This window comes from Zalophus californianus, chromosome 7 (assembly GCF_009762305.2).
Source record: "Zalophus californianus isolate mZalCal1 chromosome 7, mZalCal1.pri.v2, whole genome shotgun sequence".
Classification (NCBI taxonomy): domain Eukaryota; kingdom Metazoa; phylum Chordata; class Mammalia; order Carnivora; family Otariidae; genus Zalophus; species Zalophus californianus.
Genome location: NC_045601.1, coordinates 128,435,914 through 128,724,271, shown reverse-complemented (window position 1 = coordinate 128,724,271; position 288,358 = coordinate 128,435,914). Strand labels below are relative to the sequence as shown.

Below are 288,358 nucleotides of genomic sequence, written 5' to 3'. Positions count from 1 at the left end.
TTCTTTCAGGTCCTTTATCCAATCAGTCATCTCCAGCCTCACCTCCTTGACCCAAGCATAAGTTCCAGAAACACACACACACACACACACACACACACACACACACACACACATTTTGCTTTGTTTTGACTTTGTGCCTTTGTTCTGACCCCATCCCTGGAATAAATAATCAATCATCATCCATCCTATCTACCATGAATTATAATTATCAGTTTATGTCTTTCTCCCTTATTAGAAGGTAAGCACTTTCATGGGCCAAAACTCTGTATTTATCTTCCTTAGCCGCAGCATGTGGCTGACACATAGTGAGCCCTCAAGAACTGTTGGTTAAATATTTGAATTTATAGGAGGCAGGATTTTTCTCACTTGGATAAGTGCATGTGATAATAGCCATATTATTTTCATTATGTCAGTTTAAAGACAGATCTGCAAATTCTTTGAAAGTTCTTGCAGAGAGATGTGGTCTATGCTTCTTCTCCTTGAAACCTGGAAGTGTTTTGTCACTGTTTCAACCAAAAGGGTATAGCAGAAGTTATGCTCTTGACTTGAAATGCTAAAGGAACTAAAGACACAGATTCTCCTTGCTTACTGGCATACTTGTTCTTAAAGTCTTCATTGGCCAAGTAAGCAGTTTGACAGCACTGAGGTTACCGTGCTATTGGGAAGCTGAATCTAGCCCATGTGAAGACCACATGGATGGGCTCTAAGATGACATCAAGAGAGAGGAAGAGATAACCAGACAGCCCCCAACTGTCCCAACCCTACCCCAGTCACCTCTGTTCCAGCTACAGCTGTTCTGTCTCCAGCTGCATTACAGACCTTGAGTCACAGCTGCCTGGCTGATCCCTCCAAAAATCCCTTCCAAAATTTCTGACCTATGGGGATCATGAGAGCCAAAATGATCCCTGATGTTTTAGGCTACTAGGTTTTTATTATATTTATTTATTTAATTATATATTGGGAGAGGGAGAAAGAGAGTGGGGCATGGGGAACAGAGGGAGAGGCAGAGAGAGAGAATCTTTAACAGACTCCGCACTGAGTGCAGATCCTGATGTGGGGCTCCATCTCATGACCCTGAGATCACACCCCTGTGATCAAGACCTCAGTTGAAATCAAGAGTCAGAGGCTTAACCCACTGAGCCACCCAGGCTGCCCTCAGGCCCCTAAGTTTTTAGATGATGTGTTAAACAGCAATAGAAAATTGGAGCATTCATTTTAAAGAGTAATTAAAGTTAATGGATTATAAACTTTAAAGTTAATTACTCTTTTAAGACTAAATAATATTTAATATTTTCATTTTTAAGCACTATACCTCCACATATATACACACACAAATGTGATTTCAGGAGAAATGGAAATACCATACACCAATGATATAATGTTCGACATTTCTGGAAATACTTTTTTTGGAAAAGAGAGATATATTTTATAATTCATTTTTACATTTTTTTTATTTCCATAAAAGGATATGGTGCATCATCCTTTGGGTTCCTTCTGTTGCTATTAGTCTGTGGCAATCAGAAATGAAGAAAAAACTGCAGTCTTACTCTCCTAACAACATGTTCCTGGGCTGTGACCCAAAGAAAAATCTGGTATATAACATAATGGTCTGAGGAGAAATATTTTTTTTAAGATTTTATTTATTTATTTATTTTTGACAGAGAAAGACCCAGTGAGAGAGGGAACACAAGCAGGGGGAGTGGGAGAGAGAGAAGAAGGCTTCCCGCAGAGCAGGGAGCCCGATGCGGGGCTCGATCCCGGGACCCCAGGATCATGACCTGAGCCGAAGGCAGACGCTTAATGACTGAGCCACTCAGGCGCCCCTAGGAGAAATATTCTTGATTCCAAGCAGATCTCTGTCTGGAGAGATAGAGGGAGGCAGGGTGAGAAGTCAGGGACCCAAGACAAACTTTGTGACATGTATTCATCAGACACACCAGGAAGTTACTCCCCAAGTTTAGTGATGAACAGTCAGTTCCTCAGAATCCTGGAAGATTAGTGCTAGTATAGAAAGCAGACATAGTAGAAGAGTTACCTAATAATCACCAGACCATAAAGAAAATACATATGGTATGAATTCAAGAATCACTCAGACCTGAAAGACTACCTGAAACAAATTCAGTAATAGGGCTTTCCTCATCCTCCTTGATACCATAATTCTCCAGGATCTGAAGGTCAGAATTCTGACTTATCTCCCTGACTGCAATATCAACTCACAAATAGTCATCTATGAAGCCGAAATCTGTTACTACCTTAGTAATTCTGATTTTTGGTCTCCAAGTCCACCATCTGTTACAAGTAACAAGTGATAACGTACAGCAGAAAATTCTAGAGGAAAACACACTAATAGCAGGAGATACAAAAGAGATAGGCTAGGATGCAAACAATAAGAAAGAAATGAACAGAGTGAAAAGTAAACACTGAACTTTGACAATATAGTTGACAATACAATGGGTAGAAGCAGACTTTAATGTTTCTGCTCATGTATGGCACTGCCCATAATCCTGAGAACAAAAGCAGAACTGAATTTGAAGGAGAAATAGAAACCGGAGGCTAACTCAGGGCCAAAGCTAAATCTGTCCCTCAGCATGAGAGATGGGGATTACAATCTTTTTCAGATGAGTTCAAGGAAGTGAAGTCACTCTCAGGTTTTATTCCAGGAAATTATCCAGTTTTGAAAGTCCTCCTCCTCAGTGTTGTCCAGCTCAGACCAGGTGATGGACCAACAGCATCAGGACAATGGCAGACAATGGAAATCAGACATGATGAAGTGCCGGCAGAAACCCAGTTGAGTGGCAGAAGGTCCATTCCACAGTCTGAGGTCTGGGGTTAGGCACTCCCAGAGAGTCAGGAGGGAGGGAATAATGGAGAAAGAGCTGTTTCCAAAAGAGCTGGGCCTCTGCATCAGTGTTCTGCAACAATTTTGTTAAGTGTTTTCCCACATTAAATGCAAGATATATAGAAATGTAAGTCTATTTCTAAGTTTCTTGGCTTAGTAAAGGAAGAGTTACTCACATTCCATCTGGTTAACTTCTTTGCTTCCAAAAGATGTAAGGCAAGTTTTGGATGGTGTGTTGCCCAGCATGCTTTCTTGACCTCCTTCTTCTTGTTCCTTTCAGAAAGTCTTCTCCAGTACCACATGGTTCTGGTGGAGGTGCCCAGACTAGTTTCCACCTTCCTGCCATAGGGCAGGCCCCTGCTACCTTGACTGCTTCTCTGTAGATAGACAAGTAATCCAGACAGGGACAGTTCTCCGGGATTGATTAGTAGATACAGAGAGTCAGATCTTCATTTTCTGGGGAGTTGCCAAGCTGGTAGGAAGTGAGTTGGGTTTGTTGATGGTTGTTCTGCCTGCCATGCAAAGTGAGTGTGAACAGGGAATGGAGCCAAGTAAAGTCAAAGAATGAAGATAGTGGCCAGATGGCTTTGCTTGAGCCCCTTGAACCAGCCCTTTTGAAGAACTAGCTTCAGGCTTCCCAGATATCGATCCAACAAAATGTGTTTTTCCTTTTTGTTTGGGCTGGTTCAAGTTTCCTAAATCACTTGCAACAACAACAACAACAAAACCAAAAAACTACAACTTCAAATGCTTATTGCAGAAATGCTTATTGAGGGCTGAGAGAGGCCCAACATTTTTCGAAAGTAGTGCTCACTGGGGGGGGACAATCATATTGCTGCTGAGTTCAACTGGCATTCTTAAAGACGGATCTGGACCTCAAAATAACAGTAAAAATAGCCTTCTGAGACAATAGAAACACACCATGCCTGTGTTCCTAAAAGGAAATTGCCATGTTAGTCATCATTGTATAGCACACGTCCCACGCGGCATCTGTCCTGTAAGAATCCTCATGATTGAATTTAAATGTATATATAATCTATTTTAGAATATTGTGATCAAAGATAGTTAAAATAAATCATATTTTTGCTATTTGATGGGCTACAGTTCAGCTATGCAGTTGACTTCATTAGTTGAAGAAGATGTGTTAATACTTCATGATGAGCATCTTACTTCAGTTCTTTGAAATAATTAATCCAGCTCTACTTCTTAAAAAGATATGATTAACAAGGCAATAGGTATTGACATATAGTGGCAGTTCTTCTTTCTTCATCTGACTTATTTAATGTAAAATGGGTTTTATGTAACATAAATATACACTTTTCTTTCAAACATAATGGTAATACAATTGGAAAGGACCCACGTAACAAAATACTTGCTCGAGATTATGTATTTTTTTAAGATTTTATTTATTTGAGAGAGAGAGTGAGAGCATGAGCGGGGGGTAGGGGCAGAGGGAGAGGGCAAAGCAGACTCTCCACTGAGCAGGGAGCCCGATGTGGCGCTCAATCCCAGGACCCGGAGATCATGACCTGAGCCGAAGGCAGATGCTTAACAAACTGAGCCACCCAGGCATCCCGAGATTCTGTATTTTTATTATGCAAGATAGCATCATAAATTTTAAAGCTACTATAAAATGTTTCTTATTAAATAATTCCTTAAAACATTTTCTATTTTTGATGTTAGAAGAGGCAGTGAGAACTCAGAAGTTCTAGGAGAGCCTTTTGTCATATTGTGCTAAAATAATTCTATAGACCTGAGAAAGAACATTGGAAAAACTAGATAGAAAGGATGTTGAACCCAACAAAGATGAGGCCTTGAAATGGTTGCTCAACTTGTGTTTAACTAGATCAAATGGTAGCATTTATAATCATCTGGGGAAGGCTAACATTTAATTAAAAATAAAAGATTATTAACAAAAAAGCATTTATCAGTGTTGATTTTAAGGGAATAAATAAATTGTATTTTTTCCATGTTTTTCTAATTATAGTTCACTGACATATTCTACTCTTTAAATAATTGGCCACACAGTCTTTCGATTCAATTTATTATTCTGTCACGTAAAAATGATTCTTAAAACATATTGTGGAAATCATTTGAAGTTTTAAAATATATAAAAATGAAAGCATTAAGAACTAAGGATAAAGTGAATTTCCCTTTGTAGTTCCTTTTCTATGTGATAATACCACTAGAAAAGCCAAACAATTAAATAATAATTATTTACATCTGTGGTCCTTTTACATCTATTTGCTTTGCCTTTCTCATGTAGCTTTCCAAAAGGGGGAATTGTTTCTATATTGCCAATAAGATAACTAAAATGAAACGAATACTTATGCTTCTGCTTCTTCCCCTACTTCATAGGGAAATTTATGTGCTTTTAATCTGCAAATAATATTATTTATTTTGTATAAAATAGTGAATTGACTACAGCAGGATATGTAGAATTTCAAAGCTTCCAGTTTTGAAGGGGAGGCATGGTAAATAAGTTGACAGAAAGCTATATTAACAAGGTAAACTCTTAAGGTTTTGGAGTGGAGCAAAATGTGGTATTTGAAAGGCTCATAAAATATATATTTGAATTCGATCTTTAAAAATAAGGCATATTGTTTTCTTTAATAATACTTAAAAAGTACAAAAGATGATGTCTTTTTGTCCAAGTACCCAATTTGGTCTCATGAAAAAACTCAGGGAAGTGGACCAGGGTATTTAGTTAAGTTATAGACCAGAAATAAAGAACTAACTGCATGGAAATTCTCAAGTCTGATTCTTGGTTTTTACTCCTGGGTGGGTACATTGGGCATGCGGAGAATGGGGACAGCACCCCACCGCAGACTGAAATCCTCCTGCTGTCCAGTCTGTCTTCTGGTTATTAGCGCCCTCAAGTCACTCAATTTTGTATATGCTTTGAGAAGGAATGTGACTATTCTTCATATCCAAGTCATTTTGCTCCAAATCCAGCTCCAGCAACAAACTGAGAGAACTCTGGTAACGTTCAGAAATATTTGGTCCTTTACCAGCCCCATGATGACTTATCTTTGGCATTAGAAATAGCCTGTATCCCTAAAGAAAATGTATCACACACACACACACATACACCCATAAAAAGATACCACTAAGGTTTATACTGACACCTATTTTTTTTTTCCTGACTGGAGACAATATAAGTTGCTTTGTTCTTTGTAATATTCTGTGCTTTTCAGCTTCAGAAGGCACAGGAATTCGAGGCAATGGCCTGCCTGCTGTTTTTCACCTCTTCAAGATTGACTGAAATACAGAATCCAGGTCAGTTTCTTCCTTTGACTGGATCACATCCTTTCCATATATTGTGACAACTATCTGTGGTCTCCAGGTTCAGCTAGTTAGATGTGGGGCTCTTGAAGACAAAGTCATAGGTTCACTTCCATCAAGGGCCAGATGGCCCCATTCTGCTTCATTGCTGACGTCTGAACCCATAATTTGGTTAGTTCTTTCACAAAACTTGAAGGGGAATTCTCTATTACAGATGTGAATGTGGACATTCATCACACCTATAGGCAGATGACACTAAGCTAGAAGTCATGTACTTGGCAGTAGTGCACCAAACACAAATTTAAGGGTAAGAAAAGCGGAAGTTGAATCCCACAATTAGCTGATTATGTAACCTTGGGTTACATAAAATACTTGGAATTAGTTAAACTCCCTGAATCTTAAGAAGTAACAAATGTCAACTGGCTCCTGATCACCTGCACAGATGCCTCAAACTCAAGTTTGCAAAGACACAATTACGTCCTCCCAGCCCATCAGGTCTAACCCCATGCTTATATTTCCCATATGGGTGGCTAGGACCACTCTTGATCCTGTTACCCACGTTAGGAACCTAAGAGTTTCCCCTAGTTTTAGCCCTTTTGCTTTTTTGTTTAATTAATAATAACATTAAAAAATAGCTTCCTAAAAATATTTCATATATCCCCCAGTTTCGTCTTGATTCCCTCTTCCTTAGTTCCACCCTTTCTGTTTCTTGCTTGAATTTCTAGAGCTAACACCTCGCTGTGCCCCTGTCTCTACACTCATGCCCCCTCTTCAATCCTACCCACCCAACTTCCTCTATATGGCAAGCAGAGGGGTGTCTCTAAGAAACATATTTGATCATGCAAACTTGAGGCTCACTACCTTCCAATATTCAGGCAGGTCTTATAGGACAAAATTCCAACATCTCCTCTGCCTTCTACAGCTTCGTATTCCACATCAAATTCTCTCCCTCACCATAACTTTCTCCTGTCTTTGCAATTATGCTTGCCATTGTCTCCATTCTTCCCTGTATCTGGAAAGCCCTTTCCCTCTGGCCACCTGGGAAACTGTTGTTCATTCTGAGTCTCAGTTTAGATATTTCCTCATATGCAAGGTCTTCTGCCATTCCTTGGGTGAACGAAGGGGGGGGGTGTCTCCTCGAGATCTCTCCACACCTTGTAATAGTCATCTATTGTATTGCAATTATTTCTTCTATTTCTTCCTAGCACATTCCCAGATCATTACCTCTTGATTGTTGTATTTCCCTAGTGTTTAGAATGGTGACTGGCACATAGTGGCCACTAGGTCAATATGTATAATGAAGTATGAATCCTAAATGGAATGATCTTTAGTCTAATGAGCACTTAATGGTGTAGCTGTGCATTTGGGCCATAAGAGCAATATATGGTCAATGTATTGGACAGTCCAGAGCCAAAGGGACAGGGTGCGGATGAGCTAGAAAATTATGGGGGCACTGGGTGCTGCGTGGCAGAAAGACTAAGATAGGAGCCCTCAGAATCAGGACGGTGAAGGAGGTGGTTCAGAGGAGACACTTTGTAGTTGTTTTCTGTGGAGCTCTGTTCTGTGTGACCACTTGCTAATGCTCCCCAGCTCTTCCATCATGATTATCGTAAATCACAGGTGTGTGTGTGTGTGTGTGTGTGTGTGTGTGTGTGTGACAGAAAGAAATGAGACAGAGAAATACAGAGATAGAGATAGAGATCGAGAGGTAGAGATAGAAACAGAGACAGACACAGAGATAGAGAAAAATGGAAGAATCTTCGGTGTGCCTTTAAAAATAAGCAGCACTGTGTTTTATGCTGGGCAGATGTGCAGCGGCACCTTGACCACGGTTTCACACTCAGGTATCCAAGCAGTAGAGGAAACCATGTGAATTCCTGGAGAAACCTTGGACATTGGCTTTGGAAATGAGGGTTTGACTCAGTCTTACCCTCTGAAGAGTGAGGAAGCTCCTCATCTAGTCTCTGAGTGACTGTGCAAATGGAAGACTCATGCTGAATGTCAATTTTGTGTCCTACTGTGCTCTGAATATCTGAATCTTTCTACCTGAACCAATGAAGCAATCCTAAAAACATATTCCTTGATGGATTAAGTTACTTTCTTGTACATTTCTGCAGTGCAAGTAATTCAGTAGTCCTGTCACTTACAGAATGTCAGTCCTGTATTCCTAACTTCGTTGAGAATCACTGCTTTGGAGAACACACATCATATCGTGCATTCCCTCCCCATTTACATTAGACACTGGCTTTTGAAGACTACTTTTATGGCGCCTCCCAGGTTTTCATTAGTTCCCAGGACTTGTTGAACTGTACTTGTGTCGGGACCCTTGGGGAGTTTATTACCCATTATATTATGGCACTGCATGGGCAGGTAGCTCCAACATTATGCTGAAAGAAACAATAAGAGCTACACTCCTGGGCACAGCTTGGGCAGTGCCATCACATCAGAGGGCCCCTGCAAGCTTAGAGATGGCACTTAATGGTCCACAACATGCAGTGGCTCCGTCAACTTCAAATGAGCCTCAGCTTTCCTTCCTTCTCTTAGAGTAGAAGAAGAAAATGATGTGTGACTGTGCATCATGGAGGTATTCATTGCAGGATGGGTTTACTGAAATGACTTATTCCCAGGACTCTGTACTCATATTTCCTCTTCTAAAAAAAGAAGCATGGCATTTTAGCTGTTTTAACTAATTAATCTATTTTTAAAAGAAATTTTGTAACCATTCTTGCAAAATCATTTTGTTCCGTTCCCATTTCGTGTCCAAAAATTTCACAAATTCAATTAACTGTCTTCTGCTGACACTATTTCTTTGGACTGCCCTGACTTCCTCTCTCCCTTCAAGACTAGTAAAAGGGCCAGCAGGTATATCATGTAGTTAATTCATGGTTTTAATTAGGGTTTTCTTTCACCAGGGTACCAATTGATAAGAGCTATACTCCCTGTAATCGAGCATCCAGGAACTAAAAGTACATCACTCCCTGGCAATTCTCCCCAACCTGAGACACTGACGTGCCCACAAATTTTGACGTGAGAAGCCATGCAACCATTTTTTTTTCTCCTTGTTCCAATATTTCTACTTGAACTAGATGTATTTTCTTTATTTAATTTATTGTAATAAATGTTTATAATGTTGCAGAGAGACACTGTTAATATCAGTGACCACAAGGCTCTAGAGAATCAAGCATTTCTTTAAACAATTCAGTTCTGAAGCTTAATCAACATTTCATAATTACTTACTCAGGGACCTTTATCTTTACCCAATTTTTCTTATCTCTCTGCGCCTTGGTTATCCATCCCAAATCAGAAAGTCAAAGTCTCAAACCTGCTTATTTTTAATTACTGCTTCATATTTTGGCTCTCACTGGGCCTAGTCCATCTGTATAACCATATTATAAATAGACACAGAAAAAAGATTTGAGTAAGTTGAGAGACAAATCATGTTCCTGAATGTGGAGAGCAAATGCTGTCAAGATGTCATTGTCTCACAAATTTATTGATAAATTTGATATCATCCCAATTAATTTTTTAAAAGATTTTATTTATTTATTTTTGAGAGAAAGAGAGAGAGAGAGAGAGATCATAAGTAGGCAGAGCAGCAGGCAGAGGGAGAGGGAGAAGCAGGCTCCCCACTGAGCAGGGAGCCCGATGTGGGGCTGGATCCCAGGACCCTGGGATCATGACCTGAGCTGAAGGCAGACACTTAACTGACTGAGCCACCCAGGCACCCCTCTAATTAAATTTTTAAAAATAATTTTTAAAGGACTTGAGAATCTAAGGTGACCTGAAAATATCAGATTGGGTCTTGGTAAGAAGACTCAAGCCCTTTTTAAAAGAAAAGTGATGAAAGGAGACTTGTTTTTATACATATTAATATATTACAAAAAGTTAGAAAATCAGAACAGAGGAGAGTAGTTATCAAACCCTTAAATGCATAAAATAGCATTCCATAAACTACAGCCACACAAATAAAAGAAGTGCTAAGTGGCGCTGGGACAATTGATAATATCTTTGGAAAAATAAAATTAGGTCCTCAACTCTTATCTTACACTAACACAAAATATATGAAATAAAAAGTGTAAAAGTGTAAAACATAAAAACATTACAGGAGAACGTAGGCAAATGATAAGGAGATTCTCTCTAAGCAAAAGAGAAGTGAGAAAAATTCACAGTGAGGGAGAGAGAGATCAGACCACAAAATAATTAAGTCAGAACTTCCAGATGGCTAAATATTTGACAAATGAAATTAAATTTCTGATTGAGGAATTTACTTCAGACAAACCTGATAAAGTGTTCATGGTCTCAATACACCATAAGTTAAAATAAATAAGACACTAATAATCTAATAGAGTAAAAGTGGCAAAAAAACTCAAAAGAGATAATTTATAATAAAAATATAATGAAATTCTATTTTTCTTGCAATCTAGTAATCAAATGAATGCAAATAATTAAGATATGTTTGCCTTCAAAATGTGGAAGTATTTATAATGTATAAATTGGCTATAGCGATAAAAGCTCTGTGTTAGACTCCCATTGCCTCTGTAACAAATTACCACAAACTTAGTGTCTTAAAACAATAGAAATTTATTCTATTAAAATTCTGGAGAACAGATGTTGAAGTCAGTTTCATAAGGCTGAAATCAAAGTGTCAGCTGGGCCACACTCCCTCCAGAGCTTCTAGAGGAGAATCCATTCTTCTCTTCCAGCTTCTATTGGCAGCTGAGTTTGCTCCGTTTGAGGCTGTGTCACGTCAGTCTCTGCCTCCTTGGGCACCGGGCCTTCTCTTCCTTTGAAGTCAAATCTCCTTCCTTCTGTCTGCTTGTGATTACTTTTAGGGCTCACATGAATAATGCAGGATAATCTTCCCATCTTAAGATCACAACTTAAACACATCTGTAAAGACAACTTTCCACATAAGGGAATATTGACACATTCCGGGGAATAGAAAGGTGGATCTCTTTAAGGTAGGGCACTTTTTTATTCTCTTTTAAGAGAGAGAGAGAGAGCGAGTGGGGTGGGGCAGAGGGAGAGGGAGAGAGAGAATCTTAAGCAGGGAGTGGAGCCTGATGCGGGGCTCGATCTCACAACCCTGAGATCATGAACTGAGCTAAATTAAGAGTCCGATGCTTAACCAACTGAACCATCCAGGCACCCCAGGGTAAGGCATTTTTGGTCCTGCCACAGGTTCATTCATTCTGCCAGTAGAAACATAGATTGGGACGAACTCAGAAAAACAAGTTGGTAATGAGCATAACAAATCTGAAATAACAGGACCCTACCGTTCCACTACTAAGTAAATAAAAAGTCACTGATGGGAAATTAATATTTATTACAAATTTATTAAAACTGTTTTTAAATGGAGAATCTAAATATTTAAAAATGAATAAAAGCATAAAAATATAAATAAATAAGTCAATGTTAAGATTATGTTGTGAAAATATATATAATCATGTAGAATTCATGAGAAAATATTAAAGATATTTCTATCCCAAGAAATTCATTTTTATATAGTTATTACAGCTATATTTATATTTATTTTTATATTATTAATGCATTTAGGTATACATAAATACAGATTATCCCAAAGGTCTTAATGGAATTTTAACTTTAATAACCTTAGAAGTGTAGTGCTGCAATTAAACTATTTTTGAATAACTGATTATTTAAATTTCCTTTATATTTTTTTAGTTTTGTGAATTTTGAATAATACACTTGTTGTTTTTGTTATGCAGTCTTTTTTTCCCAAAATTTATCCATTTCATTTAAATCACAATTTTTTTAACATTTTCATAATGTCCTATTATTTTTTAAGAAATGTTTAATTTTAGAATAGTTGTAGATTTACAGAAAAGTTGCAAAGATATCACAGAGACTTCCCATTTATCCTAAACCACATTCAATAAAAACATGTAGTTCATTCTGTGGGAAGTGGTTACAGCAGAACCTAAGAATTAAGATGATGACTTCTTGACTTCTAAGTTCTAAAGATACTATCCACGTGTGAGATAGAAAATATTTTAAAGGCAACTTGAACATCTTGAACCAATATTTCTTTTCATTCCTTCAGATTAGGAAAAAGGTCCTTGTGGAGGTGGGTAGGGGATCAAGCTTTTTTGAAAAGAGAAGAAGAGAGTTGAAAGTCAAACTGGGTCTTTGTATGCTGTTCCTATCTTGCAAACCAAGTCCTAGAAGATTAGCGAGCAGTTATTTCAGAACCTCTGCTCTGTGCTAGGCTCTGGAGATATCAAGTGAGTAAAAGTAAGCCCATTCTTTATCCATAGTGAGAAAGTTTCCATTAGAAAGGGAACCACTGTGGCAATATAGAAAAGTAGAGGAAGCAAAAAGATCTTTCAAAAGATGAGGGGTGAGAATGAAAGCAGCCCAAAGGAATCTTCTTTTTTTTATTTTTTTTAAATTTTATTTATTTGAGAGAGAGACAGAGATGGCGAGAGAGAGCATGAGAGGGGAGGAGAGGGAGAATCAGGTTCTCCACTGAGCAGGGAGCCCAATGCAGGGCCCGATCCCAGGACTCCAGGATCATGACCCCAGCGGCAGGTGGATGCTGAACCGATCAAGCCACCCAAGTTCCCCAGGAATCTTCTTCTTCAGAGACAGAAAGGGTCTGGAAAAACATATTTAGTATTTTATTGAGGAGGAATATAATAGTGGTTTCTGTTTTTGGCTTTTATCTTCTCATTGAAGTAGGAGGCAATGGAGTCTGGAAAGAATAAAGTGGGAGCTTTAGTGAACCAGAATATCTTTAAAAGAGATCTGGTAGGAAATATCCAAGACAGTTAAATAAGTGTGAATTAACAGGATGGAAAAAAAAAAGGAATAAAAAGAAAAAGAAAAAAGCCTGGTGGTGTACCTAAATCTAGGGAGTTTGGAATAATGGGGAAACCAATAAGCCAAGTAATGAGTTTTCTTCTTCATAGTCATTGGATGTCGGACCAAGCCTAATACCTTCAACCACTGAACCTCCACCACTCCAAAGGCAGGCAACCAAAGGAATAAGGTTCTGGCACCTTCTGTCTGGCCCCCAGCCTCAATCTTGAACCCATTCATCTGGTTCCTCTTCACACCCAGTTTCTACACCTGTTCTCATTATTTAAAACTCCTTCCAAAATTCTCATCATGTGACCAATAGCTTGCACCTCTCCTCTCTAGGCAAATTTAAAGTAAGGAGATACAACACTGAGATAATTGGTGGTGTATATCAATTATCCAGACTAAGTAGGGGAGAAATTAGAGTTATTTTGAAAGGGGACCAAAAAATGAGGGTAGGAAGCTGCAGTAAATGTGAAGAGGTGGAAAAGTTAGAAACATAACAGTTTATGGTTGACAATCAACCATATGGATGATAATCTCAACTTTGCCATAATAAAGTGGAAATACTTTCACATGATGACAAAAGTCCGAGGTGTGGGGATGCCTGGCTGGCTCAGTTGGTTAAGCATCTGCCTTTGGCTCAGGTCATGATCCCAGGGTCCTGGGATCGAATCCCTCATTGGGCTCCTTGCTCAGTGGGGAGCCTGCTTCTCCAACTCCCTGCCACTCTCTCTGCTTGTGCTCTCTCTATGACAAATAAATAAATAAAATCTTTAAGAAAAAAAAAATCCAAAGTGTGGTCTTTAGTATGGGGTGTTGGAGTTGAGGAAAGGTTAAGGTCATTAAAACTGTGTTTTCAAGGGACTCCAAAACTAGAGTATTGGATAATTAATGATTCAGATAATTTTTATAAGCTCCCCACCCCTACTGAAGAATATTCACAGAAATATTGCACTAATCATTTAAGAAAAAGCAACTGGTCCACGTACATACTACAGACAGGGGAGGGGGTTTGGGGGATAAAAGGGAATGAATTACTATAGTACAAAGAGCATTAGTGTCACACTTTCTGTACATTTAATAATCCCTTCTTTTTCTTCCTATTGTAATAGTATTTGCCATATGCTTGACTCCATGTAAAAAATTCCCAGCCATCTTTGGAAGCCTGATAGTTTTTGTGATTTACTGGTCTAGTGACAAACATGACTATAAAAGAAGAAACTGGCAAACCCAGAGAAAGCCAATAAGAGTGTTTGCTTCTTTGTTCAAAACAGGTGAAATTTTTGTAAACTTAATAGGTTTTTAAAGGCAGTCCTGACAGTTGATAGATGACAAATGTTTAGCTCCTCTTCTCAGATGAAGAAATAAAAGGCATAGAAAGGTACATGGATTTCCCCAAGTTAGAATGCAAACCCAAGAATCTGTCCTCTAATCATTAACTAGGAGAATAGATATTCCTCCTTTAAATTCCAGAATTAGTTTTTGTTGCAGTTTCATAGGGAGAGCCTATCCGTCCCTCTCCCTGACCTGCCATTGATTCCTAGGACCAGCAAGCCTGAGGCTGAATATGGAGAGACATCTATTGTTGTAGGAGGATGGTGGTGATGGTAGCTGTGTTTCTTTTCACTTTGTTTCTTCCTTTTTCTCTTCTTTGAATGGGATTGTCCATCCCCCCCCACCAACCTGTGAGTATCCCTAAAGTTTCTGCCCATGAAAACCGGATTTTAGTACCTATGATGAAGCATAAACATAGGACTAGGTTTACAGGGGGGATCATTTGCCTGGTTTTTTTTTTTTTTTTCCTATCTCTATAACTGAAAGAACTCCACAAAACCTTGTGGGTGTACACAGAAATGCCATTCCATGATTTGTCAACGCCTGAAACATAACTAGATGAGCTACAGTGGGGAACTGGAACCTGTGAGGATCTTCCAAGTACCATAGCAACACTCACAATGGTTTCTGAACAGAACATCATGTGAATGAAGAGATTACTGCAAGACTCCTTTACATGTTGATGGTTGAGAAAATCAACTTCAGCTACTCTGACCATTACAGTACTGTGGAGTCTCATCTCTACACAGCTGCCTTATACTTTAATGCTTTTATGACTCTGTTGTGGTAAATAGGCAGTTACTTTGACAGTTATGATTTGCAGTGGTTAGAAACATGTGAATTAAGCAAGCCTGAAATTGAATCCAACCTTTGAAACACTAAACCTTTGTCTCAATACCTTCTTCTTCATAGATCTCCCTCTTGAAATAGCACTGATTATTTTTTAAAAGATTTTATTTATTTGAGAGAGAGAGAGAGAGAACGTGAGTGAGGGAAGAGGCAGGGATACAGGCAGACTGCATTGAGTGTGGAGCCCAACGAAGGGCTCGATCCCAGGATCCTGACATCATGACCTGAGCCAAAACCAAGAGTTAGCTACTTAACTGAATGAGCCACCCACGTGCCCAATAGCAATGATTGTTAATAGCTGATTATTCAAATAATAAATATTTATTTAGAGAAGTAGAAAAATGTCAAATAGTGCAAAGAGAAAATTAAAACTCACCCTCTGTTGAACCATGAAAATATAATTATAAAAATAACCAATTTTAAAGTTTGTAAAAAAGATCTATTATTTAACATTTTATCAGGAGCATTTCCCTACCACCCTATTAAATAAATAATATTAATTTAATTATGCTCTATTGTTGGGCATTTAGGTTGTTTCTAATTTCTGTATCTTATAAATAAGGTTATACTGCAATGTTTGCCTATGTTTTAACACATATTTGACAGCTAGTAAAGAATTGAAACTACTGAATCAAATGATGTACATTCTTCTAAACTTTTAATGTAAATTCCTTCCAGAAAGGTAAGGATAAATGAACTTGTATTTCCTTTCACTCACATCTCTCGGTGCTACTGCATTTTACAAACCTCTATAGTTTGATAAGTGAAAAATATTCTAATTACATTAATTTACAAACATGTTATTTCTAGTACTGAATTTTTCAGGTGTCTTGTCAATTTGTTTTATTTCATGAATTGTGTCTGTTCTTTGCCCAATGTGATCAGATTTAGTCTATTCCTTATTTTGCACAAATCCTTTGATTTTTATAACTTGAAAATACTTTCCCCACTTTTTGGCTTTCGTCACAATTTTACTTATGCATTTATTGCATTTGGAAACCTGTTACTTATATATAAACAAATATATGGAAAATTTTGTTTGGAGTTCTCCACTTATTTTATGATCTCTATGTGAGATTAGATAAACATTTCCAAAATTTTTTTCTAGGTGTTTTATATCTAAAATTTTTCATTTAGTTTTATTATCTATCTGGAACATACCCTCATGCTTTCTATTACTATATATTATGTGGCCTCAGCCAAAATTGATTTGTACCTTGAACAAAATAAAATTAAGCATCGTTTAATTTCTTAATAACAACAAAACTAACTTTCCAAAAATTTTAACTCTAATATTGACAAAATGCTTTAAAAGTACTAAAGATTCAGCTGAAGAAATGTAGTATATAAATTAATTGAAAGTAGATAAAGGAAAAAAGAGGTGATAATAAAAAACATTTACATGGGAGAAATATCTACAGATTTTTTTTCTTTAAAACTATAATAATATTTAGACATTTTCTACTGTCTTTATAGTTTCTCACTTGTCTAAATGTTTATTGCTATTTCAAGGTACAAGTCCATTCATGTGGCTTAGTCAGTTAAGCATCCAACTTTTGATTTCAGCTCAGGTCATGATCTCAAGGTTGTGGAACTGAGCCCTGCATCAGCCTCCGTGCTCAGTGGGGAATCTGCTTGAGATTCTCTCCCTCTGCCCTACCCACTTTCTCTCTTTCTCTCTCTCTCTCTCAACTAAATAAATCTTAAAAAAAAAAAAAAATACTGCCCACATAGGAAAAAAAGGAGCAACTTGCCCCTTATCGGTTTACCAGTATACTGTGAGAAAGAAACATTTTCCAGGCCTATTGACTTTGAAACCACGTTCAAAAGGAACAGTGACTGAACTCTCTAGGTTTGGGGCTGCATTTTACAAGTTTTTTCAAAAGTCCTGTGTCAAAAGAGCTGAAAGCAATTACAAAATATTGTTCATGTCTAGGAGAATAGAGAAGAGGCCTGAGTTTTATTTTGGGTCTGATTTACAGAGAATGATTCAGGGAACCAGCTTATATACTCTAAAATCCACCCTTGCATTACACTTAGCAATGAAAGGGACATACTCAGTGGAGAGGATCACTTTCTGGCCCAAAGCAGGGAGTTATCTTTTATTAAAACACCACCTAATAAACCTCCATAAAATATTCACAATGTCATTGTCAAAACAAGAAAACAAGAAACACAAGTGAAGAAAATGATTAATTTCTTTATCCTCCACAGAGCTTAGCATGGTGTGTTTTGCAACTGGAAAATGTTCTATGTGATTTCTGGTAGGACAAATAATCACTGAATTTTCATTATACGACTATATTGCATTATAAAAATATAAGCAACCAATTTTAAACATTTGGCTTTGGCTCTATAAGACTGTTTTTGTGTATTGTTTTCTTACTCAACATTTTATTATGAGTATTTTCCCTACTATCCCATTTAATAAATGCTTTCTCTTGATCATATTCTTTTATGAGGCATTTAGGTTGTTTCTAAATTCTATATATTATAAATAAGGGTAAACTGACTTTTTCCTTATCCAAAAGTGAATTCTAAGCTTTGTAGAACAAGATATAAAAATCTTAATTCTTATTTGCCACTTTTAAATATCTCTGGCATCTATAAAGAAATGTTTCTTAAATTAAATATGTGATCATTTATATTCACTATGCAGGGGACAGGATGAAAATTTTTTCTTTAATAGAAAAGAATCTTTAACAAATTTTCTTTAGTAGAAAAGAATCTTTACATTTCCTTGATTAATTCAGATATTCATGCATTAGATTTGCGCAAATCATTGTACTTATTCACTTAAAATTATTTAGCATATTATATCACAAATTGTACCATTTTCAAATCCTTTTTGAAGAATGTGTCATATTTAATAATTTTCTCTATTATGCCAACTTTTCCAACATTATTTTTAGAGGCTTTAATTGATTTCAAACCTGCCCATCCATAGCAATATTTTGGCTTTGTCTAATTTGAATTTGTCAAATGAATTTTATCCAAGGTTAACTCTCATCTAGACATAGAAATAAAAGAAAAAGGCCACCACTATTCAAAATTTCTAAGCACCATAACTGACTTGCTTTTGTTGTGAACTGGGTTCGATTATTATCAAGCCTCAGATTAATCAATATTAATTATTTCCTTAAGAGCGGATATAAATCAATATTAGTAGTTTTCAGGAAGTTTTACAGGTCTCAATCAAGAATGTATGGATGAATTGTAGCAAGAATTGGCTGGGAAGTGCATCATTTGCTTGAAGAGGTAAGACAACAGAAATTTTTGTATCATTGAAGAAAGCAAAAGCCTGAGAAGTCACTTGTCAAAATATTGCCATTAGAAAAGTAAAACCATATATAACCAATTTTCCATGCAGGAAGGAACGATCAACTTTGCAGAATAATCGAGAAATAGCTTCATTCCTGTTTAGCATTCCTATCTTCTGTTCATTCTTTTTGCATATAAGCCCTATAGCTCCTGAAAACCCCCAAAGAGTAAGAAGAGGGCTGAGGGTTGGGAGAGAAAGTGAGAGCTCATGGTAGCCCAGACTGGATGTTTCTCCTATGTGATCTTCCTGATCTTCCACAGCTGGTTCACTTGACTGGCTCCTTCATTTTGCAGGGCTTTGTTTAACTTGTTCCTTTCTCTGTTGCATTTGCGTGGTACAACATCTGGTCACATAATGGTCCACTGTGGTGTTCCCTGTCAGTGGAATAAATAAAAGGAAGGAAGGACAGACAGAATTAAAAACAGAAAGAAGGAAGAGAAAAGGAAGGAAGGAAGGAAGGAAGGAAAGAATGAAGCAAAGACAGACCAGACCAGTCTGAGAGAAATCTCAATTTCTTGCACCTACCTCATTAAAAATAGCTTTCATTTCCATCACACAAAGAGCAAGAGACAGAATGAAGAAACTAGCCTCTTCGCCGGCTCTCAAATTCAGTCTTCACACTACCGGGTTCTCGTTTTGTTTAGAATTTGAGAATTCCTGGGCATCAGACATAATGATGTTCAAATGAAAGATTTAAAACTGCCTTCTAGAGCATTTCCATCAGTAGTATTTCATCCACAATACTGTAAAAGCAGAGAATGACACCATTTTATAATATAGCTTGTACTAGCTTATCAATTATAGAGTAGGTTCCATGTTAGTTATTAATACATACAACCGAGAACTTTAAATGGGTTTTCAAACTGCAGCTTTGAAATTAGACATTGTAAAATGTCTTTGTAAAATGCCAAGGGCTGATCTTTACCAATAAGGCATTTGATATCTGCTAGTGAGGTCATCTGTGACCTGAGAAGGATTCCCTTTTTTGCCTTCGTTGTCCCGTATGAGGAAACTTACCTGGAGGAACTTGAGCCCTCAAAAGTCCTAGACAGAGACAGGCTGGAAACACACTTCATCCAGCAAGTACACAGGCCATACGAGGTCCACATTTTATTTTATTTTCATTTTAAGTGATCTCTACACCCAACGTGGGGCTTGAACTCACAACCCTGAGATGAAGAGTTGCATGCTCCACTCACGGAGCCAGCCAGGCACCACAGGAGGTCCACATTTTAAAGGAAACATCTCCAGCTTTTTCTCCTTTCCCCCTCCTTCTCCTTGTTCAACAACAACACTGCAGAAGAGGATAAATTCTCTGTGCTCCTGTCCAATTAGATCAGAACGTTTTTTGTTTTTTGTTTTTTGTTTTTAAGTAAAATCGTGATGTGTTCCATGACAGCATTTGAAAGCATATTTCTGAAATGATGAATATATTACAGTTAAAGTTGACAAACTCAACCACCAGAGGTCTGAAGTGTACAATGGAAATGGATTAATTTTAACATGAGCACTTTAGCTGTGTTAGTACTTGACAGTTCTTGTCTCAAAGTTGCTGTTTGAATATTTATTTAAAGTTCTTGAGGTACCTGAGTGGCTCAGTCGGTTAAGCATCTGACTCTTGATTTTGGCTCAGGTCATGATCTTGGGATCTTGAGATGGAGTCTCAAACTGGGGTCCATGCTCATTAGGGAGTCTGCTTGAGATTCTCTCTCTCTCTCTTGCTCTGCCCCTCCCCTCTCCCCCCGCTCACTCTCTCTCTCAAAAAGTAAGTCAAGTTCTTGGTCGTGTATATTAATAAACTAACATAGAACCTACTCTGTAACTGATAAGCTAGTATAAACTATGTTGTAAAATGACTCTTTTCCATATGAGATTAGAAAAAGGAAAACTGAAAAAGTAAATCATTATTTTCTTAATGCAAATGGCACTCTTTCCTTCACTTGTCATTTGGATCCAGGTTATTCCTGAGGAAATATTTTGGTGACTATGTGCCATTCTTCACTTTCCTTAATCTCCTAGGAAACGTGGGTCAGGTATCCTCCAGCAGAATCTCTTATTCTGTTCTCTGGCACCATTTAATTCCCATCAACTAGCCATTTTAGAAACTTTTTAGCAGACGAAAAAACTGGTTGTTTGAAGGCCATAATTAAAATTAAATATGTCACTTATATTTTTCCTCCTTGCTGTAATAATACCACTTAAATGTATTCCACTTTGAGAACGGTATATTTTTGTGTTGCTCTGTTTTACCTTTTCAAAATCTCTTTTCGTGAACTGTAATGAAGTGAATTATCAACTCTGGGTTGTCAGTACTTTTTTTTGGGTGAGTTTAATCAAAATATTGACCTCAGTGGCAGGGTGCAGATGTGAGTAATCAATAAAAATGCCTTAGATTTTAAGTCAAGAAAATATAGTATCTGGAGGTACTTGTATTACACATAGCCATCATAATTCCTGATATTAAAAATAAATCCCTAAAACAGGTAAAAATGGAATGATAACTTCTACTGCCAAGAAAAGCAGTGGGAATTTTTCACTTTACAAAATAGTTATCCCTCCCATTCTTTTCTATACCCATTCCCCCTAATGTATACGAAGCGCGATTTGATTTGTAAAACTCCACGTATGTGCAATATCACAGTGGCCCACAGACCCCCCAGGCATGGCAGACCTGAAGTTTGGTTCAGCTGCTTGTCCAGGAAAACTGTGTCACAGGAACTCCTTAGGGCAACTTTAAAATATCTTTATACTCTATACTGTTAGTGATATTTAAAGAAGCAGTAACCGAATCCAGTTTCATAGCACTTTTCCACTGACCAGACATTTTAGCCTCTAATGTATACTACCTCATCGATACAGCAGCCCTCTGTAAAGAATTTTTCTCCCCATTTTGGGGATAAGGATCTCAGGCTCTCCACTCTAAGTGACTCCACGGAAGGGTGGAGACTTGAACCCAGTCGTTTAACTGCTAGCCTGGCGCACTGTCCATTCCACTACAGTTCCTTTGTGTCATTAACACTTGGGACTTAAAAAAAAAAAAAAAAAAAAGACCTAGAAATTACATCAGAGGTAGGTCAAGAAATGGCTATAACTATGTCTTCAGAATCGTTCAATGTGCTTATTTGTCATCACCCCCATACTGATGTGCCAAGTTTATTCCACTTCTGAATTCAAGTCAGTAACCATTAGCATTGATGGAGAGAATTGTCTCCCCCCACACAATATGTTTTGAATATGCATTCTTCCTGAGTCACCTTCTGTGAGCTCCTGATAACCTGTCCTGGTTGGGAAAATCATATTTTTCAAATGTTTTAACCCAAAACAATGATATTTATAAGGCAACATACATATAAATAAGTAGTTAGATGATAGATGATAGATCGTTAGATAGATAAAAACAGAATTTTACTTCCAAAAACACGTAAGTGCATCCATCAAAGCACTGAGACAAAAAGTTTTGAAATGTGACACCAAGTGCCAGTTCAGAGCAATTAACTAATGTTTAATAAAGAGGCAGCTTGAATTTTCATCCCACTTGGCAACCACTGGAACAATATTTCTAGGGAATCACATTTATTTTTTAATGTGAAATTTTTCACACTACACAATAAGCACGAACTAGACCAGTCATTCTCACCTGGGGCAATTTTTCTCCCCTGGGGACATCAGGTAGCATTATCTGGAGACAATTCTGATTGTCCCTACTGGTTGAGGGGATGCTACTGGTCTCTCACAGGTAGAGGCCAAGGATACTACTAAGCATCCTACAATTCACAGGCAACTCTCCCATGACAAAGAATTTTCTGGCCCAACATATCAATAGGGCTGAGGCTGAGAGATCCTGCACCAGAGAAAGCATCTGGAATGTCAAAAGTGCATAAAGGAAAAAAATAGTAGTAAACAGAAAACATGCAGCAACCGTGCGCTACCAAAATATGGGTGAGAGTGCAAACAGTTGGTGGCAAAAATGGAAAGACCAAGGATGCCATTAAACATTCGTGTCATTGCAATCTGATGCCGAGAAATACTTTGCTGGACATGGTCACCCAATGGCCTTCCTTACTCCACTCGGTCAGCAAGATGAGCACTACCTACTCTTTCCCCTTTCACACACTTGTCACTCTTCTGACAATCAGAAGCTAATAGAGAATAGGTAGCAGCCCAGAAGGCTGTCATGACAGCCCTAACCTTTGGAATGTTCTTCTACACTCAGAGGTGTCTTGAAGTAGCAATCTTCAGGCCTTTTTTACCTGCTCCTTTAGGTCTCCTTCCCGTAGAACATTCCTGGTTTTCTCTCCCTCATTCCCCCCTGGGAATTAGTTTTGTCTTTCTCTGAACTCACCTAAGCACGGAAGAAATGCATTGACACTCTATATTCTTTGTGATTTCCTCTTCCCAAACCAGCTATTCCTTTTGCTGATGTCCATATATTTAAGAGAAAGCAGAACAATTATTGTGTGTGTCCCCATTACTCGATTTCTAAGACACTGTTCTTTTACTCTTTGGCAACCTATCTGCTCTTACTCACAGAAGGTTTTCCTAACACCCTTTTCCCCTTCGGAGTAATCTGGCTTAGTTTAATGTAGTCGCTTCACACTGTTACACAAGCAAGCCCGTGTGGTTCTGTTTCCTTTGAACCATATACCTTGGCCCAATAAACACTTGCCAAGCCCCGTTTTAACACCCTTCGAAGCCATAAAATGGGTTCTGAAGATCCAGAGGTTACCTAGCGTAGCTCAAGTGTGCAATTCTTGACGAAGTGTACAATTTCTTCGGTTTCAAGTTTAGAAAAGCAGCGATTTGTCATGTTTCATATTTCCAAATCGATAGGCTGAACTCATGTGGTTTGAGTCTGAGCTACACTGTAAAAAGGAAGTAAAATGTCAAGTTGTTTATTTCTGCAAGACTTTCTTATCTCAAAATAACACTGACTTTGCTTAATCAGATCTGCATTCAATAAGATCAGTGGAATTCTTTTGCCAGTCACTGTTCTCTTTCCAAAAATGACAAGTTCTGGGAAAGGAAGAGTTAAACGTTTTGACAATTGTGTCAAAACAGAATAAAAGGCAAGAGTTAACTAGCATGGCAGCTCTCTATTCCTGAGAAAGAAAGAATCTATTCTCCTGGTCTCATCTCACATGCCACCTTCTTTTCAATGCTGTTTCATTATAGATGAAAGGCGAAGATAGGAAGCTCTAAAAAAGACACCTAGAAAAAAGAAAAAATATCCTCCTTCCTGATCATAAGCTTTCACTTAGTGACAAGCAGAAACCCTGCTGATGTCAGCAGAGCACCATTGGACTCAGCGCTCTCCATTGTGAGATAAGTGATCAAAGTCCTCTATGGAAAAATCAGGAAAGCCACCAAAGCTTTTGTTTTACCTTAGAGACCTTCAGTTTGATTTCAAAGTCTGAGAGTCATACTTCTTAGGGCTTCGGAAATTGTAGTGTCAGTGTGTTTTTCAAAATTAGCTAAATTAATAAAGCAGCGCAAAGCATTGATATTTTATTAGGTGGCAAAAAGAAAAACATCTTACTGACACCGTACTCAGGGCAGGCCCCCTCCTTTGCACGCAAGTGACATAAAACAGCCGGCGCTCATTCAGCACCCCCACTGAATTCAGAGTGAAGTTAGTTTGGGGGAAAACTTCTCATAAACATGTTTATTATTTATATAGTTTATATAAAGTTATTTCTCTGCCTTAGAACTTCTTGGACACATGTTCATAACATTCCCTTGGCAATTAATCATCTGTTCCCTTAGGATATCTTTGTAATTGTTACCTTGGACCTTTATTTAAATTTTCTGTTCATTGCTTTTTTTTTTTTTTTTTTAGTTTCAAGTTTTTGTAACTTGACTCTTGAAGGAAATTGGAACACTTTTTGTGCATTTCTTGCACATATTTTTGCAACCAGTGGGATAAAAGGTCCATGACAGAAGGAGTTGTGTTTTGTTCACTCTGCCAGGATGCCTGAAGAATGCCTGACAGGTCAGAGACACATACTATTCAGTCCATTCAATAAAATTGATAATCTTCCACAAAATTTGCTCTCACTGTGCCTAAATCTGAGCCAAACCCACAGCAAAGTCCATGTGATCTATAAGTCATTGTTGCCTCAGCATGTTGACTTGACTCTATCTTATGCATCATTATTTATTGAGCATTAAATGTACAGGTACACTCCCATTTCATCCTGAAAACGAACCTACAGGATGGAGTTTATTTTCCAACTGTATAGGTGAGAAAATGCATGCAGAATTTAGTAGGCACGTTACCCCAGCTCAAGTGCACAGCCTAGATTCAAACACAGGTCAGTCTGATGTGAAAGTTGTGAACAGCCTCCACTAGGAGACCCTAACTAAGTCTCATGTTTTAAGTAATGCTACATTGGTGACTTTTATTAAAATATTTAACACTCAGTTATAGCACTCTGTATTATCAAAACATTTTAAAGATAAAAATTCATTAGATTCCTGCATTATCTCTATGATGTAAGCCCTTTGGTTTTTATTTGGTGGATACTGAAACTAAAACCAAAAGAGAACAAACCGTATCCTCAAAGACAACAGACTTAAAAATAATTTTGAAATTACTACTCCCTAACCCTATTCTCTGAATGGTTGAGGCATGTCTCAAAAAACATGAGAAATATTAAAACTCACATTGTCACTAGGTTGTAGTAAAACCAATGATCCCAGGGGGGAGTTCAATGAAATACCACCACCAACAAAAGTAGTAACAATCGTCATGTTTGAAGGCTTACAAGGTGGCAAGTAATTTTCCACATTTTTACGTACTTGATTTTTTTAAAAGATTTTATTTATTTATTTGACAGAGAGAGAGAGAGAAAGCACAAGCAGGGGGAGCGGCAGGCAGAGGGAGAGGGAGAAGCAGGCTCTTCACTGCAGAGGGGAGCCCGAAGTGGGGCTTGATCCCAGGACCCCGGGATCATGACCTGAGCCAAAGGTAGACACTTAACTGACTGAGCCACCCAGGTGCCCCCGTACTTGATTTTATTTAATCTTTGTGCTAAATATGTGAGACAGACCACCCCCACCCCTGTATCATAAATGAAGATCTGACTTAGAAAAGTTAAAGTCAGAGAACTAGATTTTGATAGAGACAATTTAAACTCACATTGCTCTGAATTTAATACGGGCGTGCTTACTTATCGTGCCACACCTCCTCCCTGGGGAACTCACTTTGCAGGACAAGTCCTAAGTCATGTGACAGTGGCCCAAATGTAGAAGGAAGCAAGCATGGACCAACAAGTTACTATTACTCGCAGTATTTATTAAGCAATTTATGAGTGAACAATCCTACAAGAAAGAATACTGGTTGACCAGTCTACCAATAAAAATAAGCCAATAAATAGAAGGGTAGTTCCAGGCCATATGTATGATAAGATTTCAGGGAAAGTAGGGGCTTCTGTGACCTGGACTAGTCAAAGACCACATCACAGGCGAAGTGGTCTTGGGTTCTCTCAGTCTCCGAGGTTACTGAGTCTCTACCACGTTCCAGGCTATGTCCCCGCCCCTCCCCAGAGATACAACAGTGGATAAATCAGGGGAGGCACTTAGAGGAGGGTCAAGGTGTGGATACAGTCAGCAGAGAGGGTAGAGAATTTGCAGTAAAGAGGTGGGGAAAGGAAGACTAGTCACCGAGTTAAGAATGACATAATCTGGGATCGCGAGGAGTCAGGCTGACCTGCAGGGCTCCTGTGGGGAAGGAGGGGAAAATCTGACGAGACATGGTTATCTTACCATCTTGAAAATCAGGCAGAGGAGTTTGATGGGATGGGCGACTGATGGTTCCTAAGGTGAGATTTTTAGGAAGAATTTTCTGGTCACCTTAAAAGGTAGCAAGACCAGAAACAGAGACGGTTTGTTATGAGGTGTATCCTAACGTGAGATGATGAGTGGGAACCAGAGGAAGGGATAGATGCCACCAATGTTAAATAAGAAATATATGATACCCTGCTGTATTTATTACCAAAGCGAAAATCTACCTATGTACCTGAAGTAATGAAGCCACCTAAGTGTCTAATTTATTCTAGAAAGGAGGACAAGACCAGCAATGTTTCTAAGGAGCAGGCTGGCCTGGAAGCCTGCTGGAGAGCATGTGGAGAAAAATGCCTTCCCCGGGCCCGATGCTCAGAGAGTCTAACCCGAGACAGGAATTGAGGAGTACAGACAATTGTCTATGGTGACCTTATTTCCAGAACTGCAGGGGGATTTTGTCTTTTTATTCTTTAATACAGTTACACAAAGACCCATGCAAAGGTGAAAAACTAAATCACATTCAGTCAAATGTTTGTTAATGGTCTGTGTTATTATTATTATTATATCATATTTTAACTCGGTTTGTTCTAGAAATTACATGATATATGGAAAGTGTATCTTTGGTATCTTATTAAACTTTTGACAAATGTTTTTATTTATTTCCTGCTTTTGTAAAAATTTGCTACTCCTTCAAAAATATTGGCCCGTATCTTGTATTTATATGTAATCACATGATTTCAAAGAAGCAATTAATTCAAAGCATGGATGAAATGGCTTTAAAAACAATCAGGATGATTTAGAGCTATTGAAACAAATTTTCAATTATATTTCAAAATCAAGAGAGATAACTTTAAAAGGAGGGTATATGAGGGTACATATTTGTTGCACATATAAGAATGATTACTACATAAAGTTTAAAACAAAATGGCGACTTTTAAGTTTTTTTACAAAATGGTGACTTTAGAAAATGCATTGTACACACAAAATCAATTCCAAATGGATTCAAGACTTTAACATAAGACCCAAGACTATAAAACTCTTAGAAGAAAACATAAAGAAAAAGCTTTATGACATTGGCCTTGGCAATAATTTTTTTTTGCAATGACCCCAAAAACACAGGCAAAAAAAGCAAATATAGACAAGTGGGACTATATCAAACTAAAATGTTTCTGCACAGCAAAGAAAACAATCAACAGAATGAATAGGAGAAAATGTTTGCCAACCATGTATCTGAAAAGGGGTTACAATATTCTACATATATCTATATTCCATATTATATTTATGTTTATGCATATATTTATTTATATTTATATATTTTCATGTATTATATTATATGTACTTATATATTTCTATAGTATTTATATTATATTTAGGTACCTATATATATATAATACCCAAAATGTATTAAAAAAACTCTTACATTTGATAGCAAAAAAATCCCAAATACTTGATTAAAAATCATCAAAGGACTTCAATAGACGTGTCTTCCCAAGAAGATATACAAGTGGCCAACAGGGATATGAAAAAATGTTCTAAATCACTCATCATCAGGGAAATGCAAATCAAAACCTCAATAAGATACCACTTTCTACCTGTGAGGATGGCCGTTTATAAACAACAACAACAAGTGTTGGTAAGGTTGCAGAGAAACTGGAATCCTTGAACACTGTGGGTGGGAATGTAAAATGGTGCAGCCACTCTGGAAAACAGCATAGATGTTCCTCAAGAAGTTAAAAATAGAACCAGCCTATAATCCAGCAATCTCACTTCTGGGCTATTATCCAAAATAATTGAAGACAGGATTTCAAACAGGTACTTGCACTCCCATATTCACTGTAGCATTATTCACAATAGCCAAGACATGGAAACAACCTAAAGGTCCACTGATGGATGAATGGATAAGGCAAATGTGGTCTGTGGGGAGGTGGTGGGGGAAGGGAAATGAGGAGTTGCTGTTCAATGCGTATAAAGTTTCAGTTAAGGCAAGATGAAAAAGTGCTAGAGATCTGCTGTACAACATGGTGACTATATTTAACAGAACTGTTCTGTGCACTTAAAAATGTGTGAAGCAGATAGATAGATCTAATGATATGTGTTCTTACCACAATAAAAAAATGCATGGCAGGGTGTTTAATTTTAAACTGGCATTGGAAGATTTTCTATAATTTCCTTGAGCAGAATTTAAAGCATCAAAAGTATTTATCAGAAGCTTAAAAAAAAAAGAGCAATTACTGGTCAGGTTTTCATCACCTTCTTATCACTTTTATTGCATATTATTGAATCATGTTACCAATGCTATGTAAGTGTGCAGTGCTCTCATCACGCTTGGCTGCTAAATGAATTCTGTCAAGCTTACTACACTTGATGGGCAACATCTAGATTGGCCCATAAGCACTGACTGGTTATTGATAACGTCAATTGCACTGTGAAACTCACAATCACATGATGTAAGACAGTGTGTGTGTGGGCGGGGACAAGCAACAAGAACCTGCCATTTGTATCCAGTTCCTAGAGCCTTTCCTGGATCATTACTCAAATATTCAGAATTTGATTTACACAAACAATAATATTTTCTACCACTTACTAAATTAATGTTATGTGTTTTACATAAAATAATTATTTTCCCATTTTATCAATATGGCAACTGAAGACCAGAATGGTTAAGAAGTTCAACTGAGGCAGAGTTAATACTATATCTGGTACTCGAGCATGAGTTTCATGGATTATTAAAGCCAATTCTCTAATTAATTCTTCATAGAAATAAAATACAAGTGACAGTGAGAGTAAACGTTCTAATTTAATACTTGAATTTAAAAGAAAACTTGTTTATAGTGCCTGGTTAAGTCTTTTTTTTTTTAAAGATTTTATTTATTCATTCGACAGAGAGAGACAGCGAGAGAGGAACATAAGCAGGGAGTGTGGGAGAGGGAGAAGCAGGCTTCCCGCTGAGCAGGGAGCCCGATGAGGGGCTTGATCCTAGGACAGCTGGGATCATGATCCGAGTGCCTGGTTAAGTCTTTACAAGACTAGCTGTACTGTTGAAGACCAGACATTTTAGAAATTATCACTTACAAAACCATTTTTAATTTTCCTATTAGAAATCTGGATCTTAAATATGTGAAAAGGTTTGCATCGTAACTCAAAATGACAATCATTTACTTAGTTAGGACCACAGATCAAATGTACTTTTTAAAAAAACATCAGCTTCTTGGAATGTACAGAGTAAAGGAAGTTGCAGAAAAAATTAGGAGTAAATAAAAAAGAAAAATAGTGTACCCTAAGGCAGTGGAAATCTTAAATCATAGGAACATTTAATTGACCCCTGGGTAAATCTCACTGATGGACTTAGATTATTGCCCTATGTCATTTTTGAATTATTTAAGAAACACAAGAATCCTAACTAAAACCTTTTAATGTAGCATCAGTGTTCTAGATCTATGGCGAGAATAGTTTTCTGTCTACTTTAAACAATTGTTAGGTAACATTCAGAACGTTACCTAACATTGAGAATTCCAATGGATTTTAAAGTCTAAGATAACCTTTTGCTTAAACACATCCACTATAATACTAGTTTTCTTCTATTACTGTCTCTTTTATTTTGCTTGTGTTCCTCTAGTTTATCATATCATGTGGCATCTGTTTTACCCAATGCTTTGCGTATAGATAATATTTTAATTTCTAAATGCTTCATCTGAGTAGAGAAAGAAAATGCCACTGTCTTCTCAGCTTTAGTGTTCACTATCAAATCGTACTAGCAAGAAATTCTGTACTCAGAAAGTAAACCCACTGTGCTAGAGTTTAACAAATATTCTAAACTAGATAATGCAAACAGGCTGGGTTTTAACACTAGTCCACATCAATCTAAGGTAATTGTTTTAAATGCTGTAAATATTCATTTGATACCTCTACCATAGAATAAACAATTACTTACCACTCTCATATACTTCTGAGGTTTCCAGAATACCATAAGGATTTATTTACTTCCTGTAAAACAACAGGGGTCCTTAATCCTGTCAACAGATTAAGGAGCTGTTTTCTCTTTGAGAGACTGCGGAGAGCCCCAGTCTGCGTGCTGGCGTTGTTTGTGAAATGCTGCCATCTATGGGAGAACGGTGGGCATTACCTGTACGGCCAACGCGGAGAAACCAGAGGGCGGGACCACTCATCTACAAGGTGGTTAGTTCAGTAAATGAAGCAGTTCTTGGTCAATAAACAGGAATAAAAATTATAGCATTGGCTAGAAAATAAATGTTAGAAACGCCAAGCCGGCACCACTCGCTGCCACAGCTATTCCTTGGGAAGGGCGAGGGGATGATTTCTATGGTAGTTACTCTTGTAGCTGTCATCCAAACCTGTTTCTCCATTTTTCCCCCAAACCCGTGCACACCCACATCTATACTTTTGCCTAAAGTGTTGCAGTGTTATTAGAACACTAGCACCTTCCTCACACTTGCAACAAGTACACTAAGTAGGTTAATTAAACATTAAAAAAAAAAAAAAGCCTGTCCAGTTTGAATCTTAACAGAAACCAAATTTGCAACTTACTCCTGACCTTCCTGTATGCAACTGGGGCCTCTGAGGCAATGTGACATATTTCCATTCAAAACACTGCAAAAGGGGCGCCTGGGTGGCTCAGTCGGTTAGGCGTCTGCCTTTGGCTCAGGTCACGATCCCGGGATTCTGGGATCGAGCCCCCAGCATCGGGCTCCCTGCTCTGTGGGAAGCCTGCTTCTCCCTCTGACCCTCCCCCTGCTTGTGTTCCCTCTCTCGCTGTGTATTTCTGTGTCAAATAAATAAATAAAATCTTAAAAAAAAAAACCACTGCAAAAAAATACTGATTTGACTGTTTCTCCTCCTGCTCATTCACTGAAAGTTCATACATTAATATAAAATACATTTTACTGTTTGAAAAGCCCTTGTGTGTTTATTGAAAACATTGGAGAGGCACTTTCAACAATAATGTAATTTCTGACTCACTTCAACCCTAGGAAGCAATATTGTCATTATTGCCTCTATGTCCCAAAAGGGTGAACCTCCCCAGAAAGCTAGAAAGTTTGAGTCACTTTGCTTCTGTTTTGCAGATAAGTAAGCAATAAACCCAAGATTTGAACACAGTCTTTCTTTCCTAGGCCTTCCTTGTGGTCAAAGAAGGATGATTTAAAACTTGTTCTTTGTTTTCTGCTTTCATTTTACATCTATATGGCTTTGGGCAAACCATTTAACTTTGCTTTGTCTCAGTTTTCTTATTTTTATGACAAAAGGTTTAGGGTATATGTTCCTATGTTGCTTTCCAACTCCAAATCATGTAATTCATCTTCCTTGTTGAAGACAAAATTAAAGAGTCACAGAGTGTCATATGAATAGAACTCTGAAGGTTCTTTAAAATTCAATTTTCTCATAAACAAAAAGGAGCTAGGCTTGTGAAAAAAAAATCAGCTAAGAGGCGCTATCCTTGGAAGAATTAACTCTCTATGCACCAATACCCTTAAGGGGTTCAATTTCAGTTTGTTCTAGGCCCTCTGGTTCTCACTTAGCCAGCCAGGTGAAAAAACAGAGAGCAAAAAGGGTGACTTCAATAAGCAAAATGGTAAAATTTTAGTGGTTATGCATTTGATATACAAGAAGGACCTGTAGAATTATGAGGTATTTTGAGTTGTAGAGAAAGCTTAGAGTCCAGGAAGCTGGACCTCAAATGGGATAACAATTTTGCCAATGAGATAAATGAACAGGCATTCCTCCAAACTACTACCTTGATAGTGAGGAGAATATATTACTTTTTCACCATTATTTATTCATCTTTGGATGCCCCCGACGTGGCTGAGTATAATGGCTTTGTTGTTAGTAGAGCTTGGAAAATAGTGTTCAAGTGAATGAAACACTATTCCATTTCTGTCTAAGAATGGACAGCTGCAAAGGACATTGCTTCAAACCTAATAAGGAGAAAAAGCTAGATTATTTATGATATCGTAGCTTTTCTTGAATTCATTAGAGAGCTGATTCCTCAAAGCAGTAAGTGAACCAAATCCAAGGATGAATAAAGCCATCCAAGAAAAGACAGGAAACACCTTAGTTGGGACAGGAGAGAAAGAGCCATGGAAGTGGGTACAAAATAAATAAGCAAAGTTTTTTAAAAAATTAATATATTTATTTGAGAGAGAGTGAAAGAGTGAGTGAGTGGGGTGAGGGGCAATGGGCGAGGGAGAGAGAGAATCCCAAGAAGACGCCCTGCTGAGCATAGGTCCGATGTGGGGCTCGATCCCAGGACCCCAAAATCATGATCTGAGCCAAAATCAAGAGTCAGTCACTTAACTGACTGAGCCACCCAGGTGCCCCAAGAGATAAGCAAACTTTTTAATCAATTCTTAAAGACCAAGAGCAGACTAGTATGCTAGTTTGGAATAGGTATGGGCCCTAGGCATAAGGAAAGTTTGCACTTATTTGCAAAATGTTTTTCACAGGCCCCTGCCAGATGCTCAGGAAAAAGATGAGGGTTGCACAGGAGGCCAGAGAAATCTCTCCGTAGCACAGGGCAAGCAGATGATGATCATCGGTGGGGATACAGGCAGAGGCCCTGCCCACTTTTCTGGAACTCTCCCACAAAGTGATTGCCTTAGCTTCTGGGGGTTGAGTAGAAGAAAATACATTCAGACTGTGGGGAGTGGAAGGGGACTCTTCAAGATACAAATAAAAGTTCATTACTATTAGGAAAAGGGTTGAAACCTGTACCCTTAGGGAGGAGAGATACAAAACAGTCTTAGACCTAGGATCCTACACTGATGCAAAGTGAAGGCCTGATATTGCTAGCAAAGGAGCAGGAAATCCCACCCAAGACTGTCAAGAACTGTGAAGGGTCTGAGATTCTACCTTACTTACAAGCTAACAAGTTAACTTGACACAATTTCATAGATGCTGGCAAAATAGCACGAGGTTCCTAGGGCATAGACAACAGTTTAACACTCACAACAATAATGGTAGTCAGAATATTACCATTTTCTTATCCAGATCCCTGAGCCCCGTTTTCCACAGGGTGACATGATGAAGGTTACACGATGCCTGTACACGTAGTGTGTTGCCTTACAGAAGAGAAACTCCAACTGAGGATGTTTCAATCTTTTATAATGGACTGCAAACAAACCTATCTGACTTTTGTCCCAGAAGGAGATTTGATCTTTATTTTAGTGACTAGCAAACAAATCTGCTCTGTGCTCCAGAGAGATATTATCTTTTTCTGACGAAGTTGTTCACTCTACAAAATTGTTGAAAAGATAGTTCAAAAAAAAAAAAAAAAAAAAAGGTAGTCAGTGTCTCTGCTGGTTTATTATTCAGAACCCACAAGAGGCTGATGGGCAATTGTCTCTTAAAAAACACTAGCCACAGATAAGAAGACAAAGGTTGCTGTCATGGAGAAAAGGGACAAAAACACTAAACATGTCCCATCCTAGAAGCCAGGACACATGTACATCCTGCCTAAGATTAATGCTGAACCAGGACAACAAAGAACCCTTTTAACTCCACCTAGCAGTGAGTACCCGGCACAGCACTCTACAACTGGGAGAGTGGCAAGAACATGGAGAGAGACTCTTCTCTGTGGTACACGTATGCAGGGATGGCCAAAAGCTGATGGGGTAGAATGGGCACTGGGAAAATATTTGGAGACCACAGACTCCCTGCTAAGCAGCTGAAGGAATTTAGTCTCTAGTCCATTGAAACTAACCGTAGCAAAAACAGGCTCAGCCCAGATTGGCTAAACTTCACACACTAACTCCCACAGAAAGGAAAATGCGGGACCATTACTAGGCTTAAATACTATTTTTATCTACTTATACTGTTCTGTATGTGCTATCTGACATTCAATAAAAAATTATGAAATACATACACAAAAAAGAATTCAGAAGAAAAAAAAACCCATTTTCATGAGATAAAGGAATCAACACAACAAGAAGCAGAGATGACTCAGATATTAGAGCTCACTGGAAGAAGTTTTAAAGCAATTATCACTAGATATTAAAGGATCTAGTAAGAAAGGTGGACAATGAGTGAAAAAATGGGAAATTTTGGCAGCCAGAAATAACAAGATTGAAATGCTATAAATTAAAAAATAAATAAAGTCATAAAAGAGATAAAGAGGTAAATCCTCAGCAGGATCATGAGTAGAAGGGACACAAGTGAAGAAAGACTGAGTGAGTTTGAAGTTAGGTCAACAAAAATTATTCAAACTGAAACACAAAGAGTTTTAAAAAGTGTTAAATAATGAGTAATAGAACATCAAAGATCTTCAGCACAACATCAAATGGTATATAAATGAAATTGGAATCCCACAAGGAGAAGAGAGATGTAACAAGGCAGAAAAAAAAATTTGAAGAAACAATAGTTGATAATTTTATAAAAATAATGAAAAACATCAGATCACATACCAAAGAACCTCAGAAGACTTCAAACTAAACAAAAAACAAGACACATCATAGTCAAACTGAAATATAAAGATGAAGAGAACATCTTGAAGGCAGTAAGAGAAAAAAGAAATATTACACATAAGAGAATAAAGATAAGAATTACAGCAAACATTTCCTCAGAAATAATGCAAGCCAGGAAGACAATGTAGTGACAATTTTAAAAAGACTAAGGAAAAAACAAAAACAGCCTGTTGATGGAATTCTATAGGGAAGGTAGCTTTCAAAAATGGAGGTGGATAAAGACTTTTGCTGACAAAAGCTGAGAGAATTCATTGTTATTAGACCTGCTTCTCAAGTAATATTATAAGTTCTTCAGGCTCCAAGCATATATCAGATGGAAACTTGAACCTCACAAAGAAATGAAGGCCCCTGGAAATGTGAAAAAAATCAAGATTCGATGACCACCTTAATGCTGTAGTATAGATAGTTGGCAATGGGAAATGAAAAATGTTCTTAAAAACTCTGCAGTATTTATAAATTTATATTGAAATCATTGATATATGAGATGACAACCATAATCACATTATTACCTTATAAGTAAACATGATGATGATGATAATGAAAATAGTAACAAAAATTTGAAGTCTCTGGAAGATATTTAGAATGGGAATCTAGAAAACAAATACCCATGTACATAGACACCTTATAATCAAAATGCTCAAATCAGAGACAAAGAGAAAACATGAATGACAACTGGCAATTACTATGAACCTGGCCAGCTGATAATAATGATGGAAAAAAAATAAAGTAAAAAGTACCAAAATAAAATCATGTATATGTACTCTAAGCTTATAAAATCTTTTGGGGAAAATTTCCCAAATAATTATATTCCTTTCCAAAACTCATATATGTATATGTGTATATATATATATATATATATATATATATATATATATATATATATATATATTTAACCCAGTTACTAGACTTTTAAGAAATATTCCCAAACACAGAAAGAATGCTTTGATCAGAACTGCTTCATGCTGTACATCCATCACCACAATCACCTCTTTAGAGGCTCACATGGTTCTAGTCTCATTTATGGAATGGTTTTTATAAACCATAAATCTCTTCATGACATTTCAATTTCTAAAGACTTTACACAGTTTCCACGATCTCCAGGATCTCTTTCAGACATCACATAGGTACTTTGTACACTGAGCCCAAGGCTTTTTCTCCAGGAAATCCGGGCTGTCCCCTCAAGGCAATCTCCTGGGAGCGACCAGCTTGCCATAAGGTAGTGCCCCATCATATTTACACAGATGAGTTGACATTTTCTAGTAACTCCAAGCTCTTCCACTCTTGCGCACATACTCATCCCTCATAATAACACCTATTTTATAAGATTTGGTTAAGATTAAATATGATAATATATGTAAAACAATCAGAACAGTACCTGGTGTGTAATAAATATCAATTTCTAAATTTGTGTATTATTTTGTAATTGTTTATTAACCTGTATATATTTTTCTCTAGAACATTGTTCATCTCCATATTGTACCTGGTGCAAATTGGCTCTCAAAAATATTTGTTGACTGAGAGATAAAATCTGAATATTTATTAACAAGAGATTAAGAAATACAGTTTAACCCCTTATGGATTATTATTTCTTTATTTTAAAAAATAGTGGTCTACACCCAGAACTAATATAATGTTATATGTCAATTATATCTCAATAAAAACTGTAAAAGAACTTGGTAATCATTAAACATTAATATTTTAAATGCTTACAGTTTATTTTTTAAAATTTATTTATTTTCCAGAGAGAGAGAGAGAGCACAAGCAGGGGGAGCGGCAGGTAGAGGGAGAAACAGAATCCTCGCTGAATGAGGAGCCTGATGCAGGACTCTATCCCAGAATCCTGGGATCATGACCTGAGCTAAAGGCAGATGCTTAACCAACTGAGCTACTCAGGTGTCCCTAAATGCTTACAGTTTGAGTAAAATGAATATTTGATAAAAATCTATACATATGGGGGGAGGGAGCAAGATGGTGGAGGAGTAGGAGACCTGGATTTCGTCTGGTCTCAGGAATTCAACTGGATAGGGATCAAACCATTCTGAACACCTACAAACTCAACAGGAGATCGAAGAGGAGAGTAGCAACAACTCTCTGAACAGAAAAGCAACCACTTTCTGGAAGGTAGGACCTGTGGAGAAGTGAATCCAAGGCGATATTCACAGGGGAGGGGGCCTCCGTCAGCCGCTTCTGGCAAGTGATAGAGCCGCGGAACACAAAATCGGAACTTTTAGAAGTTGGCTCCACTGAGGGAAGTCGCTCCAGCGGCTAAGCAGGGGTTGGAACCCTCATGGAACAGTGTGATCTCAGGACCCTCGGGGTCACAGAAAGACCGCGGGTGCCTGAGTGCAGCAGAGCTCCCAGGTATCAGAGCGAGGAAGCCGGCTGCAGAGACGGAGCCGAGGTGGGCTCTCAGCTCAGGGTTGCCATAAACCGTGATCCGCAGCACAATCGGGCCACTGCTCCTCCAGCAGGGACCCAACAAGTGGCAGATCCGGGGAGACTCCCCTCCCTTCCCCGGGAGGAGCAGTGAGGGAGTGCACCTCAGGGATCTGCTGGATTTGGAGACTCCACACGGGGTCGGGTGCCAGAGATAGAAATGCTCGGTGACAGGCCGGGTGAGCACAGAGTTCGGCCGGAGACCAGGGACACGGGAGTTATTGACTGCTTTTCTCTGGGGGCCCCCTTGGCTTCTCCCAGGTGGAGATTGGGAGGCCGCCATTTTCACTCTTGTCCTCCAAAGCTGTACCGAAAGCTTGCAGGGAACAAAAACCCCCGAGAGCAAACCCGAGCTGATTACTTAGCCCACACCGACAAGGCCGGGGCAATGCCGCCTCTGGCAAAGACATTTGGGAACCATGGCAACAGGCCCCTCCCCCAGAAGATCAGCACGAACAGCCAGCAAGCCAAGACCAAGTTTACCGATCAAAGAGAACAGGAGAACTCCAGAGCTAGGGAAATACTGCACATAGAATTCATGGCTTTTTTACCACGATTCATTAGTCTTTCAAAGTTAATTTTTTTAACTCTTTTTTTTTCTGAATTTTTCTTTTTCCCTTTTCCAACCAACATTTATCAATCCCTTTTTTTAAAAAAAATTTTTTATTTTTCATTTTTAGAGCCATATTCTAACCCTTCATAGTAGTTACCTTTATTTTTGGCAATATATATATAAGTTGTTCTCTCTTTAAAATTTTGAGATACAGTTCCTTCTAATAGATCAAAATATACTGTAAATCTCCAGTGTATGGCTTTGTTCTAGTCTCCTGCCTGATCACATTCTCTCCCTTTTTTCTTTCTTTCTTCCTTTCTTTTTTTTTTAGTCCTCTTCTTTCTTTTTTCAAACACCTTCTTATCAATTCCTTTTTAAAAATTTTTGCACTTTTCATCTTTACAGTCATATTCCATCCCTTCATCGTATCAACCCTGAATTTGTACATATTTAAGTCTTTCTTTAAAATTTTAGGAGGCACTTTCTTCTAACAGACCAAAATACACCCAAAATCTAGTAGGTGGCATTGATCTATGCACCAACGTGATCATATTTGATCATATTCTGTTTTTTGGTTTTGTTTTGTTCTGTTTTGGTTTGTTTTTATCTTTTTCTTTTTCTTTTTGTTTCTCTTTCATTTTTCTTTCTTTTCCCCTGGTTTCAGGTCTTTTCTGATTTGTTTAGAGTATATTTTCTGGGGACGTTGTTGACCTGTTAGCATTTTGTTCTCTCATTCATCTATTCTCCTCTGGACAAAATGACAAGATGAAAAAAATCACCTCAACAAAAAGAATAAGAGGTAGTACCATCTGCCAGGGACCTACTCAATATGGACATTAGTACGACATCAGACCTAGAGATCAGAATCATGATTTTAAAGATATTAGCTGGGATTGAAAAAAGCATGGAAGTTATTAGAAAAACCCTTTCTGGAGAAATAAAAGAACTAAAATCTAACCACGTCGAAATCAAAAAGGCTATTAATGAGGTGCAATCAAAAATGGGTGCACTAACTGCTAAGATAAATGAGGCAGAAGAGAGAATCAGCGATATAGAAGACCAAATGATGGAAAATAAAGAAGCTGAGAAAAAGAGAGATAAACAACTACTGGACCACGAGGACAGAATTCGAGAGAAAAACGATACAATAAGACAAAACAACATTGGAATAATTGGGATCCCAGAAGAAGAAGAAAGAGAGAGAGGGGCAGAAGGTATATTGGAGCAAATTATAGCAGACAACTTCCCTAATGTGGGGAAGGAAACAGGCATCAAAATCTAGGAGGCACAGACAACGCCTCTCAAAATCAATAATAGGTCAACACCCCGACATCTAAGAGTAAAACTTATGAGTCTCAGAGACAAAGAGAAAATCTTGAAAGCAGCTGGGGAGAAGAGATATGTAACCTATAATGGTAGAAACATTAGATTGGCAACAGACCTATCCACAGAGACCTGGCAGACCAGAAAGGACTGGCAAGATATCTTCAGAGCATGAAATGAGAAAAATATGCAGCCAAGAATACTATATCCAGCTCGGCTGTCATTGAAAATAGAAGGAGAGATAAAAAGCTTCCAGGAAAAAAAAAATAAAGGAATTTGCAAAAACAAAACAAGCCCTACAAGAAATATTGAAAGGGGTCCTCTAAGCAAAGGGAGAGCCTAAAAGCACCATAGACCAGAAAGGAACACAGACAATGTAAAGTAACAGTCACCTTACAGGCAATACAATGGCACTAAATTCATATCTTTCAATACTTACCCTGAATGTAAATAGGCTCAATGCCCCCAATCAAAAGACACAGGCTATCAGATTGGATTAAAAAACAAGACCCATCGATATGCTGTCTGCAAGAGACTCATTTTAGACCCAAAGACACCCCCAGATTGAAAGTGAGGGGGTGGAAAACCATTTACCATGCTAATGGACACCAAAAGAAAGCTGGGGTGGCAATCCTTATGTCAGACAAATTACATTTTAAAACAGAAACTGTAATAAGAGATGAGGAAGGACACTATATCCTACTTAAAGAGTCTATCCAACAAGAAGATCCAACAATTGTAAATATTTATGCCCCTAACATGGGAACAGCCAATTATATAACGCAATTAATAACAAAAGGAAAGAACACATTGACAACAATACAATAATAGTGGGGGACTTTAACATCCCCCTGACTGAAATGGACAGGTCATCTAAGCAAGAGATCAACAAGGAAATAGACTTTAAATGACACACTGGACCAAATGGACTTCACAGACAATTTCAGGACATTCCATCCCAAAGCAATGGAATACACATTCTTCTCTAGTGCCCATGGAACATTCTCCAGAGTTGATCACATCCTAGGTCACAAATCAGGTCTCTACTGGTACCAAAAGATTGGGATTATTCCCTGCATATTTTCAGACCACAATGCTTTGAAACTAGAACTCAATCACAAGAGGAAAGTCGGAAAGAACTCAAATACATGGAGGCAAAAGAGCAGCTTCTACGGAATGAATGGGTCAACCAGGAAATTAAAGAAGAATTAAAAAAATTCATGGAAACAAATGAAAATGAAAACACAACTGTTCAATATCTTTGGGATACAGCAAAGACAGTCCTAAGAAGAAAGTATATAGCATTACACGCCTTTCTCAAGAAACAAGAAAGGTCTCAAATACGCAACATAACCCTACACCTAAAGGAGCTAGAGAAAAAGAGCAAATAAAGCCTAAACCCAGCAGGAGAAGTGAAATAATAAAGATCAGAGCAGAAATCAATGAAACAGAAACCAAAAGAACAGTAGAACAGATCAATGAAACCAGGAGCTGGTTCTTTGAAAGAAATAACAAGATTGATAAACCCCTGTCCAGACTTATCAAAAAGAAAAGAGAAATGACCCAAATCAACAAAATCATGAATGAAAGAGGAGAGATCACAACCAACACCAAAGACATACAAACTATAAGAACATATTATGAGCAACTCTATGCCAGCAAATTAGATAACCTGGAAGAAATGGATGCATTCCTAGAGATGTATCAACTACCAAAATTGAAGCAGGAAGAAATAGAAAACCTGAACAGACCTACAACCACTAAGGAAATTGAAGCAGTCATCAAAAATCTCCCAACAAACAAAAGCCAGGGCCAGATGGCTTCCCAGGGGGAATTCTACCAGACATTTAAAGAAGACTTAATACCTATTTTCCTGAAGCTGTTCCAAAAAAATAGAAATGGAAGGAAAACTTCCAAACTCATTTTATGAGGCCACTGTTACCTTGATCCCAAAACCAGACAAAGACCCCATCAAAAAGGAGAAGTACAGACCAATATCCTTGATGAACATGGATGCAAAAATTCTCACCAAAATCCTAGCCAATAGGATCCAACAGTACTTTAAAAGGATTATTCACCATGACCAAGTGGGATTTATCCCTGGGCTGCAAGGTTGGTTCAACATCTGCAAATCAATCAACGTGATACAGTACATTAACAAAAGAACAAGAATCATATGATCCTCTCAATAGATGCAGAAAAAGCATTTGACAAAGGACAGCATCCTTTCTTGATCAAAACTCTTCAGAATATAGGGATAGAGGGTACATACCTCAATATCATAAAAGCCATCTATGAAAAGCCTATAGCGAATATCATTCTCAATGGGGAAAAACTGAGAGCTTTCCCCCTAAGGTCAGGAACGCAGCAGGGATGTCTACTATCACCACTGCTATTCAACATAGTGTTAGAAGTCCTAGCCACAGCAATCAGACAACAAAAAGAAATCAAAGGCATCCAAATTGGAAAAAAGGGAGTCAAACTCTCACTCTTTGCAGATGATTTGATACTTGATGTGGAGAACCCAAAAGTCTCCACCCCAAAACTGCTCGAACTCATACAGGAATTCAGTAAAGTGGCAGGATATAAAATCAATGCACAGCAATCAGTGGCATTCCTATATACCAACAACAAGACAGAAGAGAGAGAAATTAAGGAGTTGATCCTATTTACAATTGCACCCAAAACCATAAGATACCTAGGAATAAATCTAACCAAAGAGGAAAAGGATCTGTACTCAGAACACTCTAAAATACTCATGAAAGAAATTGAGGAAGACACAAAGAAATGGAAAAACATTCCATGTTCATGGATTGGAAGAAAAAATTTTGTAAGATGTCAATGCTACCTAGAGCAATCTACACATTCAATGCAATCTCCATCAAAACACCATCCACTTTTTTCAAAGAAATGGAACAAATAATCCTAAAATTTGTATGGAACCAGAAAAGATGCCGAATAGCCAGAGGAATTTTAAAAAAGAAAAGCAAAGCTGGTGGCACCACAATTCCGGACTTCCAGCTCTATTACAAAGCTGTCATCATCAAGACAGGATGGTACTGGCACAAAAACAGACACATAGATCAATGGAACAGAATAGAGAGCCCAGAAATGGACCCTCAACTCTATGGTCAACTGATCTTTGACAAAGCAGGGAAGAATGTCCAGTTGAAAAAAGACAGTCTCTTCAACAAATGGTGTTGGGAAAATTGGACAGCCACATACAGAAGAATGAAACTGGACCATTTCCTTACAGCACACACAAAAATAGACTCCAAATGGTTGAAAGACCTAAATGTGAGACAGGAGTCCATCAACATCCTAAAGGAGAACACAGGCAGCAACCTCTTCGACCTCAGCCGCAGCAACTTCTTCCTAGAAACATCGCCAAAGGCAAGGGAAGCAAGGGCAAAAATGAACTATTGGGATTTCATGAAGATAAAAAGCTTTTGCACAGCAAAAGAAACAGTCCACAAAACCAAAAGACAACCGACAGAATGGGAGAAGATATTTGCAAATGACATATCAGATAAAGGGCTAGTATCCAAAATCTATAAAGAACTTATCCAACTCAACACCCAAAGAACAAATGATCCAATCAAGAAATGGGCAGAAGACATGAACAGACATTTTTCCAAAGGAGACATCCAAATGGCCAACAGACACATGAAAAAGTGCTCGACATCGCTTGGCATCAGGGAAATCCAAATCAAAACCTCAGTGAGATACCACCTCACACTAGTCAGAATGGCGAAAATTAACAAGTCAGGAAACGACAGATGTTGGCGGGGATGTGGAGAAGGGGGAACTCTCCTACACTGTTGGTGGGAATGCAAGCTGGTGCAACCACTCTAGAAAACAGTATGGAGGTTTCTCTAAAAGTTGAAAATAGAGCTACCATACAATCCAGTAATTGCACTACTGGGTATTTACCCCCAAGATCCGAAGGGGTACATGCACCCGGATGTTTATAGCAGTAATGTCCACAATAGCCAAACTGTGGAAAGAGCCAAGATGTCCATCGACAGATGAATGGATAAAGAAGATGTGGTATATATACAGAATGGAATACTACCAACCATCAAAAGGAATGAGATCTTGCCATTTGCAATGACGTCGATGGAACTGCAGGGTGTTATGCTGAGTGAAATAAGTCAATCAGAGAAAGACATGTATCATATGACCTCACTGATATGAGGAATTCTTAATCTCAGGAAACAAACTGAGGGTTGCTGGAGTGGTGGGGGGGGTGGGAGGGATGGGGTGGCTGGGTGATAGACACTGGGGAGAGTATGTGCTATGGTGAGCGCTGTGAATTGTGCAAGACTGTTGAATCACAGATCTGTATTTCTGAAACAAATAATACAATATATGTTAAGAAAAAAAGAAAAGAAGAAGATAGCAGGAGGGGAAGAATGAAGGGGAGTAAGTCGGAGGGAGAGACGAACCATGACAGACGATGGACTCTGAGAAACAAACTGAGGGTTCGAGAGGTGTGGGGGGTGGGGGGATGGATTAGCCTGGAGATGGGTATTAAAGAGGGCACGTTCTGTGTGGAGCACTGGGTGTTATGCACAAACAATGAATCATGGAACACTACATCAAAAACTAATGATGTAATGTATGGTGATTAACATAACAACAAAAAATTTAAAGGAAAAAATCTATACATATAATATTAGTTCAGTACCTAAGAATATGCATAAAATGAAAAAAATTAAAAGGAATTAAATTTTCTAATAGTGGCTTTGAGGTCTTCCAACAAATACCTGTTCATGTTTTACTAAACATGACTATGAATTAATTTTTCTTCTCTTTTCTAATACTTCTGTTATGTGCCTGTCACTTTTATAATGAAAAATAAATAGAACTGAAACAATTTCAAAAACCATGAAGAACAATATATTTTGATTCCAGCCTTTCAATCCCACATTTCAGATTTTTTTTTCTTTATTTGATAGTTGGGACACCATATTGCCTACTTGTTTTTTCCTTCTACCTGTTTGATCACTTCTCATAGGCCTTACTTGGTAAATCCAATCATTGCAATCGCTTAATATTGGAGTATCTCAGAGATCAATCTTCAGACCTCTTCTTCTTTCTATATACATTCACTTCCTTTCTTATGGCCTTAAATATGTATTTGAAAATAAATCCCAAATTTATATATTCAGAGCTAAGACCTCTCCCCTAACTCTGGGCTATATATTCAACCCTGTACTCATCAGATCTTAAATCGAGGAAAGATACCTTGGATTTAACAAAAATACCTGCAGTTCAAACATTGACCTTCTCCTGTTCCACCATCGAAGCTCTGAATCTCTTGAAGTCTTCTCCATTTGTGTATTTTCACAAGTAGCATATTTATTTACTTTTTTTTCATTTGTTTGTTTTTCACATTAACACTCAACCTAGTGAATCAAAAACAAAATAATTTAAAAATCAGGTAATTTCTAAGGACTTAGCATGTAGTTATGAGATCATAGTTATTGAATCCTCTAATGTGACTTGTAATAAACATGACACTAGAATCCTAACTCACATCACAGAGATGTTTTTAGGAAAGATAAAAATGCTTTTCACAAGAAGATATTTATTATTGGGGTGCCTGGGTGGCTCAGTCATTAAGCATCTGCCTTCGGCTCAGGTCATGATCCCAGGGTCCTGGGATCAAGCCCCACATCAGGTTCCCTGCTCGGTGGGAAGCCTGCTTCTCCCTCACCCATTCCCCCTGCTTGTGTTCCCTCTTTCACTGTATCTCTCTCTATCAAATAAATAAATAAAATCTTTTAAAAGAAAATATTTATTATTTTAAATGTTCAGTACAGAGGCTTTGGAAGCAACCAAACACCCAGTGGAAGAAACATCCCCTCCTTGTGCTGTTCATTTTCATTCATTTGTTGACTTAACAGCTATTATTTGAGCACCTCGACTTTATAAGCTATTTTTCTTGACACTGGGGAGGCAGGGATGAACAAAGCATACAAAGTTCTTGCCTTCATAGAACTTCTAGTGTGGAGACAGACACAACCAAATAAGAAAAATGCATAAAAATTATAATAGGCAGTAAAAATGTTGTGAAAAGTGTACTATTTAGATATCACTAAGGAGGGACACTTTGAGTGGAGACCTCAATATTTGAGCAAAAATTAAAGATACTTTTCTCATAAAACAACTCACAATATGGTTGAATACACCTGCATGGCTTACTTAGTAAGTTGTGACAGCCCAATTGGTTTGCCATTAGTGATGGAAATATTCTAGTGTGAAGCTTCCGGACCTTAAATTTGCCGGCTTATGACATGATTGTGCAGGAAAAATTTTCTATTTTGCTATGGGGTGGAAATGTTTGCACTTAACTCAAACTCATCTGAGCTAAGTTGGCTGGAATGATGCTGCTGAGCTCCAGTGCCCATTTCATTGGAAGATTTGATGTAACCCAGACTTTCATTTAGTTCAGGAATGGCTTTTCATTTCATTTGATTTGGAAGAAATATTGGTCAATGAACTCAGAGCACTATAATAGCAATTCATTTAGTTAAGAAAATGAAGGCTATTCTGTCAAGCATTTTGTTGGGTAAATATATATCTCAGAACTCTGAAGTCAGAATATTAGGAAAGTAAAGCTGGACATTTTTGATTTAAACTTTTAGACATTATGCATTTCGTAGTCTATTTAATGACAGAGAGAAAAATGGCTTAGACAAAAAATGTGGAAAGTAAAATTTAAAAGTCTGAGAACATTATCTATCTATCTATCTATCATCTATCTATCTCCACATACACTAGTACATAAAAATATGTACACATACATAATATTTGCAACATGCTCATTCATTCATTTACTAAACACCTACCCTACTCATGACATGCTTGTTATAGACAATTGGGATGTATCAGGGTACAAAACAATCCTTGCTCTCATGCAACATACATTAGAGCAGGAGGAAATAGCAATCAAGAGACATAATAAACAAATACATTATTTGGCATTTTAGGTGATAACTGTAATAAAAAAGGAAAAGTTGAGCAAAAAGATCAGGTGTGCTGATATGAATGAGAGGGGTACTTGCAAACAGGGTGGAGAGGGTAGTGAAGGATGTCAGAGTATAAGTTATGCAGCTAAAAATATTGAATGTATTGCCATTTTATGTGATATGGATATGCATTTATATATAAAATACATTTGCATTCCAGGTTGACATATATACATATATTCATCAACATTTGTATTGGAAAATGTTTTTCCTTTAAGCACTGGTAATCTCTAATATTTTGAATAAATAAAATATTTCTGACATTCACTTGAAAACATCTAATATTAACTTCCCATAGACAAATGGATTAAAATACACATAAATAAATACATGTGCAAATTCTTCCCTGAACATGGCTTATGTGGCTAAGTTTTAAAGAAGAAATTTATTTTTCTACATACAAATGGGAAAGGCCTCATAACTGGTGATTGTAACTGACTTTGAAACTGTAGATGCTACAACCTTTTCTGAAGAGACAATAGTCAACTGGCTGCCTGCCAGACAGAAGAAGAAATGCGTAATTATTTTCAAATTCATTTTATTGGACTCTAGTTCCTTTCACTGTCTCTGTCTAGCAGATACATGCAAAGGATAGAAATGTAGAAATATAGCATCAAGCTGGTATAAAAAGTCTATAATGTACATGACTAAGAAAAATGTCTATGCTAAGATTAAGTCAAATAAATTAATATTTTGTCTTTGGTTTGAGGTTTTTAATCTGGGAGTTTACTACTCTGCATAGCCTCTTTTATGTTGGGTAACTATTGCTTATGTTGATGATATAACACATGCTGACTCCAAATATCAATTCTAGGTAAATCCAATTAAGCCCAGAAGCAAAACAGCTGGATTAGCAGCCCTTGCATACATTATTTTTTCTTCCATTTACTTTGTTTTTTTTTGCAAATGAACCCTTTAATATGAAAAATTTGAGCTATCAGTGTCCCCATTCCTTATTAATACCAGAAGCCTAAAATGAATCCCTTAAAAGTAAAGACTGAAGGTTTTCATGTTACTAATGTGAATGCTATGATTAAGGCTTTAAATGAATATTCCTATGGCATATATGGACTTCTTTTTTGTGAAAGAGGGATATCAGAAGGACATTTAAAGTGGTATCCAATAAAGAATTTCCCCTAAAGGCTAAGAAGCTTTGTTATTTTTGCCCATTTAGAGTTTTTTGCTTTCTTTTTCTACCCAGGAAAATAAAGCCAATAATAAAATACAGACAATTTACCTAGTAAGGTATTCAAGATAATGGGTTTTTGGTATTAAGTCAAGGTACAAGGTAGAGTTATCAAGGCCAGAGAGGTGTTTTGTCTCTTTCTTTAAGAGCCATGAATAGGTATCTCATTACTTCTGGAAATATTTTGATTTTTTTTTTTATTATTGTGAGGTCCTTAACTGCATGATAAATAAAAATATATATGTGGTATTTTAAAACGTGTAAGATATAGGGACTCCTGGATGATTCAGTCCGGAGAGCATGTGACTCTTGATCTCGGGATCATGAATTGGAGCCCCACTTTGGATTTAGGGATTGATTAAATAAATAAATACACTTTAGGAATAAAAATAAAAGTAGAATTAAAAAGTGTAAGATGTAAATTTTAGGTCACTGGTACTTTTTTTTAGTTTCTTCATGATAGTAGATTCCATTTGTTTAAAATATGATTAATGAAAGATGCTAATATAATGTATAATAAGCTTCTTAATTTATTTGCATCTTCTTTTCTGGTAGGGACAAGAGAAAATGTTCTTTAAAACAAATGGAAAAAACAAGGGAGTACCTGGGTGGCTCAGTCCACTGAGTGTCTGACTCTTGGTTTTGGCTCAGGTCGTGATCTCTAGGTTCTGGGATGGAGCACCATGTCAGGCTCCCTTCTCAGTGAAGAGTCTGTTTGAGATTCTCTCCCTCTGCCCCTCCCCCATCTCTAAAATAAATAAATTAATCTTAAAAAAAAAAGAAAAACAAGGCACCATTTACTGTTCAAGACTGGTTTTATTCTCTCACCTCAGTATCTCTAATCTCTACGTCCACCACGCTGATTATGTCATAAACCTCATTCAATCATAATCAGGCTTACACACCAAACCTTACCTTTGTGAGGCCCAAAAACCCATGACATTTCTGCCTTTGCCCTTCTCCCTAAGAGACATTATTAAGATGTACAGTGTAGTGATTTTCCTTATTGAAGTCAGCCTTTTTCATTTTTTTAACCATAAAAGTCTGTCTCTACTGAATGGAAATGACCACCTTCAAAACACTGGCTATGCCACTGAAAACTATTTATATAAGAGAAAGATACAATCTTTTATTTCAGACTTTATTAATTTTTAGAGCAGTTTTAGGTTCACAGAGATATTGAGCAGAAGTTACAGAGATTTTCCTAAACCTCTGCCCTCTGCACTTAAACATTCAGACTTCTCATTAACATCCTCCACCAGAGTGGTACATTTCTTACGATAAATGAACCTACATTGATATATCATAATCACTCAAAGTCATTATGATTCACACTTGGTGTTGTACATTCTATGGGTTTGAACACATTATAATGGTATGTATCCATCACTATGGTATTATAAAGAACATTTTCACTCTCCTAAAATCCTCTGTGCTCAGCCTTCTCATCTCCCTCACCCCACCCTACCACAACCCCTGGCAACTACCATTTTCTTCTTCTTCTCTTTTTCTTTCTTTTTAATGTCTCTATAGTTTTACCTTTTCCAAAATGTCATTTGGTTGGAATCAACAGTATGCAACCTTTACAGATCAACTTCTTCCTATTATTAATATACATTTAAGTTTCCTTCATGTCTTTTCATGGCTTTATAGTTCATTTCTTTATAGCATTGAATAATATTCCATTGCTTGGATGTGCCACAGTTTATTTATCCATTCTCCTACCGAAGGATATCTTGTTTTCTTCCAAGTTTAGCAATTATGAATAAAGCTGCTATAAACATCCATGTGCAGCTTTGGGTATAGATATATTTTCAACTTCTTTGGGGGAAATACCAAGGACTATGATTGCTGGAGTGTGTAGTAAGAGTATGTTTAGTTTTGTAAGAAAGTGCCAAACTGTCTGGCAAGGTGGCTGTACCATTTTGCATTCTCAACAGTGAATGATAGTTTCTGTTGCTTCATATCCTTTTCATCATTTGGTGGTTGTCAGTGTTTCAAATTTTGGCCATTCTATAAGTATGTTGTGGTCAGGATACAATCTTGCAAAGTTTTTTCTAATACCTAGTATTAGATTATAATAGTACTCCCCATAACTATAAGTCTGGTAATTACTTTTAAAATAGTAGATTATTAGGGGCGCCTGGGTGGCACAGTTGGTTAAGCGACTGCCTTCGGCTCAGGTCATGATCCTGGAGTCCCGGGATCGAGTCCCGAATCGGGCTCCCTGCTCAGCAGGGAGTCTGCTTCTCCCTCTGACCCTCTTCCCTCTCGTGCTCTCTATCTCTCATTCTCTCTCTCTCAAATAAATAAATAAAATCTTTAAAAAAATATATTTAAAAAATAGTAGATTATTAATATTATTATTAATATATAATATAATACTACTATTAATAGTAGATAAATTAATAATATTAATTTTAGAATAAATCAGAAAAATATCTGTAAAGGAATGTCACCATGTATAAATCCACTTGACATTTAATAGGAGTTTGCTATTATTTAGTTAAATAGAAAATAAACCATAATTAAAATCTAGCTAAATTAAATGTTCAATAAATAGTATTCTAGGAAATCTTTTTTTATTATTATTTCACCAGAAAAGGGAGGGAAGTAAAACTTGCTTTAAACATTTTCAGGAATAAAACATAATCAACCAACCATTCTCTACTACCAGTTAAAGTATATTATCTTGAAAGTTCCCTCTTACAACCTCTGGCCACACACTTTTTTTTTTATTTCATTTTTCTTCATTTACATGAATTCTCACATTGGTAATTAAGGCAGAGATTAAAAATTGGCATTTTCATGCCAAACACTAAAAAATTTTAAATATTTGCATAATTTTCAAATATACACTATTCTCAAACCTTTTCCAAGATGAAAGACATTTTTTCAGGGAGAAAGTGATTATTTAATTTGGCAAACCATAGAAATTTCCAGCTGAGGTACATTAAAACATTTTTACTATTGCCTCTAAGGCAGAAAATTTTCAACATTCCTTTGGCTATAAAAATCTGTCTCTACTGAGCAGAAATAAGCAGTTATCTTTGAAAAAATGTCAAAGCAGATACATTAATAGTTTTTGCTTATCCAAAGGCTTTATAAAATATCTTGTACCCATTTCTACAAGTTAAGTCTACTGATTTTCTTTATAATTATTACTCAGTTTTAAAAAATATTACTGGTAAATTAACAATTAAAAGACTAAATATTGAATTATACTATTTTTGTAAGAAATAAGCTACAGATAGTATGAACTCTTTAACAAATGTTAATTATCCTTTTTGACAATGCACTTAGCTTCAGGTAACTTTCACACTAAACCTAATATATGAGAATGCTTATGACAAGATAGGAAATTTCACAGGGACCCGAAAATTATACAACAAGAGAACCAAATGGAAATTCAAGAAATGAAAAATAAAACATTAAAAATAAAGAATTCCTCTTACAGACTTGCCAAATTTTATTGGCAAGAATTAGTGAACTTAAAAGTACGTCAATAGAAAAGAACCAAATTAATGTAAAAAGAGAAAAAAAGTGAAATAAAATTATAAAGATGAAAGTGAACTAAAAATATAAACATAAAGGTTTAAAGGTGAAATGAAAACACATTTCCCCAAGTTCTTTGGGATAACAGCAAGGAGTCTAACATGCAAATAATTGGAGTTTCGAATTAGAGGAGTAAAAAAAATCATGAGTTGTATTTCTGGTTTCAGTTCTAACATGTAAAAAAGCTTGGAAGTCATTATTCATGTCCTTACAACAAGAAAAAGCTATAATCAGTGAAAAATCACCAACTTCCATCTGAGAACCACGACACAGGGAAAACTGTCTCCTTAAAATCAAGAGAGATACGTTGGTGAAGCACAAGCATCACAGCCAAGATGGGCTTACCTGGAAGAGAAATCACTGGAGTTATAAGCAGGTGGAAACAGTGACCTGGTAATTTTTACAAATTGCTGGGGACCAAATTTGGATTCACTGGGGAGTGAGAAATTCCTGAGGACTGCAGTCTTAGGGGGACCTAAACACTTTTGCAGTTGGACCTCAAGAAATCCTACCAAATTCTCACACTAAAGAGCCAAGAAAAATATTGTGATCGCTCTGGAAGGAGGAAGGAATGTAAACTTTGTGAAATATGCCTAGAGTATTGTCTATAACAAAAACCTACTTGCCAGAGAGAACATCTTTACCTGAGCCACATTCCACCTGGGGAAAGCATCTCCGTGACTCCAGTCTCTTCTATTCTTCCTGTGTCAACTAAAGGAAGAATAGCTAATGGTGGAATGAATAAAAGATACAGCCAGGAACACAGGCCCACTAAAAGACTGAGATTTGGTCATCAGATTATAGAATGCCTTCCCTTCCCCACACCTTCCCACCATATCAATAGTACTTCAGTATAACATTGCATTGCAGGGGAAAGAGCTAGAAGACACAGACTTGACCTGAGTGGGGGTACTTAGAGAAGCCAAAGGCAATGGCAGTGACAAAACAAGGATACTAGAAAAATTTGGAGCCTCTGTCCCCTACAGTTAGTTATAGAAACATTAAAGACAGCCCAGCTCCTAGACAGATGAACATGCAACCTCACACTAAAGCCCTATTTCCCTTCATTCTTTTTACTAGATGGATCATTTCTGGCTAAAAAAAAAAAAAAAAAATTACAAGGCATATTAAAGGCAAGGGAAAACACACACACACACATTGATGAGACAAAGTAAACATCAGAACCAGATCCAGATTTGACACGTATTTTGAAATTATCATACAAGGAATTTAAAATAATTATGATTATTGTATTAAGGGAGTCAACGGAAAAAGTGGACAACATGCATAAACAGATGTGTAATGCAGTCAGAAATATCTAAACTTTGAGAATCAAAAGGAAGTACTACAAAGAGAAGAAAAGTGGGAGAGCAGAAAAAAATATTTTATGTAAAAATGACAAAGAATTGTCCATAATTACTGACAGACACCAAAGTACAGATCCAAAAAGATCAAAGGGCAACCAGCAGAATATGTCAAAAACTACACTTAGACATTTCATATTCAAATTATAGAGAACAAAAGACAAAGAGAACATTTAAAAGAAGCCAAGGGAAAAATTCACCTTACCTATAGAGGAACAAGTAAAAGAGAAAGAAAAAACAAAACAAAACAAAACAACAACAGACTTCTCATCAGAAATCATGCAAAGAAGAAGCAAGTGAGGTGAAATAATTAAGATGTTAAAAAGAAAAAAAAAACAGATAAAATTGGATTTATATATCCAGCCAAATTATCCTTCAAAATAAAGAAATAAAGTCTTTTTCAGAGAAACAAAACTTGGAGAAATTTTTATCTTCAGGAGAAATTCTCTGCAAGAAATGTTGAAAGAAATTATTCGGGGAGAAGGAAAATAATATAGGTCAAAAACTCAGGGTTACATAAAGAAAAGACGTGTTGGAAAATGAGTAAGTGAAGCTAAAATTAAATATTTTTATTCTTACTTGATATGCCAGATAACTGTTTATAGTGATAACACTACAATGTAGTGGGTATTATAGCAAATTGGGTATCGAGGAATCTGGATATGTTTAAAAACTTATGTGTAATTCCTCAGGTTTGACCATAGTAAATCACAGAGGCTTTACCTCACAGGCCTCAAAGGGGAGAATGGTCCCCCCTACACCAGACTTGGTGCACAGCCAATGCATCACAATCTCTGAGGACAGCTAGAGTCAGGAGCTCAGGCCTCTCTGGCTGGTCATGGTTTGCATATTTGCTTTCCTAGTCCAGAAGCTTTCACACAGATATTTTTTTATCTGAGTCTCTGGACAGAGATTTTCTTCAGGCGTTCCTACTGAGGCATCTTTATGAGACAGGGAAGGGGGGAAAAATTTGAAGACAATGTTCCCCACTCTGACTCCGTATTTTACTACTCTAGACATTCCCCTCATCCTTCCTCCACCCCTGGATCTGTAAAACTACCACAGACTTTTGTTCAAGGCACCCTGTTCTGCCCCTCACCCTTCCCCCAACCCCCATAGCTGGTGTGGAAAATTAAGAATATGCAGATTATAACCTGCTTTATAAGGAGGCACAAGCCACTGACAGGGGGTTAGCATGGCTCCCTCAGCATCTGAACTCCCATTTTGGGCAAGTGAAAACCCCAAGGCAGTTGGGATTGAAAGCACGGTCTCAATAAACTTACACAAAGGAGATCAAATCAGAAGATTTATTACTTAGGAATCCTAGAAGTGGGATGGAGGTGCACAATGAGTCATGAGAAAGGCAGTCTTCTGTCCCAGGTCATGAGTGAGCAGGAAACAGATAGCAGGGTAGCGAGCCCTTGCTATTCATAAAGTGCTTAGGGTGGTGGTCATTAACTTTTCCCAGGCTCAACTCTAAGTGCTTATTTTAAAAGATGTTTTGGGAAAAGTAAAGCAGGGATTTGTAGCAGGAATCCTAAGTTCAAGTCTTTATCTAAATGTCCAGACTCTGGGTATAACAGAGTTGCCATGCTGTAAAATGGTTCATAAGCAACTCAAAATGGCTGCTGTTTTCCCTTCATACTCCCTCAAGAGTGAGATGTGCTGATCTACCTGACCTTTGACTGTTTGCCCTTCCATGGGGGAAAATGGAACAGAGGGTGCTGGAGATTTCTCCAGTTTTAGAGTCTCGCTTATGCCATCTTTAGTAAGTTATTAAAAGCTTAACTCATTTGTCTTTAGCTTGTTGCTTTAATTGGTTACTCCAACATCTGGCATCTCAGTTCTATCCCAGCTCAGCTGAGCTCTTGATGAATGTAAAATGAATGACACAAATATCATGAGGGATAAGAGGGATGAATTGGGAACACTTTGATAATGTGCCATGAAAAATGAAAGATGAAAAATGAAAATGAAAATCACACCACATGAAAAAATACGGTGTGATTTGAAGTTATAATTAGATTATTTTAAAATGTATATTGAAAAATTCTAAGGCAGTCACTAAAACTTTTTTTAAGGAAATATAATGATATGTTAAGACAGGAGATAAAATGGAACCATATGAAATGTTCAATTAAAACCTTAGAAAAAAATAAAACCTCAGCAAGTAGTGAAAAGAGAGAGGGAGAAACAGAACAGAGATGCAGTGAATAAAGAAGAGTTATAAACATGGTAGATATTAATTTAACTATATCAAATTTGCATGTGAATGATGTAAATGCACTAAAAGACAGACATTGTCAGAATGAATGGAAAAAAACAAGACCCAACTGTATTTTGTACACAAAAAAACCTATATTAAATATAATAACACAGACTAAAAAGAAAGGGAATGAAAGATATTGCCCACTAACACTAAATACAAGGAAGCTTAAAAAGGACTTTAATTTCATACAGAATAGATTTCAGAGCAAGGAGAATTAGGAGAGATACATGGGTGCATTACACAATGATAAAAAGATCAATTCTCAAAAAAAAAAGACCCACAATAATCTCTAATGTGTAGGTACCTAACAGCAGAGCATTAAAATATGTGAAGCAAAGGCTAATAGAACTGAAAAAAAGGAATAGACAAGTCCACTGTTATAATTGAAGATCCCTCTTTCAGCAAAAAAAATTAAGCAGGCAGAAAATGATTAAGGATAATTGACCTGAATAGCCCTATCAAGCAATGTAATCTAAATGACTTTTATAGACTAATCCATAAAACAACAGCAGAATACACCAATCATCTCAAGTTTTCATGGAACATTCACCAAGATAAACAACATCCTGAGCTATAAAACACACCTTCACAAAATTAAAAGAATAGATATCATACAACGTATAATTTTTCATACCACAAAGAAATTAGAAATTAGAAAGTAGAAATCAGTAACAGAAAGGTAGTTGGAAAATCCCCCAATATTTGGAGATTTAACAACACCTTTGTAAATAACACATGGGGCAAAGAAGAATTCTAAAGAAAAATTTAAAATATTTTGAAGTAAATGAAAATAAAAGTACAATTTATCAAAATGTATAGGATGCAACAAAAGCAGTTCTTAGAGGAAAGTTTATAACATTGAATATATACATTAGAATAAAAGCAAAAATCTAAAATCAATAACCTAAGATTCTTACTTAAAGAATAGGAGAAGAAAAAACAATTTAAACCTAACCATGCAAAAGAAAATAAACAGTAAAAAATAGAGGAGAAATCAGTGAAATTGAAATCAGGAAAACAAAGAAAACCAATGAAAATGGAAGTTGTTTTTTTTTAATTAAAGATCAATGAACTGCATAGACCTCTAGCCAGGCTAGTGAAGAAAAAGACAGAAGACACCAATTACCAGTATGAGAAATGAAATAAAGGTCAACACAGTGGGTCCCAGGGACATAAAAAAGATAACAAAGGAATACTGTGAACAACTCTTACCTCAATATTTGATATTTATTTATTTATTTTATTTATTTATTTATTTTAAAAGATTTATTTATTTATTTATTTGACTGAGAGAGAGCACAAGCAGGGGAGCGGCAGGCCAAGGGAGAAGGAAAAGCAGGCTCCCACTGAGCAGGGAGCCCAATGAGGGACTGGATCACAGGCCCCTGGGATCATTACCTGAGCTCAAGATAAATGCTTAACTAATTGAGCCCAAATGACTCAGCCACCCAGGTGCCCCAATATTAGACAAAAATATTAGCAAATAAATTTATCAATGTCTTAAAATGATACACTTTGATCAAGTAGGATTTATCCCAAGAATGCAAAGTTTGACTAATACCAATAATTGATTAATGTAATATACCACAGTAATAGAATCAAAGGCAAATCTACATGGTGATCAAAATTTATTTAAGAAAATGATGTGACAGACTCTAAAAGTTTTTCATGATAAAAATACTCAATAAATAGAAACAGATAGAAATATCTTCAGCCTGATAAAAGACATCTATACAAACTTATAGCTAACATCATACTGAGTAGCAAAAGACTAAATCCTTTCCTATGAAGATCAGAAATAACATAAAGATGTCTGCTCCAATCATTTCAATCCAACATTGGCTAGAGGCTATAGCCAGGACAATTCAGCAATAAAAAGAAATAAAAGGCATCCAGATTTTGAAAGAAAATAAAATTATTTTTAACCCTAAAGAACCCACTAAAAGCTTATTAGAAACAATAAATGAATACAACAAAATTGGTGGACACACATCAATACACAAAATCACTTATATTTTTATGCAGTAGGAATAAACAACAAAAATAAAACAATCCAAAAATGAAATTAAGAAAATAGCTTCAGGGGCACCTGGGGGCTCAGTCGGTTTTGTGTCTGCCTTCAGCTCAGGTCATGATCCCAGGGTCCTGGGATCAAGCCCCACATCAGGCTCTCTGCTCAGCGAGGAGACTGCTTCTCCCTCTCTCTCTGCCTGTCACTCTGCCTACTTGTGCTCTCTCTCTCTGTCAAATAAATAAATAAAATCTTTTAAAAAAAGAAAACAGCTTCACTTGTAATAGCATAAAAATGAATAAATTAGCATAGTGAAAGACCTGAACACTAAAAACTACAAAATATTGAAATGTTTTAAAATACCTAATTAATGGAAAGACATCCCATGTTCATGAATCAGAAGATGTCGTAGCATTAAAAAGCCAATATCCCCAAATTCATGTACAGATTAAATAGAATCCGTACCAAAATCCCAGTTGCTTTTTTTTTTAAATAATTGACAAGAAGATCTCAAACCTCATGCATGACCTAGAAAAGCCAAAAATATCTTCATAAAGGGAAGTTTGGTGGACTAACACTTTATGATTTCAAAACATACTACAAAGTTACAGTAAACAATACTGTGTGTTACTGGTATAAAAGAACAGAACTGAGAGTACAGAAATGAACCTATATACTTATGGTAAATTTCACAAGGATGCCAATAAAATACAAAGAAGAAAGAATATTCTTTTCAGTAAATGGTGTTTGAACATTCACATGCAAAAGAATGATGTTGGATAACTACCTCACATTATACAAAAAATTAATTTAGAATGGATCAGAGACTTAAATGTAAGATCTAATTCTATAAAACTCTTACACATAAGTTTAAATTTTTGTGAGTTGGTGGCAGGAAATAATTTCTTAAATATAGTACCAAAACATAAATGACAAAAGAAAAAAAGTTGATAATTTGTATTACATCAAAAATAAAAACTTTTTTTCTGCAAATGATACTGACAAGAAAGTGAAAGGAGGAAGTGCTATCATCAAGATGGGGATATAGGTCATTCCTACTTCAGTCCCCCTCATAAGAAGACCAACTAGAAATATCCATAGACATCATTGTGAAAATCCCAGGACCTAGTAGTGAGGCAGAAACTTCTCCCTGGACCACAGAGATTGAGAAGGCCTACATTAGAATGGTAAAAGGGACAGCCACACTCTGACCATATTGCCTCTTCCCCAGTCCAGCAAAGTGTGACAACCAGATGTCTTCTGCTATGCGTATGGTTTCTTTAGTGGGGAAATAAAAGAGGCCAAGGGGGACATCCAAGACCCTCAGTGGTGTGGGCATTTCCCTGGAGGCCCATTTAGGTCTTACCTCGCATAAATCACAGGGGAATCTGGGGGGCTTGACCAAACAATGAAGGGATAGAAACTGAGAAAGACTGTTGGGCTTATAGCATCCAGCAATCAGATCTTGATAAACCTTATATCTCCTTACAACTGCACCAGAACAGAGAGCCCAGCCAGTAGTTTGTCCATCTATAGAACTGAGCCAGTGGCTCTGCCTGGTGGGGAGAGTAGCAGGTAGTTCTCCCTGATTTGGTCGATGGACAATGAGCCATATGAGCCTTGGAGTCCATTCTACAGCCCAGCCTGGAAGGGAAGCAAATTCAAAGCCCCACTCATGCTGAATATAGCACCCAGTCCCATCTGACCAGAAAGCCTAACCAGGGAACCCAGCAGTTAAGCTTACAGTGACACTCCAGCAGGGAGCCCAGCCAACAGCTCTGCCTATCTGTAGAACCAAGACAGTGACTCTGTCTGGCCGGAGAGCTTGGAGAGTGGTTTTACCTGATTTGAGTCCCCAGTTAACAAGATATACTGGCCTTGAAGCTCACTGTACAGCCTGCAAAGGTAGGGAAGCAAAATTGAAATCCCACTAAACTGCTAAATATAGCTTCCAGTTCCACTTGACCAGGAAACATGACCAGAGAATTTAAGCAGCTACAGAGCCCATCTTAAAGCTGAGGTTAAGGCAGTGAACCAAACCAGCAGTCCTGACAAAAACTGAAATAAAGCTTCTGGTCCTGCACAACGGAGGAGGCTTAACAGTGACCCTGGAAAGCATTAGAACCCAGCCTATGTTCTTCCCAGACCCCACAGCCCAGCCTACAGCCCAACTCATAGTAAAGCCTAGCATATAATTTTGCCTAATTGGATAATGCACCTTTCAGCCTTATCTAGGCTGGGAGCCTAGCTAATGACCCAATCTAACAGAGGAGTATAGTTTGTAGCCCAAATCAACAAGGGAATCAGACAGCAACCCCATCTGACCACAGAGCATATATTCTAGCCCCACCCAATTGCAGGTTAAAGCTGGAGGCTCCAGTTGTCCATATGGCATGGCCAGTGACCTTGCTCAACAGTGGAGTATAGCCAACAGCTTACCTGACTGTGAGTCTAACTTGTAGCCCCTGACTTGTGGCCTCATTCAACTTTAAAGCAGTCTCCATGACTACCTGATTGAAGAGCACAGCCTGAGATCCTGTTTAAGCACAAACACTGCCTGCAGACCCACCTCAGCACAGAGTCCAGCCAGCAGTACCATCCAGTTGGAAATCACAGCCTGAAGCTCTATCTGAGGAAAAATTGCATTGTGTTTGACTGAAAGTGACTGAAAGTGTAGAAAGCAAAACCAGGGATAAAATTATATATTCAGAATATTGAAAGAAAAAAAAATTGACAACCAAGAATACTATGCCCAGTAAGACTGTCTTTTAGAAATGACAACAGATAAAGCTTTTCCTTAACAAACAAAACTGAGGGAGGTCACAATCATCAGACCAGCCTTACAGGAAATGTTAAAGGGTGTTCTTTAGCAGAAATAAAGGGATACTAAGTAACATTACAAAAACATAAAAAAATTAAAAATCATTGGAAACAGTAAACACATAGTCAAAACAGATTCTTTAGTATTGTGATGGTGGTGCATAATTTATTTAAAACTCTAGATTAACAGTCAAAAACAAATGCATTAAAAATAACTATAGGGTGCCTGGGTGGCTCAGTCTGTTAAGTATCTGCCTTTGGCTCAGGTCACGATTCCAGGGTCCTGGGATCAAAGCCCCGCATTGGGCTCCCTGCTCAGAGGGGAGCCTACTTCTCCCTTCCCTCTGCTTGTGCTCTCTCTTTCAAATAAGTAAATAAAAATCTAAAAAAAAAAATACCCTATAACTAATATAAAAAGATATAAATTATAATATCAATAACCCTATATGTGAGGGGGGGACAAAGGAAAGTATGAAGTTTCTGTATACTATTGTTATCAACTTAAAATAGGATATTATAAATATAAGACATTTTATGTAAGCATCATGATAACCACAAAGGAAAAACCTATAGATACACAAAAGATTACAATAAAGCAGCCAAAGAACACTACCACAGAAATTAATTCAGTCTCGAAGGAAGAGAGCAATATAAGAAACAAGCAACAAAGGATATTTAAAACAATGAGAAAATTTTATAGGTATTTATTTACTTATAAATAATTTTAAATAAAAGGATTAATTCTCCAATTAAAAAACATAAAATGGCTAAATGAATGAAAAATAAGATCCAATAGAATGCTGCCTACAAGAGACTCATTTTAGGTTTAAGGACACACAGAGGGAGAACGAAGGGATTAAAAAGGATATTTCAAGTAAGTGGTAACCAAGAGCAAGCCAGAGTAGCTATACTTATATCAGACAAAATAGATGTTAAGTAAAAAATAGTCAAAAGAGACACAGAAGGTCATTATATAGTAATAACGGAGTCAATCCTTATATCACAATTGTAAATACTTATGAACACAACATTGTGGCACCTAAATATATAAAGCAAATACCAACAGAACTAAAAGGAGAAATAAAGAGCAATACAATAATAGTTCAGAAGTTTAATACTTCACTCTCAACAATGGATAGATCATCCAGTTATGGACTCAATGAGGAAACACCAGATTTAAACAATACTATAGACCAGATGAACTAACAGAAATATATAGAACATTCCATCCAACAGCAGCAGAGTACACATTCTTCTCAAGTGTATAGAAAACATTTTCAAGGGCAGATCATATGTGAGGCCACAAAAGAAGTCTCAAGAAATTAAAAAAGATAGAAATTATATCAAGTATCTTATCTTACCACAGCAGATTGAAACAAAATCCATAATAGGAGGAAAGCTGGCAAATTCATAAATGCATAAAAATTAAGTAACGCACTCCTGAGCAACCAATGAATCAAAGAAGAAGTCATAAGGGTAATAAAAAATTATCTTGAGACAAAAGAAAGTGAAAACACAACATACCAAAACTTATGGAATGCTATAAAAGCAATACGAAAGTGAAGTTTATAGTGACAAATGCATACATCAAGAAAAAAAGAATGATATCCAATAAACAACCTAACTTTACAGTGCAAGAAGCTAGAAAAAGAACTAAGTCCAAAGTCAGCAAGAAAGGAAATAATGAAGATTAGAGCAGCAATGAATGAAATAGATGATACAAAAACAATAGAAAAGACTAACAGAATCAAGAGTTGATTCTTTGAAAAGATAAATAAAATGGACGTGTCTTTAACTATACTAACCAAAAAAATAATAATAAATAAAAATATAGGATCCAAATAAATAAAATTATAAAAGAAGACACAAGATAACTGATAGCACAGAAATAAAAAAGGATCATAAGAGACTGCTATTAACAGTTATCTGCCAACAACTGGGCAAACTGAGCAAAATGGATAAGTTCCCAGAAACATACAACTTACAAGGACTGAATCATGAAGAAATAGAAAATCTGAACATATCAATGAGGGGCATTAAGTTTAAATCAGTAATCCAAACCTCCCAACAAAGAAAATCCTAAGACCTGACAGTTTCATTGGCAAATTCTACAAAACACTTAAAGAAGAATTAACTCCACTCCTCCCCAAACTCTTCCAAAATTGAAGAGACGGGAACACCCTCAAAACCATTTTATAAGGCCCTTATTACCTTGATACCAAAGCCACATATTAGGAGTACTATCCAAAGTAATTTATAGATTCAATGCAATCCTTAACAATTTACAATGGCATTTTTTACAGAAAGAAGGGGAAAAAATCCTAAAATTTGTATGGAACCACAAAAGCCCCCAAATAGTCAAAACAATCCTGATAAAAAAGTTTGGGGCATCACACTTCCTGATTCCAAGCTTATGATAAATCTATGGTAACCAAAATGGGATAGTACTGTTAGAAAAACAGAGACATAGACCAATGAAACAGAATCAGGAGCCCAGAAATAAGCCCAGGAATATACTGTCAACTAATATTTGACAAGGGAGCCAAACATACCCAGAGGAAGAAAATGGAGAATAACGATTTATTATTCTTCAATAAATGGTTATTCACAAGCAAAGAATGAAACTGGATCCCTATCTTACACTATCACAAAAATGAACTCTAAATTATTTAAGACTTAAATGTGAGCACTTAAGCCATAAAACTCCTAGAAGGAAACATAGGGAAAGCTCCCTGGCATTGGCCTTGGCAATAATTATATGGACATGATGCCCAAAGCACAAGAAACAAAAGCAAAAATAAACAAGAGGAACTATTTAAACTAAAAGCTTCTGCACAGCAAAATAAATGATCAATAAGATGAAAATACAACCTATAGAATGGGAAAATATTTACAAAGCACACATCTGATAAGGGGTTAATATCTAAAATATATAAGAGGTTTATAAAAATCAATAGCATAATAATAATAATAATTATAATAATACAATTGAAAAAAATGGACATAGGACCTGAATAGATTTTTTTTTTCCAAAGAAGATATTTGATTGGCCAACAGTACATGGAAAAACATTCAACATCATTTATCAACTGGGAAATAAAAATTAAAACCACAAAAAAATGAAGCTCACACCTTTTAGAATGGCTATTATAAGAAACAAAAACAAAACAAAAAACAAAAGCCAAGAGATAATAAATGTTGCTGAGGACCTGGAGAAAAAGAAACCTTCTGCATTGTTGATGGGAATCCAAATTAGTATGGTCACTATTAAAAACAGTATGGAGGTTCTTCAGAAAATTAAAAATAGAATTACCATATGATCCAGCAATTCCACTTCCAGATATTTATCTGAAGGAAATAAAATCAATATCTCAAAGAGTCACATGCACCCCTATCTATGTTCAGTGGGCATTAGTTACAATAGCCAAGACATGGAAACAACCTTAGTATTCATCAATGGATGTATGGATAAAGAGAATGTGGTATACACACACACACACACACACACACACACACACACATATATTTATGATGGAATGATTATTCAGCCATAAAAGAGGTGAAATCCTGCCATTTGTGACAATATGGATAAAACTTGAGAACATTATGCTAAATGAAATAAGTCAGATGGAGAAAGACAAAGACTGTGTGATCTCATCTACATGCGGAATCTAAGAAAACCAAATTCATGGAAACAGAATGGATTGGTGGTTGCCAGGAAAGAGGTGGGGGATGGGGTAAAGGCATGAAGGTGGTCAAAAGTTACAAACTTCTAGTTATAAGATGAGTAAGTTCTATGAATAAAATGTACAGCATGGTGACTTTGGCTAACAATATTGCATTGTATATTTGAAAGTTGATAGGAGAGTAGATCTTTTAACATTCTCACTACAAAAATTTAATTATGCCAGGTGATAGATGTATTAACTAATATTATTGTGGTAATCACTTTATAATATATACATATATAAAATTCCTACATTTTACACCTTAAAATTACACAATGTTATATGATAATTATATCTTAATAAAGTTTGAAAAAATTTTAAAAGAATATCAAAGACAACCCACAGATTGGGAGAAAATTCTTGCAAGTTGTATATCTACTAAGGGATTTGTACTTAGAATTTATGAAGAACTTAAGCAAACATCTCAATTAAAAAATGAGCAAAATATTTGAATAAAACTTTCTCTGAAGAAAACATATAAAAGGTCAATATGCTCATGAAAAGATATTAAATATCATTAATCATCAGGGAAATGAAAATCAAAACTATAAGGTACTTCACACATTACATTAACTGTAAGCAAAGGCAGGGATAAAATAATAGGCATTGGTGAGCATGTAGAGAAATTGAATCTTTGGTATTTTGCTATTGGAAATGTACAATGGTGCTGCTGCTTCAGAAAATGATTTGTTAGTTCCTCAAAATCTTAAACATAGAATTATCATGTGATACAGCAATTTCACTCCTAAGCATATACTCAAGAGATGAAGACATCTATCTGCAGAAAATCTTGTACAAAAATGTTCACAACAGGTTTATTAGTCAAAGGATAAAATTAAAATGTCTATTAACAGAGGAATAAATAAATATAGTGTGGCATATTCTAATATTGGAATATTATTCTGCAATAAAAAGAAATAAATTGTTGATATGATGCAACACAGATCTACCTCTAAAAACTATGCTAAATACTAATACTATGCTAAATACTAATACTATGCTAATACTAATTGGTATGGTTCTTTTGGAGAGGATGATAGTATTCTAAAATTAGACATAATCCTGTAAACTTACTAAAAATCACAGTGTATTCTTTAAATAAGTGACTTATATGGCATATGAATTATATTTCAGTGAATCATTAAAAAATGGCCAATGAGGAAAAGATTCTTAACATCATCATCATAAAGCTGAATATACAAATTAAAACCACAATGAAATAACAATACATACTTACTAGGTTGGCTAAAAATGAAGAGGTTGTTGAAGAGAGTGTAAAATAATTGGTTGTCATGTATGTTTTTAACTAGAGTGTAAAATAATGAAGCCACCTTGGAAAATAGTGTGTTAGTACCTTGTAAAGTTAAGTATGTATTTCCCACCTAACCCAGAAACTTATCTTCTGGGTATTTATCCAAGAGAAAGGAAAGTATATGGTCACACAAAAGCATGTATGTTAAGTCAAAGCATCATTATTCATAATAGCTAGAAACTGGCAACAACCCAAATGATCACCAACTGATAAATGAACAGACTGTGATATGTCCATAACATGGAATAGTACTCGAATACAGAAGGAAATATGGGGTGCCTGGGTGGCTCAGTCAGTTAAATGACTGACTCTTGATTTTGGCTCAGGTCATGATCTCAGGGTCCTGGGATTGAGCCATGCATCGGGCTTCCAGCTCAGCATGGAGTCTGCTTGTCCCTCTCCCTCTGCTCCTCTCTCTTTCTCACTCTCTCTCTGTCTGTCTCAAATAAGTAAATAAAATCTTAAGAAAAAGGAAACAAAAAGGAATATAATATTAATACATGTAAAAATATGATTGAATTTCACAAACTTGATGCAAAATGAAATAAGTCAAATATAAAACATTAAATACTATATAATTATATTGATATGAAATTCTAGAAACGAAAAACTATTTAGAGAGAAAGAAGCTAAGTTCTCACCTGGGGTCAAGAGTGGAGAAAAGGTATCAAGTGCTAAGAGGCAGGGGAAATTTTGTAGGGTGAGGAAACTGTTCTATATCTTGATCTATATCTATATCTTGAAGCAGTTAAGCTGTCGTACAAATTACCAAAACTCATCAAAATGTACACCTAATATTGCTGAATTTTAATACATATGTAAATAATGCATTAATAAACAAAAATGAATAAAAGAAATATAAACTATATAACCTCTCACATAAGAATCTTTCTAGTTCATTGTGCTTGCCTTCTATGTGAAATAGTAGCAGATGGTTTAATTGATGAGAGACATCTCTGTCATTGTGTTGTAATGCTTAGAGCACCACATATTCTCCTTTTCAAAAAAGATTTATTTATTTATCTGAGAGAGAGAAAGTATGAGCATGTGAGTGGGGGAGAGGGCAGGAGGGGCAGAGGAAGAGAAAGAATTTCAAGCAGACTCACCACTGAGTGTGGAGTCCCACATGGGGCTCAGTCTCACAGCCAAGATCATGACCTGAGCCAAAACGAAGAACCAGTCACTTAACCAAGTGAGCCACCCAGGTGTCCCTAGAGCATCTCATATTCTCTTAATGTTTAGAGAACTAGTGTCAAAAAAGAAAGCAAACTCTATCAATTTATTCTATTTTTCATACTTAACTAACTCATATCTCAAAGGTCAAGATATTTATAGCTTTAAATAGCAGTACCCAATATAAGTGATGCATTGGCAAGACAATGTGACAGACATTGTAAGGAATACAAATATTAAGCAACAGAGATCTTGCCCAAATGATCTAACAATCTAATGCTGGCAAACAAGTATGTGTATAACTACTGATGTATTATAGTGTATAATAGTATATGCTAATTCAACCAGAAGATAGTAGATAATTTACTACTGAAGGGATGAATCAACAAAGTTAGAATTTTAATCGGATCTAGAAGTATTGGTGGGGTTCTAGCTAGACAAGGAGGATCATTCCAGATAAAGAAAGCATTGTGAGAAAATACCAAATGTTTATTTCAGATTATTTGTCAAGGTGGTGATGTTTTGCTTGGCGTGACTAAAGTAGAGAAGGAGAAAATGAATAAGTATGGGAAGATAGCCTAAAACCCCAAAATAAAGTCAGTTATTAGAACTTTAGAATATTTTTATGTAGGCAGCAAAGCCATGAAGATTTTGGAGGGGCATAGGCATGCTGAACGTGATCAAATCTGTATTCCCAGAAAAGATAAAGGATAAATTGCAGCAAAAATATATGAAGGAAGTTAGAGAAAACAAACAGGACACTTGAATAAAGGGAGTTGCTACAGAAATGGGCAGTTTGGCAAGTAATTAAAGAGACATTTCAGTGGTAAAACCAACAAGTCCTGAATTCTGATTAGTTTATAAAGGTGCAGGCCAGGAGGAAGTTAATGGATAGCACAATTATTCTAATCTAGGTGAGAATGAATAGTGATACTATCATCCAAAATAGAAGACAATAAGAGAAGAATCAATACTGAGTTTAATTGCAGCTATGTTGAATTTGAGATGTGTTTGGAAGCAGAGTAATATTTTTAAAATTCTTTCCTAGATCTCATAGTAGAGTCAAGGCTGAAAATATGTATTCATAAATTATGTGCATGTCAGTGGTAGTTGAATCTATGCCAGTGAATCTCGTGATTGTCACTTGCCAAACAAGGAGGAAACAAAAGAGAAATGATGGTTTGTAAAAGTAGATCTGGTCAAAGGAAGGACCAAAGAGAATCAGGAAGTCAGAGGCTAAGGGGAGTCCCAAATGTACATAATACTATGGAAGCAAGAAGAATGTTTTTTGAAAGAAGTCTTGGTTAATAACTTGTATGCTACACAAAAACAAATGAAAAATTACTGAAAAAAAAAACAATTTACAGTTGGTACTTCATTGGTCTGATTAGAAATAAAGTATACACATACAAAAAAATTAAAAAGCAAGGTAAGAAATGAATTTTTAAATTACATCTTATATGATCCTATGGAGTTATAACTTGTAGCTTTAGACCCAGCTCTTACCTCAGCAATTTTTATTAAAAAAACAATATAGTGTCTACTTTCAACAGAATGGTAATTTTGGACATTATCTTACTCTAGTAACTGTATCAAGTAAATATCATGAACTTAACAAAATTGAGATACAGTGCTTTCAGTTACTTTGCCAATTGTTGAGACACTCACTGTGATTAAAGACGTATGATTAAAGATTTTCCTTAAGCAAAAATTACAGGCATTTGTAGGGGCACCTGCGTGGCTCAGTTGTTAAGCATCTTCCTTCCGCTCAGGTCATGATCCCAGGGTCCTCGGATCGAGCCCTGCATCGGGCTCCCTGCTAAGCGGGAAACCTGCTTCTCCCTCTCCCACTCCCTCTGCTTGTGTTCCCTCTCTCGCTCTCTCTCTCTCTGTCAAATAAATAAATAAAATCTTTAAGAAAAAAATGGGCATTTGTAATAACTTATAAATCCAAGTTTTCTCTTTGTATACTTTCAAAATCAGATTTTTTCCTTTATATGAGAAGAATGTTAACAATTTTCTCAAATTTTCTCAAAGGCTATTTTCTGATCTATGTTCAAGTATGTTCACATTATGTGCTTGTAAATAAAGATATTTCTTAGAGAGGAAAAAGGATGAGGAAACACATTCCAGAGACATAAGTTTTAGAGAAATTATCTCACAATTCCAGTGTGTCCTCTCCCATTTGGCTCTCTGATATACTTTGTAGGGCAAAGATATTTATTCTGCTGAATCTGTAAATAAACCTATCATGTTAGATAGTCTCTTCCCATGTAATTAGTCATATTGCATATTGATTAATTTTAGAAAGTCATGTATATTTATTTCTATGTTAATTCTCCAACAGCACATGAGCACTGTAATACCATTTCACTTATGTGTGCACTACTAGTCTTGGAAAGATAAGATTTTGAGTGATTACAATGTCAATGCTAATTTTTGGTATTTTCTAAAATAATCATAAATCACTTTTATAAGTAAATGTCATAAATACTATTAAAATTTGAATATTTAAATATTTATTATAATAGCCATATAAGCCTTTTTTGTTAGAACATATTTAATGAGAAAACTTTTTAACGAGAATTATTTTATTCAATTGAAGCTATATTTATCAGTTTATAGAGAGAAGAAAACACTGAGGAAATGATATATTGCTTAACTTTCTAAAAGAGTGAAATTCAAAATGACAAACTGAGAATGACATTTGCTTCCCCTTACTGTCACAAATAAGGGAAGGAAGGAAGGAAGGAAGAAAGGAAGGAGAAGAGAAAGAAAGAAAGAGAGAGAGAAGGAAAAGAGAGAAAGAAAGAGAGAGAAAGGAAGAAAGAAAGAAGGAGAAGGAAGAAAGAGAAAGAAAGAAAGAAAGAAAAAGAAAGAAAGAAAAGAAAGAAAAAGAAAGAAAAGAAGAAAGAAAGAAAGAAAGAAAGAAAAAAAGAAAGAAAAAGAAAGAAAGAAAGAAAGAAAAGAAAGAAAGAAAGAAAGAAAGAAAGAAAGAAGAAAGAAGAGAAAAAGAAAGAAAGAAAGAAGAAAAAAAGAAAGAAAAAGAAAGAAGAAAGAAGAAAGAAAGAAAGAAAGAAGAAGAAAAAAGAAAGAAAGAAAGAAAGAAAGAAAGAAAGAGAAAAAGGAAGAAAGGAGGAAGGAAGGAAAGAAGGAAAGAAGGAAGAAGAAGAAAGAAAGAAAAAAAGAAAAAAAAAGAAAGAAAAGAAGGCAGGAGAGAAAAAAAGAAAGAAAACTTTGAAAATAACTGAAGGGATAAAAATGTATAAATAAATAGAAAAATCGATAAGGATGGTGGTTGTGAACATAAGAGATATTGCAAAGAATTTCTAGAATGAATCAGGTATGAATGATGAGATATAAGAAGCCACAATATGGACAGGGCTATATTAAATGATAGATAACATGGAAACAATCCTGGGAAGCTCCAGTCTTGAAATCAACAGAAAGAAAAAATGAACAAGCATGAGAAATAAGGATGGAAACAAGCAGATAATTAAGTCTGTCTAAGCAAAACTGACCCTCCTTATCCTATGACAACCCTCACCCACTCACCGACCCTGGTGTACAGAATACAAGAAGATCAAAATTTACTCTCAGACAAAAAAAGTAGAAGACTCGTCTCTGAAGTTGTTTAACAAACCAAAGGAACCTATAGCAGTTAGTGTGGGTGGTAGACATATTTGTCACTGGTTCCCCATCTGCTCAGTAAATAAAAGCCCACCACTGGTCAAATGTTGCCCATGTTTACAGAGATCACAATCAGCTCTTTTACTGCCTCAATTTAAAACATGAGTGGAAAATCAAGGAAGATGTCCTGTAGCAAGAAAGAGAATGACCAAAAGAAATAGAGCATCTAACCAAAAATTAAACTGGATAATTTAGAAAAACAAAGGCAAGTTTTAAACATACTAATTAGTATGGCCAAGGAGAGTCAAGAAAATATTTTGTTCATCAATAAAAACAGGATGCTATGGAAAAAGAAACAATAGAACAAGAATTTCAAAAATAATAATAAAAGATCAAAATTTAAAAATTGAATTAAAGGGTTTCAAAATGAAATTGAGAAAATCCCCAGAATATACTGCAAAAGACTAATGAAGACATTCTGAGAGAAAAGACGAGCCATAGAAAATTTAATCAGGAATGGCCAGTTTCTGATAAACAAGCCTAGAAGTAGAGAAAGAAAAACTAGAGTAGGAGATCATCAAAGAAATAGTAGCACACACACAAAAAATCAGACTGAGTAAAATGCAGAATCTATTCAAATCCACTGGATTTTTTTTTTTCGCATCTGGGTATGATTTAACAACTGAGCCACCCAGGTGTCCCTGGGTATGCTGGATTTAGACCCAACTGGATAAACCCCCTTGCAGATAGTAACTATAAAACCTGGACAAAGAGCTACCTGCAGATACTAGACAGTGAACAGGGCAAATACATTCTGGCAGAAAATTCATGCTTACTAGGAGGAGAAAGACAGCTGTACAAATAAATACTGCCTTTGAGGGGCTACGATGAGTCCTTTGGGCAAGCAGCAGGGAATGCACATGAGAAATCTCAAAATCTTTCTGGCCAAGGAACCAGGGAAAAAAACCTGGACACCATGAACATTGAAGAGAGTGGGAGAAATCCTAGAGAGGAATGAGCTGGAGCCAGAATCTCCAAACTCTCACTGAGTCATATCTAAACTATGCATGCCTGGACTAGAATCACAGCAGCTCAAACAAGGACAAAAAAAAATTGAACAGTGATCAATGTTGCTATTCTGAATGTTGCTATCCTGAATATTTAACCTAAGCAGACAGACTTGGGTGGAGTAGAAACTTTCTTGGAGGTGGGCTCATGAGAAATTTAGTTTTTCTATCTGTGTCACCTTGAAGCTAACTACAGTCCATGGAACACACAGCAGAGGCAAGAGCATACGTGGAAATATTGTAGTCTTCCTGTCTGCTGAACAAGAAAAATCAGGAAACCATGTATGCTCAAGAGGGTGGGCATTCCTGATAGGGAAAGAGTCAGAGGAAAAATCCCTAGCACAGTCCAATCTCAGATATAAAAACTATTTGCTAAAACAAAAGAAAAAATACTTACCACAGAAAAATAACAGAATCCAGGGGCGCCTGGGTCTCTCAGTCATTAAGCATCTGCCTTCGGCTCAGGCATGGTCCCAGGGTCTTGGGATCGAGCCCCGCATCAGGCTCCCTGCTCCATGGGAAGCCTGCTTCTCCCTCTCCCATTCCCCCTGCTTGTGTTCCTTCTCTCACTGTGTCTCTCTCTGTCAATAAAATAAAATCTTTAAAAAAGAAAAAAAAAAGAAAAATAACGGAATCCAGTATTGGATTGTATTCTTTTAACACTTAATAATGTCTATGATACAATATAAAATTACCCACCACATGAAGAACTGAGAAAATAGAACACATTCCAAAGAGGTAAGAAAATCTGTCAAGTCCAATGCAAGATAAACTAAATGTTGCAACAAAAATTTAAAAGCAGCAATTATAAACTATCCTTAATGAGGTGAAATAAAGCATGTTTTCAATGCATGAAAATCTCAATAGTGATATGAGAAGTCTCAGTAGAGAAGTAGGAACAGTGATACAGAACCAAGTGGAAATTCTAGTAGTTAACAAAGAAAATTTTTGAAATAAATTTTACCGGATTAATTTAGCTAAATTAATAAGACATAGAAAAGAGTAAGTGAGCTTAAATTAAAAGTAGCAAAGAAAAAATTATCCAAGGTGAAAAACAGAGGAAACAAGAAAGAAAGAAAAAAAAAGGTACCGACTCAGGGACTTGTTAGATAATATCAGATAGTCAAATATATGTGTAATGGAGAATCCAGGAGAAAAGAGAATGAATGGAGTGAACGAAGAAATTTTTGAAGAAACAATAGTTGAAAATATCTGAAATTTGCAGATACAAGACGCTAAACAATGAAAGAGCAAAATAAAGACCAAAGAAGCCTACACAGAGACACTTTGAGTAAAACTGTCAAAAGTCAAAAACAAACATGGAGTATTGAAATCAACAAGTAAAAGACAACAAATTGCCTACAAGGAAATAGCAATCTAATTAAATTTTACTTCTTTTTATTTATTTATTTAAATTCCATTAGCCAACTTATAGTACAGCATTAGTTCTTGGTGTAGTGTTCAGTGATTCATTAGTTGTGTATAACACCCATTGCTCATCACATCACGTGCCTTCCTTAATGCCCATCACCCAGTTACCCCAACCCCCTTCCCACCTCCCCTTCCGCAACCCTCAGTTTGTTCCCCAGAGTCAAGAGTCTCTCATGGTTTGTCTCCCTCTCTGACTTCTTCCCATTCAATTTTCCCTCCCTTCCCCTTTGATCCTCTGTGCTATTTCTTATAGTCCACATGTCAGTGAAACCATATAATTGTCTTTCTCCAATTGACTTATTTCAAATAGCATAATACCTTCCAGTTCCATCCACCTCAATGTAAATGGCTTACTTCTTATAATAAAACACAGAGGCCAGAAAAGCATGAAACAACACTTTAAAGATTTTAACAATTCTTTTAAAAGGCACAGATTGTTAAAAAAAGATGAAAATAAAAAAGACTTACTCATATGCTCTCTATAAAATATGCACTTTAAATATAAAGATACGCACTAAAGGTAAAAGGATGTAAAAAGATAAACCATCCAAAGATCCCATTCTTGGGGCACCTGGATGGCTCAGTTGGTTAAGCGTCTGACTCTTGATTTCAGCTCAGGTCCTGATCTCAGGGTTGTGAGATCAAGCCCCACATTGGGTTCAGCATGGAGTCTGCTTGAGATTCTCTCTCTCCCTCTCTCTGCTTGTGTGCTATAAATAAATAAATAAATAAATAAATAATCTTTAAAAAATTCCGTTCTTATAAAGGTAATACTATTTTTCTATCATCCATCGAAACTTCCATCTGAGGTGTTTACATAATAATGCTCATACAATACTAACATTGCATTTTTCTTGGTATTGTAATTGGTGCTGAGGTACCCATTTATGTTGTTTGTTTTGTTTTTTACATTGCTTGCATTTTTTGCAGAAAATATGGATCATTATTAAGAAAATGTGAAAAGTTTCTTCAAAAACAAATTTATATAAAAAACAAGAAGAACCAATACTAAAGAACAAAATGTTAAAAACATAACTAATAAGAGAGGAACTATTTAGGAAGCTCTTTAAAATATTTGCAGAATAAGATGTCATTGAGAAAAAAGTAATAGTTTTGACAATTTAAAAATTAATACAGTCTGTGTTAAAAAAATTAAAAGGATGTAGGCTAAAGATTAATATGCTTTTAAAAGTGCTAATAAATTAATTTTTAATATCCAATATCAAACAGAAAATTGGTTAAATTACATGAACTGAATTCCCACAAAAGGAAATACACAATGAGCATATGTTTATCCTTACCAGCAAATATAGAAATGCAAATAGAATCAATAATAAATTATTTTGAAAGATTTTAATACATAAAATACCTTGTGTTGACAAATGAGCAGGAAAACCAGCACATCCATGTATTGGGTTAATTTCTCCAAAGAAAACAACTGCACCATTACCAAAGAAAGGATAAATAATGTCAGGCAAAAGTAATAAAGACTTTTTATTATATCTACACAGTGAAACAGAGTAGTTATCACTGAAAGTGGAATTTGGGATAATGTTTCTCTGTTAAAAAGAATGTATTCACCAATCATGTATTTCATTTGTTATCATAGGACAAAAACAAGTGTTTTTGTTTTGTTTTGTTTTGGTTTTGATTTTGCTTTTTTAAACAGACAGCAAAACAATTGAGAAATCATAGGACTAGAGAATAATGTTAGTTTATAAAATGGTTATGCTGAACACAGAGGTTAATGCTTGTCTCCTTCCTCCAACCCACACAAGCACACAATTTGTTTGTTTGTTTGTTTGCTTCTTTTCTTTCTAAGCCAGGTAGGAATGTAGCATAAGAAGGGAAGGGGTCAAAGAAACAGCCCATTGATACACTAACTGATAAAGTCATCTGGTATCATCTCTTTTATTACCTCTCAGGGCCAAAGCTTGTGAAATATGTTATCTCTTATTGAGAGAATGTAGAAACTTATTTGACTCGAAATCATAGAGCCAGTAACAATTCCAAAAGATGTCTGATTCTATGGTGAAGATAAAGGATGATTTTGAATTTTGCATTCGAAGCAATTTTGAGACAGTGAATATTTTTTATCAAAAAGTTTATGTGTCATCTTTAATATAAAGCCTAACTGTATTTATTAATCTATTTTGCATTTGAATTTCTTGGAAAATAAATTTATGGCTACTTTTACAGTTGAAAAATATTTGTTTCTATTTTTGGTTATTTCTTTAAAACTGGACATTATTTTAACCCTGTAGACTAATCCTCATCAGTCAGACTGTGTGGCTACATTCACTGAACAGTTGCAAAGATGTTATCAAAGGAGAAAGGGTCCTTGCTATCAAGGAAGTGATTGAAAACATGCACACAAAGTAAAACCCCAATGTATTATTGTAGGTAGTAGTCATTCCGTAGTCTGGAATATTTTATTATATAGAGTTCATTTTATCCACAATTGATAACAGTTATTCATATATATATGAATTATTCATACATATCATTCATATATCATTCATATATATGTGTCATTTTGGAAATATCCTAAGATATTATAGCCAAAGAAAGTTTAGAACAAATATAAAATTCATACTTTTGGGATTATATACTTGTATATATATCAGGAAGTGTAGGTCAAAGAATACAAAGTAGAGAAGACTATCCTTAAGGATTGTTATCCAGCAATTCTCCTTCGGGTATATATCCAAAGGAAATGACAGGATACAGAAGAAATATCTGCACTCCCATGTTTATTGCAGCATTACTCACAATAGCCAAGATATATGTAAACAACCTAAGTGTCCATCCACAGGTGAATGGATAAAGAATGGAATGGAATATTATTCAGCCATGAGGATGAAGGAAATCCTGCCATTTTTGACAACATGGAGTGACCTTGAGGGCATCATGCTTAGTGAAATGAATAAAAAAAAAGACAACTACCCTATGATATCACTTATATGTGGAATCTAAAAAAGCCTAACTCATAAAAACAGAGAGGAAAATGGTGTTTACCAGGGGCTGGAGGTGGAGGATTGGAAAGCTGTTTTTGAGGGTATGAACTTGCAACCAGTAGATAAAAATTCCTGGTGATCTAACACACAGCATAGTGATTATAGACAACAATATTGTATTATAAACTTCAAAGTTGCTAAGAGACTAGATCTTATTTGTTGCCACTACAAAAAAAGAAATGATTATGTGAAGAGATAGAGGTGTTAGCTAACTCTATGTTGGCAATCATATTGCAATATATAAAATGTATCAGAACAACACATTGTACACCTTAAACTTACACAATGTATATGTCAATTATATCTCAATAAAAATACATTTTTAAAACAGGAGGCTATAGATAATATGAAATCATTTGGATCCTAAGTTGAAAAAAATTCTGTTCAGGATGCAGCTCAAAATATTTTAGTAAACTCTAAGACAGTTATTAAGAAAAAATATTTAAGGGGCGCTTGGGTGGCTCAGTTGTTAAGTGTCTGCCTTCGGCTCAGGTCATGATCCCAGGGTCCTGGGATCAAGCCCCACATCGGGCTCCCTGCTCGGCGGGAAGCCTGCTTCTCCCCCTCCCACTCCCCCTGCTTGTGTTCCCTCTCTCGCTGTGTCTCTCTCTGTCAAATAAGTAAATAAAATCTTAAAAAAAAAAGAAAAGTATTTAAAAACTTAAATACAGCATTAAAAATAAAGATGCTATATATAATTTATATAGAAATATATTTCCATATCAATCATTTACTCAGAAAGAAAGCACTGTCAAACTTCCTTAGGTATATATATCTATGGTATATATATTAACTATATATATAAACAGACATATATATGAACTATAGTATATTGGATTGTTTTCCTCAATGATTTGGGTTTTGTTTTATGTAATTGGATGATACATTCCCACTCATTGATGTTTGACTTATCAATTCATTCTGTGAGAAACAAAAATGCATGTGCCCATGTAACATCCTTTACTCGATTTGCATGTGAAGTGCTGAAGTTGTTTGCTGATTAATACCTAGAAACCAGGTTTTCAAGTGGAGGCAAGTATTTCACTTCTTCTTTCAAACAATTGGGTGGACAGACTCTCAGGGGGACCTCATGATCCCACCTCCTGGTGTGCATTCCTTTGTATAATCCCCTGTCCCCTTGAATGTGGGCTAAACCTGTGACATACTTCTAAAAGTAGAATACAGCTTAGGTGGTAGGCTGTTACTCCTGTGATTGCTTTATAAGGGTCCATCTTGCTAGCATACTGGCTCTAGAGATTGTCTCCCTTGCTGGCTTTGAAGAAGTTAGTGGCTATGTTAGGAGGCCCATATGGCAAGAAACCAAGGGCTGCCTCTAGTTGCTAAATGGTGCTTCCAGCTTACAGCCAACAAAAGGTTAGAGCCCTCAGACTTATAGTCACAAGGAAATGAATTCTACCAAAACCCTGAGGGAGGGTGGAAACAGACCATTCTCCAGTGAGGCCTCTGACAACCCTGGCCAACACTTTGTTGCAGTCTTGCAAAGGACATCCCAAACCATGCTTAGACTCCTATTTTAGCATATGTGCTGCCCAAGCAAATACTAGACTCCTGACATAATAAATCTATCTGTTGTTTTAAGCTCCTAGGTATGTGGTAATTTGTCACAACAATAAAAAGATCATACAATAGTCATACCTGAAATAAATAGATAAGAAAGTGTGTGTGTGTGTGTGTTAAAGTACAGAAACAGTGAATCATGGAACACTACATCAAAAACTAATGATGCACTCTATAGTGACTAACATAACATAATAAAATTATAAAAAAGTAAAGTACAGAATATAATATAATGAACAGGATTTTTCCAAAATGCTGTTTAATATATATCTGTTATCTATCATCTATCTATCATCTTTCCATCATCTACCTAGAAACAGAGAGAGAGGTTAAATTTATAATTATTCATCATTAAAATCAGTGGTTTTTCAGTTAGGGTCCTAGAATTTTTTTTTTATATTTATTTTTTTGAGAGAGAGAAAGAAGCTCCCCACTGAGCAGGGAGCCCGACGCGGGGCTCTACCCCAGGACCCTGAGATTATGACCTGAGCCGAAGGCAGATACCTAACCGACTGAGCCACCCAGGCGCCCCTAGGGTCCTAGACTTTTACAGAGACAACTTGGACCCAGCTGGATAGGGAATGAATGTCACAGCAAGTGACAAAGAGACTAGGCTCTTGCCCTTCCCTTATGAGCTTTTCTGTTAGAGTCACTAACAAACAAACAAAAAAAGGAAAGAAAAATATGCATTTTAAACAGTTTCATTATTTAATATTATTGGTAATATTATTGGTAGAAAAGAGTTTATAATTATAATTTTGAAAACCACAAAGGATGTGCCAGTAAGTTTCAATTAGAGATTTTGCCTATCATGCATAAAACTTATTCTTTAAAACTTGAGATAGTCGCAGAGACTTTATAAAGACCGTGTGCTTATAAGTGAAAGCTACAAAAACTTACCTTCAATCTTGTCTTAAAAATTAATATGACCGGGAGATGAACCATGAGAGACGATGGATTCTGAAAAACAAACTGAGGGTTCTAGAGGGGATGGGTTAGCCCAGTGATGGGTATTACAGAGAGCACATATTGAATGGAGCACTGGGTGTTATACGCAAACAATGAATCATGGAACACTACATCAAAAACTAATGATGTAATGTATGGTGATTAAAAACATAATAATAATAAATAAAATAACAAAAAAAATTTAATATGACCATGAAAAGAGCACACGATAATTGTAGAATGAAGTCTGCTTTTTTTGGGCAGCATACAATCATCTTGAGTATGTTCACTATTTAGTAATTGTTTACTGGTAACGAAGTTATACATCAGGAAGTATCTTGGAAAGTCATTACTAGGGCATCTTAAGAACACACCACATTAAATACACTTGATTTTCCATGAGTTGATATTTCTGCACTTTAAAATATTGCGAACAATAGTCTTTGATGGTTTTAATCATAGAAAATCAGAAATATTTGAAGGACCATTGCTAAAGAAGAAAGGCCAGATATGCATGAGTCATTAGTTCAGCCTCTAAAATAGATCAAAGAGGCATCTAAAAATGAACTGGTATTTACTGCTCTGAAGGCAGTCATGGTATTATTCAGCTGACCACAATGTAAACTTTTCTCCAGCTGTGTGAAATGAACGTTAGAGTTACAGACAGATTACTGAGTTCTAGAAAGGAAAGGAATATGCAATGGAATTTAAATGGTACTTATTGCTCTCTTTACAAAAATAAGTCTTAAGAATGCAGTAGAATTTTAAGAAACCAATTATTTTTTAAAATGAATTCATTTAAATTTCTTTAGCTGTATTCTTTAAGGGTGATTTTTTTTTACCCCTTTCCAAATTCCAAAAAGTAAAAAAATAATCAGGAAATATTCTATGTTGGCACTATTTGGCCTAGTCCATTAGTAACCATTTAACCAGAAAGCAGAGAGATAATAAAAATACTTCCATTTATTACATTTTCTTAACTGATTTTTGTAGGTCGAGCTTATATCTAGCAATGTTGATGAACTCATACTGATTCTATATTAATCATTGATTTTTCTTTGATTACCTATATACAAATATCTGTTGACAGACAATAATTCTTCATTTTCCTTTTTAATCATTATACTTTTATTTCTTTTTTCCTTCTTTGGTTTCACCAGCTAGATCTCCAGTAGAATGATAAATGACAGGAAGGATTCATATTGTACTTGCTTTTAATATAGGTATTTCTCAGATTCTGCTATTAAGTACAATGATATTTATTGGTGTTTAGTAAATACATTTTATTCAGATTATGAAAGGTTTCTCATCACTTTATTGGGAAACTATTTTTATGAATAAGCATTACATTTCATGGGTTACTTATTTTCTGCATCTATTGCAAATATTATTGTTGGTTTGTTGTCTTTTTAACCTTTACTGTGGTTGCAAGTTGAACTATTTTAGCTTTCCTTATATCATTTCTATTAAGTCAGTTTATTATTTAAATCACCTCTAGAATTTCCACTGATCTCAAAAAAATGAGGCATGTAGTTTCATTTTTTTAGTCTATATTCTCAAATAGTCTGTATTAAGGATTGCTTAGGTCTTCAAAATTTTGCAAAATTCTCCTGAAAAATTACCTGGTCGCTTTTAGAGGTTAATGGGTAAGGTGGTTTTTGATAGTCATTTTTCATTCCCTAAATATATTCTTGGATATTCAGGGGTTTTTTGGTTGTTGTTTGTTTGTTCTTTTATCATTTGGGGAAGTTTTATTTTTCTAGAAAATTGCCATTTCATTTTTGGTTTAAAATATATTGACATACAGTATTTCATAGTATTATATATTTTTCACTTTCTATTGTAGTTATAAGCTAACTCTATTCTCTATTCTTATCTGTAATATATTTATTTCATATGTCTTTTTTTGATCAGTGTTTCCAATTTGTCTTTTTCAGGTCCTTTCAAAGGTTTATCTTTTATGTTCCTGGTAAGTTTTAATATACATTTTATATTCCTTGTTTAATTATTGTTTTACGTTAATATTACTTCCAACTTAGTGAATTAATTTCTTAAATTGTGCTTTTATAGTTTCTTGACAGAGATGCTGGCATAGTAATTTTCAGTCTTTTTTCAAACTAAATGCATTGGGGATACAAATTCCCATATAAGTTACTTTTTTGCTTGTTTTTCTTGTTTTGAGTTACATGCTTTTGTTGTCATTTAATCTTAAATATTTTATAATTTCTGCCTGTTTTATTCCTAATTGTATAAATCATTTAGAATGGTATTCTCTAGTTTTCAAATATAACGTATATTTCAACTACCTTTTTAAAGTTGGTTCTGATTTAATTGTATTGTGACCACAAATGTGATCTACAAAATACAAATCTAATTGAGACTTCCTCTGCGGCCAGTTACATGACATTTTTTTGGTAAATGACTCCATGTGTAGTTGAAAAGAATGAGTTTTTTTCTGGATATGAATCTACACAGAGCTATTAGAACAGGCTTTTTCATCATGGGAATTGAACTTATAACTCACTGAAGTTTACATAACTTTCTGAAACAGATGTACTAAAATTTCTCATTTTAGTATGACTTTCAATTTTCTCCTACATTTTTGTTAATTTTTTACTTTATATATCTTTGAGGCTATGTTGTTAGAGTCTTGTTAATTCCTATATTGATGTAGTTTGGGATTGCATTTTTCATTTTATGAGGAAAAAAAACCGTTTTCACTGGCTTCTGTATTGTTTTCCTGTCGCTGTTGTAACAAATTACTACACTCTTGGTGACTTAACACAATTAATCTATTCCCTTATAGTTCTGAAAGCCAGATGTCCAAAATCAGTATCATTGGGTCAAAATCAGAGTATAGGCCAAGTCCACTCCCTTTGGAGGTTCATGGAGAGAATATACTCCTTGGAACTTCTAGTGGCCGCCAGCACTCCTTGGCTTGTAACCCTATCACTCCAATCTCTGCCTCTGTGGCCTCCTTCCTCCTTCCTGTCTGTGTGAAATCCCCTCTATGTCTCTCTTTAAAGACACTCATGATGGCACTAAAGGCTAATCTGGTTCATCGGGATAACTCCCCACCTCAAGATCATTGATTAGGGGCGTCTGGGTGGCTCAGTCGTTAAGCGTCTGCCTTCAGCTCAGGTCATGATCCCAGGGTCCTGGGATCGAGCCCCGCATCGGGCTCCCTGCTCGGCGGGAAGCTGCTTCTCCCTCCCCCACTCCCTCTGCTTGTGTTCCCTCTCTTGCCGTCTCTCTGTCAAATAAATAAATAAAATCTTAAAAATTAAAAAAAATCATTAACCTAATCACATCTGTGACGTCTGTTTTCCCATGTAAGATAACAGATAACGCTCACAGATCCTGGGTGCCTTTTGGTGAACATTTCAACACTTTCTTTGATTTTTCTTTATTCTATTTGCCACTTTTAATATCACTCTAACGATTTTCCTTTGATTTGTATTTTACTGTCATAGCTTTCTCATATCTTTATTTCAATTTTATTGTGCTATTTTTATTCTAGATATAGCTCTGATAAGAGTATTTTCACTTTCATTAGTGAGTCTCAGTGTTCTAGTTGCTGTTTTACTTTACATTTATTGTGATTGTTACTGTTTTATTTTTTGTGCTCTTCCCATCTCTTTCCATTTCCCCACTTGCAATCCTCATCTTGTGTGGTTTGATTGAATTTGGTTAGTCTGATTTCATTTTTCCTGTACTAATTTGGACTTACATCTTGTGTATTAATTTTTTCCAGGGTTACTGGTAGGTTTTTATAAACTTTATCTCCTAACACCAGAGTTAGTATCTAAATGATTCCCAGAATTAAAATAAAAGTTTAACATGTTTTTACTGACCTCTTCTTGTTACCTTCCCTTCCTGTCCTAAATCAGAAATGTTGGTTCTAGATTGTCATTAAAAAACAAACAAATAACAAAAAAAAAAAAAACCCACAACCATTTAAATAATTTTTTAAAGTAAGTCTTACTAATTACTATTCAGCATTGCATTTTCTATCTTCTTATTTTTGCCTGGATTTACTTTATTTTTCTTGAGAATCTATTATAGTAAATCCTCAGAGATCCTTGGGTGGTAAAGTTTCTAACTATAAGTATGAATACCTTTATTTTGCCTTTACATTAAAATGATAGTTGTACTGAATAAAAATTCTACACTTTCTTGTCCTTAGTCCTCAGTTGATTATGATTTCTGAGTACTGTATAACTGATTTGGTATTAGTATATTAGGATGTTTACTTCTTCTTTCTTTTTCTAGGATGTTTACTTCTGTAATCATTCTTGGACATGGACTTTTTTTGCAATATGTGTCAAGATTAGGTAACAATGAATTATGAGTTAGGCGACATTTGTTTTTTTTATGACTCCCTAGACTATTTAATATAGTTTATTATTCTGAAGAGATTATAAATAAAAGCATTGGTGATGCTTTGTTTTAATCAATTAAGGTATCAACTTTTAGTATCAATTTTATTGTCATATTTTCTTATCTGTCCTACTGAGATTTCAAATTTACCAGCATAATAATGAATATTATATTCTCTAGGGATATTTCTATACTCTCTGGTATACTATTGCTTCTTTTAAGATAATTTTGAAGTATAAAGTACATATAAACAAAGGCAAAATCTTAATCGTGCAGCTCAATGAACTATCAAAAGTATCCCTAAGCATGATGCTGTCATGAGGTCACAGAACAGAACACTAGTTGCATTTTATAGGGTCCCTTAATCCTCCAGTAGGCACTAAGTCCCTCATCTCCTTACTTGATCGCTATCTTGACTTCAATCATTATAGATCAGTTTGCCTGTTTTAGTTCATATGCATACCCTTGACTCAGAAATTCCATATATAGCTCTGCACTAATGGAAACATGCATCCACATGAAAAAAAGATATGTAAACAAACATTTCTGTTCCTTCATTTTGAACTTGTTTATCCTTCTTTTAAGTTACATTTATGAGTCCATTTTTTACAATCTATTTCAAAATATTTTCTCTTACATATTTTAGCTCTACTTATTTGTTTTCAATTTTATTAGTGTTTTTTATACATGTTACTTTCATTAGCTTATAGCTGGTTTTGTGATTCTTTTTGTAATATTCTTATTACATTAAAAAAAAAATAAAGTGCTAATCCCTAAATGTAGTTTGGTCTCATTTCATTAGCTTTCATAGAATTTTTTTATATTTCTTATTTACAAATAGTGATTATAATTTTGAAGAATGATAGCTCATAAATGTTCTTTTTTTTCAGAATTTACGGAGATTTTATTTCTTCTTTAGTATAATATAGTCTTTAAAAATGGGTACTTTAGATTAGATAAAATATTTATTTATTTACTTATTTAACACTATTAACTTATTACCTAATGTAGGAAATTATATTAATTACTAAGCAAGATAGAAGATATCGATAGAAGATAAGTTTAGATATTAACATATATAAATATGCAATATATCTATTATGGTATTCAAATACTTTCTTATTATTTATTGTCTCTTGATTTTTTGAAGGCTCAAGTGATATGTGACAGTCTCCCATAACTTCTTATATTTTCTAATATTATTTGCTTTGTACTATTTAAATTTGTGATTTTCCCTTAATGTTATCAAAGGAATTAAATTTAGTATATTATGCTTAAATCTCATCCTTTCCTTCATCTTTGTTACCAGAAAATGAGATTACTGTGAATAACTTATTTAATATTATGTCTCTTCTCCTTGAGATTTATTTTGTACATTTCTTTTTCCAATTATTAGAGTTAAATTATATAAGTGCTTTCCATTAGTACTTTAAGACGAAGCACTAGAATTTCTGAGAATCTCAATTGTATTTCTCTCTTGATTAGCTGATCTCCACGTGCAGATTATATGTTTTTTTTCAAAATGATATGTGAGTTGGCGTATTTTCTGTCTTCCTATGTGTTGAAATATTTCTTATGACATTTTAAGAAATAAAAAAAGTCATTTTTGAACTTAAAATGGTTAGAACATTGTCTCTTTTCCTCAAAATTCTGAAATAAGTCTTTATTATTTTTTTACTACTCAGACCTATGCAAAAGAATTGTAATTGTTGCTTTGCATATTAAAAAAGTTTTCTCATTTGTTTTGTTTTGTTTTTGTTTTACCTACCTTAAAAGTTTTGGCATTTGCTCTTTAATCTTACAATTCAACATTTGCCTGACACAATATTTGCCACATGTATGTAGATAAACATTGTGAATTTTTCTTTTTTTTTTTTAAGATTTACTTATTTATTTATTTGATACAGAGAGAGAGAGCAAGAGAGGGAACACAAGCAGGGGGAGTGGGAGAGGGAGAAGCAGGCCTCCCACAGAGCAGGGAGCCCGATGTGGAGCTCAATCCCAGGACCCTGGGATCATGACCTGAGCTGAAGGCAGACACTTAACAACTGAGCCACACAAGTACCTGACATTGTGAATTTTTCAATTTGTATCTGCAGTTAATATTTTTTTTAAGATTTTATTTATTTATTTGACAGAGAGAGAGAGAGCACACAAACAGGGGAGTAGTGGCAGGCAGAGGGAGAAGCAGGCTTCCTACTGAGAAAGGAGCCCATGTGGGGCTCCATCCCAGGACCCAGGGGTCATGGCCTGAGCTGAAGGCAGACGCTTAACCAACTGAGCCACCCAGGAGCCCCACAGTTAATATTTTTTAGCTCTGCTGACCTTGTAAATTTCCTATTTTTTAGGTTAGCATGTGTCATGCAAAACTGAAATCTTTTATCTTATCACTTTAATATTTGTCTTTTTGTTTTTTCCTTCAGGGAGATTTTCTAGGGTTTGCATCTAATATTGTTTGTTTCTTTCTCTTCATTTCTTTTCTTTGGTATCTCCAATGCATATCTCATTTCCACTACTGATATCATGGCTCCTTTTTGGTATGCCCCTTCCTGTGGGAGCCTCTTGCCCACTTCTCTTTTTATCTTACTCTTTTCTGTCTTTAGCACTATTTCCTCCAGGTTAATTTTAGGTATTGAAAATAAGTAGCTTCTGAAATTATATCTGGTTAATCCAGTGTTGAAAATAGCTTCCCAAATTTTATCTTGTTCTTTGAGACTTTAAAATGCTTGTTTTTTATTTTGGGGTTTTTTTTGTAATTTTCATTACTCTAATTTTTTTTTCCCCAACATGTATCCTTGCACGAGGAAAAAACAATCCACTGAAACACATTATTTACCATACCCTGTATGTATGTCTTTTCCTTGGCCTTATTGTAGATCCATGGTGGTTAGTCATGAATCTTCCACTAGAGATGTGATTCATGTGAATAATTTTTAGTAAAATATCTAGTTTTAGTTCAATATTGTGGCTGAGACCTTTTGAAACCACTGTCAGGTTCCTTGGGACTCTGAATCAGTGGATAAAGAAATAAACAACACATAATCTATCATCAACATCATGTACTGAAACAAGAACCTACCATCAACATCATATACTGAGATCAGACCAGTTATCTCTAAATCTTCATTTGGTCAATATTTTAATCATGGAGACTAAAACTGCCTGGGGGTAATCTTTCCTTTTTAAGTACTACTTTTTTTTTTTTTTAAGATTTATTTATTCATGAGAGAGAGAGAAAGAGAGAGAGAGAAAGCAGGAGGAGGGGCAGATGGAGAGAGAGAATCCTGAAGCAAGACTCCCCATGGAGCACAGAGTCTGACTCCATCCCGAGACCCTGAGATCATGACCTGAGCTGAAATCAAGAGTTGGATACTTAACTGACTGAGCCACCCAGGTGCCCCAAAGAACTACTCCTTTTTAAAAAAAATTTCTAATAATATTTCTCTATGATCATACGTAAAAATGAAGTGGGATGGGGTAACAATACCCTTCATATCAGGAAGTGGTACTCACATCTAAAAAAGAAATCCTTTTGCTGTCCTCACAATGATTTTTACATAAAAATGGGAGAGGCTGTAGGTCACTGAACACTTGCCTCATAATTTCTCTTGCCTCTGAGGTTTTGCATATGATGGATAAACCTCTGTTACATTTACCTAAATAATTTTTAGACATCATCTTTCAAATATTTGCTTAGATCTCACCATAACCTCCTGCAGGCAATATTTTAAAATCCCTATATCAAATTAAGACCTGATTTGTTTACCACGGTAACCAGTGATTGTTCCTATTGTAGTCCTTAGCGCACTTCATTGAAAATTCCTCCATACTTGTCACTCCTGAGTTCAGTGAAAGTGCCTTAATTGGCATTGCACTACTAATAGCCATAATCTAGGTTCAATAAATAGGAATTAATTGAATGGATAAGAGAGCTACTAGCTAGATATTAGATTCCATTTTAAATCCCAATTACAACCACTAATTTTCAGCCTCTAAGACTATGGGATGTGATAAAGGCTAAGGGCTCAGAAATGTCCAAAGTCAATCAGAAGTATGGGGTGGGGGCTGGAGGAGGTGATGGGGGTTGTGTGGATGGGAATGTCTGCTGCTTCAGTTAGCATCTCATCTGTTTTGAAAATCCTGTGGATCATCTCTTGCCAAAGCTCCCAGACTCCACCTATAACATATACAAGGGTAGCAAACCTGGGGAAAACTCTGAAAGTGAGAACCAAGACACTAAGAAACTAAGATAAAGTACATTGGGTTCTAAAAGCCTGCAAGATATATTTTCTTGGACTAGTTCCACTGCTTAAAGAAATGAGTTTGTGGCTCCGAGCTACAGGTAAACAGCTAGGCTTCATGAATTACAGGTGTACATACTGTTCCTTAGGGCCCCAGAATTTAAATTCATACCACTGAACAGTTTTTAAAGGCTTTAACACATTATTTTGTTTGTATGCAAATGAGGGCTGCTAATTTTCAAATGAGTCTTAACTATTTATTTAAGTAGTCCCAAAGGATCTCTACTTGAAAACAATTTGCTAGCAGTTATTTCAAGTACTAGACACACTCAGAAAACAATAAACTGTGTTTTAAATTAATTTAGTAACTTGGGTTACCAATTCCAACAGATCTATATAATTAATCTGAATCAGAAAATCTATTGCAGTCAATGTCTTTTTTTTAATCTGAATTTAGATTCTGAAGGGAAAATGAAAATATCTTAGACACAAATACGCAAATAAGATATTACAGTTAATGAAGAGCCTTTATATAACTACCCATTGGAGGCTGACAATAAGAATATGACAATATAGTCAATAATTGAGATATATAATATTAATATATTTATTTAGAAGATGAGGCCAGTGAAGCTTAAGACTTAAAGTAACTTGCCCCATTTGGGAGAGCCACAACTTGAACCTGTGACTTAGAATATAATCACAATGGTTCTAAGTGATCTTCTTTGCAGGGCTGCCACACTGAATAATTCCAGATGGTCACCATTCACATCATGAGTCCACTCAATGATCCTGATTGACTGACCATGTTTAAAGCAATTGAAATATTTAGTATCCACATGTAAGGCAATTTGTAACAGAAAGACAGCTGCTGATTTTGTAGCAAATACTGTTGCTATTCAGGACATGACCAAAATCTTTCATACCATTCTCAGCATCCCAAGGTAAAAGAATAATTTTTCTTTTCTTTCCAAAGAGTGGGGGGGCCCCTGAACTACTGAACACAATCTCCTTGATCCTACCTGGATTCTAAACTTAGGATTTTTGCATTAGAATCATAGGGCTAAAGGTGAAAAGATATTAGAGGTCATTTAGCACCATCTCTGATTTTGCATTTAAAGATGTTGAGAACTAAGGTTTAAAATACTTGTTGAAATTTGCACAGTTAGGTTGTGGCAGAACAAGAACACCCACAAAAATTTGGACTGTGACTTTATTCTAGTTTTTTTTTCCATAATGCTGTACTTTAAATACTATTTGCTAAGTTATATAAGCATTTGTAAAATATTTTTCCAAGTTATTACTGTGGTATAGCTCTCTTTCGGAGCCTACTGGACTATAGTAAAATAATAACTAGATGTAAGGAAGGATTTATTTCTAGAGGACCAGCAAATAGCCAGTGCTCAATAAATTTTTATTGATGACATAAAAGACTAGAAATAATAAAGCATCCAAAATTATGTATAAGTGATTTTATTATTACTAATATCTAATGAAGTAAGTACATATACCTGGGATTGAACCTGCATTGGGCTCCCCACTCAGCGGAGAGACTGCTCAAGATCTCTCCCTCCCTCTCTGCCCCTCCCCTCCACTCAAGCACACTCTCTCTTTAATAAATAAATATTTTAAAAACACTGCTACTACTCACTAGCATTTGCATGCTTCCCTCCTTCCTTGCATCCTGTGAGTTTCAGTCCCCTGTGCATCTAGGTTGGAGACATAGGATAACTTCTGAGTTATGGAAGGTAGGAAGAAATGGCATTTGCCACTTTTAGGCCTGGCCCAAAAACATCCCCAGGACCTCCCATGTGGCCTTGGTCTTTCGCAGGCTCAATCCCAGGACCCTGAGATCATGAGCTGAGCCAAAACCAAGAGTCTGATGCTCAACTGACTGAACCACCCAGGAACCCCAAGTAGTAGCAGTCTTAGTCACAACTGGTAGGTACACATCATTAAATTATTGATACTGATAATAATAATTTATTAAGATTTCCTTCAATATTGATATAATCAGGGAAGACATCTAAATTATAAAGCGACTTTCCTGTCATTAGAATTCATTTATTATCTGTTAGGCAAGGAAATAATGAATTAGAAATGTCACTGACCCTCTAAGGAAGCACCTTGGTAACATTGTAAGCTGGATTGCGAATGGTTTGTCAATTTTAAAATATTCTTTGAACTGAATTTCTGAAAGAAAGGTAAAGAAAAGAAATTGCACTTTTTGTTAAGTGTCAATAAGAAAACAGTCCAACTCAAACTCAGTAGTTCCCTCAAGTGACTTTCATGACAGAGAGAACCATGTGTGAAATTAAACAGCATGTGTCACTTTGTTGAGGTTTTTCTGTGGGTTGTATTTTCTAAGTGTAATCTGAGCCGTTTCAACTAAGTTTTCACCGCACCATTTATAACTTTTCCTATATTTATTTACTCGGAAATATATTATTCTTATGTCATAGTGCCAAGAAATCTGGTTAGTAAAAATGCCAGATTCTTTTATTTGATTTTATTTGATTTCATTAGGGACCATCAGCCTAGCTGCTTAAGTGCCCGACTACCGTTTGCAGTTAAACATTCATTAAGGAATCCCCAGTGGGTTCATTTGTTTCACTGAGGGTCCAATTACAGTGCCACAAAAGCAGTTTTTGTAGCAATTAGCTGATTTTTCCTGTTTATGTTCTGTCTCTTTAGGAAGAGGACTAGCTTGTGGAGGTCAGATTTTTAATTAGGCACGATTTAGGGCCAATAAGAAAACTGATAATTTACTAAATGGCTGTGGTGGACTTAACAGCTCAAAGCAGAGGTAAATAACACAACAGGGACCCCAGGACTCTGTTTTCCTGGTGTGCACAGCTCAGAGCCCTACAATGCAAGGAATAGATTATGTGTTAAATGGTTGTCATTGATGCTAATGTGCATGCAGGGCACCAGGGTTTTAACCTCCAGTGCCACCAGGATTAGTTATCCACACTGGTTTTGTTCCTGGTTATATGTCAGGAAAGAGAGGAATTCGCTTGTATTTGATTTCCTCAAAGTTAGTCTGAGAAGGAAACATTTGGTACAACAGGGCAAGAATATATTATTACCAAAAGGAGGTACAGTCTACCAAACAACCTTCAGCTGACCCTAATTGTAAGATTAACATCCTACATCCTAGTGTTATAGCTAGACTCTTATGGGCTGAATGATGTCTCCCTAAAATTCATATGTTGGAGTCCTAACCTGAGAATATGATTGTCTTTGGGGACAAGGTCATTAAAGAAATGATTCAGGTTAATGAGGTAATGTGGGCGTGCCCTAATCCAGTATGACCAGTGTCCTTATTAAAAGAGGAGGTTAGGACACAGATACACAGGGAAGATCATGGAAAGGCACAGGGAGAAGACAGCAGCTGTAGGCCAAAGGGAGAGGCCTCATGAAACCCGTCCTTCCGACAGCTTGCTCTTGGTCTTCCAGCCTCCTGGACTGTGAGGAAATCAGTTTCTGTTGTTTAATCCACCCAGTCTCAGGTACTTTGTTAGAGTAGCGCTAGCACACTAATACATCCACCTACTAGATGAATTTGAATAATCACACTTAGGCAATGGACATGGACAATTCCATAAATTCCCATTAGTATCCCAAGCCTATGGCATCACAGGATAACTCCAGAACAAGATAAGATGATTGGTACCCAGGTTTTGCTATCCAGTCATCTAAGCAAGAGCAAGAGAGTGTTCTCCCAAAACAAGTCAACGTATCATTATTCTAGGATCGTAAGCAAAACAACAATACTGCTATACACAATCCAAAAAAGTCCTGCAAACTGTAGGAGTTTCAGCTCCAAACTATGTAAAAGACACACATTGTTTGAAATCTCAGGAAGAAAAAATGGGATTAAAAATAGACAGTTGGAAGATCTAGATAGAAGAAAGCCATATTCGTTATTAAATATATACATCTATTAAAATGAAGTTAGTTATAAAAACAGTAAATGCTACTCATGATATACTTATTAAGTAAGTGTTAAGGCTACAATGAAAACCATTTTTATTCACCAAAACCTTCCCTTCTCTATAAATTCAAAAAGGATTGCTTGCATATTTGCTTGCCTTTATTGAGACAATATGCCTTCTAAAGGACTCTTTCTCAACATCTGGACATTTATCAAAATCACTACTGGATTTTATAATTTGGAGGTTTTGATTCTGACATCCTTGTGCCCTGATCCTGAGACCAAGAGAAACTTTAATCCTTGAGATGCTTTAGGAAGCTCCTATTTAATTTACGGGTCATGGAAGAGTCTGTATCCCTCAAATCTTTTCTCAGTCCTGTGACAACTTCATGGGGAACCGACCCCAATGGCACCTCTGGCACAAGCCTCACCCCACCTCTCCACAGGGAGCCTGGCTGTGCTTTCTTCCCCCTCTCCCCTTCCCCAGGGTTCATCATGGACTGAACAGAAGAAATGCTCTACCTCAACCACATCCTCTCATGACCGTGTTTTACCTCCCAATATCCAACTCCTTTTATTTGTCACCAACGCGTATGACATCATTCCTGAACACCAGCACTAAAATCCACACAGAGGAGGAACTAGCACACCAAGGTGATTCTCAGATGTCAAAACTCAACTGGGATGACCTACGTGTGTTTTTGGGAAGAATGTGTGTTTGTGTGTATATGTCTCTCTCTTTATTCTTAACAGAAAAAACGTCTTAAATTATTATAGCTATTCCTTCCTCTTGCATGTAAACTCAGTATTTTGCTAAATAGTTTCTTTAGGAAAATGATTTCATCCTGCATCACCAGGACAAAGTTATTCCATGGACTCTCTCCTTTTCCAGGCGCCCCCAAAATGCTGACTGAGGTGTGATCATCTTCTCTCACAAGGAATCAGAGAAATGAAGTTAAGTATCCTATTCGCTCAGAGGGAACCACAACCAAGAAGAATCTAGAAGGCATTTTGCCTATTTACTCATTTATTTTGTTAATGAATTTTAACAAGTGACTAGATGACCTGCTACATTTTTTAATAAGTTTTCTCAGCCTTCGCATTCTTTTTTAAATTTTATTTTATTATGTTATGTTAATCACCATACATTACATAATTAGTTTTTGATGTAGTGTTCCATGATTCATTGTTTGCGTATAACACCCAGTGCTCCATCCAATACGTGCCCTCTTTAATACCCATCACCAGACTAATCCATCGCCCTACCCCCCTCCCCTCTAGAACCCTCAGTTTGTTTCTGAGTCCATAGTTTCTCATGGTTCGTCTCCCCTCCGATTTCTGCCCCCTTCATTTTTCCCTTCCTGCTGTCTTCTTCTTCTTCTTCTTTTTTTTTTTTTTAACATATAATGTATTATTTGTTTCAGAAGTACAGGTCTGTGATTCAACAGTCTTACACAATTCACAGCCCTCACCACAGCACATACCCTCCCCAATGTCTATCACCCAGCCACCCCATCCCTCCCACCCCCCCACCACTCCAGCAACCCTCAGTTTGTTTCCTGAGATTAAGAATTCCTCATATGAGTGAGATCATATGATACATGTCTTTCTCTGATTGACTTATTTCGCTTAGCATAATACCCTCCAGTTCCATCCACATCGTTGCAAATGGCAAGATTTCATTCCTTTTGATGGCTGCATATTTAAAATATATGTGAGAAGTATAGAAAAGTCTTAAGGAGAGGGGGCTATTCGACACTTTGAATGAGTCTTCCTGCTCAGAGCAAACCAGGTTTACACTGGATCTGATTTTCTCACCACGTGACTATTGAAACTAAGGGCAAATGCCAAGGACACTTGGAAAATTGTTACAGCAATGTTAGAAACTCAGTCACTACTTATGGATTGATTGAAATTGCTCTAGCAGAAAAGAAAAACTCATCCAGATGAGAATATTTTGATATAAAGCCAGGAAATGGAGTTACTACTTTGGGGTAGTGCATCCCGAAAGGACCGCCTAATGTGATGTTGTTGAGGCTTTAATAAAATTTAATGTATGAAACAACCCACAACTACTAATTTTCTTTTTCTTTTTTCTTTTTCCTGTTAATACTTTCTGTGCCATTTTTGGGAGTAGTTTTTGCTGTTCATGTTTCCCTAGTGAGTTGTCAACTGTTACTTCTTATTAAGGAATCTACCCTATTCTAGGAATTTGCAAGGCACGATTAAGGAAAATTTATTCAAATTGTATCTAAAATAAGAGAAACCCCATTTTGAATGAAGTTTCAAAGCAGATTTTTTAATATTTTTTATTTATTTATTTGACACAGAGAGACTCAGCAAGAGAGGGAACACAAGCAGGGGGAGTGGGAGAGGGAGAAGCAGGCTTCCCACCGAGCAGGGAGCCCAATGTGGGGCTCGATCCCAGGACCCTGGGATCATGACCTGAGCCAAAGGCAGCCGCTTAACTGACTGAGCCATCCAGGCGCCCCTCAAAATAGTTTCTTATAATGAGCTGCTTATTTGTCATCTTTTCTTGACATCATTTTGGGGAGTTCATAAGACTTTTTATTTTATTGTGGTCTTGTCTGACTGCAAGCAAGGGCCATAAAGAGAATCTTCCTATTCAAATGCGCAGGGCTGATACATACATTAATTTTGAAACTCGAGTTCTGTGTGACTTGAAATTCTTTCAGGAGGGTCATTAATAATAATCAGTCACTGAAGTAACTTTGTACAAACAATGAGCCATACTAGATTCCCTATTGACCAAAAATAAACATATGGCTTTCTGTGAATTCAGCTGACGGAGGGTGGTTCTTCCTAACGTGTGTGGAGAATTTGAGACCATAATCCTCTACCTTTGTCTCTTTTGTCCAGGCCTTTCACTTGGGTCACCTCGATTATCACAAATATTGTAATTTTTAGTTAGTCGGCCTTTGGGGCATGATTTTTACATCACTTATAAACAAAAGATGACTTAGATAAATAGAAGCATTAGTAATCCTGCTCTTAAAAAGAGGTATAGAAAAGTCACATATCATTGAGCTTTTCAGCAATCCTTATTCAAAGTACAAATATAAGCACATTCAGAAATATTTTACTGGTTTACCTGTGTTACAAACAATGCTCTTTTCCCAATCCTGGATCAATCTGGCTTGCTTTATTCCTGTAAGTGACAGTCTAATAAATTATATTTCCCAGTAGTGGTCATTCCTAATGGAAATCTCAATAAATTTTCTTTCAACAAGTGTTTACGTGCACTTGACATGAAATCGGCAGGCTAGTAGGTCAGAACCTGGGCTAAGGCTACTTAGGATTATGTAGGAAATGAAACCCACACTTTAATTTCTCATAATTTGTAATCAAACTGTACATTTTTAATATATAAAGGTTTGACAAACTAGTATTTTTGCTACTAAGAAAACTTAGACCTGTAATTTGAAATCTGTCCAGATATTATTAAACTAACAAATTAAATACAAAGTTTATCAAGTCAAAAATGATTTCCTATTATATGAGAGCTTTTCCTACCTGAAATTAGTGATACAATACAGATTTACACAGAAAATGATCCTAATCCTTGTGAAAATATTTAAGTCATATAGCAAGTTGAATTAAGAAAAGCAAATGGCCCCATGATTTTATGTTGGTTTAACATTTTCACTGTTGTTTCAAGCCAGATTTTGTGTTTTTTGTTGGTTTCTTTTTTACTCTAGAATGAGGAACCCAAGACAACAAATCACTAATTCTGTTATTTGTATTAGAGATCATTGCAAATTTAGGGCTTTTTTTCTTCGTTGCTTTCTTGGATATTTCAAATGACCTGACTCATGTTCAAGAATGATTGCCATAAATTTTATTGAAAACAAAAAGAACTTTGCATTAAAAAGTTAGAATTAAAAAAAAAATCACTCAAAGGCCGAAGCATCATATTCAGGGTGTCTACACACTAACACCCAGCCTTAGCTGACTTCTGAGTTTGGGCCAGAGGGAGAGTGGACGCCACTTGGGCTTCATAGCACACCTTTGTACCACCAACAACCCTTAATCTAAAACCCCTCCTGTCTCCCTAGGTGGCTGAATTTGCCTCCAGGTGATCCTGGCATCTCCTCAGCCTCCTGCATTTCAGATAAGTTTTCTAATTGATTACAGAGTAAACTTTTAAAAAAAAATGTTAATTGACTAAATGCTTTATTGGCTTCCCATGTTCTAAGGATAAAAACCACACTTGGACCTGGCCCGTAAGGCTTGAGCTGGCTGGCTTCTCTTTCATGTCACCTTGTCCTCATATCTGGTATTCCTCCACACCTACCAATGTCCAGTGTCTTCAGTAAACTAGATCTCCCTCTGCTTCAGGACCTTCGCTCTTCACTCTGACTAGGTGTGTGAGTTCGAGCCACAGTTTGAGCAGGCTTTTGGACTGTCTACTGTGGAAAGCTTGAAGGTCCTTGCCCAGATGCTGTATGACTGAACATGTGTGAGTGGCAGTGCAAGGAAAAACATGACTCTCACACACCCCGGATTAGAAGCCCAGCTCTGTCACTTACTACCAATCTAACCTTGGGATAGTACCTTTACCTCTCTATACCTCAGGTTCAACATACATAAAAAGGTGATAAAGTACTAACCCAAATGTTGCTGTGAGGATCAGGTAAGTTCCTGGTGCAAAGTAAACATTCAATGTTGTTGTTGTTGTTGTTGTTGTTGTTGTTATTATTATTATTATATTTTACCCAAGCTACAACCAAAGCAGACATCCCCACAAAGCTCCTAGGCCACAAGGAAGGTGCCTTTAGTGTCTCATGTATGAACCAGTTCATAGCCGAATACATGCTGACATAGGAAGAAACAGTTTTGAACACATAGAAGAAGATGAGCAAAATTTAATTCTAGAAACAAAATTAACCCTGAATGAGAAATAGTGATCATTTTCCCCATCACAGATATCTTAGGGTTCCTTATTGCATGAGTGAGGTGGAATTCATATCAGACCCATACCACATGCCATTTTGATATCAGCACAAATATCCTTCTCATTATAGCTCTTCGTAATTATCCACACAAAGTAGACACTCTATCGTACTGTAGCCCCAGCCTGGGTAACCCATCCTTGGTGTAGGGGTGCTCTCAACATTAACATCCCCTTATTCTGTGTTTCTTCAACCAAATACAACCACCAAGAACTGTTTCCAAATGCTCCCTGCTATTGTATTCCTAGAAAACGAATGCAATAGTTAAAATGGATTTTTCTTCTAAGAACCCAGGTTTTTATCTGGATTGAAGATCTGGAGTAAGTTTTAACAGTGTCAATAGTCTGAACATGCTGGATTGCACCCAGCATCACTGCCTTCCATGACAGAGCGAACCATTTGGCGAGTTTATGTGGATTTTGAGTTAAAATTTTTCTTTTTTTCCTGTCAGCTTTGTTAATCTCACAAGATAGCTTTTAGCAACATCTTTATTTCATTTATTTTTAAAATGTCCTCCCAAACCCTCTTCTATTCCAAGTATCTCCTTATGAAGTACGGATTGAGTTCTCAGGCTGTTGCTGGTGCAGCTGCCAAATGGACTGAAAGCAAATAAACCAGAAGTGGGAGATGTGACAGTCATCATCCTTATGAGGCTACAGACCAATGTGGCTCTGGGGGGGGGGAGTGCCTCCGATTTTTATCTTTTATGGACTGCATGTTTTAACTAATAAGTTTTCTTCTGGGAGATAATTATTAGCTTTCCAAATGCATCCTGCGTTTGAACTGCAAGCAACACAATTTTTAAAAGTATATATAGGCTGTGAATATAATATGTACAAGTATAAAGTAACATGATTGCTTTTTAACAAATTTATTAAAATTCAACACAAACAATCGTCCCTAAAAGTGGTTGTTAGAGGCTATGTTTTTTCTAACAGTGTTGCAACTCCTCAAGTTCTACTGAAATTCTTTTCAGGACCCACTGTGCAAGATCATGATAATTCTTTGAGATTCAATATAATATTTTTTAAAACACACATGTAAAAGGCAAATATAACAACTAATTTTTGGTAGTAAAGTTATGTATACATATACATTATATCCATAAACAAATTTTATATATATGTTATATATATATATAGTTTTAAATGTGTAACTGATGAAATAATAAAGTTCCTTTACTCGTGACTCAAATCACAAATACAGATAATTCCAAAATTAGAATAGAAAAATGGTTTGAACAGTGGCAAAACAGCCTGAGTTCCTCAGGGGGACAATTAAACAAACCAGAAGTGCCTAGTCATTCCTGAGTTAAGTGTTAATGTCTCTGAAGTTAATAGGCACACATCCAGTCTAGCTGAATGGACATCACTCATCGGAATGTACAGATTCCAATACATTTGTTTTGTATCAGCTTCATGCATATTGGGAATTATAAAGTACAGAGGCAGCACAGTGTTGTAGCTAGGAATATGGAGTCCAGGCTCAGGCAGGCATGCGACTGTGTCTACATCCACTAATCGCCAGCCCTCTGCCCTTGGGGGATTATTTAACCTCTTTATATCTCACTTTTTTCACATGTAAAATATGAATATTTGCTGTGTAGATTATTAAGATAATGTAACAAATAGCTTAATAAAGTGTGTGGCACAATAATACATTTCCATTAAAGATGTTATTAGTAGCTATAAAAAACGTTTCTCTCACTTCATCCTTCTTTCATATCATCCAGAAGAAAATCATTTCAACCCATCCACAAGTATGGAACAAACAAGCCAGTGTGGAAAAATCTAACTTAACATTCTAAAGGAATATTTCAATTGCTGTAGATGAGCTCAGTTATAAATATACATGATTAGCAAATAGCCGACACAAAACACTTGACCACACAGAAAATTCAGTGCCAGATAAAAACTCTCTTTAAGTCATCATTTTAGTGTTTGATGTTTTTAATTTGCTTTTTTTATTTGGTTGGATGTTGATGACTTTGGGTTTAATTGGGAGAAGAGAGACAAGATAAAGGGGCACGAGTGGGTTAAAAGAAGCCTTTGAAGAGATTCCAAAATATTCACCAGGGGAAGAGTTACTACAGGTACTCTATTCCAGAATGTTTATTTTTCTTTCTCACTGGTTTCAAATGGGTCAGCATTATCAGTAAAACAAGAAGTAAACAAAAACCTATCTCTGATTACATCGGCTCCTGGGGCCATCAACAAAGTAAACATCAGTCACCCCATGATAAATACAACGATTATCTGTTATTGGACACTCACAGGCCTGGCCTACCCACCAGTGGCACTAGCTACTGAATCCACTTATTTCTAATACAAATAAACCAGACGGAGGAAGTGGTCAGCCAAAGCTGAGTCCGAAAGTGAGATGGGGAGATGGTTAATAAAAATGCTCAAGGCTAATATTCCCTTTTTATTTGAAACATGCTTTTCTTGAGAATGACATGATATTATGGATATGGTTTAGTAAACCTCTGCTGATGTCAGGTTTTAAGGTGCTCTTAAGTGTTGTTCTTTTTTCTAAGTGGAAAAAAAATTCTGCAGGAAAATAATGTTTAAAGTTGATCATGGTTCCATGGTACAGGACTAAATACGAGGAAACAGTTACTTTGATCTTTAGTCACTTGTTACTTAAAAATGGTGACGTTAACAAGATATATTTTTGCTGCAGAATGATTTGTCAAGATTTGTAAAAAGGCTTAAAATTGCTCATACCCTCTGCTTGAGTAATTCTACTTGCAGAAATATAGGTTAAGGAAATAATCAGAAATGGATTAAAAATATATGCAAAAGGATCCAATCAGGAAATGGGCAGAAGACATGAACAGACATTTTTCCTAAGAAGACATCCAAATGGCCAACAGACATGAGAAAGTGCTCAACATCGCTTGGCATCAGGGAAATCCAAATCAAAACCTCAATGAGATACCACCTCACATCAGTCAGAATGGCAAAAATTAACAAGTCAGGAAACGACAGATGTTGGCAGGGATGCAGAGAAAGGGGAACCCTCCTACACTGTTGGTGGGAATGCAAGCTGGTGCAGCCACTCTGGAAAACAGTATGGAGGTTCCTCAAAAAGTTGAAAATAGAGTTACCGTATGGTCTAGCAATTGCACTACTGGGTATTTACCCTAAAGATACAAATGTAGGGATCTGAAGGGGTACGTGCATCCCGATGTTTATAGCAGCAATGTCCACGATAGCCAAACTGTGGAAAGAGCCAAGATGTCCATTGACAGATGAATGGATAAAGAAGGTGTGGTATATATACACAATGGAATATTATGCAGCCATCAAAAGGAATGAAATCTTGCCATTTGCAATGACGTGGGTGGAACTGGAGGGCATTATGCTGAGCGAAATAAGTCAATCAGAGAAAGACATGTATCATATGACCTCACTGATATGAGGAATTCTTAATCTCAGGAAATAAACTGAGGGTTGCTGGAGTGGAGGGGGGGTGGGAGGGATGGGGTGGCTGGGTGATAGACACTGGGGAGGGTATGTGCTATGGTGAGCACTGTGAATTGTGTAAGACTGTTGAATCACAGACCTGTACCTCTGAAACAAATAATACATTATATTAAAAAAAAAAGAGATAGCAGGAAGGGAAGAATGAAGGGGGAAAATCAGAGGGGGAAACGAATCATGAGAGACGATGGACTCTGAAAAACAAACTGAGGGTTCTAGAGGGGAGGGGGGTGGGAGGATGGGTTAGCCTGGTGATGGGTATTGAAGAGGGCACATACTGCGTGGAGCACTGGGTGTTATACGCAAACAATGAATCATGGAACACTACATCAAAAACTAATGGTGTTATGTATGGTGATTAACATAACAATAATTAAAAATATATATATGCAAAAGGACATCAGGAATGCTTATTTTGATGATTACAAAATGGTATAATCTAAAGGTTCATATATATATTTATTTAATTATGGCATATCCATATGATGAAACGTTATGTTTTCATTTTTTGTAAAGATTTATTTATTTATTTGGGAGAGAGAGAGAGTGGGTGGAAGGGGCAGCAGGAGAGAGAGAACCTCAAGCTGACTCCCTACTGAGTGGGGAGCCTGACTCAGGGCTCCATCTCAGGACCCCAGATCATGGCTTGAGCGGAAATCAAGAGTCAGACTCTCAACCCACTGAGCCACCCACGTGCTCCTGAAATGTTATGCTTTCAAAAACAGTATATGATGAGATAAATTTCCTACAATGTAATGTTAATTGAAAAGGGAATACATATTACAATGGAAGTTATTTATATTCTTTTTAACATGGGTTTTGACAGTTCTGTTTTTTGATTTTTAAATCAAAATTTGATATTATTAACACACAAATGTCAATACATTGACAAAATATTTGCAAGAAAATAAATATGTGATGCTAACATGAATTCTTTTAGAGGGATGACCATAAAGGTGACTTTTTGCTTTATGTTTTTCTGTGCTTTCAAGTTTAGTGTAATGAACACATGTCCTGTAAAGTTTCATAGGAATACAGTGTGTATGGAAGATCCATTCATTGTGCTCCGGAAATTTTATACTCAAACATGAATGTAACTGTTGAATCCCAAACGGTGTTCCTTAGTTCTTCATTTTCATAGTCAGGTATTCTTGGTGTCTAATCTAAATTCTTCATGATGGAGTCTCACATATTTCCTCTCCTCCTCTGTTGACATAAATTAATAGCAACTAATCACCATCCAATGTTTAAAACCCTATATTTGAAGTCTTTCTGCCTTCTCTCCCTTCCTTAGGCTGAAAAATGACAGTCCCTTTAATCTTTTCCTATTGATCCTCTTTTCTACTCTTTTAATCATTTCTGTATGACTACCCAAAAACAATTCTGTAATTGCAAAATTTGAGAAAAACATGGAAAGAGGATTTGCAATACTATAATGCTTAATTAAGCCATAAAAGACCCACATTTTCCCTGCATTCTTTCCTTTCCTTTCTTTGAAATAATTAAAATGAAATCAAGGCATTCATAATTTCATATTTCTCTTTTAAATAAATAACATCCCAAATTATTTTTTATAAACAGATTATTGGAAACTATGCTTTTGCTTAAATTAGGAGTGTATACATTCTACTAAACCAATTTACAAATGTCTCAATAAAATAAATATTACCACAGAGTGTTTTCAAAAGATATGAATCCAAATGGCATATTAAATGCAAATTTTGAAAATTAATTCATATATATTGAATTCATTAATTCCAACATGCATTAAGAACACCTTTATTGGGCACTTATATTAAATAATTATGACATAAATATAATGGCATATGTATTTCTTCTTGTAGTCCTACTTTTTTCCTGTTTAGCTGGGTTTTAATATTTTGCTGTTAATTATCTGTGTTTAGTATATATATTTATATACTATATATATTTATATACTATACTATATATATTTACTATATTCTACAGTATCTGTGCTACTTCAACTGCTCTTTATATCAAAATCAAGTATTAGCCAGTGGTATAAGATATAGAACAGTATTTTGACTGAACTTATGTTTAAATATACATTATATATAATATATAATATATTATACATAACATATACATTTCTATATATATGATCATATACTATATTACTATATGTGATCACATATATCATATATACACATATATGTCATATGTATATATATATACATATATCATATACATATATTATATAGTGTGTAAATATAAATGTATATGTATATTATTGCTTTTTTAATATACAGAACATACAGGTGATTGCCAGGAGGAAGGTGGATGGGGGATGGGTGAAATAGATAAAAAGGATTAAAAAACACAAACTTCCATTTATAAAATAAATAAGTCTCAGGGATGAAAAGTACAATGTAGGGAATATAGTCAAAAATATTGTAGTAATGTTGTATGGTGAGAGATGGTAAATACATTTACCGTGGTGAGCACTGAGTAATTTATGGAATTGTTGAATCAAAACGTTATACGTTTGAATTAGCATTTTTTGAGTTTCCCACCATACTTTATCTTTTCCAGGGAGTAATGGGCACCTATCAAGTATGTCTGCCAATCTACTTCTTCTGCAACTATCAACTGGGGTATTGAACACATTAATAACAACTTTTATTTTTCTGAATCTGATCCAAGCAGATACTTATATTATGACTTATTTGAATCTTACAGCCAGCTCTTATAGCTCTTCAACCTCAGGCTTTAGATCCAGGGAAAGATGACTTTTTATGCTCATGCTTACGTTTTTCTCTCTGGTTGTCATTCTACTTGGATATAATTTTCTAACTCAACCTGGTGAAGGAGAGTCCTTGTGCCCCAGATCCCACTTCATCTTCAGGGCAGTTTTGGGATTAACTTGAGCTGCTAAAGGTACAAAGGTTAATCTAATTTAGGGAAATGGTTCTTTTTTTCTTCCTAACTAAAATTCCAGTCATGCAGTTTAATAAAAAGAGTCAGAGCAGCAAGAAATGGTGTTGCCATGCATATAGCAGTAGTGTCTAAGCCGGCAAATTCTAGAGAATTCCCAGCTGACACACAGGGTAAAGAAATGAAAAAGTCTGCTTCAAAATGTTTCCTCAATTAGAACATGCCAAAGATGCAATTGTCACTCATATACTGAAAAATCCAAAATCTACAATATAACACAGGCTATTATTTTGAGTTCTGTACACCCTCTTACCAAGAATTACAGAACTGCTACATGAAAGTGAAAAAAAGAACAAACATTTTTTCCCATAACATTTTTCATTTGATCCTAAATGTCCAACAGTTTACTGCATGGAGATCTTGGGCTTTGAAGCCAGATCTTCTTTTCGGGTCCACCTCATGAAAATCGAGGAAGTTACTTAATCTCTCTGACTTTTGGTTCCTCATCAGGAAAATTGGTGGTGGTATGTATGGGGGCATAAATATTGGGGGTCGGGAATAACACCTAACTCACAGGGTTACAATGTGAGCTAATCAAACAGTATGTGTGTCTAGCCCAATAGTGGCTTTACAGTAAATCTGAATTCTTTTTTTTTCTTTTCTTTTTCCTAAATGAGCTTTTTGAGGTGTTTATTTACTTCTTTAGCCATTGTCAATTACTATTTACTGCAAAAGGATGTTTCCCCGATTGATAATCAATGCATTAATCTTCAAAACAAGCACAAACCCCTTTAAACATTAGAATGGAAAACACTTGGGGAATATTCCTCATTCTTATTCAAGATATTTGTTCTAAGAATGATTGGAATAGAGACTCTTATTAATTATTTACCCTGTGTAATGTGGTTATTAGAAATGCCATTTTTGTTTCCTTTTTAGGTACAGTTAGGTGACATGGTATTTTTAAAAATTCAGATTTTTCAACTATAATATTTTTGTGAGAAATACCAGAAAAAGAAATACCACTATATAAGATATTGTATCTATATTATACAAAAATATAGAGCAGAAGAGCTAAGAAATGTTTGCGGTGGGGGCCAGGCAAATTGGAAGAGCATTATTTTACTGAATTTGTTCCACCTTTTTAACATTTTCATGAATTATTTGTGCAAAAGACAAAAAGTACCTTGTCTTCTATGGAACCAGAAGAGACCCAGAATAGCCAGAGGAATACTGAAAAAGAAAAGCAAAGCTGGCGGCATCACAATTCCGGACTTCCAGCTCTATTACAAAGCTGTCATCATCAAGACAGTATGGTACTGGCACAAAAACAGACACATAGATCAATGGAACAGAATTGAGAGCCCAGAAATGGACCCTCAACTCTATGGTCAACTTATGTTTGACAAAGCAGGAAAGAATGTCCAATGGCAAAAAACAGTCTCTTCAACAAATGGTGTTGGGAAAATTGGACAGCCACATGCAGAAGAATGAAACTGGACCATTTCCTTACACCACACACAAAAATAGACTCCAAATGGTTGAAAGACCTAAACGTGAGACAGGAGTCCATCAGAATCCTAAAGGAGAACACAGGTAGCAACCTTTTCGACCTTAGCCGCAGCAACTTCTTCCTAGAAACATCGCCAAAGGCACGGGAAGCCAGGGCAAAGATGAGCTATTGGGATTTCATCAAGATAAAAAGCTTCTGCACAGCAAAAGAAACAGTCCACAAAACCAAAAGACAACCGACAGAATGGGAGAAAATATTTGCAAATGACATATCAGATAAAGTGCTAGTATCCAAAATCTATAAAGAACTTATCAAACTCAACACCCAAAGAACAAATAATCCAATCAAGAAATGGGCAGAAGACATGAACAGACATTTCTCTAAAGAAGACATCCAAATGGCCAACAGGCACATGAAAAAGTGCTCAACATCGCTTGGCATCAGGGAAATCCAAATCAAAACCTCAATGAGATACCACCTCACACCCGTCAGAATGGCTAAAATTAACAAGTCAGGGAACGACAGATGTTGGCGGGGATGTGGAGAAAGGGGAACCCTCCTACACTGTTGGTGGGAATGCAAGCTGGTGCAACCACTCTGGAAAACAGTATGGAGGTTCCTCAAACAGTTGAAATTAGAGCTACCGTTCGATCCAGCAATTGCACTACTAGGTATTTACCACAAAGATACAAATGTAGGGACCCGAAGGGGTACGTGTACCCCAATGTTTATAGCAGCAATGTCCACCATAGCCAAACTGTGGAAAGAGCCAAGATGCCCATCGACAGATGAATGGATAAAGAAGATGTGGTATAGATACACAATGGAATATTATGCAGCCATCAAAAGGAATGAGATCTTGCCATTTGCAACGACGTGGATGGAACTGGAGGTTGTTATGCTGAGTGAAATAAGTCAATCAGAGAAAGACATGTATCACATGACCTCATTGATATGAGGAATTCTTAATCTCAGGAAAGAAACTGAGTGTTACTGGAGTGGTTGGGGGTGGGAGGGATGGGGTGGCTGGGTGATAGACATTGGGGAGGGTATGTGCTACGGTGAGCGCTGTGAATTGTGCAAGACTGTTGAATCACAGATCTGTACTTCTGAAACAAATAACGCAACATATTTTAAGAAAAAAGAAAAAGAAGAAGATAACAGGAGAGGAAGAAAAGGGGAGTATGTCAGAGGGGGAGACGAACCATGAGAGATGATGGACTCTGAAAAACAAACTGAGGGTTCTGGAGGGGAGGGGGGGTGGGGGGATGGGTTAGCCTGGTGATGGGTATTGAGGAGGGCACGTTCTGCATGGAGCACTGGGTGTTATGAACAAACAATGAATCATGGAACACTGCACCAAAAACTAATGATGTAATATATGGTGATTAACATAACAATAAAAAATTTAAAAAAAAAGTACCTTGTCTTCTCTAATTATTGCACAATCAGCTCTCTATAGGATTGACCTCCTAGCAAAAATAGAATTCGAATAGACTGTAGGGAATACTATTTTATGTCACCCTTCTGTGAAGTTGGATTCTGAGTATGTTCTTCCACATTTTACATCAATTTATATATTTAACATTAGACAATCTTATTCACATTGCACAGGTAGGAATATTCCATTCTATTCAGTCACTACCTGTTGTTACATAAATAACAACAAAACCTTGCCTCTATGTAGAGGATATAAAGTAAACAAAAAAAGGAGTGGCTGGGCCATCGTACTATTGCTTTGGGTTCCTGTTTCAAAGGGCCAAGATATCTATTCCCATTGGCTTCGAAGTCAATCACAAGCAATCATTTAAGGGCATGATTAGAGAAAATGCGCCTTCCAATATATGAAAGGATGAAATGGTAGTACCCTGAAATAAGTAGTTTTCAAGTGGAAGTAGGAATACTCACATTCCAGTATGGAAGCTGTGAGAGAGTAGGAGTACAGTTCTCTCTCTCTCTCTGAGGGTCATGTTCTATTTAGAATCTACGATAGGAACAGGAAAAAAAAAATTACACTTAGACATTTTTCACTTAATTCTTGGCCCATTTCATTATCTTTAATCACATTGCCTAGGTACGTACACCATGATCTTTCTGAGATGCCATTACCTTCTAGGCAAGGTGGTTCCTTCTGGGGTTTTTTTTTTTTTTTTTTTTGCCTCCTTGATTTCTGGATGCTTTTCTTGAAATCTGATAATTGCTAACATGAGCTTAAGAGGAAGGAAATTGTCCTTATCTGGTTCCAGAGACTGACTAGGCTCCCTTTTTGATTCTCTAAAACTTAAATCCATTTGGCAAGTTATTGTATTGATTCTTAGAGGGTCGTTTCAAGGTAAGGATTACTAATTCTTTTACAGATACATCAAAGAGGGCAGAAGAACAACTATAAATTTTTTATTATGTTCACTTAGCCAACATATTTCATCATTTCATCATTAGTTTTTTTTTATTAACATATAATGTGTTATTTGTTTCAGGGGTGCAGGTCTGTGATTCATCAGTCTTACACAATTCACAGCACTCACCATAGCACATACCCTCCCCAATGTCCATCAACCAGCCACCCCATAATTGGACACCATTAGTTTTTGATGTGGTGTTCAACAATTCATTAGTTGGGTATAATACCCAGTACTCACCACCACATGTACTCTCTTTAATACCCATCACCCAGTTACTCCATCCCCCCCCTTCTATAACCCTCAGTTTGTTTCCTGGAGTCCAGAGTCTCTCATGGTTTGTCTCCCTCTCCGATTTCTTCCCATTCAGTTTTCCCTCCCTTCCTCTGTGGTCCTCCGTGCTATCGCTTATGTTCCACATATGAGTGAAACCATACAATAATTGTCTTCCTCTGCTTGACTTACTTCACTTAGCATAATCCCCTCCAGTTCCATCCATGTTGATGCAAATGGTGGGTATTCATCCTTTCTGAAGGCTGAGTAATAGTCCACTGTATATATGAACCACATCTTCCTTTTACTATATTTGTTTGGTTGTAGCAGTTGAACAGTAAAACAGAAAGATATTCCTGTCTCCTGAAATTTCAAATTAGTCAATTTCTTTACTAGTCCTGCAATTTTGTCTTTTCCATTTCTTATATAAATGTTACTGTCTCTTTTAAGAAGCAGCATAAAACATACATAAGATAGTATAAATGTCACAGCTCAATTAGTTACACCATTTTACAAGAACTAAATCAATTTCATTAGATTATGGGGAAGGAAAAGCATTCTTACTTCCGCCTGAAATTGTTAAACAGCATGCGTTTATAATCTTTGGCCTGTAACTGAAGAATATAGTTTTAATTTGCATTTAAATAAAGCAAATTTCCCATTGCAAAGAATTTTCTTTTATTAGTTGCCATAAACAAGATGGCATTAAAGAGCATAGCCTGCTTAAAGTGGGATGGGATGATAAATCAGAGGGATAAACAAGGCAATATCATGAAGAAAAGGAAAACCACCCTACATATACTTAAATAGTTAACATTCTGAATTCTTGCTATCAATTAAAGAAATGTTCATCCCTGAGGGATTTCTACTTACCAAAACTATGCTTTTAGATGAGACATAATACTGCCCTAATTAATACTTAATTTATTTGCTGTTAATAAATACCTACTCTCCTATGCTATTTTTATTTTATTTTCATACTAATTAAGTATATGCTAACTATCTAGTCTATAACTATTTTCTTAAATTTTATCCAGGTATATTAATCTATACAACCCAGAAAAACACCAATGGGAAAAACATGGCAGATGCTATTGTCAATGTTTTACCCATAAGGCAAGCAAGTGTCTATGTTTTGCTTAAGTTCATGGAGTTAACTCAAGGAAGACTCAAGGACTAGTAGTTCATGTATAGTGCTATTCCCCATACAACAAGGGTGACCACTCCTCAATTACAGGCAACTTTAATTCATTTGTTTATTCTTTCACTCATATTTATTTTCTACTATTTTTAGGAATAGTTATCTCCTATTTCTGTTACAGATGATCTCTTTTCCATTTGGATTTTTCTAGACTTCTGAGAGAAAGATTTTGAGAATATTTTTGCTCTTCACATAGTTGTATAGGCGAACTTACCCCAGAAGCCAACAGGAAGTAAATTGACTTAGTGCTGATTATTCACTGTTTATGAAACAAAAAATTCCACTATTTAGTTTTGTACTGTGGGGTTTTCTACATTTTCAGAGTAATACAAGTTTTAAGACAGGTTTCCATAACCAAAGACCTCCAAAGGGAAAGAATCACTAAAGAATGTTCAGAAGATATTTTTTACATCAAAAAACCATCTGCAAAATAAAGATGTCATATTTGCTACTTTTCCTTCAAATAATCAAAAGTATAGTATACCACTCATTTTTCTAAATTCAGGTACTTAAAAAAATTGTAACCTATTAGCCCACAGGCATCATTTTTTGCTTATGATTATTATTCTCTTCCCTCCACCATTCTTTCTCTCTCTTGCCATCTCTCTCTTACTGTCTATCCTTTTCCATTTCTTTCTCTTTTTCTTTTCTGTGTTTTTTTTTAAGATTTATTTATTTTTATTTTGAGAGAGAGAGAGAGAGTGAGTATGCATGAGCAGGGGGAGGGGCAAAGGGAAAGGGCAAAAGAGAAACTCAAGCAGGCTTCCCACTGAGCCTGGAACCCAACTGGTGGTTCAACCTCAGGACCCTGAAATCATGACATGAGCTGAAATCAAGAGTTGGTTGCTCAACCAGCTGACTCACCCAGGCACCCCATCTTTCCCTTCTGTGTTTTTTTTTCCTTACATTTTTTCAAATGATCAAAAAATACTTATTGAATAAGAAAAAATAATGTATTACTTAAAATAAGCATGTGCTTGATCAAAATGCATTTGACAATTTATTCAATAAACATGGATAGTGATGACTAAAAAGATAGCTCCTATTCTTAACTTAACCTTCGGTGAGTTAATTTAATCTTCTTAAGACTCAAATAATAAACTCACCTATCTCAAAGGACTACTGTGAGGATTTTTGAGAAAAATTTAATGGTAAGAGATTTGATGTAAGGTAACACATTGTAGTGTGGTTTTAGCATATTGTACACTCTAAATGAATTCTAGTTACTTCTGAACATTCACTGTGTACCAGCAATGAGAATAGAAGGATGAATTAAAAATAACAACAAAATCTTGGTAGAGAAATTGATGTTAAAAAGAATTTTGCCTGGAATTATGCAATTTTCTCATTTTCCGTCATTTATTTTTAAATGCAAGCCAAAATACTTTAAAAATGTATACTTATACATATACGTATACTTATACATAGTAGAGGGCTTTTATCTAATAGTGTTATTCAGACCACTAACTGAAATAATAATCTCATTTATCTAAGTGTTTGGATTACTGGAAATGTTCACTAAATGTTGTTATCTTTGTAATTGTTATAGCATAAATATTGTTCAGGTGAAAGGAAGTTTTGGCAAGATGAATTAATGTCAAAGTCATAAACGCATTTTCATGAAAACCATAGGCTGCAATTAACTGGTCTGATGGCCTGGACTCTGCTAATAAGGATATCTTATGTATAGTTAGTTTGATTCACCATAGCTCAGTTTGCTTTTCTGTATTCCATAATTACTGACAGTAGTCCAGATCATGGCCAGGATGCAAATGAAAATGAGACCAGAGGCATTTCCCCTGAGTAAGTTGGGTAAGCCATCTGTTAAGTCTACTGTTAAACCCAAGTGAAGTCATTTTAATTCAATGCAACACACATCTTTTGAGAGCTTACTGTGATCCAAGCATTGTGATAAAAACAAAGGATTCAAATATGAATAAGCTCCACTCTTTTCACTTAGGTGTTTATGGTCAATTGGGAGACATATAGATAGATAACCAGACTGTGTTCTAGATAGTATGATAAGGACCCATGTGATATGCAGTGTAGAAAAGTATGGAAGAAGGGCACACAACTGAGCCAAGAGTGTAGGGTAGAGATATGCATGTGTGTGGAAGCAACAGGTAGGGTAGAAGGGAAGACTTCCTAGAGAAGATGAAACTTATTAAATGATATCTTAGAGGGTAATTTTCCTTTTTACAGAAAATAACATGACAGTGTTCATATACTAATCATTGTCAAATATCTTTGTTCTCTTCCAGCACATTTTCCCAGGATTTGAATTTTCTATATGTCATTCTTGTAAATTTTCTGAATTTCTTGGGTACCACAAGAGGCACCACCAAAAAAATCAAAAGCAAAACTTCAGATTCTAAATTGGTAGTTGTGCAAATACATAAGCGTATAATGCTCTTTGTTTTATGGTAGAATGTCTGTTAGGTAAGTCCACACACAGGAAAATATATTTGATTTTCCTGACCAAAGATCCCAGCAGCATGGCAAGGCTAACACATTTGAACAAATATACATCAATGTATACCTAGAATAGAGACTAAATTAATAAACAAAAGACACCAGCATAATATACCAGTGCCGATCCTCATGAAAAAGTGACTTCATTATAAATAAGCATTTCATATTTGTTATAATTAACTCATTTCATCATCATCTTAGTTTGGCACACATTTTTTTTTCCAGGCACTGTACAACATACAGATGATTAATTAGTTATCAGTTATGTTCTTTTCTCTCAAGGAGGCCACTGTTGGTCAGGCTAAGCATTGAATGAACAGACATGTATCCACAAAAACACAAAGGCTGTGGTATGAAAGAAATCCAGGAATCATCTCTTTCATACCCTTCCTATATTCAGAAGGGAACATTAGAGGGCATCTTGCTCCTGTAAAGAGTACCATATGTAATCTGTGCTTTCAATTTCTCCACCTTAGCTTGTTGGCCCCTGTTACTTAGTTTGCTAGCCCCTGGGTCTGACCTTGCTTGATTGTGCTCCCTTGCATAAAGGAGTCTGCTGATGTTCTATTAAGACATCTTTCACTACTAGGAAAAAACAAACCTAGACAGGGCGATATCAGGTGATTACAGTATTACAGGGCATGGACAAGTACCACATGTTGTCCAATTCTCATCTTTCAACACTGCTTGTTGACTACACACAACTACACACCTTGTCACAGGTGGTCTTCAAAATACAGACTTTAGAGAATTAGACACATTGCTTGTACTAATATCTATGTTACTACTTTTAAAGATACCTCTGTGTCTAAATGTTAGGTTGTTTGTTCGTTTAACAATTCTTTTTATTTTATGTAAGTAGCTCCTGCAGGTTCCAAAAACAGATTTTGCCTCCTACATACACAGGTGTCTGTATAGTTTTTAAATCAGTTGCAGAAATTTAAAAACTGGTATACCCATGTATGGGACAGTTGGCTCAGATTAACAGGAAGAGAATTTTGGCTGAAATAGAGTAACACCTATCCTTAAAATGATCCTCAAACCTCATTGATATGAAAAGCAAATATATAATACTAGTTTCATTGATTAAGGGTAGACCATATCAAAGCAATTTCCTTCTGAGAATTGGTTTGGCATTCATTTATATGACTGATGTTTCTCACTAAAAAAAAAAAAAAAAAAAAAAAAAAAAAAAAAAAAAAAACATAAATAAGGTAGATTTTAACTGACCAAAGCTCCTAGAAATCCCAACACTTGGAATCTAGGTATTTCCAAGTGTTGAACATTTCCATCATCTCTGCTTTTGTCTGGGCAGCAGTTGTCAAAAATAATTGACTTCTCCAGAGTCACCAGTGACAAAGAAGTGCCCTCTTAGAAAATGAGAACAAAGGAAATTTGCAACCACTTGGGTGACCCGAGTAAGTGCGTGTGATGAAATGGGTAAGAAGAGCAGTCAGCGAACAAGAGAAAAGGTGTTTGATTCCTGACCTGGATGACCCTGATGTCAGGAGACCATTAAAGGAGCTTCTTCCACCAGTTTTCTTAATACCAATTATTTGAACATTTTTTATTTGTCATGACTTTTCTCTCCTTTTAATACTAGAGGGCTAAGTGACTTTTCTATAAAAACAGAAGAGATGAACAATTTTAACATGGAGACAACATTTAAAAAATAGCTTTAAAAACATATTTTTATGACTCCTTTTTAGACTTGGGCATGCTGAGTTTTGGTTTAAAAATAAAGTCATTTTTGCTGGATTAGTTAAGCCTGATATTTTTCTTGTTTGTTTACTTATTTTGACCACTTTCCTCACTAAAATGTAAGATCTGTGAGAAGAGAAACCCTGTCTGTCCTGTTTCTTGATAAACTCCAGATAGAACAGCACCTTGCTCATAGGGAGATTGTCAATAAATATTTGTTACATGGATGTGGGTGAATAAATGAATGAATTGGTTAACTAATCCTTAATCTTGAAGCATGTCCTCATTTTTCAAGTAAGGTGTTCTAAATTTCTACCCACATAATACAGAAGGCACTAATGCACTAATGCCAGATTTCCTTTCTAGAATACACTGTAAATGTTCTGTGAGACATTCTTAGTGGTGTATTACAGTTAGAATGATACTGAAAAAAGTTCTGATCATAAATAAGACTTTAGGTGGTTAAAGAGAGATAGAGATATGATTTGCATTATTTATGCACCTCAAATGCAAATGCTCTTGCCTTTATGAGGCATCAAGAGTAATGCAAAATCATGCAAGAGCTTGGTTATTTTTTAAAAGATTATCCAGGTAATTGTAAATTAATTGTGCAAATAAAACTATTCAAAATGGTGGGGTTTTCTATTTATCACAGAGGTGGGCAAAGGCTACTTGTTAAGTTCACCTTCTCTATCCCCTGAGCTCATTTCTCACCTCTCTTTGATTTAGGTGGATAATTTCTCAGAGGGCACAATTTTTCTCTTTTCTTGGATATGGCTTGAGGCATCATGTCCTGAGTCATTCAGAATATCAATTTGTATTTCAGAAAATACATCCATGTATAGTCTGAAGAGAACTTTATAAAGGAAATTGGAAAATATAATAGGCCAAATACACAGAGACTATGATTCTATGCATGGTTCTAGAGCTAATTACCAAATCAGTGGTGGATGAAATCCAAACACCATCATAACCCTCACCTCCACTTCTTCCACTTCTTCCACTTCTCCTTAACTGGGTTCTAGGGTGAGAAGAATGACCAGCTGACCAACAGTTCACAATGGGTAATGTTTTACAATGAAGCAAACTCAGGAGAAAGCCTTGGGGGATCCCATGATGCCTAGGGAACCATCTTTAAGATAGTGAGGGTTATCAACAAATGAATGGATAAAGAAGATATGGCCCATATATACAATGGAATATTATTCAGCCATCAGAAAGGATGAATACCCACCATTTGCATTGACATGGATGGAACTGAAGATTACGCTAAGTGAAGTAAGTCAAGCAGAGAAAGACAATTATCATACGGTTTCACTCATATGTGGAACATAAGCAATGCACCGAGGACCACAGGGGAAGGGAGGGAAATCTGAGCGGGGGGAAATCAGAGAGGAAGATGAACCATGAGAGACTATGGACCCTGGGAAACAAATTAAAGTTTTCAGAGGGGAGGGCGGTGGGGGGAAGGGGTAGTACGGTGATGGATATTAAGGAGGGCGTGTGTTGTGATGAACACTGGGTGTTATGTGTAACTGATGAATCATTGAACACTACATCAAAAACTAATATTGTACTGTACAGTGGCTAACTGAACATAATAATAATTTTAAAAAAGACAGTGAAGGTTAGGATAAAAGAGGTAGTTCTTCCAAGTGGTGACTCAGGGAGAGGCAAAGAGTAGGGCCTAAGTCAGACAAATAGCAATGGGCTTCTGAACTTTGGTGGGCCTGCCTGTCAAGGCAAAACTCCCACTACTACCACCATAAGGTGTTTTTACTGTTAGAAGTAAAGGTGTTAGAAGGTGTTTTTACTGTTCATTGTCCCTAGATGTCACTTGCATGAAAATGACATGTGCAGGACCCAGAAACTGTACAGCACTATATTTTTACTCTCTACTGCTTAGAAATGGTCCTACGCAGGACATCTGATGAGTCAGTTTTCCAATTCCAAACACTGACACTGCAACTTTCCTTGAAGATCCCTGCAAATTACCATGAAGGAAAGCAAAAATTCTTTAGATATTACTTTCAAATCTTATTCAGATATTTGGCTTGGTTGTTCTTAACCAGATTTCACTTCAGTATTTCTGTGTGGGGTATATAAACACAGCCATCCCTGAAGTTTCTGGCTCAGTGAATTTGGGAATGGGACTAATGGATGGTCACACATGGTTGAGAAATACTGTTTTAGGATCATGCAAAATACCACTAACCATAAATTCATTTCAGAGAAATAATGACCAATACTTTAAGAGGAGACCTAGTGTGATCGTGAACAGAAAGTCATTGCATTTACATAATGAACTTATAATAATAATGTTCCTCAATAATCCCTACCATATATTGAGTACCCACTAAGTGTTAATGACCAAGACTAGTCATAAACATGTAATCTCTTTTAAATGCTATTTTGGTGAGAGGAAGGAGTATTATCTCCATGCCATATAGGAAGAGGTTAAATGACTTGGCTAGGGGAAAAATCTAGCAAGTGATGAAAATAGATTCAAGAGCAAGTTTAACTGCACCTAAAACACACACTCTTTTCTCAACCACACATTCTCCCAGTGTCTTTTTTTGCAGAGAGGAACAAAGTCAGCATAGAACAATGTCATACCAAGGACATCCCCAAGCCATGAACATAAGCTCTGGTTAAGAGACAAGTGATACATTAATTAGTAGGTATATGTACAGTCACCATATTTTCTCAACCAATAATTGGGCCACATTTACTGAAAATAGGACAGAATATTTTATTTTATTAATTTTCTTTTATTTTTATGGAAGAATCTTTATTATGAAAAAGAGGTGTTAGTTAGGGAAGTCCCATGCTGGTTTCTTTCTAATAAAATGACAAAGCAGATTTCTTAAATAAGTCACCAAGGGCAGAAATCACTACTGAATAGTGCTACCCTTCCCTGCACACCCACAGTGCCCTGTGCTGAGTATAAATAGGTACCCGTGGGGGCTCAGGGTCTTTGGGCCTGGAAATCTCTCCCATCCCTTCTTTCAGAGCTCTGGCGGGGGGAGCAGGAGCAGGAACTGGGTTCCCTAGAGTCTGGGCACTGGCAACATAGGGGATGATTCCTGAAAGATCCCACTCCCGGGTACACAGTTCAGAGGTCCCCAAAACCTTCTGGTGCCTGGGCTTCAGCAACAATGCTGAAGTGGGGCATGAATTTCCAAGCCCAAAAGGGGAATAGAGTGAACACTTTCCTCCCAAGTCACTCTCAGGCTAGGTCAGGTGGTCACTGGCAGGACCAGATGTGGCTGAAGCAGGAGAGCAGTGTCCCCGAGCAGCCTCCACCTGGGCCCTTGTTAGCAGTGGTCCAAGGGCATTGCCGACTCTGGGGCTTCCTCAGGAACTTGCAGGAATGCACAGATTCTGATGTGATGGCATGGTGGCCAGATGTGGCTTGTGTCCAGCAATACAGAGCTCCCTTCCGGTCCCTGCTCTCTTCAGTCACAATGGCTTCAGCCGGTTCTTGCGACAGCTTCTGGAGATGCTGAATTCCAGGTCCCACAGGCTCTAGGTCATTGTCAGACTCACTGGGGGAGAAGAGGGGCTCTGTCAGGGAGTAGGGGCTCTGGAAGTCAGTCTCCTTCTTGGAGGGAGATTGTAGCAGGTATGCACATGGGTCCATCTGGACAGAAAGTCCGTGATACTCCCTCATCCACGGATCCAGGGTTGAGGGGTCAGGGGCAGCTCCGGACAGGTGAGTGCTCTTCTGGGTCAGGCTGTGAACGGGGGTCTATTGCCCTTCTGTGCCCCTCTCCTCCTCCTCCTGGCTCTCACCTGGGCTGTCACCAGCCATTTGGTTCCACTTTAGCAGGACTCCTGGATTCTCTGGGGCATGCCACCAAGGCATTCTTAGCTGAGGGAATCACAGCCTGGAGGCCCTGGCCCCGGGGTTTCCAAGCATTTCTAGGGGGCTCCTGCCCAGAAGCTGAAGGTGACTGCTCTCAAGGGGTAGCCTTCCCTGGAATTGACTGCACAGGGAGACTGGGGTCCAAATGGAGGTCTCCAGATGGCTGGCCTCATTCTCCTCCAGGTTTTTCTGGCCCTGGAATGATCTCTGGCATATGGAGGCTCCCACTCCCAGCCACCAAGAAGTCTTCTGCCTGGCCAAGACTCTATTCAGCCTACCAGAGCCAACAGCCCCCAGCACTGACCAGCTACCCAGCGTAGCCACTCAGAGCTCACCCCACCCAGGACACAATATTTTATATCAGACAATTGTGAATGTTCTAGGGCACACAGTCAGCATACATAAGTATATGACAAATAGAACATGGGAGGAAGAGTCCCCAATAGAAGGGAGATCAGTAGATAAAGAGAACATTCTAAGCTGATGGATTATGGGATAGATGGGAAGCCGGTTGACTTGAACTATTTTACAATCTCCCAGTATTTTCTAGCTAGGCCTAAAACCAGAACAGAATGCAATGTTTTTCTTCTAAGTCCTTAAATTTTTTTTCACATCGAATTCTCTGAGAACATTTAATTTAAATATCTTGAGTTTATATGGTTTGAAAATCTAAACAAAACAAGGAATGCTATGCTGAAATTGTATTGCTTTAAAATGAGGTGAAATGTGTTTTATACAAAACAAAGCTGATTGAAAACAACATAAGAATGCAATTTTCTACGAAGTCGTCTAAGGTATGAAGTGATATGGAAAATGGATAAAATATAACCTTATTCTGTTTATCAATATATAATTATGAAGTAATTTACAATAATGCAGTTATTGATTTAACTTCACCCATGTGCCTTCGGAGGATATTTATACTTTAGGAATGAAATTTAACTAAGTTATTGGGTGAAAATTGCCACTGAGCCATCCTAATTAGAAAACAGATGCTGATGTGCAGATCATGTTTTATCCTGGCCCTCCTCTGATCCCAATATAGTTGCCTTCTTAATAGATGGATGTTGCTGTGGCTTATCAATTGGGAATAGCTCATATCAGTTCTATTGAGGTGACCCTCATGCTTCTGCACATGGTAAATAAGAAAACATTCTATATTTCCCCTGAATTCTTCTGGTATCTCACAAAATCCAAGAGTAACAGTGTTAACAGCTAGACTGCTAAGTTGGAAATGGCGGAGATATATGTGTAGGCTTGTCTCATCAGTGGATTCACAACCAACTCAATATTTGTAAATGAAAAAAACAAAAATAAAGAAGGGAGGAAGGGAAGAAGGAAAAAGGGGGAAAAAGAAGAAAAGGAAGAAGGAAGGAATAAAGGATTAGAGGAAAGGAAGTGAGAAGAGAAGAAACAGAAAAGAAAACCTGTTTGTATTTCAAAGAAAAGAAAACACATGGTCTGACAAATGTAATCATATCTCATTTTGAATAATAATAATCAAGTAAAGACAATATATAGTATTTATTGGGCTATTACTAAGTGCAAGGACCTCCCTATTATGTGCTAATTTACTTAACATTTGAGGGAGGTATTATTATCCCCCTTTTGCAGATGAGATGACCTAGACTCAGAAGGATTAAGAGCATAAAGGCAGGATCTGAACCCCAGCAGTCTGGCTGTAGATTCTGTTCCCCTAATCATCAAGCATTAATACCTCAGTATACTTTATGTTTAGTTGGAAACAAAAATATAGATGGAAATAAAACTGGAAGGACAAGTTAGAAATTTGAGTGCAAATTACTCCAGAAGTTTAAGGATAGTTGGCAAAAAGAACTTGAGATTACAGCCCTAATGTTCCATGTACCCTATGTCTTCAATATGTAAATATGTCATCAGGTACCCAGCAGAAATCAGGCATAATGATTGATCTGGGGTGTAGAGATGTACCTATTGTGAAATAACCAAAATATTTTCTCTTTACAAATTGTGAACAATGATGAATTAGGGAGTTAACTTTACAGTCCATGTAACAGATTCCAACAAGCAAGCTAAAATTTAGGCTCATAAATGTAATAACTCAAATTAGAACAATAACTTAAATGAATCCGTAGAGTGCCAAACCAAACTTTAGTACCAGGAGTATCAATTCCAAAGTGAAAACGTCCAGTCAAGCATCGTTCTGAATTTAATTTTGTTGTTGCCTTAAAATTATGTGGTCACATTTTTGTTGTATCTGGGAAAGTCAGGTTTATAAGATCAGATCAAATTGGTGGGAGACAAGAATTACCTTATGCTCTCAACCATTAAGAATATAGTCAGAATGGAAGAGGAATAACAGTTGTTCTGATTAGTCAATGCGCGGGCTTTAAAATCAGATGACTCAGCTATTCAACTTGCTAAATAAGAGACTTTGGACACATAACACAGCCTTGCTAAGTCTTAGGCCATTTAGATGTAAAATGGGATACCATAATAACATTGTACAAGATTATATGAGAAACAAATAAGATTTTTCATTTGAAAGCAAATTTTCAGGTGCTTGACACCTAGGTACTGGGGGTATATTGTGCTTCTTTAGTTTCCCCTTAAAGCTTATGGTCAGAGAGTTATAGCTTCTCCTTAAACGATCCTTGATGACAAATGACAGTGAAGACATCCATCTTCTTGCATCATTAAAATTGTAGACTGTTACGAGGTACAAAAATGTTAGATGTTGTCTAACATAATTATACAACCAATGCAAATGTGAAACTATAACTATTCTCATCTTCAAAATCATCAGGGGTAGGAATCCGCTCCAATTCTTATTGTCCCAAATACTTCCTTAAGATCTCTTTGAGTTTTTCCAAGTTGTCCCCTCTAGCAATAGGTAATAGGCCTATATTATCTTCCTTATGATAGTCTTTCTACAGTTGTGAAGATTGCTGTTGGTGTTTCTGGAAAGATTTCTTTTCAGACACAGAGGCAGTCTTCTTCTTTGGGCAGTACATTTTACTCCCAGTATTATTGTTATCTAAATAGTTTTTCAGTAGTTATAAAATGGATTAAATTGAGTTTACTAACCAACTAATAATTTTTATTTTTGTGCAAGTCTGCCCTAAACCATGTTTGATTCAATTTAAAACTCCAAAATAAACAAAACACAGCATTTCATATATATCTCAATTACACTATATCTTATTTTTTATGGTTTTTGTTGCCTATGACAATTTTGATTTTATATTCTATCATCCATTAAATATTTAAGTCTTTTTATTATCTGTGAATTCAATATCATAATCTGGAAGGATCAATTGTAAAGATAATTGTGACCCTTTAACTTCATAGTCTTGGTTGAAAGGTTCAGTAGACTTAGGTCATTGTCAGATTTGATCATGGTCATGGGTGACAGGCCAACAATACCTCCAAGTACTACCATCAGGTGTGAGAAATAGTTCCCAAGCATCAGAAACAGAATGACAGTTAATACCTCAGATCAAACTTGCATAATAATCAGTCAGACTAACAAAATCTAGGGAATGTTAGCCAATGAAGAGTAAATTAAAGGGTACTGAGGGATCTATTAATTGTGTTTTCAACCTTGAACCTACAAATTATGGACATGATAGCAGAAAATGCAATCTGAGTCTTATCTCCAGGAATTCCATCAGATTTCTCATTGTGAAGATAAAAAACAAAACAAACAAACAAACAAAATACAACTTTGTGGAATTTCAGCAGGAGAGGGGAAAAGTAACCATTTTGAAATACATCCCAGGGAAAAGTATCCATCACATCAATAAGTTAAAGGAAAAAAAAAAATCACATGATCATATCAACAGATGCAAGAAAAGCATTTGACAAAATCCAATATCCATTCATGATAAAATCTTCAATACACTAGGAATACACAGGACTGCGAACTTGATAAAGAAAATCTACAAAAACACTTACAGATAATATCATACTTAATGGTTAGAAACTAGAAGCTTTCTCCCTAAGATCAGGAATAAGACAAGGATGTTGCCTCTCATCACTCCTACTCAACACTGCATGAGAATTTCTAGCTACCACAATAACACAAGAAAATGAAATAAAAATATACATATTGGGAAGAAAGATATAAAACTGTCTATGTTTACATATGGCATGATTTCCTATGTAGAGAATGCCAAAGATTCAAGAAAAAAAAAACCTTCCTAAAATACATAAGCAATTTTAGCAAGATTTGCATCATGTAACATTAGTATAAAAAGCCGATCAATAGATTTTCTAGATACCAACAAGGAACAGTTGGAGACTTTGAAATTAAAGGTACAATACTATTTACTTTAAAACCAGAAAATTAAATACTTTGGAATAAATTTAACAAAATATATACCAGATCTATATGAGGATGACCACAAAATTCTGATGAAAAAAATCAAAGAAGATCTCAATAATTATGGAAGTATTTTATGTTCATAGATAAGAAGATCCAATATTAAAATATCGGTTCCTCCCAACTTGATCAATAGAATCAATGCAATCCCAATAAAAAATCCAGTTAGTTATTTTGGAGGTATGAACAAATGATTTTAAAGTTTATATGGAAAGAAAAAACAGAAGAGTCAACACAATTCTGGAGATGAAATCAGAGGACTGACATTACCTGTCTTTAAAATTCACTGTTGGGTTATAGTAATCAAACAAACAAACAAAAAATACAAACAAAACAAAACAAACTACAAAAACAGACAAATGAATAAATGGACCAAAGTGGAAAGCCCAGGAATAAGCCCACACAAATACAGTCAACAGACTTTTGATAAAGGAGAAATGGTAATTCAAAGGAGAAAGGATAAACTTTTCAACAAATGGTGCTGAAACAACTGGACATCCACATATAAAAATATAATGATAATATGGACACAGATCTTACATCAAAATGGATCATACACTTAAATGTAAAATGCAATACTAAAATTTCTAGAAGGTGTCACAGGATGAAATCTAAGTTACCTTAGAATTGTTTTTTAATTTTTTTATTGTTATGTTAATCACCATATATTACATCATTTGTTTTCAATGTAGTGTTCCATGATTCATTATTTGTTCATAACACCCAGTGCTCCATGCAGAATGTGCCCTCTTTAATACCCATCACCAGGCTAACCCATCCCCCTACCCTCCTCCCCTCTAGAACCCTCAGTTTGTTTTTCAGAGTCCATCATCTCTCATGGTTCGTCTCCCCCTCTGATGCAATTTTAGATGCAATACCAAAATCAGAACCTATGAAAGAAAAGTTGGTAAGTTGAACTTCATTAAAACAAAAACCTTATGCTCTACAAATATCACTGTTAGAAAAAGAAAACATAAGACAAAAAAGGGAAAAATGTTTGCAAAACACATATTTGATAGAAGACTTGTATCAAAAAAAAAAACCTTGTATCCAAAATATATAGAGTTCTTAAAACTTAACAACAGTGAAACAGACGATCCAATTAAAAAATGAGCAAAAGATTTGAGCAGATGTCTTACCGAAGAAGATATACTTCAGGTAAGCATATGAAAAGATGCTCAATATTATATGTCATTCAGGATTTGCCAATTCAAATGATGACATACTACTACATATCTATTGGAACTGCTAAAGTCCAAAACACTGATAATAAAAAACTGCTACCAAAGATGCGGAATAATAGGAACACTTATTCATTGCTGAAAAGAAAAAAAATGGTATGGAAACTTTGAGGACTGTCTGGCTGTTTCTTACAAAGCTAAACACTGTTTGTTTATTTTTTTCATTAAGTTTCTTTTCTTTTTTTTTTTTTTTTTGACACAAAGAGAGAAAGAGACAGCTAGAGAGGGAACACAAGCAGGGGGAGTGGGAGAGGGAGAAGCAGGCTCCCTGCTGAGGAAGGAGCCCCATGTGGGGGCTTGATCCCAGGCCCCTTGGATCATGACCTGAGCCGAAGGCAGACGTTTAATGACTGAGCCACCCAGGCTCCCCAAAGCTAAACACTCTCTTAACATATAATTCAGCATTGTGTTATTAGGTAATTACCCAAATGAGTTGAAAACTTAGGTCCAACACAAAACCTACACATGAATGTTCATAGAAACTTTATTCCTAATTGCCAAAATTGGAAGCCACCAAGATGGCTCTCCATCTTTCAACAGGCTGGTGGATATAACAAACTGTGGCACATTCATACACTGAAATATTATTCTGCAATGAAAGGAAATGAGCCATCAAGACACAGAAAGACATAGAGGAAAATTACTTGCATACTGCTAAGTGAAAGAAGCTAGTCTGAAAAGGCTGTACAGTGCCTGATGCCACCTACATGACATTTTGGAAAAGGCAAAACCATGGAGACAAGAAACAGATCAGTCATTGTCAGGGACCCAGAAGGAGGAAGGCAGGAATGAATAGGTGGAGCACAGAATTTTTAGAGCCATGAAACTATTCTGCATGATACTGTGATGGTGGATACATGACATTATGCATTGTCAAAACCTACAAAATTGTGCAACACAAAGAATAAATCCCAATGTAATCTATGGACTATAGTTAATAATAATATATCAATGTTGGTTCATCAGTTGTAACAAATAGACCACATGAATGTAATAATATAGGAAATGGTTCAGGGGAGAGGGGTTCTACAGGAACTCTCTGTACAATCTGTGCAGATTTTTTTTGAAATCTAAAACTATTCTAAACAATAAAATCTATTTCCCAGTCATGGCGTAGATGCAACCCATAGAACTTGATTGTGGGCAAGGTGGTGAAGAAAAGTCTTGGGATTGAATTCAGTTTTGCCCATCACTAGCTGTGTGGCTTTCAGCAAGTTGCTTAATATTTCTGAAACTGTTTCATTGTTGGTAGATTAAAAAGAGCACTATCTTTAGTATAAGGTTATTGTTATGTTTACTGTTAAATAAAATAGCATGTGCACATCAGTAACTGCCATATAATAAGTGTATGATAGTAGCTACAATTTGGATCCTAAAGGACTTTAGAGATTTTGAAGATAGAACAGTAAAGCTTAGGGGCATCACTTGTGAAGATCATAAAATAATGTCATTTGCAGATCACTTGCTGTGTTGTTAGGGAGTACTGTATTAGGCATTTGTGGAAATAAAGCAAAAAGAAAAAAAAATCATGTTTTCTTCCTCCAATTAAGACTAATTTTATAAAGTGATGATTTAAAAACAGACAGAAGAATTTTATCTATACTGTTTCCTGTGCTCTCCATGATTTTTCTCATCTTACTCCCCCCCTGCAACAGTTAAGGAAAGAAAGGATGACAGAACTGACTAAGCAAAGGGGTCCTTTAAAATACTTTTATGAGATAGTTTAAGCCCTTGCCCAGGGAAAGACCTCAAGTTGCTTCTTTTCAACTTTACTCAAATAGGGGAGGTGAGGGGAGACTTTCATGTCTGCACCTACCAGCTGTTCTAAGTTTCTGTCCTGCACTTTATGAAATTATATGTATCTTGAGACATAGAAAGGATTATTTAATGGAGTAATTTAAGATAGTGAGTTTCACATCTATTTTATGGAATACATGTTGATCACCAAGCCATTCTACAAACTATGATGAGTCTGAATAGAGACAGGTCTTGGCAAACTGATTCTTTTACCATGTTAACTACCATCCCACAATGTGAATAAATAATATAGATTATTTTACATCAAAAGTGATCCATGTTCATGGGCAAAAATGTCACTAACTACTTATCTCTAGGGGCTATACTTGTAGGTAAACTAGAGGACTTTGTGATAGCAAATGGGCCTTGCTCATTCTCATCTTTCTGGTTTCTGCTGAAATGTAATGTCGTGGAGAGTGCCACTTAAACTCAACCTCCCTTTCTCCACTCCCCTGTACCAGTCCGATATTTTCTGTCACTCTCCTTTACCAGTTTCCATCATTTATACTTATCAAAATCTACAGTTACACATTTATCTGCTCATCTCATTTTTTTTATTTTATTATGTTATGTTAGTCACCATACATCATTAGTTTTTGATGTAGTGATCCACGATCCATTGTTTTCATATAATGTCCTGCATGCTATTTCTTATGTTCATTGCTTTCTTACATGAAATTTCAAACTCCCTGAGAGTGAGGACTGTGTTTATTTTATTCACCAAATCATTCCATGTTCCCTGATGTGGAGCAGCACTCCAAAGTATCTACTGATTGATTAATTTAAGGAACAAATGAACTTACAATGGTGCCATGCCCGGTGTTCTCCATGGTAGAGAACATATACATCTCTCACGTTAGGGATCAAACAACTCAAATTATTAACTTCCCACTTATTCTAAGAAGCTGGTAGTCATTTCCTCTGTCTTCAATTTGTTTGACCATTTTTTTTTTTTTAAATTCACGAGTTACTGTTGGCTAGAACACAATGAAGATCAAAATAAAGTCATCTCACATATATTGGGGAAAACAAAACTTGGATGTAAATATAAACAAAAATTATTGACAATTCAGGATATTCTTTTCCTTGAATATTTCAATAATCAAATCTATAATAAAATGAAGCTAAGATTATTTACCTTTTAGGATCCATTTAGCCAACAAATGTTGTGGCACAGATAAGTTAGTATAATAAAATATAATACAGCCTGATGTAAAGGTTAGAGTGGTTGATATATGAATGTGACAAGACACCATTATTGGAAATTGAGTTTCTTAAAATTAAAACAAAAAGGTTTGGTATATTAGTAATATTTGTAGTCAATAGTAAGCAGATAAAAATTTCATAATGACATATTAGTCAAGAATTTTCTTTTTCTAAATGACCAATGCATCATGTAGTAAAAAAGTATTTTTTATGATTAACTGTTGCAAGAACATTTTATCTGAAATCATTTGCTATTATTTAATATAGAAACCCCTCTGATACTATAAGGGAAACCTGACAATGGTGGAGGGTTTTGAAAGATTATTTTTAATATTTGGCATAATAGTCTGTAATGGTTCCTATGGCTCTGATAACTCAAAAATTGAATAAAAAAGCAAAAGTAAAGTTGAATCCTGTCATTTTGCCTTAATAACAATTAACATTTATGGAGTGCTTTTTATCTGTGATTTGGTTTATCTTTCAAAATTTTCCCAATTGTTTTTCAGGTCACTGAAATACCATAGTTATTATTTTGGATGAACATATCCTAACTTGTATTAAAATAAAAACTCCTGAGATAATGACAACACTTTTGGCTTTAGTACTCCACCAGGAAATGAATTTGTGGAAAGGAAAGTCATGGAGAAGGGACTCAAGAAGCAGTGTGATTGGTAGGAAACTCTGAACACAGCTCAAAGGTAGAAATCAGTGTGTTCTTCTCATGGATATTAAGGGAATAGGAGTAAATGAATTCACAATAACAGTATGGAATGAATTGGGAGAAAGACAAAAAATTTACTGATAACTAGTATTATAATAATAAACATTTCTACATAGCATGTTAACAGTTTAAATTTACTACATAGAGATCCAAGTTCAGGAATAAGACAATTTTAAGGGTTTTGTCAAACCCATTTGCTATTAGACATGAACAATGATCAAGAAAATATTTTGAAAATGTGTGATGGGATAGGATGTTCTAGACTTATTTCCCCCTGTTCCTTTCTTCCAAATACAACCACATACTCTAGAAATAATTCAGCATGTGATCCTAATAGGACTCTAAAAGATAAGAAGAAAGTGGACTGGCTAGGAATCTCAGGACTTAAGAAAAGACACCAAATTGAGTTCCTAGATTTTCTTTTTGCCCCCGAAATATGGCACAGTGGATTGAGGAGAGCCCTACAAGTTGGAACTGCAAAAAAGCATAGAAAACAGGCAAACAATTAAAGTCTGACCTTTCTGGCCATGTACTGGGAAAGGGACAGCCCAGTAGAGACCTAACAGGGAGGTCCACTGCTGTCTAACACCAGTGTCAGCAGGGCCTGTCCAGGAATTCATCCTTAATCTGCCCTGTAGACTCTTGGCAGAAGCATCTGTGATTGCACCACACACTGGGCAGTAGTGGGCCTGTTGGGCCACAGTGTCAGCATCAACAGAGTGCTCGCCCTGTCCCCAAGGCAGGGGGGACTCAATCTACTATAATAACAGTGACTAAGGTTGAGTGTTTCCTGAACCTAACCCAATATCACTGGGAAGGGCAGGTGATATTTGCTAAGATCAGTCAAAAATCTCAGCAGATGGGGCACCTCGGTGGCTCAGTTGTTTAAGTCTCTGACTCTTGATTTTGGCTCAAGTCATGATCTCAGCTCAGGTCATGATCTCAGAGCCATGAGAGATCAAGCCCCACATTAGGCTCCACGCTGAACATGAAGCCTGCCTAAGATTCTCTCTCTCCCTCTCCCCATCTCCGCTCACACTCTTTCACTCTTAAAAAAAAAAAAATGTCAGCAGAACCATAAGAATAAAACTGACCAGAATAACTTGGCAAAGTATCTCAAAACTAAATTGTCATCAGAACTACAGCTCATAAAATAATCCAGGACCTACATGCTAAACCTACATAGAGATACTGATGACTGAAAAAGATTTAAATAAGATGAAGAGTCTCCTAATATTATATACAAAATGTCCAGGATATATGCAAAAAAAAAAAAATCACTCATTATACTAAGAACCACGAAAAACACAACTTGAATAAGAAAAGGCAAGATATGAATCAGTTGTTGGAATTATCTGACAGTATTTTAAAGCAGCTATCATATAGATACTCAACAAATAATTTAAAATTTTTAAAAAAATGAAAAAAATTAGAAACACTTACCTAAGTAACAGACATTACAAAATGAACAAAATTGAAATTATATGACTGGAAAATAGAATAATTGTAATAACATCCTGGATGGGCTCAAGGTTTGAGTGGAGATGACAGTAGAGTCAGTAACATTGAGAACAAATCAACAGTTTGTTCAATATAAACAACAGAAAAAAAATAGACTAAAAAAAAATGAATGAAAATAGCAATGAAAGGAAGAGAGTCTCAAGGAATCCTGGAACAATTAAAAAAGAACTAATATTTGTATCATCAGAATCCCCAGATAAGAGTACAAAGATTGAGGGCTGAAATGTATTTAAAGATACAGTGGCTAAAACTTCCTAAATTTAGTGAAAGACATAATCCTACAGATTCAAGAAGCTAAGTCCACCCCCAAATAAGTATATAAAAAAAGCCATACCAAGATTCAACATAATTAAACCTTAACTACTTAAATTAAAAACTAAAACCAAAGAAAACATTTATATGGAAACATCAGTTCAAATAATAGTGGATTTCTCATCTGAAACTATAGAAGCCAAAATGAGGTGTCAAAATATCTTTCAAGTGATGAGAGAAAAGAATTGTCAACCCAGAATCCAATGTTTAGTGAAACTCCTTCAGAAATGCAGGGAACTGAAGACATTCTCACATGAAAGGAAACAAATGGAATTTGTCACCAGGAGATCAATTTTTAGTGAATAGCTAGAGGAAGCTCTCAAAACATAAAGAAGGTAATAACAGAAAACTGAAGCCTTCAGAAAAGACAGAAGAACAACAGAATGGGTAAAAATAGAGGTGAACATAATAGCCTAGTCTTCACCTCATGAGTTTCTTAAAACCTAGTTTTTGTTCAAAACAAAAATTATAATGCCATGGGATGCTCAATGTATATGGAGGAAATACTTAGTATGATAATATATAAAAAGTGGCAAGGACAAATTGTCATCAATGAAAGTAAGTTTTCTACAGTTTCTTCAAAGTGGTAAAACTCTGACACTAGTAGTCTAAATTATATATGCATATTGTGATATTTAAAGCAAGCAACTATGGTAAGAAAGCTCTACAAAGAGGGGTGCCTCAGTGCCTCTGTCAATTAAGTGTCTGACTCTTGATTTCAGCTCAGGAAATGATCTCAGGGTTGTGAGATAAAGTCCTGTGTTGAGTTCTGAACCAGGTGTGGGGCCTGCTTAAGACTCTCTCTCCCTCTGCCCCTCCCCCACTTGCTCTCTCTCTCTCTCTCTCTCTCTCTACAAAGAGATATTCTCAAGTCATTATAATTAAATAAAAATAAAATCCTACAAAAAATCAAGTAAGATAGAAGAAAGCAAGAAAAAAGAAATAAAGGAACAAGAAGCAGAGAGAACAGGCAGAAAAGAGTCTACAAGAACAGACTTTATTTCTTTTAATATCAATAATTACTTTAAATATGTATGATATGAATACACCAGTTAAAGGACAGGCATTGTTATGGATTAAAAAGGAAAAACAAAAAAAACATGTCCTGACTATTTGCTGTGTAAAAGAAACTCACTCCAAACCTAACATAAGTAGATTGAAAGCAAAAGAATAGAAAAAGAAATATCATGCAAATATTAATTTTAAGAAATTGCAGGAGTGGCTATATTAATATCAGACAAGGTAGATTTCAGAGCAAAGAAAACTAATGCGGACAAATTGGAACATTGCATATTCATAAAAGAATCAATGCACCAAGAAGTTAATGGTGGTCCTAGATGTGGAGGCATCAGATGCAACAGATCTTCAAGTTACATGATGCAAAAACTGAGAGAACTTAAAGGAGAAATAAATAAATCCAGAGTTATAGTTGGAACCTCAACATCTTATTTTTAGCAACTGGTAGAAATACTAGTCAAAAATTATCAAGGACGGAAGAACTGAGCAACACCATCAGCCAACAGAGTCGAATTCACATTTATGAAACAAATGATCTGACAAAACCAGAATGCATGTTCTTTTCAAGTATCCATGGAATATTCAACCAATACAGACCATACCCTGGGTCATCAAATAAATCTTAATTAAAGAGATTAAAGTCGGGCGCCTGGGTGGCTCAGTTGGTTAAGCTACTGCCTTCGGCTCAGGTCATGATCCTGGAGTCCCGGGATCCAGTCTCACATCGGGCTCCCTGCTCGGCAGGGAGTCTGCTTCTCCCTCTGACCCTCTTCCCTCTCGTGCTCTCTATCTCTCATTCTCTCTCTCTCAAATAAATAAATAAAATCTTTAAAAAAAAGAGATTAAAGTCATACAGAAGATATCCTTAACCATAGTGGAATCAAATCAGAATCAATAGTAGGCAGATAGTAGGAAATTCTTCTAACACACTGAGACTAAGTAGCACATTACTAAGTAATACATGGGTCAAAGATGAAGTCTCTAACGTTTAAATACATAAAACTACAGGAAAATTAAAATATATTGAAATCTGTGGGATGCAGCTACAGTGCTGAGAGGAAAACAACATTAAGTGCTTTCATTAAAAAGGAAGAAAGATCTCGGGGGCACCTGGGTTGGCTCAGTCAGCTGAGCAACTGACTCTTGGTTTTGGCTCAGGTCATGATCTCAGGGTAGTGGGCTGAGCCACGTTGGGCTCCATGCTCAGTGCAGAGTCTGTTTGAGTTTCTCTCTCCCTTCTCTGCCCTTCCCACTTGTGCGTGTGCTCTCTCTCTCCTTAAAATAAATAAGTAAATCTTTATAAAAAAAATCTCAAATCAATAGCTCAAGTTCCTACCTCAAGAAACAAGAAAAAGGAGAGTAAAGCAAGCTTAAGAACAGAAATTATAAAAATGAGAGCATAAATAAATGAAAATAAAACAGGAAAACAATAATAAAACAAAAAGCTTGTTCTTCAAAAATCTGATAAACCTCTAGGAATTGATAAAAATAACTTGATAGAACTTTATCAATAAATTGATAAAAAGAAAGAAGAGTCGAATCCCCAGTGCCAGAGATAGAGCAGGGCATATCATAACAAATCCTGCAGCCATTACAAAGGTGAGAAGAGAACACCACAAACAAATGTAGGGTCAAAAATTGGACAGCTTTGAAGAAATCGGCCAGTTTCTTGAAAAGGATACATTATCAAAACTCAGTCAAGATGAAAGAGACAACTAGAATAGTTCTAAACTACTAAAGAAGTTGAATTTGTGATTAAAAATCCCTCATAGAAAAAAAATTACAGGTTCACATTGTTTCACTGAAGATTTTTTAGAACAATTCAAAGAAGAATTAACAATTTTACACAATCACTTACATAAAATAAAAGAAGAGGGAATACTTCTTAAGTCACATTATGAAGCTAATATTACCTGATACCAAAGCCAGACAAAGACAGAAAAGCCAGCAAGAAGGAAAGGGAAGAAGGAAGGGAGGGAGGAAGGGAGGCAGGGAGGGAGGAGGGGAGGCAGGGAGGGAGGAGAGGAGGCAGGGAGGGAGGCGGGGAGGCAGGGAGGGAGGAGGGGAGGCAGGGAGGGAGGAATGGAAAAGAACCTCAGCCCAAAACTTACATGCTATACAAAACTGAAACTAGGTTATATACTTAAATATAAAACATTAAAATATACTTTTAGGAAAAAAAAATGGGAAAAACTCTTTGGTGCCTTGGACTGGGCCCAGTATTTATACTTCATACCAAAACACAACCTTAATACAAAGAAAAATTGATAATTTGGAATTTGTCAAACTTACAAACTTTTGCTCTGCTAAACACCCTGCTAAGAGAATAAAAAAAAAGACAAATTGTAACATAAGGATCAGTATACACCTAATTGGAATGGCTCAAATAAAAAATTGTGGTAACACCAAATGCTGGGCAGAGAAACTAGATCACTCATACATAACTGGTGGAATGGTAGTCACTCTAAAAAATAGTTCGGCAGTTTTTCCTCAAAACTACAAATGGTCTTAGCATACAACTAGTGACTGTACTCTTGGACTTTTATCCCAGAGAAACATTTTCACACAGAAACTTGTACATGGATGTTTCTAGCAGTTTTATTTGCAACATCCTCACACTGGGAACTGTGCAGATAGTTTTTAATGATGGTTAGACCAACTATGGCACATCCATACCACAGAATACTACTGATTTGCTTAGTATAATTCCACAGTGATATTTCAGGTTATTTATTTGAAAATTTTACCAACTTTCATAACTCAATTTGGGAACCAATTGTGCCGATCTCCCTTCTCTTCTTTTCGCACTTTTCTTCTGAAATATTATAAATTCACTAAAATTGTGTCCTCTTGTCGGCTAATTCAATATCTGACTAGAAGCTTATCCAAGATGGCTCTGAGATACCATTATAAAGCATGGATGGATACTGTTACATGGTTGGAAAAATCAGGCAATCAGGATTTCAATGTGATAAATTAACTTAGAAATTGTAATTTGGTCTTAGACACACACACATTTTAAGTATTGATTCAAAATCAATCTGCCTGGGACGCCTGGGTCGCTCAGTCGTTAAGCGTCTGCCTTCGGCTCAGGTCATGATCCTGGGGTCCTGGGATCAAGCCCCACATCGGGCTCCCTGCTCAGCCAGGAGCCTGCTTCTCCCTCTCCCACTCCCCTTGCTTGTGTTCCCTCTCTCACTGTGTCTATGTCTGTCAAATAAATAAATAAAATATTTAAAAAAAATCAATCTCCCTGTATCTGAATTCTTTGATTTAATCAAGTCTAAAATTTGGTAAAATCAGTTGGACAGATAAGTGTCAAAAATGTACTTGTTTGGTATTTCATTATCCACTCCTATCCTTGTTATTTTTTAAGAAATATACAAATCAGCATACAAATTAGCATCTTGACATGATCAAAGAACAACTGTTCATAGACATAGTGGGTATAGTTCAAAGGACCCCAGTACTCTCAAAATCCTTCTTCTCTCACCAAAACATCAAAGTCTACCTCATATTCTCATTATGTTTTTTTTTCTTCCTTTAGGTTAAATGACAGTGGGTGCTAAGTTAAAGTGTATATGCATTATTTAAAAAGGCCCAAATGATACAGTAAAAATATTACTCAAGCAAACAGTTCTAGCCTTAATTATGCTACAATTGGGTTATATGAACTTGGAAAAATGCCACTTCACTCACAATTCCCTTTGTGACAATGAAATGGACCAAGTTAGAGGTTTGTGAGCTCTTCTGTTGGCCAAGGAGCATTTTGTTCCACTAAAATCTTAAAAGAGAGGCCAGAGCAAAAGTGAGTTAGAAATGAGGTGCCATGGAGTCAGTGGACCTGGAGGCTCAGCCTCTTTCCTCATCCTCCACCAGCCCCTGCAACAGCTCCCATGGCTCCTCCCTTTAAAGACCTCTAGATCAGATGATCTCTAGGAATCCTTCATAGTTTCAAATTGTATTATGAATGCTTAGAGAAGGGATAAAAAAATAAGTGATATGGGAGGAAATGCATGTAATTTTAAAGCATTAGAGTTGAGCCAGGGTCCTAGCTGTTACAGGAGATGAGAAGAAGGAACTGATGGGGAGTGGACCATCTTATGCTTGCTCCACCGTGTTTTGGGCCCATCCTTTGCTGGGGTTGCATGGCTCCACCCATGGAGAATGACTTACATGCTGGCACCACCTAAGAGAGCACCTTGAGAAGCATGTAATAGGCAGAAGGAAGACTATACACAGTGAGAGAAGGCAACTGCCAGGGATTGCCTTCCTCCATGTCCATACTCCATGGAAAATCCCCACAGGATGGAGATTACAGAGCTAATGGAAAAAGCACTGGATAACAAAGAGTCAAAAAACAAAACAAAACATTGTTAGACTGGTCACATAAATATTACCAGATGTACTGGGGCAGAGAGCAGTGGGCAAGCCTGTTCTTGACCAGTCCTATAACCATAATGGTGCTGGCCACAAAAGACTACTGACTGGTTCCAAACCAGGAGGCTCTGGGTCCTGTAGAGGACACTGTTGACTAGTAACACCAGCTGGTATTTAAAGCTGGAGATGACTTTTGCAATTTCATTTAATTCAGATTGAAAATGAAGTAAGATTTATTATCTAGAAGATACAACTGATTTTACTAATACTAATAGAGGACAGGAGTCACACACACCTGGATTATTCAGTTCTTTTGAGAGAACATTCCTATTGGATGAAAAGTTCATTACAAAAAAGATGAAAGACAAAATTTATGGGCAAATTCTTATTATTTAGGAGATGAAGGACTAAAGATCAATGACAACAACATATTTTGTGACAAGAATGATCATGCTTTTAAACTTTATTGGCAAGAGTAAATACACATTTGACTGTGTAATTATTTCAAATTCAAAAACTGTCTTCATATATTGGATTTTAAAAGCTGACAATTTTCAAAATGTGTTTGATGGAGTGTTTATAAGTCCAAAATCTTTTGATGTTGATGGTAATCTCACTGTGGAAAATTTTCATTCTCACTATTGGTATTAGATGGCCAAGGAATTTTGAAAAAAATCCTAATATAATTGGCACAGTGAAAATTAAAGCAAAGAGTATAAAACGATATTTACATAGATGAATCATAGAAATGATCTCTGACCAGCAACCTTTTTAAAGAAGAATGATATTCCCATGCCATAAAAATAAGATTCACTTTGTAAAAGATAATTTATGTAATGTCTCCAAGTCTTGACCCTGTGAAATCTATTCTGGTCATTCTTCTCTCAAGATAGTTTTTCATTTAAAATTCCAGACAAGGAGTGACAGAAAAAAATGGAGCAGTGTTTCTTAGGGTGAGGTTTGGTTATATCAAACAAAAATCAAACAAATAAACCAGAAAGAAAGAAAGAAAGAAAGAAAGAAAGAAAGAAAGAAAGAAAGAAAGAAAGAAAGAAAGAAAGAAAGAAAGAAAGAAAGAAAGAAAGAAAGAAAAGAAAAAGAAAGAAAGAAAGAAAGAAAGAAAGAGAGGGACAGAGAGAGGAAGGAAGGAAGGAAGGAAGGAAGGAAGGAAGGAAGGAAGGAAGGAAGGAAGGAAGGAAAGAAGGAAGGAAGGAAGGAGGGAGGGAGGGAGGGAGGAGGGAGGGAGGGAGGGAGGGAGGGAGGGAAGAGTTCTTTCCTCTCTCATGGAAAGGAAGTCTGTCAATAGACAGCATAGGACTGGTAGCAGTAAAGCCTGCAAAACTCAAACTTTTCATCTCTGCAATATTTAGTATGAAGCTTCCACTTCATGGTCCGACATGTTTATTTGGGGCTCTGTTGTCATATCTTTAACCATTCCCTCAAGAAGAGAGGGAAGAGCTCAAAATGTGTCTTCCCATCTTTACAGATGCTTTCTGAACTTCCACACAATGTATCATCTTGTATGTCATTTGCCAAAATGACATGAACACACGTGGTTGTAAGACGACCTAAAAGATGTGATTCTTCTGGGCAGGAAAAAAAAAATGAGAACCCTCTTACTAGGGAAAATTGGAAAAAAGATGTCAGTGTAGCAACTAGTAGTCTTAGTAAAAAGGTAATTGAAAGGTAAGCTTTATTTTAAATTTTATTTCAGAGATGATAATAATTGTATTTTAGATGATCTTTATATATAAAGAACCTATTCTTCAGGTCTTCATCAATTCTAGATTTTAAGTAGTTCCCATTGCTTCCTATGATCTCTTTCTTCTAATATGCTCACTTTCAAGCTCTTCATTCTGATACTTCCCTAGAATGGATGGATAGGATCTGCAATCTTTTCTGAGTGCTCCCTTGGAGAAAAATCTTGGTTTTTCCTACAAATGACCTCCTGACTTAAGTACATCATTCTTTTCCTCCCCTGCTTGGAAGGTAGTCTTCATTTCTTTCTGCTTTTTGGCTCTCTGGAGAAGTCTACGATTTTTCTTCCTTTGGGCTATGGTGCTCAACCACGGTTGTATGGTCAAATCACTGAGGGAGATTTTTTTCCAAACGGAAATGCCTAGGCTCCATCCCAGAATAATTAAATCAGAATCTCTAAGGATAGAGCCCAAACACTGGTGTTTTTTTAATACCTCACCCAACGATTTTAATGCATAGCCAGTGCCAAGAACCACTGTTTAAGAAATAAGCTCTTTTTTCTTGCCTGGATGTTTGTAGAGGTTTTTTTTCCCTTCTCCTTAGTATTTTTTTTTAAATTGAGGTATAATTGACATACAACATTACATTAGTTTCAGGTGTACAACATAGTGATTTGATGCTTGTATATATTACAAAACATCTCCAGTCACAACAATAAGTTAACACCCATTGCAATACAAAGTTACACTTTTTTTCTTCTCCTAAGACCCTTTAAGTTTCACTCTCTTAGCAACTTTCAAATATTCTTTGGATAAATACCTAGTATTAGAATTGCTGGATCATACGGGTACTTCTATTTTTCATTTTTTGAGGAAACTCAATATTGTTTTCCAACGTGACTGCCCTAATTTACATTTCCACCAACAGTGCACAAGGGTTCTTTCTCATTCACATCCTCACCAACACTTGATGTGTGTTATCTTTTTGCTAATAGCCAATTCTAACAGATGTGAGGTGATTTTGTTGTAGTTTTGATTTGCATTTCCCTGATGATCAGTGACGTTGAGCATCTTTTAATGTACCTGTTGGCCATCTGTATGTCTTATTTAGAAAAATGTCTATTGAGGTGGAGCAAGATGGCGAAGGAGTAGGAGACCTGGATTTCATCTGGTCTCAGGAATTCAGCTGAATTGGGATCAAACCATTCTGAACACCTACGAACTCAACAGGAGACTGAAGAAGAGAGTAGCAACAACTCTCTGAACAGAGAAGCGAACACTTTCTGGAAGTTAGGATGTGCGGAGAAGTGAATCCGAGGCGATATTCGGGAGGATAGATGGCGGGGGAGGGGCCTCCCTCGGCCGCTTCTGGCAAGTGCTAGAGCCGCGGAGCACAAAATCGGAACTTTTAGAAGTCGGCTCCGCTGAGGGACGTCGCTCCAGTGGCTAAACGGGGGGTGGAATCCTCCTGGGACAGTGTGCTCTCAGGACCCTCGGGGTCACAGAAAGACTGGGGGTGCCTGAGTGCTGCAGAGCTCCCAGGTATCGGAGCGGGGAAGCCGGCTGCAAAGACAGAGCCGAGGCGTGGGCTCTCAGCTCGGGGTGGACATAAACCGAGATCCGCAGCCCAGTCGGGCCACTGCTCCAACAGCAGGGACCCAACAAGCGGCAGATCCAGGGAGACTCCCCTTCCTCCCCCGGGAGGAGCAGCATGGGAGCGTATCGCAGGGATCTGCTGGGTTTGGAGACTCCACACGGGGTCGGGTGCCAGACATAGAAAAGCTCGGTCACAGGCCAGGTGAGCACGGAGTGCGGCCGGAGACCGGGGACACGGGAGTGACTGCTTTTCTCTGGGGGCGCACTGAGGAGCGGGGCCCCGAGTTCTCGGCTCCTCCGAGTGGAGATTGGGAGGCCGCAATTTTCACTCTCATCCTCCAAAGCTGTACAGAGAGCTTGCAGGGAACAAAAGCTCCTGAGAGCAAACCCTAGCAGCTTGCTTAGCAGGGACCGATAAGGGCGGGTAAATTCCGCCTCCTGCAAAGACATTTGGGAACCACGGCAACAGGTCCCTCCCCCAGAAGATAAGCAGGAACAGCCAACAAGCCAAGACCAAATTTACTGATCAAGGAGAATGGGAGAACTCCAGCACTAGGGGAATACTGCACATAAAATTCACGCCTTTTTTTTTTACCATGATTCATTAGTTTTTCAAAGTTAATTTTTAAACGGTTTTTTTAAATTTTTCTTTTTCCCTTTTTCAACCAACATTTTATCAATCCCTTTAAAAACAAACATTTTTTATTTTTCATTTTTAGAGTCATACGTTATCCCTTCATAGCAGTTACCCTTATTTTTGGCATATATTTGTAAGTTGTTCTCTCTTTAAAATTTTAAGATACAGTTTCTTCTAACAGATCAAAATATACCCTAAATCACTAGTGTATGGCTTTGTTCTATTCTCCTGCCTGATCACATTCTCTCCCCCTTTTTTTAAAAATATTATTCTTTCTTTTTTCAAACAACTTCTTATCGTATCAATTCCTTTTATAAAATCTTTTATAATTTTCATCTTTACAGTCGTCTTCCATGCCTTCATTGTATCAACCCTTATTTTGTACATATATAAGTCTTCCTCCCTTTAAAATTTTAGGAGGCACTTTTTTCTAAAATTTTTTCAAAATACGCCCCAAATCTTGTGTGTGGCACTGATCTATGCACTAGCCTGCTCATATTTCATCATATTCTGCTTTTTTGTGTATTGTTCTGTTTTTGTTTTTTGTTTGTTTGTTTGTTTTTTTTCCCTCTTTCTTTTTTCTTTCTTTCCCTTTCTTTTCCCCTGGTTTCAGGTCTTTTCTGGTTTATATAGAGTATACTTGCTGGGGACGTTTTTAACCTGTTACCATTTTGTTCTCTCATTCATCTATTATCCTCTGGACAAAATGACAAGACGAAAAAAATCACCTCAGCAAAAAGAACAAGAGGTAGTACCGTCAGCCAGGGACCTACACAATACAGACATTAGTACGATGTCGGACCTAGAGTTCAGAATCATGACTTTAAAGATACTAGCTGGGCTTTAAAAAAGCGTGGAAGTTATTAGAGAAACGCTTTCTGGAGAAATAAAAGAACTAAAATCTAACCAAGTCGAAATCAAAAAGGCTATTGATGAGGTGCAATCAAAAATCCGGGCACTAACTGCTAGGAAAATGAGGCAGAAGAGAGAATCAGCGATTTAGAAGACAAAATGATGGAAAATAAAGAGGCTGAGAAAAAGAGAGAGAAACAGCTACAAGATCATGAGGGCAGAAATCGAGAGACAAGTGATACGATAAGACGAAACAACATTAGAATAATTTGGTTCCCAGAGAAGAAGAAAGAGAGAGAGGGGCAGAAGGTATATTGGAGCAAATAATAGCAGAGAACTTCCCTAACATGAGGAAGGAAACAGGCATCAAAATCCAGGAGGCATAGAGAACCCCTCCCAAAATCAATAAAAATAGGTCAACACCCCGATATCTAATAGTAAAACTTACGAGTCTCAGAGACAAAGAGAAAATCCTGAAAGCAGCTCGGGAGAAGAGATATGTAACCTACAATGGTAGAAATATTAGATTGGCAACAGACCTATCCACAGAGACCTGGCAGGCCAGAAAGGACTGGCATGATATCGTCAGAGCACGAAACGAGAAAAATACGCAGCCAAGAATACTATATCCAGCTAGGCTGTCATTGAAATTTCAAGGAGAGATAAAAAGCTTCCAGGACAAACAAAAACTAAAGGAATTTGCAAACACGAAACGAGCCCTCCAAGAAATATTGAAAGGGGTCTTCTAAGCAAAGAGAAAGCCTAAAAGCAGCATAGATCAGAAAGGATCACAGAAAATATACAGTAACAGTCACCTTACAGGCAATACAATGGCACTAAATTCATATCTTTCAATAGTTACCCTAAATGTAAATGGGCTCAATGCCCCAATCAAAAGACACAGGCTATCAGATTGGATTAAAAAACAAGACCCATCGATATGCTGTCTGCAAGAGACTCATTTTAGACCCAAAGACACCCCCAGATTGAAAGTGAGGGGGTGGAAAACCATTTATCATGCTAATGGACACCAAAAGAAAGCTGGGGTGGCAATCCTTATATCAGACAAATTAGATTTTAAACCAAAGACTGTAATAAGAGTTGAGGAAGGACACTACATCCTACTAAAAGGGTCTATCCAACAAGAAGATACAACAATTGTAAATATTTAAGCCCCTAACATGGGAGCAGCCAATTATATAAGGCAATTAATAACAAAAGCAAAGAAACACATTAACAACAATACAATAATAGTGGGGGACTTTAACACCCCCCTGACTGAAATGGACAGATCATCTAAGCAAAAGATCAACAAGGAAATAAAGACTCTAAATGACACACTGGACCAAATGGACTTCACAGACATATTCAGAACATTCCATCCCAAAGCAACGGAATACACATTCTTCTCTAGTGCCCATGGAACATTCTCCCGAATTGATCACATCCTAGGTCACAGATCAGGTCTCCACCGGTACCAAAAGATGGGGATTATTCCCTGCATGTTTTCAGAACACAATGCTTTGAAACTAGAACTCAATCACAAGAGGAAAGTTGAAAAGAACCCAAATACATGGAGGCTAAAGAACATCCTACTAAAGAATGAATGGGTCAACCAGGAAATTAAAGAAGAATTTAAAAAATTCATGGAAACCAATGAAAATGAAAACACAACTGTTCAAAATCTTTGGGATACAGCAAAGGCAGTCCTGAGAGGAAAGTATATAGCAATACAAGCCTTTCTCAAGAAACAAGAGAGGTCTCAAATACACAACCTAACCCTACACATAAAGGAGCTGGAGAAAGAACAGCAAAGAAAGCCTAAACCCAGCAGGAGAAGAGAAATACTAAAGATCAGAGCAGAAATCAATGAACTAGAAACCAAAAGAACAGTAGAACAGATCAACGAAACTAGGAGCTGGTTCTTTGAAAGAATTAACAAGATTGATAAACCCCTGACCAGACTTATCAAAAAGAAAAGAGAAATGACCCAAATCAATAAAATCATGAATGAAAGAGGAGAGATCACAACCAACACCAAAGACATACAAACAATTATAAGAACATATTATGAGCAACTCTATACCAGCAAATTAGATAACCTGGAAGAAATGGGTGCATTCCTAGAGATGTATCAACTACCAAAATTGAACCAGGAAGAAATAGAAAACCTGAACAGACCTATAACCACTAAGGAAATTGAAGCAGTCATCAAAAATCTCCCAACAAACAAAAGCCCAGGGCCAGATGGCTTCCCAGGGGAATTCTATCAGACTTTTAAAGAAGATTTAATACCTATTCTCCTGAAACTGTTCCAAGAAATAGAAATGGAAGGAAAACTTCCAAACTCATTTTATGAGGCCACCCTTACCTTGATCCCAAAACCGGACAAAGACTGCATCAAAAAGGAGAATTACAGACCAATATTCTTGATGAACATGGATGCAAAAATTCTCACCAAAATACTAGCCAATAGGATCCAACAGTACATTAAAAGGATTATTCACCATGACCAAGTGGGATTTATCCCTGTGCTGCAAGGCTGGTTCAACATCCGCAAATCAATCAACGTGATACAATACATTAACAAAAGAAAGAACAAGAATCATATATCCTCTCAATAGATGCAGAAAAAGCATTTGACAAAGTACAGCATCCATTCTTGATCAAAACTCTTCAGAGTATAGGGATACATGGTACATACCTCAACATCATAAAAGCCATCGATGAAAAACCTACAGTGAATATCATTCTCAATGGGGAAAAGCTGAGAGCTTTCCCCTGAAGGTCAGGAACACGGCAGGGATATCCACTCTCACCACTGCTATTCAACATAGTATTAGAAGTCCTCGCCACAGCAATCAGACAACAAAAAGAAATCAAAGGCATCCAAATCAGCAAAGAGGAAGTCAAACTCTCACTCTTTGCAGATGATATGATACTGTACGTGGAAAACCCAAAAGACTCCACCCCAAAACTGCTAGAACTCATACAGGAATTCAGTCAAGTAGCAGGATATAAAATCAATGCACAGAAATCAGTGGCATTCCTATACACCAACAACAAGACACAAGAGAGACAAATCAAGGAGTCGATCCCATTTACAATTGCACCCAAAACCATAAGATACCTAGGAATAAATTTAACCAAAGAGGCAAAGGATCTGTACTCAGAAAGCTATAAAATACTCATGAAAGAAATTGAAGAAGACATAAAGAAATGGAAAAACGTTCCATGCTCATGGATTCGAAGAACAAACATTGTGAAGATGCCAATGCTACCTAGAGCAATCTACACATTCAATGCAATCCCCATCAAAATACCATCCACTTTTTTCAAAGAAATGGAACAAATAATCCTAAAATTTGTATGGAACCAAAAGAGACCCCCGAATAGCCAGAGGAATATTGAAAAAGAAAAGCAAAGCTGGCGGCATCACAATTCCGGACTTCCAGCTCTATTACAAAGCTGTCATCATCAAGACAGTATGGTACTCGCACCAAAACAGACACATAGATCAATGGAACAGAATTGAGAGCCCAGAAATGGACCCTCAACTCTATGGTCAACTAATCTTCGACAAAGCAGGAAAGAATGTCCAATGGAAAAAAGACAGTCTCTTCAACAAATGGTGTTGGGAAAATTGGACAGCCACATGCAGAAGAATGAAACTGGACCATTTCCTTACAGCACACACAAAAATAGACTCCAAATGGTTGAAAGAACTAAACGTGAGACCGGAGTCCATGAACATCCTAAAGGAGAACACAGGCAGCAACCTCTTTGACTTCAGCCGCAGCAACTTCTTCCTAGAAACATCGCCAAAGACAAGGGAAGCAAGGGCAAAAATGAACTATTGTGATTTCATCAAGATAAAAAGTTTTGCACAGCAAAAGAAACAGTCCACAAAACCAAAAGACAACCGACAGAATGGGAGAAAATATTTGCAAATGACATATCAGATAAAGGGCTAGTATCCAAAATCTATAAAGAACTTATGAAACTCAACAGCCAAAGAACAAATAATCCAATCAAGAAATGGGCAGAAGACAAGAACAGACATTTTTCCAAAGAAGACATCCAAATGGCCAACAGACACATGAAAAAGTGCTCAACATCGCTCAGCATCAGGGAAATCCAAATCAAAACCTCAATGAGATACCACCTCACACCAGTCGGAATGGCTAGAATTACAAGTCAGGAAACGACAGATGTTGGCGGGGATGTGGGGTAAGGGGAACCCTCCTACACTGTTGGTGGGAATGCAAGCTGGTGCAACCACTCTGGAAAACAGTATGGAGGTTCCTCAAACAGTTGAAAATAGAGCCTACCCTATGATCCATCAATTGCACTACTGGTTATTACCACAAAGATACAAATGCAGGGATCCGAAGGAGTATGTGCACCCCCAATGTTTATAGCAGCAATGTCCACAATAGCCAAACTGTGGAAAGAGCCAAGATGTCCATCTACAGATGAATGGATTAAAGAAGAAGTGTATAATTACACAATGGAATATATGCAGCCATCCAAAGGAATGAGATCTAGCCATTTGCAACGACGTGGATGGAGCTGGAGGGGTGTTATGCTGAGTGAAATAAGTCAATCAGAGAAAGACATGTATCACATGACCTCACTGATATGAGAAATTCTTAATCTCAGGAAACAAACTGAGTGTTGCTGGAGTGGCAGGGGGTGGGAGGGATGGGGTGGCTGGGTGATAGACATTGGGTAGGGTATGTGCTATGGTGAGTGCTGTGAATTGTGCAAGACTGTTGAATCACAGATCTGTACTTCTGAAACAAATAATGCAATATATGTTAAGAAAAAAGAAAAAGAAGAAGATAGCAGGAGGGGAAGAATGAAGGGGAGTAAGTCGGCAGGGGAGACAAACCATGAGAAGTGATGGACTCTGAAAAACAAACTGAGGGTTCTAGAGGGGAGGTGAGTGGGGGGATGGGTTAGTCTGGTGATGGGTATTAAAGAGGGCAAATTCTGCGTGGAGCACTGGGTGTTATGCACAAACAATGAATCATGGAACACTACATCAGGAACTAATGATGTAATGTATGGTGATTAACATAACAATAAAAATTTTTTCAAAAAAAGAAAAATGTCTGTTGAGGCCCTCTGCCCATTTTTAATCTGATTATTTGTTTTCTACTGAGGTTGTGTGGATTCCTCGGATCTATTTTGGATATTAACCCCTTCTCGAATATATGAGTTACAACTCTTTTCTCCCATTTGATAGACTGCCTTTTTATTTTGTTGATGGTTTCCTTTGCTCTGCAGAAGCTTTTTAGTTTGGTATAGTCCCACTTATTTATTCTTGCTTTTGTTGCCTTTGCTCTTGGTGTCATATATAAAAAAAATTCATCACCAAGACCAATCTCAAAAAGCTTACTTACACCTACGTTTTCTTCTAAGAGTTTTTAAGGTTTTGAGGTCTTATATTCCATTCCATTCCAGGTTTATATTCCAAGTCTTTAATTCATTTTGAGTTAATTTTTGTATATGGTGTTAAAATAACAGTTCAGTTTTATTCTTTTGCATGTGACTGTCCTGTTTTCCCAACATCATTTATTTAAAAAATGTCTTTTCCTTATTGTATATTCTTGGCTCTTTTGTCAGAAAATAATTGATCATGGATTTATTTCTGAGCTCTCTATCCTGTTTCATTGATCTCTGTGTCAAAACAGTACCATACTGCTTTGATTTTTGCTTTTGTCACATTTGCTTTTGGGTAATTCTTAATGATATATTTCGTAAATGTAAAATAAAATGAACACATTTTATTTATCCTTGCTTTAGTAGCAGTGTTTTAGAGAATAAATAAAATTATGTGTGTATCACCTAAGTTAGCTTTAGAGTTTACTTGCTTATTTGTTGAGGCTAGTAAAGACTTATAGTTGGTGGTAATAATACAAACTGATATTAATTTTGAATTGTGCAAGATTTGCATTTAAAGTTTAAGAATGTGAAGTGGGGAAAATCTTGTTCTCATAAGTTTTCATATTTGTCTATAAATTAGTAGTAAATTAATAATAAAAAGCATTTTCCAAATATAAGTTAAACATTGCTAAGTTGTTCAAATTCCTTGTGACTATCACATTTATTAACTTATTGAATGATATTACAGAGCCTATATTCTCACACTTTAGGCAGCTTAAGTATTTCTCTTATTACCTTTCTTTTGAAATTTAGTATATCATAAACCACAGAAATACAATGATAGTGGATTAAGATCCTCTTTCTCTACAGTTGAACTGTGTGTATTTTTTAATTGCAGGTTAATATTTTCTCTTCTTTATTTTTAGCACAAAAGAAATTTAGCACAGATTTATGGTAGAAGTGATTGTTATAGAATTTTAAAAGCAAAATATATAAATGATTCCAATAGAAAGAAATCTTTTGTCTCACCTAGACTGATTCATGAAGAAGCTTCTATTCATTCAATTCTTTGGTGAACTCAGACCTGTGGAGTCCAGTTTTATTTTTTATTTATTTTTATTTATGTATTTATGTATATTTTTGTAAATCAAAAACATTAGATAATTCTCCCAATTTTCTCATGGTCTAAATTGAACCAATATTATAAATATTTTTTTGTAAAAAGCTAATGTAATAAATATAGTAAACAATATACAAAGATAATATATTTTCATAATATTCAAAGTGACTAAAATAATATGCAATGCAGTTATTAAAATATTAAAATACAGAAAAGTGTAAGGAAAAGAAAAACCCCTTAGCCCTTCATCTATATATTGCATAGGCTATACATGTTAACTCATTATTATTACTGGTGATCCTGCTTTTATATTAGTAGCATTTATTAATTTTCTGTGCTAATTACCACTTTATCACTGCAGACTTCTTGTTGTCTCTCTGCCCCTGTGCAGCAGGCTGAACGTGCAGGTGAGTTAGCAACCCCTAAATGCAGCTTTCAGCTAAGAATCGAGAGGAGTAGGTTTATAATTCCGCACCTCTCAGGCGAGATAATTTTCAAGCGTTTTTCCTTGATTTGCAGACTTCCCCCTCCAAATAACCCTCAGTCTCCCACCACACCCTTCATTGAACGTGTTCCCTCTCCTGCATCCCTCCTCACCCACACGTGCTGATGTTTCCTGCAGTTCTCAAATCAATTACTTGCACTCCAAGCCTTGGCTCAGAGTCTGTTTCAGAGGGAATCCAAATGAAGACAAAATTCTAAAACCAAAATGGAATGCATTACCACGCTATAATCCAAACGATCAATTTAAAGATTTGGTAAATTTACATTAATCTGTTTGTGAAATTACAAATTTGGTACTACTTAGTAATATTACTTTATGTGGGATTTCAATCAAATACTTAGGTTTAACAAAGCCCTCTCACAAATTATGTAGTAAAATGCCGATATAAACACTGCCAGGTTTGAGGGAGGAATACCAGCCAGCCATCGATAGCAGAGGATAAACAGTAACTCTGCTTGCTACTCGTATCTCCTTTCCACGTGTGGAAGAGTGAGCTTGCCGCATCGCGCTTTATGACTTCCCAGAAGGTCCTGGAGGTAAAGAGTATGCAAAGCAGTTGCCATAGGAAGAATTTATAATTCTGTGAAGTTTTTATGCCTGCTTTCCCCAAAATGCATTCCCAAAGGTTATGAAAAAGGTGAAGACTGATGGTTCAAAAGATTATTCACTTCTTCTGTGGTGTGTGTTCCTTCAGTATTTGTCACTAAGCATTAATTTATTTAATTAGTAAGTCTGTCTGGATTTCTCTCAGATTAAATTGCTTCTTCCTTTTAAAAACCCCTTCCTGGGGCGCCTGGGTGGCTCAGTCGTTAGGCGTCTGCCTTCGGCTCAGGTCAAGATCCCAGGGTCCTGGGATGGAGCCCCTCATCGGGCTCCCTGCTCGGCGGGAAGCTTGCTTCTTCCTCTCCCACTCCCCCTGCTTGTGTTCCTGCTCTGGCTGTCTCTCTGTCAAATAAATAAATAAAATCTTTAAAACAACAACAACAAAAAAACCCCTTCGTCCCCCGTTCCAAATGGACCAGTAAGCCATCATTTCCTAAGTCACACATGAGCCTTTTTTTTAAACTCTAAAGATTTATCCCTAACTAAATTTCATCAATTCAAGAAAACATTTATTTTAATAAGAGATAATAAAAGGACAGAATTTTAGGTGATTTTCCAGTGTGGACAAAGCCATTTTTAGGTGTTATTTTTTCTATCTTTTTCTGGAACTTTAGATCACTTCTATCAAACATCATAAATAACTTGTTTCCTATTTAAGAGTTTCTTATTAGTAAATACAATTTTACTAAATTATGTAAAAAATCTTGAAACATGAAAAATAAGGTTTGTTTTTTATTTAATCCTGGAGTAGGGATCTCAGGATGAGGAAGATCAAGTTAGCTGGCTATCTTTCACAAAAACCACCCCACCAGTGCTAACATCTGGATTGGATGCTGCATTTTCTGGGTTCCTTTCTTCTGCCTCCCTCCCCCTGATCAGTTTTGTATTAGACCTTTATGTTTTCATTATAACCTGGCGGCAAGAGCTCCCTTAAATAGAAAGAGTGAATGAAGGCAATTTTTTCCATTAACAATATATTTCCCTTTGGGGTCTCTGGCGCATTATTGTTCTTCTTTTTTAGAAGGAGCAAAAACCTCAAGAAAACTGTCTTCAGTTGTGAAGCATTATTATAGATCCTATCCAAAAGCTTTGGTTTTTTTTTTCCTCTGATGAAAACATCCTAAAATATTCCTGTAAATGAATACAATTCAGAGCAAACATCTATACATTTTTGAGCAAGCGTTGTGCTAAAAACACACATTTTCTTTTTATAAGAGCATATTTTCCTGAATAGTCGATATGAAAAACCTGGAAGAACTGCAGTTTCAAAGTAAGGTAAAATATTACTTAAACACATTTTTTGGAAAGACTGCATCCTTTCTTGGAAACCACAAAGTATTATATATAATAGCCCAGGTGTATCTATTTTATTGGATTTGTTTGATTGTGATCTGTAATGCTTTAAAACATGTATACACATGCACACACACACATATGTTATATATCATATACATATATAAAATAGATTCCTGTCCTAAGACTATACATATAATATGGTATATACATAGTAGTATATTACTAGTAACATACACTAATAATAGTATATAGTATATAAATAACATAAGTAATAGTCTGAAAACATTAATTTACTTCACAACTCCATAACTTACACTTTAATACTCTTATCCTTCTAAGAGTGGAAATTAATCTGTTCTTCCACTTATTTTCTCAAATATTTCAACCTCTTATTCCAATGCCTTTTGGGAAGAGATGCAGGAGCTGCAAATGAAAGATGGGAGCCATCTTTAATGGGTAATAAAATCCACAAGGTTATTCCAAATGGGTTCTTCATTTAGCCCTCAAAATAATCCTGTTGGGTTGATGGAATTGTTCCTGTATCAGCTGTGATCCTTTCAGCCAAAAGTAATATAAACCCACATAACCTGTCCTATAAACAATGCACAATTGTATTGGCTCACATTACTGCTGGTCCACACATTAGGTGTAGGATCCAGGGGAGATTTGATTAAGGCTCTCAAATCTTTTCTCTATCATCCACTCAGGTTTAATCTCCACTAAACTTCAGCTCTGTCTCCTGGCTGTCTTCCTTCAAAGGTCACAGATGGCTAGGGTAGCATCTGGAACAACATGCTTCTAGATTTAGATACAAGTGGAGAGAGGCTCCTGGTGACTTTCTCTTAAGAACTGCCACAACTGTCTTGGAAGTCTCCAGAAAAGGTTTTATTTTATCACATTGAAAAGAATTAGGTCACATACCCATTTGCTGAAAAAATCACCAGCAAAAAGGGTAGGATAACTCTTAAGGCAACCAAATCCTCCCCTCACCTTACAGCAATTTCCCAAACTGCTTTACTGCTAAGCAGTAGGGCAAAGATGTGGGGGATTCTGGGCTGTTGTCCACTGTGTTCATTGCCAATCTTACTCTGCAGAAGAAATTTTGACATATTTGACAAATTTGACATATTTTGACAAATTTTGACATATTTTGCCCATGTCACTGAGTAAGAAAACTGTGGAGACTGGGTCTCCATTCAGTAGTTTTCAGGAGTACATTATGCGTTCCACTGCATCATGGGAAAGAAAATATGTTACCACATTTAGTGTGGTGTGTTTTTGTTTGTTTGTTTGTTTGTTTGTTTTTTAACCAGTAAATTCAGGGGCGCCCGGGTGGCCCAGTCAGTTAAGCATCTGACTTTGTTTGGCTCACGTCCTAATCTCAGGGTGGGTCCTGGTATGAAGTCCCAGGATCAAGCCCTGTGTCAGGCTCCGCCCTGGGCCAGGAGTCCGCTTCTCTTTCTCCCCTTTCCTCTGCCCCTCCCCCCACTCTTGTGCGCACGTGCATGCTCTCTCGCTCTGTCTCTCTCTCCCTCTTTCTTTCGAATAAATAAATTAAATCTTAAAAAAATAAATCCAGTAAATTCAGTTATACAGTCAATATATGGAACACGAACAATAGCAAATTTTAAACCCATGTTACATACGACCACAATTTCTGTTGGAAAGTAAAATATGGATAGGAAAATAATCTCTCAAAACATTGCAAGCTTGAATGGTCTTTTTCATAACCCAGAAATGCTAGTGTGGGCTTTTCATGGACACTACCTCTTAAAATCAACAACGGCTAAACGTTTAAGAAACTCCTCTTTGTAATCAGCAGTCCTGGTAGGTAACAGCTGCATGGATGGATAATGTTAGGTGGGTAGCCTGTTCCGGTAAAGAAAAGACCAACTCCTTTCTTCCTATTTTACCTTACCTTACTTTTTAAATTCTCTTGACAGATTACAAACATTCTTTGTAATGAAGGAAGAGAGGCAAGGGGAAGAAAGGGAAATAGAGAAGCGACTCAATACCACAGCTGGTTTAAAATGAAAAATAACCCATAGAAGTCATGCACAAATTGATACTTTGGTTCTGCACTTAACTTACTGATAACTTCAAGCCAGAAAAAAATACAAAACAAAAACTATAAATGAATACATTAGAAGTACTGTGTATCCTACCCAAGGATCTCAAGAGGAAAGTGTTGTGGCTTAACTTTTCTTGACTCGGTCACTTCCTGCCAGGCCAGGGTCTGTCAGCTCATCTCGGGACAGCCTGCAGACCCAGAGGTAAATGTTCAGAAATAAACACATTCCAGTAAAGGTTACTTAATGGCTTTCCATGGATTTTAAAATCACTTTCTAACTATGTCGGGCCAAAAAAAAAAAAAATCTGATAATTTATGTTACCCAGATGTTAAGAAATCCAACAGCTTTCGCTACTCATAAATTTAACAGCATTAAGCACCTGCTGGCTCTAAGCAACAACTCCTGCCAAGGAGGAAGGAAGGAGCTTTGTGATACATTACTAGGCTCCTTCCCTTGCTATCCAAGCTTCACACCCTCCCTAACCTACCACAGAGAGATCCTTAGGCTGCACATACCAATAGCAGCAGCAACCCACTCTGCTAATTCTGCCCTGGATGTAGGAAGTGGGAATCAGCGTGGGGAAATGGCTATTTCTAAATCTCAAAGAACACTAGCTGTTAGCAAAAGCAGTAAACAAGAGAGGTGTTAGAGCGAATTTAGAACAACAAAGATTAAGCCTTTGAAAGAAGAATAAAATATTAAAGGTTAATTTTGATCTTCTCTCAGTGTGAGAGCCTTTGAACACATGCAAAACTTTTAAAACTATTTAGTCCAGAGTTTTACTTTTCTTCTCTGCCAAACCCATCAAGACATGTTAAAACTGTTGGATTTAGGCTGCACTCCGTTTTGATTTCCATTTTCTTTCTTTGTTGGAGGGCTAATGAGTGTCAGAATGGCCGTAACCTGGACATCTGAGAGACATTGGATCTGACATATTAAAGACCAGGGATAGTGCTGACTGATTCTCAGGATCTAGAAATGGACCAAATGCACAGCAAGGAAGTTGTAGATCAGTAATAATTCAGAGCTGTCTGTAAAGTTTTCATTCGTATAACTGCCAGACCTAAGTCTTCCTCTCTGCTCCTCTAACAAGTCTAGTCCAAAACCCCCCTGGATATGGTTCACCAAATTGCATTTGTGGCAGCCTAGAATCTTAGCCATAGGGTTGGAAAGAAGGTATTAGTTGCCACCATGTACCAGCTCCATCTCAGAATGCACCTGTTAGATGGATCCATGTTCCTAGCAAAGATGTACATTATTTCATGAATGGGGCTCACCATCTGAAATAGTAGGTGCCAGGAGTAAAAGATTTAGGGCAAGATCCTTAATTTCACATTCAAAGCTCTTCACAGTGCGCACCCATTCCCTAATCTTCTTTCCCTCACTCCTTTTTTTATGTTCAAAGAAATTACTTACCTTAGAACACATACCATTTACCTAAAAATCTTCACACCCTTTCCATGCCTAACTTCATTTACTCAATCTACAAGAACTCTCTTTTCACTTTGTCACTCATGATTAGAGCCTACTTATTCTTGAAGCTCTTCTTCATTTATTTATAAGTATCTTCCTTTTCCTCATAGGAGGTTTTGTCAGATTCTACCTCCTAAATGCTTGATTGAGTTTGTGGTTTGAAAACATTTTTTTTCATAGAGACCTTGGGGGTCAAACTATATCCCCACTCCACTGTGCCATCACCTTTTCTTTTTCACTGATGAAGTGCAACATGCAAGGTGCCTGCTAGTCATAGTGAAGGAGAAAATGTGGCAATCTCTGGCTGCCTGGTTCTAAAAGCATAGTTGGAGAAGCAGAAAAATAATTCTACACGCAAGGTGAGAGTAAGCAAGAACTATTCTAGAAGTAAAACAAAACACAGCGAGGTAACACGAAATAAAAAGATGCAATCATATTTGGAAAAAATGGATACAATAATTTTCCTCTGAGAGATCATCAGTTTATTCATTGATCATAAGAACTAATGTTTTTGAATGTTTGCAGTGTGGTGGGCACTATACTAAATACATCACATGCATTATATTTGTTCATCCTCACACCAAGGCTATGAAGAAACAGGTTCAGAAAAGTTTGTTTGTCCAAGAGCATATAGTTGAATAGGGATCTGAACTCAGTCTGCTATGTCTAGAATAAAAACTTTTTTTTAAGATTTTATTTATTTATTTATTTGAGAGAGAGAGAGAGCGAGCACAAGCAGGGGGAGTGGCAGGCAGAGGGAGAAGCAGACTCCCCACTGAGCAGGGAGCCCAATGCAGGGCTCAATCCCAGGACCCTGGGATCATGACCTGAGCCAAAGGCAGACCCTTAACCGACTGAGCCACCCAGGTGTCCCATAGAATAAGAACATTTAATGCCTCCTGGATAGTGCCTCTGTGAATAGGGACAATATGGTCAGCACACATATCAGAATAATTTAACTATAGCATTTTTTCACAGATGCAGCTTTGAAGATTTGTAACTGGTTTAAGTAGCAGCATTTTTTCTAAGTATTGCTCTTCTGTGTAATGAGATATGAGGCTATACTGGCAATGTTGCTATTTAATGTGATTTTCAGTAGAAGACTCTATATAAATTATCATCATTAATCATTTCCGGAAAAATGAGCACTGACTGGGTGAAGTTTTTGAGGAAACACTATCTTGGGTTATTAAAACGTAAGTAGATTTGTATGCATAGGAGTTACAGGTGTGGGGAGAGAAGTACGAACTTAACCAGCAAATGAAATCCAAGTTAAAGGAATACTTCCAGTGAACCCTGGAAAAGAGTTGAATATTTAATTTTAAATAAACTCTGTCAGGCTATGAATTTTTAAGATTAATTAAGAAAGAAGTTTAACAAAAGTGATAGGAAAACGTGAGTCCAATTAATAATAATAAAAGGTATTTCAGCCCAGATATATCCACTACCTCATCTAACTCACAGTTTCCTTTTAAGATAGACCATTATATCTATGAAGCCCACACAAGCTTATAATAAAAAGAAATAATCAGAAGGAAAATAAAACAGAATTCTTATAAATTAGAAACGTGCAAAAAAGTCAATAGAAGTTGGGGACGTGCAGAACATGAAATAATTTCAAAATACTTTTGCAAAAATGTGAGAGAAATATATATAGATTAGCAATCAAGAAGTCCAACTTCTATAATAGAGCCACCAGAAAGAGAGTAGAAAGAAATTGAGGTGGTGGAAATAATCAAAGAAATAATAGAAGAAAATTTCCCAGAACAGAAGACAACTATGAATCAGTATTAAAAGTAAGCAAGTTTTCTGAGTGCTCAGCATGATAACCAAAAACAGACCTGTGCCCAGAAATATGCCAGTGGAATTTTCAAACACCAAGAGTACATAAAAAATTCTTATAACTTCTAAAGGGTAAATATAGTTTATGAACCTAGGATTAGGTTTCAAATAGTCATTAGGTTTTTCAGCAATGACACTAGTTACTAGAAAGTCAGGTCTTCAAATTTCTAGGAATATAGAATGAATTTGAACTCTAACTCTGTAGCCAGGGGAGCTAATTATTGAATGCAAAATCAAAATAGACTTTTTCCAAAATATAAGAACTCAAGATTTTATCTCCTCGTGTTCTATTTCAGAGAAATTAATTGAGGAGTTTCTCTGGCAAAATGGGCAAGAATCTTTGATTATTTTATTTTTCATGCATGCATCACTTCTATAATAATTAAAAATGGGTAATGGAAAAGAGAAAAATTAAGTAAATGACTCACATTTATAAAGCCAGAACACGTAAGACCCAAATGTAAATCATGTGTGTCAGTCTGGGTCCTTTGGAAAGTGGATGTCAGTATAGAGTAAAAGTGCAAGAGACTTACTGCGGGTGATGCCCATGAAAAGTAAAGAGAGCAGGAGAAGTTGGGGACAGTTTTCAGAAAATGTTCTGATATCTGTGAAAGGAAAATAGGTAAGAAAAGGGACTGAATAGGAAGACTCATACTATGATATAACTCAGAGAAGATTTCAGTCAGCCCACTGGAAGCTCCCACCATAAATGGCTCCTGGAGGGGTCCTATGTGGAACAGAAATGTCCAGGAGCTGGTGTGCAGCCATGTTTGGTCATTGGCTGACAGCTGCCCAGTGAAAGCATGGATAGGATTGAATGTGCTGCAGATCCCAAAAGCACTGTTGCTGGAGGCTGCCAGCTAACAGCACTCCTCACAGCAAGTTCTGTCAGAGGGAGTTCTGAGCAGCATGAAGCTAAGCCTACCCTGCTATGGCTCGCCTATTCTGGAGTCCATATTCAAACCACTGTCCTGCTTTCTGCTTAAGCCTATGGGCAATCATTCAAGATGGGGTGATTAGACAGTCAATATGAGGTGAATGAGGATTAAATGTATTTTTTTCTAATCTGATGCTAAGATTTCTAAAAATTTACCATAAGGGATTAGGTAATTTAATACCTTACCTTAGAAAAGATTAGCAGTATCTTATAAAATATGTAACACATACCCATAAACATAAGGAGGGAGGAAGAGCAGAAGAAGAGAGAGTGTACATAAAGAAATCCAGCTACAAAAGAGTACGCTACAGTTGTTGTGGAAAATGACACAACATAATTACTTATACATATATAAATCATGTCTAAAAGCACACACCAAAAAAATCCCTGACACTATTTGCTTGAGAAGGAAACTCTGTGGCTGGGACAGAGAGGGAGAAGACATAGTTTCAATACATACTAGCTGAATTCCAGGGCCATGAAGGTGCAACTAGGTTACATAATATTTTGACAACTTTTTGATAAATGACTGTAGAAAAATTTCATCTGTTAGCCATGGCTTTGTGTTCAGGGTTACTATCAGAGCAATTGAGAAAGAGATTTCACTTCTTACCACTTGTCTTTCAGGTCCAAACTGTCAATACTACAAAACACAATCCATCACTTTTGCTAAGCATGCCTTCTTTATCTGTGCTATCAGCTTCCCTCCATTCTCTAAGGCTAGAATGTGCAACAGGCTCTCCTCCTTCACATCTTATAACAACTTGCTGCCCCATCCCCCAAGCCATCTCTAAGATCCTAGAATCTCACTCTCTCTTTCTAGCTGTGAGGACGTGTGTCATAATTTCACACCTGTACCTTCTTTTACATGTGCTTTTCTCTCTAGCTGGTATGTCCAAGTGTTGGCCACATGCAGAGAATGTCTCTATGTGAATCATGGTGTGCACTAATTACTCTGAGTGTCTCTATGTGCAAATGGAGACATGTTACTATTTCACGTACCCTTCATAAAAACTTCCATGTGTGAAAGTCTATGTAGACACAACTTTGTAAGCATGGCAAGCCTTGGATGTATGCCAGGGGCAGGCCAGTGTTCTAAAGTTAAGCTGGTACCAAGGAAAGCTTGTTCATTCCTGAAAAGTTATAACTCGATATCCTGAAGTTTAAGGTGATTGATGATTAGGTCAGTAGAAAAGTTGATGAAAATTGTAAAAGGTACCAAACTTGGATGAAGGAAAAAATGCCATAACACCTGATGCTTTATGGATAGTAGGAAACATCATTTTGCTGTAGTAGTGACTGTATTATAAATATTACTGATTTATTGTATTGTTGTTTTGAGTCTTTCAATTCCCTTCATTATACCACCATAATCTCTAGCATTGAAAAATGTGCCTTAAACCAGTGAACTGAATTGAGGGGGAAAAAAAGAATATTACTGGAATTTCGAGTACTAGAACCATGATGTGATTTCAATTATGATGAGGGCTATCTGAAGGAGCTCTTAATTCCCTAATAGTCACTCAGATTTTGATTTTCAGACCTTAAGCTTTTCAATACACTTGTAGACTTAAATAATAGTCCTTGGGAAAGTAGTGCTTTCTCTGAGTCCCCTCATACAGAAAGAAAGGAACCTGGAGAATCATCAGGAGTATATTCAACCCTGATCATATGACCTATCTCATTTAATTGTTCTTTTGGTAAGATTTTTTTTCTGTGTTCACTCACCTGCTTTGTTCCCCCAACAATTAATTCGTTCTCCCAAACCATCTATATGAGTATCATAAAATAGAATTTATAAGAGTTCATCCTCATATGGGGAAATAGATAAAGCATTCCTTTAAAGAACATGAGATTTCCCTTGCTGAATTTTTAATTAATAACAAATCTACAGTAGGAGCTTAAGGTCCCTTAGTGTCAGAGCTTTGCTCTAGTTTGCCTTCAGATTGGAGCAGAGACATCTGGCAAATGCTTGGCTGAAATGGCACTTTGCTTTCCCTTTTCAAGTGTGTCTAGAAGTTTAAGATGTTTTTTTTTTCTGATCTGAACTACTTTGTCAGTGTACATGTCCAGCTGTGCCTAGACCCCCAATATTCCCAGTGAAGCAGAAACAATCAGATCCATGGGACAATCTGATGGACAGATGATGCATACTCTCAGAGCTTGCGCTGCTGAACACCTGAGTGAGAAGCACATTGCAGTTTGGAGGCAGAGCCTCGTCAGGTGTCAGCTTTGGGGGACAGAACTTCTGCTCACGCATGGTATGTCCAGCCTAGTCGGGCAAAAAACTGTTACCACTTGGATGGAAAAACAGCCTTCCCTCACCTTCTTTCTTCTCGCTCCCCAATTCAAAATCTCAGTGATCTCAACTGTTCCAGGATGGTACAAGAATTCCCCAAGGCATTGGAGGCAACAGGCAACCAGGTTAACTAAGGATTATGTCCCTTAAGAACGAGGCCAGCCACTCCAGGTGTCCTTTATCTGTGCATTCCTAGAAAGAACTGTGGTTTTTGGATTGGGGATAAAAAAAATGTAACACAACCATTATAGGAATTTTCCACTGTAACCTAAACTTTTTGGGTTTGATCAGGCACTAAAGATGCCAAGACCCAAGCTGTTTTCAACTATCAGAAAACTTAGTTTCCAATTAGGAAAATCCTACAGACGCACATAATCACACACACACACACACACACACACACACACACACACACACACACACATTCACCCCTGTTTTAACTCATACAATCCTCGAGAAAAGAAAGAATAAAACAGGAAAATTCTCAGGAGAAAATTAAAATGTAAATCATTTTAATTTCAAAAATGCAACAATGTTTCCTGAATTCTCCATGGTAAGCCAGAAAGCTCCATTATTTATAAATAGGAACTGGTGAAACTGACACTTTCATGAAACTTTCGTTTTATTTTTCTTTTTAAAGTAATACCGTTGGTTGGGGCACCTGGGTGGCTCAGTCGGTTAAGTGTCTGCCTTCGGCTCAAGTCGTGATCTCAGGGTCCTGGGACCGAGGCCAGCGTTGGGCTCCTTGCTCAGCGGGGAGTCTGCTTCTCCCTTTCCCTCTGCCTCTTCCCCACCCCTCATGCTTGCTCGCTCTCTCTCTCAAAATAAATCAATAAAATCTTTTTTCTTTTTTAATTTTTATGTATTTGACAGAGAGAGAGACAGCGAGAGAGGGAACACAGCAGGGGTAGAGGGAGGGGGAGAAGCAGGCTTCCCACAGAGCAGAGACCCCGATGCAGGGCTCGATGCGAGGCTCGATCCCAGAACCCTGGGATCATGACCTGAGCCGAAGGCCGGCGCATAATGACTGAGCCATCCAGGCACCCCTCAATAAAATCTTTAAAAAAAAAAAGAAATACTGTTGGTTGAACTCACATATCACATAGGGTTTACACAAAATAAATTAATATTCATTTTGGATTGTAAGTTTCTGAAACACATTGCATTTGGAATTCCTTTTGCCTATGGGGTTTTCAACACATTTTAGCATATTTTTTTAAAAAACAGAACACTCACCATATATTTTTACCCTGAAAAGTCAACATAATGCAAGCAATAAAGCTAATTTGAAGCCAATTAGTAAGTCAATTTGAGGAAGAAAAAAAGACATGGGTAATATAAACTCTGGCATCTCAAACTGATAGCAAACTCAATTATTGATTATTTTTTATTTACACTGTGAGTAAATGGTTCCCTGAGTTTTTACCAGAATTAGGGATGAGTGTGTGTGTGTGTGTGTGTGTGTGTGTGTGTGTGTGTGGAAAGAAAGGTAGAAGGAAGTATTGATGAGAGAGAGAGACAGACAGAGAGAATATGGCATTTAATTTAGTGATCAGTTTTCAGTTTCTCAGAAGATATGCCTTCCTACACAACTGATGCAGACTTCTTGAAGCCAAACTCAGCTGAAAATTCAGATATGCATTTATCATAACACTTGAAATCCAATCTCTGTTCCTTTTCTTTTTTTTTTTGTAAAAAGTCATTACCAAACATATTGACTTTGAACCCTAGGGACTAAGAACCAGCAAAATTTGGAACAAGGATAATAGATAACAGGTTTTTGTGAGTTTGCTTCCCTCTCAGTAATAAAGAGAACGAAAAGAATGAGATTAAAGAAGAGAAATAAAAAGTGAGCTGAAGCCCAAGACCAATGACCTCATCATCGCACAAATTAGTCTGGCATACCCTCTTAAATGGAAAATGTCTTGGAATTTCCAGGGACAACTAGATCTTCTTTTATGTAGGAAATAGTCATCTTGTATAACAAAGGGCATTTGTTTTGCGTGATGCTTTGTGCTAGACAAATAACAACCTAAATCATGATGGGAGTTGTTGTTAAATGATAGGGAATGATTTTTACTTGAGAAATGTGGACTAATATCACTTAACTTGTCACTAAGGAGGACTTGGTCGGTTTGGCTGCACTCCTTATCCTGACGGCTGATGTAGGGTCATTTTGGCATCTGCACAGCCGGCCAGGTTCTGCCCAGCATGTCTCATGCCCCATTGATTATTCTTGGCCTATTAAGAGCTAGAACTCATCAGTCACTTTCAAGAAGTATCAGCTTTCTGTTTCAGATTGGATTGGGCTGTTCTCTTCCTCAGGGAAGTTGAGCAGAGGGGTTCAAGGTTGGTGAATATTCCAGAAACTAAAACAGAATGAGGGACTTCAAACATAGACCTCAGAAACTAGCCCAGCCTAGTCAACAAGAGGTCCCTAATGCCTTCTTCCTAAAGGTTAACATTTCTGGGTTTTTGCATGAAGGCATATTTTGGCTACAAGTAATACATATTTCCCTCAAAGTCACCATGCACCTTTTTGGGGGCAATTTAGCTGTTCACATCAGCTGGGAGAAATGTTTCTGCAGTGGCATTTGAAGTGCAAACCAAAAGTTTCATAATCAAATATTTTACTCCTAGGAGATACTCAAATTCAATCACTCAGAGATAAATGCTGAGAAAGCCATGTTTAAACATCATTCTTAGCTTGCCAGTAGAATATAATCCTTTTTAAAGGCTCATTGTAACACTGGGAAAAAAATTCCGCATCACCCATAAACACAACAGCTGCGTATCAATCAGGTAAACTGGTCTAGCTAAATGAATTGTATGGCATGACATTGGAAGAAAAAAAGATAAGATTTAAAATAGGTGAAAATCCTTTCTATGTTTTGATTTAAACATTGTTTCTATTGTTTCCATCCTGTATCTTCAAGTCCTCAAATCTTGTGCAGGCTTTATTATTTTATAACAAGTATAAAATATTTCCGTGATGATGTCAGAGATGACATTCATTATGCAAGAACTCATGCATGTAAATATTTTTTAAATTTGGGTGTTTTGTTGTTGTTATTTTAACACATTTTCCTATGACGATGCCCAAGGGTTTTTCCATCGTTTGTTATTTGTTTCCTGCTGTTCTAAATCAAGATATTAAAGAATGTCTTACTGGCCCAATGAAGGTGGCATGGTTGGTTTTCACTACGTTCTTCCAAATACTCCAGTTTCTTGTGTTCTGCTTGGTCATAACTTTTAATTTCCTTGGTTCCTAATTCTATTTTATCTAACTACTTGCAATAAAAAAGGTAAAGTAAAATATCCTATTGCCAAAGCAGAAGAAATTATATCAATATAATGTACCAAATTATTTTTAAAATTAGTAATTCTTAAGGAGGGAAGGAAGGTAGGAAGAAAATAAACACTTATTATAGGAAAAACTATTTAGTGTATTTATTTGAAGTGTGGAAGTCTTTTTTATTTATTTTATTATTTTTTGTTGTTGTTGAAGTCTTATTTTAGACAATAGGAAGCAAAACTTGCAATTAAGAAAAAAAGTCACAGGGGCGCCTGGGTGCTCAGTAGGTTGAGTGTCTGACTTTTGGTTTCAGCTCAGTCTATGATCTCAGGGTCATGGAATCCAACCCCACATCAAGCCCCACATTGGGCTCTGCATTCAGCGGGGAGTCTGCTTGAAGAGTTGTTCTCTTTGCCCCTCCCACACTTGCTCTCTCTCTCTCTAAAATAAATAATCTTAAAAATATCACATGTAAAGGTTTTTTTTTTTTCTTTTTTAAAATAAGCATGCTATGGGGGGGTGGGGGGATGGGTTAGCCTGGTGATGGGTATTAAAGAGGACACGTTCTGCGTGGAGCACTGGGTGTTATATGCAAACAATGAATCATGGAACACTACATCAAAAACTAATGATGTAATGTATGGTGATTAACATAACATAATAAAAAATAAATTAAATTAAATAAGCATACTAATACAAAGCTAACTTTATAGAAAACAGAAAATATAGGACTTGGTACATGTTTTCCTATGATAAATCCTTCTATTCCCCATATTTCTGACAGGCATTAATTCTCAGAGGAAATACAATTTTTTAAAAAATTTTTACTGGAGTTTTAAGGTGACTTTAACCTCAATTAAACTAAGTTATTATTAATTATCACAGAATCAAAAATTTTAATGCCTACTCTTCCTCAGTTCTGTTTGTTTATAAATGCTTAGCTCAAGTGCTCCAGATTTTGGGGGAAAAAAAAGTCTTAAGGACCTGTCTAGATAAATAGTTTATACTTAAAAATAAATAGAGGCTGTTTGCATGTGCAGTATTGTTTTATAATAGAAATTTTACTCTCCATTAGGGAGTATAAGGAGCTACATGTACCATTTCCTGCCTGAAGTGAGAATAAGGTGCGATTATACCCAGTGTAAATTAAGATGTCTTGAGATCATGGAGCTTTAGGTAATATATTAAATTAAGGTTCTCAGATGTGCATTTAATTAAGATATTTAATTTGAAATGTCTGTGCTCTCTTTTAATTCCAATTGATTATTAAGAATAGATTTCTTTAGGATATTAAAAAGGTGAGTAGAAAAAGCTATGGAGTAGGATGACCTCAAAGTTTATTCAGGACATTGCAATTGTGAAACCAATGCAGACTCTGTCTCTGCCCTGCTCAGCACGTTCTTTGTGTCATTTGAGGCTGCTATTCAAATGACAGATTCATGTAAATATGAGCTGAATTGAAAATGCTTTCTTAATTGACTAGTGAATATCTTCCCTCACATTGTCTGGGTTAGTTATTTATTACTTTTCTTTATAGCTGATAAAATCATTGGTAATACTGCTGGGGCCATCTATCAGAAGAGTTTTAATGTCCCAATCAGTAAATACTCATTGAGAATCCACTCTTTGGAAAGGACTCTATTACATACACTAAGAGTTGGAAAAAATGATTTGATAACATTTCATCCACCAGGTAGTTTAGTCTAATTAAGAAAACTCACACACATGCATATGCACACACACACACACACACACACACACACACACGCACGGTGTGTTCACCAGATAACAACGTAAGACATTCAAATGCCAAATAAATTTTGTGAAAATTTGAGGACGTTAAGGTGGCAGTAATTCACTGGGCTGTAATGGTCAAAGATAGCCTTTCAAATGAAGAGATTTTGTCCTAGACTTTGAAAGAAGGCCCAAGATAATAGTAGAAGCAAATGTTTATTGACCTTCTACACTGTCTCTGGAATTCTTCTAAATGCTGTCCATGAATTGTGTCTGTTAATTCTGAAAACAACACCCTGAGATTGCATTGCTTACATCCCCATTGTGGAGATGTGAAAACTGAATTACAGAGTGGTTGAGTCGCTTGGCTACAGTCCCAAGCCAGGCAGTGAGGAGCCAGGAAGAAAACCTCAAAGTCAGCTTCCAGAGCCCTCCCCCTTAATCACCTCACAGGGCTTGTGCGGACTCACAGAAGCAGATAGACCATGGGTAAGCATAGATGTACATTTCAGTGGTGGAATAAATGGTCCAGCACAAATCGGGTCCAAGGAATTGATCAGAAGTTATAGTTCTCAATATAGGCCAGGACCAAGGTGAAGACTTCAAAGGTATGTTATGGTGACAGGGTTTTGTCCTAGGGCAGTGGAGAGTCACTGAAGATTCTCCAGTGCAGGGCTGACAAGATGAAAGCAGTCGTTTCCAAGACTTGTTCTGGCAGGGAGGGTAGGATGATTAGATTCCGTATGGAATGCTGACACCCATAAATTATCTACTACTGGCACCCCCTTTAGCTTGATATTCCTTTCTACTGTCTATGAAACCAGGATTTTGTTTCTTTCTTCTCGATGCATAATTTTTCTTTTTATCTTTGGAGTGCCAGCCTTCAACCACACTTTGGTTGGTTGTTTTTTCTCTGAAACAGAGGTGGTGTTGGCTCTTGGAAAATTGTTAAAACTAGATGTAAATCAGGATATCAGTACTTACAAATCGTAGGACCTTAGATGAGGAGGTCAACCCTCCTCTGCTTCAGTTTCCTTTTTCCCAAATTTGGGAGAAATGTAAAAGGAGTGTCCTGATCATGAAATGCAAAGATGCAAGAGAGTGTGAACCTGGTACAGACCTGTAAAAGCCAGTCCTGGTTTGATGCTTCATGCTGAGCACTGCACAGGCTGAGAATGTTCTTTTCAGGCCCTCCCTGAAGCACTCCCAGGTATGTGGGGTGAGGAGGATCAACAGGGCAGGGTACCTCCCCTAGCTTTACAAAGCAAGTGAAGGATAGAGCAGGGATTTGACTCCACTTGGTCTGATTTTGAAGACCGCGATCCTGTCTGGTATACCAGATGGCCTCTCAGTTGGTACTGGTGGTTATTAGTATACCTCCCAAACAACACTGTCTTTTAGAGTCACTCTCTGCCTGGTCTTCACTGTATTCATAGCACAACTGCTCTGCACAACTGTCTTGAACAGTTTCCCCTCCACTATGTATTTCTCCTGACTCCAGATTACTCTTCCTAAATGCTGTGTCCACAACTCAAAATCTATGACTGGATTTCCTGCTTCCCATTACCTAGAAGAAAGCACAAAAGTCCATTCACATCAAAGTTAAGATCCTCAAATAGATCCCAAATCAATTGCACCTCTCTGCTGTCCCTGTGGACACAAACTCCTCCTATATCCAGTATGCTCTCTATTTCAGTGCTCCAGTAGACCTTGACTTTCTAACTGGTAGGTCTTAGCTTGTGCCATTCCAACCCCCGGGCATTTCCTCCATTCCTGCCATTTCTATCAAATGCTGGAGGGATATAAATACTAAGTGCGTTAAATCCTTTCATGAAACTTATCAAGTCATTCCCAGTAGACGAGGAGATCCGGAAAGGCAGTGGCTAAGTTTGTGTTGGTCACCATTCATATATTCCTAGTGTCTAGCTTGGTACATAATCAGACATGGAGGTATAGGTACACATACAGATGTGCACACCTACATATACATGTATACCTACAAACACACATGTATGTATAATAAATAATGAATGAACCACAACTGCCCAGAGTGATGATAGCTAAATTAATTTACTTTAGGGCTTATGATTTTATACCCTCAGAAGGGACAGATCAAGTAAGTGTCTCAGTTTACAAAGAAAGAAACTGAGCATCAGAGCATTTAAGAGCCTCATCCAAGGTCATTCAACTATCTGCTAAGTGATTCCCAAGTCTATGTGACTCAGAAGTGACTCATACTCTCTACAGCATGCCAGGCTACACCTTTCCATGGTGGCTGGCAGCATTCAGAAGGAAGGATTCTCCTTTCTCAGGCCCAGCTCCTCACACTTAAATAACTATCATAGATTCGAGGTCCTTCCAGTCAATCCCCTAGTTTAATACTTGATGATTCTGTATGTCTGCGTGTGAAATCCAGAGATGGTCTCTTAAAGCCAAGATCCTTATACAAGATCATAGACACTGAACACTTGCGTGCACACACGCACGTGCGCATGCACACACACACACACACACACACACACATATCTTTTTACCCCTGCATCCTCACTTACCTAATTTCACGCTTGAAAATGGAAAGCAAGTCTTCTTTCCCATTCTTAGTTATCACAGCTACTGTTTTCAGGAAGCCCAAAGGAACTATCACTCTGCAAGCACCACACTGGTATCTCAGAGACGTGGAACTCCCTTTACTGATTCAAGTTTCTTCTCACCTTTTACACACCCTAAGGCTCCAAAGCCAGACCAGATTTCATGAAGCTGAGGAATGGTTTGAAATCTTGGGAAATTAAGGTATTAAGGTCTTCTCTTCTTGGTGACAAACTTAGGACTCTGGCCTGCTAGGAGGACAAGGCTCTAGGAGAGTCCCCTAACTAGAAAGGGAATGGCATGTTAGCCCTGATACTGATCTTTGGCTGTGGGATGCAGTTTGGAGATACAGGCAGGTTTTCATCTAATGAAGAAGAACAAATAACTTTGAAATTATGGAGACCATACAAAATGGGGCAAGAAGCAGTTCAATCAAAGAGGCCCAATATGTAACGTCTGAGCACAGAGAGCATCAGAAAACATCCCAATGTGGCAGGTGGGTCAACTCAGATACGAGTAGTTGACCATCCAAAAGGCAGAGGCCACTGAACTTTGGCAAGAGATGCTGATTTTTTTGTACAACAAAAATCCATTAAGGACACAGGGAGAGAAAAAGAGAGGAAGGAGGAGGGCAGCTCACTGGCAGGCACAAACATAATTACAGCTATTACATTTTTTTCCTAAAGTAGTTACTTGTGGTGCCTCCAAACTAATGTGTTTTTATGTTGAAGTCTGTTGTGATTGGGGCAGGCTGCTTGACATTTGCAAGGTTCCATTGCTATTAAAAAGAATGATGTTATCAAGAGGCAAGCGAGGCGACAAAGCAAAATTAATTAATCCCGCCATCTAACAAAGCAAAATAAATTAAACGATGGTTGACTTGCATTGTGTACTTCTAAACGGTTACTGAGGGAAAACTAAAGCTTTTTAACTCCCTCTGCTCCGAGCAGAGCGTGGTGGCAGAGTAGGCTCCAGTGCAATCGAAGGACACTGTTTGCTCCATGCATGCACACAGGCAAGCAAAGGGGCAAAGCCATTCATATCCTTCAATAAGAGAACTGTTGCTTTTGCCTTCTACATAGAAGGCAGCAGATGAAACATGGTAGGGGATGTTTTCCTTAAAACTGTACTGCCTTCAAGTACACGTAAGAGAAATATTATTAGTTTTGCCACACATAAAACATAAATGAGAGCAATGCAGCTACTAAATTTTAAACCAGTAGAAGTCCACTATGTTTTCAGATTCCTTGGGTTCTGGGATCACAATGCTCTACCACTTTGCACATCCCCGTGGACCAGTAACAGCCAGAACAAGTTGCTCAAAGCTACCACAAAACAACAGTGGCTTTCAAGAAAAATCCTTGATGGCATAAAAATGAATAGTGTCATAAGTCAGTCATGAGTGGAGATGTATACAGTGTGACCAGAACTATGCTACGTATGTAGAGGGACATAAGACAAATATAAACCACTGCCCATAGGGCTTATAATCTGGTGGGAATGGTGAGATACACCAGTAGCAACAAACAGAACAAACAGAACAAACAGAACAAGGTAGTCATATATATAAATCCATGTCCAGAACGAGACAGTTAGTTGTATTGATGCACTTAGACAGAGATACAAGTAGGTAGTTATATTGCTAGATCTAATAAAGCAGTCACATTTTTGGAACTAACACACTGTTTCACATTTGTGACATTTTTTATATTTTTTAAGAGCACTTTAGTCTATATGAGAGTATTTGATCATCACAACATAGCTGAATACACGAATGAAAGAATTAAGAATTGGGACAACCATTAATATTCCCATTTTATGGAAGATTAGTCATAGGCATAGTGAGGTTAAGCTACCTACAGAATCAAAAAAACTAACACTTGGTTATAATAATGCACAAATTGCCATGAATTGACAGTGTCAGCATATTTGGCAGAGAAGGGAGATGCTTAGAGAAGGAGACACAAAGTACTCTACGCAATGGACACAGGCAAACATTAAGATCTTTCCTCGCCCTAGGGTTCTATACTGGGGGAGCTTCCTTAGAGAAACTGTACTGATCAAAGATCACCATCTGCTGCCTACAACAGACAAGGTTTTTAAAAATTCCAACAGATATAATAGGTGCTCATTTTTTATCAGTAATCAAATAGCTGTGATTTCTTAATAGGTACATAGAAAATTCACAGAGACTACATTTCCAAGTAGAAATGTACCTGTAAATATTTGCACATTAATAAGAATAGAGGCCATACAAATAACCTCAAACCAAAGATCACCAATGTTCCCATTCCTCAGGAAATATCAGTGCCAGCCCCTTATTCTCCATTCTTCCTATTGCCGAAGTAACACTACCTTTTAGGGGAACTTATTTTCAAAGGATATCATGCAAGGAAACAAGCTGTAGTGTTTCTATTGCCCCACTGGGAAATCTCCAGAGTTTATTTATAAGAAATAGACTTCTTATGTTTATTGCAATAACAGAAAAAATGGACACATAATACCTCCAAGTGTGTAGGTTTTTACCTATCACCAGTAAACCAAACCAAACTCTCTTTGTTGCTCAAAGAGAGCAAACAGAGGTAAGGGAATACGAACATCGATAGACAGATTATCACCACTAAATGGCACTCATGAAGTTCAACACCTCTAACAGTGTGTTTTAGGAGTTAAAATTTCAGCATAGGCTATGCTTTCCAGAAACTTGTTTTCTCAGGCCAATACATGTATATGCATTCCATCTTGTACTATTATCTTCATGTATGTATGTATGCATGTATGAATACATAAAGTATAAAACATAGATAATGTCTATATTTCTGTATTTGTTTAAATCTATTTCTGTCTTTATCCATTTTCTCTCCTTCTGGGAGAGATTGTGCTAAGATGTATAAAACTTATTGAGTCACTAAAATTGTGGTTTAAGGAGATACAATGATTCTGAACACAATGATTTTTCTTTGTTAAGCCACTCTTTCTATGTGGTATGGGGGTTCAAGTCAGAAGACAAATGTGACCTAGTTTTGACATTTTTAGTTCCTAATTTGGATATTAAAATACCTTGGTTGTATTACCTATAAGAGAAATAGGGGCGCCTGAGTGGCACAGTTGGTTAAGCATCTGACTCTTGGTTTCAGCTCAGGTCCTGAACTCAGGGTCATGAGGTCAAGCCCCGCGTCGGGCTCCCTGCTCAGTGCGGAATCAGCTTAAGTTTCTCTCTCCCCCTGCCCATCCCACTTGTGCTCTCTGTCTCTAAAATAAATAGACAAATCTTTACCTCTTTGGTTAGGTTTATTCCGAGGTATCTTATGGTTTTTGGTGCTATTGTAAATGGAATTGTTTCTCTAATTTCTCTTTCTACAGTTGCATTGCTAGTGTACAAGAAAGCAACTGATTTCTGTGCATTGATTTTGTATCCTGCCACATTACTGATTGCTGTATGAGTTCTAGTAATTTGGGGGTGGAGTCTTTTGGATATTCCACATAAAGTATTGTGTCATCTGTGAAGAGAGTTTGACTTCTTCTTTTCCAATTTGAATACATTTTATTTATTTTTGTTGTTGGATTGTTGTTGCTAGGACTTCTAGTACTATGTTGGACAATAGTGGGGAAAGTGGGCATCCTTGACATGTTCCTGATATTAAGGGAAAGGTTCTGATCTTTTCCCCATTGAGGATGATATTCGCTGTGGGTTTTTTATAGATGGATTTTATGAACTTGAGGAATATTCCCTCTATCCCTATACTCTGAAGAGTTTTAATCAGGAAAGATGCTGTATTTTGTCAAATGATTTTTCTGCTTCAATTGAGAGGACCATATGGTTCTTCTCTCTCCTCTTATTAATGTGTTCTATCACATTGATTGATTTGTGAATGTTGAACCACAATTGCATCCTGGGGATAAATCCCACTTGGTCGTGGTGGCTAGAACACTCATGAAAAAAAAATGAAGAAGACACAAAAAGATGGAAAAACTTTCCATGCTTATGGATCGGAAGAATAAACATTGTTAAAATGTCTATGCTACTCAGAGCAATTTATACCTTCAATGTCATCCTGATCAAAGTTCCAATAACATTATTCAAAGTGCTGGAACAAACAATCTTAAAATTTGTGTGGAATCAGAAAAGACCCGAATCTCCAAGGAAATGTTGAAAAAGAAAAACAAAGCTGGGGGCAACACGTTGCCCAATTTCAAGCTTTATTACAAAGCAATGATCACCAAGACAGCATGGTACTGGCGCAAAAACAGACATATAGACGAATGGAACAGAATAGAGAGCCCAGATATGGACCCTAGACTCTATGGTCAACTAATCTTCGACAAAGCAGGAAAAATATGCAATGGAAAAAAGACAGTCTCTTCAATAAAGGGTGCTGGGAAAATTGGACAGCTATATACAGAAGAATGAAACTCGACCATTCTCGAACACCATACCCAAAGATAAATTCAAAATGGATGAAAGACCTCAATGTGAGACAGGAATCCATCAAAATCCTAGAGGAGAACATAGGCAGTAACCTCTTTGACATCGGCCACAACAACTTCTTTCAAGATACATCTCCAAAGGCTAGTGAAGCAAAAGCAAAAATGAACTTTGGGACTTCATTAAGATAAAAAACTTCTGCACAGCAAAAGAAACAGCCAACAAAACAAAGAGGCAACCCACAGAATACTTATATACTTGTTATAAGTATCAGGTGCAAATGGCACTACAGATAAAGGCTGGTATCCAAGATCTATAAAGAACTTCTCAAACTCAACACCCAAAAAACAAATAATCAAGCCAAAAAAATGGACAGAAGACATGAACAGACACTTCTCCAAAGAAGACATACAAATGGCTAACAGACACATGAAAAAAATGTTCATCATCATTAGTCATCAGGGAAATTCAAATCAAAACCACACTGAGATACTACCTTACATCAGTTAGAATGGCAAAAATTGACAAGGCAAGAAACAACAAATGTTGAAGAGGTTGTGGAGAAAGGGGAACCCTCTTACACTGTTGGTGGGAATGCAAGTTGGCACAGTCGCTTCAGAAAACAGTGTGGAGTTTCCTCAAAAAATTAAAAATAGAGCTACCCTATGACCCAGCAATTGCCCTACTGGGTATCTAACTCAAAGACACAGATGTAGTGAAAAGAAGGGCCATATGCACCCCAATGTTCCTAGCAGCAATGTCCGCAAGAGCCAAACTGTGGAAAGAGCCGAGATGCCCTTCAACAGATGAATGGATAAAGAAGATGTGGTCCATATATACAATGGAATATTACTCAGCCATCAGAAAGGATGAATACCCAACTTTTACATCAGCATGGATGGGGCTGGAGGAGATGATGCTAAGTGAAATAAGTTAAGCAGAGAAAGTCAATTATCACATGGTTTCACTTATTTGTGGAACATAAGGAATAGCAGGGAGGACATTAGGAGAAGGAAGGGAAAAATGAAGGGGGGAAATCGGAGGGAGAGATGAACCATGAGAGACTATGGACTCCGAGAAACAAACTGAGGGTTCTAGAGAGCAGGGCGGTGGGTTAGCCCTGTGATGGGTATTAAGGAGGTCACATTCTTCATGGAGCACTGGGTGTTATATGAAAACAATGAATCATGGAACAATACATCAAAAACAAATGATGTACTGTATGGTGATTAACATAATACAATGAGATAAAATTAAATTTAAAATAATAATAAAATAAATCTTAAAATAAAGTAAAAAATAAAATAAAATGGAAATAAATATTCTAAAGAATTCCTTAGTGGCTTATACAATGAAATATTTATAAATCATCACAGGTAAATATAAAATAATGACAAAGCACTTGCCACTCCGATGCCAGTTTTGTGTCTCTGATATTTTCATACTACCAAATGGAAGATAGTACATATTTGCCTGTATTTTGTATTTATTTCTATTTTTTGTTAGTTTGAGAATATTATGTAATTTTTCAATGATTATGTAATTTTGTAATTACATTTATCTTAGCCAAAGATTATGATCTACTAGTCTTATTGAATGTAGAGAAAGTAACTTAAAAAGGCCAGTTGTTCATTGGTAGGGGAATGTGCCCTGGAATGTGAAATACATTTACCGTAACCCACCAGATAGAAAGCTGGCCTGTGCTTAGCCCTGCTTTATCCCCATACAAGTAGCTCAACATTACCTTGTACAAGAGGTACTTATAGACTTTCCTACGGTGCACTGTATGGTTATATTCATTCACTCATTCACTCATGAATTCATTTAACAAATTTTAATTGAGTGCTTATTATGAACTGTGACTTGCATGGTGTTAGTTTCCTAGGGCTGCTGAAATAAATTGCCTCAAATGTGATGCTTTAAGACAACAGAAATTCATTCTGTCATGGTTCTGGAGGCTAGAAATCCAAAATCAGCATGTCAGCAGAGCCATGCTCCCTCTAAGACTCTGGATAGAATCCTTCCCTGCCTTTTTCCTAGCTTCTGGTGGTGACCATGAAATCTTGGTGTTGCCAAGTTTGCAGTTGCATTGCTCCAATACCTGCACCTGTTGGTACATGGCATTATCATTGTGTGCCTTTATGTGGCATTTTCTTATTACAGAGACCCCAGTCATATTGGGTTAGGGTCCATCCTAATCAAGTATAACTTCACTTACTTAATTCCATCTACAGAAACTAGACCCAATTTCCAAATAAGGTAACATTCACAGATACCAGTGTTAGGACTTCAGCATATTTTTGGGAGGAGACACAATTCAACCCACAATACAGGGTTATAACATTGAGCTATATATAGAATTAGCATGTTTCCTTAGTTAATGAAATATGAGATATACAGATCTACAAATATACAAAAAGACATTTTAAAATAACTATACATAAGTAATTAATATCAATTGTAAGAAATGCAATAAAAGAAAAGCACATGTAAAGTAATGAAAGAATTGATTACAACATATAGTCCAGCATACAAGACTCCTATCAGGGAAGGGTAACCTACCCTTGTAAGATAGTTGGTCTAAGTCTGGCATCATATCAGGCAAGAGTAATCTATTATTGTAGGATCGGTCTAAGGTCCAGGGTGTCTGGGTATGGAAAGATGAACTAGTTGGTTATTCCAGGCTCTTTTAGGCAAATATTCATTGATTTTTAAAGTAAAGAAGAACTAGGAATTTTACTATCACTAAGAAATACTTAACCACGACAGAAATAAAGATGCACAAGGCAGTATAATTTTAGAGGGTGGAGATTTTGTGGAATTTATGCTAATGAAGAAACAATGCTAACGGTAAAAATACTTAAGTCTGAAATATTTTGAATGCCCTGTACTTATCCAATCTTCAAGTGTTGATGATATTTGGAGGCACAGTACTGATGAAGGAATTATAATTTTTGATGTGTAAGGATGAGGAAGTTTGACCTAAAAATGAAGTTTCTAAATCTCTGAAGATGACACTGGGGGATATTGTCATGTATGAATGAGCTACTCTCTCCATGTGGGGTCTGTGATTGGAAGAGAGGTACAGAATCCGTTACAGCCAATTTGTATAGCCATGGGTGCCATTAAAAATGTTAAGGATCATATAAATTGAGAACATTTGTCCCAAGTTTGTGACTAGCAGCAGAGCAAACTCCTATTCAAAAGGGCATTTATGCTACTTCCGTCCTACTTTTCAAAGCATCAATGCCAGGTTCTTGAAAACTAGATTGCTCATGTATGCTATCACAGTACTCAAAGTATTCAGTGATTCTTGCATATGTACTAGCCTTTTTTTTTTTCCTTATGAGTTACAGGTAATATGGCTACCTCTAAATGAATCCACTTCTAAATGTATTCTATTGACTAATTGAGAGTTGAGTATGTTCACTCCTGGTTTCCTGCCTCTCCCTTCCTGGAAAAATGCAAATTTGGTTTGCTGTAACTCACAGTTACACTGCTGCTCACTGTTTGCTCACTGTTTCCAGGAAAGAGCACAGAATATAGCATATGATAATGTATATTTTAAAACTGTAGAGCATTTTACATATTTCTATTAGCATTAGTGTGGCCCCTTGCTTTCACATTAGTATATTCTTCCATCTTCGGTAAAAATTAGATGGGACCAGTATTACTGAGTCCTTAAAATTCTTCAATAATTTCATATTAATAATTCATCAATGCTTCCACTGAGATCTTTCTTTCTAATTGTATCCAAAGATATTCTGAAAACTCTACAGGCTTGAAAATTCATATAACTAATATATTATGTTAGTGATTGCCTCACTTAATTCAGCCCTACCTTATACTTCAACTTCTAGTTTGCTTTTTTAAAAATTTTACACTTTGGGGAACTAATTATTATCAAAGAGTAGTTTTTCCTGTCTAAACTATTTTCTAATCAGAGCATCTTTTGGATATGAAAAATGCTTATATCCTTTGAAAAACCTATCTGTTTCTGGGACTTCACTTAACAGGAAAATAAGGTTTCAAGCTTGGCTGAAACAAATTTTCAAAGGCTCCTTTTGTTAATTGATTGATTTTGATAAGTCTATTTGATTTATGGCTTAGGCCTATGTATTTTGGGAGAAGATTCCTCCTCCTTTCAAAATGCATGTGAGCAGCTACCCCGTAGTGAGTTAGTGAAAGGTGTCCACTTATACACAGCAGAAAAGGGGTGTAATGAATCAGAAAGGGATGTGTTTTATGCAGTAAGCACTTTCCACACTCTTTCCTGCACTGCTACATTTATGCTGAAATGGTCCATTTATTTTAATCCTAAATGGGGTCCCTAGACAAGAGCTGAGAATGGAAGTGAAGTAAAAGGAAAAAGAAAAGGATTTCTATTTCAGAACAAACTTAATTCAGAATAAGGGGAAAAAAAACACAACACTCATTTAGCCCTTGGTAAAATTGAATTTTTATGGTACCTACTCTTTCCCACTATAGGAATTTGCTTTCAAAGCTTCTCCCCTACCCTCCAATTCTGATGGGCTTGCAACTAAATAAATGATTCCCATTCTCTCATCACATGTAGGTTTCCATCACAGTTATGCATCTTGGAAGAATGATGGAAGGTCAAATTAAACCATATGTTTGAGGTATGGACCTCAATTTGGGGTTCTAAAATGTGGGCGTCAGCAGCTCCTACAAAATGATCTTGTATTCACCCCACTGGGGTCCATGTGCGGAGCCAACAGGACAGCCTTTCACAGCCCCTCCTAAACCAGCCTGAGTCACAGTCAGAAGAGGAAGATTAGTTGAGATAAACATTCAGAATGTTAGCAGTATAAGCCACCAGCCCTCTCTGTACTGTCCAGGAAAGTTAAAAAAAAAAAAAAACCTCACCCAATTAATATAGGTAGATGGAGATAGAACATAGAGCAGATTCAGGACCTGGTTGTGCCTAATTGCCATGATTAAATGGACATACTTATAGCAAAGTTATAATAAATTGCCTCCAGCTACTCAATGGTTAACTAATAAAATGCAGTATTTGTTATGGTCAATTTGGAAGTAAGGTAACTAATATTCCTTACCTGTATAACAGCATTTGTGCATGAAGTAGACACTTGTCATTTGGTCTTCCCAGCACATAAACTCATTCCTATCTTGAAAGAATCTTCATTGTGAGAGTCTTTGTAGAAGGGAGTCATACTTTCCTATATAAATGAAAAATGAAACCAAAGGCTCCATCTCCTCACCCTGAGAGTTAAGGTACAGGCATGTGACCTAGAATAGAATAATTATATGCCTTCAGAAAGAACTTTAAAATTAGAGTAAGTGATAGTAAGATGAAGTGAGAGTTAGAATCCATGAATAGTATCAGCATACAGCAGTGAAAGTGGCGGTACAGTTTTGGGTGGTGGTAGCTGTAATGTCCAGAAATAGTGGTTAAAAAAATTGCCAAGAGCAGCACCCTAACCAGGTTGTTTTTTTTTTAGTTTACCACTTTTGTTTCTACCACTAAGCTTTTCTTGTTTTCTGCTAGCTTTATGGGCCTTCTAGTGATTTCTGTGAGCTACTAAGTGATGTTCTAACAAGTTAGTTTCCAGACTTAGTACAGCCATGTGATGTTGCTTACACCCATGAAATCAGGCATGAATTGTAGAAAACAGAACCTCAGAAATATGTGAGGAGTAGGACATTGGTTGTCTGTTGTAGCTAATGCAAAGGCAGTCAAAGTCTTACCAATATTCCAGGAGAGTAATACGAAAGCCTGTGGTTATAAATAAATAACTTGGAATCAAATTCCCTACAGACAAAACTTTGAGAAACTACATAATAAGTGCAAAGAGCAGCAAAAAATCCAAGAGCTTAAGAACAATAAGGTAAGGTGGCTGTTCTTAACAACATTTGATAGCTTAAAGAATAACAATTTCAAGTCCCCATACTTCATGCGAAGGCATAGATTTTTACCAAACTATCTTATATTTTGTAACTACATGCCTGATATTGCCGGAATCAAACTCAAAGTTCTACTCTGTTGGTTGCTCAATTAAAATGACAATTGAATTCCCAATCTTAGCATTTTTCAGTAAAAATGAGGGCATTTTTACAGGGCCACGAGACACATATATGTATAGTGAGCACTATATATGGTGAAACAATGTCATATATATTATATGTGTAATATATATGCATATTATATATGTAATGGAATACATATTACTCAGCCATTAAAAAAAGAAGGAAATCTTGCCGTTTGTGACAACATGGATGGACCTAGGGGACATATGTTAAGTGAAGTAAGTCAGACAGATAAAGACAAATACCATATGATTTCACTTATATGTGGGATCTAAAGAAACAAATGAACAAATAAAACAACACAGAAACAGACTCATAATTACAGGAAACAAACTGATGGTTGCCAGAGGGGAAAGGAGTAGTGGAATAGGCAAAATAAGTGGGAGGGATTAAGAGGTAGAAACTTCCAACTATAAAATAAATAATTTACTGGGATATAAAATACAGCATAGGGAATTCCATCAATATTATTATAGCTTTGTATGGTGACAGATAGTAACTAGACTGAACCATGGTGAGCATTTCATAATGTATATAATCGTCAAATCACTATGTTGTATACCTAAAACTAATATGTTGTATGTCAACTATACTTCAGTAAAAAAGGGTGTTTAAAATATCTTATAGTTAATAATACAGTATTGTATACTTAAAATTTGCTCAAAGTAGATCTTAAGCATTCACACCCCCACACACACTAAGTTATGGGAGGTGATGAATGTATTAACTATCTTACTAATCATCTCAAAATGTACATGCATAGCAAATCATCACAATGTATACTTTAAATATATAAAATTATATTTGTCAATTACTTCCCAGTAAAATTGGAAAATAAAAGAAAAACAGGCTTCAATAATTTTGGAGGATAGGAACATAGAACTAGAAATTCATGCTACCTTCTTGCCACCACTTCCAAATAAGGAGAAATAAATCAAGGAGAAAGCCAGCATTTTTGAGCAACACTTTAATGACCAACTTCTCTATGTCTTGTAATGCTATAATTCACATGTGCATTTCAAATTTTAATAGAGTGGCAGGTGTCCAGGATGTCAGATGCCAAGTGAATAGCCTTTAACCACTAATTGCAAAGTGAGACTAATCACCCACAGACCAGAACCAGTATGGGAATCAAAATTCACTACTTTGGGAGTAGTGAATTGATCATAGGATCCATGCAACAAAATAGATGAGTAGGCACAAACGACCCTAGAATTTTACAGTAGATTTATATTTGTTTCAGCAAAAAACTATTTTCTCTTTATAAATAGCTTCTGTCCTGCAACTAAGTGGATCTTGTTGGAGACTGAATGACTGATCTTGGGATACGAAGTAACCCAGGCAATCTGAGTTGACTAGTAAGACCTGTATGTCATATGCTTCATTTGTTCACAAAATCATTTCTTCCCAGAAGCACCCTGTCCTTCAATCAAAATTATTTATAGGGTATTGGAAGTGAGCAGATCAGGAAGACACAAGGAAATTTCATATGCATGTTGTTCACGCTCCCAGAACATCTACTCCTATCACAATTCTGCAGTCTCTTAATGACTGATGGCCTTCTGGGAAATTTCCTAGGAGCATCAAAATATTTTGAGTTCAACAGATAGGCAGTGATGTTGTCTCTAGACAAAATGTCTTCTATAGTGTTTTAGCCACATTGAAAAGTGACCAAAGATTGTGGAGAAGGGAAATATATTGAATAGAACTTCAGTGATTACATATCAGCCATTTTACCTGCAGAGAGAGATTACTTGGGGATCAGGTTCTGCATTGATTCATTGACAGTAACTGATGGTTTCACCTGGTGTTCTAGAAGAAGATTGGAAAACTGACAACAAAGATCTAACAGTAAAGCTATGTGTGTGGACCTCTCAGAATGGGCCCCAAATTTGAAAATATTTATATTTCATGCAAGTATTAAAAAAATCTTCTAAAGTAAAGGGACTTAAACATGTGGATCTACCCTATGGGGTCTTGTCAACTACCTTCTCCAACTGTTCAAGTGTTCATCTCATGAACAAAGGGACATGGTGCCATTGTTAGAGGCCAGTCATAGGCTCAATGATACGGATTTTAAACTTCACCAACATGGTTACTCTGTCTCCCCATGTGCAATTTGTAGTAAGCAATACCAGAGCCAAAGGTCCCTCCTTGATACCACACCTCCAGGTTACCAGCAGCACATTGATTTTATTTGATCGCATTCTCTTTTCAAGGGGTAATACTTTGTCCTCACAAGAACATAGATTTTGTGGATTTTAATTTGTATTCCCTCCCACCATTTCCCTACACAACATCACCCATGAACCTACTAAGTGCCTACCTTATACGTGATCATAAAACAGAATTCCACGCAGAAACTCACTTTACAGTCAAAGAACTGAAGCAATGGGATGATGCCCATTGAATTCAGGGTCTTAAGATGTATCATCAACCAGAAGCAGATGGCCTTAGAATGGTGATGTGATCTATCCAGGACTCAGAGTCTCTGTAGAGAGAGAGCCGCTTCTCAACTTGGAGTCAGTCTCATAAGATGCAATATATATTCTGACATTGTAAATAGTATGCAGTACTATTTTTCCATGGGTAGGAATATAGGTTTGCAAAATCTAAACGATTGCTGTGTAAAATGCAAGGGACATGTAAATGGAATCCAAAGGAGCCTGTAGGGTATTTCATCATTCAACTTTGCTCTGTGGCCAAAGATAATAGATCATTATAATCCCCAAAAAAGAGGATCATCAACATTTGGGTTTCCATACTAGGTAAGAAATCTGATCAAATGAGGTGCTAGGCAGAGGCAAAGAGAACAGAATTAGCATGAAAAACGAATGTGTTAAATATGAGTTATAATTCATTGCCTGTTATCCATAATTTCTGGAGCTTTTATCCATCGCTTTTTTTGTTGTTGTTGTAAATGTGTGCTCTTCTGTATCTTAATTTCCCTTTTTGTTTCTACCTATCTCCCCACAGTTGTACACAGGGTGTATTGCTATTGATAATTTTACAACTTGTTCCATAGGTTTCAGAATATCTAACCAGGATCATGGCAGAGTAAGGGAAGGAACGACAATCACCTGGAAAGTAAAAGCTTGGAGCCATAAGTGAAACTTGATGAAAGATCCTGCCTTCGTCTCAGGTCTCTCTGACAAATACATAAATAAAATATTTTTTTAAAAAAAAGAAAGAAAATTTGGGATATCTCTTTTGGAGGAAAGGGGAGGGAATATGACTATATATATAGTTTCTCATGGAGTTGCATTATATTGAGAGAGGTACTGTTTTAATATAACTGTGAGAAGAAATACATATTTGGAGACTGGATAAATAAATAGGTTGGCTGTCCAGCATAGAAAACCCCTTCCCATTGTGGGGAATCCCCCACTGGGTGAGTCCATTCAAGGGGACGGCACCTAGCAGCAAGGATGCTGGACAGTGACGGCAGCATCAGCTTCTAGTCATGAGGGGACAGTACCTGCGGGAGGACCCTAACCAGAACATGACAGCAAGGTGACTTCAGCTGTCTATATCCCTGCCCATTTTCTGAACCCAATTCTCCACTCATCCATTAGTTTGATGGATTACCTGAAATTTATTTTCTGCTTAAGCTAATGAGAGTTGGTGTCTACAGTCCATCTCTAAAACCCTCACTAATATAAGGGGTCCAGCATTCTTGCATCTGCGGTAGAATGTATTAGAAAGAAAAGTATCTAATGCTATGATTAGGATGAGAAAAGCCAAAAATCTTGTGTTTCTGGTTTTGTTTTGTTTTCTACTATATAGAGTGAATATTTTCTGAAGATGATGAAAAATATAACCAATTACATTATTACTGGAAATTTGTAGTGTATGTTTAACCAAATAATGGATAGCACAAGGCAGAGTAAGGGAAATAGTAGGAGTAGAGTATGGGTTATAGAACACAGTAAATGATGGGATCAAAATGAAATCGATTCATAATTGGCTGGAATCAAGGTCCAAATATAACAAGATGAAATGTAGTAAATATGAATAAAAAACACCATATGATTAAAATGCAAGTTCACAGATATAAAATGTTGTGGGGAGAGAAGGAACAGGAGATTTTGCCTCATCATAGTGGTTTTAAAGAAATATTTGGCATTGAAATTGAATAATGTGTCAACACTATACCTCTCCCCTTCCCAAGTTGCTTGCTACTTGAGTATCTGTTTTCTTAACAATCTCCTCCAGTGACTTCCCCAGAAAACAAAGTGGAAAAGAATATATCCATTTATGTCTCCTGAGAATTTGCCTTAAGAAACACAATCTTCTGTCCTAATATTCATAGGAAGACAAATTTCTACCCACCTCTCTTCCTCAACATCCTCCTCCCCTTTTTCCTCTTGCCTTTCCCCTTCTTCCTCCTCCTCTTCCTCCTCCTCCTCCTCTTCTTCTTCTTCTTCTTCTTCTTCTTCTTCTTCTTCTTCTTCTTCTTCTTCTTCTTCTTCTTTTTCTTTCCTCTTCTTCTTCTGATTCTTCTTCTTCATCTTCTTCTTTCTTCTTCTTCTTTCTTCTTCTTCTTCTTCTTCTTCTTCTTCTTCTTCTTCTTCTTCTTCTTCTAATTCTTCTTCTAATTCTTCTTCTTCATCTTCATCTTCTTCTCTCTGTTTTTCTCTCTCTCTCTCTGCAGATTTCTGTCAGAACTAAGAACCATATGGCATGGAGCCCTGACTATTTTCTTGGCAGAAGGTGATATTATTAAGATTTGGGAGTACTCTTGTTTCTACCCTTGGTGGATTGGATTTCATTCCTCAGAAACTCCATGTACTTCTGTGGACTTCTTTCTCTACAAGTACCCCTGATTCTCCACCCCCCCCCCACTGGCTTCATGCTTGTTCTATCAGTACAAAATATCATGAAAATCACTGTGCTTGTTGTCTAAAGCTCCTTCTACTAAAATATTTACTGCCTTCCTACAGAGACTTCCCCCAAAGTGCCTAAGTGGGTTATTTCTATTTTGAACAGAAGAAGTACCTTATTCAAATATATTATCTATACTAACTGAACTTGGGTAGGATCCAACAGTTTTCCAGTTCCTTTGTCCTATCCTTCCTTGCCTGTTACCCCACAGTCCCTGACCTCAACCCAATGGGTCTTTAACACTAAAGCTTTTATTTCCCTTCTTTTGGGTAGGAAGTTTACTGGAGAGTTCTTTCATGTCCATCATCCGGAAGGAAATGGGGAAGCAAAATTTGGCAAAGGGAGAAAGTAAAGCATGATGCATTTGCAACAGAAGCCTCAGAGGATCCCACAATCTTATGGATCATTCTAATCATCCTTCGGGGTTGTCTCAAATTGAAGCAAAGGAACTAAACCTCTCTACCCTCCTACACTGAATGGTCATTAGAAACAAGACTATTCCCAGGAAGAGATAACCTTGATTAAAGCAATTCTCTTCAGCTGAGAGTAATTCCTATCGAGGGATGTGACTGAGATATCATAAACCAATACTCCCAGGTCATTGATGAATGAATGTCTCTGTCCTAAAGGGAGCATCTGAGTAGCACACCACAGCATCTACCAGATCTGGGATCTACAGTCCCCATAGCCTGTGAAGAGGTACTGCTTCTACAGCTGTGAGTGGGCCAAGTCCCTTCCCATCCCAATGAAACTCATCACACTGTTTTTCCTAAGCACTCCTCTTATTAGAATGATTCCATTCCAATGGAAAGGGCTCAAGTCTCCTAATGTTGAATGTTCTACTCAGCTTCCTTCAAATAGCTCTTTTTTACTCTCCTCAAGTTTGTGAAAACACTCAGCCAAGATATGTTACAGCAGTGGGAGGTCCTATGAGATGATCTCACTCAACCCCTTCACTTTCAGATGCTCAAAGACATAAAACACCTTCCCCCAAGTCACATATTTACTAAGCACTAGAATCAGAACCATAACCTTAGTTCAGTGTTCTTTGTCCTCCCAGAAAACAATGCTGTGGTGCTAATGCATTAATATGTAACTCATTAAGTTCAGAGTTACACGTGCTATGTCTTCAATGAGGCTGCAAATGGAGACAATTTCTTAAACTTTTTTGGGACGGGAACATGTAAAACAATGGGAGAAATAGTGAAATCCCATCTCTGCCGAAAGTTCCACTCAACCACCTTTATAGAGTTAAACATTAATACAATTTCCAGTTCTTTCATAATACATTTTCCAGTTCTTTCATGCTGCACACTGGTGATTTTCTGACTATAAGTTATAACAAAGTTTATCATTCAAATGGCCCCCTAAAGTGCAAGTTGTCTTAGAGGAATAAATAGTGTCTCGTATGTCTATTTTTCTGGTAAAGGAGAAAAAAAAGAAAACTGAATAATACGAAAAAGAAACAGGAGGAAAAATTAAAAACACAAGTAGCAGTGGTTTTAGCCCCAGTGGAAAACACACATTTATTGGGAAGAATTCTCAGCAGGAACAGTAGAAATCTTACATTTTCTAGTTGAATTACAACATCAGGATCTTAGATATTGGTAAGAGGCTTGTTTCCAAGAACTTCGATGCCAAATCAATACAGTCCTGAGTGATGCATTAAAAGTACTGCAGAAAATGTCCTACCATTATTAATAAATTGTTCTATAGCCTTCAATGTATTTTTTTCTTACACCTTTAGTCATTGTTTAAATTACTGTTTTACTGAAATGAAATCATGAATGTTGGGGATTTAGGAAAAATGTTGCAATTTATAAGCCAGACAGTCTGGCTGCTCAGTCTACAGATTTCTACAGAAGCATTAGTTGAACCATCAACTTATGATACACAATGGATTCTCCTAGAAAATTCTCAGATCAGCAAGTTGTTATTAAATGCACTGTGTAGTTCTTTGAATTCAAATTTGGGGACACTATCCAGATATCAGCTGAATGTGTTTATTTATTGCTTTTAATGAGATTGCACTGGGCCAGGCAATACTCTCCTGTGTTAGATGCTATTTGGCCTTTGGCAAAGGAGTGAATCTATTCTGCTTAATACCCAGCACATTAGGAAATGTCCGTCAGCCTTTCCAAAACTCCCTGAGTCTCTCCTGGTGACAGCCATCTCTTTATTATGAAATGAGACTTTTCACTTCATAATTACAAATAAGGCTTAGAATCACATGCTTCTGAGACAGAACTGTATTGACTGGAACCTCTCATGGTATCTTAGAAGTAATGTGGGGAAAGGACCTGGAACCACCACCCGGACTTTGAGCAAAGATAGCATAAGTGAAGTGCTTTGATGCAACATTCTGTGTATATAGTAGTAAGCACTGAATCAAGTTCTCTTACAGAATTAAAGAGTAGAATATAGATAGTGGTTGAAGGTCTGTACTTAAAAAGTGGAAAGATGTCACTCTGTGGGAACTCTAGTGATGTATCACAGGAAATCTACATATATTCAGGCATCATAGTTCTGATTTCTGATAGAATATGTTTTGAAGGGATTCAGGATGGACTATTTAGCCATTATTCTCTCTTCTAGAAGCCTTTCACAAACAGATACTATGCATTTTACATTGTAACAGAAATTTGACCTTAAAAAGAAAAGTTAGCAGGTTAAATATATTGACAGCAGAACCTGGTAAAGTTAATCCTAAGGCTAGTTTGGTTTGGAGGACATGGGGAGTATTAAAATGTTTTGCACAGAATCCACAAAGAAAGGCAAATAGATTTGATTCTCTTTACAAAGTTTGATTAGAGCTGGTCCTGATTTCAGACAAATGCACAAAGCCTAATTGAATCCCCTTTCCATTAACACAGTCTGTTCTATTTAATTTACAAAGACTCATGGAAGAATACCTTAGAGGCCCCCTGTTTCAACCTGCCATTTCTTGGATGAAAAAAGAGAGGTTCAGACTTACCAAAGGTCACAGATAAGTCTAAGTGGGCACAGTTACATTTATAATCTCTTCCATTAATTCATGCATACCTACAAAACCATCCACGTTGACCGCTTATAAGAAAGGGCTCTTTGTCAGCAATTAGCTAAGAGTAAACAAGTCAATTCTGAATTTGTGTTTAAGGGTGTACAACTTAATCTTATACCTTGTAATTTATTTATTCTTTGTAAATGCATAATTATACAATTATTTTACATTTGTATTTTTTATACCAAGAACCAATGTCCAGAAATAAGAGTCCATAGAATATTCTGTGAGTCAATTCTATTGGGGAAATGGGAGACCACTTGATGTCCACCACGATGGTTAAGAATCAAAAGAGAATGGGTTACTAAGGATCCCAAGTGAACAGAAGAATTCTGCCATCTTACTTTATTCTGCTCCATCCATTACTTTCAGTTCCCTACCTAAGTCATTCTCCAACATACATGTCGGTAAGTTAGGAGGTGCTATCATTTCCATTTTACAGTCAACTGAGGCTTTGAGCAGCAAGAGCATTTGCCTCTGGGGAGACATTACTCGGGTAAAGGTCAGCAGAATGCACTACTCAGAAACAGAAGGAAGTATAAGTGCTTACTGGGACTATAATTAGTCTAGACAAAAAGGTTTCCTGGCAAGGGTGATATGATCTTAACAGAGACTTCCTGCCGGAAGTACCAGAAGAGTAAGTTTTCTGGCTTCAGAAAGGAGACATGGACCCTTAGTGGCTCTGAGAGTAATTTGATAGAAATGTTTTTTGGGGATAAGAGGCTTTGAAGAAAATTTTATGAGTGAAAGAGATGTTTGCCTTTGGGTTGCCAGCAATTTAAAATTATGAGATCCCAGAACTGCAACTTTCAATAATGCTAGTGAATGTCAATTTTGTCACTTCCTTTTGACCTTATTAATAGTAAATGATTTCCTATTCCAATTCAATTCATGGAACATCATTTGACATCTTCCATCTCCCAGGCCTATTTGATATACATACTGGAAACTCAAAGATGCAGAGATCTCAAGAAACCTCAGACTGTGACAAATGCACAGTCTGGACCCTGAGAATATGCTACAAGGTTCCATTTATGTTTAAACCATTTGTGTTTAAAATTCTAAAACTGGAAAAGAAAATAAAGCATGGGCATGTAGCAAAGCACTACACAAGTATTAGAAAACTAACAATGACTCCTATTAAGAATGAAAAAGAATAAGGCTTAAAAGCAATCTGGGGATGAATTGGCAAAAGTGTATAAAATTGTTCACAAGAAAAGAAGTTAGAGCAGAAGAGGCATCTTGGTGACGGTAAAGGTTAGTGGGTCCTTCTACTCATGAGCAGGGTTTCAAGAGATCAAACCCTGTGGCTGTCTCTGGGAGGCTATAGGCTCCTGTTGCCCCTGTAATTCCAGACTGACATGCCCCCCTCTATGGAAACACACACAACTTGTGCATTTATAAATTACCTTGCAATAGGAGGTAAATTTACCCCTTTTGGGATGACAGGCGGAGTTTGCAAATCTCTTTTCCTTATTGCTTAATCCCTGGATTTTACCTATACTCTGAATGCAAGTAATGCACATTAGTCAATTAATAGGCTGTTAAACAACAACAGTTCCGGGCAATTTAATTACTGTTGGTAAAATAAGAAATGAATGATTGCATGTCAGTAACCAATTCCAGTTCCTTTCCTTGGAACAGATTAACTCTGAATCATGATAGTTTCTCTGGAAAAAATTGATTGTTTCTGTGAACATATTAGTTGCTGTTTTAGGTATTACAGAAATCTAAGTTTTCCTACGGTAGTTCTCATCTAGATGGGGTGGGGGAAATTTATAAAAATATATTTATTTTCCAATAAAATAACAATAGTTATTTTCCAGTGGATTAGAATCGTTAGTGAAGTCAAGAATGAAAGCCCTTCGACTTTCTGTCTAGTGCCTGTGCCCTAAGCCCCTGCTGTCAATTCTAGACCATTCACACTTCATTATTAATTGAGTAAAATCTAGAGAAATATCAGATATCTAGAGAAATATCAATATTAGTTCATCCATTTTGAGTCCATTTGACTTCGAATTACAATCCAAAACCTTTAGCACAATCCATCTGTGTGATCTGGCTCTAATATTTTTATGTGTTAGATTAGTTTACTGTCTGTCTTCACCTTAGTCCAAGTCTGATGGGAGCAGTGACTTCATCTGTTTGGTTCACTGCTTCTCTGAGGGATGAGAATAGTGCCTGGCCCCAAGCAGGTGCTCAATGCATACTTGTTGAATCAATTAGTTGAGTAGAAGCAAAAAACAGCTGAGGACAAGGTATCAGTAGGTACTTTGACTTTAAAAACTCTGAGTGGATGTGGAAGAAAGAAGAGTGAATATCTAAATATACAGGAAAAAAGGGAAAATTACACACTCGACTAACGAAACAGAGAATTGGATCGGATTACACAGCCTATCGATAAAAGACAAATTGGATCTAAAAAGTGCGAGGCCTAAACTAGCTGAGTGAGAGATAATGCAGCTGTCAAGTTTCTGCCCCATCCACCCGAAGATGAGAAGAGTCATTGCTTGCATCTTGGTTGATCATCTTGGTTGATAAATACATCTTAGCAGCAATTAGGTGTGTTAATACCTCAGTCTACAGAGGCTTTCTTCAGCGCAATTAGGACTTTTGAAATATAGCCTTCCTCTGCAATGCTCTGTTATTAAATATTTATTGAAAAGCAAAGAAGATTTGCAGTTACATTTAGACAGGATTATAAGGTTTAGAGTTCGCTGGGATGAAACCGTCACACCCATTTTCAATGATTGGATCATCTTGCCTTAAAATTAATTGCCTTATTTCACCTGGAGATAGAATTCTTGGATAAAGTGCCAACAAATGTAGATATGTTCCCATCTATTTTAATATCCTTTTCAAATAACATTAATTCCCTGAAAGACCCCTGCATACTAGGTATACTGCTGGAATACTACAGAGGCAGACATGAGTCTTTTAAGTTTTTATTTAAATTCTGGTTAGTTAATATACATAAAAATCCTAGAGGAGAACACTGGCAACAGTCTCTTTGACATCGGTTGTAGCAACCTCTTTCTAGAATATGTCTCCTGAGGCAAGGGAAACAAGCAAAAATAAACTATTGGGACTTCATCAAAATAAAAAGCTTCTGCACAGCAAAGGAAACAATCAACAAAACTAAAAGGCAGCCTGTGGAATGGGAGAAAATATTTGCAAATGACATATCTGATAAAGGGTTAGTATCCAAAATCTATAAAGAACTTATGACAGTCAAGACCCAAAGGTGAATAATCCAATTAAACAATGGGCAGAAGACGTGAACAGACATTTTTCCAAAGACATCCATGGCCAACAGCCACATGAAAAGATGTTCAACATTACTCATCATCAGGGAAATACAAATCAAAACTACAATGAGATACCACCTCACAGGCAGACGTAAGTTATTTGAGCTGGATCACTGCAAGAATCTTCTAACTGGTCTCTCAGCCTCCAGCCAAATTCTCGTCCAGTGTGTCCATCCTGTTTCAGAGCGATCTTTCTAAAATGCAAAGCTGATCCTTGATCCATTGCTTCAAGCCCGTCTGGGATTTCTCATAGTTTAGAAATAAAATCCAAATGACCATCACCATCATAGCAGAGGAGGTCTTGCACGACGTTCCTCTCCAGGTTCATGTCCCACCTCCACCATTTCTCTCCCCACACCTCACAGTGGATGCTCCTGTGCATCTTCTAGTCTGTGGCTATAATATCTGCCCTCCCTCCTAACCAGGAAACCCCTTGTTTGACTAGAACAGCATAGTGGTAGAAAGCATGGACTTGGAAGCCAGATGCCTGGGTTCAAATCCAAGCTCAGCTTCATAATCGTTGTGTAATTTGGGGCAAGTTATTTGAACTTGATTTTCTGTGTTTATGTTTCTCTTCTTCTGTAAAGTGAGGATAATGGTAGTCCCTGTCTGACGGAATGAGTTAACACATGTAAGATTCTTAGAGCAGTCCGTAGCACATAGTGGGAACTCAACAAATGTTGGTGATGAGAATCCTCCTCCAAGTCCAAATCCATCGTCACTGCCTCTATGGAGTCTTTTCTGGTCTCCCTGTGGCCCCTCTCTACCCACTCTGCCTCAGAGTTCAGTAGCCTGCTGCCTCTGAACTCTGAACCACCTGTGCTGTTGCTTCGTGCATCACCCTGCACTTTATAGATCTGTCTCCCCCCAGACAGCATGACCGTGTGTTTGTATTAGTACTCGGAGAAACTAGCCCAACACACAACGGGTCTAACATAGAAGGAGCTCAATAGATACTTTTATAGAAAAGGATGGACAAATAACAACAAAAAGGTAAAGTGCACACACTGAAGGGCAGGTCCTTGCAGTCTTGCTGATGGCACATACCCTTGAGTCTCATAGCGGTGGAAAGGAGCCAGGCTGGTACAGCTATGATTATGTAAGGTCTTCTCAGGTCGGAAGGATTTCAGCAAAACCTCCACCTTTTTGGCTTTGCTCTGTCATAGCTGATGAGGCAAGCTGGCGGGGGGTGGGGAGGGTGGTCACGGGGACCACCTGTTGGATTTTAGACACTTGCTCCTGCTGGGAGGCATCTCTAATTCTTCTTTTGGGCTGTCTTCTCATATGTGGTAGCTTGCCTTCTTCAAGGACCAGGCAGAACTGCCTCCAATAAGGTTGGTAAGAGCACGGATTCAGTGCTGAGTTCACACCTGTCGCTGGGCTTGGTGCCATAGACACCTTATTTCTTGACATTACGGAGTTAACCTTTCTTCCTGAATTCCAATCTATCCCACCTCCACTGCTGAGTGATTCTGTCCTTGGGCAGCTTATCTGGCTTCTCAGTCCCCTGGATCTCCAGACATAAAATGGGGAGAATACTAATAATTATAGCCACCTCAAGGGCCGTCATAAGGATAAAATAAGTCAACACATGTAAAGATTGTAGAAAGTGCCTTCTGCTTAGTACATGCTCAGAAAATAGTAGCTGTTATTACTGGAATTATCCCCATTTTCTAGTTGAGGACAATTTGTCTTAAAAAGGATAAATCACCTGCCAAAGATCGCAAGGCTGACAGAACTGAACACAAGGCCATTCTTTCTAATATTTCTCACTACTCTACACCCCTCTGGTACTAAAATCCCCTCTGCCTCTTCATCCACCATCTTTCTGAGACAATGCTGAGACATTGTCCCCTGCATGGTTCCCTGCTTGGTGAGGCACACTATGTGCATAAGCAAAAATCCCTGAAATCTGTCCATGCAATTTTTAGGTATACTTAAGCCAAAAAAACCCAGTTATTTGCTGTTTATCTGCAATTTAAATTTAACGGATTGGGTGTCCTATATGTGTATTTGTTAAGTCTGGGCACCCTGCTAGGTATGTGAGTGTGTGTGTGTGTGTGTGTGTGTGTGTGTGTGTGTGTGTGTGTGTGTGTCTAGAGTCAGTTGGGCTACAAAAGATACAACTCTTATGGGGAGAGAGTTCCCTGCATCTCCTCACTGCTGGGACTCTGGGTGCCCAGCTTCAGTTATGGGACCAAACATGAGGCAGCTAGCCTGTGTCTCCCTTCTTCTGTGAGGTGCTCAGAGGTATGGGTGAGCATCTTTGATGTTAAATGAGGATCTATGTTGAAAGACACTAAAGCAGACTGGCTGAAGACGGTGAAGCACACCCATGAAATGAGAGGAGGAATCTGATTGCTTAAGAGTGGCTCATGAATAACCTTAGCTCAACATGGCTGAGATGCTTCATTTCCTGTTGTGGAATAGTGTAACCATGTTTACATTTCCTCTTGACTTTAGAGAGTTAACATTCATGCTTGCAAGTCGAGAAGGATGTGGTAACTTGCCAGACTGCTCATTAAAACAGTTTTTTCTAGTGTCTGGGTCAGGGCTTGGTCAAATGAAAAGTGATACCCTCCTAAAGTGATCTACACCCTCCATCTCCTGAACATTTTCACACAACGTTCATTTCATTTCTTATAGGGAACTCAGGATTTTCCCAGACACCATACAAAGAATCTATACTGCTTTTATTGCAGAAGTTTCATCAAAAATTTTGGCTACACTGAGTGGACATCCTGATATCCCCTTATCCTATTCCAGAAACCCAGACTCAAGTAGATATGGGATGATGTTATTAGGTACATCATAGGGAGAAGAGTAGCATCCTGCTAAGGCTTTAAGATAGGCTAGCGGGCTAATAAACATGGTGTTCACTTCAGAGTTCTCTCTAACTTGCAACACTTTGTTCTTAGCTCAAGGACACTGGCTCTTACTCTGATCCCTGCTAGAAAGTACTCTGAGGTGTTAACACTTTAATCTCTTTACTCTACTTCTGTTCATTCCCTGACTATTTTTAGGATTCCCATTTCCTGTAGTAGAGCTTCTAAGATTTATTCCACAGGGGTAGAATTCTGAGAGGTCAGGCTCCTTTAGTCCCCAGGCCACCTGACTTATCTTCTTAGGGCAAAGACTCTGCTCTTACAGGGATAAGGAGGAGAAACTCTCAAAGCGGAAAGAAGGGCCATCAAGACAATATTACCATTAAAGAAGATAGACTGACCCTTGTCTTCCTCCCCCTCCTGCTCATCTTTTTTTGTTTGTTTGTTTGTTTTGTTTTGTTTTTAGTCCAGCTGGAAGCAATGTGCAACATTTACAAATATTTTGAGGTAAATTGAAGACAAATTACTGTTAGTCTTTGTATTCTACTATCTCTAGTATATTTAGTCAAGTATTCTGAACAATTTCTTGGTTTACATGGTTTTAATATTTTAAAATTTTGCTTTGAAAGAAATCAAACTCAGCATCCGAAGCATGTGGGCAAAAATACCATCAATTAATGAATTAAGTTAGCAAAGATGTTTATTTCTCTTATCCTGTCATCTCTTACATTCCAAATCCTCTGCCTTAGCTTTCTTTATCTTTATAAATTGGATCTTCATATCAAAGCCTTTGAGAATCGCTTTTCTGGGATACTTTTCCTCTTTAATTCCTTGGAATTAAGATTTACCACTTATCTTTTGTGAAGAATGAGTTCCCAAGGATTTTATTTAGAAACCTTGAAATTGTCTCTGGTCTCCTGAGTTTTTCCATATTCCATTCACAACTATTAGCCAACGCTTGGAGGCTTCTCAGACAATGTCAGGCTACACAAAATAGATAGATGTGCTTATTTGGCTGACACCTACTGACCCAATCATGGGCCATAATTCATAGAGTAAAAAAGCAGTGGGCTCTAAGACAAGGACAATAGAAAATCGCCCTTCTGTGGCAAGATAAGGTCATTGCCTCTCTTGTGGTATTCAGTTTGCTGCAGCCATCGTAAATGGAAGAAGATGAAGAGGATGGTGTTAGGCAAAGAAGAGTAGAATAAATTTGACTCGAAGAACTGGGGAAAATATGCCCAAGATATACTTTTCTAAATGCTTAAATACAGAGTCGTTTAAAGTCATCCCATAAAACAGAGTTAATTATTTCAGTCTCCTACTTAAAGATCTCTATTAGGTCTTTGTTTTTTGTAGAAGGAACTCCAAACACTTTTGCATGGCCAATAAGGCACTTCAAAGTCTAGCCTCAGGTTCCTTCTACAGTTGCATCTCATTCAGTCTCTCCCTGTTCTTCCACTTTCCAGTAAGCATTTTTTTTTCACAGAGAAGTTGCCACTTCCTAGCTAAGCCTTGGTTGCCCCCCCTTTTTTTACATTGAAAGATGTTATTTCATTTTTAAAAGTTTTTATGTAGGTTATATGATAATATCAGTGTTAAACCACCTCCTTTCTGTGCCTTCCACATTAACAGACATTAGTGTGTGCCATGAAAATCTATTTTCATGTCTGTTGCCCCTGGTAGGCTACTCTTAACAGCAAGAACTGGGTGTTTTCAACAGCATCCAACACCAAAGGAAATTCTGCCATCACCACAACTAAGAAATTTATCACCACACCCATCCCCTGACATGTTTTTAATTTGGATTCTGATATCCACAACAGTGTATATTTTTCCTGGAAAAATTGACAGCAAAGAGCAGAGAACATGGGTCAAAACAGAGCTTTGTACCTATTAATTTATTCACTCAACAGATACATACTGAATGCCAACACTACACCATGCCCAATTTCAACCTGAAATCGTCAAAATAGTTTTTAACAATTCAGGTCTTCTCAGCTGGATATCCAGACACATGTACCCCAGGGACAGATCTTGTTCCTGGAGAGAACAAGACCCTCCTGTTCAAAAGGATCATCTTGTTCTTGAAGAGGGTGTGAAAACCCAGCACCGTGACTGCAGTGTGGTACAAATACTGGTGAAAACTGGCAGGAGGCTGAATTGTAGAGAGTCTGTTCCTGCTGCTTCATCAGTCCAAGTCTTTAACATGATTAGTCACAGAAGTATAAAGATACATGTCATCAAGATGTGGATTTTGGGGGGGCGGAGCAAGATGGCAGAGGAGTAGGAGACCTGGATTTCCTCTGGTCTCAGGAATTCAGCTGAATTGGGATCAAACCATTCTGAACACCTACAAACTCAACAGGAGATCGAAGATAAGAAGAGTAACAACACTCTGAACAGAAAAGCAACCACTTTCTGGAAGTTAGGACGTGCGGAGAAGTGAATCCGAGGCGATATTCGGGAGGATAGATGGTGGGGGAGGGGGCCTCCGTCGGCCGCTTCTGGCAAGTGCTAGAGCCGCGGAGCACAAAATCGGAACTTTTAGAAGCTGGCTCCGCTGAGGGACATCGCTCCAGTGGCTAAGCGGGGGGTGGAACCCTTGCGGGACAGTGTGATCTCAGGACCCTCGGGGTCACAGAAAGACCGGGGGTGCCTGAGTGCGGCAGAGTTCCCAGGTATCAGAGCAGGGAAGCCGGCTGCAGAGACGGAGTCGAGGTGCGGGCTCTCAGCTCAGGGTGGCCATAAACTGTGATCCGCGGCCCAGTCGGGCCACTGCTCCTCCAGCAGGGACCCAACAAGCGGCAGAGCTGGGGAGACTCCCCTCCCTCCCCTGGGAGGAGCGGCGCGGGAGGGCACCGCAGGGATCTGCTGGGTTTGGAGACTCCACATGGGGTCGGGTGCCAGAGGTACAAACGCCCGGTCACAGGCCGGGTGAGCACGGAGTGCGGCCGGAGACTGGGGAGACGGGAGTGACTGCTTTTCTCTGGGGGCACACTGAGGAGCGGGGCCCCGAGTTCTCAGCTCCTCCGGGCGGAGATTGGGAGGCCACCATTTTCACCCTGGTCCTCCAAAGTTGTACCGAGAGCTTGCAGGGAACAAAAGCTCCTGAGATCAAACCGGAGCAGCTTGCTTAGCCGGGACCGACAAGGGCGGGGCAATTCCGTCTCCGGCAAAGACATTTGGGAACCATGGCAACAGGCCCCTCCCCCAGAAGATCAGCACAAACAGCCAGCAAGCCAAGACCAAGTTTACTGATCAAGAAGAACGGGAGAACTCCAGCACTAGGGGAATACTGCACATAGAATTCATGGCTTTTTTACCATAATTCATTAGTTTATCAAAATTAATTTTTTAACTGTTTTTTTTTGAAATTTTCTTTTTCCATTTTTCAAACAACATCTTATCAATCCTTTTTTTAAAAAAATATTTTTTATTTTTCATTTTTAGAGTCATATTTTTATCCCTTCATAGTAGTTACCCTTATTTTTGGCATATATTTGTAAGTTGTTCTCTCTTTAAAATTTTCAGATACAATTTCTTCTAACAGATCAAAATATACCCTAAATCACTAGCGTATGGCTTTGTTCTAGTCTCTTGCCTGATCACATTCTCTCCCTTTTTTTTTCTTTTTTTTCTTTTTTCTTTTTCTTTTTAAATCTTCTTCTTTCTTTTTAAAAGCAACTTCTTATCTTAACAATTCCTTCTACAAAATCTTTTATAATTTTCATCTTTACAGTCATCTGCCAAACCTTCATTGTATCAACCCTTATTTTGTACATATATAAGTCGTTCTTCCTTTAAAATTTTAGCAGGTACTTTCTCCTAACAGACCAAAATATGCCCAAAAGCTAGTGTGTGGCACTGATCTATGAACTAGCCTGATCATATTTGATCATATTCTGGTTTTTTTTGTTTTGTTCTGTTTTGGTTTGTTTTTATCTTTTTCTTTTTCCTTTTTTTTTTTTTCTCTTCTTTCTTTCCCTTTCTTGTCCCCAAGTCTCAGGTCTTTTCTGATTTGTATAGAGTATATTTGCTGGAGATGTTGTTACCCTGTTACCATTCTGTTCTTTCATTCATCTGTTCTCCTCTGGACAAAATGACAAGACGAAAAAAATCACCTCAGCAAAAAGAACAAGAGGTAGTACCATCTGCCAGGGACCTACTCAATACTGACATTAGTACGATGTCAGACCTAGAGTTCAGAATCATGACTTTAAAGATACTAGCTGGGCTTGAAAAAAGCGTGGAAGTTATTAGAGAAACCCTTTCTAGAGAAATAAAAGAACTAAAATCTAACCTAGTCGAAATCAAAAAGGCTATTAATGAGGTGCAATCAAAAATGGGGGCACTAACTGCTAGGATAAATGAGGCAGAAGAGAGAATCAGCGATATAGAAGACCAAATGTTGGAAAATAAAGAGGCTGAGAAAAAGAGAGAGAAACAACTACAGGATCACGAGGGCAGAATTCGAGAGATAAGTGATACGATAAGATGAAACAACATTAGAATAATTGGGATCCCAGAAGAAGAAGAAAGAGAGAGAGGGGCAGAAGGTATATTGGAGCAAATAATAGCAGAGAACTTCCCTAATGTGGGGAAGAAAACAGGCATCAAAATCCAGGAGACACAGAGAACCCCTCTCAAAATCAATAAAAATAGGTCAACGCCCCGACATGTAATAGTAAAACTTACGAGTCTCAGAGACAAAGAGAAAAACTTGAAAGCAGCTTGGGAGAAGAGATATGTAACCTACAATGGTAGAAATATTAGATTGGCAACAGACCTATCCACAGAGACCTGGCAGGCCAGAAGAGACTGGCATGATATCTTCAGAGCACTAAAGGAGAAAAATATGCAACCAAGAATACTATATCCAGCTAGGCTATCATTGAAAAGAGGAGAGATAAATGCTTCCAGGACAAACAAAAACTAAAGGAACTTGAAAACACAAAACCAGCCCTACGAGAAATATTGAAAGAGGTCCTCTAAGCAAAGAGAGAGCCTAAAAGCAGTATAGGCAGGAAAGGAACACAGACAATATACAGTAACAGTCACCTTACAGGCAATACAATGGCACTAAATTCATACCTTTCAATAGTTACCCTGAATGTAAATGGGCTCAATGCCCCAATCAAAAGACACAGACTATCAGATTGGATTAAAAAACAAGACGCATCAATATGCTGTCTGCAAGAGACTCATTTTAGACCCAAAGACACCCTCAGATTGAAAGTGAGGGGGTGGAAAACCATTTACCATGCTAATGGACACCAAAAGAAAGCTGGGGTGGCAATCCTTATATCAGACAAACTAGATTTTAAAACAAAGACTGTAATAAGAGATGAAGAAGGACACTATATCCTAATTAAAGGGTCTATCCAACAAGAAGATCTAACAATTGGAAATATCTATGCCCCTAAATTGGGAGAAGCCAATTACATAAGGCAATTAATAACAAAAGCAAAGAAACACATTGACAACAATACAATAATAGTGGGGGACTTTAACACCCCCCTAACTGAAATGGACAGATCATCTAAGCAAAAGATCAACAAGGAAATAAAGACTTTAAATGACACACTGGACCAAATGGACTTCACAGACATATTCAGAACATTCCATCCCAAAGCACTGGAATACACATTCTTCTCTAGTGCCCATGGAACATTCTCCAGAATTGATCACATCCTAGGTCACAAATCAGGTCTCCACTGATACCAAAAGATTGGGATTATTCCCTGCATATTTTCAGACCACAGTGCTTTGAAACTAGAACTCAATCACAAGAGGAAAGTCGGAAAGAACTCAAATACATGGAGGCTAAAGAGCATCCTACTAAAGAATGAATGGGTCAACCAGGAAATTAAAGAAGAATTAAAAAAATTCATGGAAACCAATGAAAATGAAAACACAACTGTTCAAAATCTTTGGGATACAGTAAAAGCAGTCCTGAGAGGAAAGTATATAGCAATACAAGCCTTTCTCAAGAAACAAGAAAGGTCTCAAATACACAACCTAACCCTACACCTAAAGGAGCTGGAGAAAGAACAGCAAAAAAAGCCTAAACCAAGCAGGAGAAGAGAAATACTAAAGATCAGAGCAGAAATCAATGAACTAGAAACCAAAAGAACAGTAGAACATATCAACAAAACTAGGAGCTGGTTCTTTGAAAGAATTAACAAGATTGATAAACCCCTGGTCAGACTTATCAAAAAGAAAAGAGAAATGACCCAAATCAACAAAATCATGATGAAAGAGCAGAGATCACAACCAACACCAAAGAAATACAAACAACTATAAGAACATATTATGAGCAACTCTATGCCAGCAAATTAGAAAACCTGGAAGAAATGGGTGCATCCCTAGAGATGTATCAACTACCAAAACTGAACCAGGAAGAAATAGAAAACCTGTACAGACCTATAACCACTAAGGAAATTGAAGCAGTCATCAAAAATCTCCCAAGAAACAAAAGCCCAGGGCCAGATGGCTTCCCAGGGGATTTCTGTCAGACATTTAAAGAAGAATTAATACCTATTCTCCTGAAACTGTTCCAAAAAATAGAAATGGAAGGCAAACTTCCAAACTCATTTTATGAGGCCAGCATTACCTTGATCCCAAAACCAGACAAAGACCCTGTCAAAAAGGAGAATTACAGACCAATATCCTTGATGAACATGGATGCAAAAATTCTCACCAAAATACTAGCCAATAGGATCCAACAGTACATTAAAAGGATTATTCACCATGACCAAGTGGGATTTATCCCTGGGCTGCAAGGTTGGTTCAACATCCGCAAATCAATGAACGTGATACAATACATTAACAAAAGAAAGAACAAGAATCATATGACCCTCTCAATAGATGCAGAAAAAGCATTTGACAAAGTACAGCATCCTTTCTTGATCAAAACTCTTCAGAGTATAGGGATAGAGGGTACATACCTCAATATCATAAAAGCCATCTATGAAAAACCTACAGCGAATATCATTCTCAATGGGGAAAAGCTGAGAGCTTTCCCCCTAAGGTCAGGAACGCGGCAGGGATGTCCACTCTCACCACTGCTATTCAACATAGTATTAAAAGTCCTAGCCACAGCAATCAGACAACAAAAAGAAATCAAAGGCATCTAAAGCAGCAAAGAGGAAGTCAAACTCTCACTCTTTGCAGATGATATGATACTTTATGTGGAAAACCCAAAAGACTCCACCCCAAAACTGCTAGAACTCATACAGGAATTCAGTCAAGTAGCAGGCTATAAATTCAATGCACAGAAATCAGTGGCATTCCTATACACCAACAACAAGGCAGAAGAGAGACAAATCAAGGAGTCGATCCCATTTACAATTGCACCCAAAACCATAAGATACCTAAGAATAAATTTAACCAAACAGGCAAAGGATATGTACTCAGAAAACTATAAAATACTCATGAAAGAAATTGAAAAAAAATGGAAAAACGTTCCATGCTCATGGATTGGAAGAACAAACATTGTGAAGATGTCAGTGCTACCTAGAGCAATCTACATATTCAATGCAATTCCCATCAAAACACCATCCACCTTTTTCAAAGAAATGGAACAAATAATCTTAAAATTTGTATGGAACCAGAAGAGACCCCGAATAGCCAGAGGAATATTGAAAAAGAAAAGCAAAGCTGGCGGCATCACAATCCCGGACTTCCAGCTCTATTACAAAGCTGTCATCATCAAAACAGTATGGTACTGGCACAAAACCAGACACAGAGATCAATGGAACAGAATAGAGAGCCCAGAAATGGACCCTCAACTCTATGGTCAACTCATCTTTGACAAAGCAGGAAAGAATGTCCAATGGAAAAAAGACAGTCTCTTCAACAAATGGTGTTGGGAAAATTGGACAGCCACATGCAGAAGAATGAAACTGGACCATTTCCTTACACCACACACAAAAATAGACTCCAAATGGTTGAAAGACCGAAACGTGAGACAGGAGTCCATGAACATTCTAAAGGAGAACACAGGCAGCAACCTCTTCGACTTCAGCCACAGCAACTTCTTCCTAGAAACATCGCCAAAGGCAAGGGAAGCAAGGGCATTTCTTCAAGATAAAAAGCTTTTGCACAGCAAAAGAAACAGTCCACAAAACCAAAAGACAACCGACAGAATGGGAGAAAATATTTGCAAATGACATATCAGATAAAGGGCTAGTGTCCAAAATCTATAAAGAACTTATCCAACTCAACACCCAAAGAACAAAGAATCCAATCAAGAAATGGGCAGAAGACATGAACATTTTTCCAAAGAAGACATCCAAATGGCCAACAGACACATGAAAAAGTGCTCGACATCGCTCGGCATCAGGGAAATCCAAATCAAAACCTCAATGAGATACCACCTCACACCAGTCAGAATGGCTAAAATTAACAAGTCAGGATCCGACAGATGTTGGGGGGATGGGGAGAAAGAGGAACCCTCCTACACTGTTGGTGGGAATGCAAGCTGGTGCAACCACTCTGGAAAACAGTATGGAGGCTCCTCAAACAGTTGAAAATAGAGCTACCCTATGATCCAGCAATTGCACTACTGGGTATTTACCCCAAAGATACAAATGTAGGGATCCGAAGGGGTACTTGCACCCCAATGTTTATAGCAGCAATGTCCACAATAGCCAAACTGTGGAAAGAGCCAAGATATCCATTGACAGATGAATGGATAAAGAAGAAGTGGTATACATACACAATGGAATATTATGCAGCCATCAAAAGGAATGAGATCTTGCCATTTGCAATGACGTGGATGGAACTGGAGGGTGTGATGCTGAGTGAAATAAGTCAATCAGAGAAAGACAGGTATCATATGACCTCACTGATATGAGGAATTCTTAATCTCAGGAAACAAACTCAGGGTTGCTGGAGTGGTGGGGGGTGGGAGGTATTGGGTGGCTGGGTGATAGACATTGGGGAGGGTATGTGCTATGGGGAGCACTGTGAATTGTACAAGACTGATGAATCACGGATCTGTACTTCTGAAACAAATAATGCAATATATTTTAAGAAAAAAAAAAGAAGATAGCAGGAGGGGAAGAATGAAGGGGAGTAAGTCGGAGAGAGAGACGAACCATGACAGATGATGGACTCTGAGAAACAAACTGAGGGTTCGAGAGGGGTGGGGGGTGGGGTGGTGGATTAGCCTGGTGATGGGTATTAAGGAGGGCACGTTCTGCGTGGAGCACTGGGTGTTATGCACAAACAATGACTCATGGGACACTACATCAAAAACTAATGATGTAATGTATGGTGATTAACATAACAATAAAAAATTATTTAAAAAAAAGATGTGGATTTTGGATGCAGGTAAGGAAGTGTTCTACAAAGTTCAAAAGATGAAAAAGCAGTAAACAGAGGCACCTAGGTGGCTCAGTCAGTTAAGTGTCTGCCTTTGGCTCAGGTCATGATCCCAGAGTCCTGGGATTCAGCCCAGCTTTGAGCTCTCTGCTCAGCGGGGAGTCTGTTTTCCCTCTCCCTCTGCTCCTTCCCCCTGCTTGCTAGCAGGCACTCTCTCTCTAAAATAAATAAATAAATACTTTTAAAAAAGCAGAAAGCATAAAGGTATGTTGTCAAAAATAAGAGTAGAGAAACAAAATTTGCACTTTCTTTTTTTTAATTTTTTTTTATTTATTCTTGAGAGACAGAGACAGAGAGAGAGAGAGACAGAGGGAGAAGCAGACTCCCTGCTGAGCAGGGAGCCTGATGCGGGACTTGATCCCAGGACCCTGGGATCATGACCTGAGCCGAAGGCAGACGCTTAACCATCTGAGCCACCCAGGCTCCCCCAAAATTTGCACTTTCAATAGAATATTTGGGAATCAGAATCACATACTTCTGAAGTATCTAAAAATCAAAAAAATGACTGACTATACATAACATACACACACAAGAACACAAACACACTGTATCAATTCTGTGTATCAAGGTTGCAGAGGGCAGGAAAACATTTAACAAAAGATCTCCATATGCCTCCTAGGCTAAATATGCATAAGAAATATACACAGATCTTTGGTTTATGATGGCTTGTGATCTGATAAAGCAATCCTACATTAAAAATATCCTAAGTCAAAAATACATTTAATATGCTTCATCTACCAAACATTATAGCTTGGCATAGCCTACCTTTAACGTGCTCAGAACACCTACATTAGGCAACAGTCAGACAAAAGCATATAACACAAAGCTTATTTTATAACAAATTGCTGAATATCTCATGTGATTTATTGAATACTATTTTGAAAGTGAAAACTAGAATGGTTGTGTGGGTACATTTGGTTGTATGTGTGTTGGTTGCTTACCCTCCTGATCTCATGGCTGAATGGGAGCTACGGTTTGCATGAGCGTCCAGAGAGAGGGTCAAACTGCATATCACTAGCACAGGGAAAGATCAAAATTCAAAATTCAAAATTCGAAATACACTTTTTACAAAATAGGTAAAGCTTTCACACCATCGGAAAGCTGAACCATTAATTACCATTAATTATAAGTTGGGACCATCTGTAACATGATGTACTGATAACTTCAAAAAGACTGTATTTAAGTCACAGGACAAAAAGCACAAGACAACATCAAGTACAAAGCACATGCTCCAAACAGTGAGAATAATGTGGGGGGAAAGCAGAGGATGAAGGGAAAATGGAATTGTCAAAGAAAGCTTTGAGGAGCAGATGAGACCAATGTAAAGGGTAGACAGACCACGTGTAGGAAGCTCCAGGAGTAAGAAGGGACATGTTGAATCTAAGGGCACAGACCAGGGAGCCAGCCAGCTTGAAAAGAACAGTGCAAGTTACAACCTCTTCCGCAAAGGGCAGCCAAATTCCAGATGAAACCTTTTTCGGTCAACATTGGCCCTTTGACCTTTGGCATTTGTACCATTCCTGCGCTTCATATAAAAATGCCAAATTATTAAGGATAAAAGAATGCATGAGAACAAAACCACATGTTTTATATTAAAACCTGAAAGCTTCCATAGTAGCAAATGCTTAGATTGGTTGCTACATTTTTAAAAATTTTACAAATTTTTATAGGCCCCAAATGCTCTTAACTGTTTACTTGACACTTTTTGTCATTTTTTTTTCAAAACAGTCTGATGTTTAATTTACTTTCTCTTTGAGTTTGTTACAGGGTGGGATATGAAATAAAACTGTCAATAGTTCGTAAGGTGGGGGTTCATGACCTTGCATAGAAAAAAAAGTACATCTTTATTTTCACTCATCTTTAACTGAAAGTTAGGGTTCCCATCGATTATGAATGTAGGCAACAAATCTCCATAGTATCAGCAGTATTGTGACTGTGTCACCAGTAAAAATCAAGGGAGTCTATTCCATCAGACTTATTGAAGTTACCTTAGAATATTGCTTATGCTTATCACTGCTTTGAAATTATAGTTATAGATTTCCCCCATAGATATTCTTATTGAATCTATTAATTAAAAAGTATACATATAACTATATAATAATTTAAAAATATTTTGTTAACTATTTTAATATAATTGATTTCCTTGATAAGTCTATGTATTTTATTTTATACATTTAAAGGATGGTTCTCAGAAGGGTTCCAAGGGCATCCCCAAGGCTGCTTAAGGTGACCATACCTAAGATGGGTTGAGTCTATTATATGGAAATAACAGGGGTTCCTTCCTCATAGGGTGGTTTTGGTGATTAAATAAACGAATCCGTATCAAGCACTCTGAAGAGTTGCTTGAGACACAGCTCTTTACAACTGTTAGTTATCATTATCATCTGAAGGAAAAATAAAGTCCTACCACACCTAATGTTGCTCTTTGAAACACACGCATATTGACTGAAATTCTCTGACTTCCTTAGAAAGAAAACGTAAAAGGGGGCTTTGACTGGATCCAGTCAGCTGCTATGTGAAAATCCTTAAGTGATAACCAGGGGACAGAGTTCCATGTATCTTTAAAAAAGAAATCCTCATCTTAATCAATTTCCTCAAAACAAACCCTTTTTATTCCACCTGCTAGTGACAAAGCCTGTCAGACAAAGCAATGTAATAATAATAAAAAAAAAGTATAGTGTAATCATGAAAAGCGAACATGTAATTTCTTTTTTTTACCCTATTGTTTTTATAAAATCAAGTTAAGCTCCATTTTTTCCCCACTCATCTTTGTTGTCATAGTTGAGAAATTTAGCATTTAGCCTAAAATGTTTCGCATGATGAATTATTAAAAATCTTTAACTGCCGGACAACCTTCTTGTAGTATAAGGGTGTTTTGTTTTGTTTTGTTGCTTAAAAAAATTACCCCGTGTTTTGCTGTGAGGGGAGACAGCTAATGAAAAATGGCCCAGAATTATTGTGAAACAATTGTCTGTAGTGTAATCAAGTCTGTTTCTGCCCTCCAACTACTCCAGGATATAATGATACATGTATCATTAAGCAGCTGCTATGGATGCCTGAGGAAACTGGTAGAAATTTGTACCTATTGTTTTCTTTTCTCCAGCTTCTCTTCCCCCAGCGTCACCCATATTCTCTCATCTCCCTAGTGCTTTTTGCAAAAAAAATTTGTGAAATACAATCATGTCTCTTCACACATATAAATGTATGCATATATCTACATGTATACACACATAGATATATGTGTGTTTTTTCTTCCCTTTTCCAAAAGCAACAATAAAGCATTGCATTCTTCTGGGAACTTTTTATAATTATGGAATGCATAAAGTAAGCTTTTTAGGATGGTGATTTTTAACACAGGAAGCAGAGGTCAAGGGAGAGTGTGTGACTAATGTTTAATTAGAACAAGCTTCTAAAATAAAGCAATTATTTGTGTAATGGCTGCTCAATTTTATGTAGCAGAAGGGCTCAAGCTTGATCTGTCTCCACTTGCCTCTTCCCGTGAGTGTGTGTGTGTGTGTGCACGCCATTAGTCACCAGGCGATTCTAAATGGGGTTTCACCCAGCATTCTTAGGGCCACAGTCCTCCAACCCAGATTGAGACGGAGTAGCATAGATTTGCCCAACATCCACCCTCGTGATAATTACAAGGTAACGTCATTGGACTTACAGGTGGTCACATTTATTTTTCATTTTCTGTGATGTTCCCATAATACCAAATGTTGCAGAAAGAAGCAAAGCGGGAAGGAGAGGGCTATAAACCAAACCTATTTAATAGGATATAGCATAGAATTTACATATCAAAATATTTTCCACTGAATGTTTTACATTTGCTTATATTTTCAATATCATGATAGGTACAGGATTAAGCAAGTCTATTCTATATAACCAACATACTGCTAAGATGTGTTCTCTATTGTGCAGCAACATTAATATAAGCACATAAATATATAAGCAACTAAAGGCAGTAATCTTAGCTTAATGGATTAACAAAGTAACATGTTTTTGATAACGACATTAACATGATATTGCCAGTGGAGAGCATTCAATGTAATATTAGTGCATAAATGTATTTGGGGAAAATTAGTGTTCTCTTTGGGCAGATTTGCCTTGCACATTTGTATTTTTGTTTTGTATCTGCAACAAAAGCACACCTATTCTGTGCATACAAGTGCCTTTTTATTCCTATAAATGTGTGCCTAAACTAACACAATTCGTCTTTTGGCCCTATAAACTGGCCCATTTGAACAACTCATTTAGAACTCCACACAGTAATACACACAGGAGACAATATGGGAAATAAGCAACCTTTTAAATGATTCGTACTCTGCCCAGTGATTTTTCAAATCTCTAGGTGGACAAATGGAAATCCTCCCAAAATGCAATTTAATTTTAATGCATAATTCAATATAGAGTGTAAAGGGGAGGCAGTGTTTTTCAGCAACATGCAGTTGAACTACAATTAGGTCCTCATGTAAAGTCCCATTTAAGAGAGGGTATTAGAATATGTTCAACCATTCAGTATCAAAAATCATCACAAGAAATTCTATTCCACTATTATTGTTTAAACAATATTCAGTGGTAAGAAATTATGGGAACATTAACCTAACGAAATAAAGTAAATATTTAGACTTTTCACTATGTTAAGTCAGAGAATCAGCTTTAATACTTTTGGAAATGAGAGGGCTAAAACATAAGGCGCATTCTTTAAATTGTAATACGGAGACAAGAAAAATAGAGAACAGAGGTTGGAATGAAAAATGTTGCCAAAAAGGTCTCTGTTCCAAATGCACACTGCTTATGGTTAGAGTAGAGGAAGATGTCCATCTTCAGAGGAGATTCAGGGTTCCATTCAATCATCCTCTATTCAAGAAAGCAAGTAAGCCTCCAGTACAGATCAGCCATGCTCAGAACTTCTTGGGTAGCTGTGCCAGACTGCTGTAAGGAGCTAACCTCTTTATTTTTTATTTTTATTTTATTTTTATTATGTTAGTCACCATACAGTACATCATTAGTTTTTGATGTAGTGTTCCATGATTCATTGTTTGCATATAACAACCAGTGCTCCATGCCCTCCTTAATACCCATCACCGTGCTTACCCATCCCCTCCCCCTTCTAAAACCCTCAGTTTGATTCCCGGAGTCCACAGTCTCTCATGGTTCGCCTCCCCCCCCGATTGCACCCCCTACATTTTCCCCTTCCTTCTCAAAATGTCCTCCATGATATTCCTTATGTTTCACAAATAAGTGAAACCATATAATTGTCTTTCTCTGTTTGACTTATTTCACTTAGCATCATCTCCTCCAGTTCCATCCATGTTGATGCAAATGGTGGGTATTCATCCTTTCTGATGGCTGAGTAATATTCCATTGTATACATGGACCACATCTTCTTTATCCATTTGTCTGTTGAAAGGCATCTCGACTCCTTCCATAGTTTGACTATTGTGAACATTCCTGCTATGAACATTGGGGTGCCTGTGGCCCTTCTTTTCACTACATCTATGTCTTAGGGGTAAATACCCAGTAGTACAATTGCTGGGTCATAGAGTAGTTCTATTTTTAACTTTTGGAGGAACCTCCACACTGTTTTCCAAAGTGGCTGTACCAACTTGCATTCCCACCAACAGTGTAAGAGGGATCCCCTTTCTCCACAACCTCTTCAATATTTGTTGTTTCTTGCCTTGTCAATTTTCGCCATTCTAACTGGTGTAAGGAGCTAACCTCTTTAGCTGTTACTTCTCCTGTGGGGTAACGATGGTTTTTCCTATCTATACCTTCTTCAGCTGATACCCAAGGAAGCAGCAAACACCCTCCAAGGGCATGAGGAGAAGAGATGCTAAAGCACCATTCACTGATTTTTCTTTTTAGGATTTTATTTATTTACTGGAAAGGAGAGAGAGAGAACAAGTGAGTGCAGGAGTGGTGGGGAGAGGCAGAGGGAGAGGGAGAAGCAGACTCCCTGCTGAGCAGGGAACCCCATCTGGCCCAATCCCAGGACCCTGAGATCATGACTTGAGTCAAAGGCAGATGCGTAACCGACTGAGTCATCCAGGTGCCCCACCATTCACTGATTTAAAAAAAAAAAATCTCTGTTCCTCTTATTTCAAAGTGTATTATCTCAATATCAGAACTGATTATCCTTTGCTTTGAAATTTCCACTGGTATCTAGGTATTTGAGAAAACATAAATGTTATATATTTAGAGGGCTTTAAAATACTATCAAATATATAGTAAGACATAAGTGAACTTAAAGCATAGGAAATATAATGAAATCATCGCAATACTTTCAAAAAACAGATCTTGTTACACAAAGTTGAAACTTGAGGAAAAGTATCTACCTCACCTGGACTTTGAGCCAAAGGGATGGTCTGAACTTCAAGTTTCATACTACATGGCAACAGACATTTTTCAAGAACCAAATCCCAAATTTCTTGCAAAACTTTATTCATCTGAAAAATCAAGGGGTTCAACATATGTTAATAGACTTGAGCCTGTATGGACGCAGTGAAGCTTTGATGTATTATAACTGAACTCAAGCATTTACTAAAACAATACGTTTCAATAGAAAGAAAAATGTCTAAGTGTACTAGTTGAAAATGGATCCATATATTTTCTAAAATTACTGACTGGTAACAGAACTGGAATATGTGCTCTGAGCCCAAAGTGACCCAACCCTTGCTCTCATGCCACCAAAATGGAGATCCCAACTATAAAAGTAAAATAATTAAGGTCAGGCTTTAATAGCTTCTTCTCTTCCTCAAGCCTACTGAAAGAAGATGGAATACTATGTCAAATTAGCTGGAATGCCATTCAGATGTTAGCAGAAAGATCTAAACCCTAAGATACATCAATATTCAATCTTTTGTGGTTTGTGGGAATGGAAACACACACACACACACACACACACACACACACACACACACACACACACCCCAAATAAGTCCTGGTCTTTGGACCACAGCAGTAGGGGACATTTAGAAAATCCTCCCAAGGAAGCAATTTGGCAAAAACCAAAGAGCAGAAAGAAACCAGCCCGAGAACCGGGTATACTTGTGGCAAAGAGTGCCATCAGAAAAGCTTGGCTCTCATCATAGAATTCATTGCACGTGGTCCCAAATGAAAAGCTGTATTTGTAGACAAATGGTACATTTCAGAGAAATTACATCTACTAGAGCTATGCAAGAGTTTCAATCTAACTCACCTAAGAAATCATGAATTTTAGTACTTTTTCACACAATCAATAAAAATTGTAGGAAGTGGAACTTGGGACTGCATATTAATCTTGCATCCAGCTCCTTGCTCATTTTCAACAGCAACTATTCATCTTGTTGGGCTTATAGAAGTGATTTGTTTCATCTGTACACTCCATGCACAGCTAAATATAAAATCAACTTCTATTTAACAAAGTGGACTAACAGCATGAGCCTTATCAGGATAGCCTGCAACCTTGGTGTAACATTGCAAATGCCTGCAACATGTCAGCACTGAAGCCAAACCATTAGAATGTTGCTTCATAATGAAGCCTTATTGATAGGTGGACGAATAGGAATTTTCCATCTTAAGTTGCTGACAGACCTGGCTCTGGTTTCTTTTCCAAATGCTACAACAAATATTCTGCTGGGTGTTGAAGTTCTTCAATTACTTAATCCACTTATTGGAAATCAAGTTAAAATTATCCATTAAGCAAATGACTCTCATTCAGCTGAATGAGGAGTGTAAGTGGACTTCGCCTTTTACAGAAACCGAATGCTGCCATGGTACGTGCTTTACAAGTCTTCATCTCTCCTACTGTTACTGCCTTTAATAATAGGGCTGAGACCCTTGGCAAGTATCAAAATAGACTGGAATGTTGGATGCTTCTCTCAAAGAGTCTATTTAACTTGACATGGAAATTATCTGCTGCTTTCAACCCTGAAGCAAGAGTAAAGAAGAGTAGATCACAATCATTGACAACTCAAAACCCAGCTGGACTTTCTACATCCATCATACCTCTCATATTCTCTAATTTACAGTATAATCACCCACTCTCACATGCACACTCATGCACACGGGTGTATGCACGCATGCCTGTGCATGCGTGCACGCGTGCACACACACACCACCCAATAAGCCTTGATTCCTAGCCATTTTTCTTGCCAGGAATGGTGCTGTAGAAACAATTGTAATAGCCAGCTCTAGTCCAAAAGATACGGGGTTTTGTACCAGGGTAGACTGATCTCACAATGACAACTTTAAGTAAGGGTGAGGATATCTATAGCAGATATTGTTACAAAGCAGTGACATAAGCAATCCCCAAACTTGAGGCTTACAACAAGAACTTGGGTTTTTTCTCACCATTCTGTGGGTTTCCTGGCAGTTCCCCTGCTAGTTTTGCCTGGGATCACTCCTATGGCTATAGGTAGTAGCTTAAGGATGGGCTAGGAAGTCCAAGAGACTTTATTCACATACTTGGCAGGTAGTATTGGTCTTTGGTTGTGGCACTGTGGTTACCATCCACATGGCATCTTGTCCTCTAATAGGTTAAACGGGCCACCTTACACGGTAGACTGATAGTAGCATTTCAAGAGACTAAATAGGTGAAAACTACAAGTTTCCTAAAGTTAAGTCTAAGGTCTAGACTTAGAAGTTGTGCCCATGTCATTTGTACCATATCTTAGCTATAACAGCAGTCACAAAATCAGTCACAAAATCAGGAGGTGGGGCAAGAAGATTCACCACTGGGTGAAAGAAACAGCAAAGACACATCACAAAGGGGGGGTTCATTCTAGAATGGGATGATTTTGTGGCCATGTATTTTAATCCATAGCAATATAGGAGTTGAGAGAATTGTTTCTTGGGTAAGATGAAACTGCTTGACCATTCATCCTTGTTCGTGGTACAATACAGTGAAGAATTGGCATTGGCCCTTGACATCTTTTGTTAGGATGTGGTTCCAGTATGCTTCTTAGAGATTAACTATTTGAAGAACTTCACACAGAAATGAGAAGTCTGTGTGGCATTAAGAGGAAGTAAAGAAAAATTAGAGCTTTACATGCCTGTCTTTAGTGAAGGGTAGAAACTGAGCAGTTAGCACAGACCCTGCCACCAAAAAACTGTTTAATAGAGATTTGTTGACTAAATGAATAAAGGAAGTAATAAGGTCATCATGGGGGTAACTTACTGATCCTTTCTTTCATAATAGTTTTTTTTCCAAAGGCAAGTATTATGTTTATCAAAATCAGATTTAACAAAAATGTATTCTGTAACCAACATGTGTCCAGTAGAGCCTCTGTATTTTTTATGTACATCATCCCACTTTTTCCCAAAAGACCAACCTGCATAGTTCTATAATGTAATAAACATTAATGGAGACATCTAAGAGGAAGAAGAGTCTAAGCAACCATTTATCTGGTCCTGAATACATTACAACATTTCCAATCTACTCAATCATGCTTCTGACTTGCCACCAAGCCATCTCTCCCAACATTTGGATCAATTTCCAGGCCCAATTTTATGTTTGCATTTTATCACTTCTTATGTTAATTTTATCCCATACCACGTTAGCATTCCATGAAATATTTTTCTTTCATCTTGCTTTTTCATTGAAAAAATCAACATTTATGTGGTTTACATAAGAACACTATATTACTCAGTATGTCTTAATCTTGAAGATTGTCTTTCCAATCATAAAAAGGAAAAAATCTTAATATTCCACATTAAGAATTCAAAAGAATTGCCCCTCTTAAGGGAAAGTCGAATTAAAGAGCAAAATTATCTGCATACACTAAGGGAAAATAAAGCTAAGTATTGTAGGGGGTGAAGAGAGAGCAGAATACAGAAATATGCCTTTCTCTTTTTACAAGATTTATTTATTTATTTGAGAGAGAGAGAGAGAGGGAGAGAGCTCACATGAGCAGGGGGAGGGGCAAAGGGAGAGGGAGAGAAGCACACTCCCCGCTAAGTGCAGAGCAGGACACAGGGCTAGATCCCGAGGTCATGACCTTAGCTGAAACCAAAAATGAGACGCTTAACTGACTGAGCCACCCAGACACCCCCAGAGATATGCCTTTCTTAAAAGAAATTCACCACTGGAAACCACTAATAGGGATTGCATATATGTGTGAATTTGCTGAAGAACCTAAGATAATACAGACCACTTTAAAAATAGAATTTGTATTACACCAGTTAGTCATTTCAGATGTGTTTGTCTCAGGGAACTAACAGATAAAAACATCAAACATTACCATTTGGAGGAAATCATTGGTTTTTATGTGTGAAAACACTACCATCAAGAGATGTTCAACTAAAATGATCACTTATACGTGCTCAACTCACTTCAAACAGAGATATACATTGAATATTGTTTACATTTCTTAGAAACTTTAAGAACCAGAAAATAAAAAGACCCTGAGGTGATCAAATCAGCATGTTAATTGACACCTCAAAATGATCTGATCACCAGCAGAGCTTACAAAATTCTCTCCAAGAAATGTATTCTTCTATAACAGCTGACTCTACCTCGTAGAGTAATTGACAGCTTCTGGAGATTTTCTAGAGACACCCAAACAAATGTAGGTTGCTTAATTAAGTGAATATGTATTGAGAACCCACAGAATACAGGGCTTAAATAACAGTATGACGATCTCTAATGCAGGAGCAACCGTGATTGCCTTGTAACTTCCTTGTTAATTGAAGAGAGATAAAGCCACATGTAGCTACTGCAGATCCCAAGAAATGAAAGATTTTTAGGGAGACATTCTATAGATAAAATAATTGACTTTCAATTACAGTTACCATTGGCTTCTCTTGATATTTAATAATTCTCTTACCCAATGGCTAGTCATCTAATTCTAAAATGTTAGTGGTAAATTTGAACCACTAAGCTATATCTTATCTCTTTGGATTGTGTCATCTAAAACTTTTTAAAAATGAAGAATTTCATGAAATTTTGAGGTGAGGAGAAGGAAAATGCCCTGACCTTTATTAAGTATAAAATACATTATAGTACACTAACAACTTAATTAAACACTATGGCCATTGACTAAAACATCAGTTCTCTAACTTCCATGCTTTAGAGATTCTAGATTTGGTAGACATGGAATGGGGGTGGGAATTTGCATTTCTAACAAGTCCACAGGTGATAATGATGCTATTGGTTCCAGGACCAATCTTTGAGAACCACTGGAGTAGTGTCCCTTATACCCACAGGTTTTCACTGGCTTTCCACTAGAATCACTTGGGGAACTTTGAAACTATAACATCTGGACCCCAACTGAGACTGTCAGTGAATCTCCCTGTCTGATATTGGGTTCATAAAATGGCATTTTTACATGATTTCTAATGTACAGATAGGGATGAGATCCACTGATGTAACTCAAGGCTGTTTTCTATTTTGTTTTGTTTTGTTTTTAAATTTTTCAGATCATCACTCATGGCAGTCTATTGCTCTCTCCCCCTGCCCTGTACTAGTGTGGGAACCTGAGCTCTCCTGCTTCTTTCTCCCTCTGACATGTTGTTGCCCTAAGTTTGGCTTAGAAATATAATTTTGAGAACACTTGATCTCTTGTCTTCGTTTTGAGTTAACTCCATCTGCATCTACAGTCAAGAAGCCAATATGCTCATCTATCTCTCTCTCTGTGTGTGTGTGTGTGTGTGTGTGTGTGTGTGTGTGTGTGTGTAACTAACCTAATGACCTAACCTGACTCCAGATTGTTCTTTGTTCTTGGGCATTTGGTGGTGGCATTTTGGCTCTCTAGTAGACAAGGTTTTTGTTTTTGTTTTGTTTTAAATTACAATAACTTCATAATTAGGTGATGAATTTTCTTAAATTTATAATTAAAATCAAGTTAGAAATCAGCTGGAGCCATTTATTAGCTCATTCCTTCATCTCTCAAGCCACAATTTTCTCACTCAGAAACCAGGAAAAATAATACCACTAAGGTAGGATTATTGTGAAGATTTACTGAGGCACCATAAGCATAAATGGGAATACTTTCTTGCTTTGAACCTAGCATCAAGTAAAAATTTAGTGGCTGTTAAAGTTCTTTTTCCTCTTTCCATGGACCAAAACTGTTGTCCCCCTTCAGTTAGTGGGTGATCGCCGTGGGCTCACAGTAGGCTTTAGAGTAGAGACTGCACTGGAAGCATTTAAGGGTTGGGGCGCCTGGATGGCTCAGTCGGTTAGGCATCTGCCTTCGGCTCAGGTCATGATCCCCAGGTCCTGGGATCGAGCCCCCCATCAGGCTCCCTTCTCAGCAGGGAGTCTGCTTCTCCCTCTCCTCCCCATTTGTGCTCTCTGTGGCTTATCTCTGTCTCTCTCTCCTCAAATAAATAAATAAAATCTTTTTTTTTTTTTTAAAAAGGAAGTGTTTAGCGTTTAAGGTTGGTAGAATTTAGAAAAGCACAGAGGAGGAAGGTCACTACTGCTAGTGTAGCAGAAGTGATGTGCATATGGGGAAACTGTAACTGGACACTGGGATGGTGAGAAGACCTTACTTTGAGCTGATACGTTTGCTAGGTATGTGGCTAATATCCATTGAGTTCTCACCCTGTGCCTGGCAACAGCATGCTAAGGGCTTGATCTATGTCACTCTCATTCATGTCTCACTATAACTTATGAATCTTTACCCATCATAGAGAAAGAATCTAGGCTTACAGAGATTATATGGCCTGCCCAAGTTCAAAGAGTTAAAAACCTCAAAGTCAGTTCCTAACCCTCACCTTTATACACTCAAAATCCATGGGAGTTTAGATTTGATACGCTATTTAAAAGAGAGAGACAGCTCAAGAGTCTCTTTATACAGAAAGTAATACAATAAAAGCAGTACCTTAAAAAAAGGCACGGGGTGCCTGGGTGGTCAGTCGGTTAAGTATCTGCCTTTGGCTCAGGTCATGATCTCCAGATACTGAGATACAGCCCCATATCAGGCTTCCTGCTCAGTGAGGACTCCAATTCTCCCTCCCTCCTCTCTTTTTTCCTCTCTCTTTCTCTCCCCTCCCCATCACTCACTCTCTCTCAAATAAATGGATAAAATCTTTAAAAAAGAAGGCACATCTGACCATATTGGGCTGTTTTTTCCTAAAGAAGAAGTAAAAACAAAACAGAAGCAAGGAGATCATCTAGATGTCATTTTTTGAGAGGATTACTCAGGCTTTGCTTCATTCTGTACTGAGTGGCTACCATGGCTACTGAAAGAATTCTCTAAATGGATAGCTGCTTTCATGGCTACTTATAGTTTAGCAGGGGAGCTAGAAAAAAAAATAAGTAAACAGAGAAAGCAAATAAAAACAAATTATATGAGGCTATAAAGGAAACGAAAATTGAGATATAATAGAAAGAAGCATCCGAGAAGGTGACAGTGAACTGAGTCCCAAAAGTAGAGAATGAATTGGTTATGGTGAAAGTATGGTAGCTGTGTATGTCATCAAGAGCAAAGAGATGGGACGTACAGAATGAGTTTGGAGAAATAAGGCAAGATTCAAATTACTCAAGACCTTGTAGACCTAAGAGCAAAGGAGAGCTATTGAAAGGGTTTGAGCAGGAGGGTAATATGGCCTCACTTGTGTCAGAGAAAGATGTTCTGGCTGATGTGTAGAGACAACTCAGAGAAGAAAGCAAAATAGTAGTTCAAAAGGAAAATTGGCAACTCATGCAACACCAAGATCTCAGAGGACTAGAGAATTGGAAAGAGGAGTGAAAATAGTAAGAACCCAGGGCTGCAGCAACTCTGGAAAATGCTAATGGATTGTCCAAAATTCTCCTAAGGAAGTACAGCCAAGGAGGCAGGAATATAAACTAAAGCCTGTCTGTTAGGGGAAGATTCATGGGTCCCACATACTAAGACACTCCAAGTACATTAAAAACAAGCCATATTAAAAAAAAAGCCATAATATCTCATATTTTATAGCACTTTTAAATTTACATATGTATTGCCAGCTTGAATCCTCCCAACAGCTCCGCAGAGCAGATACAATGGTTATCATTCTTGCTTACAGGTGAAAACAAAGAACTGATTTAGTAGAGGTATGATTCTCAAGACAATGACAAGAATAGCCCAACTAACACCATCATCTAAAGACCACTAGGCCCTACTTCTCTAGCTAGATTATTGAGACCTGGAAACATGTCTTAGATTTACCGACTTTAATACAGTAGTTTCTCAACCAGGACTTGTAGATGATGAACCTGATGCTGTAGTGAGGAGACTGAATTGTAGTAACTCCTTTCTGCTCTCTAGTCCCAAAGTTCTCCAGGTGTGGTCCCCAGACCATTAGCATAAGCACCACCCAGGAACTTGTTAGAAATGCAAATTCTCGGGTCCTTACCCCAAACCTACTGAATCAGAAACTTTGGGGATGGGGTCCAATAATCTGCACTTTAACCAGCCCTCCAGAGGATCATGATGCAGCTCAAGTTGGGGAGAATCACTGTTCTGGTCTAATGCTATTTCCACTGATAAGCAAAGGGGAAACACAAGACAGTGGGGAGCCGAGAAAAGAATTGAGGATAACAGTCTGGAAAGGCAGAGGCATCAGCACACAGAGATACTGGGAGATATAAAAAAGGAGAAAAGAAAGGCCTTTGGGAGGAGGGAGGAACCCTTTCTTTTGCCTCACTGGACTCCAATGGGTTTTAGTTCACATCTACAGCATTCCTGTTTACGCAAAGCACAAATTTCTTGGTGGCACCTATTACCTTGTAGGATAGACATTCACAAACCTTAAAAGGAAAAAAAGGAAGAAAAACAAAAGCTCCTGCAGCCATATTTGTACCACATAGCCCTGCTCCTCCTGGGTTTGACAAGGGTTGGAGATTTGACTCAAACTAGACCAATCACATTATATCTCTCAGAGCATAAGTTGGAAATGAGCATAAGGTTGGACTGGAGACAAAGGAATAGTGGGTGGGTCTTTCTGTTCCCTTGAACTAAGAGCCCTAGTGAACATCATACTATAGTAGCTACATTAAAACTGCATATGCATATATTTGAGAAAACAACTCCCCAGTGGAGGTAGAAAAAGGAGCCCAATACACATTGAAAGAAGAGAGAGGTCAACAGTTGTGTGGCTCATGCAACTTTCCTGTTTCTGTTTTCGCCTCCTATCCTAGGCTTCTGTGAGCTACTTCTGTAGAGTTCCAACAAATGCTCCATTTTTACTTGTTAGAATATTTTTCTGCTGGGCGCCTGGGTGGCTCAGTTGGTTGAGCGACTGCCTTCGGCTCAGGTCATGATCCTGGAGTCCCGGGATCGAGTCCCACATCGGGCTCCCTGCTCAGCGGGGAGTCTGCTTCTCCCTCTGACCCTCTTCCCTCTCATGCTCTCTATCTCTCATTCTCTCTCTCTCAAATAAATAAATAAAATCTTAAAAAAAAAAGAATATTTTTCTGCTCCTTATTGCCAAAGCATTTCTGTTATCTGGGAGCCAAAAAGCTAAAATTTTACACTTATATGAACATTGATTTAAAGTCAAGTGGAAGCTTATGTTGCTGAAGAAATGGGCGACCCATACTATTTTGTCACAGCAAAAGAAATAGCCCTTACACATTTGTCTAAGCACCCACGATTATATGTGGTTTTCAGACCTAAGATCAGCAGTTATAAAAAAAAGAAGAAAATAAATTCTAATAACTTTTCTCCATCTCTTGCTCACGTGAGTTGAAAATGGTCTAAGCTACTAATAAAGCTTCCAAATTTCCATTTCTTCAGCAGAACTTGAATGCACCTGGAACTCTCTTTCAAGTTAATGGGAGCCCTAAATGTAAGCTGGCTATGCAAAGCGGCACAAAAAGTTGGCACTCCATCACAAGTGTTCTCCGTATGCGAGCCCGGTGTGGAAGGTGTGGTAGAGCAAAAGCAAGGTGTTAATGCTTAATGTTCAATTTCCTTCTTTCGTAGATTCAAACTGTACCCACATGGTCTCATAAAATGCTTAATTCAAATTTCTCTGAAATTGAAAAGGCAGGATTCTTAATTACCTTACTGTGTGGAAAAAACCTATAGAAACCCAAAGCAAATTATATTTTGGAAGTGAGGATGATGGATTACAAAGGTCAAGATTAGTATTTTTCTTCTTTCTTCAGGAAGAAAATATATATTCCAACAGTTTATTTACCCCAAAATCTTTAAAGAGCACTTTGGTTTGGTTGGTGTCTTTTTGCTTTTAGAAGTCTGACACATTTGTCATGCAACCCGCTAGCTACCTAACAGGTAGCTAGAGGTTGGTCCCATCGACAATAGCCTTCTTTTTCATCAAACTGTAAACTTTCCTTGCGGATAGAATTTCTAATTTCATGACTCCAAAACTAGGTGGGTCTTGGGCACACCCAAATTTTGAAACATTCTATAGCCTTCCAAATGCATCCCTATGATTATCACTATAGTTATTACTCATTCAGTATATTCCATAATGTCTTTATTAAGCACTTATCACATGCCAAGAATTGAGCTGGTTGATCACTTTACCCCCCAATGAGGGAGACAAAGGAAAATAAAAGAATGTTAGAAGTTTCAAAATGGACTATGGCAGCACAGTGGCAGACACAAGGCAATGATTTGTTTATGGGAATTAAAGTGTGGATTGGAATGTGTTTTCATTATGGAATCCATGTTAATCTTTGAGAATTTGGGTGCATTCATCTGGCTGAGAATCTACAGATGTCTGAGGAATTCGTGAAGTCTGGTCCACTTAAGAGTGTTTGGTCAACACTTTGGGTTTGGCAAATATTCTTAAGAAAACAAATGTCAAAGGACGAAAAGCATCTTATTTAGTAATTAAGATAGTTTTTATTTACAGGTGGATGGTAAAACTGCAGAGTCAAAGAAATAAAATGAGCGGGCAAGACTGTGGGTTTTTATAGGATGGTCAAGAGATAGCAAATGAGATAGGTGGCTAGACCAAAGACCCCCCCCATTAGTCAAATTGCATAGAGCTTTGGCCATCATGTGAGGCAGATTTCTTTCCAAGTCTAAGTCTGTGCATTTGGTGCAGGGAAGGAGAAGAGAGAGTGGGGGGGAACCAGGGATAAAAGTGTAGGATAGGGGCACCTGGGCGGCTCAGTCGTTAAGCGTCTGCCTTTGGCTCAGGTCATGATCCCAGGGTCCTGGGATCGAGTCCCACATCGGGCTCCCTGCTCAGCGGGAAGCCTGCTTCTCCCTCTCCCACTCCCCCTGCTTGTGTTCCTGCTCTTGCTGTCTCTCTCTGTCAAATAAATAAATAAAATCTTTAAAAAAAAAAAAGTGTAGGATAAACAAGACACCGTTTCTGGGAACATTGATTTTACCCAAAGATTGGAGATTTAAATGTTAACCAACAGCCTGATTCAGATAAAATATGAGACTTACCAACATTTTACACTTGACACAGTCTCCTTGGAGCAATTTGTTTAACCTGTCACCAACTTCCATCACACACATTTCACAGACAAACACACACTCTACTAGTCTAATTTCCGTGGCCACCAATGGAAAAGTGTGAGGTTTTTGGCAGAATAGTGGCATGGTCAATGGGATATCTTGGGAAGATTCATACGACTACTCACCACTATGATTAACTATGGAGACACGAGACTGGAAACAGAGAATGTGCAGGGAATTTGTCAGTAATATAAATATGAAATGAAACAGAACTATATATGAGAAGCAGTGAGTATAGCAGAAGAAGAACCCCTACTACACGGATTCAGATACTGGAGGCAGAGGCCAAAAAAAATTCAAAGTTCTGTGATTTGGGGCTTTGTTGCTTAAACCTTGTTAAACTCTTGAGAGACCACCAGGTTCCCAAGTTGCAAAACTGCATTCAGTTTAATGCTCCACCTCTTTCTGGTTTATTTTCACTCTGGGATCTGCCTAGGAAAGTTGCATATGCTTCATTCATTGAGGTACATTTTGAAAAGCTGCTATGAGAGACCAGAACTCTGTTTTCTATGTCTGATAAGCAGAGCATCCTGAACCCACTGAGACTTCACGTCTTGTTCTGTCAGCAACCTTGGCTCAAAGAGCAAGAAGGGAGCTGTTTTGTTGCTCACTATAACACAGGAAGCTATTGGAGCACAGGAAGGAGATGTCATTTAGGCTCTCTGGGATCCAGGTTATTGAGGTTCTGGGTCACTCAGATGCCCAGAGATGCAGAGGCAAAGCCTGCATTCTGGACTGTTTCAGCTGTGAAGTTGTGTGCAACAACTTGCAACTTCCATAAAACTTTCAAAGGTGACACTTACGGGGTGCTGTTCAAGTTATCTTCCTGGGGGTAAATGCTATTCTTAATGTACAATTTCAATATGCAGTTCACAGTTATAAATAAAGTAACAAGGTTGAAAGAGAGAAGAGCACGGAGGGAGATGGAGATAACGAGAAGAAGAGATGCTTAAATGATCACATATTAATTTAATCAGAAAACTTCCCTGTAGTTAGAGGTCTCTAAATCTTCCATAGCTGCAATACTTTCTTCCTACCAACAAATTTAGCTTGGGTTTCTTGAAGTGTTTTCTGTAGAGCAGCAAGAAGCCACGTAAGCCAAAACCACAGTAAGCTCTTCCAACACATGACAGCTATTGGGGCTTTTTGGTGAAGAATGGTTGATATAATTAGGATCCATTTCTAGTTACTGGCATGCCAGGCCAGGGGCAGAGGGCACTTTTCTGAGTGGGGAGAGGAAAAGCCAAAGGCAACTATTAGAAGAGACTATTATACAATTTTGAGCTAACATATGGAATCAATAGCCTACATGAGCAGCTGTGCTTGGCTGTGGAAAAGCTTGAAATAGTGTAGTGGCACTGTAACCAATAAAAGGGATTATTGACTAAAGAGAAAGCGTGTGTATGGAGAGAGGGGATCCAAAGCAGGATTAAGAGATGCATTTATTCTCAAGCAAGAGAGTACTAGGAAACCGTGTCATGGTTTTCTTCCTGATTGACAGTAGAAACAGAGAAAACTGGAAAAAAGGTTTGAAACCAGGGCTATGTGGCTAATTTCTGACTCCAAGCTCACGAGTAGTGCAGAACACTGGCCCTTCCAGAAATCAAAAATAAGCATGACGAGGCTCTGCGAACACACTACCGAGCCTGGGTGCGTTCTACTATCCACCGGAAGTACTGAGATCTCTTAACATATCCTAAAGTTATACATGATGGGGAAAGAAAAACTGGAAGAACAGCAAGAACCTAGATTATCTAATAACAGAGTAATCTGCCTCCTTGGAACGCAGCGTGGACTACTGACACATTTCACTGTTGACAAAGAGAAAAATACCCTTATTGATGCTGCCAAAATACATTAGTTTTGCGTGTTTTATTTATTCACACGAACATTCATTTGGGAATCAAATAGCTTGGATTATATTCTCTATGTGTGCCATGACTTCTGATGGATGGTATCATTCCAAAGAGCTCACTCAATCCCTCCATTTTGCCATCTGTAAACTAGAAATAATAATACCTCTAAATAACCCGGCAAATTTACCAAGATGGCAAATACGAATATAAGAAGCTATGGAAAGCATTTTAAATTTTAGAAGGGAACTGACTATGCATTTCAAATATCATGTGTATTATTTCTAGGAATAATAATATATGTACGCACTGTCCTTCTATATTAAATAATGGCTATCTTTTTCTTTTTTTAATGGTGCTCTTTGGTCTTAATTAAAGTGTTCAAACTAATTTGCATTCTTTAGGCATAAAATCTGCTCCTGTCTAAGCTGAGATACAAATCATTTGCATGACTAATGACTGCCTGAGTGGGCTGTGCTGATTTAATAGTTGTTGTTTTTTGTTGCTTTTTCTGTGCATATTGAGGGAGACTCATGCCATGTCAAGCCAAGAACCCTCACTCAAATGAGAATCACATTTTTTTACCAAATGAAGTGTTTTCCTCGCTCAAACAAGCAGGAAGCTCTGCACCTGTGTTTAAAAATGCTAAAACTCAGGGGTTGTAAGCACACTCGTGAGTGAAAGAATATTGCCCATGGTCCAGGGCAGTCTCGATCCTCTCCATCAATTTTCTGTTGGTTTCTTGCCTGAAGCCATCAGTGAGGAACCTCATAAGCCCGAAAAATACTAAACACCAGAGAATTGGTAAACAGGTTGTTAACAAATAATTGAAACTCCCATTTCCACTGCCCATTCGGCAACTTTGTTTGCACATAATTACTCCTCATTGTGCACCTCTGAGGCATGGACAGAGCACAGAGTATCCGCACAATTTTGTAGGTAATTAAAACATGGCCATCAAATCATAAATTACTAGAACAAAGGCTGAGAAGTCCAGGTCATGGCCAAGATTCTAATCCAGAGCTTCAGACTCATCCTTATCCTGCAAACACACTTTGTGCCTAGCTCTTTAGGGCCTTTACGGGATGCTAAATACTTTTCACCTTGGCTATTAGAGCTACGGATGCATTTACTCCTTGGAACAGTATTTGATCCTTTTTGATGTGATGTATGCATGATCTGCAGCCTATGACAATGAATGCATCTAAGGATAAGATTCACCTGAAAGGGTCCTGGCACTGGGAATTTGGAACAAAACAACCCAAGTGTTTGTCCAAGGATACAATAATAACACACCCACAAAAGGCCCATGCCGCATTACCGACCTCTTTCTTTGCTGTGAAAATACCTTATTTTTATGTAAAGAAGAGAAAGAGAGAAAGGGTTAAGCTTCAATAACTATTTACTCTGATTGGGGCACTTTGCAGTGGGTTTATAAAACTCCTACCTGTCCAACTTCATGGTTTTCCTGTGGGTCCTCAGTTCCTTTTGGACTCTCAGAGAACAACCATTAAGTGCAAAAATGTTTTGTAGCTATAAAAACACCTAATGCTAGAGACTGAATGTTTTTGTACCCCTCCAAATTCCTATGTTGAAACCTAATCCTCTATGTGATGATATTAGGAGGTGGGGCCTTTAGGAGGTAATTTGACCCTGAGGGCAGAGCCTTCATGAATGGGGTTAGTGCCTTTTCAAAGGGACCCCAGAAAGTTCCCTTGCCCCATCCGCAGTGTGAAGATACTGTAAAGAAGGCTGTCTATTCACTAGAAAAAGGACACTTGTCATATACTGACTCTGCTGGTGTCTTGATCTTGAACTTCCCAGGCTTCAGAACTGTGAGAAATAAATGTCTTTTGTTTATAAACCACTTAATTTATGGTATTCTCTAATAGCTTCCCGAACAGACTAGGACATCTAGTACAACACAGGAACACAATGAAGTTTCATTCCTTCACACCAGTTCAGATCACTGAGGGGCCATCACGTCCCAATCACAGTGCTGGAACAAAATAATGAAACATACAGAAAGCATCCCTGCCCTCGAGGAGCTGATAGTCAGGTCGGGCTTAATCCGTAGCTGAGATGACGCTGACTATATTATATATGATTAATCTGCTTTGTTTTGTGTTTTTTATCGTGTAAACCAGCAACTTCTGAGCGGGATGCCTTTGAACACATCCTTTAAGCAATTACATTAAAATAGTAGTTTTTGATAAATAAATAAATACATACATACATAAAATGCTAGTTTTGGGTTTTTTTGTTTGTTTCTTGAAGAGTAGACTTTGGACACTTGATGAATATCTTACCTAATATTTTATCTAATATTTTTTTTCTTCCAGTGACTTTGATGTCCAAAGGAAGTGGGGATTGCTAAATTAAGTGGCTGCCATGAGCTTTGAGTCTTCCGCAAAGACTTCTCAGCCCATTCCAGACTACCTGGAGCTCTGACTCTAACTTCCTACAAGACTTCCTGCTTCTCTTCCTACTGAAATCCCAAATCTCTTGGAGTCAGAAACCTATGTATTGGTTTAACAAATATTTATCAGGTACTTTCTGTGTCACGTGCTATGCTGAGTTCTACGGAAACAGAAATGGACAAGGGAGCAGCTGACCCCAAAGGTGTTCCTGGTTTATAATTCTCTATAGTTTTTGTAGTGTTAGCACAAAGATCTCAGCTCAGTAATACTTGATAAACTGAGCTGCCCTTAATTAAAAACCTTTGTAATTCCAGAGTCGTGATATAACACGAGGGGACATGGTGAGAGTCCTGAGGAAAAAATGATCTAGTTACTCCAGCAGTTGAACTTGGAATAAAATCTTCAGCAAGGGATAAACACCAAAGGAGAGGATTTGGGCTCTAACTCTTGCCAGTCTCTGAGTTCCAAGATCAAAGAGTTACCCTGTTTGAAGCCCATATGTTGTACTTTCTTAACACTGTTAAGTGACAGAAGGGGGAAAACCTCATACACTTTAAGAGTAAATATACTTTTAAACATTTTAATTGTTCTCAGTGAAAACTGGATCCACTCTAATGATAAAGCATCATCATTTCACTGATCATTAAAGCATTTTATGAACATATGTAAAGTAAATAAGTTCCATCTTAAAGCTATATTAAAAGAAAATGAAAAGAACTATATAGAACCTCTTTCTTCAAGGACAACCATATTTTTACCTGTCCTTTTTCACTTATAGATTTAGCCATAAAGGTTTTTCTAGGGAGATGAAAATTATTTGTAATCTCACATAGTTTTGCATATTTAAAATACTTAAAATGCAAAGATAGTACATCTGTTGTTCCATATACATTAGAAAAACTGCCAAAAACACAAGAACATTAAAAACGAGCAACATCAATAATTTCTTTGATGTTTGTTCTACTTACATTTCAACAGTGACAATAAAGTAGACCATGAGAGCTAATCAGAGTGGACCTTCCTAATCCCAGGCAACTAGGAGCAGTCTTATTATGGAAAGGTTACTATGACTTATTCCACAGTGTTCTTGAATTGAGGACTTTTAAAGCCACTCAGCCACTTTAAATGTGCTATATTGGTGTACCTCTCTGTGGGATTTCTGTAACAAAGTTAAGTATATCTTAAGTTCTATATAAAACACCACCCAGTTTCCATAGAAAAGTATTGAACAACTGATCAGAAGACTGATTACACATATGCACCAATTTGTTCACTCAGCAAATGGGTGATAGGATTACAAATATGAATAAGATATGGTCACTGATCTGAAAAATGCAAAGATTAGTGGGCAACTGGTATATGAATTGATAATTACTATGCAAGGTATTAATCTGTGTGGGAGCTCTACAAACCTGTAAAACAATCCTCACTGTGTAATATTGAATCTGAAACAATTTATTTGATGATATAGAATTTTCAGCAATATACTATCCTAATCAAATTTTCTTTTTTTGCAATACTTTAGGTGTTTTATTCATACAAATAATACATATCAGAGAGATACATGTAGTATCTTGAAAATTTTTATTTTATTTCACTTAATTCATGATTTTATTTTCCTTTATCATTTATCAAATCTCAGCTTAAATTGTTGTAGACTAAGGCTCTACCTGAGTATTTATACAATATAATATTTAGCATTTCTTGGGCACCAACCATGTACAAGTCTATGTTTAAAATGGCTCCAGATACATTGATACAGAAAGAGGACCTTCTCTATTTTTTTAAAGATTTATTTATTCATTTGAGAGAGAGATATAGAGCAAGAGAGAACAAGCAGAAGGAGCAACAGAGGGAGAGGGAGAAGCAGGCTCCCCACTGAGCAGGAAGCCTGATGTGAGGCTCAATCTCTGGACCCCAGAATCATGCCCTGAGCCAAAGGCAGACACACAACCAGCTGAGCCACCCAGGTGCCCCACTTTCTCTCTATTTTTAAGAGTTCTTTTAACTGTAGGACATAAACCTGTTCACAAGATTACAGGTAAGCATGCTTGGGTGGCTCAATTGGCTAAGCATCTGCCTTCCACTCAGGTCCTGATCACGGGGTCCTAGGATCAAGTCCCACATCAGGCTCCCTGCTCAGCTGGGAGTCTGCTTCTCCCTCTGCCTCTGCCCCCACTCATGCTTATGTGCACGTGCTCATGCACTCTCTCTCTCTCACAACCATAAATAAAATCTTAAAAAAAAACAGGATTATAGTTAAAGACATATGAACATATACATTTAATTTTGTTATCTTATGAAACTCGACTAAAATTATAGTAAAGGGATTGTTTTTTTAAAAGGACAAAAAGAATAGGAAATAAGCAAAAGCAAAAATAAATAGATAAATAAGAAGATAGATAAATAGATACGGACATACATACATAAAAGCTGGAAAACTGAGGATGACTAATTTGACTTAGATCAACCTAAATCAAACCTAAGCCAGCAACAAGGAAAGCTAAGAACAAATAAAATTTACAGAAGAGAATACCCAAACGTTTCAGGGATTTGGGATAGCAAGTACCTCTATAAATTTATAGAAATTGTTTTCAAATAAGGAGAAATGACTAAATGCTGCTTCAGAAGCAGTCCAGCCTCAAATACCACTCTCCCACCACATTTTGTCAGACTTCTCTCCCTCTTCTCAGCCTAACTGAACACTGGATATTTAGTCTCCAGAGTAGTTCTCTGTTTGGGTGAATAAGACACCATGATAGTGGATTTGATAGTTGACAGCTGAAAACATGGAGCCATAAGTGAATACAGACACACCAAATATGTGTCCCCCTCCCCCAAGAGGAGCAGCCAGGCCTGTATCATCCAGGCAGGAGTCTTCACTGAGGAATCTAAGACCCGAAGAGAGTGGCTCTCAAATTTGACAAGCTCCACCTGTATGATCACAGTTTCCAATTTAATCTTAATTTTTAAAGATATAAAAATAAATCATAAAGTTTAATAGACATTAGAGGAAAAACATTGACATAAAAGTAGTGACTGATACAAATAAGACAAAAACAACAATTTGGAGAAAATTAGGTTGTGCAAGAAGAAGAAATCTCTCCCCCCAAAAAAGCTATTGTTAATACCCCCAGAAAAATTCAAAAAGATATGGCATCTAAGGAAACAAGAACAGAATGCTATTAAGAAGAGACAATGAGAAAACAAACAAAAAAAGAACTCTCAGAAGTTTTACATGTCTATACAAAATTAGTCAAAAGAAAAAAATTCAATAAAAGGATTATAAGACAAAGAATTTGTATGAAGTAGAAAAAAAGGACAAAGAGATAGAAAATATGAGAATAAAAGACAAATATTAGAGAACCAGCTCAGGAAATCCCATATCACCAAAAACAAAGTTTCTAAACATGCAGAACAGAAAAAAAAAAAAAAGGAAGGAAGGAGAAAATCATCAACAAGACAGTTAAATAATGTTTTCCAGAAGTCAATGGCAGAAATTTTCTTGTTAAAAAAGCCTACAAAGTCCCTGGGACAAAGACTAAAAAAGAATAAACAATTTGATGTATTGCCATGAAATTATAACAGTAGAATAAAATAAAATACCAAAAACTACCAGAGAGGAAAAAATAAAAGGTCACACAAAAAGGATCAGAAATCAGAATGTCCTTGTAATTCTCCCAATGGTAGAATAGAAAGTAGAAAACAAAGCACAACGCTTTCCAAAATTCTGAAGAACGATTTCCAACCTAGAATTCTATACCCAGATAAATTATCCGTCACATATAGGGCAATATAAAATTTTTTCATGCATGGAAAGCTCAATAATTTACCTTCCATGCCCCTTTTCTGAAGAAACTGCTAAAGCTTATACTCTGATCAAATAAAGACAAAGGGACTAAGTCAAGAAAGAAAGGCCATGTGGTGGGGTGGTCATAGCGTGAGGTGGGACTTAGTATGCAAACCTGGGCAAATTGCTTTACCTCCATAAACTTAGATTTCCATTTCTATAAAACAGAGATAACAATAGATAACACAACATGCTCATTATGGAATAACCTGAGATACTGTATAGTACTCCTTAACTGAGTCAACATTTTGTTAATATTGATGATACATCCCTTTTCTTTTTCATAAGGCTCTCTTTTTAAAGTCCTTTGATGATTATTATTTTATTAGGAAAATTCCTCTAATGAGCATTATTTTACCCTTCAAAACCTGGTTTCAAGTTGAAATTATATCTCAATCTACCATACAATAGTATTCAAAAATGCTGTTGTATTAATGAATCTCTTGAAAGTATGTTCCTTCAGTGATGAGGGTCATTTATATGTTTTAAAAATATTGCACATGAATTTTATACATTAACTAGTTTTTGTTTTGTTTTGCTGTTATAATTCAAATCCATCCTGTTTTCAAGGACAAAGTCCCCAGGATGTATTGCATAACAAGACTCATACCAGCTTAGTTTTTTTCAATTTCTCTTTTTTACTGGAAATATTATGAAACAACATCATGCTCAGAGCTGAATACATGTTTCCGTTACCCTTCCTTTCTTTTTAATTTTTTCTGGAACCTACTTCAGCATATTAGAAATGAAAATGTAATAAAAAATATACAAAAGACAATGTGTTTTTCAAGGAAATTTAATCTATATGTTCTGATTCATTTCCAATTAGATCATCAAAAGTTACTTTATGGGAACCATTTTAAATCTAAGAAGACTCCTGTGCCATTTAAGCTTTATTTTATTTTTATTAAAAAGTGCACTCTCCGTTGCCTAATATAAATTCACCCTGAAGTCTGACACAAGCACCGTTCTGCTGCCCAAATGGGTTTTAAACCGGGCGGATGGTGTGAGCACTCCCTCCTCAGGGAATTCCAGACCACAGTTTGCATTTCATGCTGGTACAAATTTCCCTCAGCGAGCAGTTTCATCTCACTTGATAAGTGAATGCCTTTTCCAAACATAGGAACTTAGAGCTAATTGTGAACTCCTTTTGTCTTTGTTTTGCCAGACACTTGAACGCAGACACATCCCTCATTCTCTGATAAACACCCGGTGTCACTCATTCCCTCTTCCGAGGTCAGGCGCACAGTTGCTGGTCTGGGGAGTTATTTGGGAGTTCCTTAAGACTCCTGCACAGTGCCCAGCCACTGGGAATGCTAAAGACCCCTGGTCTCTATCCAGATGCACCTTCCTCCAGTCCTCAGGGCGCTGGTTTTAGAATGCCAGCTACTCTGCTTCTTACTCCTCCCGGTTCCCAGGGACTCATTAAGAAGAATCAGGATCTCCGAAGTTATTTGTAAATAAAGCAAAAGGCAGAATCCAGTAGTCCCACAGATTCTGCCTCTGGATATGGTGACATTCAAAGCACCGAACCATAGGGATTACAGTGCAGATGTGGAAAGGGATCTTTGGCTTCAGCACTAACTAGAGTCATCCACTCTCCCTGCTTCAGTTTCCCTCTTAGTAAAACTCCATACACGGTGTTCTCATTCTCTCTGTCTCATTTTTAATGACTTTATAATACTTTTAACATCATAATTATACTATTTCTGTGCTGCTTTGATGTTTGCTTCAAAAAACTTCTGTATTTATTATTACACTATAAGAGAATCTGGAAACTGTCCATTTTCACTACAGGCTGGGCTCATCAGCATTTCATGTACTGAACATCTCCATCAAGTTATACTTTCGAATGTGTGAAGTACGATGATAATTGAGGAATTCCAAATATCGTCCACATCCTCACGTTATCAGAGTATATTCTGTTCAGTTTCATCACTGAGTATATCTTATCATATGCTAACTCTTTGAAAGTTCTTTGAAACCATAGAAGCTCTATGTGGTGATTCTCTCATGAAATAGAATTTTGGATTAGATTGATCTATTACTTTGTTGCCTCCATGATAACTGTAGTAATAACAATAGTGAGCTCACATTTGTGGGGTATTTACCACATCCCAGACATGGAGCTGAGCCGTTTACGTGCTTTATCTCCATGTATCTGTCACATATGCTGTGATGGTGACTCCTTTTTAACTTTCATGGAAGACAAAAACAAGTCCTGTAAAGTTAAGCCATCAGATAGTTTGGATTATTGTTCAGCAAATATTCTCGCCATCCCACCTGCAATGGACAGAATGTATGTCCCCTGAATATTGAAGTTGGGCCTGGCCTCAGGATTTGCTTTGGAACAGGGGAAACTAGGCTTGAAATGTGGCTGTCACAGGGAGCTTGTCCTGTTGGGCATCTGTCCAACCCAGGCATGCATTCATATGTCTTGCACGCTTACTAGGTGTCATGCACTGAGACAGTGCATCCACAGCTCTTTGTAGACGCTAACTTATTCAAGCCTGGCAACAGCCCCAATACACAGATGAGGAGATGAAGGCATACAAACATAGGGAACCCACTAGTTTATGTAACTGTTAAGTGGCAGAGCTGGCCTTAGTCTCAGGAAGTCTGGCTCCAGAGTAGACACATTTAATCACTACGTTGCTGCCCTTAGATTGTTTTTTTCCACATGCAAAAAGGCCTTGCAAGAAAACCGAGAGTTACTTTAAAAACGGGAGGGGAAAAAATAATAAGATGAAATCAGAGAGGGGGCAGATCATCAGAGACTCAATTCTAGGAAACAAACTGAGGGTTGCTGGAGGGGAGGTGGGTGGGAGGATGGGGTAACTGGGTGATGGGCATGAAGGAGGGCACGTGATGTGATGTGGTGGGTGTTGTATGCAACCGATGAATCACTGAACTCTACCTCTGAAACGGATAATACACTGTATGTTAATCAAATTTAAATAAAATAAAATTTAAATATATGTAAATACAAAAAATAAAATAAATAAAAACAGGACCAAAGTATAATGGGTTCAAGGCTGAATCTGACCCTTTTGACATGGAAGTCACTCTGAACCTCAACATTCTCATCAGTAAATGGTGATATTTACACTTCCCTGTACTGGGGGCTGTTTTGCAAAGTAATGGAGGTGATGCACAGACAAAGAAAATCCAGCACATACTAAATACCTTAGCTATTATTATGATACAAGTGTAATTTAATAAAGTCCTAGTGCAAAGCACTCTGCTCATGCAGAGACTTGCTCACGCTCCAGGACAAATCCTCCCCCCTTCCCCCATTTCATAGCTATAATCATATAACCAAATGCATGGAGCAGGTATCATTCTGTACTCCACTCTTAGATTTGTAAAAGGGCTTAACTCTTTTAGGAACTATTGAGAAATCTCACTGTGAATTTCCAATCTTTCTTTATATATCCATGGAAACTCGGTCGGCTCTTTTGGCAGCATTATCTGTGCCTTCAGCAGCCCATTAAAGACCAGCTAGTGTATCTGAAAGTTCTTTTACTCAATCAATGAGCTTGTTGCCATGGCAGGCTAACACGAGGTGCCATTGATGATGACTTGATTTCCTTTTGCATCTGAAGTGGAAAGGGAGAAGACAGACTAAATGAAATCCCATCCATCTTAATGAAATACAATTATATTCTCCTTATTAATCATTTAAGAATCAATATGTCTCTTCTTGGTGAACCTCACCAGAATTTGTCATTCCATGCCAGGCCTCAATACATCTTGTCTTGTAGTGATTTTTATAAGTTCAGTCACCTGTGTCCCAGGGTAAATAACAGTATTTTCTTGTACTGCAGAGAGAGGGCAGGAACGGCAATGACAGGGTGGATCGCAGAAACCCCCTCGGAATGTTAAGCAGCCCCCGGAATATTGCCTTCATGTGCATAATTTAAAAATGTACCTTGTTTTATTTTTAAATAGCACAAAGGAAAATGGATTACCTCAGAAAGAGGCTTATCTGAGTACCATTAAGAGAGAAAAACTCTTGGGTATTCTCACCCATTGAGTGCTATAATCTTGCATAGGCTTATCCATTTATTATAAATATGCATACTGATAAATATATATATATAGAGAGAGAGAGAAATGAGAAAGAATTTCTACAATATAATATACAGACTGTCACACTATACATATGATGCATCAATGTAGCATTTTCCTTTACTATATTCACCTATAAAAATTACTATTGTTGATACCTTCTTAATGTGGATTGTGAAGCTTTGCTCATCCTGTGGCTGCCTAATAGCCATTGTTTTATTAATGAGAACAAAGAAAAAAAGAAGTGAGAAAAGATATCAAGAAAACGCAGCAGAGACAGAAATTCAGCAGGCAGGGAAACAAGTGAGGAGAAATAAGCTGTTTTAAAAATTAAGTGGGTTGCATGAGTGAGAAATAAGTGGGTACGTGGTTCCTGTTTCACTAGGGGCTTTTTGCTATTCATGCTGACTTTAAGTATTCCTGAACCTTTATTAATGAGGAATTGTATAATCTGAATAATCTTCAGAATAGCTGGGAAGGACTCTGGGTTTTATATACAGGTGAAAAACACAGATTGAACACAGATTGGATATTTTTCACCTTTAGCGTACCTATGCTCTTTATATCTATTTTTATCTGCATTTTTACCTGTATCTATAGTCTTCACAGGACTAAATTCCTTTCCTTTTACGATTAAAAAAAAAAGCTACAGTAAAATAATCTCTTCTGTTTTCAAACTTGGAGCTTTATGTGAAAGATCTGAAAATAAACACCTCACAAAGAAACATCTTTGTGGCTGAGTGGCTCCTCAGAATCACCCTCCATGAACAATGTAAATGCAGCTGCCAGAGCATGACTCCAATGCCCCCGGAAGTCAATAAACTCCGAGGTCAGTGATTTTAAAAAGTAGCTCAAAAATCCCGAAGGATTGGTGCAGTTGGTTCAGTTACAGCTATTGGTCTTGAATACGTGACTTTTATGGGTCCCATACCAGTGACTCCAAAGGGTCCGTGAAATACTTCTCCTCCTTTCTCCTCTTCAGTCACTATTCCAATAGCACCCAAACTCACTGCCTAATGGCACTAAGCTAGAGAACATGAATCAGTAAGGGTGAACTAGTTCAATTGTACCATTAGTCCATTAGTGATCCGGATCAAGGACGAAATCCAAGAAACGTGTGACTAAAACAATGCAGAATGCCTCCAACCTTTTATTCCCCTTCTGTTGCCACCTTCCAACTTCCCTACAAAACATGGAGGTGTTCTGTCCTTCTCTGATTCTCCTGACTACAACTCCTGGCCTCAAAAATGCTCTTCTTTCATGATTCTCTCTCAAATTCATGTTGATAATAGATATGTACTAGATAAGAAGAACAAATTTCATCTCAGGGGAAAAAAAAAGACATAAACTATAGGAGAAAGGAGTCTTGGAAGTGGTGCTGTGAGGTCTGTGCTCCCGCCCCTATGTTTGATGGACACCCACAGCTCTCCTCCAGGCTTGGATTTCTTTGAACAAAAAAGATACCAAAAAACTGAGTTCACCACAGCCTTCCTATTGGCAATCTACAGAAGTCTATAAAAGAGACTTGGAAGAATTTAGAAAAGGAGAAAAAAATGGCCTTAGAATTGAGTGATCCTAAGAGGAACAAATTTGGAGTCCCCTTATAAATGATTCCACTGGCTTTTATGGGGAGTGCTGTGCAAATATTTAGAGTTGGATTCAATCTCATCAATGGGTAGTGAAATGCAAAGCTTCAAAAACGAAAATTAATTTTTTAAAACATGTATTTTTGAAAAAAAAAAAGCTCACTATGCATTATTCTCTTCAGTGGCTAATTTATCCTCCCATACCTCCTATGTGAATCCCTAATCCCTCAGTCATATGGTGAGACAAGAATATACCACCTTCTGAAAAACATCATGATTAGAGGGAAGGATCTTCTTGACAACTTCCCATAACCTGGACAGAAATGTTTTTTTGTTGCTGCCCTTAGTGGGGGTGGTTAGTGGCTAGTTCATTGTCTTGCACCAGCTACATGAGGCCAGAGACTGAAATTTGTTTACCTCTGTACCCAGCACCTGGCTAATAGTACATGCTGATGATTTAATTAACAAATAGCAAACTAGTCCATGTCAGGCATTAATGAGTACAGTCTCTACACAGTGGACATATCCATAATCAGCAACATTCTACACTCTAATGTGGGACAATCCATGTGTTAATTTTATTTTGTTTTTAGTATAGATACAGCTAGTCATAAAGTATTAAGATAAATCTAGATCTCCATTCCCAATTGACAAGAGAAAAAAGGAGAGATGTTCCGAAACTCCAGTATCCACCAAAAAAAAAAAAAAAAAAAAAAAAAAAAAAAATCTGAATCCGAGAGCTCTCTCTTTTATTCTCCGTAATCCCAAACTACTGAACTGCTTTATTTGCAGGGTTACAAGACTATGGCTGGGATCGCTTTGCCTTCTTCATGGTACTCGTCATTGCAACCAAAGAGCATGAATTTAACCTACAAACAAATGTGGTGGTGTTTTCCGATGGCCCCAAACAATGAAAGAGGCTTTACAATCGCAAGTGGTTGAATGTGGTCAAACAGGTCCTTGTTCATTGTCAGTTCCCTCTATTCTCAGGTTTTAGCACACATGCAAGTCTTCTTAATCCACAGCTCCAAAATCAAGGTCAGTGGGAGAAAATCCAATTGTTTAGGGTCAAAATAAAAATATTTTTCAAATGCCAAAGAAAGAGAACAGGGGTTTTCTGCTTTGATGTTAATACCATGCCTTTTGTAGTTTTCCTGTTTGTTTGTTTTCATCTTCCACTGTCAATAGGGCACCAGATTTTATAGGCAGCTTAACACAGAACAGATGTTGATTAAAAGAGATGTGGTTTTGAGCGTGACATAAAAATATCATTCTCTCTTGTCTAAATGCTACAGTCTTAATGGCTTTAATTTTTTTATTAACTGATACATAAAAGAACAATACGTATACATTTTATCTTAACTGAACCATACGCAGCTAAATAGCTGGATCATGAATAAGGCAAGAAAATTCACATTATAATATTTAAAAAACACAGAAAAAGAGAAGAAAAGACATTTTCTACTTGTGCAAATGGCATGTGTTTTCTGGCCAAGGCTCATGGCATTTTCATTTACTTTATAAATATAACCTGTTGATGGCAAAAATAACACTAAATGCATTTTTTAGAGTCATCTTTAAATATACTCTTAAGCAGGGTATTTCTTCTATTTTAATCAATGATGGCATTCCAAGAGCAACATTTGGAAACAATAAATCTGGAATAAATGCGACAAAGATAAAAGTAAAGTAGGAACTTGAAAGAGAAAAAGAAAAGAGAAAAGCTCCAATGACTTTATACACACCTTTATGCAAGGATTAAAGAGAGGTTGTATTTGGCACTGTTGACCATTCAGGTGCTAGAGGCATTTCCAAGTGACTGAGCCAAGAAAATAATGCAGTCCTACTTCAGCTGATACAGGCTTGAAAGCTTTTATGAGTAGATGAGGCAAGATACCTGACCTCAGTGGTCCATGACACCAAAATAAATGGATGTGGAAAGCAAATTTTGCACACTTGGAACCAGAAATCCTGCAAAAGCCATAGCAAAGTGCCTAGTGATCAATATACTTGCAAGGCCTGACATGAAACCATATGCCACATACGTTGAAATGTTCTTCTAAACTCGGATCAGAAAAGAACGTAACATTGACTCTCATCTTTTTTGTGTGTTGTGAAACCACATCTGGTTTTTTTAGATTTGTTGGATAGAAGATAGCTTATTTCAAATAGTTAAAGCAGAATCAATGCCAAAATGACCAATTCAGATGAATCTTAGTTTAATAATTCCATTCTATCAGTTTTCTACTTAGAGTATGAAAAAAATTGCAATCCACAAGATTCTGGCATAATTCTTTCCATTTGCCTGGTCCTTACTGTAGATACTTTATTTAAAATGACAAGAAGGAAAGATTATATGTAATATTCATCCTAAAGCAATAAACCGTGGTAAATAGTGTACTTGGGAACATGCTCTCACGTTTCAAGGTAGGATCCAAAAGTTCTAGCTTTGAGATGTGTGGAGCAAAGCCATATTTCAAAGGGCCTTGCAGACTATATATATAGATGTGTTTACACACACACACACACACACACACACACACACACACACACACATTTTTTTTTTTTTAGTCAAGGAAGAAATATAGTCTATTTAAAGGAAGAAATAGAGTCTCTTTAAGTTATTTTGGATATATCCTTCAAGTTATTTAAGATCTTAGTTTTCTTTTTTTCTGGAACACTGGAGATAATTATAATCACTATATTTTTGGTTTTCATTATTGAAAAAATCAATCTTTCCTTTCAAAATGAAATTGAAATGACAAAAATAAAGCATAACCTTCTCTGTGCCTCAAACTCTATCAAGAACTGTAAAACACCACTACAAATATTCCATTGCCATTAGCATGCCATGATTCACATGCTAGAGGATCAAGAGAATGCGAAGACTCGCTGCAGACTGGGAGAAAATAACTGCAAAGATATATCTGAGAAAAGACTGTTATCCAAAAAAATATAAAGAACTTTTAAAACTCAACAATAAGTACACAATAAAAAAAAAAAAACTGATTAAAGACGAGCAAAAGTCCTGCGCAAGACATCTCACCGAGGAAGATACGCAGATGGCAAACAAGTATATGAAAAGATGCTCGACATCATATGGCATTAGGGGGTTACAAACTAAAATGGCAATGAGGTATCACTACACATCTATTAGAATGACTAAATCCAAAACACTGACCAAACCCCATGCCAGTCAGGGTGTAGAGCAACAGAAACTCTCACTCACTGCTGGTGAGAACACAAAATGGGACGGTATCCTTCGGAAGACAATTCGGCAGATTCTTACAAAACTAAACACACTCTTACCATGTAATAGAGCAGTCATGCTCTCTGGAATTTACCCAAATGAGTTGAAAATTTATGTCCACACGAAAATCTGCACACAGATGTTTACAGCAGCTTTATTCATAATTCTCAAAACTTGGAAGCCACCAAGATATCCTTCAGTAAGTGAATGGATAAATAAACTGGGGTATATCCAAAAAAATGGAATATTTTCAGCACTACAAGGAAATGAAAAGACACAGAGGATACTTAAATGTCTCTTACTAAATGAAGAAAACCAGTCTGAAGATGCTAGATATTGTATAATTCCAACTATACGACACTTGGGGAAAGGCAAAAAAGATCAGTGGTGGCGAGGGGTCGGGGAAAGGGAGGGATGAATAGAAGATTCTCAGGGCAGTGAAACTGTACCATGTGATACTATAACGGTGGATGTATACCATTATACACTTATCAAAACCCGTAGAATATATGACACCAAGAGTGAATGCTAATGTAAACTGTGGACTTTGGGTGATTATGATGTGTTAATAGAGGTTCATTGATTGCAATAAATGTAGCATTCTGGTGTGGGATTTTGACAGTGAGGGAGGCTGGGTCACGAGTATATGGGAACTCTGTATTTTTTGCTTCAATTTTCTGTGAACCCAAACTACTCTAAAAAAAATAAAATGTACTAAAAAATGTTAGGGGGAATGGTGTACAGATGATTGTAAGTGGTTATAGCAGCTTGTCATCTCAATTTTGATGAAAGATTTACAATTTTATTGTGTTGCATCACAAATAGAACAATGACTTACGTTTCTTAACATGGTTAGCTGATTCCATGCACTTTTGACAGTTCCAAAAAATAGTTTCTCTATATCAACTGGTGCAAAATGTTTTCATTGTGTATGACCACCATGAGTCAGTCCCTAACTATGAACCCTAACTATCCAGAAGAAATAGCTAATAACAACTTTGCATAAGTGGAAAAATAGTGCTGTATTTTCTCATATAAAGGACTTATAGAGTCCTCTTGAAGTTTTAACCAGTTGTTGTAACTGAACTTTCATAGATAGAGATTCAGAGCTGCTGCTGCCAGAAACTGCACAAAGGAAAGAAAAAAGGAAGACATCGGAGAGGAAGTACATAGACTTTGGCAAGTTAGAGAGTCACAAAACATTGTTGCAGAAAGGACTCTGGGAGAGACGCTGAGATCCTCCGTGAAGCTGCCTTTACAGCACTTGGAATTTCCTTCAGAGGATTCATAGAACACTAGAAACTACAGTGGGAAATTTCATTTGCATCTGAATTTGTAAAGGTTAGGGAGAAGAGGTTCCCTTGCTATTAGAAATCTCAAAAGAGTCCATGATAACCTCAAGCTGGTTAGAAGCTACTGAGATCCTTGCTGGTCCCGATTTGCAGAAGCATCCTAGAGACAGGATAAATACACCCAAAGTCACTAGTGTTTATATTGGTATTTAAAAAGGTTGTTGTCTTTTTCATAATCCGAGTAACTGATAAAATGTTTGAAGAATAACAGGAGAATAATACGAGCTTAAATATTATAGACATATTATTTGGATATATGGTACCCACTCTTTTTTTAACAAATACAATACTGCCCAGAAAATATTTTCGATAATGTGAATCCATTTGGTGTAAATATTAAATTCTCAAAATTGTTGCTAGAGCCTGAATATTTATGTCTCTCCCAAAGTCACACATAGAAATCTAATCCCCAACGTGATGGTATTTGGGGGGGGCATCTTTGGGAGGTAATTAGGTCATGAAGGTGGAGCCTTCATAAATGGGCTTAGTGCTCCCCTACCCCTTCTGCCATGTGAGGACACAGCCAGAAAACAGCCATCCATGAACCAGAAAGTGTGTCCTTACCAGACATCAAATCTCCCAGTGACTTTATCCTAGACCCTCCAGCCTCTGGAACTGTAAGAAATAAATTTCTGTTGTTTATAAGCCACCCAGTGTATAATATTTTTGTTATAGCAGCCCAAAAGGACTAAGACACACATATTCTTCATTCCTCAGTTATCAGACTGTTTTTCCTCCATAAATACAGAATGCTCCGTGAGTATAATAAAGTCACATAGATGATAACATTTAAGAGCCATCAAACATTCCTTATGCCATAGCCCACCTGCCACAGTGCTTCCAGGATTCCCATTTCCCCTTTAATATTCCAAATGAGTTAGGTAGTATGTTTCAGTTTGTTCTTTGAAATACAAATTTCCTGAAATTCTTCAGGACAAAGAATTTTCCTATCAAGTGCATTTAAGAAACCCCCATTTGAAGATTCCTAGCATATGTACCTATATTAAAGGCCCTAATAATATCTGTGGTCAAGATATTTCACAAAGCTTAACTGAGTTTAACCCATCATTTCATAAACCTATTCAAACCTTATATTTATTTATTTTTTAACGAAATGCCTAATGTAGGGGTGCCTGAATGGCTCAGTCGGTTAAGCCACTGACTCTTGATTTCAGCTCAGGTGATGATCTCAGGGTCCTGGGATTAAGCCCCTGGACCACCAGCTCCCTGCTCAGCGGGGAGTCCGCCTCTCCCTCTCCCTCTGCCCCACCCCCCACTCTAGCACAAGCTCTCTCTCTCAAATAAATAAATAAATAAAATCTTTAAAAAAAAGAAATGCCTAACATAATTTGAAAAACGATGAATTAAGGAACAAAAAGATCCCGATAAAATGCAGCCATTTTATCTGGAAGAGGGATACTATAAATTATCCTAGCTATGAATACTTTTTAAAAGTCACAAAGTAAGACACTGCGGGGAAGGGACCCTGAGGGGAAAGAAATCAGAAAAGGAAGTTTAGTCCTTTGCATGCTAGATATTCATCATGAGTACTTCTCACAGCAGCCTGGGATGAGACGTGTGGACAGTGATTCCCATGGGGGAGATTTGAAAGGGCAGAAACACGTCCGGTGGGATGTATGAATATGCACAACCCCATGCCTACATCCTCATGGTCCAATTTAGGAGCACAGTTGTGGGACCTGGAACCTTGCATTTAAAGAAGCACCCCAGGGACTTAGAAGTTAAGTGATAGGTTGACAAGCTTTGAGAAACATTTGAGGATGAAGTAGAGAGAGAGAGAGAGAGAGAAAAGGAAGGATAGAGAAGGAATAGCAAGAACTGAGAAGAGCTGCCTTATTTCTACTACTGCTCAGAAAGTTCACGCATAAAACGTTTCCTGAGCTCAAAGGAGTTGATTCTGGGTCGCTTGCCTTTGTCTGTCCAGTTCCTACCTGGCTGCAGTACACTCTTTATTCCAGCCTCAGTCCTAGGCGATCTTTCCAAGATGATACAAAAGCTCTCGCACGACCTGGTTTATTGTTACCAATATTTTCATTTAAGCACTTTGATCAATACCCGACAAGTCTATTAAAGCATACAAATGCTTTCTCAGGGAGACCCATGAAAGCCCCCCCCCCACTCCTTTTTTAAAACTTATTTTTTTATTATTTTTTAAAGAAACACAACTTTTCCAAATTTGTGCGTCCTTCTGATTCTGGTTTTAGAAAGGAAATGAAATTTGTCACGCCACCATACATCATTTCCCTCACAGTACAATGTCCCATCTGTGTGTCAAGTACAAAAGAAAAGCATTTTGTGAAAAATTGCTAAAGAAGTAATGATTTTTGTCCTCAACTCTTTGTTTTGCCTTTCAATAAAGAAGGCGACATGTGCCACAAATGATGTATTATTGTTTAGGTACGAGCCCAGTAACACAGTGCATAAGCAAAACCATGTTTCACAGCAGAGAAACTATAGTTTACTGCCCCTATGGCTCTGATGAGAATATAATGTTCTACCGTTTATAAATGCTTTGAGGTCAATACATGATTTGCTTCAGCTTGTTCATCCAATGAGCAGGGGATCCAAAAATATATCAAGCTTTTAGACAGCCCCCTGGAAGCTGGGCTGAGGCAGCCGTGATGGAAAGGTTCCTTGGAAGCCCCTCTGTCAGCTGGAGATGAGATAATTAGATCCAGGTAATACATTGGAGCCCCAACAGGGAGCCGCCAAGCAAACATGTCATCTTTATGGGCCTTTCTTGTCCTGCACAGTGACTGTGGCCTCAGACAGTAAAGCATCGAGGGATTCGTCGATGCCCAACAATGCCCTGCTGTCACTCAGTCACCCTCATTATCTAGGGGACGCTTCCACCTGCAGAAGCCCACGAAAACCAAAAACGAACCCTCAGGAGAGGCTCTTTTTAATTATTTTTCTTCATTTCTCTGCTATTTCTTTTTTTTCCTTTTTTTCCCCTTAACAATATACCTTTAGTAATATATTTTATTTGAGACTTTTTTTAAGATTGATTTATTTATTTGAGAGCGAGAGAGCATGCACACAGGTGAGAGGGGGGAGGGGCAGAGGGAAAAAATCCTCAAGGAGATCCTGCTGTGCGTGGAGCCCAACTCAGGGCTCGATCCCAGGACGCTGAGATCATGACTTGAGCCGAAATCAAGAATCGGATGCTTGGGGCGCCTGGGTGGCTCAGTTGGTTGATCCACTGCCTTCGGCTCAGGTCATGATCCTGGAGTCTCGGGATCGAGTCCCGCATCGGGCTCCCTGCTATCAGCAGGGAGTCTGCTTCTCCCTCTGACCCTCCCCTCTCTCATGCTCCCTCTCTCTATCTCATTCTCTCTCTCAAATAAATAAATAAAATCTTTAAAAAAATAAAAAAGAATCGGATGTTTAACCGACTGAGCCACCCAGGTGCCCTGAGACTGTTTAATGCAAAGAGTCCATATCTTACTTAACATGGTTCTCACTTTGGGGATGCTCTTTGAACTACAGACAACTCCCTGAATTACATTCAAGAAACCATGTTTCCCTTTCACCATGATTTCAGTTGGTAGTCATTGTCATTCCCTGTCTTCATGTTATTCATACAACAGATTCATATTGAGGGACTAGAATTAGGTCAGGCACAGTGCTAAGTTGTGCGGAAACAGAAATAAGACGAACACACTGGACCACAGTCACATTGAAGGAGATTTTACGGTCATATTTTGTAAATAAGAAATTGATTACATTTACTATGAAAGAAAAGTACATGGTGCTTGCCAAGAAAGATTATAATAGGGGTACTTCATTTCTTTGAGGGGGCAGGGGCTGTTTTTCTGAGGACATGATCTCAGACAGAAACCTCACATTTAAAGAGTAAGATTTAAGTGAAGGAGGAGGGAATGATAGTCCATGGACAGGGGGAACTCCATTTAACAGAGATAAAACCATATGCAAAGGCACAGAGGTAGGAAAGGCTACCACCATCACCAGCATCATCACCACCACCATCACCACTGTCAGCACTACCAGCAGCATCACCACCACCGGCATCATCACCACCACCATCACCACCAGCAGCAACATCACCACCACCAACACTACTGTCAGCATCACCACCACCATCACCACTGTCAGCACCACCAGCAGCATCACCACCACTATCACCACTGTCACCACCACTAGTATCATCACCACCACCATCACCACCAGCAGCAGCACCACCACCACCATCATCACTGTCAACACCACCAGCAGCATCACCACCATTATCACCACCGTCACCACAACCAGCAGCATCACCACCACTATCACCACTGTCAGCACCACCAGCAGCATCACCACCACAATCACCACCAGCAGCAGCATCTCCACCACTGGCATCACTAACATCATTATCAACATTACACTAGAGCTACTAGGGGCCATGTTATGCACTTTACAGAAATCACCTCTAATGCCTAGCATAATCTTGAAAAAGAGGTACTACTATTTCCAGCTCAAAAATAAGGATAATATATGTCTTCTTATTTTTGTAACCTGCATAAATCAGCTTGATGATGAATGTCTGATTCTGTATTTTAACCAAATCAACGTGATTCCAAACTCTACGAGCTCATGGTATTAATGGACATATGAGTGCAACAGGTTACTAACACTGCTTTCAAATGGATATTGTTGCATTTTAAAATCTCAAATGCCAACCAGTGTTGCATCTTCAAAGATACTGACTTAAGCTCTTCATTATAATCATTTGATTTGAAAGATTCTATACACTTTTTCAAAAACCAAATATAAGGAGGAGTTTGATACCACTCAATAAAAATAAACACACATGAGTTGGAGATTGTGATTTGTAAAACTTGAAATTATAAGCAAAATGGGGTAAAAGTGCCAAATACGCCTCAATAATTGAACATTCAAACACATAAACTTGCACAAAGAGGATTTTGAAAGTGACATATTATTTACAATCTTAAGCAGGCAGGATATTATCTATCATATATAATGGTAATTTTTTATTTATTTTTCATCTGATGAGAACTGGAAGGGGAAGTGACTTATTTGTGATCATTTCATTTAATGATTCATAACAATTTCTTGATCACTTACCACGTCTAGACACTAAGTTATACTGTAGGCTGAAGTTACTGAAGCAACTAGGGTAAGTTCCCTGCACCTGAAAAGTTTACCGTCTATTACAGGGACAAGATTAATTCGCACACATTCTTTATGATGTGGTATTAGGGTGACTTTGCAGCATGCTGTAGGAACAGAATTAAGGAGCCCCTGAGAAGCTAATCAGGAGAAGAGAAGGAATATCACAGCCAAGCAAAGAGACTAGTTTAGGTGTGGATGCAAGGACATGCATAGACCTTGAGGAATGGAAGCAGTTTGGTGCATTAGAACATAAAACAAAAAGAGGACAATGACTGCACAGACAGCAGGAGCCTGAATACGGAAAGTTGTAGATGCCATGGTAAGTTGCTTAGACTCCGCAATGGCAGACACTGGATAGTTCAGCATGGAAGTGGACAGGCCATTTCTGCTCCTTTAGTAAGTAGAGGAGAAGAGGGTAGTGGTGTAGAGCAGAGGTCGGATTTGAAGAAGGCTAGCCTGAAGTCATGCTGCCTAATTCAGATCCTGGTTCAATCACCCAGGGGCAGAATAAGAGCAGTGAGAGTGGAAATGAAGATGGGATGACACATTGACAGAAGATAGAGAGATAATGTCAGTAGAGTTCAAGATTTTCATTTGGGTGAATGAGGGTGGTGCTTGAATTAAAGAAGGAATAGAGGAAAAGAAGCATATTGAAGAGCAAGGACATAAAGTGTTGGTGGGCATTTATATCTTATGGATTTGGGATGCATGAAGGACTTCCAAAAATACACAAGGAGGCAACTGGCATTGTGAATATTAGTCAAATATTGGTGGGAGAGCCAAATTATATAGAGAGCTCTTGATTCCATCTGTTACTCATTCTGATACAATTTACTGACCTTCTAGGATCCCTGAGTTTCCTCTAAGCTGCTTTTTCAGGGGTGGGATGAGAGAGACACCTAATAAGACAATAGAAATCATATAATGAAATTTTCTTTCAGCCCTTCCCCATATTAAAGACTGGATAATAAATAACTGAATGTCTCTGTGTTTGGCTCACAGTGATTGTATTTTAGAACAGGGGCAGGGCTTATAGAATAGTTGATTAATAGTCAAATATAAATAGATAAATCTATGCAAAACCTGATTAAATACTCTTTGGACAGTCCCAAGCCTTCCAGACATTTGGAGTTATACAACCTTTTAAAAATAAAATAAAATAGCTGGAGTCACCATTCCATGCACAGTGGGAGAATTAATGTTCTTTCCAAGGTTATAGTCGATGGCTCAAAGCAATAAAGCATAGTGGTTTAAAAGCAAGTTTCCAGAGTCAGATTGTGTTTGAATCTATAATATGCCATTTACAGCTGTGTAATTTAAATAAGTTGTTTAAATTCTGTGTGCCTTAGTTTTCTTATCTATAAAAGGGAAATAATATTACCTACCAAATGGGATTATGCAGGGGTTAAATTAGCGGTGCATTCAGACTGTTCAGAAAAATGTCTGGAACATAGTAAACAGTGAACAGTTATCCTTGATGTTCTCATATCACTTCTGTTCCCTGTTTCCTCTGCACATGCTAAGTCTTAGGTCTCAGTAGCATTTTCTTGTCTTTCACTAGTCCTTTGAAGGTAATTTCCTTCAAATTTCCCAGCCCCTATCAAAAGCTCCTCTCACTTTCTGACCTAATGCAAATTAGCTTCTCTTGTCCAGAATGGCCTGGAATGGAGCTGTGGTGGAGGGAGTCCATTTCTGCCATAACCATCAAGCCCAGTAAGGTATTTTCTGAGATAATAGGTACATTCTCTTTCCAAGAAGGACTCTGGGCTGTTTTATTCTTAGACCAGTGTTTATTCCCTTTCTTCAGGACCAAGTTTGGTGACCCCAATCCAAGGTTATTTTTATGAGACTGGCTTCTTCTGTGTGCTTGACGATAGATGCCCATCCTGTAGCTGTTGATATAATCTGTGCATGAGCTACAGTTTTATAAAAATAAATTGATTGAGATGGAAATCTGTGAAGTTTGTAAAACTGTGTATTTTTGACAAAAGTTACCTTATAAAAAGGACAGAGGAGAGATATGGAATAATTTATAAGGATGATCCCATGGGGCCGTAAATAAATTACAGACTAAAGCCTGAGCCAAACTATCTTCTGTTAAAGTCTCTTCATTGTTATTCAAGTGAATTTTCTCCCTCTCCCAAGTGGAAACTATTTGCACAAAACAAAAATATTAGAAATAGAATCCTAGGAATTTGGGCAGTTGAAAGAAAATCTTGTTAAAACTTGAGAGTAAAGTTGGCTTGAGGTGTAATTGTCAAGATTTTCTTCGTCCACCTTTCTGCATCTCTCTTTAGTTCCTCTTTCTTCTCAGATTCTCTTCTCTTCCCGATGTCTTTCTTCATCAATAATCTTTGATTATTAATTCAATCAGCATCCAGTGCTAAAATGTGCTGGTCATTGAGTACTGAGAACAGAGATATGAGACATACTTATACTTTACAAAATTGTCATGTGTCTGAAATTCAAACTTTACCGGGCAGCCTCTACATTCTCACTTGCTAAATCTGGCAACTCGACCTAAGAGCCACATGATCAAAGAGTTACAAATAAGAAGTCAAACAAGAAAATACTCTAACATGTCCAGGGAAAGGATGAATTTAACAAAGATTTCTTGATTTACAAGGTGATAGATTTGAGATGATATACCCATGATAAAATTTAAATTTTCTATGTTTTAAAATAAAGATGACCATGTAATAACCTTAACTATCCTACCTCATAGATGCATTGTAAACATTCACTGAAATTTTACATGAAATACAATTAAGCAGTCCCTGAAAAGGAGCAACCATGAAATGCATTTATAAACATAAGTGTATTGCATTTTATTATCCTCAACAATCCTCCGTGGTAACCAGAAGTACCCCATTTTATAGATGATGAAGCCAAAGCTCAGAGAGTTTGAGAATGAAGAGACTTTCTATAATATGGCATGTTTTGATGTGGGTTTTTGTTTTGTTTTGTTTTCATTTGGTTTGTTTTTTTGGTGGAGCTTATATGTAATCTAAGTCTGTATGACTCTAAAACCCAAAATCATAATCATTATACTATGAACAGAAACCTTACATTAGATTAGGAATTTGCACTAAGAAATTAATCAGATAACTACAAGCAGATTTATCTACTAGGATATCCACTATACAGTTATTTTAAAGGAATTAAATTTTAAATGGTTACCAATAATTGGTTAAAGAAATTGAAGATCATACAGTGATAAAATACTATGTCATCATTAAAAGTGATGTATAAAAATACGAAAATCAACTAACCCAAGGATTTATTTCTACCATAAGAAAAGATATCACATTTATCTGCAAGTGTATAAATAAAAAATGTTATTTCCAAAGAGTAGAATTATGAATTATTTTTAATTTGTTCTATGTTTTTAAAACTTCCATAACACACTTTTTTAATCAGAAAAATATTATAAACATTTATCTTGCAAATTTGGTCAAGTAAAGAAATAGACTTAACAATATAATCATGTCTGTTCCCTCTTTCCTGGGAAAGGAATAAGAAGTGATTTTATCGGTAGAATAGAAAAGAACATTTGGAACAGACTCAGATCTAAAACATAAAGTATAAAACAAACATCAGTGGATTAATTTAAAAAAAAAAACAGTACATTCAATCGGCTTTAATGGATTTTTTTCAGCTTTTATTACAGTAACTGTAATGCAAGATGACCAGTACAATTGGGACCTGGTTAACCAAAGTCACATCTGAAATATAAGAAAACAATTGAAATAGAATTTAGGTATCCTGTCATCTAGCCATCATCTGCAAGCATAAGAAAATTTCTATTCTAAAGTAGATACCAAACTTTTGCAAATTCAGAATATCATGTAACTACAAAATTAGAGTTTCTTAGTTTTGTTACAATACTTCTGAAAGTCTGAGGTCCTCTTACTCTAATTTTACTTAACCATGAGGGCATATCATTGTCGTTTGTCTTTAGAATAGATTCTGGGCCTAACCTCTCCATTCCTTTAGGATTTAGGTATAGCTAGCTCTGTTCCCTGGGAGTTAGGTATAGCTCATGATGTGAATTTGACTACATGGTCTCTTTACTTCTCTTTGCATATTTCTCATGATGCCTAATCAACCAACCATTGCTAAAGACAAATACTATCTAAATGTGTTAATAATTTCAGTACTATTTGATTTAGCAGACTGTTCTCAGGCACACAGAGAAAATACAAGACAGAATTTAAATGATACCATTTTGGATGCCAGGGCATGTGAGTTGGTTGGAAGTGTTGCCTGAGTGTGGAATGGAGATACTCTAGACCAAGCCATTCAAACACTATACAAAGCAATGTGTAGTTTGAATAAATACCAACATGTCAGTGAGCAGAGGTAATGATGTTGGAAAAGAAGTCAAAATAAAAGCAATCTCGTTGTCCAAGCAGATTGCGAGATTACTTATCTTCAGAAATAAGTAGGTACAAACGAATCCAGGAAAGATCAGCTAACCATTCAGATCACTCTCTATGTAGAAGCAACCAAGTCCTATTCATATTGTAGAAGCTTTAAATGACAGAGTGTTCCGTTGGTATTTGTTCCCTTAAACCTAGCAGATACAAGTACCTACAAATGTATATTATAATGCTATACATCCCTGCTCCCAGTCTGTTTAGGAGACCTACTTCTTAATTCAGTTTCTGAGTTTAATTAGCTGCAAATTAAAACCATCTTGACCCCACCAAGCAGAGAGAGGATCAAGACCAGCCTGATATGGATCTAGCCATGTGATAGGTCTGGGTTTTGATACTGTAGAGCTGAATTCATAGTTACTTTACCAGACCAGACAAACAAGAGGTAAAACCCAGAAAGCCAGACAGGAAAAAGACTGAGAGGGAAAACCAAGATTCTTTGAGGGGAGACAAAATTCAGATGCTAAACCTAGAAGTCAGAGTTAAAAAGTAATGTTCCAAAGTGAGATCAGAGCCAAATGATGATGGGATGGAATAACAGGTGCATAGTACAGAAGTGAGTGGGATTTGTGTCCAGTTACAGAGCTAGCACGGACCTTCCTCATCTGGCATAAGTCATTCCTTCTCTGGGGCTGTTTCTTCACTAATAAAAGAGCAAATATATCAGGTTCCCTCCCTTTAGCTCCAAAGTTATTTAGAGAATCAAGTATGATCAAGTCTCCTAAAAAAGAAAGGAGTGAGGAATTCCCCATGTAAAGTAATAAAAATAAGCCAAATTTGGAATACCAATAAGGCAGGCCATTTAATTAATTTCAATTTTTAAACACAGTGCAAACTAAGAAACCCTTTCATCCCCACTCCCCTGCCTCTACCTCTTGACCCTCCATCACCAAAATGTTTCACTTTTCCTGCTAGACCAAATCCATTCCTGTAGATTTTCTTTGGACTCTGTTCCCTCATTCACTCATTCCTTCCTGCAGTAGACTGCTCCCGAAACTCCTTCTTCTCTTCAACTTTTTCCTCTTTTCTGGGCCCTTCAGTTCAGCATACAAAAATGCTCATTACACTTATCTTTAAAAAAAAGGGGGGTTTTTTGCTTGCATCTAGTTATTTTATCTTTCCATTTCTCAGCTTCTTAAAAGAATTAGTCAATAATCTTAGTCATTTCAACCACTGTTAATATGGTTTCTGCCCTCACCTTACTGGGACAGTTCTCACTAGAATTAAAATGAATCATGAAAACAATTACAATAGTAAAGAAACCATGAGTAAATGATACTATGCAGGAGGCACTATATCTCTATAACAACTCTGAAATGTAGGCAAAATGATTTATTTCCATTTTATAGATAAGGACTTGAGACCTACAGTAGTAAAATAACTTGTCTAAGGCCACAGAATTAGTCAGTGTCAATTGGAGCCAAGACTGGACCTCAGGCCTACCAAATTACAGATTCCCAACCCAGAGTTCCCTTCTAACTCCAGACCCATTACATAGTTACCTACTGTCTGTCTTCTCCCAGAGCAGCAATTTCAACAAGTCCAAGATCAAACCTATAATCTCCTTTCTAAATCTGTACCTCTGAGCCCAGCCACCTCCCATCACCTACCCCTTTGAAAGGCACCACTTTGCATCAGTTCTTTCTGAAGGCCAAGCTCTTCTCAGTCCCACAAGTGAGAGCCCTTGAGCTATTCTTGACCTTGTCTTATCTGAGGGGCCTCCTATCATTACATTCCACAAAATTTATTGAGCAGTTGCCATGAAGGGAAAAATTTGAGACTAGTGATACCAAGAAACATAAAACACCATCCCTACCAATAAATTTATTACCTGTTGAATCAGAAAACAGTTAGAGGAAACTGTATAAATCATTTAAACAGCCTCATAGTATATGGGTCCACTTTCTGAAATCTCCAATAAATGAACATCTTAACTTTGCTTGGGCACACCCGGTGAAAAATTACTTGGAAAGCTTCTGGATTTCTTTGTAATTCTGATTGGCCCACTCTATTAATAATACACCACATCATCATAATTATAATGTATTATTAACTAAACCTCACTATAAGCCAAGAACTGTGCTAAGAGATGCACACAAATAGATGAAAAAAACATAGCTCTTGTCCTCAAAGACTATAAGGAATTTGGAGTGATGGTACACATATACAAAATTGGACATTTTCAGTGGTGAAAACTGCACTAGATACCGTGTTAAGTACAATAATCTGCTCTAGGAAGAGTCTTCTATCAGCTGTGATGATGTTTAAAATAAGTACAAAATCTGGGATGATGACAGTGCAAGACAATGTGATAGGAATTTATACTTTTCAAACTCACTCTTAGTTTTTTTATAATATATGTAAATGCATATAACTTACTATATATTTATTTATTTATTTTATATGTCTATCTCTATACCTATATATCCATCTATCCATCTATATCTTGTATGTAGAATGCTTGAAAACCAGATCCAGCTCCGAAACCTACACTCTGAATATCCTCAATCACCCTAGCCCATCAACAGCAGGTACTGGTCCCTCAGTGATTCTAAAACAAAAGGTTTACAACAGTAGTACTCTATGCATGCAGCAACATGCATGCAGAAAATGCAATGGACCCTCACAATTAAATATCTATTGACAAGCAAGATATAGAGTGAAAAAATTGAGAAATAAAAGGAAAGAATTTCTGCTGGCATTACTTTGCAAACCCACCACAAAGATTTGTATGTAAGAGTTAGGTGTGGAATTGTAGTGAAATTTCTCTGAAGAAACCCATCTTTTGGAATAAAGTGTCAGGCCTATTTTAAATTCTCAAATGATTACTAACCAAAACAAAACATAAACAAAGCAAACAAAGTCATTCCCATTACGATGGAATGGAAGTTTATTTTAGTTTATAGGAAGTAAATTAAAACAATATCAAAATAATAAGTCTCAATTTTCTTGTAGAGAAACATGTTTCCTTAATGTAGACATTATAAACATTGGCAGTATACTCAGTTTTGAAAAGTAAATAAACACAGTAAGATATCCATTTGTCATCATTTTTCTCTTTCAAATATTAACCACACAGTAATGTCAAGTAAACTACACATAAAAAAATGAGGACAAATTTGATAATGCTATATAACTATCACATAATATATTTAAAGAAATACAGTAAAAGGCACATATTACCATAACATAATTAAAGTATATATTAGAAATATACTCTCCTTAAATTTTCTAAACTATAAATATACATTAACAAAGGTTATCTGTGCTCTGGAATAAGGACCCTTTCTGTTTATTTTTTTTTTCCTTTGTATCTCTTCTTTGCATATCTGTTTTGGAAATCGAATTATCCTTTTTTAAAATGAATACTAATTAGGATAATAGTTATTTTTTGCTACAAAACAATACCTCAAAATGTGAGTAGCCTTCAACAACTGTTTATTTTTCAGTTGTGTTGAATGTTGGAAGCTGAAGATTTTGTGGTTCTTCGTCCTGCAATTTAAAATTCTGGAGTGAAGGAGCACCCTTATCTGGGACACACCATTCTCATAGCAGAGAAAAAAAGCAAGAGAATTGTCAAGAACACTCGATGGCTCATCGAGCTTCCACCACAAGTGTCATATGACTACCTGCTCGCTTGTCATTGGCAAAGCAAGTCACATGAGTAAGCCCTACTTCTGGAGCCTATGGGAGGTAAACAGTCATGCAGCAATGGGGGGATGCATAACTTTTCACTGGAAGGGAAAATAATCATTGAGTATAATGGTAACATCTACCAGAAAGTAGAACTACTCCGTTCTAAAGGAATTTCCAGACTGTGTAAATTATAGTGATTATTAAGGGAACTTTAAATAAAACACACATACACATTTTATGTGTATATAATGTAAAATGTATTTAGCCAGAATAACCTAAAATCCTGCTGGGTATTTTTTAAATATTTAAAATTTATTACCATCTTTGGGGACCTAAGTATGAACAGCGCTTGTTCATCCATCTCAGAAGTGTAGTCCCTCAACAATTTTATGAAGTTGCATTTTGGGATTTGAAAAAGTTTGAACATAGAATATTCCAAATAGCATCTCCGTTAGGATTTGGTATATTATCAGCGTGAACAGTCTACCTCTGCCCATCAAGATGCCAAACTTGACTTAATCCAAAAAGTACTTACTAAATACCCTTTTCTCAAAGAGCTCACACTCAGAAGTGAATCAGGGCACACTAAGGCAGAGCTGGGGGCCCAGGTCACAGTGAAGACTACCTCAGCACCCACACATGATGGCAGAAGCAGGCCCACCCGACCCCACTACAGAAAACCACCATGCTAACTTTATCTATTTATTTATTTATTTATTTATTTTAGAGAAGGAGGGGAGGGAAGGGAGAGGGAGAAGCAGAGAGAATCTTGAGCAGGTTTCATGCCCAGTGCAGATCCAGTGTGGGGCTCAATCTCATGACCCTCAGATCATGACCTGAGCCGAAACCAAGTGTCAGAAGCCTAACGGACTGAGCCACCCAGGTGCTCTGCCACCATGTTACTTTAATGACTGCCCACCATAAATACATTCATCAGTTTTAAGAAAGCTGCTCCAATGTCACTGTCCAGTCTGCCACCCTGAGGGAGATATCTGCCTCCTTCATTAGGCAGCTGGACCACACATGCTTAAGCACCATGCCACTTGCGGCCAAGGAAGCCCTGCTTAATCTGAGTTAAAAATAAGCACTTATGGTATAAAGTGGCAGACATCTAAATCAACTCACGGATACTCTTAGAGTTCTTCATTTATTGGCTGTATGGAAGAGCCACTGCTCTGTGCCTCTGTAATAGGTACAGCTAAGAGTTGTGGATTTAGAATTAAATGATAGAAGAGGCCTAATTATAAGTCTGAGAAACAATTTGAATAATTTTTTAAATTACTGAGAACATAAAGGCTGTTCCAGTTTGCAAGTTAGAGCTGGTAGGCCCAAGCTACAGTCTTTTTCTCTTAATCACATCAAAAACAAAAAAGAAAGGAAAAAAGATGAGAGGTGCAAAAATATATTTTTTCTTTTCTTTTTTTTAAATCCTGCATGCTTTAAAGGCAAGTTTTGATTTAAATATCATACTCAGGGCAGAAGAATAGACAAATGGTTTAGTACTGTCTACAACAAGGTGCTGCTAAATCTTCCATCTGTATCCTTATCACAAACAATCTCATTTTTAAATGGTTAGTAACCTGTCATAAGATTTCACTCTGAGATGAGAATATAAGGTTTCAGTCTAGAAGCAATCTGTTTTTTGGGGGGTTTTTTGGTAAATATTTTGAAATGTTCCCCATTGTTTCGAATACAAGTAAATTAATACCTGGAAGATTTTAAACTGTGGTTGATTTTCTTTGGTCAGTCCTATGGTCTGGTGAGAAGGGAGAGAAACTGTTTGACTTCACATCATTTTTCATCATAATGGAAGTTCTGCTGTACACATTCTTGGGCTCCTACAATGTAATCTGTTTATCCCCAAAACTTGTTGAGATAGCCTCAAAGATTAGCAGGGGCCTGTTTAAGACTAAGTTAGTTTTGGGATTGGCTTTTCTGCCTTACAGATTTGAATCCTATACAATTGTTCTATCCTAGAGATTATGTCAAAGAGCAGCTCACAGGCCAAACAAGCCTAGAAGGGCAGAATTAAAACAGATACTTTTAATTTTAGTCCATGTTGTGTCAAGGATAATAAGTGAGCATCAATACTTTTAGGGGGCATGCCCAATAGCAAAGTGAAGCAAATATATATATATATATATATATATATATATATATATATATATGTATTCCAAATTAATATAATCTGTAGTTCAACTGAACTCAACTGAGCCGCCCTATACCTACAAACATTCTTGCTTATCTTTAAGACCTTAGATGAGCGAATGATAGCAATATATCCAACTATTTGATACCACCAAGACATTTTTGCTCTGTCTTCTTGCCATCGTCAAGCAAACTTTGAATGCATCACCAGTAAGTGCTATATGAAAAGCCTAAGACTGAAGATATTGTAAAGGACATATGGACAGGAATCCAAATTTCAACCTCTGCACTGCACTTGCTAGTTGAAGGTTTGTATGATTTGTTGTTGTTGTTTAATCTCTGAAGCCCTAATTTCTTCCCCTTATAAAACAGGGCTATCGAACAAGAGTCTCTCTAAAGTATTTTCAGCTCTAAAAATATCAGTTTCTATACTTCTACATGTTATTTCCTTTAGGAATTAGATAGGGGGAAATATCGAGGTTTTAGTATCAGAGATACCATGAAATTTTATTTCTTCATTTGTAAATTGACCTATTATAAATGAAAGAATTGGCCCATGGCTCTATATAACTGCCATCATTAAAAGATTTTCCGGGGTCCATCTCACTGTGCTGGATATCCCCTTATTTGTTCACAGCTGTATTTCCAGCACGGGCATAGTATCCACCATCCTCCATCTAGGATGAGTTCAGATTATGCGCTGAGTAAATAAGACAATGAAGAAACAACATACTCATGCCCCTGTGGAGTGCTGTCTTTATATGGCACATGCAAAAATCAGGAGAGAGCACATCCCCACAGCAATTCAATGAAAAGGAGGTCTAAGTCCACCAAATTGTACTTTATGTTCAGTGTGATGCTTTCGACCTTACTCAGGATATTTGGCTTTGCAGGAAGTACCCCGGATGCATTCTGTCCAGAGACACATTTACCTCGACATTGCTGTTGACTTTTTGAGATGCTGGTACCTCACACCACATGGCTGCCACAGAAGAAGCTATGGAAGTGAGGGAATCCTAGAGGCAAAACTTGTTTGCAGATGCAAAGCAAAGGATCTTTCTTACCTGTCCACACTAGGAACTCTGTGTTTGCTTCTCTGTGCAAATAAAAATAACACCAATAATGCTTAACTAAAAATCTGCCTTTCTTGAGTTCTGCTCTCCATTTTGAAACCACCTAGTACCGATACTCAATCATAAACAACACCCTTCCCCCCCCCACTATGATCAAAAAGTTCAAGAGGTGAAATCCACTGCTCTTTTTTTGTTTAAATGACAATCCACATTTTTATTTCCTGATCAGAAAATATATGAAGGTGACACGTTAAGTTCTTGTTGCCTTGTTTCATGTCCGATGTCTTCTGAGTCATACATGTATTTATTATATGTCTCAATATGTAAAAAGAAGAAAGAGGAAAAGAAAGAAAAACTAAAAGAAAGGGGGAAAAAAATCTCTGTTTCAAATAATGAGCATGTGCACCTTTTTGCCTCAGGCCTTCATACACAATTTAGCCAGGAAGCCAGGGTAGATCATGATTTAGCTTTTGACATCTCCTGCCTTCAGGCCAGGGGAGACTAATACCGATTTCTGACTCTGAGCACGCCACAGGAAAAAAAGTGAGAGAAAGAGAGGCCTTTTATTGACTAAATGATAAAGAGGTTTGTAATGATAAATAACAGTCATTTTATTGTGGAATTCCCCAGAAAAGATGCATTCTGCAGTGTCTGAAGGAGCCTAAAAGCTGAGGTTGGTTCCCTATGGAGCCGAACCTGTTAAACTCCAATTTTTACAGCCAGGGATAGGGGTCACAAATTGCGGGGACCTCTGGCTATTAAAACCATACACACACACTACGTACCCATGGTTGCAGCCTGTTTCTTGGCTCAAGGAAAATTACCAAGGGCTGGATCCCAGGGTGATTGGTGGAGGGCGTGTCTGTCTGTCAGTCTCCTGTCTGTGTGTCTGCATTCCCTTCTTCTACCTCCACACTCTCGGGTCCTGATGCAATTCAGCAGCTTCTATGCTCAGGCTGCTGGAGAAATCACTGCCAGTTTTGATCGATAGTTTAATTGTAAACTTTGGGAACAATAATGGATAATTTGGCTTGAACCGTCCATTATGAGCAATGTTGTCTAGGAGAAAGCTTTCAAAATTAAACAAGAGTTGGGCCACATTATTGCATTTGTACAACACACCCACAGTTAAATAAATCCCCCTTTACAAATGCTGTCTTGGCATTCTACAGAGTTCAATAAACATAGGCCAGGCAAAGGAGGAAGAAAGAAAAAAAGCAAATAGACCAAAGTGAAAACTACTTCTCTACTCATTTCTTCTGAAACTTGTTGTTTTTTATGATTATTAAGATCATTAAGATAATCCCTTTAAGTATTCTTCAAATAACAAAACATCTAAATACGTGGAGGAATACTTTTGCGGGGAAAGATTTTTTTTTTTTTTGGAAAGATTTTTTTTTTAATGGAAATTGAGGTCAGTGAAATTTTTAAAAGGTGGCAATTAAGAAAAGGTGAAATTAAGAAAATTAAATAAGTTCTAGAAAAAAATTCCTACAATAGCCGTAGTACCGACGGCTACGGTAGAGCGGACTTCTTAGGGAAATACGCAAGACCATTTGCGCGTCAGTTACCTCTTCAAAAAGAAACTCTGTAAGAAAAAAGCAACACAAAAAATAGGAAGGCAGGAAGGCAATTACTTAGTAACACCCAAGGTTTAAAACTCCCTGCCCGGAACCAGAGTGTTCCCTGGTTACACAGGATAGGGTTCAACTCTAAAGTTCAGTGGGGGCGTATCCTGCTGGCTCACAGGAGCATTTTCCCAAGGAAATATCTAGCAAGAGATTGAAAAATATTACCATGCCAAATAGAAGGACTCTATAATGTAGGGACAAAGAGAAATGGGAGCTTGAGAGACACCTGAGTCCAAGTGCCAGCTCTGTGACTTACTACGTGACCTGGACAAGCTGCTTAAAAAAAAGCCTATCTGCGCCTCAGTTTACCCATACTTTAAATGAGGTGAAAAATTAGTATTCAGTTCATGGGGTTATTATGAGCATTAAATAAATTAATTCATGAAAAAGCCCTTAAAACAGTAGCAGGCACATAATAACCACTAGCTTGAATGATAATTCTAATTATGATTCCTAAAGCAGGCTGAGTTGTCAGTTTTGGGCAGCCTATTTTAAAATCTTTGTATTTCTAATTACAAAGATTTGATCCTTCCTTTTGCACGGATGGAGGAGAGATTTTTCCTTTGGCACAATTTTATTTTTCGATCCACAATTAATGCTAACCTTTAAGAGATAGGAAGCAAAGGGTGATTCGTGGTATGTCTGATACAAGGCACCTCATGTTATTCTCTGAATCCAGTAACGTCACTTGACTAGCATGATAGTAAATTCCCTTGCAGGTCAATAGTAAACTTCAGGCTCCACCACTCCCAGGCTCTTTTATTCCATTCTTGTAATCAGCTCTGGGTCACTAAACTTGGTCTTCACACTCAGGGCAGCCCCCAGGCCCCTGGATTAATCCCAAAATGAGGAAGCCATATCTAAGAGGCTTGGTGCACTTGGATTATAATCACATTCTCCAGAATCAAGTTGACTTGCCTGGAGTCCAGCTTCACCACTATCTCACTGTGTAACCTTGGCCATGGACGTAACTACTCTGGGCTCCCGATTCCTTATTTGTCAAATAAGGATAAGAATAACTTCCTCTCAGGACTGTGATAAGGATTTTAAAACAATCAAGTAGGTGAAACATTTAAAGACTAGCAGTTGGTTGTTATTAGGAATAAAATTATATTTTCACTCAGGGGCACCTGGGTGGCTCAGTCGGTTAAGCAGCCAGTTCTTGATTTTGGTTCGGGTCATGATCTCAGGGTCCTGGGATCAAGCCCCATGTCAGGCTCTCCACTCAGTGGGGAGTCTGCTTGAGAGTCTCCCTCTCCCTCCGCCTCTCCTCCCCACTCTCTCTCATTCAAATAGATAAATAAATAAACAAATAAATAAATAAAATCTTTTAAAAATTTTATTTTTACTCAACAAGGTTTTCTTCTAGCCAGCCTCTGAGATAGTGTTTCATTTCTTCTACAACGACTATGCAACAGCCTTTGTTTCAAATGTACCCCGTGTGCTCTGCTTCTCCTAATGGGGCTTATGCCTGTGTCTGCACGCTACAATTTCTATAATGATAGTGTCCCCACCATCCCAGGTTTTGTTTTAAAAAAAGAGAGGCCTGGGCGCCTGGGTGGCTCAGTTGGTTGAGCGACTGCCTTCGGCTCAGGTCATGATCCTGGAGTCCCGGGATCGAGTCCCGCATCGGGCTCCCTGCTCGGCGGGGCGTCTGTTTCTCCCTCTGACCCTCTTCCCTCTCGTGCTCTCTATCTCTCATTCTCTCTCTCTCAAATAAATAAATAAAATCTTTAAAAAAAAATAAAAATAAAAAAATAATAAAAAAAGAGAGGCCTGGCTCACTCTTTCTAGAGGTCACGTCATTAGCGCCCCTATAAATCTTTGTCGTAAGTAACTGATTATAACAGAGACAAACCCTTGGGCGCCTGGGTGGCTCAGTTGGTTAAGCGACTGCCCTCGGCTCAGGTCATGATCCTGGAGTCCCGGGATCGAGTCCCACGTCGGGCTCCCTGCTCAGCGGGGAGCCTGCTTCTCCCTCTGACCCTCCCCTTCTCGTGCTCTCGCTCTCTCAAATAAATAAATAAAAATCTTTAAAAAGAGAGAGAGACAAGCCCATGGTGCCTTTACAGTGCTTGGATAAATAAAGGTGAGGATCCTTGGCTACTGATGGTCAAAATACATATGGAAGATAAGTCTCTAGCTACAAAGAGCTACCATGAAAAACTGAATTATGCCCAGGAGAGGGTCACCAACCTGAGAAAAGGTCTGGAAACCACACTATCTATGGAGACATTATAAAGAGAAATAGGAGAAACTTGGAGGGGAATTTATAGCTATCTTAAAGGGCTGTGATGGAGAAAAGTAGATAGATGTAATTATTGCTGGAAGCAATACCAATAGAAAGAAAAACATCTTTCCGACACTTAGAGCCTTAAAATCAATGAAAATTCTGCCCCAGAAAGAAGATACAGTCCTGTTCCTAGAGAATGCTTCGCTGTGCCAGCACACAGGCTGAAGTCTGGAGTATCATTTTAAGGAGAGATATGAGATTAGATAATCCCAAATTCCATTCCAATGCTCAAACTTTATGATCTAAACATGCTTCAGGGAATCAGTGTCTTAGAGCACTTTGCCAAGTCTCAGCAGCGAGTCCCATAAAATGAATTTGACATCTAGGGGCAAGGAGCATGCAAATATCTTCTCCATTTCTTAGAGTCCCCAGCAAGGGCTTGGGTATAGACATTTTCTTCCTAGACCATCACAAGGTGAAGGGGGCAAGGTGACACCAACATGCATGGAAATCAAAATAAGAGCTTCTGATTGATTCTGTAAAATGTTCCTCTATCCCAGGCAATTGTGACCTCAAAAACATCATCATTTTCATTAAAATTTACATCACAAATATAACCTCACTCTAAGAGTCTATATGTAGAATAAGTTATGAAATCATTCCATAAACTATTTCAAATACATGTCCAACTTGAGGACTCTTAAAAAATCTCCTTTGTTCTATTTGAGAAGATCTTCACTCCAATACTTATTTTTCTTCCTTCCTCAAAGCTCTCTTTCTCTGTTATTTAAGAGCATGAATCTTCCCATTGACTGAGATATCAAATGCCTTCCATAACCAGATTTAATCTTAGAATATCCTCCTCTCTTCTTCTCTTTGTAGACATTTGATTTAGCATCACCCACACAGAAACTCAGGATGGATAAGCTATTCTTTGCATTGCTATTGACAAATACTTACTTGTTATTGCAATAGACAATGACAATAAGTTATTTGCTATTGACCAAATTTTGACAGTGCCATAAAATATTTTAACTTGAACTGACACGGGAGTAGATGATCATGCAGTTATTCCTCCTAAATAGTATCCAGGGGGTGCTAGATACTCTTTTCCCAGAATAAAGAACCCTCCAGGGATTTGAGATGAAGGACCATTACTAACAAAATGTAACTATTCTGTAAGGTTTTTATGAAACATGTTGTATTAAAAATGTATGTAAAATTAGAATGTTTGCAAGCATGCCCTGCTGTTCTTGATCTTTTATAAGACAACAAATTAAGGTGCTCACTCTAGGAATGTTTGCTAAAAATACTTCTCCGTGGCCTCCTTACTTGAGTGATTGACACATTTGTGAATCTAGCAAATTAAATCCTGTAGTCAAAAGTCTTCAACCTGCATTCAACCAAACAGCGGCCTGGTGAACATCCTCAAAGCTGCTTGGCAATGCAGTTTGGGGGTTGAATAAATGTCTTGGCTTTTATTTATAAATGCTGTACTTTTCCTTCTTTAAGTCAGAATTTTGGAAATCTGTTGATTTGATTTTTTTTCCCAACAGTGAGTTAAAACTGCCAGTTTATTTAAGTTTTAGTTTGTTTTGTAATTAATTGAGCTTAGTTAAGGTAAACCTCTGAGATATTCTTTTTCTCATTTCTCCCCTTTCCTCTGGAACTTGAAATCCCTTGTCTCTGTTGGCTCAGGTTTGATGGCCAGTTCCCCTGAGCTACAGAAACTGTCATATCTGAGGACATCTCCTAGAATAAAATAAATGTCTGCACAGGTCACACGTGGGCATGCCCATGGAGTCTCGTGTTCCAGTCACTGGGATGAAACAGAATTTTGTCCTCATCTTGGTCATGGGCATTTCAAAAGGAAATTAAGCTTTCAATATTTTAACCTCAGTTTCTTGATCACAAAATATCTTTTCTGGAGATAATTGTGCTCAGGTAATAAACCTTGTATATACATTTGATCAAAAGCAAGTATGTCACATATACTTTAGTGATAGCCATTGGATACTGTGACTTAGAAAGATAAGTATTTAGCCAGACACTGACCTCTTGAGTGTTATCTTCTTTTAAGCCCCCTGATGGTTTTTCTCACTCTGGTTGAGAAAAGAATATATTTACACTCACACTTAAGTATTCCCCAAAAGAGAGGCTGAGTATCATGCTACATCTGAGTTTGGACAAGTTTTGATTCAGTGAGATTTGTCCCTAGCCCTATTCACTTTCTTTTTATGTATCATTCTACAGTTTTTGAGCTTCTGTCCTTCTTTCTTCCTACATTCCCTAGACATCTACCCTTCACTCCCATTTGGTAACATCTTTAGCTTCTTCCTTTTTTTTTTTTTCTTTCCTTCTTTCCAGACTACTTGGAATTTCTCAAGAAAGGTATAGATTCTCTCCCACCAAAATGCACATAGCCCAAAATCCTGTGGACAACTTTTGGATATTTACAAACACCAGAGATGCCTTGATGGCCAAAAATCTATTCTCTCTACAGAAAGTCTGCTATGACCAGAGACCTCATAGAAATTCATAGTGAAGTCCAATTACTGCTAAAGGAGCATCATAGAGATCATACAAGTAACATCAAAGAGTTTCCTGGGAACCTTAAAATATAAATATATTACAAAATAATTAGCTTCCAAAATTTCCTGGGGTCCAACAGACTGCTTCTTGAATCAATGAAGCATAAGAAAGGAGGTATTATCACCAGAAAGGTTAATTTCATTTTATTCACTAAGTGTATACTGTGTGCTGAGTTGTTGAGAAATGTGGATAATGTGGCCTTTTCTCTTAGGGAGTCTCAGTCTAAAGGGGTGATTGATGAGTCTTTAGGTAATTTTTGTTCCTTGTAAGGGCTTTGATAGAGAGGTGCTGGGAACACCAGCACACCCAGGAGAGTTCAGGGATGGCTCACTCAGGTATGAATACTAGTAAAAGTTACCTTAGTGCCATAGACTGAATATTTGTATTCCCCCAAAATTCACATGTTAAATTCTAAGGCCCACGTAATGGTGTTAGGAAATGGGAGCTTTGGAAGGTGATTACATCATGAGGGTGAAGCCCTCACAAATAGGTTTGGTGCTCTTATAAAAGTGCCCCCAGAGAGCTCCCTTGCCCCTCTGACATACGAGGACATAGAGAAGGTGGCCATCTATGAACCAGGAAGCAAGTTTTCACCAGACACTGAATGTGCCATGATCTTGGACTTCTCAGCCTTCAGAACAGTGAGAAATAAATTTCTGTTGTTTGTTTATAAGCCACCCAGTCTATGGTATTCTGTTAGAGAAGCCCGAACAGACTAGGACAAGGGAATGAGGAGTGCCTGTGTGTATTGGGGAAGGAACAAGCATGGAGAAAGAAGGAAAAGTAAGTCCAATACCTTACAGTGTGAAACAACACACTGTCCTAAAGAAAAAACCACTGAATTTGCAATTACTAGAGAACCAGGTTTGAAAGAGGTAGAGGTGGGAAATAGGAGGAGATATTTTGACAGGGGATTCTATTTCACATTAAAGGCTTGAAAAGTTAAAAATCTATAATGTGGAGTCGTTTGTGAGATTTTAAGGAGGCAAATGGCATAATCAAATTTACACTTTACTTGCCTGTCCTTATGTATGAGATCCACGTGAAAAAGACCATACTGGGAACATAAAAATGAGGAAAAGACAGATGCAAAACAGTTAGCTCTCACTAGGAAATGTTGCTTTTACATCTTAACTCATCACAAAGAACTATATTTGTGTGTGTGTGTGTGTGTGTGTGTGTGTGTGTGTGCGCGCGCGTGCGCGCACTGGAAAACTGCGCTTGGAAATACAAAGCAAGTTTCTTTTCCTTTCCTTCCTTCAGCTTCAACTGAAATCTTGGACCTAAGTTCTTGTCTTTTTCTATTTTTTTTAATGTTTAAAGCAGCTAAATATCCTTGACAGAAACAGCTTTGATGTGTAATGTTCTATGATTTAAATAACGGCTTTCTTCCATATTTACACAGAACTTTTCTGAGAAGTAGCAATTACAGGATTATCCACTACTTCAAACATGAATTCTTTGAGCATTGCTCCAGCCTTTCTTTGTTTAGTTAGTAATTATGTTTTTAAGACACCTTCACTTTGCTTCACTTTCTGAGTAATGGGTGCTGGGATTTAAAGTTTTTTTCTTCTCCAAATGTTTAATATAAAGTTGGATTTGTGCCATTCTGGGAATCCTGACCAGAACACAATTTACCTTCTGAAGTTTAATCATACTGTCCAATAAGATGAATCTTCTAAGTTGACTATCTCTGAAAATAAGAGAAAAACAGCCTCTTCATGAGGAAGAAAGAATGAACACAAACATAGAAGCCCTTTAAATTAATAGAATATTGTAAGACAACAGGTTGATATCCTATGAATATCCCTCTTGAATGCCCCACAGGACTCCTCAAACCTCTCCAAGTCCCTTCCAGTCAAGACCTAGAGCACCTTTTTGTCTATTTTGTTTTGTTTTTAAATTTTTTACTTTGAATCGACTATGGATTCAACAAAGTTGCAAAATAGTACAGAGAGGTTCCATGTACACTCTTACCCAGTTTTTGTAAATAGTAACACACCTTACATAATTATAGTACCATATTAAAACCAGGAAATTGACATTGGTACAATGTGTGTGTGTGTGTGTGTGTGTGTGTGTGTGTGTTCTATTCCATTCTATCATATGTGTACATTCCTAAAACCGCCATGCAATCAAGACACAGAACTGTCCCATTACCACAAAGATGTCTCTCCTGCCATAGCTTTATAGCCACAACCAACCCCTACCACCCAGTGTCTCTAAGCTTGGACAATCACTAATCTCTACCTCTGTCTCTATAATTTTGTCATTTCCACAATGTTATAATGGAATCCTATGTGTATATCAATTTATATGACTTTCTAAATTTGCCTTTTCCACGCAACATAACATCCTTGAGATCTACCCAGTTTGTTAGTTATCAGTAGTGCATTTTTTTCTGTTTTCTTTATAAATAGTTGTTTTTTACAGAAAATTCAGATTCCCAGCAAAATCAAGCAGAAAGTATAGAGTTCCTATATATCCCATGCCCCCACATATGCAAAATTTGCCCCACTATCAATATCCCACACCAAAGTGGCACATTTGTTACAATCAATAAACCTACATTAACATCACTATCACCCAAAGTCCATACTTTACAGAAGTCATACTCTTGGAGTAGTACATTCAATAGGTTTTGACAAATGTGTCAGGTCTCTATCTAAATTAATTTTTTGCACATGAAGATACAGTTGTTCCTGAACCATTTGTTAAAAAGACCATCTTTTCTTTATTGTATTGCCTTTGCTCTTTTGTCAAAGATCAGTTCATCATATTTATGTAAGTTTATTCCTAGGCTCTCTATTCCATTCCATTGATCTATTTGTCTATTCTTTCACCAATATCACATTGTCTTAATTGCTATAGCTTTATGGTCAGTATTGAAGTTGGGTAGTATCAGTCCTCCAACTTTGTCTTATTTAATATTATGCTGACTTGCCTTTCCATACAAACTTTAGAATCAGTTTGTTGATATTCATTCACAAGATAACTTGATGGGACTTTAATTGGGACTGTGTTAAACCTACAGAACAAGTTGGAAAGAACTGACATCTTGACAATATTTAGTCTTCCAATCCATAAATATGGATGTCTCTTCATTTATTTAGGGTTTTATTTATTTATTTTATCAGAGTGTTGTAGGCTTACTCATACAAATATTGTATATATTTTGCTAAGTTTATTATAAATATTTGCTTTTTAAGGGTGCTAATGTAAATGGTATTGTGTTTTTAAATTCACATTCTTACCTATTCATTGCTGGCATAAAGGAAAATAATTGACTTTCGTATATTAATCTTGTTTCCTGTGACATTGTTATAATCACTTTTTAGTTCCAGGAGGTTTTTTGTTGTTGATGATTCTTTTGGATTTTCTACATAGGCAATTATGTCATTTGCAAATGAAGACAACTTTATTTCTTCCTTATCAATGTGTATACTTCTTATTTCTTTTTCTTATCTTATTACATTAGCTAGGACTTCTAGTACTATGTTGAAAAGGAGAGGTGAGAGGATATATACATGACTTGTTTCTGATCTTAGTTGGAAAACTTCTAGTTTCTCACCATTAAGTATGATGTTAATGGTAAATTTTTTATAGATGTTCTTTATCAAGGAGAGGAAGATCTCTTTTCCTAGTTTGCTGAGTTTTTTGTCATGAATGGGTATAGGATTTTGTCAATTGCTTTCTCTGCAGCTATTGATATAATAATGTGATTTTTCTTCTTTAGCCTATGATGGAATTACATTAATTGATTTTCAATTGTTGAATCAACTTCTCATATCTGAAATAAATCCCACTTGATCATGGTGTATAATTTTTATACGTTTTTATGGGCAATTTGCTAATATTTTGCTGACGATTTTTGCTTCTACCTTCATGAGAGACACTGATCTGTAATTTTTTTTCTTGTATTATGTTTTTCTCTTTTTTGATATTAGGGTTATACTGACCTCATAAAATGAGTTAGAGAGCATCCTTTCTTGCGTCTATCTTTTGAAAGAGATTGTAGGGAATTGATATAATTTCTTCCTTAAATGTTTGGTAGAATTTATCAGTGCACTCATCTGTGCCTTGTGCTTTCTTTTTGGAAAGCTATTCGTTATTGATTTAAGTTTCTTAAAGACATAGGCCTATTTAGATTGTCTATTTCTTCTGGTTCAAATTTTGGTGGATTATGTCTTTTAAGAAATTGGTCCATTTCATCTATGTTATCAAATTTATGGGCATAGAGTTGTTCACTGTATTCTTTTATTATCCTTTTATTGTCCATGGGATCTATAGTGATGTCCCTTCTTAAATTTCTGATATTAACAATTTGTGTCATCTCTCTTTCTTGGCCTGGCTAGAGGCTTATCAATTTTATTGATCTTCTTCTGGGCAGTTTTTTAAGCAAAACCTTCTCCTTGACCATATTATTGGGTAAGACTCCCTCCATCTCAGTTTCTACAAAACAGTACATCTGGTCATCAAATGTTAGGCAGCCTCCACAAAATGACAACATTGAATTGCAGTTAGCATTGCATGTGAAAGCCTCCTTCTATAGGAAAAACCTGTCAAACTCATTCACAGATGTATTCTCTCATATTTGATGATATTTCAGTAAAAATAATAAGTAAGGTAAAGAAGAGGAACTATGCCACAGTATTATGTTAATGGCTATGACTAGTAAATAACCACTACCTCCTCCACACTTCAGTTAAAGACCCTAGCTGCATGACTGTTAACATTAACAGGACACTACATTTTAAAGATCATGGATAACTATTTGAATATAATATGAAACTGTTATGAACCAAATACTCTTGCTATTGAGAAGCATAGTAACTGGCTCAGATTAGAGACACCTAGGATTTTTAAATTTTTGCTTTCATTTCTATAAAAGAGTCAAAGTCTTTATACCTGCATGGAGCACTGGGTGTTATACGAAAACAATGAATCATGGAACACTACATCAAAAACTAATGATGTACTTACTGTATGGTGACTAACATAACATAATAAAATAAAATAAAATTTTAAAAAAGAAAAAGAAAAACACACACATGCACATTCACATATGCAAAGAAAAAAACAAAACAAAAAAACCCAAATAATCCAGAGGCTTGCTTCAGTATAACTGAAGTAAAAATTATGGAAAACTTTGAAAAACTTCAATTGTTCCATTTTCACTTAGTAAGAAAAGAAAAATATGTCTATAAATAGATGTGTTGGAAGTAACAGTGGAGATAGACTTTTGTTAATAAATTATCTTCAGAAAATTCAAAGAAACAATAGAAAATAAGAAATCTATTTTATTCAACAGATTGTACTTGAATTATATGCCATTAGAGAGCACTAATAAATAAAATAATATTTGCCTTTGATAAATATGTTTGTATATCACTAGTTCAAAATTTCATTTAGTAACACAAATCGAGTTAGCATTTTTATGGATAAAAACAAAAGCAAAAACCAAGCTCTGAGTAGATTATAGGTACAAAACAGGTCTTAAATTACTTTTTTCTTTGTAATTAAAAAATGTCTAAAGTAATTAAATCATAAATTCTGCTAATAGCCCTCTTCAGTCTGGGGTTAGAATGATGTGGAAACACACACACACACACACACACACACACACACACACACACACACACACACACGTACTTACACCCTACACCGAAAGTCAGGGTTCCTGAATGCTGGTCTCAGCTCAGTCACATTTCCCTGGCTCTCTGTCTTCTTTGTCTATAAAAATAAGGAGATCGAGGGCGCCTGGGTGGCTCAGTTGGTTAAGCGACTGCCTTTGGCTCAGGTCATGATCCTGGAATCCCAGGATCGAGTCCCACATTGGGCTGCCTGCTCAGCAGGGAGTCTGCTTCTCCCTCTGACCCTCTTCCCTCTCGTGCTCTCTATCTCCCATTCTCTCAAATAAATAAATAAAAAATCTTTAAAAAAAATAAGGAGATAGAATTGCATGATCATCAGTCCCTGTTCAGGTCTAAAAGTTAGGATTTTATGCCACTATCTATAATACAAAATAAACCCAATCCTCAAATAAGGAGAAAAATAGATATGTATAAGCATGCTTCTATAGAACACTCAGAAAAGAGTAAGATTTTTAAAATTTTTATTTTAAAATAAATTCAGAGTGATAGAAAAATTGCAAAAGTAGCATGGAGAATCCTCATATACTCTTCATCTAGCTTCTCCTGATGTTAACATACTGCAGTCAAAACTAAGAAATTAATATGGGTACAATACTATTCACTGAACTACAGCTTTTATTCAGATTTTACCATTCTTCCCACTATTGTCCTTTTTCTGTCTCAGGATCCAATGAGATTATTTTGTGGTCATGTCTCCTTAGTCTCTTCCAGTGTCCAACAGTCTCTCAATCTTTTTTTTTGTGTTCTATGACCTTAACATAGTTCTTTGAAGAGTACTGATAGTGTATTTTGCAGAATGAATCCTAGTCTCGCATCCCTGAGTTTGGGTTTATCTGATGTTTTCTTATCACCACATTAAGATTATACATTTTTGGCAAGAATGTCATGCAAATGATGTGTCCTCAGCATATCATATTAGAGGTACATGATGTTGATGTGTAACCCGTGTTTTTAATGTTTTGACGTATAGATAACTTTTATACTCTTCCAATAGATTCTGAAGCTTAGATGTAAATACACTTTATTATTAATTTTTTGATTAAACAATAAAAAATATGAAATTATACTACTCCTAAATCTGAGTAAGCACAAAGAATAGATAAACTCGTTATTCCTTCTCTTAGAAGAATGTTTAAACGTGGAAAAGAAGGATCAGAAATTTAAAAGAGATGGGAAGGTGCTTTCAAACTCACAAAACTAATATGAAGTTTCTTTGTATGGGAAACAATTATATTTGTGGCTAAATGCACAGTCTACCAAAATCTTCCTGGAAATACAAAACGAATGGCAAAATAGAAATGTCAGTTAGGTATATTTGTGAGAGGATACTCTCTTAATGATTTTCCATTTAAAAGATAATGTGGGGGGGGGCACCTGGGTGTCTCAGTTAAGCATCCAACTCTTGATTTTGGCTCAGGTCACAATCACAGGGTCATGAGATCAAGCTCTATGTCAGGCTCTGCCCTGGGCCTGGAGCCTGCTTTAGATTCTCTCTCTCTGTCAGCCCCTCCCCATTGCACTCATGTGCTCACTCTCTCTCTCTTAAAAAAAATAAAAACAAAAAATAATGTTTAGGTTGTTTTCTATTTATCTTTAATTAATACAAATCTGTGCATAATTATTTTATTTTTCTATACTGTGCATACAAAGCCCCTAAAATATGTAAGACTGTCCAAATTAATAAACCAATTTCCTTACCAATTTATCCAATACATGTAAACATTATTTGCACACTTATTTTTCTACTATTAAGTGGTCTCCCTACTATAGATTTCCTCCCTCACTTAATACCTCTTTTTTTCCTTCTCCCACATAGAAGGTAGCTATAAACCAGGAGAGCAAGGCATTACATTCTCAATAGTCAGAGAAAATTGGATCTGTGTTACATCTACCAGAATGTAATTTAAATCAATTAAGCAAGATGTTGATAAATCCTGAAAGTGAAAGAATGCCCAGAAAGAGAATGGAGAAAGAAATGGAAAAGACAATTGAAGAAAAAAATATTCAAGTGTGAGTTCAAGAACAGCAAGGAGATTTATCACTGCATCTAAAGTTAGGAAGGCAAGTTTCCTGGCTTAGAAATACTACAACGGAGGGGCACCTGGGTGGCTCAGTAGGTTAAGCATCAGACTCTTGGTTCCTGCTCAGGTCATGATCTCCAGGTTGTGAGATTGAGCCCTGCATTGGGCTCTGCACTCAGTGAGGAGTCTGCTTGGGATTCTTTCTCTCCCTCCCCCACTAAAATAAATGAAATGGATTTTTATTTTTTTATTTTAAGATATATTTTTTAAAGATTTTATTTATTTATTTATTTATTTATTTATTTATTTATTTATTTACCAGAGAGTGAGAGAGACAGAGCACAATCAGGGAGAGCGGCAGGCAGAGGGAGAAGCAGGCTCCCTGACTGGATCCCAGGACCGTGGGATCACGATCCAAGAGGAAGGCAGACGCTTAACCGACTGAACCACCCAGGCATCCCAAATGAAATATTAAAAAAAAGAAAGAAATACTACAACTCAGAGTTTTAAAAATATATATCTTAACTCTATAAATGAATTCAGCTGTGCTTGGTGGGGGGAAAAAAGGAAAAAATTTTAAATGGTGACTTTCTATAAATTAAGTAGTAATAAAAAGTATTTAGAGATAAAATAAAATTGTAGGTAAAAACAATTATTAATTTTTTTTATTTTAATTTTAATAGAAATATTAAACTCTACCCCCCAACACAGGGCTCCAACTCACAACCCCGAGATAAGAATCACATCACTAAGCCAGCCAGTCACCCTCATTTATGAAATTCTTATGTCATGTGCTACATTTTACATGTCTTTATTTTCCATTTAATAACCTAAAGAGCAAACCTCCTACAAGAAGCTCTTTAATCTGAGTAACGTTATGTATTTATTTTCAAGAAGAAACCCCAATGTTCTCTCTGATTCCTTTTTCCTTTGTGTTTTTTTATCATATTTATCTTTTTGATGCAAATCTTAGTCAAAAATGGAATGGGAAACCACAAAACCACAAGTATAAGGAGGGTTGTTAATCCAATAGATATTTTCTTTTGCAAATTGCTCAGAAAAGATGAAAAAAACTTTTTTTGTTTTCCTCCCTCCCTCCCTTTCCTTCCTTCTTTCTTTCTTTCTTTTGCTTGCTTCCTTTCTTTTTTCTTTCTTTCTTTCTTTCTTTCTTTCTTTCTTTCTTTCTTACTTTCTTTCTTTCTTTCTTTCTTTCTTTCTTTCTTTCTTTCTTTCTTTCTTTCTTTCTTTCTTTCTTTCTTTTTCTTTCTTTCTTGTTGTTATTTCAAGAGCAAAGCAGGTGACTCTTGACTCTCCACTGTCCTGTTCTGACTACCTTGGAGGCATTGTGTTCAGGTCTGGGTGGCTGAATTCAATAGATCTTTGACCAACAAAATTCTGAGTAACAGTTAAACATTTTAAGGGTATTTAATAGGAGATGGAAAAAGAGTGGAAATACAATAGTCATTTCTAAATATCTGAAGTATTGTCAGGTGGGACAGAGGTTAGATGAATTCATTAAGACCCTTGGAAAGCAGAACAAAAACCAAGCAGGTGAAAATTACAGAAAGGAAGATTTTGCCTGAAAATATGTCTGGCTTTCAAAGGAGATGGTACATTTCCCATTATTAGAAATATAGAGGAAATGAAGTGACATCTTATTACAAATGTTGTGGTGAGTACTCATACATCTATTAAGGTTGAAATAATCTTGATGTTTCCTACTAAATCTAAGACTCTGTATGTGTAAAATGGTTATGTAAAGCATATTAAATATTTTAAATGTTTTAATGGTGCTCTTTTATTTAAAAAGCCCTCAGTCCAGGACTTTATAAATTGATGAATGAAGCCTTTCACAATATATGAAATTCTCCTAACTTCTTTATTTTGGACCTCAGGATTTTACCAGTCATGTGTATAGAATGTGATGGATAGATGATAGATAGATGATAGATAAGTAGATAGATAGATAGATAGATGATAGGTAGATATAGAAAGTTTTTCAGTTACATATATACATATATATATATATATATATATATATATAGTTTTTCTGGCTAATAAAGTAAATGAAACAATCAAAACACTGAAGATTATAATTTCTACTTCACATAGCTTTATGTTAGTTTTTGTTGTTGAAGCAAGTGTATTTCCTAAATAAAGACTTGTATTGTTCGTAACCAAATGTATTTATGATAAGCTCTAGAAGGGTTCAAAGAAAGTTAATTTTTTTGTGAGAACCTGACCCTATTCACATGTAAATCTATTCTATTTCTATTGTTTTCAAATGATCACATACTGGTTCCCTGTATCTTCCACTTCCATTTCTGGAAAACGAGCTGCCGGAGAACACAAACAAATAGGGCTGATATGGAAAACATAAGAATGGCAGGGGACGAGGGAGAAAGGCCACTTTCCTCCAAGTCATCATTCCAACCTTTGAGGTTTTTGTTTCCTCATTTATTGAGGATGGGTAAATCTGAGGCACAGAGCTGCCCTACCAGGGACAAGCATTGTCCAAACAATTAAAATAGTATGATCTGATCGGGGCCAGGGCTTAAATTAAAGAAGGCCAAAAAAGGAATATAGATTACAGCAGATACCTAATGCATCAGCAATAGACTATATATCAAAACTGGTAAATACTAGTGGGACATATAAGGCAGTGGAAAATGAATCAGCTTACAAAGAAGGGAAGATAACCAGGAGAACTTCTCCCAATAGTGCAAGAGGCAAGGGCTTCTAAAACTGAAACGTTCAGTTACAGGGTCCTGGTACAAATATTTAAATGAGGTGGAAAAAGGGTGGGGCTATAACTCAACTTTATATGTCTCATGTGTCACCAAAGCTTATCATACCCATATCTCCCATCTACGGGACTATGTTATAATGAAGGTAATAACAATGACAGTCATGATGACTAACAAATTAATCAATAAACCTAGATATGCCCATGGGAGTGGGCTTCCCATTTGAGCATCTTTTCTTAATGGTGCCATAGAAAAAATTAAAATGCTTCCATAGTACACTTTTACAAGAAAGAAGATGCAACTTTAGACTAAGGATCCATTTCCAATGACTTGTGTGGGGATTAGTAAGATATTTATGTTTTCGGGTTTCAGAGGATACTATGCACCAGCAAACATTTATTAAGCACCCTAAAGATACCTGACTTCCCCCGATCTGTCTCCAAGCCATGGCCAAAAGTACCGTTCAAAGCTTGGAACTGATGGTGCCTTCCTCCCAGTTCAAGGCTTCAAAGCCTCATCTCTTACCCTGTCTCTTTCACACTCTATTATCCACGTTTTTTGAATTTCTTGTGTGTTTCCTTGAACATGACCTCACACCTTGACATGTTTTCACTACCTGTGCCCTCAGTACGTGATGATTCCTTTGCTTTCTGCGTGTCTCTCACTTACCTTTTTAGGTTTCTGTTTAAATGTCCCTTTCCAGGACTTCCCTAGACTCTCAACTTGATTAGATAGGCTTCATGTCCTCCTAAAGTGCCCCATACTTCTCCTATAAAGGCACCTACCATTTTATTATTGGCCCTGTTTATTTGTCTCTCTTCCCTGGTAAAATGTAAATTCTCTGACAAATGGAATGCCTTATCTCCAGCACCCAGCACAGGGCTTGGCCCATAACTGGGATACAAAAAAATATTTGTGGAAAGAAGGAACAAATGAATTGAGAAAAGAAATAGAGAATATAAGTGGCCAGTGTGGGAACAAGTAAGTTGGCTACACAGCTGAGTATCTTTCTGTATCCGTATGTAACATATTACCCTCTTTCCTGGAAATTTAGCCACATGAGTGATCCTTCTTGCATACAGAGAAATGGAGGGAGAATGCTTGGTGCCTCTTTGAAATGATACAATTAATTAGTGGCAGAGATGGGTAAGGGACACATATCTCTGGATTCTTTCTGCCCCTCCCCCCAAACTGAGATTTATTTTAGTCATGCTGTCACAGATAAGAACACCATACACTGGATTAAGTTCCCCCCAAAAGAAAGAGGAAAGATATTAAATGGATCAATAAAGAAGCAAGATATAAGTGTACTTTCTCTAGAGGCTTTCCTTTCATTAACTAACTTACCAAGGAAAAGTATTACACAAATAATCCATAGGTGTAAAATGATTCTGGTGCTTCAAGTCCTATGCAAAGAAGTGAATTTGACTAGAGGCATCTCCAGATTAACCTATCCATACCATGTTCCTCCAATGGAATTGGATGCATCAGAGGAAATAGACATGCCTGAAACCTGATTTTCAATCTCCCGATAGTTGATCAGATTCCTGGCATCATCATGTTTTTGCAATTAAACAGAATAGGCTTGCTCATACTTAATAACTAAAGAGAGACAGCTTCTCTAGTTTCAGAACAGTGTCCTCAGGCCTGACCCTGGTGCGAAACGAGAGGCGAGCATAAAGCAAACCACACGCTGCCCTCTGGTCTTGCTCTGCTGAGACTGGAAAGATCTTATCAGCCCTTTTCAGATTATCCACTCTGTAGGACGTTGGGCACTCTTCCATTTCCCATTTCCGCAGCTGGTTACCTTTATGGTATAATCTGAGATTAAATATAGGGGGAAGAATAAAAAAGAGTTACAGGAATTGTACTTAAAATATAATAGTCCCACTAGGAGACATGCAACCCTTAAACTTCGAACACCAATGGCCATGCAGAACGTTACCATGGTCTGAGCAATAAATCAAACACACATGGCTATGACTATTATTTATATACCTGAAAAGCTCCCTGGTGAAAGATAAGAGTCAACCTTTTCGTTTTTCATAGAAATGCAATAGGAAAAGAGTAACCCTAAAGTTCTAGTGGAGAAGAAGAAACACATTTAAAATGTGTTTGCAGAAATCCGTTAAAATCCTAATGCCATGCTAGGTTTGTGCACCGCAATATATGGATAAATCCCTAGGATCTTTGTAGGCTGAAGTTTACCATGAAGATTTAGGCATTGTTGCTTTATCCTGAGACTGTTACTGTGTTACCATTCACAACCGCTCAGAAATTCTTAGCATGGGACAGTAAGACGACTGCGCGCCAGTCTCTAATTCGGAGAGTCTTCTGGATGACCACAGATGCTTCACAAGCTCGTGTCTTTCACTGAAGGCTGTTGCAATGTGTTATGAGCATCGTGGTCAGGACATCTGGTTGCCAATACCCACTTCGGCCTGACGTCAATCAAGTTGATGAGACCACTCTGTTCCTCATTCCTCTTTGGCATCCAACAACAAATTTCTGAGAAATTTCACTTAGCCAAACCAATATTGGTTTTCAAATGTCTATTAATCCTTAAAAGATCTTCATTCTCTAAAAATGCACTATAAGGGCATATGGACTTATGGTGGCCCCAGAGATCGTCACAAAGTTTCAGGTGTCCCTGAGCCACCTGTAAATGCCAGTTATGACTACTCATTTTATTTTATTTATTTATTTGACAAAGAGAGGCATAACGAAAGAGGGAACACAAGCAGAGGGAGTGGGAGAGGAAGAAGCAGGCTTCTCACCGAGCAGGGAGCCCGATGCGGGGCTCGATCCCAGGACCCTGGGATCATGACCTGAGCGGAAGGCAGACGCTTAATGACTGAGCCACCCAGGAGCCCAACTACTCATTTTAAAGCAGAATATATTTAAACATATTAATTGGCATATGAAGATTTTTAAAGGCTTTGATTTTTCACTACTGTCACAATGAAGCAAAGGCAATAATTGCTAAGGCAATAATCAAAATAAAATTTCAGTCCAAAAAAGAGGGGAAGGGGAGCCTGGGTTGGTTAAGGGGAAGGAGCACCTCAGTTGGTTAAGCGTCTGCCTCTGGCTCAAGTCATGATCTCAGGGTCCTGGGATTGAACCTCACATCGGGCTCCCTGCTCAGTAGGGAGTATGCTTGTCTCCCTCTCCCTGTCTCTCCCCACCACCCTGGCTTGTGCTCTCTCTCGCCCGCTCTCTCTCTCAAATAAATAAATAAAATCTTTTTAAAAAAATGTCCAATAAAAGGGGGGAGACAACCATTCTTAGGTCCATTTTCCTACATTAAATGTAACTTTTTTTTTTTAAACTAATATCATAGTCAAAAGAAACTGGATTGAGGTATTCAAAGGTCTACCACTGAATCTAAGAAAATTACCAGAGTTGGGCACCTGGGTGGCTCAGTCATTAAGCGTCTGCCTTCGGCTCAGGTCATGAATCCAGGGTCCTGGGATCGAGTCCCACATTGGGCTCCCTGAGGGGAAGCCCATTTCTCCCTCTCCTACTCCCGCTGCTTGTGTTCCTGCTCTCGCTGTGTCTGTCTTTGTCAAATAAATAAATAAAATCTTTAAAAAAAATAAAATAAAATGACCAAAGTTATCTTTTATAGTGAGCCATTTCTCTCTCGGGAAAGATTAGAGAAGGTGGTTTGTAATAATGCACACTTTCGCACACACACACAAAAAAGATCTCATTGGTGTCACCTAGAGAGAAAAATTATTTGGTTTTTCTGTTTTCAGCAGTTGAGATCACGCAAGAAAATAAATACTAATTGTAGTCTTAAAGCACCAACAACATGTAACGGTAATGAACACGGACCTGACCAACAGAATTACACTGATTTCAGTAGAATATAAAATGAAATGTGATAGTGTTCAAAATATGGAAATATTATATTTTGTGTTTGTTGAACTTGGGTTTGGAAGAGGAGGATTATGTCTTCCTTAATATTATAAATCCATGAAGTTGAAAGTGTAGTGTTAGAAGTCTTTAGTCTGTCAAGTTTCAGTATGAGCTAGAATTGATTAAAATTTTAGTAAGAAGAATTTTATTCATTCAAAATCACTCTTCATATTTGACTTCTTAAAGAGTCTGAAGAGGTTTGTATTTTAATTCAAGTTGTGAAAAATTGCCAGAGATCTTACCGCTAAGTGCCTAACTTACAAACAACCCAAATGACCACTCTCTGAACACCAGAGGCCACTCCCAGTTGTCTTGGGGCAGGACCGGGCACGTGGTGTTCATGTAACCCGCCTAGCAAAAACTCCAAAGATCAGCCACTGATCTAGTATGTTGTGTGTTTTTCTCTCACTGATGTCAAAGCATCAGAAAAGCATGAACTCTAGCTCTCCCTTCTCATCACCCCACTCCCCCTCAAAGTTCAAGTAGACCTACAGAGGTGAGCTTTGTGAGCATCAGATGAAGGTGAGGAGGGTGGGAAGAAGCTCTGGGGATCAAAAGAAATGCTAAAAGGATAAAGTGGGATTTCCAAACTCAAGCTTCATATCAATTTTGTCTTTGGGCTGTTCCTGTGTTCATCAAAGTGGGAGAAAATCCCTCCACCCATCCTTACTCTCTATGGCATTTTAACTCTGAATTTGAAAAACAATCCTGCCTATATAGCCTTTCGAATTTTCTGAGTGCTTTCATATATATCTTTCCAATGAAGCTCCAAACTGTGAGTATGGATATAATTTTTCCCCATCTTACAGATTCTGGTTCCATTCACCAACTCTGTGACCTTGGGAAAAGTACTTAACTTCTCTGTGTCTCATGTTTCTCATTGGTAAAATGGGACCAGTTATAGTACCAACTTCAGGGGATTGTAAGGATTAATAGATACATAAGGTACTCAGAACCATGCAAGTCACCGAGAAAGAGCTAGAGCCTGGTTGCCTGTGTCACTAACTCAAAGATTCCAAATCCTGTTCTCATGATACCGACGATATCTTCTGTCCACTCCAGACTCCCTCTGGTATGCTCTCTTAATCTACACGGTACGTTAAGTGGACTAACGTAATATTTAGCCATCTTTATAACCATTATCCTCTGAAATGAGGGGTTTGATTTCCAAAGTTTTCAGAATATAACTTATTAAAATCAGAAAGTGCTCTCTGCATTGTCATACCTGATGTTTAACGTAGTGTGTGGGCCACAGGAGAAGGAAGAGCAGAAACACTTGATAGCAGAAGCAGGCCATTTCATTAATATAAACATTTAGGGAATGACTGCATGGGTGAATCTGCTAGAATGCTTCGTGTGGCAGAGGTTCTGATGAATTCTACCAGTTTGTGTAAAGTAGTTACAACTGGTTTATAAAGTGCTTCCTGAACATTAGGGCAAGTTAGCTGGGTTAGCATCTGCACTTGCCCTAATCAAAAGCAGCACCAATGCACTTAGAGAAAACCTTTGGTTACCAACCAATGTCTTTGCAACACTGTTTATGACTTTATTCCCTTGTGTAAATAGATGAATAGGATCTCAGTCAATCATGTTCTCAGGAATGCTTAACACTGGTGAATTATCAATTTAATCACTTACTATTTGTTATGAATTCCACCTTTTTTTAAACAAAAGGATATTTTAAATCCACTTTTTTTGTTGTTGTTCTTATATATTTCTTTTCTGGGGAGGAGCAACATGGTACTCTGTGAAGGGCATGGCCTTTGGAATTTGTTAGACCTGCATTTGAGTCCCTGTGAGACTTTGGGAAATTCGCTTAACTTCTCTGAGTCTGATTCCTAAACTACAAAACAGAAATAGTATATGGCAGGGTTGCTGTGAGCATCAGCTGAGCGCTACCACACTTGGACCAGTGCCTGATTCATGAGAGACATTTGAGACAAAGTCTTCTCTCCTTTTCTCTTGGGGTTAACCAAAGGTCAGCTCCTAAAAGGGGTGAATATGGGAAAGGTATTTGTTGCTCTATGGCTTCCAGAGCAATGTTGTCAGGCCACATTAATCTAGGACCAAAAAGAAGAAGAAGAAGAAGAAGAAGAAGAAGAAGAAGAAGAAGAAGAAGAAGAAGGAGAAGAAGGAGAAGAAGGAGAAGAAGGAGAAGAAGGAGAAGAAGGAGAAGAAGGAGAAGAAGGAGAAGAAGGAGAAGAAGGAGAAGAAGGAGAAGAAGGAGAAGAAGGAGAAGAAGGAGAAGAAGGAGAAGAAGGAGAAGAAGGAGAAGAAGAAGAAGAAGAAGAAGAAGAAGAAGAAGAAGAAGAAGAAGAAGAAGAAGAAGAAGAAGAAGAAGAAGAAGAAGAAGGAAAGAAAAGAAAGGAAAAAAGAAAAAGAAAGAAAGAAAGAAAGAAAAAGAAAGAAAGAAAGAAAGAAAGAAAGAAAGAAGGAAAGAAAGAAAGAAAGAAAGAAAGAAAGAAAGAAAGAAAGAAAGAAAGAAAGAAAGAAAGAAAGAAAGAAAGAAAGAAAGAAAGAAAGAAAGAAAGAAAGAAAGAAAGAAAGAAAGAAAGAAAAAGAAATAGGTTTCATATTTTCCAGGGCTATTTTAGTACCCCTTATGCCACCTTCAAAGCAAAATCCCTTCTTCTCAGCCAATTCAATGTTTCTCAGATCTTAGAAAAATCGTTCATTTTTCCTCTTCTACCCAGATTAAAATAGCTGCTCTGTCCCTTATTGCTGTGTGATATTGAGCAAGTTACTTAAACTCTCTGTGCTTCCATTGCCTTGCCTATAAAATGAGATAATAAAAAGACCTAACTCACAAAGTTGTTTTGAGGATTATGAGTTAATGCAGGTTAAACACTTAGAATTTTTCCAGGCACATAGAGTTCAAATACTGGGTAAAGTCAACATTCTGCTCCAGCTCCCTGGGGCTGCCAACCTGATGTTTTTCTTGTGGTTGCTGCTGCTGAAGCTTCCCTGTCCTAACTTTGTGTGACCTGAAACTCTCCATAGCCAATCCAACCACAGACACGGATGCCCACGGGTCAGGGATAGGTTCTCTAGGGCCCCTGAGTAGCCACCTAGGAGCTGAGTTTCTGCAACCCAGGGATAGCCTGCTGTTGTCACCCATGACACTCACCCACTCCCTGGGCCTTCCTGCCATGCAGCTGTGTTCTCACAGAACAGAAACATTTATTTCTGATCTCTCTCCCTCTCTCTCTCTCTCTCTCTCTCTCTCTCGTAGCTCCCTAACACTCAGGCATGATTCCATAGGGTTAAATTGGGGGTAGAAGTGGGGATATAGAAGACAAGTCCTCCTCTGATCTCAGAATCACGCTTTCCGACCATGAGTCATTTTCTTTGGCTCCAACTTCTGTGCTTTGATTTCTTTCATCCTGAAGGTGATCTTAGTTAGAAAGACTCTACTCCCTCAAGCAAATAAGTCTACTCCAGAATCTGCCCCAGTGTCTGAATCCTGGGCCCCCACTACATCTGATGTCCCTCTTCTTGATGATTCAAGTCAGTGCAATCCCACGCAGTAGTTCTGGGCACCAAATGTTTTTTTTTTTAAGATTTTTTTTTATTTATGTGAGAGAGAGACAGCACAAGCAGGAGGAGCAGCAGAAGGAGAAGGAGAAGCAGGCTCCCCGCTGAGCAAGGAGCCCAATGTGGGACTCGATCCTGGGACCCTGAGATCATGGCTTGAGCCGAAGACAGATGCTTAACCAACTGAGCCACCCAGGCGCCCCCTAAATGTTCTTGCTAGAAAAATAAAACATGACTTCAAGAAGCAGTCAGTGTACCTGCTACTCCTATATCAGAAAAATATAGAAGAAGCAGTGATAGATGCTACAGGGAAATACTGTTTTCTGCCCTTTCTATCTGGTCAGCTTTAATCTAATCCCAAGAACAGGCACCACAAACGTCTCTTATAGACATCTGTATACAGATGGTCATTGGCATGTGCTAAGTTGTTGACATTTCTAGTGAGAAGAACGCTTGGGGAAATAATTGATGAGTGTTTTTTTTTACTTTGGGTTCAACTTTCTAATGCTATGTAGAAATCTTTCTTCTGAGATTATACCTGAGATGCCCCCTAATAACATCATCACGAGCAAGTGCGTGTGTTAGAGTTGCAGCAAGTGCCCTCGCCTTGAGAACTGCACCAACTAATTTTAAGTCATTCACAGCTTGTTCCTGGTGAAAGGCAAAGGAAACCACATGAGTCTAAAAGGGAAAAAGAGGGGCGCCTGGGTGGCTCAGTCTGTTAAGCATCTGACACTTGGTTTTGGCTCAGGCCATGATCTCAGGGTCATGGGATTGAGTCCCACCCCTCCCACACACACCCCGTCAGGCTCTATGCTGGGCACCGAATCTGTTTAAGATTCTCTCTCTCTCCTTCTACCCCTCCCTCCGTCACTCACACATCTCTCTGAAAAAAAGAAAAATGGGAAAAAGGAAAATGATTTTCCCAGTTGTCATGTCATTCCAAGTTTGACATGCAGGAATATTTTTTATGAAATTTTATCATTAGAATGGAATCTCCATGAGGGCAAGAAATTTAATCCATTGGGTTACAACAGAATCCTCAGCATCTAGAATGCCTTTAAAAAAAAGAAATTAATTCAGATTTAAAGATCATTTCATACATGCTTAGATGGATGGAATTTCATTCAGCCTTGTTCATGCTTCCATCCAGCACATGATTTATTTGGAACCTCCTAAAGGCACATAGAGAAATGAACATAGGCACATAGAGAAATGAACAAGTAAATGAATAAATGAATTAATGCAGTTTCTTAAATATCAGAATTTAGGAGGTCTTGCACTTGAACTTATTGATATTTTGAGTCAAGCCCCAAAACTGACAGACCCTAGAATGATTTTTTTAGAGGTTCATTCAAATTATCTCAAATATGAAAGGTAAACACTAAAGAAATTTGAGGAAATATAAACTATAATATTCTAACAAATACAACCAGTAGTGTCATTTCAGAGGTCACCTTCAGCGAGATGTAGTCCAGATGTGTCTGAATCTATATCTAAATATTTCACATTTACTTAATCTTAAATCATGAAAGATTGTGAACCTAAAATAACAAATTCACAAGTTCTTATAAAGGATCAATGATTACTACAAGATATCGACAAACCATGGATATTATGAAACTCTTAGAACCTGAACTGGTGATACTTTTCCTTAGCTCTGGATTTTTGCTCTTTAGTTAGTTCTTGATCACATTATAAAGAAATACAGGGGTGCCTGGGTGGCTCAGTCGATTAAGTGTCTGCCTTCAGCTCAGGTCATGATTCCAGGACGGATGGAGCCCTGCATAGGGCTCCCTGCTCAGCAGGGAGGCTGCTTCTCCATCAGCCTGCTGCTCCCCCTGCTTGTGCTTGCTCTCTATGTCTGTCAAGTGAATGAATAAAATCCTTAAAGAAAAAAAAAAGAAATACATATATGCTCCTCGGAAATTTTATTTAAAAAGTATTACCTTTCCTTCATTCTTCTTCTTGAGGAAAAAAAACTGGTTTTTACAGGTCTTACATTCATGTAGTATGAGTAGATTTAGTGAATTACAAATTGTATTGTATCCTGTGATTCCAATGGTGTGTGTTTGGTATCAATTATGGTTCTACTGCAATCATGGAATTATTTTAAACTAATCACTTTAAATAAGAACTGTAGCCTTTATGCATGACAGTTTTATCTGAAAAAATAAATAAAAATATGAAAACCCTAAAAAAGAGAGTAGTGGATACTGATTTAATTTTCAAATCATTTTAATTTAGAGGACAGTCTGTACGTGGTGTTCTAAATTGATTCACTTGTTATTATTCTTCGGATCTGCCCATCTTCATCTAAAACATTTCAGAACGCTTTTTGACCAACACATTACCATAAAATAAAGCCAGTTTGATATACATGAACCTTCACAATCTTATAGAATTACAGATCTAAATGTGACCTGGGAAATTATCTTTGTTTTGACTCTGAATCTTTTATATCTACTTGCCCCACCTCCTCTTTTGTTGTGTGTGTTAAAAGTAATCAGCTCAGTGAAAAGGCACTTCAAGAAAGATGATTTGACATCCACATAGGGTTTAGAGACCCAGAGATAAATACCAAAGATGTTAAGCATTCCTCATATCAGTGAGGTCATATGATACATGTCTTTCTTTGACTGACTTATTTCGCTCAGCACAATACCCTCCAGTTCCATCCACGTTGTTGCAAATGGAAAGATTTCATTCCTTTTGATGGCTGCATAATATTCCATTATATCTATCTATCTATCTATCTATCTACCTACCACATCTTCTTTATCCATTCATCTTAATCTCAGGAAACAAACTAAGGGTTGTTGGAATGGTGGGGGCTGGGAGGGATGGGGTAGCTGGGTGATAGACATTGGGGAGGGTATGTGCTATGGTGAGTGCTGTGAGTTGTGCAAGACTGTTGAATCACAGATCTGTACCTCTGAAACAAATAATGCAATATATGTTTTAAAAAAAAAAAAAAGAAGAAGAAGAAGATAGCAGGGAGGGAAGAATGAAGGGAGGGATATCGGAGGGGGAGACGAACCATGAGAGACTATGGACTCTGAAAAACAAACTGAGGGTTCTAGAGGGGAGGGGGGTGGGGGGATGGGTTAGCCCGGTGATGGATATTAAAGAGGGCATGTACTGAATGGAGCACTGGGTGTTATATGAAAACAATGAATCGTGGATCACTACATCAAAAACTAATGATGTATTGTATGGTGACTAACATAACATAATAATAAAAAAAAAAGATGTTAAGCAAAAGAGCCCCAATTAAGCTTGTTTTAATTTAGCTCCTTAAATAGCTAATCTCTACTTGATATATATCTGCATTTTATACCAATCAAACATCTTCCAAACTGTAATTGTATCCATCTGAGAATATGAGTTCCTGGCTTTTTATTAACGTTGACTTCAGTACCTCTGTTACTACAAAACAAAATGCTACAAGCAAATATGCACAAGATGAACATGTCAATGATAGGCTTTTTTTTTTAAAGATTTGTTTGTTTATTTTAAAGAAAGAGAGAGATCATGATGGGGAGGGTCAGAGGGAAAGAGGGAATCTCTAGCAGACTCCCCCTGAGCGTGGAGCTTGAGCCAGGCTCAATACCAGGACCCGGAGATCATGACCTGAACTGAAACCAAAAGTCAGACGCTTAACCAACTGAGCCACCCAGGCACCCCATAGGACTTTCTTTTTTCTTTTTCCCTCTTCTTCCTTTGCCCTCTTCCTCTCTCTCTTCTCTGCTTCTTTCCTCTCTCCCTTTGAACCTAATACATGAGCACATGATTGGTGGAGCACTTCAGACCACAGAAATAATAGAACGGCCATGAGGCACATGGTTTCCTTCTCATGAGACTAGAAAACGGGCTCAGTCCCTTGGAGAAAACCCCTTTACAGATTTGATCGATCTTGCATACCTGGTGCAATTTCAATTCTACTTCAAATACTAGGGGTCTCAGGCACTTTTTGCTCTCATCTCCTTACAGATTTGCAAAATGCCTCTCTACTTTCTGATGGCCATAGGAAGCTCTGCAATCCCGAATGGAGTAAATTGGAACTGGTTGATTAGATCTAAGTAAATGTACCTAATGAAAAAGTGGGTTATCACTTAAAGGTGGCACAAAAGATTCATTTCAATCAGTCTTCAAATTTAAAAGATCCTAAATCACCAAAGATTTGTCTACACATTTAAAACTAATATATGTGTATATGTTTTAAGAAGAAAGCATGGAGGACAGTATGTTGTTTTCTGGTAGAGAAGTCTTGCATCTTTTTGGAATGAACATATTCAGATTCCTAACACGCATTTCCTCTGAGCACAGACATGTTCTCCAAAATGGATATGCTTTTGTTCGTTGGAGTAAAGTGTGGTTTTATTCCCAAACTACAGAACTTCACAACAGTTTTCAGAAATTTGGCCTGTATACAGTGAGCTTCTCACTTCCTCCACCCATCTAAGACCCTTCCAGTCAAATGATCTTGATTATTTGCTGTGTGCAAAATATTTCATAAGGGAACAAGCAAGCCCAGGAAGATGAGTAACATACCACACTTACCTGTAAGGCTCTTGCATAAAGAGATCAGTCAGCTACTCAAATAAGCATGATAGGAGCTGTGGTCGGACAATAAACTTTTCTGTGACTTCCCTGCATTTTGTTATTCCACATAAAAACGGGAAACCAAACTGTCCTCTTACCTCTCTTTATAGGGGCTACAGAGATCCTGTTCATAAAGTATAAGAAATCATTGCTAGTGTGATTCATCTTCATTTACTTGAATTAACTTAATCTACATCTGCCAAGGTATCATCAGCTTGTGATACACACACACACACACACACACACACACACACACACACACTCACACACACAGTCCTTTGGGAAAGAATATGGAACACACCCTCCTAGCCGATTAGCTTAAAGGAGCAACGTTACTTGAGAGAATATGTTTGGTGTGTGTGACATTAATTTACATTTTGCCCTACTTTTGTTATGAAGGCTTTGCAGTGCTTTTTAAACATGATTTCGTTGTGTGCACATGCATACACATGCACCCTGCATAGAACCCTAAAATTAAATTGACTTGCTGGCTGAAGTTAGAGAAAATCCTTTTCGAGCTTCTTTCTACCACTCAATAAATTATTACAGTCTGTGCACAAAACACAAATTACATGCTTTATTAGTATGTTCTGTAGTAACCTCAAAACCACAAGTGTTTACATGTGCTGCACGCATGCACTTTGGGGCTTTTTAATAGCTGGTTGACAAGAGATTAAAGGCAGAAATATGGCATTTTATTAAAGCAAACATATCAGTATGCCTACCATGATAAAATGATCTAGTTTTCTTCAGACACAAAAGTTTCTGTTGAGTGATACCTTTGAAATTCCTTGAGGGCACCCTATTATTCACTTTCCTCAACAGACAGCAGCTGCAAATGGTCTCCAATTTTCAAAGAGTATTGCCTGGTCATTCTTTACTGTCAAAATGAAGAAGAGCATAAAAGTTAAGTCAATAAAGTAATATAAAATGCTTAATATAAAAATTCAGGAATGAATGATTAACCATTAAAAACTTACAGTAGCTATTTCATCCAGGAAAAAAAAATTAACATTTCCCCTGAAACCTATTAACACTCCCTGTAAACAATATTCTTTTTTGAAATATATGACCTTTCCTAATGCTCTCCATAGACACGGCATTTTTCTTATATCCACTTTACCTCTACTGATATGAAGTTGAATTCCTCAGGAGAGAATGTTCTGAGCTCCCTCCTCAGATATATATGGTCTTCTAAGGTATTTCCCACACGGATGTACTCATTGGTGTTGGATGCGAACTCTAACAATCTGTTGTTGCCGATTCAATCCAAAATTATAGAATGTTCCATTGGACCAGCAGGAGGCAAAACACTCTGCCTACATTGAAACCCACAGCTTCCTTAACAACCTACAAAATTTGACAAATTAATACTTATCAAAACTAGTATAAATATTTCTCTTTTCTTAATCACATCCATCCCTCACTGGTGTCTCTTTAGTACCTGTGAATGTCACAGAGGGCCATGTACAGAGAAAGAGAAAGGAAAAATGAAGGGGGGGGAATCAGAGGGGCAGACAAATCATGAGAGACTATGGACTCTGAGAAAAAAACTGAGGGTTCTAGAGGGGAAGGGGGTGGGGGGATGGGTTAGCATGGTGATGGGTATTAAAGAGGGCATGTACTGCATGGAGCACTGGGTGTTATATGAAAACAATGAATCATGGAACACTACATCAAAATCTAATGATGTAATGTATGGTGATTAACATAACATAATAAAATTAAATTAAAAAAAAGAGAAGTGAAAAATGTTTCTCTCTATTTTTGAGGAAACTATTTGAGAGTAGGGTTTAGTTTATTCTACAACTTCTTTTCAGAATTAAATCATAAAAAAGCAAGACTCTTCAGGACTTATCCTAAAGCTAATCCCTCATGTTGTTTAGAAAAAATAACACCCTGGGTATAATGTATATAAAGAACTATTTTGATTGAAAAATTGTAAAATGTTATGGCTGGGGTCAATAAGACCACCCCTTGAGACTGCCAAATGTGTTCTACACCATGGTTCTAGAGTCAAGAAAGAAGGCACCACCACGCCATTCTGAGAAAACCATGAGAGATAAATAGGGGTGGGTCCTGGGAATTAACTCATGTTGAAGGAATTTTAAGGATTCTTGCAAATCTCTCCTTTTGCAGAATTCATTTGCTTTGATAGATATTGTGAACTGACATTTCCTATAAGTTTTATTCCAAAATATAGATGGAGATATCCAGGCCATTCCTAGGAGAAAGGAGGCATACCAAATGGGGTATCTTTATGGGTTCTTAAGCATTTGTTTAGCACCTGAGGTGCCTGGGTGACACAATTGGTTAAGCATCTGATGCTTGATTTTGGTTCAGGTCATGATCTCAGGGTTTTGAGGTGGCTCTGTGCTCAGCATTGAGTCTGCTTGAGATTCTCTCTCCCTCCCCTTACCCCTCCTGCTGTGCTTGTGCTCTCTCTCTCTCTCTCAAATAATAAGTAAATCTTTAAAAAATATATTTGCTTAGCACCTAAGAAGCATTCTACTCTTGAGGAGCATCTCAAAGAGAAAAGATGTGTGGACACAAAATGACTACAGAACATGAGCACATTCAGGTCAATAATGTTCAAATGCTTTAGGTAGATGTAGATGGTATGTGAATGTGCCCTACATTCATTTGTCCAATGTTGACATTTGCAACAACCAAAGAGTAGATTCTCTTCCTGAAATCTATGACTTAACTCACTGTCCACAGTACTGCTGGGCATGACCTAGCCACCCCTACCCTGTAGCAGTAAATTACTGTCTTCCCTCCACCTCTGCTGAGTACTGGGGGTATTATCTTGTGGTAACCTCTTTTGTCAGCCATTTCCATGCAATTTTTATTTATTTTTAATGCAATTTGTAAATGATAAAATTTATTTAATTAATCATTTGTATATGCATTTGACTTGTTAAAACATTACTGAACAAGATGCATTTCTCCTGGTGGGTTTTAGTTATGAATTATATTGCAGTTTGGTTTTTTGGGCTTGTGTGTGAGTTTGTGTGTGTGTGTGTGCCTGCACTTGTGGCATATGTGGTACTACATAATCTGGAAGAGTAAATCCAGTTGCAGCAGTGAGGTTAAGAATGAAACTTCCAAGGTCTGGATCTGAATGAAACTCAAATGTCTCTCAATAAGTCATTATAAAACTCTGATGATACTTCTCTATCTGAAACAGTGGCCCCAAGAGGTAAGGTTTTTTAGATTTTCTTTTCTTTTCTTTTCTTATTTTATTTAAGTTATGTTAGTCACCATACAATACATCATTAGTTTTTGATGTGGTGATCCCTGATTCATTGTTTTTGTATAACACCCAGGCTCCATGCAGTATATGCCCTCCTTAATACCCATCACTGGGCTAACCCAGCCCCCCAGCCCCCTCCCCTCTAAAACCCTGTTTGTTTCCTTGAGTCCATAGTCTTTCATGATTCTTCTCCCCCTCTGATGTCCCCCCCTTCATTTTTCCCTTCCTTCTCCTAATGTCCTCCATGCTGTTCCTTATGTTCCACAAATAAGCGAAACCATATGATAATTGACTTTCTCTGCTTGACTTACTTCACTTAGCATCATCTCCTCCAGTCCCATCCATGTTGATGCTAAGTTGGGTATTCATCCTTTCTGATGGCTGAGTAATATTCCATTGTATATATGGACCACATCTTCTTTATCCATTCATCTGTTGAAGGGCATCTCGGCTCTTTCCACAGTTTGGCTCTTGCGGACATTGCTGCTAGGAACATTGGGGTGCATATGGCCCTTCTTTTCACTACATCTGTGTCTTTGAGTTAGATACCCAGTAGGGCAATTGCTGGGATATAGGGTAGCTCTATTTTTAATTTTTTGAGGAACCTCCACACTGTTTTCCAAACTGGCTGTGCCAACTTGCATTCCCACCAACAGTGTAAGAGGGTTCCCCTTTCTCCACAATCTCTCCAACATTTGTTGTTTCTTTCCCTGTCCATTTTTGCCATTCTAACTGGCGTCAGGTGGTATCTCAATGTGGTTTTGATTTGAATTTCCCTGATGGCTAGTGATGATGAACATTTTTTCATGTGTCTGTGAGCCATTTGTATGTCTTCATATGCCAATAAACTGAGCAATCTAGATGAAATGGATGCCTTCCTGGAAACCTATAAGCTGCCAAGACTGAAACAGGAAGAAATTGACAACCTGAATAGGCCAATAACCAGTAACGAGATTGAAGCAGTGATCAAAAACATCCCAAAAAACAAGAGTCCAGGGCCTGACGGGTTCCCTGGGGAATTCTACCAAACATTCAAAGAAATAATACCTATTCTACTGAAGCTGTTTCAAAAAATAGAAACAGAAGGAAAGCTTTCAGACTCATTCTATGAAGCCAGCATTACCTTAATCCCCAAACCAGGCAAAGACCCCAACAAAAAGGAGAATTTCAGATCAATATGGATTGCAAAATCCTGAACAAAATCCTAGCTGATGGGATCCAACAATACATTAAAAGGATCATCCACCACGACCAAGTGGGATTTATCCCCGGGATGCAAGGGGTGGTTCAACATTTGCAAATCAATCAATGTGATAGAACACATTAATAAGAGGAGAGAGAAGAACCATATGGTCCTCTCAATTGATGCAGAAAAAGCATTTGACAAAATACAGCATCCTTTCTTGATTAAAACTCTTCAGAGTATAAGGATAGAGGAAATATTCCTCAAGTTCGTAAAATCTGTCTATGAAAAACCCACAGCAAATATCATCCTCAATGGGGAAAAGGTGAGAGCCTTTCCCTTAAGGAAACATGTCAAGGATGCCTACTTTCACCACTATTGTTCAACATAGTACTAGAAGTCCTAGCAACAACAATCAGACAACAAAAAGAAATAAAATGTATTCAAATTGGCAAAGAAGAAGTCAAACTCTCTCTTTTTGCAGATGACATGATACTTTATGTGGAAAACCCAAAATAGTCCACCCCCAAATTACTAGAACTGATACAGCAATTCAGTAATGTGGCAGGATACAAAATCAATGCACAGAAATCAGTTGCTTTCATTTTTTAAAATATTTTATTTATTTATTTGACAGAGAGAGAGAGTGAGAGCACAAGCCGGGAGACAGAGGGAGAGGGAGAAGCAGGTTCTCCGCTGAGCAGAAGCAGATTCCTCGCTGAGCAGGGACTCAATTCCAGGACCCTGGGATCATGACCTGAGCCAAAGGCAGCCGCTTAACCAACTGAGCCACTCAGGTGCCCCCAGTTGCTTTCTTATACACTAACAATGCAACTGTAGGAAGAGAAATTAGAGAAACGATTATATTCACAATAGCACCAAAAACCATAAGATACCTCGGAATAAACCTAACCAAAGGGGTAAAGGATCTATACTCTAGGAACTACAGAACATTCATGAAAGAAATTAAAGAAGACAGAAAAAGATGGGAAAACATTCCATGCTCGTAGATTGGAAGAATAAGCATTGTTAAAATGTCTATGCTACCCAGAGCAACCTAAATCTTCAATGCCATCCAAATCAAAATTCCAGTGACATTTTTCAAAGTGCTGGAACAAACAATCCTAAAATTTACATGGAATCAGAAAAGACCCGAATCGCCAAGGAAATGTTGAAAAAGAAAAACAAAGCTGGGGGCATCACGTTGCCCGATTTCAAACTATATTACAAAGCAGTGATCACCAAGACAGCATGGTACTGGCACAAAAACAGACATATAGACCAATGGAACAGAATAGTGAGCCCAGATATGGACCCTAAACTCTATGGCCAACTAATCTTCGACAAAGCAGGAAAAAATATGCAATGGAAAAAAAGTCTCTTCAATAAATGGTGCTGGGAAAACTGGACAGCTACATACAGAAGAATGAAACGCGACCGTTCTCTAACACCATACACAAAGATAAACTCAAAATGGATGAAAGACCTCAATGTGAGACTGGAATCCATCAAAAGCCTAGAGGAGAACATAGGCAGTAACCTCTTTGACATCAGCCACAGCGACTTCTTTCAAGATACATCTCCAAAAGTTAGTGAAACAAAAGCAAAAATGAACTTTGGGACTTCATCAAGATAAAAAGCTTCTGCACAGCAAAGGAAACAGTCAACGAAACAAGGAGGCAACCCGGAGAATGGGAGAAGATATTTGCAAATGACAATACAGATAAAGGGCTGGTATCCAAAATCTGTAAAGAACTCCTCAAACTCAACCCCCAAAAAACAAATGATCAAGTCAGAAAATGGGCAGAAGACATGAATAGATTTTATTTTCTCATCACTTTTATTCATTATCAAGCCAACAAACCATCATGATTCTTTTTAAATGTTGCACAGTTAATCAATAAATTTTGCAAATAATATCAATTTCTCTTTTGCATCTACCAATTCTCCTTTGTCCCTCCACAAACACCCTTTGAGAATGTCATATGTTTTTAAATACAAACATATTGTTCTTTGTTCTAGATGTTGAACACACAAAGACAAATTAAACACAGATCCTGATTTCAAAGAACTTGCAATTCAATTTGGTACACACCATTTTAGGGATAAATAAAAAACTGTGTGAGGTTAGATCCCAAGTTTTGTGTATTGAGTTCCTGTTGGAAGCTACACGGCACAGTAAGTGCTGATATATGTTTCCTAATTTAATCCTTGGAAGTGAGAAGCCTATAAACTTGGCCTCTGAAAACTCTCATATTGAGAGGATAGACATTTGAAGAGAAATCTGCAAAAGAGACCACGAGTGAAGAGTCATGGGGGAAGAACAAGAGCTGAATCCTGGAACTTAAAGGTAAATAGTAAAGGATATTAAGTGCCTCAGAAAGATCAAGAATGAGCATGGCAAATCAGCAATGATTTGAGGAGAAACAAGCCATTACTTGCCATTGAGAAAGGAATGGAATGGCAACTTGAACACAGATATGTATCTTGGCTCTCTTAGGACATTTTTATTCAAATTATAACAATGAATTACAAAGAAAAACACCACGAAATAAAAAGAAGTTTTAGAGGACACATAACAGCAGAGGAGAAACTTCAAGGATATTTAGGAAGCTGTAAAGTCAATAGCTGTGTGGTAACAGACTGAAAGATCACCATCCTTTAAGAAAGGCCAACAGGGAGCAAGTTAATTTTTATTAAACAATCCAAGAATATCTCAAGAATTGGAGGCAGCTGGTACACATGAAGGCAAAGACATAGGATGAGGATTAAAAAAAAAGAGAGAGAAAATGATTATAAGTCTGTATAAATAGTAACTACAGCCCAGGTACACTCTTCCCTCTGATTCCCCCAGAGAATGACGTCTTTGCCCTCCTACAGGAGATGAGATGTTTACTATGAATTGGAGAAGCTCTAGGTTCACAGATATCATACACAGTGGAGCACAAGAGCAAAGCACCAAGAAGGGGAGAGTGAGTATGAGTATTAAACTATGAACCTATGCTCCCCTTCCCTTGCCCGGCTCTCAGAACCCTGGCTCTCTTCCACACCATCCTTACCCTGGCTTCACCATCAGTAGATTGGAGAATTTCTTTCCAGGAAAATTTCCCAGTCCAAGAGAAGATACTTATACAGGGTGGCATTTAAAAGCCCCCAACCAAAGACTGAGTTCCCACACAGTGAATAAGTCTACCCACTCACCACCTCACACTTCCTGTTGGTGATAACTGCATCATTTTCAAAGATGAGCAGAGAGCCAGGGATAGAAAACATTGTGTAAAGCTTCCAGCATGAAAAACAAAGATTGAAGCAAATAGAGAAAAGGAACTCAGAGAAAACAAGACCATTCACAAAAGAAGGGAAAAATGAAGGGCAAACAAACAGCAAAACAACCCTGGAATTGGTAACCTAGAAAAAGAAAATTAAGACAGTATAAGAAGATTTATGAAAAAGAGAAGGATACTATTAAACAGAAGAAATATTCATCAAACAAGAGCTCTTGGAAATTAGTACAAGAGAGTTGAAAATATAATTTAAGGACAAGAAGATAAAATCAAAGAACTTTCTGAGAAGCATTTAAAAAGGAAAGATTCTATAAGAAAGAATCAATCTAGGAGTTACAGAAATAACAAAATCAGAAGGAAGAAACTCTTCCAAGACATAATGCAAATAAATTTCTTGGAACAGAAGATAACCCCAAATATTATCAGGTTGAGGGGTCTGTGAGGTATTCAATTCATCAAAAGAAAAAGAACCCAACCAAAATACATCATTCAAAAAGTTTAGGGGCACCTGGATGGCTCAGTCGGTTAAGCATCTGCCTTTGGTTCAGGTCATTATCCCGGGGTCCTGGGATTGAACCCCACATCAGGCTCCCTGCTCAGCGGGGATCCTGCTTCTCCCTCTCCCTCTGCCACTCCCCCTGCTTGTGCTCTCTGCCTCTCTCTCAAATAAATAAATAAAATTTTTTTAAAAAAGTTTAGGCCTCCAGGAAAAACGATCTTGAATGCTCACAGGTGGATTGTCTCCAAGGAAAACTTCACCATGTTGAAAGGGATGCAATAGTCCAATCAGAGAATCTGCATGTAAGTCAATAATAAACAGATAAAGAAAGTAAAAAAAACAATACAAAATAGAAAGTGAATGTAATGGTGTCGCTCTGCATTTCTTAACCATGAAAGTTACACCTACTGTGGTAATACTATAAAGAGTGACTCGTGAACACAAACATCATGATTGTAATATAACAGGCAGGCAAGTGGAAGAAGGGGAAGGGCTGGGGAGCCCAGGAACACTAAATTGCATTCTTCTGTGGTAAGAAATCAATAGACAATGTATAAAATAAGGAAGTCTAAAAATAGCAGTATAAAAGTGTTATTTTGAAAAACAGGTTTGAATGTAGAAGAAATGTTCAGAAGAATTTCTGGGTATTAGTTTAGAGTAGGACAGGGCCATCGACTGCTGTTTTTATTTTCAAACCTTATAGTAGTAAGTGCTTTAAAAAACATGTATATATATTATTTAATTAAAAGTAAAGAATTGAGGAATGCCTGGTTGGCGCAGTTGGTTGAGTGTGGAACTCTTGGTTTTGGTTCAGTTCGTGATCTCAGGGTGGTGAGATCAAGCCCCTCTCGGCTCTGCACTTAACACTGCACTTAACAGTCTGCTTGAGACTCTCTTTCCCTCTCTCTCTGCCCCTCCCTTTATGCTGTCTCTCTCTCTAAAATAAATAAATAAATCTTAAAAAGAAACATAAAAAATTGAAAACCCTGAATGAAGCAACGCATATGGATTCATTGATATGGTATTGTATTCAAGACGTTAAGGGATATTAAGTAAGCTATAGAAAAATACTTTAAGTACAATCTCAGTTATGTTGTTAAAATTATACATTTGGATATTTACTCGTATATGATTTTGTGTGGAAAAAGACTTAGCAGGAGCCACATGGAACTGCAGTGGCAGGAACTTAGACTGAACTCAATTTAAGTTTGAGTCCTTGAAATTTTTATATTTACAATGTCTTCAAATATTACAGGTGTGATTTTGAAATGTTTGAACAGTTGAAACTCTATTGAGATGGTATCTCAGGGTGATGGATTTTTCACTTCCTTTTTATTCTGTTTTACACTATTCCCTTTGAGTTTTTGGAAAAGATAAAACAAAAGGCAGCATGTCTAAGTATAAGACCACAGTGATTTCAACATAAAACTGTGACATGAGAGTATGTATACATATAAACAACTCCTGGAGAAAATGATTAAAAATAAACAGTCATATTAACATGGCATGACTATAAGTGATAATTTTTCATTATTTTATTGTATATCTTTTTAAGTAGGCTCCATGCCCAACACGGGGTTCAAACTCAAGACCTTGAGATCAAGACCTAAAATCAAGATCAAGTCGCTTACCAGGTGCCCCTAAGTGGTAATTTTTTTAAAAACTTACCTATATTTTGCATATGTGGCATTTACACATTGAAAACTTGACATTGGCTCTAATAAAATAAATTTAAATACATGAGGAAGAGAATCGGTAAATGTGGGGAAAAAATGAGGAGTGAGTGGGTAAAAGAACACATTCGTTTGACATTTACTCAATGCTAAGTATGTCCTGGTGGCAGGGACAGGGACAGGTACATGGTTTTCTCCACTGACTTAACACAGTGTCAAGTCTCCAATAAACATCCTTAACAAATGATTGCACCTAAGAATGAATGAACCAGGGGGGCGGAGCAAGATGGCGGAGGAGTAGGAGACCTGGATTTCGTCTGGTATCAGGAATTCAGCTCAATAGGGATCAAACCATTCTGAACACCTACGAACTCAACAGGAGATCGAAGAGGAGAGTAGCAACAACTCTGAACAGAGAAGCGACCACTTACTGGAAGGTAGGACGTTTGGAGAAGTGAATCCGAGGCGATATTCGGGAGGGTAGACGGCAGGGGAGGGGGCCTCCATCGGCCGCTTCTGGCAAGTGATAGAGTCGCGGAGCACAAAATCGGAAATTTGAGAAGTCGGCTCCACGGAGGGATGTCGCTGCAGTGGCTAAGCAGGGGGTGGAATCCTCCTGGGACAGTGTGGTCTCAGGACCCTCGGGGTAACAGAAAGACCGGGGGTGCCTGAGTGCAGCAGAGCTCCCAGGTATCGGAGCGGGGAAGCCGGCTGCAGAGACGGAGCCGAGGGGCGGGCTCTCAGCTCAGGGGGGCCATAAACTGTGATCTGCGGCCCAGTCGGGCCACTGCTCCTCCAGCAGGGACCCAACAAGCGGCAGATCCGGGGAGACTCCCCTTCCTTCCCGGGGAGGAGCGGCGCAGGAGCGCATCGCAGGGATCTGCTGGGTTTGGAGACTCCACACGGGGTCAGGTGCCAGAGATAGAAATGCTCGGTCACAGGCCGGGTGAGCACGGAGTGCGGCCAGAGACCAGGGAGACGGGAGTGACTGCTTTTCTCTGGGGGCGCACTGAGGAGCGGGGCCCCGAGTTCTCGGCTCCTCCGGGTGGAGATTGGGAGGCCACCATTTTCACCCTGGTCCTCCAAAGCTGTACCGAGAGATTGCAGGGAACAAAACCTCCTGAGAGCAAACCCGAGCAGCTTGCTTAGCCCGGACCGACAAGGGCGGGGCAATTCCGCCTCCAGCAAAGACATTTGGGAACCACGGCAACAGGCCCCTCCCCCAGAAGATCAGCACGAACAGCCAGCAAGCCAAGACCAAGTTTACCCATCAATGAGAACTGGAGAACTCCAGTGCTAGGGGATTATGGCACATAGAATTCATGGCTTTTTTACCATGATTCTTTAGTTTTTCAAAGTTAATTTTTAACTTTTTTTTTAATTTTTCTTTTTCCCTTTTTCAACCAACATCTTATCAATCCCTTTTTTAAAACATTTTTTATTTTTCATTTTTAGAGTCATATTTTATCCCTTCATAGTAGTTACCCTTACTTTTAGCATATATATATATATATATATATATATATATATATATAAGTTGTTCTCTCTTTAAAATTTTGAGATACAGTTTCTTCTAACAGATCAAAATATATCCTAAATCACTAGTGTATGGCTTTGTTCTAGTCTCCTGCCTGATCACATTCTCTCCATTTTTTTTAAATCTTCTTCTTTTTTCAAACAACTTATCTTATCAATTCCTTATATAAAATCTTTTATAATTTTCATCTTTACAGTCATCTTCCATCCCTTCATTGTATCAACCCTTATTTTGTACATATATAAGTCTTTCTTCATTTAAAATTTTAGGAGGCACTTTTTTCTAACAGACCAAAATACGCCCAAAATCTAGTGTGTGGCACTGATTTATGCACTAGCCTGATCATATTTGATCATATTCTGTTTTTTTTTGTATTGTTCTGTTTTTATTTTTATCTTTTTCTTTTTGTTTTGTGTTTTTTTTTCTCTTTCTTTTTTCTTTCTTTCCCTTTCTTTTCCCCTGGTTTCAGGTCTTTTCTGATTTCTATAGAGTATATTTGCTGGGGATGTTGTTAACCTGTTAGCATTTTGTTCTCTCGTTCATCTATTCTCCTCTGGACAAAATGACAAGACGAAAAAAATCACCGCAGCAAAAAGAACAAGAGGTAGTACCGTCTGCCAGGGACCTACTCAATACGGACATTAGTATGATGTCGGACCTAGAGTTCAGAATCATGACTTTAAAGATACTAGCTGGGCTTGAAAAAAGCGTGGAAGTTATTAGAGAAACGTTTTCTGGAGAAATAAAAGAAATAAAATCTAACCAAGTTGAGATCAAAAAGGCTATTAATGAGGTGCAATAAAAAATGGAGGCACTAACTGCTAGAATAAATGAG

At 37.4% G+C, this 288,358-nt stretch overlaps 1 pseudogene; it reads right to left on the bottom strand.

Moving 5' to 3' along the window:
- Positions 1–113,866: 113,866 nt before the first annotated feature.
- On the bottom strand, positions 113,867–235,125 carry LOC113928004 (annotated as a pseudogene).
- Between the last annotated feature and the right edge of the window lie 53,233 nt (positions 235,126–288,358).